General features: G+C 39.7%; 2 protein-coding genes across 6 annotated transcripts; one reads left to right on the top strand and one right to left on the bottom strand.

Moving 5' to 3' along the window:
* The first annotated feature begins 42437 nt into the window (after positions 1 to 42437).
* On the top strand, positions 42438 to 235586 carry CDC42BPA (CDC42 binding protein kinase alpha). 5 transcript variants are annotated; one of them, XM_075706895.1, is made up of 40 exons: positions 42635 to 42830; positions 106096 to 106187; positions 112526 to 112609; positions 117178 to 117273; positions 122089 to 122237; positions 153959 to 154052; positions 154827 to 155027; positions 155620 to 155868; positions 159474 to 159553; positions 160623 to 160789; positions 161247 to 161369; positions 166419 to 166552; positions 168201 to 168443; positions 168705 to 168815; positions 175086 to 175333; positions 180232 to 180337; positions 182066 to 182190; positions 189398 to 189503; positions 190103 to 190251; positions 191454 to 191545; positions 194253 to 194329; positions 195509 to 195556; positions 203695 to 203814; positions 204368 to 204448; positions 206587 to 206692; positions 207456 to 207592; positions 208228 to 208367; positions 209244 to 209325; positions 210510 to 210726; positions 211475 to 211537; positions 212473 to 213066; positions 215011 to 215108; positions 216757 to 216841; positions 219439 to 219562; positions 220863 to 220980; positions 227596 to 227664; positions 227803 to 227988; positions 232974 to 233091; positions 234089 to 234246; positions 235455 to 235586. In XM_075706895.1, exons 1-40 carry the CDS (start codon positions 42635 to 42637, stop codon positions 235584 to 235586), a joined length of 5598 nt encoding a protein of 1865 aa, XP_075563010.1. The 5 variants fall into 5 exon arrangements, with proteins under 5 accessions (XP_075563014.1, XP_075563010.1, XP_075563012.1 ...); XM_075706897.1 differs by lacking the exons at positions 227596 to 227664; positions 227803 to 227988 and adding an exon at positions 200507 to 200545; XM_075706896.1 differs by lacking the exons at positions 195509 to 195556; positions 227596 to 227664 and adding an exon at positions 200507 to 200545 and having other exon boundaries at positions 42653 to 42830.
* An 8822-nt stretch (positions 235587 to 244408) lies between these two features.
* Positions 244409 to 278607, bottom strand: COQ8A (coenzyme Q8A). Its single transcript, XM_009485432.2, has 14 exons — positions 278431 to 278607; positions 275635 to 276045; positions 274330 to 274396; positions 264962 to 265036; positions 257665 to 257787; positions 253507 to 253592; positions 252241 to 252381; positions 251445 to 251526; positions 249940 to 250033; positions 248921 to 249062; positions 246904 to 247011; positions 246065 to 246130; positions 245197 to 245283; positions 244409 to 244702 (listed from the first exon to the last, which is right to left on the bottom strand). Exons 1-14 carry the CDS (start codon positions 278605 to 278607, stop codon positions 244409 to 244411), a joined length of 1953 nt encoding a protein of 650 aa, XP_009483707.1.
* Between the last annotated feature and the right edge of the window lie 9751 nt (positions 278608 to 288358).

A 288358-nucleotide genomic window follows, 5' to 3' on the forward strand; every position in this document is an offset into this window, starting at 1 on the left:
GGCCCCAGAGCTGGACACAGTACTCCAGGTGGGGTCTCACAAGAGCAGAGTAGAGGTGCAGAATCACCCCCCTTGACCTGCTGGCCATGCTTCTTTTGATGCAGCCCAGTATCTGGTTGGCTTTCTGGGCTGCAAGCATGCACTGCCGGGTCATGTTGAGCTTATCAACCAACACTCCCAAGTCCTTCTCAGGGCTGCTCTCAACCCATTCTCCACCCAGCCTGTATTTGTGCTTGGGATTGCACCAACCCAGGTGTGGAACCTTACACTTGGCCTTGTTGAACTTTGTGAGGTTCGCAGGGGTCCACCTCTCAAGACTGTCAAGGTCCCTCTAGATGGCATCCCTTCCCTCCAGAGTGCTGATCGCACCACACAGCTTGGTGTCACTGGCAAACTTGCTGAGGGTGCACTCAATCCCACTGTCCATGTCACCAACAAAGATGTTAAACAGCACCAGTCCCAACACTGACCCCTGAGGAACACCACTCCTCACTGGTCTCCGCTTGGAAATCGAGCCGTTGACCGCAACTCTTGAGTGCAACCAACCAGCCAATTCCTTATCCACCAAGTGGTCCATCCATCAACTCCATGTCTCTCCAATTCAGAGACAAAGATGTCATGCAGGACAATGTCAAATGCTTTGCACAAGTCCAGGTAGATGACATCAGTTGCTCTTTCCTTATCCACAAATGCTATAACCCCATCGTAGACAGCCACCAAGTTTGTCAGGCACTATTTGCCCTTAGTGAAGCCATGTTGGCTGTCACCAATCACCTCCTTCCTGAAGGCAGCATCTGTCATAGTGTAGAAGTTGTGGGAAGCAGTATACATGAGCATTCACCCTGGCTGAACACTGCATGAAATAACTCTTGCACCATTTAGGCTCCTGTCTCCAAAGGCAATCATACTACCTTTCAAAAGCTATTTATACAATTTTTTGTTCTACTCTTTGCTGCTTCTTTTATTATTTTTGCAACATCGAAACACATGCAAGCATATCTTCATCACTGCCACATTACACATTTTCTTCTCTAAGGCATCTAGACCCTGCAGACTTCCCAGCCATAGCACATCCGCAAAGTACTTCCCTGCAGTCTGTCACCCATCCATGTTGATTATATAGGTTGTGCTCTCTGCAAGGACAACTACTTCCAATACCCTGCCAATTCCCTTCCAAACCCAAGTCCTCCTGAATTCCAAGTTACTTTTCCCATGAACTAAGCATTCAGCTAAGCTCAAGGCAAGGACATATCTCTGATGTTTATCTATGCAATGCAGTGAACTTCCCTGGCCTGTATCCACTGCAGTGGCAATGCTAATGCTTTTTAGCCAGTGGAAATTAGCAGATCACATCCACAAAAGACTTTTCTGACAAAAACTGCTGTGTGCAGCTGACACAGGAGTCCTGATTTCTACCCCATGTGTTGCTGCATCAGCATAGCCAAGGGAGAGGGAGCTAGCATGCCCTGTTTCAGACTATATCACAAAAACAAAATCATACCTTGGATTTACACTACACTGGTCACACCTCTTTCAGGTACTCTTACTAGCTGTCCCAAAGAATGTATCTGTAGAGTGTACAGACTGCACTCTCCACTTGCCCTAAAAAGTTACCCTTTCAACTTGTTAAGGTAGTACTTTTGCCCCATAAATCTAAGATCAAAGATCATAGGAATGTCCTGAAGTTCCAGGATACTCTGCTGTCACAGACACCTCTTCCCCCTTCAGTTAAACTCGGGCAAATCAGACAACAGAATTGCTAACCATGTTGTGGGCTTGCTGCTTTTAAGTAAGCCAGTCAAGAAAGATTGTTCTTCTTATCTCCCAACATTAGTTCAGCCCACTCACTACTTCTCCAGGCAGGTAAGTCCAGCTGAATCTAACAGTGAAATCTGTTCAGGTGATGTGTAAAAAATATCTGCAGTGAAGGTATAAACCATTCGTTCACGCACATGCAGCTCTTCAGACATACCAGCATTTTTAGAAGAAACTTAGTAGCAATTGTAGCTGGATTCTTTGACCTAGAAGCATATAGAAAAATAATTAAACTGAGCAGATTGTCAGAAGACCTGCTAATTAACTTCCTCCAGGACCAGTCTATCAGTAGAATGTAGTTTGAAGCAATTAGGCATAGGAGTTTTTTCTAACTTCACTGTTTCATTTTCTAACCACTTTGCTCTACCTGCACTCATATTGAACCTTGGGGATCTGTTTGCACTGTGTTACTCACACCAGCCTATCATAAAGGCATACTTATAATTGCATTTCTATAGGCAGCTGGAGTATGACATTAATATTAAAGTCACTAGCTCAGATTTTAATGAGCAACACTGAGCTTTGCAGAGTATCCACAGAAGTTATGCCTGTACAATATATCAGCCAGGTTTCCCCCAACCCAGGCTGAACTTAGCAAGCAAAGGTTAAAAAAGTTTTTCATCTAGCATTACAAGGAAGCATAGCTATCAGGGGTCCTTTTTACTCACAGAGCAATCTGCTTCTTTACAATACTGCTAATCCCACCAGACACTCTTCTATTCCCACAGAAATCAAGAAAAACTTCACTAGTAATCTTTATAGGTTGCACACTGGGCTTTTTATCTGTCATGGAAACTTTGTGATCCAGAAAATACAACTACAGTTGTTCCCTTTTTCAAAGGGAAACTAATAGCCTGTTTTACTCTCAGCTCCTAAAGAAGGCACCTACCTTCCAACTGTCCTTTGATAGCACTGAAAGACGTATGCTGAATAAGAGAGGAAAAGTTACATTGCAGGCAGATTCATTCAATGAAATCAGAAGCACCTTTTGCAGACAGCAAAAATCAACTTGCATTAGCAAGTCTGTCCTGATATGCTAGCCTAGGTCAGTATCTTTGTGGTCCAGCACGCTTGTTCTTTCAAACTTCCTGCACTCACCTGCAGTTGCCACCGAGCTGCTTGCCCACCAGGCAGGAGGGGGCCTGCAGTCTTGACCAAAGCCAGGGTTGTCAAATTTCTGACAGCACTATGGCACATACTCTGGGCATCCAGAACAGAGCATGACCAGCTGCAGAGGAAAAGGCTTTTCTCCTGCTTACAGGGGGCTCAAGCCACAGGTACAGGAGCCCAGGCCTGCTTGCTGAGGGACAGCAGGGCACCCGCCAGCCCTGGAGTTACAGAACACATCCATCTCCCTTCACCTGTCTCAGACCCCTTTGTGTAGACTCAAGCACATGAACCTGAACTCCACTTACGGCCAGGTCACACCAAGCAGGCTGCCAGCAGGACAGAAAGCCCCCAGGACCTGCACCCCAAGTACGGGGAGGGCACATCCCACCTCACACTGCTCTGCCCCACGCCTCAAAGGCTGGGACATGAGACACACAGGGGGCTGCTCCGTGCAGGGGGAGCACGCAGACCTCACTGACAGGGCCAGCCCCTAATCACTAGCAGGAGCCCAGGCTAGAAGGATTCCCAAGGAGGAGCCCATGGACACATCTCATCCCAGCAGCGGGGAGGTGGCTCACACTGGGAAAATGCTGGTAGGAACCAGTGGACTGGCTCCTCTGGAGCCATGCTCACAGGCAGCTCCAGAGGGCTGCAGAGCTCCGGGTGACGCACACCTTAACTGCAGGGCTGTCACCCTCATAGCCCTGTCACCAGCACAGACAGCCACAGACTCCAGCCCTGCTTGGGGGCAGAGCATGGAACGCGTTGCCTAAAGTACTACTGAGTGGCCTACCTCTACCCTAAAACTCAGGGGGCCAAGCCCAAGGCAGGAGTCAGCACTGATCTACTGGTGCACCATACCCAAAATATTCTGCAGCATTTTGGCTTTAAATGAGAAAGGACAAGTACATTCACACTTGCGCACAGACACATCACACATCAAAAGCCTCCCCAGAGTAGGAGCAGCCATTTTGCTTACCCACCAGCAGTAGGAGACCATCAGGCGCACCCCCAGGACATATGGTGGACCACAGCACTCAACGAGCCCAGGAGCTTCAGAGGCTGCCAGAAGGCAAAAGCCAGAGCACAGCCTGAGCACAAGGCTGTCGGGCTGCCCAGACCACCAGGAGCCATGGCAGCTGAGGTAACTTATGGTTCCCCCCAGCACCGCCACCCTCAGAGGGGCCACAGCTCTTCCCACCAAAACACTGAGGTACCAGAGGAGCCATCACAGCAGCACCCAACCCCCAGCCAGCCCTCTTCCTCCCTTTCCTCTGCATTTATTAACTATATACAGGTGTACTCAATTTGTTATTAGCATAGCCCACCTGCAGCAGGGCCCACGTGCTGCCACAGAGTACCACTGAAGATAAAAAGCCTTATCTAGCCTCCTCTTTCCCTGTCATTCTCTTCTATATTTTTTATTTTGAATATCAACATGAGTATTTTGCCTCAGCTGCGATTCTGGCAGTTTTTCAGTCAGACGTGCAATAACGTCCTTGCTTTGTTATGCTGTCCTCATCATTGCTCAGCAGCCCTGTGTCAAAGTGCCAGCAAAAAGATCACTGGTCCTTTCTTACCTTCTCCTTGGGTTGAAGGAAATAAACGTTTATGCTAAGACTTGTGAGGAGAGTCATTGTGCGTGCTGGATCGGGAGGCAGGGAAAGGGCAGACATTGAACCCCAAAAACTCCATAAGCCCCCAAGAGGCATTGAATTCTGATGGGAGTCGTAGCCAAAGAAAAAACTTCTGTGGCAGAAATTTATCAGTCCTCTATTTTCCCCTATGAATAACCGCATGGCTATGCCTTGCATTTAAACACACATGCTTCCAGTGAATTATTTACTCCTCTCCACCTCACAGCTCAGTTAATTTGGGAAGCACTCGTCTGACCCTACAAGCTTCTGGGTAGACACCGCACTCCTGTCATAAACTGGGTGAGCAGCTTTAGGCAAAGTACGGCAATTGAAAAGAGCCATCACTGCCACAGAAGTTATTAACCCTTCCCTGCAGAAAAAAGGGAACCTATGTAAACTGTCATTAGGACGGTGCATCATTGCAATGCATTAATCATATCATGGTGGCATCAATAAGTTCCAATAAAGTCATAAGCTCCTCCGTTCTGTAAGTACACAGACCCAGCCCCAAATGCCTGAAATTTAAGTAGGCAAGACAAAGAGTGTGGAAATGAGATATAAGAGATTAAATTATTTTCCCAAGAGGTCTGTGGCAAGCTGAGGAGCAAAACCTGAGCCTGCATCTAGTCATAAACCACAGAGGCCTCATTCCCTTGTCTCCCAGTCAGTACACCTGAAACACTTTTTGCCTCCTGCCTTCTTCCTCCTTAATGTTACTTCATTTCTGAGGTTTAGCTCCTGGCCCATGCCACATTTGGCAGACACTACCTACGTGTCACAGCCCTAGGAGCTGTATGTTATTATAGCTGTCCATTTTAATAATGGTGCGTGTCTCTGTCTTCCCTGTTTTGCCTTGTCACGTTCTCCACCTGGTGTTTCTGAATTGTTTTTACAGGTTGCAATCCCATTCAAAGCCAGGGCCTGATATACAGGTACTGGGAGTTGGATGAAGTAAGGACGATAGCGCTGCATCACAGATGTGCCCTCATCTGCCGCCACACAAAAAACCACTCCTTAAAAAGCCTGTGAAGTCCAGAACAAGTAATGTCAGAGTTTCCCAGACCTACTACTTTTGAAACTGTAAGTTTCTTCACTAGACTGTAATAGCAGAATGAGCTATAAAATGGGAAATGACTGTGTCCTGTCCAGCCTTGGGGTAACCTTTAAACACTCTTTATGAATCAGAGATACAGACGGTGACAGTTTTTATTAGTTGCTATCCTCCAGTGCTAAAATGCTACCAAGAAGTTAAGTACATGTTTGATTGCCAGATCCGGTTCAGATTTGATAGTGTCCAACAAAACATCTTTTACTTTCTTCAGTGTGGCTGCTACAAAGCTCATGCATCAGAAACATTCCTATTTACAAAATCATCGTCTCTATTTTTTTCGTAGTTATCAAACAGCATGACTGGATGGGCCCTTCTGTGTAAGAGGGCAGTTTCTACAAATCAAACTTGTGACACTTCCAGAGGAACGCTGGGATTCAGGGATTCTCTCTGATCCATGAGTGAGCTGAGGACACCAGCTCACAAGCCAGCCCACAGAGCCTCTTTGGGGACAGAAGGTGTTTGTTAACACTTAGGCCTCAGTATCCTAATTTATAGCTTCACCATACTCTAGGATAAGGAAATGTTTTGCCACTAGGCAGCCACCTCAAGATTCAACATTTTGGTTCAAAGCCTCTCCATCACTGAACTATGCATTTGTTATCAAATTGTCCACAAAACACCTATGTTACAGAGACGTAAGCGAAATTAAGTCATTAAGCTTATAACTGGTTCTTGCTCAAGACTTGCCACAAAGATAACTTACCTTTTAGCATCTATACTATAAAGATTCAATATTATCAACATACTCATAGGTCTTCATTATATTAGGCAAACATTTCAGGCTCAAATTTCCTGTGTTTATATTTCTGCAAAGCTACAACAGCTTAATAGGTCACATTGGCAGCTTCTCCTAAAAGAAGCAAAAAGATGAGCCACTGCTCACCATGAGGTAACAGGAAAGAGTTCTGCATATATCTAAGCCCATGGAATCCATTAATTATCTTGATCTGTTAAAATACCGTGTTGTTTTTTTTTCCTGGGATGTTTTTCAGGTTCTCAGCATAAAGCAAATTATTTGATAAAAGTCTTAATAGAATGCAGAGAATTCATGCAGCTTTGGGACTAGATTCCCTTTTACTTCAATTCTCTCCTATGCTGCATTCAGAGAGATCATAACTTTTAGGACTATTTTCAGTATTACTTTTGTCACCTAAGTCTCCCTCAGTATATATGCACCGAGGAGACGTAAGTCATTAGAATGACAGATGCTGCCAAACTGATTCTGGAGTATGTGTCTTGTGCTGTCCAAAGCTACAAAGTGATGCAATTGTCAGGCAATATGCAATGTAAGAGAAGTGAGGATTAAATTTACATCAGGCTCAGAGAAAGAAACTGCCTGTGCACTATCCAGCCTCATAACTATTTCTACTTGCTGTCAGCTTCCATGAGTGAAAACATGGCAACATATGCCACAAGTACCCGGTAGTGAGAGATACTCCAATAAGGGACAGACATCTTTGGCTACTGCAGGAGAGTGATGCTAGTTCCTCAGTGTATTTTCCCTAAACTTCTTAATTATATCACCACCTAATACAGACCACTTGTAAATAAGCCAATCTACAGGCAGGTCCTAATATTTGGCAATCCTGGGAAACAGGAAAAGATTTCATATAGGTTAGGTGAAAAGGAGTTACAGAGTTATTTCATCAAGGCAATGAATGTGTGCCCTGAGAGAGCTAGACATTTTTTTGAATAAGCAAGGTTAGTAGAACTCCTTGTTTTTAAACCTGCCTAGTGCTTCCCATTGCAGAGCACCTATTTCAGTTGCTTATGCATTTGTCAGCCAAACCTGCTGAGCTGCAATTTTCCATACTAAGTGAAAAACTATTAGCCTTAGTCCCCCATTATTTGGAAAATGTTCACTGAAAACTATCCATCCATTTCCAAGAACAAGGCCAAGGGTTGATTTTGATGTTAAAAAATGACAGTGTTGACAGTTGTTTTCTTGGTTTTTTTTTTTATTTTTACTAGACGAAAGCTAGAGAAGCATTTTCTATAAAGAAGAGAGTTTAAATTTGACCTGGACCCAGAATTCCATAGAAAATTAGCCCATGTTTGCACAAAATACAAAGCCTTTGAACAATGACAGTCTTATCTTCAGTAGAGTTGTTTAATAGCTTCACCTAATGGCTCGAATTTCATCCTCACTGAGCGTGCATTCACATAGCTCCTCCGGATGCCAAAGTTGTGCATGTGTCACTCCCCCAGAGCAACCGTTCGTGCCTAAATCTCATAGATCCTTTGTGTTACTGTACTGTATAAATATACAGTACAGTATATGCCATCCTCATAAAAACACAGCCCAGGCCTACATGTGGCAGAACTAACTTTTCTGTGTTTTCCATGTGCTAGCTACCTGTTTGCAGCTTCTCTGGGCCAGAGTGACACAAGGGCAAGGGAAAGCAAGGAGGCAGTTTGTCTGTCCCTCCTGCTGCCGCTCAGTCTGTATGGGGAAGGAATGTGTCTTATTCTATGGCAGGACCTAAACTGAGAACGTGGGAAATAAAGTCTGGGAGGTAAATTGGGAAAAAGTATCTGGGCAACATAGCCTGGGATGGAAGTGGTAAAGACTCTTCGAAGACTCTTTGAGGTCCTCCAATAAGGAGGAATTGGAGGCCAAGCAAAGGACTAAGGGTAGGGAGGAATGTAGGTTAAGGACACAGAGAGAGATAGAGAGAGAGAGGAGCTAACAGAGTGAGGATATTATGTCTGGGAACAACAGGGATGGAAGGTAACAGATGGAGGGATGAACGGATAAATCTGTGCCCACCAGAACATTCCCCTCCAAGGCCTGGAATAGCAGGCAAGACCTCATGGCTTCCCCACTGTTGGAGAGCACCAATGAAACCTGCTTGAAAAGAGTCCTGACCCCTGCTAGTACTGATCTGCTAAAGCCATGACAGCCTCTTCCTAGTGGAGACTGACCAGCATCCTCAGGAAATCTTTATTCAGCCTGACTGTGGTTTCAAACAGAGCAAATTTGAAAACAAGCTGAAAATCTAAAAGTGGAATTTTTCACATTGCAGAATCAATCACCCCAAAGTGATTCCAAAATCTGCAGAAGCAGCCCAAAGCAAACAAAGGCACACACTGATTTCAGCTGGCTTTACCTGGCGAGGCAAAAAAAAAAAGAAAAAAACCCACCAGCAGGCTGGCTGATGGTATGCATTAGTGTGAAAACAAACTTGTGACACTGAAGATATTGTTGCCTCTCACTTGGGAATCACACCAAGCCACAGCAACTTTTTTCAGTCTCCCACTTTTACAACATGAGAGCATTCACCTGGGTCAGCCACTGGTATTCAAACCTTGCCATGCTTTAACTATTGCACAACCAACCAGCTCTGTAGGGCAGTGTGGTTCAAGTACTGGCAGTCGCTCTTGCTTTATTTACACAGAGCAAATCTGTTGCTCATTGCAGTGGGAGGTTTTAAGAAAGGACAAACACGGGATTATCACTTAGAAATTATTGGCTTCTTTCTCTGTGCTCAGAGCCTTGTCCGAGGCCACCCACACAGCTGTAGCTGGGGTTAGCCGGGGTTAGCTGGGGTTGCACACATGAGTCCTTGGCTTCCAACCCCATGCTGAGTTACTTGACCTCTCTGGCAACTCTGCTGGATGTAGAGGTGATACTGTTGCAGATTTTCCTCAGCTGGCACCATTGGCATCCCCCAAGATAACCAACAGCAAGAGAAGCCCCCACATACCTTGATCCCTTCTTCTAATAATGACTAGATAACGAATCTATAATTGGCTAGCCTGGCCACAGGCATACTGGGAGATGTTTAGGGTAGTCCTATTACGGTCAGCAGGTTCCCCTCAAACTATTCTGGCAGAAGAGGGTGCACTGCTGTGCTCTGTGTCTCATTTGCGCACTAGCCAGTGGGGCCACAAGGAAAGCTTTGGTATCTCAGATATTAATAAGCAAAGTGATGTTCTCCTCAATCCCACAAGATGGCAGGAGATACTCAAAAGTTCACCCTTAGTCAGCTGGAAGGGCTTTGCAGGCATTTGTAGTTCTCCTTGACCAGCCCTTGCTCTGTGAGGAGTTAAATGAAACCATATTTTTTAATAAGACAGGAGAAGCCTGGCAAAGGCATATCAGCAAGTGTTCATGGATCACTTAGGAGTAGTGGGATGTTATGTCAGTGACTCGGCGGCACTGACAGACCCATGTGGGGGAGTGTTTCATGTGGGAACAATCTCCAGAATTTGTTTTCTTGTAAGGAGAGAAAAAAAGACAATGAGCAAACTAGAAGTAGAGAGAGGAAACTGCAACCGGCTTGTATAAAGTTTTTATTTTTAATATCAGAGCTTGCAGACACTCTGCCTGCAGCATTCCGTACATTACTCACAGCATGAAGACATGAGAAAGCCAGGAAAATTCAGACAGTTTGTCAGGAAAGGTCAATTTTTATTCCCTTTAGTTTACAGCTGACTTCTCCCCCTGTTAAGCACTTTTTTTTTTTTTTTTCCCAAGGACCTAATTAAAAGCAAGTTCCTGCACCAGATCATATTCCACTCTTAGGTTAATAATAACCCAAAATGATCCAAAGTGACTGAATTCTGTACTAATAGCCCTGTGAATGAGTCTGATACTTCATGAAACAAATGTAAAGAAAAGGTCATTGAAAATTGAATGAAGTATCTGTTAGGAATATTACTGATGCAGGAAGCACTGAAGATAGTCTTTGCGTGATCACCTTCAGAAGGAAGAGAGATGAAATACCCAAATGCGTTTAATCACCCTGAATTCAGCTACCTCAGTAAGCGAGTTTTCCTATGACTGCACCAAGTAACCATTCAGAAGTCAAAACAACCCAGTTTGACTGATGAAGGAGATTGAGCCCCATCCTGACATGACCACTTGTATTTCAGGCTGAATGAATCTCTACCTGCAGAGGTGCCAGCCAGGCACTGTGATGGGGATGTCGGTCCTGCGCTGCTGAGGGAGAGGCCCACCCTTTCTCATGATGCAGTGCTGCAAGCAAAGGTGCTACAGGATACGATGTTAAAAAGAAAATGTTTATGCTCAGAGGGTAGTACCTGACCTATTAAGTCTGCACAGACCTGAATCTATGAATATGAGACAAGAGACCCGAAAGCACATTATTTATCCCTGATCTATCAGGTCTTCCCTTTCATGCCTTCTCCTCCAATTATTTTTATGGGGCTAAAGTCCCTGGAAGGCACCTTATGCCACTTCATATGTCGCTTCAATCTCCTAATTTAAAATACATTTTTTAATTATACACTTAAACATTTATGGCATTTTTTCCTATGCTGCATCTGGAATATATATATATGTACTTTATTTCTTTGATCTCTGCTGTGCTACTTCAGCAGATGTATTTTTCTATCTGAGTTCTACCAACTAGGATATGTTTTTTTCGTAGACTTTCCAGAAATAGTTAATACTGTGGCACTGTCTTCAATGAACTTATTCCACCTAGGACATAGTGTCGTTTTATTTGATTGTTACTGTCTGTCACCTTGTGGCCAGAAACCAGACTGAACTTAGCCTACAGATTTAAACAGATCACTTGCCTTGAATAAGAAGGAACAGCTTATTTTGCTGAAGAAGGAAGCTCTTGCATAGCATACTAGTCCCTAGAAAGGGACTAGGACTTAGACTGAACTATTATGGCAGTAATTTTCATCTCCAAAATTCAGATTCCCTTTTTGAATATCCTGAAAACCGGTCACATTCACATCTGAACTCTGGGTTCTGCTATTATCCATTTGCAAGCAAAATCTGGATCCAGGCTTGAATTTCAAATAACTTTGGTGGTTGAATCACTACGAAGGCATAAGCAAATTCAGAAATAATGGTTCCGTTTCACAGATTCTCATTCACAGTGAAACACACACAAAGTCTGGGGCTACCTGTGTGCAAAGCTTTGCACAAATGATGGTAATTACCCTTTAGGTGGAGAACAGAAAATAACCTTAAATTCTGTCCCAAAGTCTTTAAGCCCCAAGCTGAAATGCCTATCAGTTTTGCTCAGACAAGTGCAGGTAAGTCTTTTCTTTAGGTAGTTAACACTGTAAATTCAATTAACTTTTTCTAATTTTAAGTTGAGCAGCAACTATAATGACAGATAACACTGAGCATGAAGGTTTGAGAAGAATGAGGCCTTCCTTAGCGAAGTGAGAAGCACAGAAGGATGCATAGGTGGGAGGCACTGTGGGCTGTAAAATGGTAGCTGTGGGAGAAGACTCATACCGCCCTAGCAGAAAAGGAAACTGCCCAGAGCTGAGGAGCCACCATCAAACGAGTTGCACAGTAGTGCAACAAGAACAGAAAAGAAGGGTCCTGGATGTAGGGTCCTGGATGTGAGACTATGGAGAGGGCATGGATTTGAGGAGCTTTGATTTATAGTCTGGGGTCACTTGGCAAACCTTCCTCTCTTCCTTTGTTTTACTCCTTCTGTGCTTTTAATTACCTCTGAGTAGAAAGACAGTTTTCAGAATCAAGTCCATCTCATGAGGTGGATGTACCATACGTACAGAGGCTTCCTTCCTCCTGATGCGTTTCCCGAAAGCTGCTCCTGGCAGTCCTGACACTAATCCGTTCCAGTGATAGGGTTTCATGAAGCACCAAGCATACTCTTGGCAGGCAAACTGTTTGTGCATCTGGATGTAATAAGGAGCTAGACTCTAGCTGATGTGGTGGCTCAGCACAGTGAGCCACCAGGCACAGGATGGTCAGTTTTTTCCTGCTGCCAGAGTTCAAATCACAGCAGCACATTGGAAGGTGGTTGTGGTGTGAGCCTCTCAGTAAAAACAGCCACGCCACAGAGAGGGAAGGGAAAGGAAGGTCACTGGGAGTCAACCGAACAGCTGGTTTCTGGCTAGAGGACTCTGAAGGGTGTGACAGTATCTCCCACCAGCGGGAATAGCCAAGGCTGCCCTCAACAAGAACAGAACAAGCCAGGAAGCATCCCAGTCCCAGAGGGTGAGGAAGGAGGAAGGAAGAAGGTGAGGAAGGAATCCCCCAGGGGTGGGGGAGAAGAGACATGGGCCCAGCTGGGCTTGCTAACAAAGAGAAGGTCATCGCAGAGTCCCGATGATGCTCCAGTGGAGCACTGTGCACCGCTACGCTTCCCTGGCCGCTTTTAGTTTAATCTTTATCACTGCAGGAGGAGCCCAACACTACACTAGCTGGGCTGCTGCCATTTCCCTTGCTGGAACTGTTAACACAAAGGTGGTACTGGTGTAATGAAAGCTCTCCCTACCAGCAGCATGGGATCAGAGGGACAGTCCTATGTGGTGTGTAGCTGGTCTCCAGCACCAGTGAGCAGCAGAAGATGGCAGGATTTTAGTAGGGAAGGAAGGACCCTTGGGACTACTCTGAAACCTACTGGTCCCAAACCAGCTGACACCCAGCCTCCAGGATCCCAGCTGCAACCTTTGCCCTTCTCTCCAGTCCTGCACAGATGCAAGGCATATCCTCCTGGCTCCACGTCTTCACTGCATACACACAGAGAAATAAAGGAGAGCAAAAATTATCTTGCAGTTAAAAGTCACACTGAAGAAGAGCAAGCTCCCTTTCCTACAGTCGAATTGGCTCTGCAGGGCTCACAGATGTTTTTTTCTTAAAAAAAAAAAAAAAAAAAAAATCACAGTAAAACCTTCATTTAAATGTTATTTAAGCAGATCTAACTCTTAAGATACATGCAAGAAACAGATGTGCAGAACAGAGAAGTGCCATTTTTATGGAGTGGTTCTTCAATGTTTGAACCACTCTAGATTACATTTGGAGTGTAAGCTCCTCAGCTACACCATGTAATATTTATAATGGTTTACAGCTATGGCCAGATCTTTCTGCCAGTAAAGCCATGTGCCTCTTTATCAACCTCAGCACAAGGTGGCAATATACCAAAATAAATGGGATATTAATACCTTGTTGCCCTACACTTTCCAGATATCCCACACTTCACCCTGCGTTAGATTTACTTCTCTCTCTCTGCTATTGCTCAAGCAAGGAGTTACTTCTCCCTTACTTTTAAGCCCTGGTATGCGAGTTCAGGGAGCGTAAGTCAGTGTAAGTTGTTTATCAGGCAGAAGCAGAGCCTGTATCTTTGTCAAGTCCCTGAATCCCTCATGTTAGTGTTTTTCTCTGACACTCTGTCCCATATTTGGGCTTTGGGTAAGCTGACAGGAATGTAATTTCTATTTAAAGATACACTGTCTGTTACTTTTATACTAAGTAATAAACGCGGGATTTGACGAACAAGCACCAGGAAAAAATGGTTGGATAATTTATACATTGAGTCACCTCTAATAAAACACCACTTTAAAAAAAAAAAAAGCTATTCTTATGTACTTCCTCATAATCTTCCCAAAAACTTCCCTTGGCCTGAAAGTTCCCATGTTTGGTCTCTGCCCAAATGTGAATATTTAGATTCCTGCCAATTGTTTTCAGTCAGTTTTCAATTACATGAGGATGAAAAATAGACATTCCTTCCTATTCCTAAGACCAGGGCTATATTTTCCCATAGCTATGCTGAAGCAATCTGAACACTGAAACCTAAGTTCAGTTGTAAAAAGCTATCAATAGGGTACAATGCCTTCTGTGAGTCTGGGGAATCCTTTTTAAGTTTTACAAATGCATTTTTGCTGAGGAAAAGACTGTTACACTTGTGCCTCCTTCCACATATGTGCTGCATGTGTATATTCAGTCATAGATAAATACTTATTGTTGAAAGCAAATGCATTCCTCCTTAGCCCCATTACCCTTCCTGAACATGTTCTTTGATAAAAGAGAAAACTGGATTCTGTTATCTCAATTTCTGCAGATGGTTTTCAAAAGTACTTAGGAGTAAGTAATCGTTTGACTCTCAGTGATTTTCAGCCATCACTCATGTATCTCTTTAATGTCCTCACCCGCATTCAAAATTCCCATTGAAGCTGATATGAATGTTGAGGAATAAGCCAGAAAGGATCCAGTAGGGCATTCAGGTTGCAGACAGTGCTAAGAATAGGCAGTAAACTTAGTGCAGCGGATATAATATAGAAAATGCCGCAACATCATGTTGGAAACCCAACATATCACTCTTGCAATTTCTTTGCAGAGACAAAACCCGCCTGCGGTTGAACCACCACTTGCCTGAATGAAGGCTAATGTTTACTCTCTTTAAGCCTTGATCTAAAACACTGACGGTGACCTCCCTTCATATTGACTAATACAATTACCTCTCCACTTCCCAGTTTCCCAGCCAGTGAAGCACAACGTTGCTCCTCAGAATTTATTAAATACTTAGTTCACTCAGTAGGAGTATTTGTGCACTCGAGTGCTACTCAGTGCGACTAAGCATGACAGATTCAGCATCCTGCCTGTAAACACGTTTTTCAAAATCTAAAGCCAAATGAAAGAAGATCAATCCAATGAAAAAATTTTGCTTATAGTTCATAAGCCTTTGCTCACTGTTTATAAGCCAGACACTATAGTTTTGGAAGATGACATGAAGCAGGTATCAATTATTGACAAATAAAACTGATTTGCCGCTTCTTGTCATTGCAAAAAGTAAATAAACCTAAGGGCAACCTTCAAAACTTTCAGGTCCTTAGTCACGGCTTAAGGTTATTACTTAGGAACTACTCCTGATACCCTCTCTCATCCTGAATAACACCTTTGTCTCCAATTAGTCCCACTAATTTCAGTAATACCACTCCTGCAGGAAAGGCCACAGTCAGTAAAAAATGCATTTCTTTTCAAATAGTTTTCTCCTAAGCATGTGCAGAGCATAAGGAAAGTAAAGGCATCAAGATCCAACCTCAGAAACAAGGAAAGTGAGTTCTAGCAAGAATAAACTCCCAGAGAGGAAAGAAAAATGAGAGCGCGCAAAAGGAATGAACAAAAGAGATAAAGGCAGGAGAGGAGAATTTATCTTACACAAACAGAATTTGTGTTGGCCCATCCGTCCATGACACAAGCACTAATGAGGCTGCCCATTCACGGAGGCCTCAGATAAACACACAGATGGCCATTTAAATCACCACAATGGAGTATGTGTATTACGTGAGCCAGTGTTTTCACTTGGAGAGGGTAGAGAGGAAAAGACACAGGGCTGGAGATGATGAAGATAACAGGCCAGGATTATTGGACTTTTCCTATGCCTCAGCCTTCATAAGTTCTTCTATGAAAATGCTCGTAAAGAGCTTGACTATAAAAATTCCAGACTTTACTGTTGGCATAATTGATCTCAGATATGTCACCACAGAAGGAGACAGAGGAGTATTCATGTAAGACATACAAATCTTGGAGAGGAACCAAGTGTAATATATAATCTTTCCTTCCCAGAAAACCATTCATGGTGGTTTTGGAATAGTTTTAGATTTTTAAAACCTGTTCTCTGACCTGCAGCACGTTTCAAACAAAAAGCTCTCAGGATCACAATAAAGAACACTTGAATTTGATAGTGTATTATTCATCTAGTTTTGAAATAATAATTCCTCCATGATACTTTCTTGTTTCACAGAAAAGGGACCGAGGAACTTCCTCTTTAGAAGACTCTTCAAAGGATCTGAAATTTTACAAAAACCAGAGACCAAAGTCACAGCTGGCACAAGTGGGCATGGCCCCATTTGAGTATGTGAGCTGGGCTTACAGAAACATTTTTGCTCTGGTCGGAGGTGTCTACCAACACTGTATAATTATTATAGTACTACTGCAAGAATTTTTAGAAGCCTGTTTTTTATTTAGGCACCATGCTTTATGCTTTTTTAGAAAATATGTTGTTGTTAGTTGTTGTTATTGTTACCGGCATTTTACCCCTGGGGGTGGCTTGGAAAACCTGGTTTCCATTTCTAACTCGTTTTTTCCTTTGCAGCTTCCTCACGTTCCTCTTCACTTGCCTTCACAAATGCTGATCTTTGGTCCTCCTGACCCTTCTTTTTCAACACTGTTGTCTCTCTTGTCTTTCTTCTCTAGGGAGTACAAGTTCTTACCTTCTCCCCTTCAAAGCTGTTGCCACGTCAGTAGTGACTACATGATACACCTAGAGGCCACACTGACATTAAAAATCATCATACAGCATTGGACACAGATAGTCAGTCCCCTTTTATGCCTCCTCTGCTATTGTTTTACACTGTCAGCACCTATCCTGTAAGCCATCAGGACATGTGGGCCAAACTGATTGCTAAGGGCTTGATCTGTGGTCTCTTGACTGAACATCAAAGAGATATTCACACTGGGTTCAGCAGGCTGCAAATCAGACCCTAAGACACCATCAGAAATATCCATCTGGGTGTTAGAAAACCAGCTGAAGGAAAGCCAAATAAATTTTTCTGTGGAAATTAAACCCTATGCCCAAGCTGCTTATAAAGTCAGTCTTAAGAGCATGCTGGGGGCGGGGGGAATTGCTTGTCTAAACTCTGTGTGTGTGTGTGAGTGAATGAGCAAGAGACATCCTGTGGGCCTTTTAGAGCTGGTTACATTTAGCTGCTTTGTGGCTGGTGCCAAATTTTTAGTAGCTGTGACTCATTGACCGACTAGCTGTCTTAATGTCTTGCTTCATTGTCCTTTTCTCTTTATAAAGGTTTCCCCTCACCCCCATCCAAGATGTCAAGAACAGTGATTCCAGATGTAAGCAAAAAGTTTTTCATCGCGGCACATTACAGGACATGCCTTGAATAAAGATTGCAAATGAAGTGGATGCCATTAGACTGCTGAACACCTCCAGAGCAATGCTGACAGATGGAGGTAAATGCTCAAGGCAGTCTGCCTTGTTATATGGCCTCCAGGTGAATGAAAGGTTAGTTGGTAAGATATTTTGAGATGTGCCTGTGCATAGTTCAGGAAGCAAATCTGAGTGCCTTGTGAAACAGGCAGAGGTGTGTGGGATTTTGGGGGTATTCGTGAATACAGAGGAAAAGGAAATGGGGATATTCTGAAGAAATTTTATCAAAACACACACCAGTCCCTGCCCCGTTTTAAAGGGACAAAATCCAGTAGCTATTGGAACTATCGTTATACATCGATGACTGCGTTCCTCAAAAGAGCTCAATAAGAGACAACAGCCGTCCTCCTCGTTTGAATCAGCACGTGCTAGCAGGGAAAGACACGATCATAGACGTCAGGACACATGACCTAAGGCTCCAGCTCTACAGTTCTTCCAAAGGGGTAACACTCTCATCCTGGTGAGGTGATGCTCCTCAGCTCTTGTGCAGAGATGTTCAATGCTTCGTGGCACGAAGTTCCCCATCTGAGGATATTAGGAGGCTGGCTAGAGAACCCGTCTCTAGAGATACTCGGTGCCAAAGAGGCGGTGACAAACAGACCCTAGGCTGGGATTAAACCAGCAGCATTTAGTGCTGTGGATATTTAAAGCTTTTGAGCTCATCCGTCTCCATTTGACTCTCCCTAGACAGGAAATTGCTAATTACCTTTCCATGGCAGGAGCAGTTCAGCTCCTCCAAGGCAGAGGAGTGAGAATTGGCCGTAATTACAGGAGGAGCGCACAGAACACTCTCTCCCTGGTAGTGGAGGGACTGAGCTGCAGCCAGCATTTAAAGGCTGATTAGCGTAACTGCTTGCAGTCAGTATTTACAGCCACTTCTCAATTGCCCTTACCCTGGGAAAAATGAGATGCTGTCAGCATAAAACTTAAAGAAAAGAACAATAGAATCAAATTATCTGTTTTCTTTTGATATTAAATCAATCATAATTTAAACAATTACATTAACAATAAGATTTTTTTTCGAGCTCTCCAGTGCTCCTTTTGAATTTTCCCCACAACCCATGGTTTGGAAAATTTGGTTTCAGAATGAATGAACTATACATGCATTCAATAACGGCTTAAATGGGGGTGAGGGGCATTGTTCCTAAAAAGAGCTGTGTGAATATTTAAAGTTATTGAGTAGGAGGGGTGGTAACAAGAACAATAGAGGAACTAAATTATTGTTATTTTGTCTCCTCTAGACCTCAATGCTGTCATACATTTGCCCTTTCCCCTGAAGTGGGGTTTGTCTCCCTGATGGGCTCTTCTGGAGAGCTGTCTGAGCTAACGCAATTATTGTGTCAAACTCTTATCTCAGGGACAGAATAATGGAACCAGGCTTTGACTGACTGTCTCCTCTGATTGTTAATGAACTGTTTATTGCAATTAGTACCCATGTTCTTTTAGCTAGGTTTGGTGGAGGAGTGTGTTTAGAAAGCTCTCGGAGGGCAGAAGAGACGGGTAAGAAGCAGATGGATAAAAAAAGAAAATAAACTGTAAACAAAGAATATAAGGGGGGGTGGGAAAAGAGAGAGAGAAGGAATGTTGGAAGGGAAAAAATTCAAGGAATAGAATCTGCAAGAACGTTTCCATGGTGTACTATTTATGCAGACCTGAAAAGATTGATAAAAATACAGGAAAAACGTGGACCCTTTCCTCTGGCTACGATTTAGCTCGAGGTGGTCACAAACCCGGTTGCACGGTTGGTCCTGCAGTCTTTGCTTAGAAGCAGCTCATCCCGGTCGAGAGTGAACAGGAGAGGGCAGCATCGCTTTAAACTTACGGTAGCAGCTGCTACTGAAGCGTTTGGGAAACTGCACATGGACAGATCACTGTGGGTCACCAGGCAACAGATGGATGAAGGGCAAGAGCTTGATGAAGGGCGTTTGCCGGCAGGTACCTCACTGGAAGAAATGTCTGCGTGGGAAGAGGATGGAAGGAAAAGGAGGTTTTTTTAAGTGCAGAGTAGAAAGCAATGTGAATGTGGTACTCCAGCAGTGCTTTTGGCTTGGCTCCGTTCAAATGCTGAGTAAAGAATCCAAAGCTCCGTGCTAGGCAGCATATACCTAATGACAGAGACTTCTAGCAGTTCATTTAGTTACATGGTTTCTCATCCAAAGACCACTATACTCTTACAAGACAAGAAAACTTATTTCAAAGATGCACAAACGATACACAAAGGGTGGTTAAGTACCCTGCCCAGTGTGCCACGTGGCATCAGGACAGCACCTGGACAGCCACGCGCCCCTGCTAACCATTGAACCACATCAAGTGTGTCCACTGCACGAGTGCAGGGCACTATTTTAATGACACGATGGATTTCTGAGGTGCAATCAGCGGACCGGAATTGCTGATTCAGCTTCAGCTGAAGGATCAATGCTCTGCTCTAGTGTGTTGTTTCAAATCAGTTTATTTGGTTATATAAATATATGGGAACATCTTAAACCCTGGCAAAGATACAGTAGCCTTGGTTACATCAGTGGAAACTCCAATGTAGTGACTTTTAACAGAGGACAAAATTTGGTCCGTTAACTTCTGGTTTTCTTCTCTTGCAGCAGTTACTAGAGGCAGTAGTGGATTAATGAACTGCTCTGGGCAGGGGTTCTCTCTGACATATGACTTTTTAAAGTTATGCAGTGTGCAAAATCACATGGCAGAGAAATTCCAACACACATAAAAAATAGCCATACCTATCAGTTGCAATCTTGGCTCTGCTTCCTTTCTGTCACTATGTTATGCCTACTTCAGTGAAGAGAGAGTAATTCTCTTTACAATTGATGGTTCTGCTAGCACATTACTAAATCTGCAGAGCCATACAGGATTTGCTGCACTGCACCCTTTTCAAATCAGGCTCACAATGCAGAGAGGAAGACAAGTGTCGTTTCAAGAAAGGGTAATGGTACATTGGTTCCAAGGGAGTTATTTTCTTCAATCATTTTGCAATATAGGTGAATCACAGAAATCTTTTTCATTTCATAGACAATGTTTTAATATCTCTGTTCTATTCTCAAGGTATAGAATGAGAAAACTGGGTTTTCATTTACTGAAGTTTGATGGTTAGTATTTCACCATCCATGATTGTTTGACCTCTCTGTGGAAATTATCAATAAAATACCGATACTGAAAGAAGTAATCTTGGAGATGACTGTGCGGGAAGTCTGCAAATGAGAACACCAAATATGCATAAACCACTGAACATCTGTTTTGACATGGGCAGAATTCTAGAAATACAGAGATAAATGACTGCCTGACCTTTTTATTGAAGCAGACATTTCAAGTAGCATTTCCTAATTGTAAAATTAATTTTGATCCACTGTTTTGTTACATGTGAAGTTGTATTGATTACATTTACGATTTTCAGGGAAATGTTGAAATGGAAGTGTTTTTGTTTTGGCATTTTTTAGAATTTGATCTTAAAAATAACTTTTTTTCTTTCCATTATTTAATTTCAATAGCTGTGCTAGAGTAAAAGAACCATTATTACTGGCACGTTACCATATAACTGAAGGATTGCATATGATTGAGGATAACTGAAATACGCTATTTTAACACATTTTCAAAATAATACTGCCAGATGCTCGTTAGTACTGAATGAAACATCTTATCTTTTCTAGCCCAGTATGTAGGAGTGGCGTTTGATGATTTAAAAGCAAGTTTCTATCAGTAGTCTCATCATGTAATGAAAACTAAAAATAGTGTGAAAGAAACACTAAGCCTTGAAATTTTCAAACAAAAAGGGGTCTGAAACAATGCTATCTTGGATTTTCTGCTTTATGGTAATATTTTTATTTTAACTATCCCGAATCAGAATGAAAAGTAATATTTCAGTGTCAAATTTCCCAGAAAACAGAAATTCCATGCCTTGACCAACTGTAATTACCAAATGAATGAGTAATCCGTTTTCTCCCAGGCCCTCAGTTTTGTCAGCACTAAATTTACACACAATCATTTTTAAGGAGATATGGGAGGAAATGCATAAATGCCAAGAATGTTTGTTCAGGGAAATGACACACCATCCTTTTCCCAACATCTGGTTATTCATGAAGGGCTGACAAATTTTCTTGTAGACTTATTAAGCGTGAAGTTATCTATTCTGAGGGGATCTGTCATAAAAGCAATTTTTTTCACTGTAGGGAAGTTTGAGCTGAAGCCTAGTCCAGGCAGAGAAAAGAGACTGGAAGAAGGAGAGCTGCTTTTGTTGGTTTGTGGCTAAGGAGCATTAGCCGTCTTCCTCTCCAGATCTCTATTTTTAGATGACCTCCAGTGCATTAGATCAAATGTATAAATTGGATGAGGTCAAACTGTCTCCCTTTGTCTGTGAATATGCAGCTCCCAGAGGTGTGGCGATGTCTGTGGAATTCAGCTAGCCAGTGTTAACCTGAACCTTGTCAAAATCAGACTACGTCGTCAGTCTTTCTATTAAACATGGGACTAATAACCTTTTGACAATTTGAAGTTTAATTCTCATTTAATTTATGCTGATGTGGGTGTAGAGATGTCAGCAGATTTTTTTTTTCGCTTTTACATCATCTTCCTTACTGTATTAGCAGCTCACTGCCATCATAAAAAGGCCTTTGCAGGAAAAAGATTATCATCCCTGAAAACAGTAGAAACCCCATGATTTCTACTTTTGTAGCAGTTCGATTTTATTCTAACCGGTGTCATCAGAGCAGATTTTATATAATGGAGCACACTTCTGCAGGTATAGGTGTGTGCTTTTAAACATAAATACAATTGATAGTACAACACTTATTAATTCATTTTCCAGGCAACAGAATAAGTAAGTACACTTCAGCAGATCACAGAAACCACCCACAGTAAGTTCCCTTTTGCAAAGCATGAGCCCTCTTTGCTTTGCAGAGCTCTGAGTGACTTGAACATCGCGTGTCATTTGTTTAGTCCTTGTACTGAGAAGGGAATTTCACCTCGAAACTGTGCAGCATGAACTGGCAGCCCCGAGCTCTGCAAGATTTATGTGAGGCTGCTGGTGGTGTTGTGTCACTTGGTAATGTAGGACTGTATCTGTGGAGGGAATACCATGCAGTGTGGAGGCAAGCTAAGGAATTAAATGGGATGGGATTTGCATTAGAGCTTCACCAGTTAATCAGCTTTGTCCCTGAAATCTGGCTGCAACTTGCTATATGGCTTCCTGCTCTGGTCAACAGAAACTCTAAGACTATGACATATAAAAATGCCTTGAAGAAATACAAGAGGAAAGGAAGCAATTATTCCCGTTCAGCTAGATAAGTGCCTAAGGGACAACTCCCTGTCTAAAGTGTATTGGTATTCTCAGCCTCATGACATGGATTCTGCAGTGAAGAAAACCCACATATAGAATGAGGTCAAAAAGTTAGCTGCGAGTGTATTGTCTGGGCTTTAAATTTAACCTTGCCTTATATCTAAACCCAGATGACTGAAGCATTCTGCTAAGTCTTTGTTGCTTGCGATTACATATATTTTAAAATATGTGGAAAGCTCTGTGGCTCCTTCTCTTCCAATGGAACTGGGGATTCAGCTCAGCAAGTATACGGGCTGATGGAGACAAAGGTCAGCAGTAACTTCTTGTGGCGAATTAGTTTTACTGAGTATACCTCATTATTTATCCTGTATGCATCAAAAAGAACACCCAGCTTAGACTGAAATGTGTCTGGATTCACATTCATAGAGAGATGAGAATTGCCAGACTGGACTAGCCCAGTGTCAGTCCACATAGTCCAGCAATCTGTCTTTGATAATAACTAGCACCATATATCGTAAAGGAAAAAAAGCCTCTACTGAGCAATAACCCCAGTCATTAAAGTGTTTTACCCCAATCAGAGAGAAGTCGGTGCCCAAAGCATGAGGTCTTTTCCAAACATTTGCTAATCTGGCTGGAACATTATCAATGTAAATGTCTGATTCTTTCCAGATCTTGCTCGCCTCTTCAGAGAAACCGTGTGGAATAAAAGGGCAGTTAGATGAAGGAGAAGAAAGAAATTTCCAAAATGTGGGATATAAACAAAGAAGGTTTGGGGCAGAATGAAAAATAAACAGAGAGAGTGTCTGGAGGCGAGGAGGGAATGAAAGAAAAATTCTGTCCTTTAAAAATAACACAGGCTTCCTTTATAGCTCGCAAACCAGTGAGGCTTACCTTACAGGGAATAGTTTATGACTCATACCCTGTTTTGGAAGTCCAGCAGAGATCAGCAAGATGTCAAACCAAAATTGAGCTATCTCTGCAAATGTGCTGATCAAAGTTCTGCCCAAGACAGAGCAGCAGACACTGTGGATTATGTTGACTCAGTGAAGTCAGAGGTGACCATGGAGGATCTGCAAGCCTAGATCCTCTGCCCCTAGTCCTGCAGAATATGACAGTACAAGGGCTTGACGTAGAAAAGGACTCGGATTTTATCTGCTGTGTAGTTCAAGAGGGTGGAAGGAAAATCTCACTTCACTGATAGCACTAGGGTTGAAAGCTACAGTTGCACCAATGATAATAAGAATTCAAGACTAGCAAGATTTGTGCTTTCAAAGGACTAACACAGAAAAATGTCTCAACCTCTTGCCCACAAAAAGCTGATAGATAAAGCATTAGGATAATATGCTCTAAATATGGTTTCCAAATCAGTCCAATATGAACGTCCTGCTTTGGGAGACATGAGTAATGACTTGCTCAGGGATGCAGGGCACAAGGCAAGATGGAAAGTGACATGTAAAAATCAAAAGGGTTTGCAGAATAAGGGAAGTTTGAGAGCCATAACCTCAAACACAACAGAGAAACTCCATTTCTAGGGTTGTAATATTGTGAGATCTTCTCACAAAACGTGGACTGCACACGTGATAAAGAAACCTGCTTCCAGATCTCCTGAAAAAGTTTAAGGACATAGCTAATGACATTTTTAAAGACGATTTCTGTCTGATAGATGGTAGCACTGACATTTTGCATTTATTATTTAAGATTGTTTTGCACTTGTAGAAACAGTGAGTGCATTTTGAAAATCTGATGGTAATTTGACATTCACAAATTTCTTGTCACCTGGCAAAGTCTGTTAAAATGTTACAAGCAATTATTTTAATCTTGTTGAAGATTAATCATCCTTTAAAACATCGGTTCTGGAAATAAATTCTAAATGTTAATACTGATAAATTACTGTTGCAAATGGATCATTATGTAGAGGAAACATTTCGTTTAATTGGAGTTGTTCCTGAGACACTCTACATACATTATAGGCTGCAAGAAGCTGAAAGCAAGTTCTGTCCTTTTGAAGAAAAAACTACAGCCCCATCCTGGTTTTAGCCTCTTGTAGAGGGAGTAAGGGAAATCAGATCAGTCTAGGTGTCTTGCTTGGATGTCAGTTTTTAATCCAGCAGACAATTCCAACCAAACTGGACAGAGCGTTCACAGAGATTAAGTTTTGGCAAAGCCAGCCAAAATGAAGACTTTACTAGGGCTGTCCCATCATGAAAAGAGACACTTCACGGGATACCTCAGAATCTGCAAGAGACTGAGATTCGGTCTGTAAGGCACAAGGCCTCTTCGTGCAGCAGGCGGGACATTCAGGAACATCTTTATACAGCTGCTTCCTTGAAAGAGAAGCACATCATCCAAAAATGCACCTGTTGAGTCACCTTAACCTTTCCTTCCCTTGCACTGCCTTGGTTCTGGCTCTATCCAGAGATAAAGTAGCCACAAATGGGGCAAAAATGCTGGTATGCACTCTTTCTCCAACAAAACTCTTTGGAGAAGTCCTGTGTTATGTTGGCAAAGAAGGTGGATATGAAAAAGAAAAGCTGTGTAAAGCTGACACATAACTGGAACATCCTTAGACCAGGAAGACTATTATTGACAGACAGTTCTTGCTGGAATCACAGTGTAAAGTGAACCTAACACTCTGAAAGCCAAGCCTGAGACCTGTTTCACATTGGTTTGGTGAGACCTGTTTTTGTGAGACCTTGAGCATCCTCAGCACTGGTGGTGTTTGGACTGGAGGGCTCCCAGACTGCTTTGATGAGCCCAAAGCACCGTGCAGAATTGGGCTTGCCTCTCTGCCCTGCCCTGTGACTCCTCTGTGCCTAGGCACATGCCTGAATCTCTACGTTTCTGCAGGAGTTCCCAGCAAGCCAGATGCAAAGACACACTAGAGAATCCTTGTCCAATGGGTACATTACTGCTGCACAGCATGCATTAGCCATATACGAAGACAGCAGCCTATCGGGTAACAACTAACACAGTCTCCGAAAGCCAGCTTCTTTAGAGAAGACAAGGGTCTTAAAAAAATTCCTCCTGTATCTTCCACAGAAAAAGCACCAAGGGAGCTAGCTTTCAAATGCCAGGATCTCCTGGAAATGCTGTTCATTTCTACAACTAACTCCAGGTGCGCTGCTATGCTCCCATGTGTTGCACACAGCATAGCTCTTGTGCCTCTAGAAGACAGAACTGTCTCCTTACAGTCCACCAACTCCTCACCATTCCCTGCCACCAGGATGGCCAACATGATGCGGCAGCGCTACTTGACCTGACTGTTTCTTTGCTGGGAAAGCTTTTCTGCTAGAAAGCTGGCTAACAGCACGGACTATTTCTACCCAGGCAACCACATTGCCCCAACCTTAAGAACAGAGCTGGATTATGTTCAAGGCCATGCATGGAGCCCAGGGTTCTGTGTCCCATACCTGATGAAATGGACTAAGAACTTGAACTATTTCAGGCTACCACATAACTCTGACATGTTAACAACTTGGGCTGTTACTGAGCTGGGTTATATTCAAATCCATGGACGGAGGTAAAAGGTTTTGTGTTCCATTACTGGCGCCAAACATTCTGTTTTCTTACTTGGCTCCTTTCATTACCATGTTTTTCAAAGCTGTTAGAGAGCACCCGTTAGCCCTTCATTCTGTATAACTAATCTAATAAAAGGACAAGTGAAGTGGGAGGAGGGAGAAGGTGGGCAGGAATGATTATCCAAATTAGGTGTTAAGCTTTGGCTTCTGCCCCCACCTTGGGTGAGTGTTACAAGGATTAGAGTGGAGAGAGGGAAAGGAACTTCTGTTTCTAGAGCATGACTATGAAAATAGACACACTGGTAACTATGCACAAAATGGAAAAAGTAAATACAGTCCATGAAGTAACACCATCGGGAAAACAAATGTTCTCAAAGAAAAATTTCAGAAACTGCATAATTCGCTGCAGCATGAAGCACTGAGAGCCAAGGTCTGGTTTTTTGGAAAAGTTCCTTTGCATCTGGATCCCCATCAGACTTGGAAGAAGGAGAAGTCTAGGAGGGCTGTGGTTTGGAGTGTGCCAGCGCTCTCATTGCATATTGTTCCATTCTCTTTGTAATAATAGCAGAAGTTGCATGTCTGACATAGCGAGTCTCCCCTCCTCTGTCTCACCTGAGATGTTTGTTGCCACAGTCCAGACACTGAGGAACGGTAACAAAGCAAAAGCAGAAACTAGATATTGATCCCAACGTGAGACTCAAATCACATGCAGCACACATACTACTTTTGAAGATTTGCTGTAGTGTCAGGCGTTGCTTGCCTCAAGCCCTGCTTTTGCCCTTCATGTGTGAAAAAGAGCTCGACACAGATAGCAGCAGAAACTGAAAAACCAGATCAGTATATATTAGCTCAATTCAACCCCTGAGCAGAAAATATTGTGGTGTATTGTGATGACTTCATGTTCCAAACGCTGACACAACAGCTGTAAGTTATGTCAGACCATTGCACCGTGTAGCATCCACCTAAGAATGGCAAAGCCAGTGTGGTGTATTAATGTATAAAACATTAAATAGAGTGTCCCCTTTTACGATCCATCTTAACCCGGGTGTCTGTAACGCTGTCTTACTGCTTGGAACATCTGCAGATTTCTGTAGTTAAAAAGTCATTGACAAACTGCATCTATCTTAGGGGAATAAAGAATTTAAGTAAGTTTCTCTTGTCGCTTTTCCTCCTCTTCTGAGGAGGAGTTTGCACGAACTGAAGTCATGAGGCCTTTCTTGACACTGTCGGGAATAATCCCTGAATACAGTGGAAGGGTATTACAAAACAGAACGAAGGATATTTCAGTTAGAAATTCCTGAGAACACCGTCGCCAACAGACTGCAGAACGATTTTTGGGTTTAGGGAGTGATACGTAATTTAAAAGTCATGCTCTTTTGGATTACAGGGGAAAAAATCTGCAGGCTTTATTGCCTTCCAGATTCTTAATTTTTTTCAGTTTGGTGGTATCATTTAAATGCATTTGTTGACATGTCCAGTGCATTTGGCAACACGCGAAATCCTTCCTATTTGGGTCAGACAAGTGTCCTCAAAAAAAAGGCAACCCAGCAGACCTTCCAAGCTGGGCTGTGCCGGACTCTGTTTGCTCTGGTTCAGTGGAATTGGCTGTTAAAGACAATCTACAGCAAGACCTGCTCTGCACCGGGGCTGTGGCCTCTGCAGGGAGCTGGGTTGCCTGGCTCAGCCTCCTCATCCTCTTCCTGACTGCTCAAGGTCAGACCCAGGAATCCGCTTGCCTCCACATGGGGCATGCCGAGAGGCAGCAATCTTCACCAGCTCCCTATCGCTGCCTATTGGCCTCGTCCCCAGAACTGGCTGATACTCATTTGGCAATACACCCTGATTTCACGCCTCCCTGCTAGAAGTCACGGTAGAGAGACAGAAAAACAAATGGGCCATAAGAGCAAAACCTCTCTTCCCAAAATGTAAGTCTGTGCATAAGAAGAGCCTCTGGTGCACTTGTATGAGCTTACCGCATGAAGCATTTACTGCACACAAGAGCATCTCCTCCTCTCCCCTCCAGGTACAGATTATCATGAGCAGAAAGCAGGATTTAGACCCTTGGTCCCCTCCCGCCAAGCCCTACCCTCCTTCCCTGCTTCAGTCTCCCTAGTTGCTTCTTTGTGTCACTGGTAGCCTGAAATTAGAAGCTGGTGTCTCATTTGGCTGGTAATTGTACCTCCTTTAAAGAGGAATCTCGTTTTACAACAGTTCAAGAACTGAAGAAAAGTTTATCCTGGTTAGCAAGTTTCTTATCTTCAATGCTCAGACTCAAGGCAGTTGAAAATGAATATGGCACATATATATATGATGGCAACTCTCATATATATGATGGAAACTCTCCGTAGGCTTGAGAGAGGCTTGAAAGCTGTATTTACAAAGCATATCCTAGGCATGACGTGAATACACCCTTTCTTTAAAATATAGTGGGTGGGATGCAAAGAGCAGATACCTGTACAGATACAAAACCAGAAGATGGTAACTTTTGTGAAGACCTCAGATGTGGAGATATAATACTCACAAACTGGTGTTTGAATCAATTGTTTTGTCTCTCCAACATAACCTTATGTTGCACATTGTCTCCACTCATTTGGGTAAAAGCATTTCTCTGAGTGACAAACCTGTAAATCTGCTTAATAGCCATGAGACCCGTATTGCCTTGCCTTTTCTTTGCTTTATCACATATGTCACTATACCAGCCCACTTGGACGAGCAACTGGCTCATTTTAGGTGTGTACATTGTAAGACCCTAAGTGTACTTTTGAAACTGTACTTAAGCAACAGTGCACTAATGAGAGATGAGGTGCAACCTGGGGAACAGCAGCTGTCAAAAACGTCAAAACCAAACAAGCTCAGCCCATTTTTCTTGGTGACAAAGACATAGATGTTGAAATACATTCATATTTACATCAAATATTTATCACATACTAGAATGCCTCAGTTTGCAGAACACATAAGCAGCATTCAGCACACATGATTTCTCTCACTACCACTTTCGTACTGGCAGCCAGGCAAACCCCAACGTACAAACACTGTTTCTTTTCCTCTCCAGCACTCCGCAGCTCCTGCATTTATGCAATTTGCTATATGGTATTTCTCATCCCCATGGAAAGCGCCTCTGATCTCTCTCTCCAGAGGCAAGGCACAGCCGTAAGACCCCACAGATGTGCGCACTACGGAGGAACCAAAGGAGTTTGGGAATCAGCAGGTGAGGATGGTGGGAGACCAGGAGCGTGAAGCACCCTTACCATTCTGCCCGCTACAACACCTGGAGCGCTCCCACCAAGCCCAGGTCGGGCCGCCCCGCGCAGCCCACCGAGCACAGGGAGAGACATGGTTCTGTGCTGCAGTGCAAGCGTGGGCAACATGCCCAAGAGGAAGCACTGTGGGATGGGCTGATCAGTCCCTGCTGTATTCCTGAAAGGAACGCACTGAATCTAAAGAAGCGGATGGGGTGAAATCTTGTCCTAATTATGTTAATAGGAGTATTGTCATTGTCTTCAGTGGAGCTAGGCTTTCTCTGCAGGGAACCTGCCAGAAAATCCCAATACCCATTGGTATTTTCCTATTTCAGGATGAAAATTAGGTACAGCACGTATTTCACCCACTGGTGTATGGCTGTCACCGTGGAAACCCTGTTCAATAGAGGGTGAAAACTTTTACAGTATTGGCTGGGTTCATAGAGTGTTGAGCACCATTTTTTCCCCATTAACTTTATTACGGGTACTATCATTCCAAAATTAGGCTACCCATGTGTGTACAAAAAGCTGTAATTATACACATAGCTGCTACATATGTCTTCGAAACAAATCCTGTACTGTATTTCTCAATTAAATTCCACTCTTCAAACATACCATGACGATATAAAAAGAATTTCTATATTTTTCCAAGCATATACTAATTATGTTTTCCATTGCAACATCCTATGAGTAGATACTGCCCCATTTTGCAAATGGGGAAAGCAGGGTACACAGGAGTCATAGACCTTGTCAAAACCATGCAGCCAAGTCCTGGCAGATTCGGGAATGGAATCCATGAATCCTGACTCTTTAGTTCCCCTGCTCTGATCACTGGACAACACTCCCTTCCTCTGAAATAGGCTATTTTGATTGAAAACAGATGGTGTACATTTTTGGCACAGTGTTTTAGCTATATTAAAATGCTCTGAATGAATATCTGCTTATATCATACCTATATATGTATACATGTATATACATGCATACTACATCTATGCATACAGAAATAGGTATGAGTTAAGGACATATTCATTTACATATATCGTATGCAAATGTAATGGATATGCTGAAAGATACTTAAGTGCAGCTGGACAGCTGACATACCTAAACACATAAGCTGTATTCTTTGGTGGTATTGTAATTACACACTATGTATTCTCTCTCTCTAAGCAACAGACTTTACATTGTTGATGGGATTACACTTTGATGTAATGCACGTATTAATGGTCTTTATCATTTCATGAGAAATTTTAGTGTAGTTTCAGTAAGGGATGAATCACATCCTTTTTCATTAGTTCCAGACCCAATCTCCATCCTAGCTGAACAATGCACTTAGTGGACACCACGTGCATTTGTAGCGGTTTTTTCTGCAACTGAATTGTTATGTCTTAAATATCATGCTTATCTTTTGAATTTGCTCTTTCTGACATAAGATTTGCTGCTGCATTAAGTCTTCTCTAAACAGTTTGTTTCCAGTTAAGGACTGGCAAATCCTGTCTTGGACTCGCTGCCTGTCAGGATTAAGATCTTCCCACACATCATACCCTGGAGGAGATGACAAGGGCCAGTTTTTAATTACCCAGTTTTTTGCCTGCTCGCCTGCAGCCTTGGGTCAGGTAAAGATGGTCTATCATATCACCTGGCAAACAGCTCAGGAGATCTTACCCATGGTTGGAAATCACCAGAATGGGCTTGTATCGCTTGCTGTCTCCTCTGCACCCCTGGCAAAGATGGGAGGGTGGGCCTTGGAAGCTACTCACATGGGATACAGCCTAGTTACAGCCCCCTTTCCACAAACCCCGTTTCCACAACCCCTTCCCATTGACTCTATTTCCATTTCTTTTATTGGTCAACTGGATTTTCCCCTTCACTTACCACAAAAGAGGTAAGGAAATAAGCCTTCAAATCCACAGTTATGCAGGGGGAGCTGAAAACAGCTCATTCCCCACCGGTGCTAATCCTTTGTCTGCATGTTGGCCCCAGCTACCTCACGCCTTATATGCACAGAGAGTGAGCCAGAATTGGGGCTGAGATTAGAATTTGGGAATTCTATCCTTGCAGAAAGGGAGCCTGAGCAAAAATAGTCATTTCGGTCTCTGCTAATTCCTGCTGGGCTGACCCGTGAATGCGCAATAGAAAAAATATTGCTGATACTCACTGCTCTTCAGTCTTTTTTGGTTCTAAATCTGCAGAACTCAGGAATCAGGAAATGCCTGCAGAAAGGTTTTGAGGAGGTCACAGAAACAGAAGTATGCTACAGTGCTGCTTTATCTATGGGTAAACAAAATATGGACACTTATTAGAAAGAAAAAAGTTTATTCGCTTTCAGAACTGTAGCTCAAAATCCACAAAAACTAACATTGGCATTTTCTGTTTTCACAAACAATGCTGTAATGTAATACTAAAAGATCTCCACCATTGTGCTTACAACATCAGCTAGCAGCTGTTGATCAGGAGAGTACCTTACCTCAGCTCTTACCTTGCATAGGATGGACTAGCATGTTTATATTTTCCTGTCTGTTTGTTATGCTACAAAACTAATATTCTGGCACAATCTATTCTTAGTAAAGATTTTTTATGCAAATTTCCTCTCTATCAAAAGATACAGTAAACATAGGTACTCAGGATAGCTCTCTTGCAATTCAATACACTAAGCTAGTTTGGTCTAACTCTGAAAAATGTAATATAAATTTCCAAGTAGAAAAAGTGTTAAAAGAAAAGGCTGTTCTTGCAAACTATTACGTGGTAACCAGGCCTCTCTCATATCAATAAAATGGTCTCCACAGTGACACTCTTGCCCTTTCTCTAGCCACTTTCTGCCAGGTAGGAGTCAGAGAAATGCAAAACAGCCTTAAAAGCTCCATATCTGATTAGAGGAAATTCTCCCAGCGCAGGCTAGGCAGAGACTGCCAAAGGCTTTGTTCCAGTTCCCTTTTAATAAGCCATTGCAAAGGGGTCTGAGTTAATTTTTCAGGCTGCTGTATGGCATGAAGGCAACAGCCTGGACAAGATCTGCTGGATTCACCTCCTACAGCAGGCCAGTGCTGGGAGGATGATGAGGCTGCTTGAAGGAAACACAGCCTGAGCCATTCGGGGCTGCTGGTTACCTGCAGTGCTGGATCCTCTTCCATTGATTTCTGTGGGATTCAGACTGCATTCTTGCCATTTAAAGTGCAAGTGGTCTCTCTGCTAATAAGCTACCTGACGTTTTCAGGAATACTGAATAGAGTCCAGAGACTAAAGAAAAACCATAAGGAGAACGTAACATGCAATATATACCCGATGCAGAAGCCTGTTTTCTTTACATCCCTTCCGTGATGTTCTGAAGAGTTTTTTCATGTCCCCTCATTATCTCCCTATCTTTACCAGTCAGAATAGATACCCTATGATAAACATGTGCAGGAAACTAAGCCCCAGAACAACTCCATGATTAGCCTGAGACTACTTGGTGAACTGGCTGGAGATGGGAAGACTGCCCAGCTCTCTCAGTAATCCACCCTTGGCCCCAATTCAACAGAGCACTTAGGTACTTGTTTAACTTAAACAAGATACAGTGCTTTACTGTGAATCACAGACCTTTTTATTATCATCACTTTTACTGCAGGGCAAGGGAATTAAGTCTTAGGAAGGGCCTTGAAGCAAACAGGAGCAATAAATTCAAAATCCTGAGGCTCTGCGCCCTGGGTCTGTCAGAGTCCCTGACCAGAGGGAGGACGAGGTTCAGAGACCATGGCCCAGCTCATTTCCTCCTCCTGTAGGAGACAGCAGTGAGATTAGTGATTGCAGGATTGCTGCCGTGTAGAGCTGTGCTAGTCATAGCTGGAAGCTAATTATACATCCACTAGCCACTTGCCTCGTTACTTGGTCAGGTACGAAAATCTTCACTTTGTTGGAAAAGCCAAAAGAACAGCTAATAACTGCTGATGTCTTTTTTGAGAACGCACAACTATGGCTATTGCTCTTCATTGTAAAAATACAAATCTTTTCTTTATAGCATCTTCAAAAAAATCTTTTTTCATTACCTGCACGGAAACCCAATTTTCACAGCCTCTGAAATGAAACCCTCCTCTTCAGGAGAGAGCCAAGAAATCGATTGCAGCAAATGCTGGACTCCAGGTGATGAATGTAGCTGGACCTTGCTTCTTCCTGATGCACCACACATAGAACTTGTCAGTCTTCTGGGCAAACTGTGCTGGTGTCCATGCTGGGGGAAGAAAAGGTTTGAGATATAGCTGTCTTACGGTTCATATTTCTATGACAGATAACTACATTGCTTGACTAAAGTTTTACAAACATTCCATTTAATGGGATGATTTTAATTCACTTACTGTGTGCTTTGGCATAGCTTGGGGATGTTAAGGGGAGGCAGCAACACCTCTGTGGTTAAGGCTGAAGCTAGCTTCCGTTACAGCACCCTATTTCCATCCCTTCGTCATAACTTTGGCTTGGAAAGCTGCTTGAGTCTGAAGCTTGCCAGGTGTATTTTAGTCACTTTTGCAAAAACTGATGAAAATCAGCCAAATGACTTCCAAGTTACGGGTTGTTAAAACTTACTCTGATTGAAAATATTTACTTTTAATTAGTACTTTCAGTCCTTGTCTTCAGTTTGATTGATTGAGTTGAATTAATGCAGTCCATAGCAACACTCCTGCCTTAAGAAAATTTCACTGTAACTCTGTAATTGTCCCCAGCTGAATGACTGTGACTGTAGAGCAACAGCCTCTTCCTGACCCATGCGTGCCCCATTAGGAGAGGTTATTGTCCCCGACCCCATCTCTGATGCTTGTCTTTGTCCATCTGCTGGAGACTGTCCCTCCTTTCAATGTCTTGGGAGGACTAAGTCAGCCCCAACTTATTTCAGCCAAGGTGAACTGGGTTACTTTAAACAACTCCATGGTGATTCATCGCTAACCTCACTCTCTTGCACTGATGCAGGTAGGGAGCATGCATTCTAGCAGATCTGCTCTCACTTCTAATAGAAAGGTTACCTTCACCAAGGGAGCACTATTAACAAAATTAAGCTGTACCACTGGCCAGCAGCTCCTTCCACAACTACAATTATTTCCAGTGCACAGGCCTTGCTATCCACACACGAGGATCCAAGCCACTGTTATATTCACACTTTTGATTAAACTAGTACAAATATTTGTCTTTCTCTACCTCAAAAAATACTTGGAATCATACTTCTAACCTTTCGATATAATTAAAACCTCTTAATTTGTGCACTGACAGTTTACAAAGAAAAATGGTTGACAATGTGCAAAGATATAAACCACTCTCATTATTCATAAATCTGAGGCCAAACAGTTTTGTTTGTTTCAGAAGGAATTACGAGTTCACTTATGTTCTTGCTGAGATCAAGGAGGCTTTTTTGGCATTAGCTTGAGTGGGATCATGACTGAACACTACATAACATTTTGAAATTGTCTTCTATTGCCCATTTCTCTTCAAGATTTTCTTCTCTTTGGGAGGTGACCTAAAGTTACCTGCTGAGTGGCAAGAGGTCTTTATTTACAACAAATGCTTTCCACGAGTCTCGCAAGTTTTATAGAGCATTTTTCTATTAGTTTTCACCGCAGAAGGAATCAATCCACAAAATGTAGTACTGACAAATAATAAAGGTGCTGGTTTCTAGTCATTGTTAGCTGCACCATTGCCATCACCTGCTTAAAATGCAATGACCGATTGCAAATTTAATCCATGAAGAGAGAGGTGGGGCTTGCTGCCTGCCCATCTAAATAAAATTTAGCAAAGAAACTAAAAATGCCAACTGTTGATAAGCCACAGTATTGTGATTTCAATCTGCTGACCATGATGGAGGTGTCTCTTTACATTAAGTGTCCTATCTCCGATTAAAACACTGACTTCTGCCTGAATTGCAACTGTCATCATTGTCTGTATCTATTTTCCCAATGAAATACATATTTTAGAGCCTTGTTGCTGTTTTGCAGTTTTTAAGTTAAAAATAAATAACACATAAAATAGAGGCACTGCTGTTTTCAATATATCAATGTTCTTTCAATTAAAATGCAAATAAACCAAAATACTAATTTAAAACAAAAACTGAATTGGTCAGATTTCTAATCTGAAAACTCCACAACCTTGGGGAAATTGAGATCAATGTGTGATCTCTCGCATTCCCTTTTGTAATGAGCTGGGCACTCTGAGCCCTTCTCTGATGTAAAGCTAATCCTGCTCAATCCACCCTGGGCTCACATTCCAAATTATGCTTCTTGCTGGGTTTGTTTTCATCTAATTGCAGAATTTGCTGGTTTTTACAAATAAGGGTGTGTGTCCCCCCGTCGTCCCCCCCGCTTCACAAGCTTCCCTCCCACTCTCTTGCTGAACTCCCTGCCTTTGGCTTCCCCTTTCTAAATCACTCTTCCTTCCCATATGAACTCCAAATTAATCATCACTCTCCCACCCTCTCTCCACTCTATCCCATTTTTCCTCACTTCATCCTGTTTCCTTCCCCTGTCAAAGATCTCTTAGTCACAAGTTTCCTCATTCCTTGTCCCTTCCGTCATTGTTACTTACATGACAGTAGCAGCTTACTGCACTTTTAAAAATCACTTTCACAGTTAAGTCCTTATTGCATTCATCTCTAAGTATACTGTTTTGAAAAAAAAAAAAAATCCATAATACAGTACTGAGTGTTCACCAGCAGAAGAGGTACTAGTTTTAGAGGAACAGATATCAAAAGCTTTGATTATGATCAGTAGAAACTATGAAACATTCCAAAGAGAGTAGGTTTAGAAGCAGCTCTCACACTGAGTTATTGCAATTGTAAGATGAGCAACACTAGTTTTGTACAGGCGTCAGCCAAATAATGTAAATGTATCCAATTCTCTTTTGAATGAATGGATTTTCTTGCTGTGCCTTGTGTGGCTGTGGCAGAAATTTGCATCCATCCAGTTTCACAAATAAATACGTGGTCTTCCTGAGAACTCTTCAGTTTGAAAAGCCACTTGACCTGAGGAAGAGTTCTACCTCATTAAATAGCTTCATTTAAGGGACTGAAGTATCTTGAGGATACTTTTGGAGGTGGCATAACACGGGTAACAGATTCAGGAGACAGTGGAAGAAAACTTTAAGCGTAGATAGAGGAATCCATGGGAGAGAATTGGACTACAGAGAGACTAAAGGCTTGAAAAGTTGCAGACATTATGGACTACAAGAAAATAAAAGAACAGTCATAGATTTATGTTACTGAAGAAAGGGAAGTAAAAACAATCTCAGATTGCTACACAGATGCTAATTAAGCTTTACAGCATCCCTAGGAGCTTTGGCAGACTTGGTCCCACTTTTACAGTATAAAATGACATATCGAGAGATGAAACAGCATTGTCAGAGTGCAAAAAGGGTCCTGTTTGGAGGCCAGCATGAGATGTGATTTTGGTCAATTCCTTGTTTGCATCATAAAAGCAGGATTCAAAATAATAGCAATTTCACGCAGTTAAAAATGTAATTTCATTCCTTCCTCTCCTCTTCCTTAAACAGAAAGGCTGTCTTGTTTCTATTCAGAGCACAGCACCCCTGGACACTTCAGCAGGGCCAAAAGCACTTCATGTCTTCATGGAAAACTGTATCCTGGTGGTGGCCACGTTCTCATTAGTTGTAAATGAAGACTAAAACCAAGGGAGTGAGGCTGCTACAGAACCAGTGAAGTGAGATCAGTATGATGCAATTTGTCTCTGAGGTAAAATTAGTCAGTTCAGCCATTCACAGAAAATCATTAAGACTATAAATAAGACTCCAAAGACCAATAAAAGAAGCACGAGGGAAGAGGCAGATAATTCCATATCTACAATATCTATACATGCATATACATTTATGGTCATTGTTTTGGGATTAGGTAAATAATAAGCATCAATTTTGCCAGGTACCATTTAGTGCTTGTACTTGGACTTGTCTGTAGACCTCACAGGAGAAATAGGACTTGGCAAGACAGAGAGGAAAAGAATAATAGGTTTACAAATCTTTAAAAACATTAAAGCATGTCACTAAAAGCATTATTATGGGTACCGAGACTAATTTAGTTCTGTCATAGTCCTTAGTTTAAGTGAAGAGACCTCTCTGTCTGCTGGGATTAAGTTTGGCCCAGTAGTAAGATTTATGTGAACCTACAATGCTACAGGTACCAGAACAAGTTTTGCTCACTTCACACATGCAAGTCTTCAGTGTCATCCTAGAGCGCAACCAATGTGTGCTCTGTCTGTAGTTACCTGCAATCTCTTATAATAACCTAAGTTACTGCTATAGTTCAGACGACAGCTGTAGGACCCCTTTCCGAATGGTACCATCACGTGTCTAAACACATGTTCTCTAAATTGGGTGCTGGTACTATTTTTGCATAGAGTACTGCCCAAATTTTCCTCAGGAGGTGAACTGCTATGTCAGTAAAAACAACATATATCTACAAAGTGAAATTTTGGAGAACAGAAAAGCCTGGATGCAAAATTTTGTCAACATATAAAGGCCACTCTTGAGTGCTTGTCCCTAAGCATGTAACAGATCTACCAGTTGTAAGCATTTATTCATCTGTAGAGGAAGTGTACGGGATCCCCCTTGACTTGGGTGTCAGTCTCTTTTCCCAAGTAACAAGCAATAGGACAAGAGGAAATAGCCTCAAGTTGTGCCAGGGGAGGTTTAGATTGGATATTAGGAAAAATTTCTTCATGGAAAGGGTTGTCAAGCACTGGAACAGGCTGCCCAGGCAAGTGGTTGAGTCACCATCCCTGGAGGTATTTAAAAGACATGTAGATGTGGTGCTTAGGGGCACGGTTTAGTGGTGGCCTAGGTGCTAGTGGTGCTAGGTTAACAGTTGGACTCGATGATCTTAAGGGTCTTTTTCAACCTATATGGTTCTATGATTCTATGACTTTAGAAATGGTTTGCATGCCAAAAGCAGGTGTCTGCAGTATTTCACCCAAAACAACAAATCTCATGTCCCTGGAGAGAAAAGGCTGTTTACTCTATTATACTAACATGAAGTATTGCAACACTCAACATACACATTGTTAATACATAAACTACATTATTTCAACTGTATTCTCCTCATTCCCCACTATTCTAGCTGTGCTACTATCAGCTTGCTTAATTTATTGTACGATAGAAATTCCTTATTATCATTAGTTACTTTTTAAGTACCGTAAACATTTGTAAAGCTAAGCAATAAGAAGTGAGTATTATTGTGAGATTATTAAAATAAGAATGGGGGAAACAAACACATGATAATTATGAAAGATACTGAGGTATGTTTGCACAACTTGGGTGTATTTTTAGGACACGGTCTGTCTTAGTGACAGAACATACAAGAGGGAAGGAATTTTTGAGTGTTACACTAAGTTCTTTTGTTGGTTTTCTAAATATTCTGGACTAAAGTCTCTCTTGCAGTCTTTCTTATAAAACAGAGAAAATATTTTTCCATCCCATGGGGGTATTATGAGAATTACTCATATGGTACATAGATAATTCCCAGCAAATAAAAATGCCGCTAGTCATTGTTGGTATTACCTGTTCCTCACAGCTTCTGTGACAGGACAGCTGCCTAGAGCTCAGTGGGTGCATCACCAGTTGTCATGGGGACCGCCTATATATTTTTGGACAGGCTATCAAATGAGTGAAGAACAAATAATTCCTGTTTTTTGTGTTCAACCGCAGCTTACATAGCACGGTTTTAATAGAAAAATGTGTCGTGTGCCTCTCGTAGCCTCACGTGAGCTGAAAGCGTGCTGCAAAGAACTGGCTTGATGTGCAACTTCTGTCAAGTGGTGCTGACAGAAACAAGGGTTCGGCTTTAAAACCAGAAATATAGGGAAAGTGAGTGCCTTTGCTAGGTATCCTTCCTTGTTTGCAAACACTTGGTCTGCAATTAAAACAAGGAAAGACTTTATTATTGGCTGAGGAAAACACAGTAACATAAGTAAATAAGTGAAATATCCACACCCATCATATCTCTGGCAGTGGTTCTTTAGTTCACTTCCCTACCAAATGGTGCCAAAGTCCAAGGAGCTAACATCCCTTTAACTCTTTGCCTTCTCCCTTTTCCCTCTGCAATGCTATTAATGGTTAATGTATGTTCAGGATGAACTTGGCTGACGTGTCTCCAACCCCTATAGGAAGTGCTATCTGATCTGGTCCACCTACCCCGGCAATAGCAATTTATTTTTATTGCCGTCATCAGGCGTCCCCCACCCCCAGCTTCAATCCCTATTTCCACAAGTTCAGCAGAGAGCCAGCAGGAAATACCTTACTCTCGCTGTAAAACCGCCTGTGTGCCACAGCTTTGGAGCGGGCTCCTACCATGGAGGCACTGCAGTGACTTGTTCAATGAAACGTAGGCAAGGACCAGCAGCACCCCAGATCCTTGCACAGGGCTCTTGTCATACCAAGGGTGTACCCCAGCATGGGAAGGGAACCCTTTCCCTGTCCCCATCTTCTCAGTTTAATCCTATCTGCTACCCATCACAAGCTCACTTAAGACTTTTAGCAGTTCCTAACAATATTTCTTGGGGGGTTTCCGCATAGAAAGCTTTTAGAATTAAATTCTCTGCACATTTTTTCATTCGCCAAGAGTCAGCAGGAGAGTTTCTTCCTTTGAAAGGCCGTTGCCCGAGCTGGGTATCCCCTTCCCAGGCTCACAGACAGAAAGCAGACTCTTCCCAACCCCACAGTCCGTCTTGCTCTGCCTTTTCACTCGCCCGGGGTGGGAGTCACTGTCCTCTCTAGCTTTGCACCAGTGAGTTTATATATAGTTGAACGACTCTGAGCAAACACATGGGACTTTTGTTTAATCATCTTGTGTATTTCATCTTCATGGGTATATATAAGACTGCTGATGTTTTATATCAGCTGGTAAGAAGGCCAGTTTAAAAAAAAAATATATATATATAGATGCTTGTTATGGCAAAACCCAGCTGAGGGTCTTCTGTTGGTTATTGAACTGAGGAAGTAGATGTCTGAGCTGCTTCCCTCCCTGGAACTCCAGCAGACGCAGGGCTTGGTGGGCTTTTGGAGAACGCGGAACTTCTACGGCCGGTGATCCTCCAGAGCCGCGCTGCCTTCCCGTCCTTTCACCTGACTTCTGAGGAAGGATGAACCCAAGTGACGGGTTGACTTACAGATGACATTTAATCCCCCACAGTAGCCTGAGCACAACACCCTTTACACCTTCCGAGAGGAGGATGGCCACCATGTGCTGCCGGGCGGCTGCCATTTTCCGCCACGGAGGTGGCCGCGTTTCGGTACCGAGCAAGCTTGTTCCACCCGCGGTGGCACAGCGGGCTCCTCGGGGAGGGAAGGCACTTCACAAGCGGGGATGTGAGCGCCATGAGCCCCCCTACTTTCTGTCGCATTTTGAGTCGTCGAAGCGTGAGGCAGACGGGGTCTGCGTTCGCACCTGGAGCTCGGTGCTAAAAGGCGCGGCAGAGACAACCGTGGAAATGAGACACCAGGCGGGGTACTGCTCCCCCTGCCTTTCGGCCCGCCGGCCTTAATGAGGCTGGTTTTTAATGAAAGGCGTAATTGCCGGGGAGACGAGCCGGCAGGGCGGAGGGGGCGGCTGAGGGGAACCGGGCCGGGGGCGGCCCGCGGCGGGGGATCGGCGGCTGCCGCCCTCGGCGAGGGCGGGGGCAAGGCCCCGGAGGGACCCCGGGCCTGGCGGGCGGGTGGGTCGGGGCAGGGCAGCCCAGCCCAGCCCGCCGCCGGCCGCAGCCCGCGGGGCGTTGCGCGGCGGCCTCCCCTCCCCTCCCTCCGGTCCGCCCGTATCCCTGCATTCCCTGCTGCAGCACCCCCCTCCTCCCCTCAATCCCATCAGTAGCGGCGGCCCCGGGCTCGGCTCCCCGCGCTGCGGCGGCGCTCGGCGGCGGCTCCCCCCCGCCGCGGCCGCCATGTTGGGCTGCTGCGAGCTCGGCAGCAGCGGCGGCGGCTGCTGCTGCGTGTGACCGCGGGAGGGAGGGAGGGAGGGAGGGAAGGAGGGCGCGGCGGGGGAGAGGAGGGCGCGGAAGCGGAGGGAAGGAGGGAGGGCGCCGCCGTTACCCCTCCCCGCCGCCCCGCGCACGCAGGCACACGCAGCCCGCACACAGGCGCCGCGGGAGGATGTCCTTTGCCCGGGGGGGCGACGCCGGGAGAGCATCTCGCCGCCGGGAGTGAAGGCGCCGCCGCCGCCGCCGGAGCCTCCCGGCCCGCAGCGTGCGGCCGGAGCGGGGAGGCCGGCGCTTTCCCTCCGCCCCAGGACGCGCAGCCGGCGGCGGAGGAGGAGGAGGGCGCCGCCGCCGCAGCCATGGGCAGGATTTGACAGGGCTCGGAGAGCTTCCCAGCCGCCCCGCGGCCGTGCCGGTGTGTAGGGGCGCGCGTCCCGCCCGCCGCCCCTTGGCGCAGCGGAGGAGAAGGGGGCGACGATGAAGACTTTAGTTTTTTTGAATCACTGAAAAGCCTTAAAAGGAGACTCGGTAAGGAGGAGGAGGAAGGGAAAGGCTGCCCGGGGCAGGACGTGGCTGCGCCCTGAGGAGGGGCGGCCGGGGGGACCTGCGCCCAACCCCCACGGCGGGCGCGGTGGCCGCGGAGGCGCTGCCCGCCGGGGCCGGGGGGGGCGGCGGGGCTGCGCGGCCCCCTCCCTCCCTCCCCCCCCGCCGCTGCGCGCCCTGTTTTCGTCTTCCTTTCTTGTATATAAATGCATAGATTCTCCCCTTCCCATCCGTTCTGGGAAGTGAAAGGCTGGTGCGAGCCGGAGGGGGCTGTTGCACTTTAATGATGCGGTGGGGCTCCTCTCAGGAGCGTGTTGCATGATCTGCATTTTGAATGAAGGAGAAGACCTTTTTAAATATATAAGTGCGTATGCCTGTGCACGCACGGTGAAATCGGTGTCAGTCAGTCTCGGTTGAATTTGAGTGCGCTTATTAAAGCATCAGGAGTGGCCATAGATAGATATTTTTTTCCCCCTCCTTATTAGGCATATTAAAAGATTTTTTTTTTTTTTTTTAGGATAACTGTTTTCTTCTCTTAAAAATTATGTATGCACAGATATACATACTATACGTCTGTGTCTGACACTCGCGAGGGTTTAGTTTCAGGCTGGGAACACCGAGGTGGGCTGGATATTAAGCACCGCCACAGTTTGACACTTGTTAAAAATACTGTTGACTTCTTTTCAAACAACAAAACCCTCAAAAGGTGTTTTTTTTTGTTTTATTTTTTGTTGTTTTTTTTGGCAAAGTAATAATAATCATTAAAAAAGAAACCCCAATGCAAACTGAAACAACCATGTCTGGAGAAGTGCGTTTGAAGCAGTTGGAGCAGTTTATTTTGGATGGGCCAACTCAGACTAATGGGCAATGCTTCAGTGTGGAAACCTTGCTGGATATACTCATCTGCCTTTATGATGAATGTAATAATTCCCCTCTGAGAAGAGAGAAGAACATCCTTGAGTATCTAGAGTGGGGTAAGTTTGAATGTGTTTATTTTGTGTACATCCGTCCATGTTCCTGTCTGCTTTGTATATGTCTCTGTTATTTACGTGTAAGAGGGGATTGTTGATAACTCAGTGTTTTACTGGGAAGTATTATCAGTTTTACTGTATTTAAACATGGTGGTGGTGCTAGAAGGAAATCCATATTGGTTATTTGTCTTTGAGGTATGCATGTTAAACACACGTTATTCTTTCTCTTTTTTGACATGGATCAGACTCTGGTACATGAGGCATTATTTGTTTGCCTTCAGGCCCAGCTGTTGAGTTTGTATCTTAAAGTTGCTGGGAATATGGAAGGGTGAGGGATAGACTCTCTGATACTTGGAAAAAAGATCAGTACCCAATCCTTTGATTTGCATCTGCAGTCAAATCTATACTGCTTTAAAATAAAAAGTGTTGATCAACAAGAAAATCCTCCAGCTCTTTTAGATGCTGTAGGTTTGAAATGTCCATGAAAATGGAGAAAATGACAGTGTCTTAACATAAAATCGTTGCTGACTTAGAGTGATTTTCCTGATGAAGGAAGGAGTTGAAAAGCAGAATTAAATTGTGTGTCCCCCCAGCACCCTTTCCCTTTTCTTTATTTGTTTTGGGGAGATAGGGTATTTGCAGATGTTTAAATGAAAACAGGTGAACGATAGTGTTCCAGTTTTTATTAAGTTGTCACAGAACTGGTAGTGTCTATGTTTTGCTTCTTAATTCGTTTTCTTCCTCTTCCTAAACATAGACCGCATCCTCAGTTTTGCATCTGACATAAGAACCTTGATGAGAACGGTTACTGTATCTGACCTTCAAACTTCAAAGTCATGCTGCACTTCTGCATTTACATGCAGAACCATTTACCACATTAGCTTTGTAATAAATACATCGGCAGGCCTCCTTTATTTAAAAAAAAAAAAAAAAAAAAAAGGGACATTTTCAAAATGCGTAGCAGGCGTTTGATTAATTAGCTGGTTGAGCTCTTCATAATGAAGTCACCGAGGAAAGGCATTGTTTTGATAACTGATCTAACAACTTGAGGCTGATATGTGTGTGTTTTATTTTCCTGCTCCTCTCCGTGGTCATACTGACATCTAAAGGACATCTGACTCAGTAATTAAGTTTCTTGTACTGTTCGTATTGCACCGGTCTTTGTTTTCTTATTATCTGGAGGAACAGGCTATAATTAATGTGTTCTAGCTAAGGAGGAAATAGTAATTAAAAGTACTTCTGAAGCATGTTCCCTCTACAACTGTCACTGTGGCATACAGAAGCTGTGAAAGACTGGGAAAATATGGTGGCTCCAGTGGTATTTTGTATGTGAGAACTTAGCGTAGCCTGCAGCAGATCTAGCCAGCTGATATCCTGTAAATAATAATAATTTAAAAAGTTAACCATATCGTTATGATCAGAGTAATGGTGTGTTCAGGACCCATCGTATTGGGTGCTGGTGCATTCAGTGGTAGTTGTTTGATGGATAAATGCATCATTCCAAGGGTCTGACAGTACCCAAAGATTTCTATAATAAATTTTACAGGCTGCTAATGGAAATAATACACTGTTTTGGAAAGGCTGGAACAAGGTTTCTTGCTGGCCTGTTTTTCCTGCTACTTTTCCACTCTCATTCTCCAGCTGTGCCTTAGCAAGACTCTTGAGCTTCAGATGAGACCAGTTCCTCCCATTTTCAAGGCTGAGTTGCGAGAGTCCTCTGCTCCCAGCTCCGCTATCCGGACTTCTACCCTGAGAGTTTTTTCAAGAGGGTTTGTGAGGTGAAATGCAAGAGCAACGGTTTCCAGTACCTGCCGTTGGAAGTGTCTGTGTGAATGATGTCTTTATCCTGCAAACACTCATACGAGCTGTGTCTTCCGAAAGCCAGCCCTCCTAGTGAAACCAGCGGTCTCCAGCATTTCTGTTGAGATCAGCGGGTTGGCAAAATCAGGTTCTTAGAGAGGTGGCATACCCTCCAGCGCTTGGGTGCAGTGAGGTTACTAAGGGTACCCTGTTCTTTGGTATAATCGTGACCTCGCCTATCTGTCTTCCCAAAAGGGGAAACAATGCAAGTGGTTGATTAGAAAGAGGTTATATGTGGTTTTTAAAGTCGGAGGCATGCCGAGTAGCGGCAGAAGCGGAAGGCTGGCAGCCAGAAATCATAGGCTCTGCCCCTGCCTCTGTCAGTGACTCAATGTTGAAGTACACTCAGCTCAGGTTTTTTTCAGCTTCCTTATTTGAACAGTAGGGGAAATACCACCAATTTTACATCAGGGAGTTCTGAAAGCTGCTGTATGTGAAGCACTCTTAGTTTTGAATGTACTATATAAAATAGTGTGTCTTAATTTATTTTTCCCATCAGGGAAATAAAACGTGGTGCATGGTGTATCTGCTGGTGGATGTCAGTGGGTTGCTGTCTTGGAAGGACGTTTTGTTGGGTTTACACCAAGCATCCACAAATTTGCTTTATTATTATGAGGCCTGCAATCTGAAATTATTGGAACTGGTCTTGGAATGGTATGAACTGGTATGTTTGTGCATTTACAAATTGCAAAGTACAAATTTACTCCTGAGAACTGTTCATCATCTTAAGGTTAAACTGCTTTTTAAAATTATTCTTTCTAGAAGTAAGTAAGATTTACTTGTATAGTTAGTTATTTTTAAGAAAAGGCTTTAAGAAAAGATTTGGTGATCATAGACTGCTGTTGAACACAATTTTTTTCTTGCTCTTCAGTGGTGCAATTTTGAGGTGCTACTGTTTGGTTTTGTGGGGGTGTTGGGGTGGGTTTTTTTTGTGGGGGCTGTATGTGGATGTGTATTTTTAAGCTGTTCTAGGCCTGCTATGTTAACATGCCATATTTCACGTAAGACCGAGTATTTATAGCACAATCTAAACTTTTTGGGGAACAGGGTTAGGAGGTATTCTAGCATAGAAAAGCTAATGCGGTCTTAGGGATAGCCATGTGACTGCTGCTATATTTAGAGGAACTAAGAAGCTTCATGTTCTAGTCCTTGAATCTTTTAGTACTATTTTATGAACTTTTTACCTAGTTCTGTAATTTATTAAAAAATTAAGCAGGGTAAAACAGATGAGGGTCTGAGCTGGTTGTTCATCTTCTGTTTTGGATTGACGTTACAAGTTTAAGTCAGCAAATGGAGAAAATAAGATCTCTGCAATGTGCAGTTGCCTGAAGTTTGTAGGTTTTCATTCTTTTTGAGGTGCTGGAAATGATGTTACACTGGTTTGAAGGGTCAAGTTAATTGCTTTGTGATTTAGAATATGCATTACTTCTAAAATTTTTTTTTTTTTTGGCTGAAAGTGAAAACGTAATTACTTTGCCTATTTTTGTACATTATTAATTTTATGACGTGAATAAGATGATTTGATTTTGTTGTTTTATTTTATATAGGCATTTAATATGCAAAGACAACCATGGAAACAACCGGTGTATTTGAGTTCTGAGGGTTAAATCAGGGCATGTTTTGAGATGACAGGAAGGAAAGGAAACATTTGGATTTGGCTTGTTCTATGTATTTGATGCTAGTTTTCATTTTTATCGCTATTGATAGTTGTATTTGTGATTAGAAAAGGGATTGTCTAATTGTAGCAACTGGAGTTTACCAGAGAAAGCTATTCAGAATTCCAAGCATTTTGTGTTGTTTTTTTTTTTTTTTTTTCTACATGTGTATGAGTTGCCACAGTGACTCAAGACTGTGAGGGAGATAATGAAGGCTGATAAGCTGAACTTGAAAGAAAAATATAGTGATAGAAAGAAGCTTTTAGAGATGTTTTTGTTCTGGGAGAACTTCCTTTACAATGGCACCGATTTGAATTGGTTTTAAAAAGAAACTAGAATGATGTTATTTAGGATGCATTGAAAGAAAACTAGAATACACTTCAAAATGTGTGGAGATACAAGGAGGGGAAGATGGAGGGCACTACCAATAGCATGATGAGGTCAGTGACTTGGTTGAATCTGTCCTCTTGCAGGAAAAATGTAAACTGTCCTTGAGTGGCTTTTATGTTGTTTTGGTGGTTTGTTTTTTTTTTTTCCCTACCAAAGTAGGCTTGGAAGATGGATTAAATTGTTCTCATTTCATCTCTAGTAGAACTGAAATGTTGTGGTGTTTATGCAGTGCTGATATTGTCATAGAATAGTCTGTCATCATTGGCCTCATACTTCTGTTGTTTGGATGTGCAGCATCTCTTCTGGCCATTTAAAATGGTTCTATCATCATAAAACCATTTTTTCAAGAGAGAGTTGTGGAGAGGCTGTCCGTATTTTCTTTCTGGCAGTCTCTCTCTCTCATGTTTTTTTTCTTAAGAAAAAATTGTATGCCCATTTTCGAGCTAGTTTGTTTTTAAATATTAGTAACAAAAGAAGTCTTGCCTCTAGATGACTGCACCTCTTATGTTGTTCATCTGTTTGTAGGTCATGAAAGAAATCACAGGAATTTCCAGCTATGAGTTGCTTGTATTTTGTTTCTAACACAGACTGTTAAAAAAATCCTTCATTTAGGTCCTATTCTTAGCAGAGACAGCAGCAAAAGTCTTAGCTCGCAACTTCTTTAAGTGTTCCTTGTTGTTTTTTGAAAGTAGACTTTGGTGCTTAGTACTGTCTAACCCATTAGAAATAATTAAAAAAAAATACATTTTAGGAATTACAATTGGTGTTTTCTTCTTATAGTCATACCTCTTGGTCTGATTGACATAAGCAAACCCAGTTATTAAATTCTTTTTGGGAAAGAATGAGCATCCTGCTTGACAAGGCTGCTTAATGTGCTTAAGCATATATATCTAATTTTAAATGTGAGTTGTTTCATTGCCTGCAGCTGATGTATGTGGAGGTATGGGGATCTATCTGTGTTGAAGTCATTGTGGCATTCTTGCATAAACTTCTGTCTTTTGTTTTATGATAACACTTTACTGCACATTTACGTAAACTGTTGTTTCTGTTACCTAGTTGCAGCTAACAATTAAATGCTTTTTATTGATTCGGGTAAGAGAAGGAGGTTCTTCAATGCTGGCAAATAGAAATGACCTTCAAATCTCCATGTTTCAGAATACTGTGTAAACAGCTTTTACAGAGATGCAGTTTTATACCAAATTACTTGAAAAGAAAAAGAAATTGCAGGAAAGAAGGTAGAATGGTTGCCTGTGTAGACCTTGCTGTTGGGTAGCTTTGTGTTTAACCCCTGTACCTTTTGAATTGTGACCTCTCCCACATTTATTTCAATTTTGATTTTTGTCTTGAACAGAGGAAATGAATTACTGTAAGTTAATCAACAGTTCTGATGTGACCAAATGAGCTGTGAGACCATCCAGTTAATTCTACTTGTTTTGCCTTAGGGTTAAAGCCAGTTTCCAGTGGAGTGAGGCATTAACCCATTGTAACACGTTTGTTTCTTAACACATTTATAGTATACCAAGTTTTTTTAAACTTATTTTTACTTAAAGTTAAGTTTTGTAAGGATGTTCCTTTTGGTTGGTTTTGTTCTTTTGGGCTGGGGAGATTTGGAGGTATTCGGAGGCTGCCTGACAGGCTTTGGGGCTTGTGTATTTAGGTTGACTAACTTCTGCAGTGATGTCCTTTTTATTGCAAAGGAGTACTGCTTGCTTAGATAGAAAACTAACTAATACTTCATTTTCAGGAATTTTAGGAATGCCTTTATTCTGTACAGAAATTCCTAGCATGCTTTGGTCTAATGGGGACAAATGGAGAAATACAATTATATGAGTTAGTCTGCTCAGTGGGCATTGTAAACCTCATGACAACACAATAAATTCCCTGTTACTAAGATATTTCATGTTAAAGGGTTAATCCAATAGTTTATTTGTGGGACTATCATAACCGTAAAATGTACTGCTGAAGGTGTGTTTGAATTCTTAACCTCTGTGTAGCGTGTGACGCTCTGCACATGTGTACGTGATTGAACTCCTTCCTTGTCTTTTGGCCCTTCTCTCCTGAACTTCACTGATGTAGTCTTTTAAAACCTGTAGCATATTATTAGTTCACAGTTGACTGAAAGAACGATATTGTGCTATAAGGACAATGAGCTTACTTGGCCCGATATGGTTTAATACTTTGTGTTATATATATTTTTTTTTCTCTAAACAAAGATTGAGAGAAACTACCTTTCTTTTTGAAGTGCTATCTTACACCCATAGAGCAGTGCTTGAATTCTGAATAGCAGCAGCAAATAAAAGTAATTTCAATTCTGAGTCATACCTGTGGCTGGATAGTCAAGTGCCAGTGTTGTTTTGAAATTTTATTGCGAATACAGAATTTCCAGATACAAAGTGGATGCAGGCTACTATACTGGACGTTATTTTTCCCATATTATTTTCTGAAAGTGGACACTGTAAATTATCCTGGATGTGTCTTTGCAAAACATTAACCCATTTATAGGATCCCTAATTACTTTTATACTGTAAAATATTTACCATCTCCATTTGCACAGAGAACTTCCAAGAAGCAATTAGATCTTAGCTGCCAAGCTATAAAACCTGACTAAAAAAAAGTACAGTGGATAGCTGAGACAGAATTAAAAGAAAAGGCCAACTCCCAGACTCTTTAAGTTTTCTCTTTTGGCAAAGCAGGCATTCCTTCCGTAAGCATTTGTACTTGTTTAATTTTGTTTTCTTCTTCTGGCTGAAAAACTAGAATATTTTGTTCTACTCTGGTCTAACTTGCCTCAACATACTGTTTTTCTAAAATCCTCATTAAGCTTGGGAATGCCACTAATGTGGACTAAAATCTGTAAAAAATGCAAGTGATTTAGGTCAATCATGTGCAGTCTTTTGTTAACTACAAGGTTTTTATTTCAAATAGTTTAAACATGACATTAGGCTTAATAATAACTGCAAAAATCTTCTATTCAGAGGGGTCAGTTTGCTTTATTTCTAGTAATACAGCCTAATTAGGTTTACTAGCGGTCACCATGGATAAAATCCACATGAGGTATATCCAGACTCCTAAGACTTTGTGTTTCATAATTCTTCCTTATCCATATCCAGACTTCCAGTTTGATTTAAATTAGTTTTGTTACACCATATTGTAGGTTTCTTCTATTCTTAGGGATCAGCTTCTTAGTGCACCTTCCCTCTGCACCTTTTTGAAAAGCTTTTGATCTGGAGCTTATAGATGTTATGAACTGCAGTATTTTGTAGGCCATTTTGAGGAAAAAAACCCCAACCTTTTAAATATATTTTGTTCAGCAATTTAGTAGAAATGTGTGGTAATTCTTTTTGTAGAAAGACTAGGTGAGTTTAGAATGGGATTCTAAAGGGGAGGGGAAAAAAGCATTTGTAGATGTTAATAATGGTAATTGCATTTCCTTCAAACGTTGTGGGATTAGGCCAGCAACACTTCGTTGCTCTTTTGTTCGGTTTCTTTTCAGTCTCAGAAGTCTGGGCTTGGAGGAAGACTTTGTTGTCTTAGCTCAGGAGCATGGAAATACTTTGTTCTCAGAGTGGAGGGTACATGAGCGGTTTTTCTGTGTAAAGTGATTTTCCTTTTATTTTATTTTTTTTTTAAGTGTTCCCTCTCACTGTTGCCCTTCTTTCATCCTTTTAACCTTAAAATCCTGCCTTATTTTAGGCTTGTGTGACTGTCCTGCTTGTGAGGTGCCTTCACCTGTGGTAAAGGGCCCGCAGGTCTCTATTTCTGCGTTCTTCCTCCTTTCCTTTCTGTGTGCTTTTCATGGGTAATGTTATTTCAAAGCAAAGCTTTAACACACTTACCTTCTCTTAAGCTGAGGCCGCCTCCTTTTCTTGCCCACTTCCATTCTGTTGCTTTTCATCTGAGCAAGAACTCAGTTTGTCTTTCTAATACGATGTGGATATCCATGTGTCAGTCTGGTCTTCCCATGGCCAAAATCTTGGTTTCTGGATTTGGATTGTTTTGTTTCTTTGTTTCTCCCCAGTCACCCCCAAGCTTTCATGATTTTGCTCGTCAGGTTCATAATATAGAGATTGTGTGTGGAGAGTGGTAACAAGAAGTCGTCACCTGTGTGAGAAAGACAGGCAGGCTTTGCCTACAGGTGCATCCACACAGCATTTTCTGTAAAGACCCTGTATATTTCTTGTTAGACCCAGTATGTATCAATTGATTTACTAACATGAATCATTTCTACTTGTGAGCCCTTGTAGAGCTGGGGCCTTGGGCTGTTTGTTCTGGCTGTGAGTAAGAAGTTGTGATCTGTTTTACTCTGTAGCCTAAATACAAAGAGACTTAAGTGAGAGTATAGCTTTATCATTTTAATACCTAAAACTAAAATAAAGAAGTGATAGGAAGGGTGGCAACGGCTTCTGTTAGATGACTGCAAAGTGGTTTAAGAAAATGTCATTTTTCCCAAGGTATTTCCTGCTCTTGCTCATTGAAGCTCTTTCACCCTTACCACACTGCCTTTCGTAAATAAAGCACTGTGGTGTTTGAGGTGTTTTGCAGTATACATAGTAACAAGGGGAGGAGGAAATAGAAGTTGGTATTTTAATTGTAACTCGCTGGTTTTATCTCGGGTGGGAACTGACTGGATGGTGTCTTAACGCTGGCTAAATCCACTGATCTCTGTTTTGCTGGTGCTTACATGGGCAGAGGGACATAATCCAGTTGGAAACTAACCCTGAAAAAACGTGTTGAAATCTGTTGATCAGGTTGTGTGAAGAGATTGTACTGGTGTTTGTACAGAAGGAGGGGGCTAGGTAGGACGTACTGGTGTTTGTACAAAAGGGAGCTAGGACTGTTACAGTCCGGACCTCAGTGGCTTCACCTACTGTAGCTCCTGTGCTCCAAGTTTAGAGGCTGCCTCTCGGATTCCCTCTAACGTACAAGGAAGCTACAATTTTGACGCAAATTTTGACGTTACCAGCTTTTACTGATAGCTATTTGGTGTAGAAATTCAGTGAGCCTTTTTGTTTCCGTAACAGTTACTGAAACATTTCTTCTTGCAATGAGAAAATTTCTAATCATGAATAGGGGTTTTCAAAATAGCTGTCTGATTTTGATGATGGCAAATCCTTGGAAGAAGAAAAGTGTTGGTGTATTTGTCTTTTTTGTGGTATTTGGCGTAGTTTCACTCAATGTCTTTAAACAGCTTTCCTTGTACTCAGTTTTGTAACCGAGAGACAAGGATTCTTATATGAACACACTTGGAATAGTTTTGTTCTATTTCCCCAAACTTTTAGAAAACACTTGACGTCGTTCTATTTTGTGATAATTTTAAAAGGATCCTTTTATAATTTTGGTAGGGACTGACATAAAAGAGACTTGTTTTGCCTGTGATCTGATACGTTAGAGGGAAATGATAGAAGCCGCTTCCTACGCAAATAGAAATTTGCAGAGAAAATCATTATCGTTTAGCTGTGCTCTTTCTGTCCTAAGATGCTCTATTTTGTTGTCTCGCTCCACCATAATATTGACTATTTTTACCTCCATAGCTAGCAACCACTTTTGGCTAACGACAGCTGTATTTCTGAACTTCGGTATCTTTGCAAAAGTCGTAATTTAACTCCTGAAATAAATTTAGGCAAATTGATTTTTCTGGATCTAAGTATTTGGTAGGCTGGCTTTTTTGTTTTCTTCATACTCTTGTGTGTTACCTATTTTTCTGAAAGTAAGGAATGACTTAATGTCTCCACTGGTGATAATCCAGAGTCTCAAAAAGCAAACTGAATAGAGTTAAGGTTACTAAGAGGAAATGGTGTATGATGCGTATTACCACAGATGCTGTGTATTATTTCGTTAACTTGATATTTCTTGGTTAATTTGATCCTTGAGTAACACTTTTGACTTGAGAGAAGATGATCTGGGAACCAGTTGCTTCTAGTGACATAGTTTCTTAGCTACTTCAGTGAATAACTGTACAAATACGCTGTTGAGTATATGCTGCCTAAGCTCATGTTAACACCTGAAAAGTCTCTTCCTGGGTGATTTGGCAGAGGTGTCATCTGATGCCTAGTGCTTTAACTCTGGGGGGGAAAAGAAAGGTGCAGTGGTGGCAAGGAGTTGCTGATTTCCTGTCTAGCTATGCTCTTCTTGAATTTTTACATTCCTTTTCTCCAAAACTAAGAGTACTTAATGGAATTAGTCAGTATTATTTACTGACAATATTACATTCACCTTGTGATCCTTGGCACTACCAATAGAAGAGAATCTCTTCCAAGACATTCTTCACATCAGTACTTAAAAATTTGCTTTAACTTCACCATTAAGTTTTCTTCATAAGGGAACAAGCCAGTCTCAAGGTTTTTTGCTTTATCTTGGTCATGTAGTTTGTGTTGTCAGTGACTGTATTTAACCATGTATATGATCATAGTAATAATTACAAAAGCTTCTTAAACACCCCAAGATCTACATGGTATGTTGCTGTGCATTGTCTGTTTCTAAAGCCTCAATACATTCAGTTCTAAAACATGCTGAATTTGTAGCACTAAACTTCTAGTGACATCAAACTGTCATGTCCCATGAAACATTCAAAACTTGTCTACCTTTGTTCCACGTGATCTTGTGATTTTTGGTTTTTTCCCTAACCCACCTTAATTAAGAAGTAGAATGTGAATTGACAATGCTTAGTGATGACTGCTCGTGTTCAGCAAAATTAAATTGTACATTTTAAAACCTAGGAGTTAAGTGAATGTTATTCTGTCTCTAAAAGAACCACAGTTTCTTGCCTTGTGTCTGTCATTTCAGAGAGGGGTTCCAGCTTTTGGGGGTTTCCTTTTATTTTTTGTTTCCTTTTTCTTTTCTTCTTTTCCAGTTTAAGGAAACCATTTTCTCTAATAAGTCACTGTCAGATCTGGTTAGATCAAATTAATTCATTTGTTTGGGGCAAGTATTTTCTTTAGTAAAATAAAGTAGTTTTGATGTTATCCCACTGATCCTAAAGCAAAAAAGAAAACTTTGTGACTGATAGATTTTCATGGCACTTTTGCTAATGTTAGGGTACCATTTGGTTTTGCTTTTACTTTAGATTTTCATTTCTCTCAGGCACACCTTCTCCAGTTGTTTTTGTACCCCTTCACCCTGTGAAATCATACACTCTTACAGTGACAGGGTGTGAAGGTCATTCTTAGCACTGTTCCAGCGTCAAAGGGTACAAAACCATTTCCTATGGGAAGCGGCAGAGGAAACTTGCAGGAGATGGAAGATGGTAAATGAAGTAATTTTGGCAAAGCTACAAGGATTTCTTCTTGGTATGCTGATCGTTGTTTTCGATAACACCTTCACCACCATCCCTCTAAAAGCTTGTGGCAGAATTTTCATTAGCTTCAAGAGAAGCCAGGTCAAGCATGTCAAACTGCACGTTTGAGTTAAGCATAAACACCTATCACAGGGGTTTGGGTCCTTTGTGTGTGTGTTTATAAAAGCAATGTAGCTCTTTTGCATTGTGTCATACCTGCTGTCCTTTCTCACTTAGAGTATTCAAGAAAGACAGAAATATTTGAATTCTTTAAGTGTGCTATTTACAGACATTTTGAGCCTCACAATTTCAACCTAGGACTCTGAATAAACCCAGATTCTCCTCTTTATCTCTGCGTCAGTATGTGTCTCATATCATACTCTTCTATGTCTGGAACTTGAGGACTTCGGTCCTATTTTTCCCGGCTGCTTTTTTCTCTTTCAGAGAAAAACAGGCTCTCCAGTGAAAGGCACGTTTCCCAGCCATAGGTGGTGTGTCAGGATTTCAGAAAATCAAGATGTCTCAACGGGGGAGGATTCACTAGTGGATATTTAGGAAGGAGGGCTGTCTATCAAGATGAATATGTGTACAATTACTAAATATAAATTCAGATGATGTATTTAGAAGACTGTTTGTATATGTAGGTATAAATTGTATGTGTAGGAAAACACTTTTTTTACAATAAACTTATATAGACTTTAAGTGGTAGGTGTTGACTTAGAGCCATGAGCCAAAACTGTGATGTCTGTCTGGTACGAAGAAGCATTTATAAGCCAAATTCTGCTCTCATTTAATGGAGATAAACATGAAGTTAATTCACTGATTCATGTGCTATGTTAAAGCAATTCATGCTTGCTGCTGAGATTTTAAAGAAAGCCAAGCCACTTGAGGACATTAACTGGTTAAGTATTTAAAACTAGAGTTCAAGTACTGTAGCTTTTTCTAGATGTCCAGAGAGAATATTTCCTTTATTTCACTTTAATTTTTAAAATATACTTTAAAAATGTATTTCTCTTTCCAAGTTGGGAGGGTTCTAAATGTTCTTTTTTTGCTTTCAATAGTATGATTCCTGGCAAGAAGACTATTTACAATGATACTGGGCACTTGCGTATATTGCCTTGAAAATCTGCTTGAGAAAAGAGGGTGGTTATTAGCAACTTAAATATCTCTGCAAAGAAGTGGAGCTGTGATTTGTTGAAGGCCATTCAAAAATTCAGTGGAAAAGCAGTTTCTAGGATACAGGTTTATGTGTATGTTTCTTCCAATTTTTTTTTTCCAAAGTTTTTGAAACGTTTTCTGTGGAAATTCCTGAAGGTGTGGGTGGTTTGTAACTTCTGAATGTTTAAGTGCTTTATCTATTTGCTTAAATTTTCAGCGTACTGTTTGGGTATGTTTTTTCTTGGTGTCATTACTCAAGAAAGCTTGGAATGTTATTTCTGTGATCTTGTTGCTCTACTGTCCTCTTCCTTCCCTCTCCTGTAACTTTAGCATTGTACAATTCAGAGCAGTGGCAATTGTTTTATTTCTCATAAGGGAAATGCTCTTTTCTGCAGTGGTCAGGTGGCTGCTTGCCAGAATTGTGTTTTGAGCAACTGTTTATGTATGTTGAACTTGGACCTCCATAAAAATTAAACTACTTCTAACTCATACAGCAGTTTGTACCTCACCTTTTCAAAATCTCTCCTGCAGCTCCACAAAGTACATGCATGCCACTGGTATTTCAGGAAAGTTTTCCCAGAGCATCTAAATATCTCATATAAAGTGTAATGTGTACATTTAAGTCTCATCTTGTAGTATTTAGGAGATAAGTCTGCACTGACTCCTACCATCTGTAGGGCTTGCTTAGTTTGGTGCACTTTGGGGAAGACTGTTGGTGGTGTTGGAGCAAGTAACTGTTAGGCTGCAAAATTCGGTTCAGAGAGGAGAAAGGGAATGTGTATATAATATTACTACACTAGAAACTTTTCCCATAAAACTTTGTATGCTTTCAGGAAGTCAAATATGATGACAAGGGAGATAACCAGAAACTCTTGATTATAATCTCGGCTAACACTGGAAATTGTCTCCTGGAAAGCTGCATGTGCATAGGTATTGCTCAAAAAAGTTTTAACTGAGGGCTGAGGCAAGTCCTCTTACAACCTTGTATTTAGTCACCAGTTGAGGTAAAAAAGACAGTATAGGTAGGCAATTTCACAGTACGGTTACTTCTACAGATCAGGAAATTCCCCCCTCCACCCCTCCTTTTTTTTCTGCCTGGTCCTCCAGAGTTTCTGCTTCCTGCCTGTTCCCACTGCACTCTGAACCACCCTGCAAGGAATTAATTTTAAAGCAACTGTGCTCAGTAAAACTCAGCTTTCCATTAAGAATGGGTGCTCTACATTTTTAGTTAATTTTGTTTCAGTGTTTTGTGCTTAAGGACTTTTGACCACATTCTGTGGGGTGCCCCAAGGTTGGTTGGTCAAGTCGGTCAGTCGGTCAGTCTGTTTTTATAGCAACTTAGTCATGACATGCCAGAAGAGAAATACTGAATTCTTTTTTTTTTAAATAGTACTGCCAAAGAAAAATTCAGGAACTATTTATGAGAGATTACTTCGCAGATAGCAGCTATCTCCCAGGTGCAGCGTAATTTATGTAATACATGATGATTTGCATTGGAAGTTATCAGAATTTATTTATGGGGGAGTTTTTTTAGTAAGTATATTTCTGAGTGATTTCATTGTCTCATTATAATTTGCATTTACTTTTGTCTTTTGTTTGTGCAGTAACATTTTGTACAAATTGCTGTCATTTGTCTTTTTGCTCTGCCAGATTCAAATGACAAAAGTTCTTGAAGTGTCTCAAGGTACTTATTTTGTGATACACCTGGAATAGAGGAATTGGAGAGTGGACATTGAGTTTCTCCGAGTTCTTCAGTGAAAGTATGGCAAGGCTTGGAATTTGCCTTCCATGGCCTACTGCCATAGCCAGCCCTTGTGCATACTTTTTGGATATGGGGAAGGAATAGCTGTTGCTCTGTTGTTGCACTTTTAGTATTTATAAAATGACAGTGATTTAGGGTTCTCATTCTTGATTCCATACAGTAGGACTTTAGAAACTTTCCTGCTATTCTTTCTTTTGCAATCACATGTGGAAGGTCAAGAAATAATCTACGCTCTGAGGTGATGCACTTTACTAATATGAATTTGTTTTCTTGTTAGTCTGTGGAGAGTGGAATTTGGGGTTTTAGTCTGGTCTTGGCTTCGTTAGCAGATGGATAGAGAACAGAGTAACTTTAAACAATCAAAACATTCCTTAAAAGTGATCTTTCTTGGGGGGGAAAAAGAAAGTATTAACAGCCTGACCACATGACATCTGAAGTAATGGATAGTCATTCACACCTGTGTAAAATCAAAGGCAGTCAGAACAGTAGTGGGTTTTACAAATTTTTTTTGGTATGGAACAGTAACATCTGAATGAAGTGCAAGCTGGTGCAAAACCAGATCCTACATCAGTATTTGTTTTGGAGAGCTTCAGTAGCTCATTTGTGGTTTTCCTGATTGTAAATAATGCAGTTATCCCATCTCCTGCTGAATGTTTTTATTCTTTGTATTTTCTGCTGATGAATGTATCTGTGTCTCTGAGCTATATTAAGGATAGGTATAGAGCCAGTTACTCGCTGATTTCTTGAGCTAAATCCCAACTTGCACAAAAGAACTTAACGTTCTCCTGGAGGTTCTTGGGTCCTTTACCCCTTCTCAATCCCATGTAACAGAGGAAGCTTTCTTGTATATAATACTAACATAGTAAGTCCCTTCCGTTTTGTGAGCTCAGTACTGTAGTATGTGAGCTGTGGTTTAAATGGAGAGTAATTCCTTTACTCATCCCTCTGAATGCTTTTTCCTTCTTGCTTCTTGTGCCTTTAACTGGTAGCTGAGACTGTATTGCTGTGCTCAAGAATCTCCTAGGCTTTGTTAGCAGTCAAAATAATCTGTGGTTTTAATGTACTTTTCTGCACCAAGCTTGAGAATACCTTTCCTGTGGGTTGATTTAATTCCTCAGAAATGTTACTGCAGATAGTTGCACTAGAAAAGAAAAGGCATGTTTCTCTCATGTGATTTCATTAACTGCATACTGTGCATCATTTGGGGGCTCATTAGCTGAGGAGAGTAGTTAGGATTCAAAACTTAAATACTTGAAGTAATCTATTCATATTTTTCTTTTTGATCTTCACAGTGTTAAGAGAAAGACAAACACCAGAAGTCAATGTGATAATTTTTCTTTCCTTTTTCATTCAAGCCTGATAGCTCAGGAAGGAAACCTTGCCATGAAAAGAGAGTTTGATCCATCACCATTTTGGTGGTATTGCAGAGCACTGGCCTCCTGGTTGTGTTCAGGGCACTGCCCTCTGCTTAGCTTCTGCACAAGTGCAGAACACATAGGTGGTGGTTTAGAACCATCTTTCCATGTTTGCTAAGAGTTATGAGAGCTATGAGTCAATCTTAAACCTTAGCATTGTGATGTGACCTAAATGTGCCTCTCTTCCCCCAGTATAAGTACCTAGCTTTTGAACAGTTTCAAATCAATGACAGGACATGTAGGACCAAGACTTGCTTACCTAATTCTCAGAATTATTCCAAGTGTGGGAATAAAGTGTTTCATGTATTGAGTATGACTTGGAACGGTATACAAGGATTGATTGTCCTTGAGCTGTTTGGCCTGGGATGCTGTTTCTCCTGAACTTGAGGATTTTGTATTATATGTGAAAGTGTGCCTACTGCCTGGCAAATGTCTTCATCTCAAGCAGTCTCTAATAAGACCAGGAGCCAGTCCCACCTGTCATTTGGAAATGCAAGGCCTAATTAATGAATGTGTTACTGCTTTTTTGCGTTACATCAACTGGTATTTTGAAAGCACTTGTGGAAGTCGAATCCTTTCACACTGGATGTTGAGCATTTTTGCCCAGCCTCTTGGTTGCTGTTTCAGTGAAAAAGATCTACAGCTCAGCTCCACAGTTTGACATCCGCACACCTGAGGGTAGGGAACTGATTGTAGGGTGAAATGCATCTGTGATAGCAGCAAGCCTAGCTTAAGAGGTTGAAGATGATGTATTGTGTAACTGTACCTTGTTGAACGGTCAGGAGATTTTTATTGATTTCTTTCCCAGAAATCAGCAGATCCTAATGGTGTAAGAACGGAGTAAGGAATGGTAACGTTGGTGTTATGAAGGAATTTACATGGTGTTCTTTGTGCATCTATCAAGTAATTTGGCTGTATAAAAGCTTGAGCTAATTCTGGCTTTGCGTTAAAGGTCGGGGAATTCCTTCTAGTCTGAAAGAAAGGAAATGTGAGTATCATTTATAGCTTTAGCCAAAATAGTCCGTGTTGAACTTTATTCTCAGATGGGAAGGTAAGATGCATTCCAAACTGCAATGGGGAGTCTTTCTGGGAACTGCTTTGCAGGTCAATGATATTCCGTTCTATACTTTTCTCTGTTTGAGGGCACTCGAGTGTAGAATGTGAAGCATCAGAAGCCAGGAAGGAGCTGCGGGCAGCCAGCCTCTGCAGAGGCCCTGGACCCACGTTGTTTTAAGCGTGCTGCAGAGAAGAGTGGGAGGGGTGTTCGACGTACCTTCCAGGGGCTCTGCCATGTGTCAGGCCTGGGAGTGTCCGCTTCAGAGGACCGGTAGAAACTGGGTTTAGGAGCAACTTGGAAGTGATTTTTGTGTAGCTGTATCCTGAGTGTCGCGCAAAATCTACTTACGTAAAAGCTTTGACATTATTTAAGTGATTATTGAATGACTTAAGAATACAGTAAAAATATCTGAAAATTTGTTTTGTTGCTAGTAGGTATCTGTGACAAATACTGAAAGAAATAATTAAAATTGTGTAAATGCAAACTGACAGAATTAACAATCTGTGTGCATTCTATCTTAGTCTGTAGCTGTATGATTGTGGTGTTTTCCCTGCCCCCGCCAGCACCTCTTTTGCATATCCCATAGGGCAGCAAGGCTCTGGAAATTAATTCAGATTTTGTTGGGGAGTAGACAGTCAAGGCTAGCAGTTATGTAGTGAATGAAGTTGTGGCTTGCAGAAAAGGAAAATGTTTTTTATGGGGGAATTGAATGATGTGATGGAGAATTTGATTCTCTTGCTGACTGCTACAGAGTTTTGTTGTTTTTTGTTTTTTGTTTTTTTTTCCCTATGTCATGCTGAATATTAACCACATATTTTCTATGGGCCACTAATTGTGCATTCATCACCATATGGATCAGTTAGTTGACTTCCTGTGGTTTGGTAAGAAGAGATACTGAGAACTTTCAGCTGTCACTGAAATCAGTTGGAGCTCTGCTTTAAACTGTAAAGCTTTATAGAATGATACATGCTCTAAAAAGTTCGTATATGGAATTCCAAAATCATTGGTTAATATTGGATGACTGCTTTTTCCGTTAATTTAGTATGTCCTGATTCCTTTTGTCATAAAGGTGATAATATCACTGGCTCTTGGAAGGGTATTTTGAAAGGTAATGTATTTAGGATCCTGCCATAAAGAATACATTTAAAAAATTTTGTGAGAATTAACAAATCTCGCTGCAGAATAAATAAGATGTACTGTTTTCAGGAGCCACATGAATATATCTTACCTGAGCACTGAAAAGGTTGTAGACTGTCATCATTCTTATGTCCATGCCCTCTAGTTTGTCACCATCCCAAACTTTAATCTTCTTCAGCATTGATGTCTTAGCCCATTCTTGTTTTCTTTTTTCTGACCTGTCTTTGTCCAGTCACAATTTTATTCCAATGAATTGTCTTTTGTGTTTTTTTTTTTTTAACAGAGTATTCACTTTATAAATTGCACATTATAAGGCATGCATGGAAATCATAATATATTTATTCTACCTGCTTTATTGTTGCAGCTGTTGTTGATCAGAACAGCCAGTTTCTCTGAACATAGCTCATAATTTTTGAAAACAACTTCTATTTTGGAAGAGATGAGTAGGATTTTTCTGAATTAAAATGAGGTGTGATGGAGCTACTGATAGATGAGGAAAGGGAAGAATCTATGTAAAAGAGGTGGTGACAAGTTACGTTTGCCTTAGTTTCAATGTCACTATGTTTTGTAGATAGCTATGGAGAGGGTGTATTGTGCCTAAAATAAGATAGTCTGTGTGTTAGAGAGGTAAGCGCGTTTTAGAGCACATGTTTAAAATTCCTGTAGATTCAGTGAGGGTATGTAACTGTATTTAAAGGCTTCCAGAGAGGGATCCTGTCTGCCTCCAGAGAGGCTTTCTGTCATGTACTTCCCTCAACCTTTAGGAGAGCATAGTTCAGCTTTTGCATCGTGCACCTGTCAGTTTGCCTTATCAACACTTTGCAGCTGATGCTGTTGTATCTTTGAACACCCAAAGGTAACTCTAAAGCCAAAGTCCAAAATACCTTTTTTTTTCTTGTTCATGTGAGGGAGGGGTGATTCTAGGGAAGATACAGCTGCAAAATGTTTTGCTGCTTGAAGTAATGTGCCTCAGCCAGTAGGGAGGGAAGCCAATGTTTCAATTCCGGCTCCAGTCACTTTGTGGCTAGAAGACAGCACCCAGGCCCAAAGATAAAGGACACTGTATCTCTTCTGCTTCACCATTTTTGGGAAAAGAGCACTATGTTTTCCTTCTCTAGTGGTAGGCTTTGTAGTAGGAACATACTTTTCCAAACCTTAAATTAAGAAGCGTAACACCGATTGTCTTTCCAAAATTCAAAGTATTCCTTTTTGTACTTTCCTCTCTTAAAATCTCACTGCTGCAGAACAAAAACAAAGCAAGCTGCTTCTCAGTTAATCGCAAGAATGTTTAAAGCTGCACTGCTGCCACTGTGCTGCGTATCTGGTGCAGGAAAAGCCTTCCTTCTGAATGGAGATGTGGGCATCTTGAGCTCCTCTGCCTTGGTAGGTACGCTTCTAGCCCTGGTACTCTTGCTCAGATTCATAGATTGCAGAACAGAGGAAGAAAGCCTTCAACAGAGGCAGCAGAGAGAAAACCTTCAATAATGGCCAAATCCTTAATCCTTACATCCATACAGCTACTGCCATGCTGTTTGGAGAAAGGAAATGAACAGTATACAGGTTAAGCTTCAAAGTGCTTCCCTGTTACTATTTCATCAGCAACCTGTCTTATTTAAAGTTTTCCTTGCCCCTGGCAATTCATTACTGTCATCTTTTTCAGACCCTAAGCTTGGAAGCTTGCACACCATCTACTTTGCACTAGACTTGAGATCTCTTTGGGTAAAATCTTTCTTTTAGGCATACTTAAAAAGATAATGCATTAATACCAGTATTGGATACTCGATCCATAGAGTTCCTGGCAGGCTGTCTGTATTCAGTGTAGGAGAGGTAGTGCTATACCTGGAGAGATACAGGTGGTAATGGTGCAATTATATAGGAGGCAAAAATGTTGCTGAACCTTGCTAACTTGTGCAGAATGATGCAAATTGCTTAGCAAATCTAGCTAGGGAAATTCAAGACAGATTTTATTGGTGAATTAGTATGACTTTTCTGATTGTATTTTCTGACTACTTCCATAGAAGTAGTATTGTTCTTCCAGGTTCTGGACTTCTGTTCAGTCTGACAGTAGATTTGCAGGGTATGTGGAAATGGTCTACAGGACCTTCTTAATGGTCTCCTTTGAAAGACTGAATTTTCATGGTGTAGGCTTACTGTATCAAGCTTACCTAAAAGAGAAAAGAATAGGCGTAGCCTTCTATTTTATTTTCTGTAGTGTTTTACAGCAGTATCAGTCCTTATATTTGATTCTAATCAAATTCCTGATACTTGCTTTCTCTATTCTTTAGTTGCAAAATATGGGCAACAGTTGATGTGTGCTTCTCGGGAATCTTGAGACTTCCTTAGCTGTACTATGTCATGTACTTTGGAAAATTGTGAAACATAATGTTTAGTATTGAAAGCCTAATAAACTAATAATTTAATCTGGATCTCTGTCATACCCTTCTCTGTTGATAGTCTCAGGGGAACAAAGGGTCATTAGAACTAATCCAGTGGGTGATGCTCAGAGAGAACACTGGGAGAGGCCAGGTCATGGTCTGCATACCCTGTATTCATGGGAGAACTAAACTCTATGCATATGGAAGGGCTAAATTACACTTCAGAGCTGACCGGAGCAGTTTCATTTATTTTTAGCTGCACAATACTTGCCTTTTAGTCAGAGGTTTAGATGAAGTGTTGTGCAGTGTTGCTGCTTGTTAGTTCTGTGAGAAGGATCTAATCTGCAAATACACCCAGTCTTACCACCTCAGGTGAAGGTATTTAAACTGTCTGTATTTTGGTTGTGGGTTTCGGGGTTTTTTTTCTGGCTACAAGCCCATTTCAGGTGAAAATGTGAGAAGTGGCACAGTTACAGAGAATCCAAAAGAAACCTGAAATGGTTCAAATGTCTTGGCGTTTCTTTTAGAAGACGGTCTTTTATCATCTGTTGACGTATTCAGATCTACTCAATCTTCTCCCAAGTAGTTAGCGATAGGACAAGAGGAAATGGACTCAAGCTGCACCAGGGGAGGTTTAGGTTGGATATTAGGAAAAATTTCTTTACGGAAAGGGTAGTCAAGCATTGGAACAGGCTGCCCAGAGAGGTGGTGGAGTCCCCATCCCTGGAAGTGTTCAGAAAGCGGGTGGATGTGGCACTTGGGAACATGGTTTAGTCTAGTCTACCCTTGACTGGTTTAGTGTGGACTTGGTAGTGTAGGTTAATGGTTGGACTGGATGATCTTAAAGGTCTTTTCCAACCTAAACGATTCTATGATTCAATGTTTTTACCTATTGTCAACTTCTTAACTGATTTTTGTTTGTGGGGAAACAGTAAAGCTTGTACTGAAAGTAGTCCTTTAAGTTGAACATTTCTATTCTTAAGAAGAAAAGCAAAATCCTCGTGATTGTGTTTTGCTGTTACCAAAGAGCTACCTGAGGTATTCATCCACATTTTGACTGCTCCTGAAGTAAGCACAAAAGAAGAAACGCTGCAGCTTGTCGTATCTTCACTGTTGATCTCATGTAATTCTAACAAAGTGACGTAGTAATCATGTTGGTATTGATATTTTATAAGCAAAATGTTGTTTTAAGGAGCACCTATGAAATTTGATTATTTCAAACTCTAAAGAAATTAATTTTTTGTAAAATAATGGAAACATGTCAATTGGCATGTGATACAGAAGAGAAGGTGTGTGGGTTTTTTATGCAATTTATTCCCGCTCCCATGTCTACATGCAAAAGACAGTTACTTTAATAGACTTGTACAAAACTTCTGAGTTTAGACAAACACTGTGTCATTACCTGATTCATAATATTTACAAAAAGTTACTCTGTGTGCTCAGATAGGACTGCGGTATCATGCAAAGCTTGTTAATGAAATAATGTTTTAAAATTTTTAAGGTAAATTTCTGTTTTCTAGCTGCTCTAACAAAGAACAAGTGCCTTTTCTGTTCTTTGTAGACAGTTTCTAATGAAACGGTTGTACATACTGATTTTCTAATACTTTTTATTTAGAAATCTTTTGGGCATTTACAGATAAATAGATAGTTGTGTGAGAACAAAGCACAGTCTAATATAAAAATAAGTGTTAAAAGGTGAAAAATAAGTGTGAGTTTCTTTAATAACTGCTGCTGATCTGCTGTCCAGGTAAAATAGGAGTTACCGACTTTTAAAATATATATATATTTAAAAAAAAAACCGAAATAAACCAAAATATCTATCTTTATACACAGAAAGTCTGCAATATCTTAAGATAATTAGAACTATGTGAATGTCGAGGTATTTTGGTGTGGTTTTTTTCAAGACAGACTGTCAGCTGAGTTTTCTTGTGTGTTTTCTTGTTTTAGTGTTTCTGAAGGCTTAAAATTTTTGTGAATTAAAATCTGGATCATTTATGGATGTATTTTAGTTTTGGAAATGAAATTGTGGGTAAAAGCTGAAGGAGGATGTTGCAAAGATTAAAAACACATATATTATTTTTAATTCAGAAAAGCCATTCTGTAGTGGTGAAATGTTAACTCCAAATGCTCCACGTTTCTCTGAGCAGTTTCCTTTTCAGGAAGGCATGACCACGCTTAATTTTGTTTCTGAAGTTATTCTTGCATTGTGAGTGGGATGCTAGGCGCATATAGCTTTCCATAAATGGTTTGCAGCTAAGTGGAATTTGATTGTGGGGGTCCAGATGGGAAGTAATGAAATGTTTGAGGTTTGGTTTACTTGGGTTCATTTTAAGTACCTTAATGGATGTCTTTGGTTTTGGAAGCCTGGCCCACAGCATCGATGGATAATACCGAATGAATGACTGTTACCAAAGAGTGAAAACAGTGTTTTGGTGTTATTGTTATATTTGAACAGCCTAATGTAAAGGAAACTGAAGTGCTTTCCCACTGACCTTATTTGCCAATAAAGTCGTCAGATGACCAGGCTTTCTTTCAGACTTAAGAGTGTTTGCGTATTGCGAGAGATGCATATTTTACGTCGCAGTGTGGGGAAGACATTTTAACAGCTTTCTTACATTTACTGTATGTATTAGAAAGGGTCCACCATGGTCTCCTCTCTGGGGGCTGCAGGGCAATCCCTGTTCCCATGCCTGCAGCACCTCCTCCCCTCCTCCTTCTCCCAGCTTGGTGCTCGTTTCTCTCACTTTTTTTCCTCACTCCTCTTCGTGGCATTTCGCCCTTCCGTAGCCACGTGTCCCCCAGGTGCCACCACCGTGGCTGGGGGGCTGGGCTGGGCCCTGCGGCGGGACGGGCCCGAACCGGCCCTGACCGGTGCGGGGCAGCCTCGGCCTCTCCTCGCAGAGACCGCCCCAGCGCCTCCCCGCCGGCACCCAGCGCGCCTTAGCAGGTGAAAACGGTAAGGAGTAGCCGAGAATCGGGGCTAAAATTGGGTTTGCTACATTGGATTAATGATCCCTTCATAAATTTGTAATTAGGCAAGTACAAGAGTATTGGTCAAGACGACTAGCACTGAGACGAGATGATGTTAAATTATCCACATTGCTGCACAGCTGTCTTTTCCGTCCCACAGTGCAACAAAACTGTGGAGTTGTAATTAGATGCAGAATTTAACAAAAATTTACCTTATTAATTCAAACAAATTAAAGATTTTTTTTCCCTTTTTTTTCCCCTTATGATGCTTTCCAGTTCTAGTTGAAAATTACTTGCCTATAGTGGCATCAACTTCAAACCTTCAGGTTTTAGGTCATTATATATTAAGATTTAAGTTTATCAGTGTTGCTTTCAACCTTGAGAAGCTAGAGAAGTTTGAAAGTGAACTTTTAGGACTACGAAGGGGCTTTGCCTACCCACGCTGAACTGAAACCTGTATGGTACAAAGTTTTTATGTTGGGTCCGGGCCACTGCGCTTCTGTCCGTTCTACCGTCTTTTCTCAGAGGAGGTAAGCAGCCATTCTTCGTGTGCAATTTAACCAGCGGTGGTAATCACCAAACGCTGTCCATCGTCCACTTAGGTGCTCAAACACAGAGCAGTTGGGAGCTGCCGCCACTGCCGTCTCCATTTCTGCACAGAGCAGCCCCAGGAATGAGGCTTCCCCAGCTCCTGATGCTTGAATTGGCTTGTTATATCCAGTTACACGCTCAAATGCGCCTAATTCCTGCTGATGGTGGAGTCGGTGTTTGTGGGGCTACTTTGCTATGCATTGATTATAAGTCAAGCAATATAACTGGGAGTCCTGAGAGACTGTCTTTTGTCTAGCCCAAGCAGCACCTGATTATTGTGAATCTGAGCAGTCATTAAATACAGAGCCATTTGCATTCTCTGGTGTGTCCCTTTTGCGTTACGTGATATCCTGCTGGGAAACAGCAATATCTGATGAAATGTAAAGCAACTATACTAATTTTAATTGTCAGATTTTTTTCCTGACTCTGTTACTAGGTAAGAAAAACTATTTACATCTGGGTATTAATAGTACAGAAGTAACTTCTAAAAGTTAGCACTGTATGTGTGGATTTTTCATTAGCTTTCCATTTTTCAGACCTATCGGGGAGCTTTTCATTTGACCAGTTTGAGACCGCAGAATATCTCTGATAGGTGTAAAGTAACTACTAGGCCATTTCCTGTCTTTCTGTGAAGTGCGTGTGTTGTGTTTAAATCCCTTTAGGAACAATTTTTGTAATGTGAACTCTGTTACTGGTTTGCCCACAAATTAGACAAAATTAGCTCACAGTGACTGTGGTAGAAGTCAGTATTTCTTGATTGGGAGCAAAGTACATAGACTATAAAACAACAACAACCACAAAACCCTCTTTCTGCTCAGTAATTGACTTTTAAAATTTATCTATTTTAAATGAGGAAATGCTGAAAATAGATGTGAAAAGCTTGTAATCTTGTACACTAGTTAGTGATCAATCTTCACTTTGCCATGGATGTGAAATTAATATGCTCAGAAAGTTGGCATTACCTTTCTACCATTGGTCTTAGTAGATAAATAAGTATTCTGAAACTGTGAATTATAAAAAAGAATTTGCTGTATTTACTGGAATCATTGTTTTGAAATACAAATTAGCACTTGCTCTGACAACTACTGTGTTCATGAAAACCCTGCTGAGGAATAGCCTGCAGAACAGTTTCTTCTAGTACAGTTGTTTTTAAGTAATCCCTGTCAACACTAGGCATTGAAAATGTGCTAGCTATGCCATGGTCTGAAACAGCTGTCAAATGTAGTTTCTGGCACAAAGCCATCTTTAGATACTGTTGTGTCTTGTTAATATAGAAAATGAAGAGATCATTTTCTTCCGGATTGGTTAGATTTGTGGTCAGTGAGAAGAGGAAGAAAAGGTCATGAGTTATAAATGAAATTTGTTCAAGAAAGGTGTAAATGATCCTTAATCAGTGGCTGCCTTTTTTCACATCGTGAAGTGCTTTCCGGAGTGTAAGGATGTACTTAACCACGTGCTTACCGGAATCTGGGTCAAAGCTCATACTGCTATTTGACTTTGGGCTAAGATAAGCTGTGCAATTGTAGTTAAAACGAAGTTATTAGATATTATCCAGAAAGAATATTAAAAATAAGTAATTTCCAGATGCTTTCTCTTTTTGATGATCCAAAAAGACAATGCCAACAAAAATAAATTGGAGGGTTGAGATAAATAGGAAAACAACTACAGCAGAGAATTCAGGAAGAAGGGGGACAGAAAGGGAGGTCATTCCAAGGTACTGGCATGTCTTTCTCTACATACAGATTTCACTTTGGATAGGACTGTATGTATTCCAGTTGGCAAAATTCAATTTACAAACCTAATTTTTCATGGTAGCTAGATGACATCCCACCAAATCCTGAGTTGATAAGAGAACTTAATAGTTTGGATAAGTATTTGAGTTCCTCCTGGGGACTTGAGTTTGGCAGGGTACTTTAAAATACATTCCAGTAGAGGACACAAGTCTTGCATGCATTCTTTACTTAAACTATATAAAAGAATCTTTACCAGTAGGTAGTTTATGTTTAATTCTTGCTTACTCTTGGCCACTGTGGTGATTTTGCTCATCCCTGACAAAGCCTTTTAATTTTCCTTGACTTGTAGAAATTAGAAATGGCAAAACCTTATCAGGATTAGGTCATCCAGCACATTCCCTTGTCAATGAGGGATTTTCAGTAGTTTCTTTCTGCCTTTTGTTCTGTGAAGTTCCTTATTGTATCCATCAAGGTTTTACTAAAGGAAAACTGGATAAGGGCTTCTTTTGGAGCCTGCTAAAGAATCAGTGGATCAGAGCAGTGTAACATCATACCGGATCAATGTCACCTAGTCTTGGTTTAGACAAAATATCTTGCGTTGGAAGTTTCATGTTCTTTCAAAAGAATGATTGTTAAGGATGATGCTACAGGTTATGTTTAAGTATTGTCATTACATAATTAATGTAAATAAACCCCTGTCCAGAAATCATGGTTACATGTTATCTTCACTTAGCCGTTTTTCTGTACTTGGTACATGTCATTTGAAAACCACATGTATGTGTACTAGTAGGTTTTCTCTGTGATAACTAATACAGCAAAAAGTAAATGAATCTAAAGATAGTCTCCATACTAAGGAAGAAAGACAATGCATAGACACCACATATGTCCTGTTGAAATTGAGCGGGGATTTTTAAATACAGTTTGAAGTGTTGTCTTGTACAAAATCCATCTGGTACAGGTTTTAACTGTCTATTCCAGGTAATGAGCTGTGAAATTGAATGGAACTGTGTAGGCTGTTTATACTCTGCCCTTAGCAGATGCATAACTCTTTTTTTTAACTCTTCATTTACTGTATGCAAAATAGCTTGACATCTGTATGGCTTGTTTGCTGTTTATTTCAAGGTACTTGTCTCTGAAAGACATGAAGTACTGTGTGTCCAATAGTAGGAATATTGTCGTGCTGATGTTTATTTGGGTGACTAGTAGTGTGTGTTTTATGGAGAATGAGGAAGGAGGCAATGCAAGGACATTTCTCCTAGATGCTTGTTTATTGATTTATTTTGTTAAAATCAGGTTTAAGTAATGCAACAGTTGTTGTACCTCTGTGTAAATGCCACTTCTGTGCCATGTTTAAGATATTTGTAGCTACCTGTGGTGTCTTCAACTTTTGGTCTTTTCAGATACGTATTTGCAGTCCTATGCAGGTTGTATACTAATATACGTGCTTACTGGAAAGTATTTCCATACCCTTTGTTTCCTCCTCTTCTCCCTCCTACCTCATGTATGTGCATTATACCTTATGTAGTAATTGAGAACAAGGCAAAGATACCTGCAATGTACCTGTCTTGATTTTTCTTTAGTTTGAAATCTTGGATTTCATGATTATTCAGTGAACCGACAAAGTGCATAATTTTATGGCTAATATATGCTTGCTGCTAATTTGATACTAGCTAGTATTATTCTACTATTTGTATTGATCAAATCAGATCTTCAGGTTACAAGCGTACAGATTATGTAATTTCTGTTTATTGTAAGTATATTCGTCAAATCACCTAAACTGAAAGATGCCTGATGTTACACCTCATGGCTCGCAAAAGTTACTTTTGGTAGAAATAAATCACAACTGCTGTGTTAATGCATAGTCAGTGCTCATCTGTAATTGTTCTTCTAATCTCTTCAGTTTTCTGCTTTCACTAAATCTAAGCATTCTTGGTAGAAACTCGTAGATTAATTGTGGTCTATGATATCACTGAGACTTGCTGTACCTTTTTGATGTGATACTGGTTGACAGATGAGTAAGTTCCTCTTGGTTTCCTCCCCCTTTGTCATAGGAAGTCACATTTAATTCATTATGTGACTGAAGAGTAGTGATACAACCACAGGATTTCCTGTGGTTGAAACCAGTTTTGTTGTCTGCTTACTTTTGGTAATGATTTTGTATTTGTAGAATGCTATCTTTGATTTAGGACTGCATTGTACTTTGACTTTAAAAAGGTGGTGCGTTTTGCAATGTACACACAGAATGGGTAACAGTTTTTGAGACAAATTTTTTACAAAATATCTAAAAGTAAATAGAAGTATTGCTGATGAGAATTTGTGGATGAAAACTTGGCAATGTGGGTCACTTCAAACAAAATGAAAGCAAATAGTGTTAACTGCAAACTCACCAAAGAAAAATAAGAAATGTAGTGTGCCCATACTACATTTGGAGGTTTTGAAAGGTAAGAGGTGCATGGAGGTGTGTAGGACTTCTTGCTCATTGTTCCTTGAGCCAGAGCAGCGAGCCAATTCAGCTACACAAGCCCTAGTGCTTGTAGGAGGCCATCCTTTCTGAGAACACAGCATATTTAAATTGCTTTAAACAAGTCTGCACCCTCATTCTTGGTCAAGAACAGTTTATATCTTGTCTTGAAGCCCTTACTTTCAGGATCTAGCAGTATGCAAGTTTCTAATTATTTTAATTTTTGGCTGGGACCTGTTCTTCTGTGACTTTTGAGGCACAGTAGTAGTGTTGTTGGGTGTCAGTCTCTTTATAAAAATTTTCTGAAGGAGTGGGAAGAAGAGCGTTTAGATACAGCTGCAGATTTTTCTTGCCTTTCCATTTTGAAGTAATTTAAAGGAATTTATTATCATGCTAAGTAATATGGAAAAACACAATCCATCAGAATGCATTTGCGTTCTTCCTTGCTTATGCTGTTACCATTAGGCCTTTTCTTCATTTATAAATTTGGGAAATAAATGTATGCAGATGTAGCAGATGATGATGATGAAAGGGCAAAGGAAGGATAAAATGTTTTAAGAACGTATCTCCTGGCCTTGTAGAGAGTGTGTGTCGTGTTGCCCTGACTTGACAGCTTTTATGGAAGGGGATTACTGTGGTAACCAGAATGCTAAAGAAGGCAAGCTGGTAGTGTTTCCAAACTGAGGCATGCCTTGCTGACCAGAAGGGAAGTTGGTTTGAAAACCAACCAGGGTGGGGAAGAAGGGGCAGGAAATGCTGAGATGCACGCTCCCAAAGTACTGATGTCCTTGAAGTGTGTAGTCCTTAACTCCTGCACTCTGGGCAGCAACCATCTGATACTGCTTGTGGCCATGTACTCACTGGATGGTACAGCCTTGGAGCTGTATGGCCCTAGGATTGCTGAACCTGGCCAGGAACCCATGCTTCTGTGTCGCTGTCATATGTCATGAACTAGTGCAGGAGTAGGTATTGATCCCTAGCTGTTGAGCAAGATGTGTATAGCAGTAGCAGTGTTCCTCCGTTTGGGTTGTTGGAATATACTTCTGAAGCGCCCTAAGGATATGGGCCCTCAGGGAAGTTATGTGGAGACTTGAAAAAAGAGGGGAAGGAGGCAGTAATGGTAGAGACAAATTGGGGTAGCAATACTGAACACAGCAGTTTGGGGAATGTTGATTTAATAGGAATTTCAGTTTCTTTTTATTTAAATTCTGTTCCTGTAATTCTTGCTCTCTCTATTAGTGACTAGTACAGAGTGTGTTCAGCAGATCCAACAGAAATATTATCAGTAGAACTGTTGACCTCAAACTTGGGTGGTGGAAGTGCTGTACCAGCACAAATGACAAATTATCTGTTTATTCAAACTGATACTAACAATATTAGTGTGCGCTTCCTCTGTTGAGCTAAGCATATGTATCTTAAATACATTTCTCTTTGGGTCTTCAAATGAAACTTAAAGCTCAGAAATAATGGAAATTAACTAAAGAGATTGATAATATCTGAAGATTGTCTGGAAAGTGGTCTTTTGGAATGAGTAGCAGTAGGATTTAAAGTAGGTGAAAGATAGATTGAATATGACTCTGCAGAATCTGGACTGAATTCAGTTCATTTCTTTCCCTGCTTGAAGCATCAAGAACACTTGGTGATGTAATTTTTTTTTTTTTGTCATCAGTAATAAATTTGGGGAAGAAACATGCTGTTTACGAATGAATTTATAATGGCTGATTATCTGGTTTAGAAGTCTGGGTCAGAGGTGGGAATGTGGGTGGCTCTGCTAGCCTTCTTGGGTCACCAGAGAGTGCCCATGAAATTTGTTTAGAAGAGTAGTCTAGATTTGGTGTTTGGGAAAATGTCATCTTTGAATTTGCTTCACAGGGAAGAGTAGGGATGTTTTCATAACATCTCACTTGAACTATGTTTTTATGCTATTGTCTGTGCAAACTCTAAAGACTGGGAGGGGAAGTGCAGAAATTGATGTTTGATTACATGCAGTTCGAAGTGACAAAACAGCTAAATGAATTCCTGTTATCCAGCATAGCTTAATGCTTTGCAGAGTTAGCTCCTCTTTGTGTAAGTACTTCACAGAAGTTTTAAGACTATCCTAATTTAATCACAAAATATACTGTGTGGCCATATGAGGACTTAAACATAGCCCAGCAAAAAATCCCCACCTTGACCGTAGTGACCTTTAAAGGAGATCGCTGAGCATGAGCTGTGTGAGACTTGGAAATGGATGAAACCTAGCTGGTTTATGTCAGCTAGAGATCTGGCCCAGTATTTAAGCTGAAGCAATTTCTTGTTTAATTTTGTTTTTTTTCCTCTAAGGAGTTATTAGTGCACAATACATAAACATAGAAGCAATAATACTATACAAGTATTGAGGGGGGGAATACCCAAACTCAAGAGTTTAGGGTGGTGAAGCACTGGAACGGGTTGCCCGGAGAGGTGGTAGAGGCCCCATCCCTGGAAACATTCAAGGTCGGGTTGGACGGGGCTCTGAGCAACCTGATCTGGTTAAAGCTGTCCCTGCTCACTGCGGGGGGGTTGGGCTAGATGATCTCTAAAGGTCCCTTCCAACCCAAAGCATTCTATGATTCTATGAAGAACAGTACCCCTCTCTCCTCCCAACCTCTTCCTTTCCCATCTCCTTCAAGGTTATTTAAATAGTTAGTAGTTAGTGAGGAAAAAGTTATATAACTTTTACATATTTTTTTATATATATAAAAAACTCTGTATATAATAAATATTAAGAAGTTACATATTTTTTCATTAAAAAATAATCCAGCCACCAAGCCAGGAAACATGCAATTATTACTCTACCCTTAATTGGTTTAGTGGTGGACTTGGTAATGTTAGGTTAATGGTTGGACTGGATGATCTTAAAGGTCTTTTCCAACGTAAATGATTCTATGATTCTATAACAACACTTCCTTCCAATCCATACCATCCTTTTGAAATGGCCTCTTTGGGCAGCTAGAATTGTTATCTGCACTGCATTTCCCATGCCTTTTAATTGCTGTGACCCACCCCAAAATTTTACAGCTTTAAAAATCGATACCAGGATGAGAAAATGTGAAGTTTTGCACTTCTTTTCCTCACATTTATATCAGAAATAAAGATATAACTAAAACTGGATTATGGCAAAACACTTAATGTGAAGTCAAAGAGGAAACCTTTTTCCTCATAGCAATTGGAGGTTGAGTGCAACTGGATGAAAGGAGTAAACGTGATGAAAACTCTGGCGGAGGGAAATCATTCCTTGGAAAGACAGAGTGACTATCTTGTAGCAATGTTGCAGAAGATGTTCATAAACCATAGATGTGGGCATGCAGAGAAGGCAGAGCAAAGAGCAAAGAGTTCTTGACTATACATGGGATGAGACTTGTGATAAATTCCTGAAACAGATACACTACTCTGTTCCAATATACTGAGTGAGTGTTTTGAAGATTACATCCAAACAATCTGAAAATAAATGTTTATTCCCATCTATACTCAAGTTACAGTTGAGTTGAGAGGAAGAAAGCATAAACAGGAGATATCTAAAATAAAGAGAAACTTTATGCAGTACTTTTTAGGATAAAATGTTTTGAGATTATTTAGTATAGCAAAATATTTTGGATCAAGAGACTGAGGGCATGTTGACTTCATATGTTAATAAACTGTTAAATGCACCTTTGTATTTTCACTTCATAGGGTGATCTTCATACTGCCTTAAGTGGGCTGAAGACCTACATAGCTACAATAGCTCTCTAGCTTTAGAGAAGCATTTTGTCTTTGTTCTTAAGCTAAATTTTATCCTAAATTCAAATGAAGTGAGTGTTGCATTTGTGCAGTAGTGAAAGATGAAAGAAAATTTCTTTTTCAAACAAGGTTGGAGAAATTGCCTTTGACTTTTGATTATTCATGTGTGCATTATAGAACCTTAACTCTCCTGATCAAGTTAAAGCAGTACAAGCACCTCAGTGTGAAAGTAATGCTAATTTAAAAGTACCTCTTACGTTGCGTACCCATGGAAAATGTGAAACTATAGCAGTGTGTGCAGTTTTCCTCACAACGTTTGCAGAGTAGCAATTTATAAAAGTGTAAGATTTTTCAATCAAAGTTAATTCCTAGCTGCTGTAAATACTATGTGTAGCCTAACATTCTGTTCAAAGAAGCTTCTTTTTTTTTGTTGTGGTTAGCTTAAAGTAGGTGACTAAATACGTTAAGTAATTTTTTTTGGAGATAGTTTGCTTTAAAGCATTCAACATGAGTAAGTGTTTTTGAAGAAAGCAGGTCATTTTCATTCCAGGTTTAGCATTGAGGATAAGCCTGTTGGAGGTGTAGAATGCAGTGGCACAAGTAATTAGTAAATCACTACTATATAGTATACACAGTACTAACTATATACAGTTAGTAAGGAAATTAGTGTATTTCTACATGTTAATGAGAAAGTCACTTGCTTTCTTCAGGTAAATGGATTCAATATTCTGCTGAAAGTATAGCTTCAGCTGGTTTACCAGCATAAACTAAGGCTTCAGGTTCTTAATTTCCAGAAGGAAATACTTTCTACTTGTATTATGTTAAGGAGTAGACTATGTGAGATTACTTTGAATCAAACATGTTCCCAATATTAGACACTATTTAGTGGTGGTAATGTTTTAATAGATTTCTCTCTGCCCCCACCTTCCCACTGCCCCCCCCCCAAGTGCCTGGGAAACTAAATACTAAAAATCAGATTCACCAATTAAGTGAAGGACATGTTCATATTGCAAACGTTCTTTGCAATATGTGCAAACACAAGTGCCCGAACTTGTGCAGTAAAGTTGTATCTAATTATGCAACACAGCTCTTAATGAAATCATATGACTAAGGACCTGCAGTATCTGTAGGTTGTATTTAATTTTAATCAATTTTATTCAATTATTCATATAATTCTATGTAAATATAGGTATACTATGTTCATACATATATGTATGTGTGTATATAGACACAAACGTACACACAGATACATATATATATATTTGTATGTTAAAAAAAGCCATCTGCATGCTTTGGTACTTGGTTAGAATTTTAAGGCACAGTTCCATAAATCTCTGACACCCTCCAGAAATGCTTTAAACTCTTAGATCCCAGCAATAATTAAGATTGTTCTCTGCTCAGTATGTGGAAGAATCAAATAATTATCTTTGTGATTTAATACTGGATTAGCTGTTGAGTATGTTGTGCATGTTACTTTTTTAATTTTTTTTTTTTTATGTCTGATGTAAAGACCACTGGAAAATGTGGAAAGACTGACTTCAGAAAGTTTTCAAAATCAGGCTGTTACTAAGCTCAGAGTAATATTTTACAGAAAAAAATGACATTATCAGATCAAGCTCTGATGTTCCAGGTGCTTAGGGTTTTTTTGTCTTCTACTTTTCTGCACATGTATACAAATAGTAGATCAAACATTTTGACTGTGAAGTCAATTTGGTTTTGGTACACATCATTGATATTGTAATACGTACATGTTTTAATGCCTGAATTCTGAAAATGAGTAAATAAATTTGCCATAGTACTTAGTAGAAAAACAAGTATTAAAGAAGCTCTTACACAGATGCACATGCTTGACAAATTATATCTAATTATTTCTACGGTTCTGTGATTTTAATACCAGTATAAAATGGAACTTGTATTTTAATGGTCCAGACTGTGCACACCAAGTAAGATGAAAAAGCTATCAGAGGGAAGGGGGCACATTAGAGGGGAAACATACATGTAATGTACACATATTTTTTTGTTACTGAGAAGTACTGAGAAATTTTTCATTCTAAGAAAGTGTCACTGCCTGAAATAAAATATGAATATACATATCTGTACCATTCAGAATATATTATAATCTGTTATTTTAGAATATTCTTAACTGAATTTTTGACCATTTAAAAAATTTTAAGATACAGGGTTTTATATGGCAATTTTCTCTACTAAGTTATAATAGATATTAACTACTTTGAAGGTTAGAAGAGTGGTATTTGTGAACTGTTGACAAATCTCTATAAAGTTATCTTGGGTTTCGTATTTAAGTCTGTTTGAGATAACAGTATTTGAAGGCTTTGCAACTGTTACATACATTTGAACATTTTTCTTAATATAAAAATAATTCAATTCCAAGTCCTTGTGTAGGGAGATACTCGGGAAGTTTTCCTTTTTGCTCTTCCCTTCTTTGAAACAATTCCATTTCCCCTCCACTAGCTCTTTGTTGGTAATGAGACCTCTTTCCTCTAGGAATAGCCTTTTATTTGGTTTTGCTTGCTTGTATCAGTCTAGTCTGCAAATAAATGTGTTATCACACAGACTTTATATTTTATTTTACTCTAACAAAACTCGTCAGCTCTTGTTACAAATGTTCCAGTCACAGCTGAGTGGGGAAGGAAGGATTGTCTTTCATTTGTTTGTAGTCATCAGTTGAATCAGAGTTTAAAATACAATTTGAAGGTGGTTGGAAGTTGTGCAGTTTTTTGTCTCCTAGAAGAAGCTCTAAGCTGTTGCACTGGACAGTAATGTGATGGTTACCCAGAACTACTGAAAATGTAATGTTGTGCTCTTTCAGTCCTTGATTCCGCCAGTCAATGATCTTTATATGTGGGTTCCTGTTGAAGTACTATGAGAGCTACAAAAAAGGCAAAGGTAGTATGAGCCATGCTGCTGGCTCTTGTGGGAGGTAGTTTTTCCCATTGGTATGAATTTTGGAGGTCAGGAGAACAGCCTTAGGAAGAGTGGCAAGGGACAGGCAAAAGACCATCTTCTGGTTGTTCTTTCATAGCACTGTTGCTCGGGCACTAGTGAGCCAGGGAATGGTTCCTTTGTGTTTAATAGCGTTGTGCCATGTTTTATTAGTTTTTTGTCTTGTTTCTCTGCTTTGTGGGAAGGATGCTGCATTTTTGGAAGGAAACGAGTTAAACTGCTAACTCGTCATTCTTTCGACTTGGCCCTTTATTTGACATTAAAACTGTTTTGTCCTGTGCTGTATTAGTGTTAGTTAGTTTGTGCTTGTTCTAACTTATGAGAAATTCAGCTGTCTCCAGATAGTGGGGATATTTAGTTACATAAAACATAGTAATTGCAAGAGAGCAGACCTTTTGGTAAAAACATGACTTTCTGGGGCTATCCCAAATCTTATTTAAAGTTGTGAGGGTTTTCCTTATATGTGACTATAAACTTAAAAGATTTTTGAACAAGTGAAATCTCAAGATTTCTGCTGTAGCTATAAAATCTTGAGGGCCAAGCTCAACATGAACTGGTGTAGCCAGTGATAACTGGATTTCATGATCAGATACATGGTTGGAACATGGATACGTACTATTGTCTGACAATAATCGATGCAGTGATCATAGAGTGTGATCTAGTTGCTCAACTTCATCCCTTTCTTATCTAGAATACACAGTACTGATGTTAGTTGCATTTCTAATGCAAACAGTTTCATGAGCTGTTGGAGTCCTTGACGAAGAACTGAGGATCCATTTGTGGGCATGTTCAATATATTAACATAAAAGAAACTGTAGTACGTGGACTACAGATTAAGGTCCTCATTGACATCGGAAGAAAGTCATGCCATTCACAAAAATATTTGTTAAAAGCTTGTTAAAACATTTTAAAGATATAACAACATGGTTGGAGGAATTTAACACCTTTTACAGGAAATTAAATTGTTAGATATATAACCGGGCAGTAACACTTCTCCAGTTGTAGTAAACAAGTTGTCGTCATGACCCTTTTTTAACTTTATAGATAAAAATGAAAGCTGGGAGATGGTTAAAAAGAGCTGTTCAACAGTAAACGAGAGGAATTTACAGGAGCTGCCACAGAAATGAAAGCTGCTTTGCTTTCTGAAACCTATTTCAATGTTGATCAAATGGCTCATGTTTGGAGCCTTTGAAGAGTAATGCCCATTATGGTCTGCAGGAGCAGCATTTGTCTCTAATTTTAACACCAGCTGACCGTTTCTTAAAAGACTGCAGCTGTTATTTACTCAGAGCAGTGTAACTAATTTGATTTTTTTTTGTCTGCTGCAGAGCTAATGAATAATTTTTGCTTGTTACTGGGTGCTATACATACATAAATTACTATTTCAAATGTTACATTATTCTGAGGCCTTTTAAAGTGGTATGTTGTTCAGGTACTAAGTGTAATGAAAATGAGGTACCAAATGTAATGTGCTGAGTCAATTCTGATTTCCTTTATTAATAATCATATTTTTCTCAGTTTATTAAAAATCATATTTGTAGAGCAAGCAAATAATGTGGCAACTGTGCACAACTCCTATCCCTTGAAGCTCACTTAGACATCATACCAGGAACCTTGGAGAGTTGTACTACAGAACAGATTGCAGTAGGAGAGGTTTCAGCATGGGAATCGTTGCAAATCGTGAGTTACGGGATTCTGTATTGGTGATCTTCCAAGAAAGCATAGAGCAACTCTTTGGTAAAGGTAACTACTCTTTACTGGTTCTGGCAAAGTAATACTCGCAGATCAATGCAAAGCTGAATCTTCTGAGCTTGATTCCCTGTGTTGTGCAGCTTTTATTTGTTCACATATCTTCATTAGCATAAAAGCTAACGAAGCTAATCAGTATTCAAAGAGGATAGTATAAAGGAAAATGGATACTTCATACAAAGAAAGCATGGAACGTTGTGGTTAATACAGATGATGTTTTAAAGTATAATTGAGCTATAATGTCAGTGAGCATGTGGAATGGACATATTTCTGAACATACTTATTTAAAATGTTCTTGGTTTGTTTTAATTTTTAGGACAAAATTTTGTATGTAGTGGTGTGTTACAGCATAATTATAGGATTTGTTTGGTATCAATTATTATGAATAGGCTGTAGACAGTTTAAACAAAATTGTGGATGGAGGCTTTTTACTGCTATCATCATTTGGATTTCCTGACCTGTTTTGGGGGGTTTTGTTTTGTTATGATTCTGAGCACTTCAGAAAGATAGTTGGTGTTACGAACTTCCATAGGAGAATCACTTTTGACCCCTGAAGACTTTCTACTAAATATTTACTATGCTGTTCTCAGAAGTGGCATTGTTTTTGTGCTGTGCTACAATTGTTATCAATATGCATTAGCAAAGCAGTATGATGTTGAAGTACTAAATTGACTGCGGGAGAAAGCTGTAGGATTTTGCAAAGCCATGTCTTTTAACGGGGGCTTTAACAACATAAATATTTAAGTAATGACAGTAAATTGAATGTCTGATTAAGGTTTTTGAAAAAGTTTCAATTATAGGGGTAATATAAACAGTATTTGGAATCCCCTTAACACTAGCTTTCTACCTTTTTGATTTAAAAAAAAAAACAAAACACCACTGGAAATCTGGGCTTCTGTACAGAACTTTTAAGTTTGTGATATCACTGTGTTTCTTTCAGTTACTCATGAACTTTTGCAGGCCACAAAGTGCTCAAAATCCAGAGGTCAGAGACTAGTGAGTTAGAGTCGTGTGACCTGCTGATGGAAGGAAGAGAGGGAAAAGAAATTGTGTATCTGTCTGTTCTCTCCTTCAGGAATTTTTGTTCATGACTAAATAAAACTAAATTGAAGAAATAACCTCCAACTGTTTCCGAGTACTCGGAGTAGTCTATAGATAGGAGTAAAGTGGTAAGGACTGAATTTTCCCCCTTCGTTTTGACTCAAATAACTGGAGTTATTCTGTAGTTGGAAATATTCTTTTCAAATATTGCTATTGCTTAGCTTGTGGTTTTGGATAATATTCTCTTGTATGTTCACAGACAAACAGATGACATTCTGACAACTTTACTCTGGAGCATGTGTGGCTCTGGACCATTGTAGATATTTTTAAATCCTGTGACGAAAGGCTAGCAAACATAAAAGTGGCAACGTTTTTGAAGTTCAAAGAAATATTTCCCACTGAAATCCCCAAACTTAACATAACTGCTTTGCGTGTGTATGTTCTCTAATAGCTGTTCATCTTGTGCATGCAATCACAAGCTTAGCATAGTCAAGTGGAATATGATGATATGATATATGAATATTGATGACTGAAGGCTTGCCAATGTGACGCCCACCTACAAGAAGGGCCGGAAGGAGGACCTGGGGAACTACAGGCCTGTCAGCGTGACCTCGGTGCTGGGAAAGATTATGGAGAGGTTCATCTTGAGTGAACTCAACAGGCAAGTGCAGGTCAACCAGGGGATCAGGCCCAGCCAGCATGGGTTCATGAAAGGCAGGTCCTGCTTGACCAACCTGATCTCCTTCTATGACCTGGTGATCCACCTGGTAGAGGATGGAAAGGCTGTGGATGTCATTTACCTGGACTTCAGCAAAGCTTTTGACACAGTCTCCCATAATATTCTCCTTGGGAAGCTGGCAGCTCAGGGCTTGGACGGGCGTAGTCTTTGCTGGGTAAAAAACTGGTTGGGTGGCTGAGCCTAGAGAGTTGTGGTAAATGGAGTTAAGTCCAGTTGGCAGCTGGTCACGAGCTGTGTTCCCCAGGGCTCTGTATTGGGGCCAGCCTTGTTTAATATCTTTATCGATGATCTGGGTGAGGGGATTGAGTGCACTCTCAGTAAGTTTGCAGATGACACCAAGCTGGGTGGGAGTGTCGATCTGCTCGAGGGTAGGATGGCCCTGCAGAGGGACCTGGATAGGCTGGACCAATGGGCCGAGGCCAACTGTATGAGGTTCAACAAGGCCAAGTGCTGGGTCCTGCACTTCAGTCACAACAAGCCCATGCAACGCTACAGGCTTGGGGAAGAGTGGCTGGAAAGCTGCCTGGCCAAAAAGGATCTGGGGGTGTTGGTAGACAGCCGGCTGAACAGCAGTGTGGCCAACAGCATCCTGGCTTGTATCAGGAATAGTGTGGCCAGCAGGAGCAGGGAGGTGATTGTTCCCCTGTACTTGGCGCTGGTGAGGCTGCACCTGGAATACGGTGTCCAGTTTTGGGCCCCTCAATACAGGAAAGACATTGAGTTGCTGGAGCGTGTCCAAAGAAGGGCAACGAAGCTGGTGAAGGGTCTGGAGCACAGGTCTTCTGAGGAGCGGCTGAGGGAACTGGGGTTGTTTAGTCTGGAGGAGGCTAAGGGGAGACCTTATCGCTCTCTACAACTACCTGAAAGGAGGTTGTAGTGAGGTGGGTGTTGGTCTCTTCTCCCATGTAGTTAGCGATAGGATGAGAGGAAATGGGCTCAAGCTGTGCCAGGGGAGGTTTAGGTTGGATATTAGGAAAAATTTCTTTACGGAAAGGGTGGTCAAGCATTGTAACAGGCTGCCCAGAGAAGTGGTGGAGTCCCCATCCCTGGAAGTGTTCAGAAAGCGGGTAGATGTGGCACTTTGGGACATGGTTTAGTCTAGTCTACCCTTGATTGGTTTAGTGTGGACTTGGTAATGTTAGGTTAATGGTTGGACTGGATGATCTTAAAGGTCTTTTCCAACCTAAACGATTCTATGATTCTATCTATAACTGATATCTTGATTATAGAATCTGATGTGCAGGCCTTTGAGTGGCAGAAAGATCCTCTCATCCTGATTGGTGGTCAGGACAATGACGTCTTTATGATTTCTTTACTGTTAAGGTTTTTTATGTTAATCCATTTGCTAGTGCTTAATTAAACCTGTAACTGCTTAAGCACTTTCTTCAGAGTGTAGGAAGTATACTTAACAAGCCTAATACTTTGCAGTGGCTGAATGTACCTGATCAGTCTGTATGTTTTCTTCACATGAGTAAGCATCCCAGAGGAAAGTTTTGCCAGGAAATATTCCTCCTTCCAGCTGTAGTTGAATGGGCTTGAACAACAAGCTGAGACAGCTGGGTCCTGTTTTGGTCTTGATTTGTAGGGACCCAAGGGATTGGGAGAGTGGGAAAGGGATCCTGTGCCAGTTGAGTGAGTTCAAATGAGGAAAAGAGCGCTTTGCTCTGTCCGCTGCTCTGCATTTCAACTATTAATACAGCAATAAAGCCTATTCAAAGAGTTCTGTGTTCTTTGTGGTTTTTTTGAAAGAAGGCTTGTGTGCTTAGCTATTGTGTCTTTTTTTGAAATTTAATGTCTTATCACATGAGGCAGAATTTTCCAGGTCAACCACCCAACTTTAATCATGAGATCTTGTAGAGTGCAGGAAGGAAGCTGAGAAGTCCTCACAAAAACCAAGGAATAACATCTTATTGGAAGTGTTCTTTCATGGGGTCATTCACATTATAATTAAGAAACCCCAAGAAACAAGTAGTTAAAGTATTTGGACTTCAATCTTGAGCAACTTTATGAGTAGTTTAAGTCCTTGATGTATCTGTATTTAAAATGAGTTTTCTGTGGTGTTGAGGTATAACAGGAGCTTTTCCCCCGTGCTTTTAAATGTTGCTCTGTTCAGAATATATACTTCAGATCACTGTAGGAAGGTCAAATTGCTGCTTTCAGAGGGAACCCTAAATTGAATTTTTGCAGGTTACATTGCAAACATTAACTGGTTAAAATTTGTATTTGCCTCAGGCTGACCTGTTGTTGACAAAAGTAAATAGCTATTTCTCCTAACTGATCAGGATGTTTTAACAAATGAGTGTTTAAATTCTCTTGTCCAAATCCAGCTAATATGATTGCCAAATGAAAATAATATGAGGGTAGAAGCAGGGCAAAATGAAGCTATGTTTGCACAGTGATCAGTCTTTTATATTAAGTAAGAGTGAGAAGTATGCAGAGTTTTGTAGAGGAACTGCCTAGTTTTAAAAACCAGGGAAAAAAGCTACAAAGACAGAAGAGATCATGTCAGAAGAAAATAGCGCATCTATGCTACAATATAAAATGGAGGATCCTGGGCTACCAGAATCATCCTAGCACTACATCCTTAGTAAAGTTAGCGGGGGGAACAGCTCTGTGCTGCGGTGGCTAGGTCACTTCTGGTACTCTGTTTTCTTTGGGTATTACTACATCATTGCCTACAGTGTAGACAGAATTAGTTTAGACACAGGTACAGAAAGCTAAATTCTCTTTTATTTATGTGCTGACTTTGGAATACCTGGTGTATACAGAGAGCTGCATGTAGACCATCAAGTTGAATTTCTAGCAGCTCCTGGGTTTTCTTGCATCATAGCATACCTCCATAGCTAGGGTTTGTCTGATGCTGTAGTGCAGTGGTGGGAAATCTAAATCTAGAGGGCTCTAGTTTGTACACTGCTATAGTGATTTTGTGGCAGATATCCTCTAATTTTACACGGGGCAGAAGTATGTGTATGCATTTGTTCTGGTTCATCAGTATAACACAGTCTAATAGCCAGCTGAACATGATGGTTTTTATTAAATAGTTAGTAATTTTGCTCATTTACCAAACCTAATGGTGTCTCCATGTGTATCAGTGATTTGGTGCTCCTTTGGTTGTTTGGATATGTAGAATTCTGAAAAACTTTCCCATAAGTAGTTGTGTTCTTTCAGGTATGAGTTGTAAGCTAGCTTAGAGTGATAAGAACTTCTTGGCTAAAGAGTGTTTTTTAATTTTTGTCTTGTGTTATATTTAATGTGTTCACAAATGATTATTTTGCATGAGTATTGCAACTGTTATGAAGTCTGGGTTCATTGTCATCAATCCTTTAGGGCAAAAAAGGTTATTCTAGAGAACTGGACAGTATGCAACACTTCTTATAAATAAAATCTCACTTGATAACAACTAATTTTGTAAAAGGAAGTTAAAAAGGTGTGGCACGAGCTTCTTCTGAAGCTGTATGGAGGTTCTGCCATCTTTAGTTAAGAGTGACACTGGGCAGAAAAGCCTATTGTCTTTTTGCTGCCTCTAGATCAAGGAAAATATTTTATTTGTGTTATCATAGAATCGTTTAGGTTGGAAAAGACCTTTAAGATCATCAAGTCCAATATATTTACATTTGTCCCTAGGACAGAAGAGCAGAATTTAAATAGACCAGACAAAGCCATTTTCCACGGTTTTTCACATTCTCATGGAAGAATAGTTAACTTCTTAGTGGAGACTTTTTCTTTCTTTCTTCTGGTCACAAGGTACTCCACAGCGTTGCTTACAAGTAGGACTGGGAAAAACTGGTTTCGTTATGTCTGAGTGTACTTTTAGGGGCAATCTCTCTGTCAAGGTTGGTTTGAAAATTTGAGAGAGAAAGGGAAAAAAATGTTTGTAGAGCTAGCACTGTGAAGGCTATTTTTTGCAAAATATTTTACGTTGGAGGTGACACTTGCTTTATTTCAACCATGTAGCACAGGGGCTTCTTAGTGTCAAGGTCATAGCCAGGGAGAGCGTTCTGGGAGAATTTTTTTGCTGAGGTGAAAGTTCTGTAGTGTATGAGTTTGGGTATTTTAGGTGTAATTTTCTTTGCGATGAGAGGAGATAAACTATTCTTTTTTAAAAAAAAAAAGTAATTGAAAACACAATGTTTCATCTTCACCTTTTTGTAACTTTTGTTTACAGCCTTACATACTAAAAGCATTTATATGTTCCTCTAGGGTACTAGCAGGACTGCTAGTGCTTTATATTTGTACATAACTTCGCAGATTATATCTCTTAGAGTGAGAACATATAATAAAAATAAATGGATATATAACTCGCTTTTATATTTTTAAAGGTTAAATTGATACTTGATTATTTCTCTGAAGTTTATCTTGTGTGATCCCTGCAATGAGTTATAGATTAAAATATCATACCAAAAAAAAAAAAAAAGACTTAAATAAATAAAATCTTAATTGATGGATTGTCTCTCCTGAATGTTTGGTAATATGCTTAAAGAGCCACTAGAAATAAGTCATATATGTTTCATTTGAGACTGATTTTTAGACTAGTGTTCATTTAAATGCATGTCGTGAGAACAAATGTTGATGTGACAAGTAGCAGTTGCATTTGTTAATTATTATTATTTGTATTAGAAGAACATACCGCTATTTAAGAAGTTGAGCTAGAAGGAAGGAAAGTGGCTATCACCTTTTACATAGCAAAATGTGGAAGCTGTGTTTACCCTCCGTGTGTGCACGCAATCATATAAATAGCAACAGCAGTCCTGTGCAGGACAGGAGGGCAGGAGAAGAGTGTGGTCACAAGATGTTGCCACCTTCGTTGCTATCTAGCCTAGTTGAGTTTTCTGTCAGGTACTTTTTCACTTTTAAATGGGAAAAAAAGGTGACTTTGAAAAGGAGAGAGTAGCAGAAGCCACTGACTAGAAGGAAAGAAGAAGGTTTTTTACATAATCTACTTAACAGGACCTCATGCTTCTTGTGAGAAGCAGCTCATTTTTTGCAATGGGAAAAAGGTTTTTCTTCCCATTTATTGTATCTTTGTATTTTATCTTGTGATTTTGTTCTAACAAACAATTCAGTTGGGTGACGATACTTTTTATTTCAGGAAAATAATATGAATTTACATTGTTACTCAACTGTATATGTATATTTTAAAATCTCTACCCCAAACAAGGCAGTAATAGGTAAGATTTCTCTTGTAACATAGGTTTGCTGTTTGGTGTGGTGAACTCTTTTTAAATTGCAAAACATCAATTTTTTTTCTGTTAAAATTGCTGTTATCTATTTGCTTAAATGTTTTCATCCATTTATGTATTCCAGTATGTGATTTTCATAGGTCAAAATGTGGTCTCAAAATGACAGTTTAAAATTGGTGTGCGGGCTGCCCTGAACTACGTGCATGGGGTTCTGTTGAGAATATCAGGGTGAAAACTGAATGTTGGCTGCCGCCTTGCTCTCTGCTTTTAAAAACTTCAGGCCTGTAATCTTGACAACAAATTTGTGTGTATGTACACACATGTATATGGCATTTGACGTATTTCCCAAATAAGACTGGTCAGGAAATAATTATTTTCCCCATGTGCAAAATGATAAAGGGTTATTTGCTGTTTTGAATAAATACAAAATGTTTGTTTCTTGGATCAGTCAGAGAAATTACTACTCACAGGGCAAAAATTTCTTTACTCTGTCACGTGTACTTCAGGGTTTACGGGATGGGGAACAAAGCAAGATTTCCTTTTCCTGGAGGCACAGAAGCAGGATACAGAGTAGATTTGTATCTATATTTGATAAGGAAAGAATTGGTGAAAGGGCTAAACAAATCACACTATAAACCTGCATAACCCCAGTAAGTCATGGTAATTTTTCCTCCTCTCTACCTGACTTTAGGCAGTGTGAGAAATGGCGGATCATGCAGATTATATGCTGTAATGCTCTGAGATGCATCCTGGTGACATCAGTCATGAATGCTTCCTTAAATCTCTTTCACGCTTTATGAAAGCTCCAAACCACCATAGTATTATAGAGTTTAGTTCTTTTTTAAAAAAACAAACAAACAACAAAAAACCCAAACCAAAACAAACCCCAAAACCCTTTTATGGTCTCTGAGAAGATACTGTTCATAAGATTATTTTCATGGTGTTCCTTCCATGGCTTACTTTTTCTTTGAGTTCAGATAGTGAGTAGAGCATATGAGACTTCATGCCTGAAGAAGGTGTTCCTTCTTCCTTTAATGGCTTTATGCACACAGCTTCATAGATTCTAGCCATCGCATAGAGGAATATGATTTTCCGTTTGTAAGTGAGTTGGTTTACGTTACTTTACTAGTTAGGATTCTCTAATTTACTGGTCAGTTTTTGGAAAGAATTAAAACTTACTGCTAGTAATTAGGAAATAATTGTATATGATGTCTGGGCAATTATATTGACATTTTTTGAAATCTGTGCAGTCTGTGGTATTTAAATCAATCATATTTTCAAAAATAGTTCAGAATCTTTTGAGAAAATAGCTGACTTACAGACTCATTTTAAATCTGGAAAAGATGGTAAAAGTAGATACTAAAAGTATCTCTTTCAGATACAGTAAGTTTGTTTGCAGTTGTACAGTCATTCAAACTTGGGAATGTCTGTTGTTCTTTTACAGCCAAAAAGATGAAGTCTGAGTTATTTATCTATTTTCTTCTAAAGGTTGGATGTCACCACCCCCCCCCGCCCCCACCGTGAACATGGTATACTTCTAATATATTGTAGTTTTGTTTGACTCCCTTAAGCATAATGGCATTATAGTACTCCTTTGTGTCCACTTTCACCATGTCTTCCAAGGTTCTCCACTGATACTGTATTTCCTGACCACCATGTGCCCTTGCAAGCATTTCAGGTGTACTAGGTCCTCTAATAACAGATGTAGGTTGTTAGTGTTGACGTTGAAATGTACTTGTGGTGTCCAGAAAAAAAATGCGGCATATTTAATTAACAAGAAAAGATGCTTCGTTGAACCTCTGTGTGCTGCTTCCTTCAGAATTAAGTTGAGAACTTGGGAGCTCACTTGCAAGCTTGTGATCCTATTTGTTAATATTGTTACCTTTTGCTTACTATTTCAAACTTGCACTTTAAACCTAGATTTAAAAAAAAAAAAATTCTGAGATTTTAATTTCAGTTTATATCTCCTGTAGCTCTGCAGCAGGTGAGGCACACTTCCCATCTTGTGTGGAAACACAGTGATGTCATCTGCTGAAGAGGACAAACAGTTGTAACACTGCGCACAAAAGGATTTTTTGCTTGTTTTAGCAGTACATCAGGGCTGCTGTTATCTGCTGAGTTTGGGGCCAGAAGGTGTTGAAGTATGTGTGTTTGGTGGTGTTTTGGTTTGATTTCTTCTGATGGTGCTGTCTGTTATATCTACACAGGGCTTGGGCCACAACAGTTCGGATGCGTCTGGGATAAACTTTACACTTCCTACACTCCCCAGACCGTGGTACAGGGTGAGAGGGAGATGGCTGTGTAGAGTGCTTCAAAATTGCCTCCACTGTGCTTGGGTTCAAAAAACAGCTGGGGCCTTAAAAAGCAGAGCACCTCCTTGAAGGTTGCCCTCATCCTTAGGTGTGCTTAGACAGCTGGTGTTTTGTTGTGGAGGGATTTTTTTATTATTTACTTTTCTCTCAGAGGATTCTGTAACTTATGTATAAATATCTTCATCTGGCTATGTAATTCTATTAAGATACATAGGAATCTAGGTACTTCTGTGAGAGGAAGGAACATATTAGAAGAAGATTTTGGGTTTTTTCTTATTTTAAAAAAAAAAAAAAAGTATTGTTTAAAGGGGATGTTTGGCCACCAAACATAAATAGCAAGTCTAATTACTAATACTTACAATTTGCTTTCGTTATCTGTGGTGCTGGTTTGATATAAAATTTGGCTTGCTTTGTTGCCTGCATGGGCTCAGTATAGCAAATTCCACTTATACACTAGAGAATCTAGCTCTTAAGTTGACACAGAAGTTGTGTCATTGTTGGAGGATTGAAGCTCTCTTTCAGGAGTGTATGTCACTTGGCCCCTAAATTTTGCAAATTCAGCCCCTTTTTTGGAAGATTGTTTAAATGACACTCTTATGCATTATTTTCAACCTATTCTCTCCATCTTCCATATAAAACAGATAGTGCTGCTCAAAAAGAAGCCTAATTTTGAGAAGACTTTTTTTCCCCCCGTCCCTTTGTGGTCCTTTTGAGTGAGATTTGTTTGGAGGTAATAAGTTGGTCTAAGAAACTTGACATTACCTACAGGCATGCCCTCCTGTGGAAGTTTTCATTTAGTGGAATATACATATGTGTGTGTATATGTACATGTATGTGTGGGTACACACACATATATATATAATATATAAAAAAAGAAAAAATTTTGATAGCTCAGTTAACACAGACTGTTCCCTATTATCTCTTGACAGTCATGGAAAAATGATAGATGAGGCTTGGTTGTTGTAACTCCTTCACTGATCTATATAATGATTTCATTATCACTGTTGGTTCCTTTTGAGTGCAGCAGCCTTTTTGCTTACTGCTTTACTAACTATAAGCGAAGTTCAGCCCACCCACTATTCTTTACAGTACATGATTGGAAATTAATAGATTGAACTTCAGCTGGAGAGCGTGTGTGTATATATATATTTTTTTTAAGTCCCCTAGTGATTCAGATTGATAATTTCAGTAACTTGTTGATCTCCTGTGGTGGCACTCATATGTCAAACTCAAATTCTGCTATTGTGCTTTCAGGTTGCAGGACAGATTTTTTTCAGGAGGTAGATGTGGATGTGGAATTTAGATTTTACAAAAATGAAAATTCCTTTTTTTGCCCCTCTTAGACCTTCTGGAGCGGTGTTCATTCTCTGTGTGTTCTTGAATAGAATCTCTAATGAGTCGGAAATTACTTTGCCTAGTTCCTTAAGCCCTTGGGAGTAAATTTCATTAGGCCTTGCTGATTGAAGTGTATCTAATGCATTTTCTTGTTTATTTAATCTTTGTATTAGTATCAGCAGAGATATTTGTGACTTGATTGAGCCAAAAAAAGTTTAAATGCTTTTATCTGTAGAAAAGTTGCTCAGATAAGGCACGTTGGTCATTACATTGTGGGGAAACCTGCCCTGCCCTTCTTTCAGAAAGCTAGTACTCGTCAGTCCAGTAACTTTCACAAATACTAAATTCACATTTGTTCTAGAATGTACTAAAATAAGTGTAAATGGGGAAAATATTACAGCGTGAGTGGTTCTTAGCTTAACAGATGGAGCCTAGGCAGGCTATACTGCCAACTCGTAACAGTGAGAAAAAGCTTAAAGCAAGTGTTGTCTATTTTGATGACTAGCAACCCAAGTTACTGACAGTCACTGTTTCTTGAGTTCAAGTTGAATTCTTCTTGAGATTCAGAAGGATTTTAAGATGAAGGCATCCATTTGTCCTGGGGTTTGTGAAGAGGTACTTTAATACAATATGGGTGAAAAATTTGTCTGTGCAGCTTGTATACTTCACTGTAATTAATATTGATGCTACCATCTTTGAGCATGAATTAAATTAAATCAAGTACTAATGTTGGGTTAAAACAAATGCACTTCCCATTCTTTCTCACACCCAGGAGCAGTCGATTTAAATTAACGGTTGTGTTGAGCTAGAGATTCTGTTGACAGTTGGAATAGTACTGAGTGGTTCATTATTTGAAATTTAAAAAGGAGCAAGCATTAAGATTTATCTGTGCTGTGGATATTGGTCCTTTGTGGGTTGGTACATAGAGGGGAGGCAGTGCACCGTGGCTTGTGCAGAAAACACAAGGGGGGGGGGGGGGGGGGGGGGGGAATTCCCAACTAGGGAAAATTCATAACGATTGGAGAACATGCAGTAACTGACTCCAGTAGAAAGAACCTTTTGCAAGGGTTGTGTAAGTCATCTGAGAAAGTTTGATATTGGACAAATTTTGATATTCAAGATCCCAACAACTTTATTGTAAGTTAGGTGGGTAAGTTCATGTCTGATGAAAAAATTATGAGATTTACTTGGAAATACTCTGTAGACACTGTAGGAAAGTAACACGATTTTAAACTCCCTTCAGAGGAACTTTATAGAAGCAAGATATGAAGAAGTAGTAATTGTTAACATACACCACTAAACTCACTCTCTCTCTCAAATGTATGATCTACTTTATTTACAAAGTTAAAATTACATTATCACTGGAAGGCGAGCCTGTTGTAGTTAAATGTATATAAATATTTTTTATATAATAAAATTTTATATAATTTTATATAATAAAAATTATTAAATCAGGCAACAATCACAATGAAAAGCAAGAATAAGTGTTTTGAGCATTTCTGATGGTAAGTCATATCAAGGTGCTCACTATTGTTGAAGTTTTGTTTCGCCCTCTGTGTAAATAAGTAAAAATTGCAATGAAATACAAACAAAATTAGGGGTGAGGAAGTTGAGGGTGTTGTGTATATTCATTACTCCCTTTTTATGGACGTGGACATCTTCCTAATACATGAGTGAATACTTAATTCTCATTCTCTGAAGTGTCCTTTCTTTTCCTTTCTTTTGTAATGAACTCTTGTGTATGCAAATAAATTTCACAACTCTAATTCTGTTTTGTCTGAAGTTGGCTGTTTGCATCAGGGTTGACGGAGTTATGTAGTCACAGGTGTCCTGTTGATTTCAATAGAAGTTAAATGTTTGCATTCCTCTGAGGATTTGGGCCCAAGACGTCTTGAAAACCCATTGCAGTCATTTCCCAAATTAATGTGTGTTAAATTATTTTCCTAGGAGAAATATTCTGTGGATGTCAGGTTTCTAGAGAAAGGTTTCTCAGCTTCATAAAGTGAGATCTCACTTTCCTGTTAATCATCTTTTCCGTATTTGTGTGTCAAAAGAATTACTAAATCAGACAAGTTGTTACCCTTGGACTTGCCCAAACTTTATGCAAAATATTTGTCTATTTTTTTCTTTTTTCTTTTTTCTTTTTTTTTTTTTTTTAAATATTTGCTGAAAGAGCTGGAGGGAGTAATCAGTTCTCAAGCAGTTGTATCTGCTGGTTATGCTAGGAGTCTGGACACAGACTTGATTTTAAGAAAAAAAAAAAATAGAAAACAGAAAAACAACAAACTCCCAGAAGTAATTTTGTGAGCAGAAATGACTAATAAAGCTTGGTTTCCTGTTAATGGTGCCTTGTGTTTGATTGGAGTCCCTGAGTTAAAGGTTTTGTCACAATTACAGCACCTGTACGGGAAGATGTCTGCTCCCACCCCTCTGTCTGGTTCCCAGGGTGTTTCCCTGGGATGAAGAAGCAACGGGATGCTGTTGTAGGCTGCATAGGTTTAGCAGTTAGTCCTGCTACCCACTTGTGCAGAGCATGCAAAAAGTCAATTGTCTTTGAAACATCTTCTGCTTAGTCATATCTGGTTCAAGTCAGGTGATAGGTAGAAGTTATGAGGAGACCTGGATTCAGACATGTGCTGTGACAGTGGGAGTGTTGCTTCTTTCATCTCTGTGTCACTCTCCTGACAGTAATTCAAGTATATTTAAGTGTAAAAGGTTCTGTTGGTGGTGATGATGCTTAGTTAAAATTATTAATTTAAAAATAAATCCAGGTCTGTCTGAGAGCAATTGTACATCTAGAGGATGAAACCCAAATGTTTCTGAATACCACCTCTGTTACAATTCTTTCTAAAGGCTATATTCTGCCCTTCTGGTTTGTTTGCTTTTTGTGGACTAGCTGTAAAAAAAAAATGTACACAATGGCTATTGTAAATACCAGTCTTCTGTTTGCTACTGTATGTAACATTTTTAATTTATGTGCCATCATTATTTGAAAAAATAACAAGAAAATAATCCCAAAATACCTCATTGTATGAGAGAGTCCTTTCCATTTAGGCAGTTAGATAAGCAGCCCATTTCCTCTGAATGAATATTGCTAAAGCTGCTTACAGTAGTTACTATATCTGGACCTAATTCAGGTTTTCCAGGTGTGTGTTTCTTATTGTACAGATATTTTTTGAATGCACTTTGAGATAAACTGAGACTATTTAAACAATCTGTTGAATATTGTATTTTTATGATAGAGAGAAAGGTGAGTGGAAAGACATATCAATATAGAGTAGAAAGTTGGCAAGGTATAGATAGGTATGAAAATGTAGGAATAGTGGATGAGTTGAATGCGAGTTGTTGGGGGGACATGCATTTTGAATTCTTGCATATTGTGCATGTGAATGCTAAATTTTCCCATATGTTTGACATAATATAGGCTTAAGAATATTACATTTAGTTTCAGTAATCAGTTTTATTTGCGAAGATATAACTAGAGAATTAGAAAAGAGCAACAAATTAAGGTGTGGTGGGTTTTTTTCTTTTTTTTCTTTCTTTTTTTTTTAATTATTTTACGAGCACTGCTGTGAAGCCAAGCTAGAACTTGTAGGAAAGTTTTGTTGTAAGTTTTGTGTAAATACAGAGTAACAATCTAAAAATAGGTGTTAATAAGAGCAGGAGTTGCCACAGTTTCCTAAGGAATTGAGACCAGAAAAAAAACAATGTTCAGAGTGCGGGAGGGGAGAAGTTACAGTTCTCGTGTTTTTTCATAATAGTTAGGGAGTGCAGTGTGTTATTATGGAAATAATCTAGGTTTAACCTAGGACTTGACCAATTTGTTAAGAATGGTTTAAAAATAACAAACTGTTGGGCAATTATATGCATGGGTACACTCATGACCCATACCTTCAAATATAACTGATTCCAAATACATACTTGATGCTTCATTATGATTAATCTTCATTTTTAGTAACAGTGTTTTGGTACTGTTTTCATGTGGATAAGTGTTAAGATTTTGTAGGATTTGGGTTTCAGAAAGTTTTGACCATCTTTCACGTTGTTAAGCTTGCACTTATTTATTGTGTTTCTCAAGAGCATGGACTAAAGTCTGGAAGAAGAAGAGGTGTCATGATCAGGTGTTTGAACTGGGGACTCTTGCTGAACAGGGAAAGATGATGAAATAATTAGCAAAATGGGTTTAGTTGGATAATGTGGAACACAGTTATCCATACTAAAAAGAAATGTTTATGTTTGCTTGCATTTTACTGTGAACTAGTTAACTTGTGACCTGTGGAACAAGGTGACATTTGGAAAAGTGAGCTATGAATTCACCTCCCTACAAGTACTTTTTTCATAGAACAAACCTTCTGTAAACTAATTCCAGAGTGAAAAGTCATGAATTCCTAGCATCTGTTTTGCTTATGACTTAATTACGACTTGTATTTTCAAAATGTTTTACTACCTGTAACTGGAATCCATTTTTATTAGAGTACAGTTTCTGTTTAAATACTTATATGAAGTAGCTAGATTGATAATATTTAAAAATTGTAAGTACTAACTAAAATTTGTGTATGTTACCTACTTTTGAAGTGTGGTTGCTTTATTGAGGTAACTAAATGAGTACTTTCTCCTGAAACTGCTGCGTTTGTATATAAAGTAATGAATTTGTGTTCTGTGCTCTTCTGAAAATGTGTCCAACTTCCTTATTATCCCATTACTTATCTCAAACTTGTTTGTGTGTGCTATGTCTTGCCATGTCTTTTCCTTTCAAGCTTCTAGTAAACAAAACTTTTGAGATAAAACTTGGGTAAAAGCATTCAAAGAATTTTCAGAGCTCAGTGAATATTTTATGTATTTAGTGTCACAACTTGCAAAACGTTTCTTCTCCAGTGCATCAGATGTGTACAAGACCACCTCTTCTGGCCACATTTAGGAAAAAAAGCATACAAAGTTTTGTAAAAATGTCTAGAATTTGAATATGAAGAACAGTTTGTGTTGATGCTAATTCTTCTCCTTGATTAGTTTATAGTTTGGAACTGAAACAATCCTTGGTTTACAGGAAGAATGTTAGTTTCATTTGCTGCCTCCTCATTTTATCTTACGCTGATAAATAAAACCAAATAATCGTATCTTGTTATAAAATTACTGTATTGTCATAGAAAAATTGTTTTTAATCAATGTAGTAATAAACAAATGCTTTGATTGATGTAGCCTATCATAACAGTCATACAGCAACACAACTCTGTGTTACTATAAGGAGTAAGATTCAAAAGACTCTTAATTTAGGCTCAGCCCAGCAAATACATGTATGCAAGAGTTCATGGTTTTGAGGTCTCTTGTTATTTCTGACTTGACATTGATGGGAATACTGAAATAGGTGATGTGCTCCGTAGCACAAAAGTCAGTTCAGATGTACCGCTTAGCGAATCCCTTCACTTGATTCATTAGGAACTCTGAAGGCTTAATTTGAAAACCTTTTTATGTCTAGGTGGTAATAAGCATAAGGGGGCCTAAAAACTGAACAGAGAAACTGAATAAAAAATAATTTAAAGTGTCTCTTTGGTTTCATAAAGAATTTGATGCATCAGTGATCTGGGTTGCAGAATTACTCTTTGCTACATCATTGGTGATACAAAGGTGGTGTGGATCAAAGCAAAAAGGCCTGCGGTGCAAGAATCTCTTACGCACGTGCACACACGCGCACAGATGTATGTGGTTCATGTAGGAACTTACTATTTACAGACAATGCATGCTGTAGGGTAGTTACAGGTGTTGGGAAATATATTTGTCGTATTCAAAGTCAAGATTCTGTTGAAAGCTTTATTTATATTCATGTGAATCGTTGATCTTTTTTGAACTAGTAGTAGATTTTAGTGATTCAACTGCAAAGGAGATTGAATGATTAAAATTGCCATGAGGTGAAATGCGGTTAAAATAAAAATATCTTAATCAGCATTATTTTACAGTGATCACTTAATCAGGAAGAAAGTGAAGATGATTGTAGTTGAGAAATAGAGTGCCGGATCTGGTGCATGGTTAGGTACTTAAGCATTATGATATGGTCTTTATCCTCAAGTGGGCCAAATCAAGTTTATTATAGGCAATTTACATTCTAATGGCACTGAACTTTGAAATGATTAATTATTTTTAAATTTTAATTATGTTTTAAGGTAACTCTGAAAGAGTGCTGAAGTTCTAAGATCTTTGAAGATCTTTTTAAGGAGTGCTGTTAGTTTAATAAAGGAATATTGTTATAATTTCCTAAAATGTAGAGAAACTGGGAAGAGTTCTTGAAATGTGACTTAACATCACATTTTTTAGAATTACTGTCTTTTTATCATTTTGTCAGTGAAAAAAAAAAAAAACCCAGACAATAAAGAATATGTTCAATTGCATTGCCCAGCATGAATAAAAGGAGCAAGCAAATGAGTAGTTTGCAGTTCTTACAGCAGAAATAATACAGGGTGGTGGCATTAAAATGGTGTGAGATGTGTGTGGAGTGGAAGCTTAAGCTGCGGAGGTAGAAAAATTTCTCTGGCCATGGGAAGGGTATTTTGTTTTCTCCTTTTGTGACTGGGAACTTCAAATTTGAGTAAAAAGCAGTCCTAGGGACTGCAGTAGTGTATCTCTGTTTTTCGTTGCACTTATAGTGGCTTAACAGTCAGAAGCAGCATTTTACTGTGATGTATTAATGAAGTGCAATACGATGTATTTTCTTACTTTTACTAATTTCAGAGTAACACATAGGATATATCAGACGGTGTAAAACTAATGCAGGCAGTGTTCAAAAGTAACTTTTTCTTTATTTGGATCACAAATGCTAATTTAAAAATGTATCTAATGACAATGGTTACTTCTAAAGAAAATTTTTAAAAATATGACTGGAAAATGTGTGTTATTTTAACGTAGGCAAAATTCTTCCCACATAGTAAGTTCTTACTCACTATAGTTTTTAATATTTCCATTTGACTTACATTATATCAAAGTAATTCTTGCTTTTATGAATTTTGAACTTCATTTTAATGTTTGAACTTCAATTTAATGTTGGGTATAGGTCATGAATGCAGGACTTCATATAACATCTTTCATTTCAAATGTGTTGTCCATAAAGGCAGAATTAGGAGTGTAATTGTGTGTATTCGTATGATACTCGCTACCCAGAGTTCTCTAGTCCTGACTGGGACTTTTGAGATCTGTTGCAATGCAAATACAAACAGTAGTGTCATAGAATCATTTCGGTTGGAAAAGACCTTCAAGATCATAGAGTCCGACCGTAAACGTAACACTGCCAAGTCCACCATTAAACCATGTCCACTTCAGAGGAGACGTGAGAGAAATTGTCTTTATTTCCTCTTTTATTTGTCTCCTGTGGATACACAGATTTTAATCTGGACTGCAAACTGGTGGCTTTCACTAGTATTTTGTTGACATTGTTGAATTTTTCTTAGGAATTAAAAGATCAGACTTGTTTGTAAGGAAATCTTAAATTGGTGAAGAATTTTGAGAGAAGGAATAATGCTAATGGACATAGGCGGAATAATGTGAAATGGTTCTTCAAAAAATAGTAAAATAAAAACTTGTGAAGAAAATACTCAGGGTAGCTGATGTTTTCTATCCCCCAAAATCACTTGGGCAGGAGTCTGAATAGCTCTCTCTTAGTGATGCTATCAGCAAAACCTGCTGTATATGACGTGCTTATGAGCAGTTTTATGCCATTTAAAGAGGAAACAAAGTATATTGTTGCATGATATGTCAGTTCATATGGTGGGTGCTTGCCTGCGACATCCTGCGGAAGAATTTGCCTGCTGTTAGAGCTCGGCTACATTACTAGCCTTCTGCTCTAAGGCCCTTGCGTCTTGCTGGGAAGTGTCTGCAATGATTTGCAGTGAATTTGGGGGTAAAAGCACCATGATGGAGGAGTGAGAGACAGGACTCAAATGATTCATGTGCTGTGTGAGACTTGACAGGTGTGCATTTTGACAAGTTCTGAGCGTGAGTATATGCTACAAATACATGGCTACACAAACAAGAGTCATTTTAGAGGAGGACAGTTTGTGGAGGGTCTGCTCACGTCCCTTCTCACAAAGCTTAGAGCATATCCTTTAACTAATTAAAAGAGATTAAAAGTGCTTTCAGTTTTACAGAGCTCTTACAGTTCTTCTTTCCTCAAAAATGAAAATGAATAATGTTAGTTGCTCAAGTAAGGCATAGTGAAACTCGCAGTATCAGCAAAAAATCAGATGTCTGACCTCAGTATATTTGCTTTATATAGATGACTGTAAAAACAGTTTTTTCCTTTTAATTAAAATTTTAAAGTAAAAGGAAGGCAGGCTGATGTTGTGTAGCTCAAGTCCTTGTTTGTTAGGCGCAATTTAATGAAAAGTAAAGGTACTAAAGACTAGTGGTGGTAAAAGGAGAAAGGAAATGCATTAGGGAATTTGAGAAAGTATGGTGGCAGGGCATCATCACCAAAACTGGGACTTTGGAAGAGACACTCCAGCTGGGTAGACCAGATTTTAAAGAAAAAGTCAGAAATCTGAGAAGTAGCAGAAATTTGTCTGAGATGGTGGCTTCTGTCACCAGCAGAGCTACGGGATGGTGGCCTGGAGGTAAAAAGAGATAGACGTGAACAGACAGATATAAGAAGTAGGCGAGGTACGGATGTGGAGAAAACTGAGGATGCTGTGGGCAGAAACCATCAGGTGTGGTGGCAAAGCTGTGTGGGGACAGGGCAGAGTGATACTGGATGACGAGTCTTGTGGGAGGGCTCAGGACCAAATAGTTGAGAAGGAAAACATTGGGATGAGGAGTCACAGCAAGGAAGAGGCAAAACTGGATCTTGTATTTGGGAGAGGCAAGAGAAGGGAGTGTAAGGCAGGCTGCAGTAGTAGACAGATGTTTTGAGTATCCCTTAAAATCCTTCTTTCTCCAGCTTCAGAAATGGAACAGGAGATTCCTAAAGTGGTGTGAAATACCTGGGAAACTGAGCATAGGGCTTCATTGGTGCTGGTCCATGCAAAAAGCAACAACCTGCAGCACTGGTCCTTTAGTCATGGAGGATCATGTACTAGATGCCTGTGTTCTGTGGACCGAAGTTGCTAGCTTTCTTCTGGTAAAACACTTCTGTGTTATTACAGTATGTAGCAGAATTTCTAGAGAGGATTAATTTTTGTTTTTTAAATGAGAGGATTGTTTGAATTATATATATTAAACAATTCTTTAATTAAGGATGTAAACCCATAAATGCGGAACAAAGGAAATGACAGAATTCATGATGCCTCCACAACTACCTTGGGAGAGTACATATTACAGGCTTCCGTTGTGGTCACAAAATACCTGTTCTTTAGAGTGGAGAGCTGTTACTTGACAGGCACTCATTCTTCCCCCCTGAAGTTTGCTGTGTGGTTGCACACGCTTTGTTTATTGCATAACACTCAATTTTTTTTCTCTGATATTCATCAACACATAATCTTTCACAAACAGTAAAATAGGATTTTTGAAGAGCCTAGTCAGATTACATGGTGATATCTCTATTTTGCATAATAAAAAGTAATGCATAACGCATTGAGGGACTAATACTTTTACTTAAAGTATTCATTTTTGATGCCTGGTTTATTTTGATTTTTTCAGAACATACAGTAATTCTAAACACTGGTCTGATTTATTTTATTTACAGCTTAAATGTTCAGCATTTTTTGGCAGTCAAAGACCAGAATATTGAGTTGCATGTCAGATACTGGGGAATGCGAAGTTTAAGCTTGACTGTCTGAAGTGTGTTTTTAATTGACTTGTCTCCAGCTCTGTGACAGCATGAGGGATGGAGTCTAAGCAGTGTTCCACTTTATAAGTGTAAGACCACCTTTCTCCTCCTCTTTTGTTAGCCTTTCAGGTTTTTTAAATATCACAAAACTTTTTTTCTGTCTGCTCTTGATTTGCTCCCACAGCATTTCCACCCTCTTTACTAGGTGGAACAGGAGTCCTATAGTAAAGATTTTACTGACAGTGCTACAAGAATTGCATCAGAATTCCAACGCACAGCAGGATGAATTAAAGTTCAATATTTCACTTTGCTGCTAGTATAATAATATTTAAACATAGGGTGGTTTACTGAAATTCTTGTGACGAGAAAGAATGGTAATATAAAAAAATAATGGCCATATCTTGATGTGGTATGGAAGTGTTGCCCAGATTTGCAGTGGGTGTTTCATGAATGCAGGGATTATTTTTGATCTGAGTCTGGGGAGGGGAAGAAACAGAACTACTCTTGTATGTTTGGGAAAGATACTTTATTTCTCTCATTTTAAAGCTCCTGTTGAAGAATCTTTTGTGGTAGCTGTAGCCAAAGATGGCTGGATGATCTCCACTTGACCTAGATGAGAACAGATTACTTCCCCCCCCTCCAAGATGAATAGGATCCAGAATATTGTGTCTGTCTCTACCATAGTGCAGGAATTTGTGGACATGCTTCTCATTCTTGGAAAATGCCAGATTCTTAGCTTGTAGTTACAGATGTTGGCACTTAACTGTTCATCAGGAAAAACATGTTAAAAATGTTCTGAGGGAGTGAAAACTGAATCTTAACTGTTAAAAGTGAGAAGGGTATTTGTGCCTTATTTTTTACGTTGCCTTAACTAATGGTCTGTGGTTCAGCTGCTATCGCTGTCAACTACAGTGTTTTGCCCCTGGTTTCCTCCAGAGAGTTGGCAGCAACTGCAACAAAGCTTTCTTGTGGTGCTTTGCCAGTCTTAGGTGGGTGGAGAGGAGAGATTTCTTTTCCGTCTCCTCTCAATTAAATTAGGCTTTAAGCAACTCTGTCTTGCTGATTGTCAATTATTTCTCCTTTGTTTTGAGAAATACTGTTTATTTTGGGAGGAGTATTCTCTCACACCTCCTTTCTGGAGTTTTTTGAAACCTCCAGTTATGGTCTGTCTTAACTCAGAAATGCTATTTACACATTTCATAATCACAGCTGATAGAAGCCAGTGGAAAATAAATACTTTGGGTTTGGACTGAGCCTCTAAAATAAAAACACTTGTTAAATTCCTTCCAGGAATTTAGCAGAAATTTCAAAACTGCAGAATGCTTTTAAAAACAAAGCTATTGATGTATTATTCTGCTTTGTTCTTTGTTTTTTAAATTTTTTATTTTTTCAAGGACAGCGTTAGGAACAATTGGAGATCCTTCTGGTATTCAGTGAAGCGACAATCTCTTAGGTTATGTAGTTTTCATCGTGTGCATGGGAAAGCTCTGTATGAATTTTTATAATTAACTAGTGAAGGAAAGGAAAGGAAAAAAAAACTTGTCTTGAAGTGGCAAGCAGCTAGTTTCCCATGGCATTGTTTTCTTTTCCAATCTATTTCCTTCATACTTAACTTTCACCATTGCTGTTGACAATTCTGGTGGATACAGCTTTTAATTTCTATATCTTTGGCATGACACGGTATTTTACACTGGACAATGCAGCGGGCAGAAGGCTGGGTTTGCTATGTGATAACCTGAATCACTAAGGAAGCACATTTTGTAATTCCTTTGGGAAGTAAGAAGTGGATATCTTACTGAGACCTGCCAGTTGAGGATACAGTCTTCCATTTGAGGAGAGTTAGCCACCCTGTTTATCCAAAAAGCAACTATGGCATCAGTGAGATACCAAGAGGTGTCTGAATTTCAGGGCTAGCCCTCCCAAAGCTCTGCAGAGAGAACCTGGGAGCTGGAGGGAGAGTGAGCAAGGCAGGAGCATGAGACTAACTTTGCAAATAAAGCATCCAGTACTGCTGGTTTATTATTTTGACGTTGTTTGGTATCACATGTGTAGTCACAGTACTACACTGTATTGGGCTATCAACATGTCGGTGTCCTCCCTGTGTCAGCTCTTCAGGAGATGGACTTTTGTCTCCAAGAGTTTAACAAGTAAACCCCTTGGTATTAAACGTGTTGTAAGTAATGCTAGTAACTGCTTCCACCGCATAAACATGATCAACAGACTGTTGAAGCTCAATGTCACTAGTGCAGAACCCATTGTTTTGCCTCTCTTCTGCTGGACAGTTGTTGTAATAAAATCCTCCATTTTCAGGGCCATGGCATAGAACGTATGCTCTTCTGTATGCCTGGCTTGGCAGCTGGAGTCCTGCTGACTGTTTTTCTATGTGCTTAACATGTTACTTCAGGTGGAGTTCTAGTCAAATTTCAACTGGAAAAAATCTAAATTTCAAACACTTGTAGAATTCTCCTTTTACTGATTTTTATCGTTTGAGTGCATTATAAGCATAAATGGAATGAATGGCTAGAACATAAAATGTGGGGAAAGACCCACAGAGACTTAAATAACTTGAAGGAATAGTCATGACAGGTTCACCCTGTTTGAAAAAAACAGCTTGGCTTACTACTTCAGTACATTGGTTACCCCTGAGGGTGAATTGGGAGATTGTTTTTTTTTCTTGCCATGTGTAACTGATCAAATTATGTGCAAGAAATCTTGCCAAGAGGGTGATGGTGCAGTTTTCCCAGGCAGGGTAAGATCAGAAATATTGGCCAGGTGGGGTGGTTAATGTTTTTGTAGAACAGTTTTTATAGGTAAAGTCTTATCTATCCATCACCTCCATGGTGATTGATAGCAACATAGAATATTTTTCAGAGTAATCTCATCCACAGACTCTATGTATGACTTGTCAGTTTGTGGCCTTAGAGAACATACTGGCAAATTTGAAAGTTTTATATAATGAACTTTGGTTCCTGCTGAGTTGAAAATCCAGGAGGAGCCAGGGGACATGCTGCCCACACTTACCCTCTGGTTTGGAGGAGGAGGAATTCGATTTGGCAAGCTGCTGGTCCTTAATCTGTATTGCACATGGCTAGCAACCTTGAAAAGGGATGTCTGTGTGGAGAAATGGGCTATCCCTCTATGTATTTCTTCTGTAGGTTAAATGAAGTACCAAAGGTAATACCCATACTGCCTTTTGCTCTCAAAAAGATGCAAAGGCAGTGTGTCACTCTGGTATCAAGGAAACTGCAGCCCCTTCTGAAAAAGGGGGTGGTGTTTTCTGTCAACTTCACGGTGATTCTGTTTAGGGGGATGGGATGTAAGCAGGGGAGGGCTGTGTACCTGTATGTTTTAACAGAGCCGCACTGCAGGGACCCCTTTGAGCACATTGCATTTTGAAAACCGTTCCCTGACCTTACAGTTTGCTTGCTGTCTTTGTAACGGCTCGTATAACGTTGCCAAACTAGTTGCAGAAAGTCTGCCTGTTAACCTCATAGTCTGGAAAGCTGGATGTATGAAGCGGCTGTCTGAAGATATGCCTTCCAAGACCCTTGGACGCCAGGCCAAGTTTTCTGTACTTGAGATTGCTGTTGCCACAAGAACAGCAGATGTTTGCACAGCAGACAAACAATGTTGATGATAAAGCAAATTGACCTTTTTTGGAACAAGCTATTTGGAGCACATTCCTAGGGCAAATTTTTTTTTTTTTTTTTTATATTCCCCCCACCTCCTTTCCTTTCTTTTCTTGGACTGTGTCTTTCTTCATAAAACTGCTTGGCTATATGTTGACATGTCGTTGCTAGAGGCGATAAAAAAAAAATAAAGAGAAAGGTTTACCAAATTTTCCACTAACGCCGATACTACAGATAATTAAAACTAATCCAAACCTATTTTTGTCGGCTGTATTTTACTGAAGTAGTTACAATGATGTTTATTTTTCCAGTGTCCCTATGGGAACCCTGGAAGATTCCAAAATGTAATAATTAAAGAATGACAGCCCTTTCCTTACAATGTAAAGTGAGGAAGAGTTTTGTGGTTTAAACAGCTATGCTGTTGCTTGTTAACAAGATATTTTGCCTTGTACTCTAGCCAGGTCTATAATGGTCAGAAAATGTTGCAGTCGAGAACTACACGTTTGTTTTCAATCAGATGTTTTTCAAGTTAAAAGGCTTTAATGGCTTGTTTTAATTTGTTCAGTAGTATTCGTCAGTAGTATTAGTATTTGTATTAAATCACTTGGTACAGTACAGCTGAGGCTTTCCCAGTAAGGCAGTACATTTTGTTGTCACTTACTTTTTCTATTGCCAGACGTTTCTTTTAAGGTGTAAAAGATTAACTGAAAATTTGGGAATCTCTGTGAACTCGAGTAATATACTTCTGTTCAAATTACATTTTAAAAGTATTTTAAATGTAATATTAAGCCTGTATTTTAATTGTACAATTAAATATTTTAAATAAAACTATTTAAATTTATAAGTGAAAATATCAGTAAAGTGAAAATCTCAAGTGTCGTATGGCTACATCTTTACTATTTGGAACTAACCCCTAGATTTTTTTTAATTATAAGCTGATGCTTCTGTAGTTAAAACAAATTTTTAAAAAATTCACTAAGTTCAGACTTTGGAACCTCTGAGATTTTTAAAGGATTTAATCCATTGCACCACTAACATTAGTGGAGGTGTGCTGAATTGCTTAACTGGAGAAACATAAGATCCTGCACTTTTGCATTGTTGTTTTTCAGATGTGATTTACAATGCTAATTTAAGGACTAGGATAGGGGCGTTTTGTGGGGTTTTTTAGGTATTAAAAATACAGGTAGCTTGTGTCTTGACTCAATTTATAAAATTGCTTTGCTGAATAGTAGGCAGTAGTAGGCTTTTGGACAAGGATTTTGTAGTGCCTTGAAGGGGTGCGTGTTAATATCAAAATTCTAAGTTGAATGGTGGGTTATCTGTATCAGTATTAGGGTTTGGGTTTTTTTAGCAGGATTAGTTCATAACATTAGAAAGACAAAATACTGAATTCTAGGAGAACCCAAACTGGGTTTCTTACACGTGTCTAGATAAAATTTGGTGGTTATGTAGGGTCATTTGCTTTTGGAGCTTTTGAAAACTAATTCCCATTTCTGTTTAGCAACATTATTCTGAACAAATTGTTCTGCAGTGTGGTACCTGTTACAACTCTTCACTGCAAAAAAAGCTGTACTAATTCTGTCAGCCTCTGTATAGGTAGAAGTGGGCATAGATAGGTCCCTGTACCACGAAAGCGTAAGCTAAAAAGGGGTTTCTGGGCCATGTAAACTGGCTACCTTACAATGCACTTTTTTGTTTCTTTCTTGATCCAAGTATGTGATGGTCAGTGCCTTGTCTGTTACAAAAATACTGTCCCTGTTTTATAAATGTGAAACTGGGGGTGAAGTATCTAAAGTTGCTTGTTTAGGATCATTGAGAAAGACTGCCTTTGAGCAAGAAGTTGAACTTAACGTTTTCTGAGACCCATTCTAGTCGTGCATACGCTGGGTTATACAACCTTCTTTTATGGGCAATTTTTATGAAGCGTATTTACTGAAGCTTCTGTTTTAGTAATAGATCTCATTTGTGTAAAGTATGAAACATGATTTTAAAACAATTATTTTTCAAAGAACTACTTTTCCTGCATAATTATTTAAAGTTTTGGTGTGGATTTTTTTTTTTTCTTTTTTACCAAACATTGAGTTATGTGGGTTTTGAGGTAGAGTTGTCAGTAACTTGAATGTTTTGCATGCAGAGAGCAAGTATTAATGAACTGGGACTGGTTAGTTGTAGTGCTAAATGGGGCTGAAAGAGGGGAGCAGCTCTCCTGATACTGTTTCATTGCAAAGAACACTGGGGTTACCTGGCTGGAGTATTTTGCTCCAGCAAATACCAATTTGCTTATTTTGCTTACTGCTTTAAAAGATATTATAAAAATGAGGGGGAAAAGAAGAGGGAAATGAAGCTTCAACTTTATATATGTGGGGCTTTTCCATTGAATGTGTTAATAATGCCTTAAGTACAACTGTTCTCGCTTCCAGAAGCCAAGAATTGACTATTAAGTGTCCCCTATTTTGAAGAAGTGGTCTCCAAAAACATTGCATGATATATCGTCTAGGCCAATGTTGCCCTTCCAGCTATCATTCATCAGCATTTTAATTTTTCATTGAATGCAATATTGTTTTGCTTTCTGGCAGAGAAATTAATATTGTCCAATGTGAACTCCTCATTGTATTACACTTTGCTTTTGCAACCACAGTTAACAACATCTAGCACAGATGCAGTGGATGTCTATGAACGCAAAAGACTGTAGAAAAGTATAGTCAGCTTGACTCTTTTTTTTTTTTTTTTTTTCCCTCTTTAAACTAAAAAAAAAAAGCAAAAGCAAGCTTACTTAAACTTCTCACAGCAGTTTTGGCTTAGTTCTTACTGGTCATTATTTCTAGTTTTAAACTTCATTATATTACATTAGGGAGTACAGGTATATAAGCAAAACGGTCTGTTGTTTTCAGGGCTCTAATTACATCTATTTTTATCTTGCTGTTTGGATTTTTGGTTTTGGTGTGGGTTGGTTGGTTTGTTTGGTTTTTTTAAATGATTGATATTTTCCTTTGTTTCAGCCAAACCTTTTACGTCTAAGGTGAAACAGATGCGACTACATAAAGAAGATTTTGAAATCCTGAAGGTGATTGGTCGAGGAGCCTTTGGGGAGGTATGTATGTGAAGGAGGTGGAAGGGAGGGTTTGAATAATGCTCTTGCAAATCTGCAGCACTGTGGACAGACAGTTAATAGTAATATACTGATGTGCGGATTTTTACATTATTTAGGCATAATAGGTATTGTAGGCCCACCTAATGTTTATTGCAGGTACATTTTGATTTATACATTCTTTGACAGCTCTTTTAAAATCTTTTCAATTTTGAGAAAAAGCAAGTTCATATGGATTAACAGACCATGTTTCAACTGTCTGATGATAAATCATTTGCTTGACTAATGCTTCCCAATCAGCAGGTGGAGGCCAGTGAGTTACTGATGGTATAAAGATCTAGTAATTTCTAATCATCCTAATAACTGAATAGTCTGAAAGTAGTTTTCAGCAACTTAAATAGCCAAATATTGATATTGACATTCTAAGAACACAGAGAAATCTCTCTATTCCTGTCACTTCATTTCCTATTTTTAATGAATGTTTGAATATTTTTCCTGTATATCTTTTAAAGAGTTTAGCAAATGTTAGTTTCTTTTTCAGTTGTCACCTACTGCTATCAAACTATACAACTTTCTGCTGATTCTGATTAAACCGTCTCTTATTTGAAGTAGTCAAGAAAAGTTCACTAAGTTTTACATTAGGCATGTCAGATTATATAGGTTGAGGAAACCTGAATAAATAAATGCTAGCTTTCTGCCCCTTCTTAATTGTATTAGGTGCATGTGCTTTGTTCTTCATGCAGGACACTATGTATGTAGAAAGAGCAACCTAACGTATAACAGTGCCTTGAATTTTTGGTAGCCGAGTATACTACAGATAGGGATAGTACGTAAAGCTTCTGCAGAAGGTACTCCATACTACCTGAAAATACATGTGAACTGAAACCCAAAGTATAAGAAAAAGATTTTCTGAGCAATTGCTCAGAAGCATTGCTTTTGAAACTTGAAATGGTTTGGGGTTTTTTTTTGGGGGGGGTGAGGGGGAGTCAGTTCTCTTTGGTGTGAGAGGATCTCTGGAGGCTCTATGGCACATGACAGAGAAGAGTTGGTTTCAGGTTCACTTACATGTTTGCATCATGTGTGAAAATTAGCCTTTACTAGTCTGTGGTTATGGAAGAATAGATTCTATAGGTAGTATGTAAGGAACAAGAAATTTTAGTGTATGTCACTACATACTCTGATGATGCCTATGTGCAAATGTCATCATTGGGCAGCTGTAAAAATAACAATAAAAGAGTGGTATTTATTTAGCTACTTTATCACTTTTTTGCTGATTTTCCTCCATCTGGAGTAATGCTTCTTTATAAAGGAGACTGAAGGGCGAAGTTACTCATGGATAATATATCTTTAGTCTGAACCTCTGCCACAAGGAGAATGTTGCATTCTCCATTTTGATGTAAACGCTTCTGCTTAAAACATTGGCTTTTCTCAGTGCTGTCACAGTAGTTGCAGCTGAGTTTATGTACAGATTGTGTAAGATGTTAGAAAAATCACTGATGTGGGTACTTTCTTGTCAGAAGAATCATATGTGAAACTTGCCTTATGTTGTGTTTTTAAGAGAAGTCATTTTTGTCTGCTAAATCGGCATCAAATTCTGCAGCAGCTAAACCACAAAAAAACTGTAGTTCTTTCTCGGGAAGCTTCTTTGTGGTGAATCATCCCATGAATAGTGAGAGCGTAACTTTCCCCATGCTCTTCTGGGGACAGTCTGTGTAATTGGCTAGTTCTCCTCTTTTAGGAACAGTGTTTCTTTCCAATTCCTTATCTGAGAAAGATAGCATGACTCTATTGTCAAAATCTTCAGTAAGGGGAAAGCTGAAGTTCTCTCAGTGAAGATGCTTGGTTTTGTATGTTCTTAAAGTAGGACTTACTAAATACTTGCAAGGATATATGTTAAATTTTCTTACTAGCTTAAAGACAAGTTTCAAGTCCTACACAGACATTTGTCTAAGAAAACAAGTTCTGTATGCAATTACTAATTTTCCTTGAAAATAACTAGTAAATATCCAAGCAAGGTTAAAAAAGGACCACCAAATTTTAGTGCTACTTAAGCCACCAAAAACTATATTAATATTAAATTGCAAAGTACTTGTATGATGCAGTAGAGTACAGTAGTTTACTGAGGCAGATTAAGAAATCTGGAAGAATGTATTTTCTTTCCAGCAGACTATAAATGAGACCAAGGTTGCTGTAGGTTACTGGGAGGAGTAATTTTTGTCTCCTGAATCAACATAATTCTGAAATTCTGTAGACTACAAACTTAGTGCAAGTTTTCTTTGGCACAGTCTCAGACTTGTTCTTATTTTGATTTTACGCTACTCAATTTCTTCAATTTGCATAGTCAAGAAATATTTCCCTTTTTATTTTTATAAGTTTGATGTAGACAAAAAGTAGTTTAAACTAGTTATGGCTTATAACTGTAGGAGTTCATTGTTCCTAGTTTTCTTTTTCCCCTTAACCTGCTTGCTGCCAGTCTGAGAATGCTTTCTTTTTGTCAAATTAATGACATGCCCCTTCCCTCTGCATGCATACATTTACTTATTTAAAATTTTATGTAAGAGTGCTGTCTTTAGAAAACACAGATGTCTTGCTTGGAGGAGGAGGATTATCCTGGTAAAATTAATAATGTAGGCATCAAGTGTTTCATTGTGCTGGCTTTGGGCAGCATAGTTTTAAAAACTTAACGAACAACTCTAAGTAAGAGGACTTTAAACTTGGGAGTTGAAAAATGCTGCTAGGAAAGGTGAAGCAACGGGGCAGTGCTCTTAGTGGTGTGTCTCAGCAGGATAAAAGTATGGCTTATTGAAGGTTCTAGCTAATACCGAAATTTTTGGTTGATTCTATTGTTGCTTAAAAAACTAAAAAGTTTGGTGCTGGCTTATGCAAGCAGATATTATGTCGTTGATATTTTGAAGATGATGAATTTTGTAGCTCTGAGAACTAGTTAGTTACTCCTAAATTTTGGCATCCAGTTATGAATGGTAACATTCCCTCTTTCTGTTTCTGGAGGGCTGCCTGCTGTTGATGAACAAGAAAACCAATGCTGAGTGCTGAGTCTTTTTTTTTTATTATTATTATTTTTATTTTTCTTCCTTTTTTCTTCTTTTTTTTTTTTTTAATTTTAATAGCTTCTGTTTTAGCTTTTTTCTGTATAAGGCTGTTGCTTTTTAAACAAAAAAAAATGTTCAGACATGTACCATAGAGACAAGTAGCCAAGTTTGGGGCAGAAGGTGTCTGACGGCATGCCAGACTGTACTGCTGTTTGTGGGAAATACGGAAAATTGTTGGAAGAATGGGGAAAAAAACCCTATCTGACTAAAGCAAGATGTTTACATCAGCACATACCAATCATTTTTTGTTGGGCTGCTCACAGGAAAATATAAATTTAAAAAACCTCCAACCTTTTTTTTTTAAGAATTTTAAGAAATTCCAGTAGCCAGACACTTCAGGATAACTAGACAGGAACGATTACCCTTTCTTCTGTCTTGATGCCTTCATTGGGGGAGGGAGAAGATCAAAACAGCACTCTGTGTGTATTTGGGCCTTTGTAAACATAGTATATACCTCTGTGTGTGTGTGTAAACACTGCCTGGGTTTGTAATCATGTTTCAGAATTTTTTGTTACAATTAGAAACTGCATCAGTCTGCTCATTGCTGAAGTATCAGGTTTTTCTTTCATAGTCCCAAAAATAAGCATTTTAGAAATTCCTTTCATACAGCACTCACCCCCCAAAGGATGCTGTGATTGCAGAAAAATGATGATGTGTTTGATCTTTTTTTGCGTGCATGTGGTGGTTATTGATATGGAATAACATTAATGGCTTTCACAGACCAAAAGGCTGCTTCTGACTGATTGTAAACACAGCTGGTAAACATGAGTCTATTTTTGTTCTTTAGTCACACTTCAATACTATTACACATTCATGGAAGGTACCAAGCCCTCAATCTTGTCATTGAAGCCCTGCGCTCTAGCTGTTAACCAAAGGCAGTGCTGTAGCTCTTTTGGTTATGTCCAAGTGAATGCTGTATAGGAGACTACAGATTTAGGCAGCTGTGCAATTAGTGTATGTCTTTCAATAACCAAGTCTTTTGCAGAATAACGCAGCCTTTCACTGAGCATGCTACAGGCAAGAAATGAGATCCTGAAGTTGGACTTGAAGTACATGTATTATCTTATGCCTCTGGCTGCCTATACTACAATGGTTAATGGTGGGGAAAAACTTACTTTTCATGCTGGGCAGCAGCAGCAATCTAATCAGCTGTAGGACCAACCTTTTAATTTTTCCCTACAACAGTCGCAAAACCCTTAAAGGTCTTTAGGGCAGAATCACATTGTAGCTTCATACCACAGATTGCATCATGCAGAGGGGTCCCTGTCATCCAAGATATGATACCGTTTGAATGCTGACTAGTTTCAATGTTAAGGCTTTCTCCTCCTGCCATTTCTCATTAGAAATCGAAACAGATATGGCTTATCAGAGTTTCAAGCTAATTTTAGCTAGTAAAGTAAAAGGAGACAAGATTCATATCCACATTGTGTGTTATGTATCACTGCAGAGGATTCATCTTTCTCTCCTAAGCAAATCTGTGATGCTCGGTCTTGGGGTACCACGCATAGAAGAGCAGACATTCTCTATGAATTAAAATTAGATTATAGTCTAAAGTAACAATCTCTTTGTGTTTCAAATCTGAAAGTACCTTGAGGGATCCCAAGTCTGGACTTGAACCTCAATTTTTATGCATGAAGTAACCTTTAAAAATTTCAGTTCATAAACTAGTTTAAACAAGTAGATGTAATACCTTTCTGTCTTCTCTCCCTTTTTTTTATCTCCCCCTGGACTCCAACCCCCCCCCCCCCCCCCCGCAACCCCAGAAGGCAGCAGTGTCAAGAGCAGGGACGATAATGCATTGCTGCACATATGGGAAGTGGTAGCTGCTTTGTCTGTGAATCTATAGCTAAGCAAGAGGTACACTTTTAGGTACACTTTAGTTGAGACATCTGATTATTGCAGTCCTTCAGCCTGCACTTTTTTTATGTTCATGAAGCTGCTGCAGCTAGTGACACATTGGTTGGATGGTTGGAAGAGGTTTGCATGCCACTTTCTTCAAACTGTCTGATCCTGTATTTTCTTTTCTCTTATCACTGTCTTCACGCATAGCTTGTTTACTGATTATGAAAGATGTGAAAGGAATGTAGGATTCAACCTTCCTATTTTTTTGTCACTGGCCTGCAGGATGAAGATGATGGTAATCTGTGTGACAGCGTGTTGGTTTGTTACCACATGCACACAGAAATAAACTTTTATCTCCTTAAGCCTTAAGATTTATTTGAAAGGGAAGAGGCAGAATGGGATAGTTGGAGAATGGTTGTTAAAGTGTAGTGATTGCTGAACTTTTCTGTAATTGGGGTGGTAATGTAGTGGTCTGGTCTAGTTCCAATCAGCAGCTCTGAGTCTGTGGCAGGTTCATGGCCATTTTGGGTAAGACACTTAGCTTTCCATACCCAGGGAAGCCTGAACTGTGAAAACATGTTTGTGTAAACTTCTTCCCTCCCTCCTTCCTAAAAATATTCTGTTAGCTTTTATTACAGCTAAACAAAACTATAATATTCTTAGAAAAGGCCTGTGTCGGTTGGCTTTGTTAATATATTATTACATAGGCCTATGGTATCTAATGTTTCAGAAGCAATAAGAGGGAGGGCAGCTTATGTTTCCTAAGTTTTAATTCTCTAGAAAATGTGGATTTCACTGTTTCCCTGCCACTGACAGTAGACATGATAAAGAGCTCATTGAACTTCAGGTGGAAAAACGTCAAGTGATACTTTACTATATCTTTGAAGAAATCTAGTACATTATTTGAAATCAGAGTGGAATTTGTTTTATGGCAAACCTACAGTCTAATTTGTGTCTAAAACCTAAAAGATATTGTTTATTTTGTTTTAGAAACTATTACGTTGTTGTCTTTTCTTGGCAGTTCCGTAATTTAACTTACTGTATAGGACTGAAGTCCAAGAACATAAAGCGTACAGCCAATGATAGCTTCATGATAGTATGATAGAACAAGAAGCGTGATGGTGAGAAATACCATTGTTCATCTACAGTCACCTAGGTGATATACATAATGAAAGCTTAAAATAAGCTTGGAACTTTCGCAGAATAAATATCCTCTACTGTTGTGATGTTACACTTTCTGGATGGCGATGGTATGGTATTGTGTGGAGAGTAAAGCTAAGTGTCCAGAACACTGAAGAAAAAACCTCCAAAACTGCAAGGTTTCATAAAAATGAAAACAACGTGCATTTTCATGTTTTAACTTATTTATCTTTCATTTATCTTTTCCAGGTTGCAGTAGTAAAACTGAAGAATGCAGATAAGGTTTTTGCCATGAAGATACTTAATAAGTGGGAGATGCTGAAGAGAGCAGAAGTAAGATTACAGTAATGTTTTCTATAATTGTGCACCCTCTTACTCTGCTGAACTGTTACTTCTCTTTCCACAAGACTGTGCATAGTGGGATTGAGGAGGTGCTTCACTACTTACTGACGATATAAAGATTAATATTAAAATAAGCTTAAAGCAGTTTGTCAGAAGGGTTAAAATGGCATGGAATCTTGACTTAGGTGGGGCTGGATGTTTTAGACATTATACCTTTTCTGTAATTGCCCAAGAATTACCGACTATACAAGCAATCTTTTAATGCATTTATTCCAGTTAGGAATGTAGTCTTCAGCAAGTATTTTCCATGGTGAAAGGTAATTACTGAGCTATAACTCACCAAGCCTATTAGTTTATCAGTAGTTAGAACTTAGTCAAGGTCCAATTTGTAGATTGAAAAATCAGAAAGATAAAAGTTTCAAGTTAATTTGAGTACATGTTTCATAAAAATGTCCATCTGCAAAAATTTGTGATGGAAAGTTTCTCGTTAAAGCTTGAGTCCATTCTGTGTTCTGAAAAAGGTGGAACAGCTCTTTCACCAGTCCTGCTTTGCCTTGGGTTCCTGCTTTCATTATACAACTCCACTCTTCTTAGAATCCTCAAGACATTTCCCTGGATTCCTTTGGAAAGAAAGTTACAAAATGCAGTCTACAGCTGAAGATTTGTGTATTAATTTTAAACAGAACATGTATCGAACTCTTTGAATTGCTTTGAAATTCTTCATCTATGCAAACTAAAAATAAACTGCCTAAAAAATAGACTCATAAAAATATAACTCAGTGTCTTACACATGCAAAGTTGCTTTGGCCGTTGCGTTTTCTTTAGTTTGGACAGTGCAAGCACTGTCTTGGTGTCTGTTCCAACTTGTCCGATCGAATTATGTCTAATCTCAGTTTTTATTTGAGACTTCTACTTTGCTACTCTCAGACTGCCTTTGCTGTTCAGTTGCTTCCAAGTTTATTCTGATTTCTGCGTTTATGTTTTAATTATGTCGTTAGGAAATGAGATCAATGGAAAACCATCATACTTTTAAAAAAAAAAAAAAAAATCCAGGCAAATTAAAGCCAATTTCTGATGTGTGCACATCCTGTCTCTTTTAATGAAAATGTTATCGCATTAAGAAGTATAAATGGCATGCAGATTGTGGTTAGCCATACACAATGTGTTTCCTCTTAATCCAGAAATTATTCAGATACTGAGCAATCTGGTGTTAGTCTCGATACAAAGAGGTACTTCTCTCCAAGACAGATGTCATTACTGTAAGTTTTATTATTTCAGTGAAAAAGAAAAGACTAGAAATAAAGTTCCACTCTATTTTTAAATGTACCCTTTTAAAGTCAGTTTAAAAGATATTTCTTTCCATTAAAATGCAGTTATAAATAGGTTTGAAAGATTTTTCTCTATGCAAGGTATTAAAAATACTCTTCCCATGGGTCCAGCTGAATTTCTGAGTCTGAACCACTAGCCTAAAAAGAATTACAGCTATGTTTTTCCATGTATTTGTAACCCATGGGTATACAGTGGAAAGAGAACCATCTGGAGTGAAAATGCATTGCAAAGCATGACCTTCAACAACTGTAACCTGTCATTTTTAAACATTGATGAACACATCTCACTTGCTACTACTACTAGGGAAAATGACCCATTTTGGCTCCGTTAGCAACATGCTGCACTAACACCAAAATACACAGGAAAATCATATAGTCCAAAAATGCAAGACAAGCATATCAATAGGTGTATACGTAAATGGCAGAAATAAGTTGTTCATATATCCCTGTATCAATTCTGTGGGAAATGGGAGTCATTTGTAAAAGCAGAAAGGGAGTATGTACTTAGAGAGGCTTGTGAATGCCAGATTAAGGTTGATGACTGCAAGCTCCGAGAGTAATTGTGTGCAAAAACTTTGTTACAATGAACTTATACAGGTTGCGAAGTCAGTGTTCTCTTTTGAATCATAAAGAGCATAAGTTTTCCGAATACTTGGCACTGTTGAAAACTCAGATGTGATGTAGAACTGGAGACATTACTGATAGAAGGAGTACCTCAAAGTGCGCGGCAGCTTGCTGTTACACTCCCAGACCTGTCACCCTGAGTGTTGACAATCACTTACAGTTACATGTGTGCCACGGTGGTGCCAGATGAGGCTCAGGAGAGACCAGGACAAGTATTATGCAGTATGGAAGCAGTCAGCACTCCTCAAAGGTGCTAACTCTGAGCTGTAAGGACATGAGCACCAAATACCTGAGCAGCCCGAATTCTTTGCTTATTGAAGGCCAAAATAAAAGTATAGATGTAACCAAAGCACTAAGTTGGCTTTGCTGTGACAGAGAGTTGGATTAGATGACCTCTGGAGGTCTCTGCCAACGATTCAAGGAGGCTGTGCTTAGGGAAGATGAAGTGTAATGCAGAAATAATGAAAGGCACAAAGAAAGGCTTAATTTAAAAAAAAAAACTTAATTGAGCTATGTTACAGTAATTACAACCACTACTGGAACCACTGCTACCATCTTTTTTTTTTTTTTTTTTTTTTTTTTTCTCATGAATTAATGTAAAGCACATGAACCACTTGGACTCTTTGGCTGTTACTGTCTCAGCTGTGATCTGCTGTGGTAATAGCTGTAACTGTCAGGTCTAGGCATACTGCCCGGAGGTGGGTGTCTGGAATGCTCAAGGAATTCATGGTCTTTTGTTAAATCACGGCAAAAACAAGTGGAATTATATAAACTCTCTGTAGTAACTAATCCTGTGAATTGTGTCATAACAAGTAGAGAAACTACATGTCATTTATCCTTGTGAAAACAGGAGTTCATAGTATCTCTCTCTGAAATATGTCAAGAGTTTACAAACAGGGAAGGAAAAAAAATCAAGCTGAAGCATAGAACAGCTTTTCTTCGCTCTGAAGATCATCCTTGCTCCTTCTCCCACCCGAAGTCCATTTTTCATTTAAGAACGTTTGAGAGTATTTGTTGAAAGTATGTTTTATTATTTTCTCAAATTTCACTGACTGATCTCATGCATTGTGCTATGATTAAAGTATACCATCTTTCTTTTTCTTGGTCTACATTATTCTTACTCACTGCATTCACCAAAACAAGACTTGGTATGATTTATTTGCTTGCAGGAGGGAGTTATTTTCTGCTTTGTTTTTACTGCATGTATTCTTGTGCATAGCTCGATCTAAAATGATATTTCGTTTTTCATTCTTCACGCTCCAAATCTCACAGCCAACAGTAACCATGTCAGAGTTCTGGTATTTGCCTATTGTTTTTGGAAATGAAATTGGAAAAGTAAAAAGAAAAGGCTTGATTTTCTTCTAAATTTGTCTCCTAAGATGGAAGAGACAGAGCATGGTTCAAATCGATGAAACATCTTTGTGAAGTAGCAGAGTGTGCTGGAAGAGATTATGGTCTGTGTTTTTCTCTAACTCTCCATCTGCATTCTAAATAGAGCCCGTACAATTATCCTTTCTTTTACGCTCTCTTTTACACATTTTTCTGAACAAAATTGTATGTCGGCTTTGCTATTTGGTACCTTTTGTGTTCTTGTGATACTCACTTCAGAACTCAGTCCCTTCAAAATGTTTATCATATTTCTTTGCTGTAGTTTCTTTTTGGCTTCTCATCTGTTTGGTCATTTTCCTCCGTCATTCTGCAAAGCTGCTTTTGCTGAGGTTTTCTATTCACTTCTTGGGGCAGGTTGCAAGACCTCCATTGAAGTAACTGCCTTTCTGCTTTCCAGTTGGTTATTTTCTTCACACTTTATCTTCTGTTGTTTCATATGAACCTGTGTTCTCATTCTTCTCTTAGGTATTCCTTAGCATTTCTTGGCAGTTCTTGTTCCTCCTCTGTTCCACTTGCTATGAAGGCACCTTTTGCCTCCTGTGTTTCTTTCCAGTATATTGAGGGGAGGTCCTCCTGGGTGTCTTATCAATAGCCTATATCTGGCAACAACAATATTCAATTCTGTCCTACTTTTCCTGAGCAAAAAGTGTGGAGAAAACACCAACTGGTTAATGATTATCAAATTATGGCTACATGGAAGTTATTGGCAGCAACTTTCAAATGAAAAGAACCACCTTGCTTATGTGAAAATTCAAGTGTAAAACTATGCTAACAGTATGATGAGATAAAACAATGACACAAGACTTCGGATTCTAGTTCTTTAACTCCTATAGTAGTTATAACTATATAGTGCCATTGTTTTCTTCAATCTTATATTGCTATTCTGTAATTATTGATACTTGATTTCAATATCTATATGTACAAAAAAGATAAGGTTTTGACTTGGGGTTTTTAGACAATGGGAAGCAGCAGCTTATTTCTCCCTTTGCATCACTTAACAGTGTAGAGAAGTACAACTGTTTAAAGAAGGTGGACTTTTCTGATACCTAGTTTTTCATAGATTTTGGCATGTTTGGAGAGTGTAGTAAATGACTTTTTAACTGAGAGGCAGTTTTGAATTTTTTCACCCAAAATATAATGTTAAAACATAGTCAACTTGCAAAATGTGTTTCTTTATATATATTTCTCAAAGCCTGTAATTATTTTTCTCCCCTTCAGACAGCCTGTTTTCGAGAAGAGAGAGATGTGTTAGTGAATGGAGATAACCAGTGGATCACAACATTACATTATGCATTCCAGGATGAAAACTATTTAGTGAGTGTTGCTTTTATGTATATATGGATGGAAATGCAGATTCTTCATTGTGCTTTGAGACAAATACAGTTTGTTTATTTGTTAATTTTGTGTTCTGGACCATGCAGACAATGTGAGGATATGTGATTTTGTGCATAAGATTCTGAAGGGTGGAGAGTGGTCAGAAACTTTAAAGTTTTGCTATAAGTATCTCAGGAATGCTATAAATATCTCAGGGCTCTGCATTTGTGAATCTAACTGTTGGCTTAAATAACTCCGGCCAGCTTCATGCTTTGTTAATGTGGACAGTAAAAACAATGTCATGTTTTATGTGTTCTGATCTTACTATTAGCAGTATTTCAAAGAAAATATATATATTCCGCAACAGCCTGCTAGAATTCATTTTAATGTTGCCAGTTTCCTTATTTTCACTAAGCATAGAGTAGCTTCTGTTCTTTATCTTTGGTAGTGTGCTAACAGAAGCTAGTTTTGCAGCCTGCTGGGGAAAATATCAGTAATACTGTGTTTCATCATTTTGGTGGGAATGTATCACTAGTTCTCTGTGTGCTTTTTATTAAAATAAAATAGGACAGAAGTGGCCTTTAAAAAAAAAAAAAAATCTGTGTAGGTTGAGCAGTAGATGTGGTTGAGCAGAGAGTGTTGTTTACTTTGATGTTAGTAATGCCTTTGACACTGCCTGCCATAAGATCATCACAGACAAGCTGACAAAGTATGCATTAGATAAGCAACAGTGAGGTGGATTGAAAAGTGGCTGAACTACTGGGCCCAGGGGGTTGTGATCAGTGACACAAAGGCCAGCTGGAGGCCAGTCAATGGTGGTGTACCCAAGGGCTCAATACTTGGGCCAACATCTTCATTAATGACCTGGACAATGGGATGGAGTGCACCCTTGGCAAGTTCACAGGTGATAAAAAACAGGGAGAAGTGGCTGATATGCCAGATGGCTGTGCCATCATTCAGACAGACCTTGACAGGCTGGAGAACTGGGCAGAGAGAAATCTCATGAAGTTCAACAAAGGGAAATGCAATGTCCTGCATCTGGGGTGGAATAAAATAAACCCAGTACATGCTGGGGGGCAACTGGCTGGAGAGCAGCTTTGCTTGAGATCCTGGTGGATAACAAGCTGACCATAGGCCAGCAATGCACCCTTGCAGCAAAAAAGGCCAAGAGTATTCTGGGCTGCAAGGAAAAGTGTTGCCAGGGGGTCAGTGGAGGTCCTTCCTCTCTGCTCAGCCCTGGTGCAGGTGCAGCTGCATCTGAAGTATTGTGTCCAGTTCTGGGCTCCCCAGTGCAAAAGAGAGATGGAGCTACTGGAGCAAGTTCAGTGCAACACTAGAAAGATGATTAAGGTACTGGAGCATCTTTAATGTAAGGAGAGGCTGAGAGAGCTGGGATTCTTCAGCCCAGATAAGTGAAGGGTTGGGAGGGTTATCATCAATGTGCATAAATACCTGATGGGAGGGAATGAAGACAAGGGAGCCAGATCCCTCTAAGTAGTGCCTGGTGATGGGACAGGGGACAATGGACACAAACTGAAACACATGGAATTTCGACTGAACACACAAAAACACTTCGTGTTTTTACTGTGAGGGTTGTCAAATACTGGAACATGTTACTTGGAGGAGTTGTGGAGTCTCCATCCTTAGAGTTACTCAAAACCCAACTAGACACAGTCATAGAATAGAATCATAGAATTGTTTAGGTTGGAAAAGACCTTTAAGATCATCCAGTCCAACCATTAACCTAACGCTACCAAGTCCACCATTAAACCAGTTAAGGGTAGAGTAATAATTAATTTCATGTTTCCTGGCTTGGTGGCAGGATTATTTTTTAATGAAAGTAAAACTAGGAATCATTAAGGTTGGACCTCATCAGGCTGCTCTAGCTGACCCTACTTGAGCAGATGAGGTTGGAGTAGATGATCTCAAGAGGTCTCATCCAACCTAAACAAGCCTGTGATTTAGGATTAAATGCCCATGTTAAACATCCACTAGCTACTAGAATTTAATGTCCTTAAATCTGTGCTTTTTCTTCCTCTTGTAAGGATGGTGCTGTTGTACAGTAGTATCTTGAGAAGTAGTTGAGACTTGAATAGATCTGGATGATTGTGTGCATTTAGATAGTATTTTTAAAGCTTTTTTTTAAAAAAAAGTACATGGATCTTCGACATTGAATGGGATGCTATGCATTGACTGAATTGTTTATTAAAAAATTAGTTGTTAAACTTAGCTTTGATTCCTATGCATGTGTTTAACTTCAAGTGCACGACTTAATACTGTGAATTACAGCTTAAATGTTGGCATATTTGAGGAGTTGTTGAGGGTTTCCTTGTGATTAGGCTACTGTGTTGCTCTTGCAGAATGGGAGGTGCAGAGTCCTGTGTTGTAAGAGCCAAAATTCCTTTATTTTGGTATATCCAGTTACTGAGTTTTACTGCTTTTAAAAATGCTGAAGAGTGAGTGCAGAGATCCCATATCAGTTATGAGAATCTTAAGAGGTTTTTTCAATATACTTTTGAAGCAATAAGTTAAGCTCTTGCAGGTCTCACTATATGGTGTATCAGTTAACAATAATTATATTAAGTTCCAAAGGCTTTATGTGTTTTCTAAAACTGTAAAACATGAGAAGCTAATACTGTAGATCTTATTTTGGAGGGAGCATGGGAGCACCACTGAATAGAAGATATTTATCTTGTGTAAGGCTTGTGAGCATAGTTTAAGAAGTTTACTATTCATGTCACAAAGCAACAGATGAAATTTTGATTGTCAGCACATTTAGAATTTTGTGAAAATGCATTCTGTACTTTTTTCATGCACTTGGAATCAATGAGGATGCCAGGTTATTCTGTATCAAATTGCTAAAATCTTCCTTCATCATCTTTATTGTTATGGAAAGTATGAGGGAAAAGAAACGGGCATAAGGTTCCTGCCTGCCACACATCTTCCTTTATAGCTGGTATAATTTTGCAGATTTTTTTCCACATATTTTAATTTCTTTTTCTGAAGGTGGGAAAGACTTGAGCAAATGAGTTCAACTAATTATAAAAGTCCCTTCAAGTTGCTTTACCAAAATTTTAAAGAATCAAATTGTGATATATATTACTGCATCTTGAATATTTGTTATTATTTGTGATTGATTATACACTATTTTTACAAGTCACTGTTTCAAATGTGGATATATGCTGCCTTCCTCAAAGCAGAGGTTGGAACTCTAGGCAAAAGCTTTCGGATACTATATACTTTAATGGGAAACTATTCTAACTAGTCTGTCCACAATGATGTTTGAAAGTAATGTCATAGTGGTGGGTGTTAAATTAGATTGCTTATAATTAGTTTGTTAGTTATAATTAGTTTGATTTTTTTTTTTCTTTTTCCCATTTGCCCTTCCAGTTGCTGTTCCACAATTAAACTAAACTAAGATAAAAAGATATTAATAGTTGTCCTGGTTTCAGCTGGGATAGAGTTAATTTTCTTCCTAGTAGCAGGCATAGTGCTGTGGTTTGGATTTAGTAGGAGAAGAATGTTGATAACACACTGATGTTTTAGTTGTTGCTAAGTACTGCTTATGCTAGTCAAGGATTTTAGCTTCCCATGCTCTGCCAGGCGCACAAGAAGCTGGGAGGGGGCACAGCCAGAATAGTTGATGCAAACTGACCAAAGGGCTATTCCATACCATATGATGTCATGCTCAGTATAGAAACTGGGGGGGGTTGGCCGGGGGCAGCGATTGCTGCTCGGGAACTGGCTGGGTATTGGTCAGTGGTTGGTATACTTGTTTTGTATATTCTTCTATCATTATTATTATTACTTTCTCTTCCTCTGCTGTCCTGTTAAACTGCCTTTATCTCAACCCCTGGGTTTTACTTTTTTTTTTTTTTTTCTTCCCTGATTCTCTTCCCCCATCCCACTGTGGGGGAGGGTGAGCCAGCAGCTGTGTGGTGCTTAGTTGCTGACTGGGGTTAAACCATGACAATCGTGAATTTCCACTTCTCTTAAGTTTACTCTGTCCAGTTATTTTGACCATGTCTCTAAAGGAAGTGGCATTTTGTTCTGTCATTATATAATAAAATTGAGAAAGTTTCTCATCTCCTTAAAATCTTTGCACATGATTCAATGGCAAGCAGGTTTTGTGTTTCATTAATAAATCAGAAATCAAGTGTATTTTTCCCTATCAGTTCAATCAGAGAAGGTGACATCTTCCACTCTATGTTGGCAGATCCTGTATTGTGCGCAATGCCAACAATATCTGGAATTGTACTGTGAGCCACTGGAAGTCTCTTAATCTTTGCCTTAATCTAAGTAGTCTAAAAACTTTAGTCTCCAAAATAATTTCTTTAATGGGAAAAGAAGATGGTAGGAAAAAAGGGAAGGGGAAGCCTGGGAAATTAGGGCCCTTAAATGAGATCCCAAGTTAACACAGTTGGTTTCGTTTTTATAGGTCTACGCTTTAATCCTTTACTCCTTTTACATTCTATCAAAGGGTATTGTTTTTGTAAGGGAATACAGAGTATCTAAATATTTTATGTTTAGTGATGGGACAGTGGATGAAGCTGGTAACTATTTTGTCATGAGGCTTACTGTATTTGGAGAGGTATAAATATGAAATATAATCAAGTAGGTTAAATATTAAAATGAGGCTGAACCAGCTACTTGTTTTCAAAACATCTAAGCATCTTGGTTAGCTTTTTTTAATGCCCATAATAATTTTTGCAATAAATTAATTTTTATGCTTAAATTAGTTTTTAGTCTCTGATTCACTCAATAAATTGTTTTTTTTTTTCCCCTCGGTGTTTTCTTATCATTCCCACTCCATAGTACCTGGTTATGGATTACTATGTTGGAGGAGACCTGCTTACATTGCTCAGCAAGTTTGAGGACAGACTACCTGAAGATATGGCTCGTTTTTATTTGGCTGAAATGGTGATAGCTATTGATTCCGTTCATCAGTTGCATTATGTTCACAGGTAAGTAATTTGAGCTCCAAATTCCTGTTGGAGTTATGGGGAGTTACCTGATGGAGTGAAAATAATTCCTGTTAAAGAGTTTACTAGTAACAAGTATTTTCTATAATAGTAAGCAGGATAGAACTGACTTGCCTATATCTTGTGGTTATTGAGAACTGTTGCTAACCTTGTACCATATGGTTGGAGACATGAATGAGTATCTGAAGGCATGTGATGAATCTTGCACACTGGCATGTTTCAAAGTTAATGATCAGTAATTTATAAAAGCAAAACTGGAAACCTGTTTGTGAAATATGATCAACTTTGAACAGGTTTATTGAAGGGTCAGATTCTGTTTCTTAAATAATTTGTTCAATCTATAAGGATGTTCAAAATACACCATTGTGTGGCCTGCTTTGGATTTTTTTTCACCATTTTCTTTTGGACTTAAATTATCTTTAAAATGAAGTGAGGGCATTTTGCTAAATAAGTGAAAGAATGTAAATGGTGGTGCTTATCTTTACCTTGGTATATTAAAAAAAAAAATATTCTATTCCAAGGAAGATATTAAGTCATTTATGTCTAGCTTTTTTGGAGGCCATAATTGATTTTTCGAAAAAACTAGCGTCATCTTTTCTTTAATGTATCATTCTCTACTGAATTCTATGGTAGTTCTTGTATGCAGAGCAAAAGATTACCTTACAAGAGGCAGAATTTTCAGATGCCCTCTATAGATGTACTTTGCTCTGACAGAAATCAGAAGGAAAACTCCCAACAGTTTAAGCCGAATCATAAAGCTGGCAGAATTAGCTTCTTTGATACGTCCATCCCTCGCCATTAATCAGCATCTATACTGGCCACTCCTTCATTTACTGTTCCCACTTGGCTGCTTCACTCCAGAACATGTAGGGGGTGGGGGGTTTTTTTTGCTTTTTTTTTTTTTTTTTTTTGTCCAAAAGGTGTATTGCAGTTGGTTTTGGTTTGTTACTGTTTGTGTTTTGTCTCCTTTGAGATCGTGGCTCTTCATGAAAGAGCTGTAGTTAGGAGTGATTTAAGGTGGGGTGGTGCTAAGCTGCGAATTGCTCTTCTGGAATATTTTCAAGTTTGCTAGTTTTGTTGAAGAACTGTATCTACCGGCTAAATAGAGCTCTTTGTGATAACACTGTGGAAAAAACCCAAGCAGAGTATTTTCCTCAAGCAGTTTTCTTTGAATTTTGAAGATCTCAACTGTATTATTTCTGAGAAACTGTTGACTTAGGACCTGATTTGAAAGGGTTTTGTATTCAGTTTAATTTTGATCTAACTTTAAAAATGTGTTTGTGGGTGAACTGTTGAGATGCTATCTCCTGTTACCAGGTGGAGAGTACTTCATGTACTACCTAAACTGCTGTGTTTTACCCAGTAAGTCTGCATATGTGGTACTAACTCTTCCCAGAAGAAGATGCCCACCATCTCTACCTTTTCCTCCAAGCAGATCAAAACCTTTGTAATTCAGTGCTGTCAGTATGTAATATGCAGCAGATGTGATGTTTCCATCCTCAAATAGTTAGTGTCCCCAAGATGAAATAGATGTTGATGTAAAATTTTGGTAGAAAATTCAATACCATTACAGTTCAAAACAACATGCTAATTATTATGCTTGCATATTTATTACTATGGCTGTTTAACAAAAAAACCCCCACAACCCTCTTCCATTCCCAGTCCTTTGTTGTTTGATTTGTGGCTTTGCCGGTGAAGTTCCTATGTTTATAAAGTTCTAAATGCCGCTTTGGCATTTTATCATTAATAGTGCTGTAATACAATGTCTATTTATAAGGGAAGTTTTGCAAAGATTAAAAATGTAAAGAACACTTGAGTGTATGTTAAATGATCAGCCTTTGAAATGAGACCCATTCCACTGTTAGTTTTATTAGGATGTTTGCAACTGGTAAAGCAAAAGAAAGGAAAAGAAAACACATTGTCTAAATGCCACTAATGCTCTTTTTCTGAAAGTTTAACTCTGGTTGCTACATCCTTTTTGGGAGTTTGTTGGACACAGGAGAAGAAGGTGGAAAATACTACTAAAAGATGGATAGTGTAACAGCTGTAGTATTGGTATCTCAGACGAATAGCTAATATGCATCAGGATTTGATCTGAGTTGTAGCTAGTGAACTAGAAATCATGCTTTAGGCATGTTTCATTCCAGGTTGTGTTTTTTTTTTTTTTCCCCAAACAATGAGATAGCAGATTATTTTGGTTTGTTTCCTTTTAGTGCCCCAGTTCTTTCAGGATAGATTTTCATGTTAACCATACATAATGTTGTACTCCGATAATTTTCTTTTTCTCTGAATGTTTTTGTACCTTTTAAAAATTGTATTTCTGTTTTTATTCTCAGTGTGCCACTCCTCTTGCTCTTCTCTATTGTTAATCGCTTTTCTGTTGTCAGTTTTGTTTGGGAGTGATACTGATTGCAGTGGTAGTTGGCACGCAGACCACTCCAAGTCAAATGCAAGTCACTTTTCTTTCCTAAAGTACATTGACCAAGGTTCTCAAACAGCAAATACAAGCAACCTCAGCATTACTTAAATGAACTTGCTGCAACTGTATTTCAGGTTTTGGAGTTCCAAATTTGAGTGCCCTTTCTGCATTAGCATTGTGGGATTACAGGATGAATTTATAGTGGGAAGGAAATAAAAATCTAGGTATTAGTAGAATTGTGCAGAGAAATTGCATGATGTTTTTGAAGCTGTCTACTGATACCTATTGAATTGAAGAACGGGAAAAGTTGCTAGCTGAAAATAACATCAGTACTACTGGTTTTAGGATATTCCTAATTTTTTTTCTATTTTTATCCACTTTTTAGTTTAAATAAATATGTGATAGAATGTTTTTGAGAGAACATCAATCAGAACATAAAACCTTGATAATTTTTCATTTCTGATCAGTTAATTTCTGTGAACAAATCATGTGGTATTTCACCTGACAGTTAAATGATGGCTCAGAATGTTAATAAAACAGCCTTTTCTTTAATGTGTATGTTAACTTTTGCTATTGTTATACATGCACCAGCGCTGGCATGACCAAATGATATTAACAGCTCCAAGACTAACTTTAGAAAGAAGACTTCATCTAAGTTAAGTATATGTGCAGGTGTTCACAGTGAGGAAGAAAGTACATATGTATATCTCTCACAAATCCACTACTTCCTTGGGAGTTTGTGTAAAGCTTATACCTACCCCTGATACCTTAAATTACTAATTTGTACTAATGAAGTGATGCTTGCTTGTAGGCCAAGGTTAAGTAATAGTCTTGTGCCAGTTTTCTGCAAACTGTAATATCATACAGGGCAAGATTTTATGTTCATTAGGAATCAACATCAATTTGTGGTTTATAGATTTGTAGCAGCTTTTTTTGGTTTTTGGCTGAAAAAAGCCTTTATGTGCGTTAATATTAATTTCAGTTTCAAGGTTGTGTTGTTACTTAATTCCTCATATACCATGTTAAAAGCTTGTATTTGCATGCATTATCAAATATCCAGGTGTGGGCTGGAGTAAAAGTCTTTATCGGCTTAAGCTGGGTAGCTACACTTTATTTATGCATGTTGCGTTACCTCAAACATGTGAAATTTGTTTTTCCTACAACTGAGACTTTAACTCCTTAATTACTTTATTGGCGAGCAAGGTTTTCTCTCCATTTTATGTAAGGTGGAAATTGAGGTTTAAAATGCTTGGTTTTGTCCAAAATAAGTAGAAAAGGCTTCAGAAGGCCTGGTTGCCACTGGAGGAAATTTCCCCTGAACATCGCAGAAGATACTTCTGAGACACATACTAGTGTCCTAGGCACAGTGAGTGTGCCACTGGTGGCTTTGCATGCCCCTTCAGTGTGTCTGTGCTGCTGCCTTTTGTGCTGTCTTCTGAGACAGCCTTTTCTTTAGTAAGGGTGCATCTAAGTCTGTCTGTGTCCTAAATTTCATTGGGGACATTCCAGCTTCTTGAATTATAAGCGTTAATGTGCTTGAGTAATTTTCATCTTGACTTTCTTTCCTCCATCTATTTGTTCTGTGCAGAGTTGCACAGTGATTCAGCGCCGAGCAAATTTGCAGCTAGGGAGTGTTCAACATTTAGGCTCATGATCCTCCAGACCACTGCAAAAATATTCATTTAAAATAGTTTTCATTTATTGGCACATACCCACATTAAACAGCCTTGTTTTTCTATTGAATGGTAAAACAATCCTTGCTTACCTTCTTACTGAGAAAGTATTTTGGAAGGATTATGAAACACCTATGCTAATTATTATTTTTGTTGGTTAAGTTTATGGGAGGATAGTTAAGACTACAGGGCAAGCTCTCAAGTTACATACATTTCAGATGTCATCTTTTGCATGTGAAAAGATAGGCATGCAAAGTATAAACATGCCTACTTCCATAAGGTGTGTGAGATTACAGTTAGCTTGATCAGTGTGTTTCTGGATTTGCTGCTGTCTTTTAGTCTGAAGGATTTTAGCATTCTAAACCACCAGATGCAAATTTTTTTTTTCTTCTCTTTCCATTTTCTTTATCAACTTCTGAAATTTAAGTTGGGCTTCAGTGGAACATTTGTGTTCTGAAAATGTAGAGCAGCAGAATTCTCTATGGAAGTGACATCCTTTCTGAGAAATATTGAACATAAGGGAATAAATACGTTAGAGGGATAAAAGAACTGTCTATTCCCTATCAAGCCAGCCTCTGCGTTGCTTTTAAGAAGACGGTACTATTTGTTCTCAGTAAAAATCATCTTAGGGACATCCCTGAAATATTTACTGTAGTTAGCAGGCAGCCGAAATCTGGGATTCTTTGTAGGATGCATTTCACTTTCAACTATAAGTTTCAGTGCCAGCATATCCATTTTTGACTTGCTGAATAAGTGGTTTTCTGTCTTCTGGGTGTATCCCATCTTTCCTGATCATTAATTTGCTTAAGTGGAAAATTTGGGGGTGGAAGGCACATCCTAGGGAGTTAGCTGCATTGCGCGGTATGTCTGAGTTGAGTTGGCACAAGGATGAGCCAAGTGCTCTGGCCTTTCGGTAAAGTGAACTGTAATTGTGGGTTTGAATGAAAGCAACACATATTTTAAGTGTTTACCAAACTCTGCAACAGACATAATGTCAAACACACACATGAAGATGTCCTTACAAAGTGCTGAGAGTGAAGGAAACAGGGCTAGAAAAATAAGGAAAAAATAACATAAGATTATTTTGATAGTCTGCTGAAAATGTATTGCTTTGAAATGTTGCATGGTTTAGTTTTACATGGAAAACTGCAGGACAGAAAGTTATTTTAGTGAGTGTTTGGTAAGGTAGTGCTTCCTTACAAGGTATTCCTTTACAGAGGTAGGAGAGCTCCATAAGTCTAGGCTCTGTGTTTCCTCTCCATTTTTCCACTGAGGAAGGGCTGGAAACAGAGGTCGTCTTTTCAGTTCCTTTTGCCCTGTGACCCTATATGCTATAAATGCTGGCAGCTGCTCCCATAGTAGCCCCTCAGGGTGGCATTTGATTTGCAGTGAGGACTCTATGAGGTTAATGCTATTTGACTAGTTGTTGGTAGGATTTCTGAAGGACCCTGTGATGAACTAGAAGTATTTTGAAATAAAAGACCCATATAGGCTTGGAGTGCCAAGAGCTAGCGGATCAGACTGGCTGTGCTATTATGTAGAAGACAAATGGTTTTTTAAGGTATTGTGTCTAGTGGGAGTGTTAATTTAAGTGAAAGCTGTGTAATGGGTGCCTGAGCTAGCATAGACCTATGTTTTGTGTTATTCAAGCAGAAGGAATTTAGAAACCATGACTCCAGTGCCTTAAGCGATACTAGCCTTGAGTAGTCCTTTCAGCAGAGGTGCTTTTACAGATGTTTCCTTGGGCCTTTTTTCTCCCATTGTTCCTCTCTCCCCAAGACCCAAGCTCCAAACATCCCTACTATTCTGCTGAAACAAAGGTTTGTGGGGCTGTGCAGTGAACTGAATGAGGACACCAGTACAAGTTAGAGGTAACTTTACACTTTAACTAACCTGGGTCAATTCTCCAATCTGTTTGATGAAGAAGGAGAATAGGAGGAAATAGCTTTAAGCTGGTCTTTCCGATAAAATCTGTGTTCATCACATTGTGCCCGTTTTTCCCCTACATCTGCTGAGTGGTACTTGAGATACCTGGCTATTTATTCAACTCTATGATTTTAAAGAAAAAGGGACACAAGAAGCTGTTGGAGCTGGAGTATCTTAAAGGTAGTTAGCCATAAACCCCTCAGAAAGAAACCCTTCACCTTTCATGTCTGATACCGACCTCCTAAGGAAGGCAATTCTTGATTATTGAGCTGAGGAAGGCCAGCAAGACAGGGAGTGCAGCTCTCCATTCTTTCTGGTGAGTCCCCACCAGTCCTTTAGCTAGACAATTACACCTTTATTAGAAAGAAGACTCATAGGAAAAGGAGGAACGTGTAGATGAAGATTTTTTTCTTTTTTATGTAGATTGGTATATCTTCTGGGTGCAGTTCCTTGAAAGGCAGATGGATGTGAGCACTCTGTCAGATGGTATGTTATCCTTTTTAGGTAGGAACTGGATGTGGTTGTCACAAAACAGAAGTATGTAAACCCTCCTAAAACTGAAAATGAGAAACAGACAAGAAATAAAGTTTGACTAAAAAGGATCCTTTTTAACCTTGTACCTTAATGGGAAAATTCTTAATGCTAATAGTCTTACATAAAAATCCCCTGTTCTTGCCTTCCAAGTAATAATATTTATAGCAAGGCTCAGTAGATGCTAAATGTGATGGAACTTTCTAGCAGATACTGATACCTCTAGCATTTCACTTCTGTGGTGTTTGCAGAAAAGAAAGTCCACGTTAGAACTGTCATAGCTCTGATATGAGATCTGTTTCAGTGTCTTATGAAGTTGGAGGTGTTATCAAAATTTCCTAACTTCTTTTGAAGACAAAACATTCCCATTTGTAAGCTGTTCTTATGTGAGTTAAGCTATAATTTTACACTCATTCTTTTCTGATTATTTCAGACCTGGAAATACTTTCTTCTATTACTTTCTTTGATATCCAAAATCAACAGCAGGAAAGTAGGACAAAAACATTTTCCTTATTTCTGAATTTTTAGTCCTAGTGATTGTGGTTCTGAGTGTGTAATTAGCTCATTGTTTGGTGGCTGAAGATAGAGTTGGTAATTAACACTTTCCGTGATTTCATTCTTGTATATAAAGCTCAGAACGATGCAGGCAGAAATGCGGATGGCAGTTGCGTGATGGGAGCCTTCTTTATTCTCAAGTTTTTTGTTATATTAGAAGGAGACTAACTGCCTCATGTTTTGTCTTCAACAGACTTTCTATTTCATTATTGCTTTTTGTGAACACAGTATTTATTTCATAACTACCTCCTTTCATAGTGTCTCAAATTTTCATTTACTAATTCCCTATGTGCTCCTCAAGTTCCTCCTTAGAATGCCTTTATTTTATTTACGATTATGGGCCCTCTGCTTCTTTTTTTTTATTTGAAATACAATTGGTTTTATGTTAGATTATATTAGATCAGATTAGAAGCTGCACAGGACAAATTCATTATCATCTTCTGAATTTGAATGTCATGTAGATTTGTCATTGCATAAATACACAATAATAACTTGGCTTTATTGTTTGATATTCCTGCAGTGTTAGTATAAAACTGTAACACTGAGATGCTTGAATACCTTATAAGAAGTGTTTTAAACCGTTGTCTTTTACCTAGTTTCTTGCTAGAGCATTCTCCCCAGTGAGTATTTCTTGGATTTGGGGTGAGAATGTCTTCACTATCTAAACTGCCAGATCTGACTAGTAGAAACTTGGGGTTTGAATTTCTGAATTAAATTGTTGTTGCCCCAGCCACTAAATGTAATACTTCCTTTTCTTCATAGTAAATTAAGATATCCTTGCAAGATATCTTAATTATAATAAGATACCAGTGCAGGATCTGATTCCTGAAAGGGCAGTTAAGAAATTACCAGTCCAAATAACCTTGTCTGCATTGAAGTTGTTCTACATAAAGTATTTCCTTGTTACCCTGTTACATTTCCAGAAGAGCTGTTGTATTGTTACAAGAGCCTACCCCGTGTTCCTTTTTAATAACAGCAAAATATTACTAGATTTTAAGTTCTTACATGAGAAGAAATAGGTCACTTAACATCCTGCAAATTAGAATACTGCTTACAAAGCAGATGCTTGCGTAAGGTCATGCTTGGTTCAGTTACGGAAAGCTTCGTGGTTGGGGTCAGGGAAGCAAGACCTTGTGGAGCTCTATCTGAAAAGTTGTATTAAAATCTTTATTGACTCAGGTGCGGTGATGTTTATGCTGTTCAGTTTTTCTTTATTAGCTATTGGGGGGCAGCCTTTAGCATTTCCTCCTGCAAGAGGAAGCAGTGATATTACTGCCATTGTAACTCAGTAATTTTTAATCAGACACAGTGTGTAAAATCCAGGAAAAGGACATTAGAGAGGTACGAAAGAGAAAACACTGGCTAGAAGAGAAGGAAGAAAAAGGGGCAGGGGGACTAAAATCTGACCTGGTGTAATGGTAGCAAAGCTGTGTCTTCCTTATATAGGAAATTGAACTTTTAGCACAGAAAGGAATTTACTTTTACACAGGTACAGGTCTTTTAGGATTCTGCTTAAGTTTAAGGGCTGAAAATACAGGCCTTAAGTTCCTATCTGAGATATTGAAAAAAATATATTAATTTGTTTTATTTTTAAGCAAACATTGTGCCTTATGCTTTATGTGAAAAGGAAAAAGTGTACTACATATGCAACTCAAATACAAAGACTTTTTCAGTAACACTCTCCTTTATTCTTACTAAGTGTAACTTTAGTGTCTTTGAGCGAACAGTGCACTTTTCTTTTTTTTTTTTTTTTGTATTATTTTTAAAGGTCTGACGTGTTTTCCTGCCAAGCTGCTGCAGGTACTGGAGATACTGGGATGCATTTAGATCAAATGCATTTCTTCCTTTGTAGCCTCTGGCTACAGTTCCTTCTTCAGTCTGTTGCTGTCAAGAGTTTTAGGCAGATGTTACAGTGTTTATTATATCTGGATCATGCTTGTCAATATGTTTTGTTTGTTTTCTAACAACAAAAGCAAAAAACATATCAAACGATTTATGTCTTGTGTCTTTATGTGTTATGACAAAGTGTAGACATACGCTTCAAACTTGGTCTAGCTTATTCCTGCATGTTTCCTTGGCTTTTGGTTGGAATAAAGATTGTCTTACAAGTTGAACCTACCTGAACACATTCTGAATGGTTTATGGGATGAGAGTCTTTACAATATATTTTTATTCTTTTCCTTCATTTCTGTTTTGTAAGAACAATGAATGTATTGTTTTCATATCCTTTCCATCAAATTATTATCTTTTTCCTGTGATTCAAACATGATAGAGGCCTATCTATTAAATAGAGCTATTGCTTTTTCTGAAGAGTTGCTTTAAAAAACTATAAAATATTCCTGTACGAAAGTGCAGTTTTGATCTGTAGTACAGTGATCTTCTAGAAAAAGCATATTCTTACAATCCTCCTCAGATGCCAGAGGTATCATAACTAATGCTAATTTTACATATAAATACATTGGTATGTTATGTTCATGCTTACTTGTGTATATGCTGCAGTATTTTTGCTTAGCAAAAGATAAATTGTTACCAGAACTACTTCCATGCTGACTAATCTGCTACACCAAAGTCTTTCTGCAGTCTACAGCTGCATGCTAAGCATGTAAAGGGCTATCTTAGTGACTGAAAAGAGGTAACTTTATAGAGTGCCGCGTGGACGACACAATGATAAGCAGAAGCTTTGCAAAAACCAAAGAAGCAAGAACTTGAAATTATCTAAGAATAATTCTTGACAATTAAGTGCTGAATAGAGTCAAACTGCCATCAGATGGCATCCCACTGAGGTCTGTGTTTGACATGCTTTATCTGGGAATATGAAGCAAACTAATCATATCCTCATTTAATATATGAAGAAAGTGGAGTACAGGTGTAGTGAAAAATAAACACGGAGCGTAATTTCATATGATGGACGTATTTGCTTTTTTATAGCAGAGCACTAGAGCTACAGTGTTTCAGTCCAGGTTAATTTTATCGCTGACTGGGTAGATGTAACAGCAGCCAAGCTACAGCCGAGAGTAAGCGGAACATTTAGATTATGAATACTTCCAAAAAGGTTTTGGGACTGCAATAAATAAAGCAAGATGAGAAATCCACATGTGCTCTATTTCAAAGACTGGTTTTGATCATGGGAAAGTGTTGCAAAATAGAAGAATTGGAAAAGATAAAGTTTCTTCATTTAAATGTGGGTCTAACTCTAAAGAGTTTAATAGTGATGAAGAACAACTAAATTTCTGTCCCTCAGTGACTGCTTCATTTGGGTCTGTTTCATGCTGTTGGAGCTACAGTTAGGTTTTGTCACATGTTTGGCAGCCTGATTGATGTTTCTTGTGTGTAAGTTAAAATTTTAGGGATTTCTTTTACAGATCACAATTTTTGAAGTAGTGTTTCATGCCAGTTTTCAGTATGGTCATTCTTAAAGTTGTCATTTGCTCTTAGAGTTGTCAGCTTTCAACTTTCTGAAACTTTAATGACAAGGATTGTAAATAATATTCCGGATGACTTTTTAGAAAGAACTTGTGTTCTAGCTTCAGTATTTTTCTCTCTCTGCTAGGATATTTCTCCCAGTGAAACCAAGAGCCGTGGTTCCATCACTTGGAAAGGGTACAGGTATAATACGATTATTTGGTGTACCCATTCCTTCTCCTCTGTCATTTACAGTTGATAAGGTCTTAGGGTAGAGGTGAAGTTTCTGCTGTTACTTCAGTAGGCAGGTATTTACATTTTACACTGTCAAATTTAATCTGATTTCTGTTATTATAGTCTTCAGTTTAGCCATTTCTGTATGTCTGATATTCCATTCTTCCCTGCTGTTACTGCCACTTTCCAGCTTTGTGACATCTACAGATATTATTAGCATGCATTTATTTTTGTGCCAAGGTTATTAACTAAAATGTTAAATCAGTTTCAAAACTGACCCTGGAGGATTACCCATTGTCGTCCCTCTCTTAGCCAGTTCCTTACTAGTACTGTTACTAGTCCTGGCATTTGTTCTTTCAGTGGCAGTATTACTCATGGCGGGGGGTGGGGGGTGGGGTGGAATCTATTAAAACGCTTTCATACGTGATTCTGTGTCAGTTCATAATAGTGTGACAAAAATTACCTGATCCTGGTGACTTAGCGTGCAAAGGAATGCAGATTTTGCTCCCAGGGTTTGCATGGTCTAACATGGTATCCATCATAATCACTCTAAATATTATGCGTTATGTTTGAGGAAGTGAAAGTTGTATAATGTTAAAATAGCCTACATGCTTTCTGCCCAATTAATTGCAATAGCTCCAAATAACATTCTCTTGCTATTCAGTTCCATCTCAAAGCTGTTCTTCCTTTTTAAGAACATAAAATAAACATAAAACCCCAAAAGGTGTAGGAAATCAAATAACAAAAGCATGATTTACAGTGATGACTTTTGTCCCATGTAGCCAAAAAAAAGAAATTATTGTCAAGTTGCAGCTCCTTGCATAAACATTCATTCAGTCTTTGCTTACCTTGTTGCTTTAAACCATAGTTCCTAGACAAATATTTGTCTGAGATTTGTATTGCTTTTGACAGTCAGATGCTTAGGAGAATTGTGAACACTGAAGTGTAAAACATCGTGATTCCCATTTGAATATCATAACTGGGATTAACTTGTCTCTTATGAAAACATCAGAAGGGTTCTGAGGATATCATGGCAAGAAATGCAGCATTTGTGTATTGTAGTATCTGACTTCAAACTAGACCTGCTCACAGATTTAGTTCCAGTTAAGGAAAACTGATGATGTCTGCCATTAACATGCCTAAGATAAATGTTAAAAAAAGAAAAAAAGTAGGTGTCATCAACAATTATGCCAGCTCCATTAGAAACATGAACAAACATAGAAGCTGCTCAGTGCAGTTTCCCTGGGGAGATAAGAGTTCTGTTAACCCGTTTTGCTTGTTCTGTCGTTTTCCTGTTTTTTCTACATATATACCAACACCCAAAATTTCTGTTCCATAATTTTTAAATGAGTTAGTAACTTCTGTACTATGCTATTATCTACGTGAATGCAAAACAGCTTGCTGATTTCCCTACTTACCTTTTAAATGTGTTGCCATAATCTTTCTGTGTTGCTGCCTGCCAAAACTGTGCCTGTCTCAATGTATGTGTCTTTCTTCCTCAGAGTTTACACTAACTGAATGTGCGTATCTTACAGTGTCTTGATGAAAACTAACATGAAACCTCTAACACACTCAGACATTTTGGAGAATATCATGTAAAAAAACCTAGATTTTCACTCTGAGTGTGTGTCTTGCTGTTAAGGTACTGGTTTCTGTGGGTTAGTAAGCATTGTATAATGTTCTTGCTGTGCTTGTGTGATTCAGATCAATAAGCATTTCACAGATGTGTTTTGGCTCTATTATTACTTTCCAATTCCCTATTATCAGATTGATGCAATTTAATATGTGTGTATAATATTATTAGCAGCACCAAAAATCTACTAATCCCTCTGTTCTAGAGAGAGTGATGAAATAATAGAGTTGTTCTGAAAAATCGGAAAATTCCTGTTGCCACATGAAAACAGAGAATATCTTGAACTGGGATGAAGATGTTTCTGGTATCCTGTTAGAAATTTTGACACAATCCTGATTTAGTTCTTGGGTTCTGTTATGATTGAAATTCTCTTAACTGGTCTGCTTGAACACAGTGCAGCAGTTACCGAAGACCAAATGTACATTTAAGGTAAAAATGCAGCTGTGTGTGAAATAGTTGAGATATGCCTGCTTGTGTGGGATTCACACTGCAGGCTCCGACTTCTTCATTTGTATTTTATGGTAATGAGAATTCTTGGTTGAAAGTGTCTGATGGTGTGATACTAGTTTGTACAACATTCAAATAGCATCAGTAATAATCTTATTGAGATTTGTAATTACATTTGCATAATATATTAAGCAGAAGAACTCTGAACACCTTATCTGCTGTGTGCTACTTCACAGGAGGTCAGAGCTGGTCCCTTCAATAGGCTTTATTAGGGAGCTTGAAAGCTGACTGTAGACAGATAACAGGAAACTGGAAAATTGGGTCTAGCTAAGAGGAAGAACATGATCTGCTCAAACAGAATGCAACTGGTAAATCCTTATTGTTCCTAAATAACTGATCTTCTCTCAGTATTGCACACTTTATAAAAGTGTCCATAATTGATGGCTGTCTTTTATCATAATTTTTTAGGGTCTTGCAACAAAGTCTTTAAAATACTAAAACAACTGAAAAGTAGGGAAAAAAAAAGGCACAAAATTCTCAGAATTTATCTAGCAAGATGCATGTGACTTATTTTATAAAAATATTTATAGAAATATCTCGAAGCAGACAGCTGAGTTACTTGCCTAGTCCGGTCTTGCAGGCCAGCTAATTCACCTGGTGCCAGAGTGGAGGGATTTCATGTCAATACAATATTTGAGTTGAATTTAACCTCAGTAGATGCAATTTTCAGGAGAGTGGCAGAGGCTTTTTTTTGTAAACTTCTAGTCTTATTGATCCTTTTGAACCATGACTTTGTATCAATGAGTATGTGTTTATGATATTCAAATCTCAGTGCTGGGTTTTTGTAAACAATTTGTTATATTAAAGTAAGTCGGGTAGTACTTGCCCAATATTACATAGTTTGTATATTCCTCAGCTCCAGATCCATAAGAAGAAAGAAGGTAATTTACATAGACATTTTAAGGAATGTTTTTATTTATTGAAGGAACCAAGCATTGAGTTGCCTATCCATTTGTAACAGGTTGTCTCAAGTTGAGTACTAAAAATTCAGTATTTAAACACCATCCATTGCTTTCCGATGTTTCAAAACAGAATAGGCATTTTTCTTTTAATCTGTGGGAAAAAAAAAATGGTGTTAGGCATGTAGGTAACTCTGCTTGTTTACAAAGCATTGTTTTCTCAGAATACTTTGGTAATGGTGTTGATAATGTCAAGAACTGTGGAAAAACTTTTCCGTTTTTTTAAAATAAACACCCTGCTGGAAGCCATTTGGCTGGTGGTAGGTTCAGAAAAGTCTCTCCTGGCTGGAGCTGAGGCACAGGCACCAATTAGGAATGATCTTTGACTCTACACTTTTGAAAATGAGGACAGTCTTACAGGATGTTTAATTTCACATGAGTAAAATTTTTACTTTGTTTTTTGCTCAGACTTTTCCTGAAGCAGATCAGATATAACACGTGTCTGAGGAAAGTTTTTGATTAACTCTGCTAATGTATCAGGTTAATAAATCATTTTTAGGTGTAACTGGTCTATTTGCTAATTTAGGTTCTGAACCGCTGTTTTCTGCTCCAAAGAATTTGCTTTTCAATTTGGTTTCCAGAGAGAGGAAAGCAATGCTTGAGTCTCAACCAGGCAATAATGATTAATACAGACATTAATCAAGTCACATAAGTTCAAATATCAATCAACTCTATAAAAACAAGCATCCAAACTAGCTAAAACTGCTCATTATGTGAGTTCTGAAATGCACCTTCTGTAACATTACATATAGGCAAGGAGTTACTGTCAGTCTCCTTGTTAGCCGTTAGATGCACAGTAGACAACTAATTCTACTTAAACAGGCAAGCAACAATGAGATTAATTGTAGGTTAAGTGACTGAAAATAGCAACTTTGATCCTCCAAGTGACCAGCTATTTAAATGGAGGAAGATACTAGGTGGAAAACAAGCATGGGAACAAGGGAAACAAGAAGGGGAGGAATACATGAGTGACTTCTGAAGGCGGCAGCGGGGATTTTTTTGTACTTTTGAATATTTCTAAATAACTGGTTGTTTGAAGATAGTATTTTCTGACTTTCCTTTAAAAATGTAGTTCCACCCCAGCTTTCCCACACTAGTTGCAGTTCTTTATTTGAATCTGTCTTTAATACAACACTTGTAATTTAGACATACCAAATGAATCATGTCTTAATCTCTAATAAAAAAAAAAACTTAGCAGTGCTATGAAGTGCATAGTTTCCTACAATAAGTTTTCTCATTTTAACTTCTCAATATGAATTCTGTTGTATTCTGTCATAGGATCTAAAAATCACAAAGCTTGAATCGCATTCCATAGTTTTCACAAGATGCAGGCTTCTGGTTCACCTGGCTGCTTCAGCAAACTTGATACAACCTGACTCATGACCTTCCCCTTCAGCTGTCTGCACAGGGCACTGCTTTTCAGCATTTTAGACTCAAAAATTCTGTCTCTGACAAACTCCTTCATGACTTTTGTATGAACATTGAATGTGATAAAGCACACTAGAAAAAAATACTAATAAAATTGACTGTTACTGAAATAATCAACCATCAGGCTAGGAATTTGAAGCATATCCTTACATGGTTACACATCTTCCTGTTCACTGTTTTCTGCCCTTTCCATTCTGCTTCCATGTATCTTTGTGCTGTACAGCAAAGAAGGGTCAAGGAGCTGGTCTTTTCTGAGGAGAAAAAAAAAAAACCCAGACTGTATCCCATCTTGCTTCATATCCCATCTTGTTTCATATCCCATGGTCAGATGAAGGATCATAGCCTCAGTCTCTTACAAAAGTCTCACCCAAATCCTCTGCAGCCTGAAAAGTAGACAGGGTAGAAGGACCTCTGAGTGTAAGGTGTTAAAATGAAAATCCAGAACCTCATTATATAGGCCAGAAATCTGTTACATTGAATGTAATTTTACTATCAAAAAGGAAAGCACCCTACTGTCTCAAAATAGCAAAATATGAGGAAAAAAAAATCTTTCAAGAAGTAGTAAAACTATTTTTCAGGTGGGCACAGGAGACTTCTAGGGAGTCTTCTGTTCCTACCTTGCAATCCCCCTGGACATAATCAGAAAAAAACCTGTACATTTTTCACATTGAATTAGCTTAGCATGCCTGAGAAGCTAATGCCAAATCGTAATGTAAAATGTATCTTGTTTTGCTTATCACGGTAAGACTTCTGACTCAAAAGATTCATTACCAGCTTCTCTTGTGTTCAGGTTTGGGGAAGGCCGGTCATGCGGGTGAGAGTCATGCCAAGTGTGGCTGCTGCAGTGCGGTGAATTGGGTGTTTCAGCAGGCAAGCTCTATCTTCCCAGTCAGGACTCTGAAGCTAAGCAACTAGGCATGATGTTGCTTTTCACCCTTCAAAAATTATTTTGGAGTCCTGAGTGATACAGTAAAGAAAAAGAATTACATCATGACAGAGGTGGGAGGATTTGTATGTTTCTTCATTTGTGTTTTCCTCATGGATTTAGCGCCATTTATGTCCCTCTTCAGCTCCTTCCACTGGTGGGTTCTTCCACCCTGTGTGCTGTTCTCCCTGTGGAGGGCTTGGTTGAGAATTTCTTGGGAGGGTTGTGATATGATTCTTCATCTGGCTATGGAATAGCACAGAGGAAACAATACAATCCTCTGCTGCTCCTTTCTTTTCAGTATAAAGCCTTGCAAGTGTACACTCCTGTAAGGCACTAATTCTTTTTCTTGCTGCCTCCAGCAAGGCTTTGATTCAATCTGTATCAACATTGGTCAGATTGAGCTAGCAGCTATTCATGTGGTTGACATGGAATGAATAATAACATGAAATAGTCTAAATTTCCAGTAAAATACAGATTTTCTTCCTTCCCTTGCGTACATATATAGATGTGCTTTCACATGTGCTCTTACTCTCTTTTTCTCTGTACCTAAAAATCAGTTACTTTGCGTTTCTTGTATTTAATGGCGTATCTTCTGCTGTATTTTAACAGCTTGTGAATAGAATTCCTTCAACGCAGTTATTTGTTAGTGCATTTTTTTTTTTGCAAATAATCAAAAGGTGATAAATACAATGCCATATTTGCAATGTAGTAAAGAACATGATCAAGCTGACGGGATGCAAGAGAGATTATGCTAAATTTAGTTTATTATTTCAGGAGTAGTAGGTTCTTTGCTCTCTGCTGTTCTACTTTTTACTTACTTAGTGGGAAGGAATCTTCTTTCCTATTAGCATTTAACCTATATACTGTTAATTTAGGGCACAGTTAAGTAGAAGACATATTTGAAAAAGCCATGCTTTTGTCTGTTGTTCTTCAGTAGCCTGCCCCCTCCCCCCCCCTTTTTTTTTTTGAGTGGGATAGATATTCTTAACACCACTGACTTCCATTAAAAAAAGAGGAATAGCAAGTATCTGTGTAACTGAGTAAACCTTTACTGGGTGAAGGGAGAAGAAAGCAAAGGATCTGTGCAGCACATTAAAATGGCTGTATAGTAGTGTTGTTTTCTGAAACATTCTTCTTCCTGCTGGGCAGGCAGGTCTTTCAAAAAATATGTGAAATCTAAAGCCATACTAGCCTGGGGGAAGAACAGGAAAATATATAGGATGTAACAGTGCTTCTTCGCATGCTTGCAACAACTATGGCAAGTATTTGATGTATACATTTGTTCTCTTGGGATGGCATTGGTTTTCTTCTCATTGTAAACCATTTTTTTTTTTTAGCCTCCAGGGTTTACTTTGCAGCCTTTGCATCTTATCTTTGTTCTGTTTCCCACATAACTCAGACACAAGAAACAATTTATTTAAATTTTTGTAATGTGCTCTCCATTACTTTATGTTTTACGTGTCTTTAAAGCATGTTCTGCATTCTTCTGTGTGGTTTTCCCCCTGCCTTAATATATTTTTATAGTTTCGTGGTGATTTTTATTGCTGATCGAGTACATGGATGGGAGAGGGATAACATCAACCTGATATTAAGACTGTATATCCTTCCTTTGGCAAAATGAAAAGCATCTAGTGATCTCAGAACTCATTTCTGTGCAGACCTCCCTTTCCCTCATCTCCCATAATTTTTCGTGTATTTATATCTGTGTATTTATTCCCAGAAGAAGATAGAAAAGGACTAGGGAAGAGTTGCTGTGGGCCAGCAGGTTAGTTTGTTTCATCAGTCCCAGAAATTTTCTAGTGATTTGCAACTAACAGCTTGCTTAAGCTCAGGGCACTTACAAATATCCCTGATAATTAAAAAACATATATGCGTGTCATATACAGATACACATACAAACGCAGATATAAGAATATATATTAATATTTGTTAAATAATCCAGACAGCTTCTGAGTGAATATTCTTCTGTGAATTGCTTCCTTAGTATCATCAGTGCATTAAAAAAATTGCATATGAAAAATGTTTTTTTGACTGTCGTCATCAAAACCAGTCAAGTCCTCGGTTTATGTTGCCTGCTCTCAGAATTATTCAATGGAATCAGTGGTTTCAGAGACTATGTATGGCTGTACTGAAATGCAGAGAGCAGAGATTGCATGTCTAAAATGAGAATCAAAAGGAAAGAAAGCGTTTATCTGCCTAGAAATATGTGTTAAAGTTTTCTAGCAAAGGTAGTAATTTACAGTACAGCAGCTGGGCATATTCTGGATTCCTCTTTAGCCTATTTTTTCAGGATTTCTTTGACAGATGGCACTCACAGATGGACATAACATTCTTAAGGAGCTTACTCTTTCTACTACTTTACCCGCCAGTAACTCATGATACTATTAGAAATCTAAAAGCTTTGACATGAATTAGCCTTACTTAGCAGAGTTTAATTTTTTAATCTTTGGAATATGCTGCAGGGTGGTGGTTGTGGAGTTCTTAATCTGTTTACTTAAGTTCTTAGAAGCCAAAATGGAATTCCAATCAAGTTGACATGGCAAATATACAGTCTTTTTTTCCTTCTTTTGTCTTTTGGTCATCATGATAATATTTTTATTCCTATCTTTTGGAGGAAAAGTGTAGAATGATACAAAAGAGTACAGTTCAGCAACCCAGAAATAGCTCTGTCAAGTGAACTTCACAGAGTTCAAACAGGATGCTTGATGTTTCGTTGCAATTACATTGAAATCTTAAGTGAATAAACCTAGTATTTAAAGTTGGGTGGTCAATGGAACTTGTTTCTACCACCATCAGCTTATATTAGTTTGTTTTTTAGTAAGTATTTTAAAGTATCATCTAATAGACTGCCACAAAAAGAGCAAACTGTGTCCAAGATATTTGAATATACTTCTATGACAGTTAAATTTGTCTGCCACATACTTAGTGTTGTTTCTCAACATGCATGCAACTTCGGACTTGGAACTTGAAGGCCATTATTCTCTCAAGTGTTGACTCAAATGGCCATTTTCTCTGATGAATGTTGTTGGTGTGGAGTTTCTGTTGAGGAATGTGAAACTATAAGCAGAATGGTCAGATCCAAAAAAAGCATTGTGACAGCTGGACAGGTTAGAGAGGCAAAAATAGTGAGTGCTTTCAGCCAGGTCCTCCACTGCATGTATTTGTAGCTTATTAGAAAACTAGAACACCACCAGATGGAGGTAGAGAAATGAAATCAGTTTTTTTTGTTTTGTTTTCTAAATAGTGTGTAAATTAAAGGTTCCCAACTCTTCCTTCACAAATAGTACACAGCCCACCATGGCAAAACTTCTGGTTCACAGCCCATTTTCAACTGTTTTTTCTTCAGGGCCCCTCTGGTGTAGGCTGCTTGCTAGGTGAGCAGTGTGCTCCATGCCATCACTTTTTTTCCCCAGAGATTCCTTCATTTCAAGTTATTGTTGTATTTTCAGTGTAGGCACAGTTAATTAGTCACATAAAGGTATAATTTAAACACCTGTTTTGAACTCTCCTGCCTGCAAGTAGTTGGGTTCTGAAGAACCATCAACAAGCAAACTGTCCTGACTTAAATCCTTTTCTTTTGGATATATTTATGTACTCTATTGTTGTGCCTGTGTATTTCTGAGAATATTCTTTTGTAATAATAAAGAAGCATGCATATAGTTACTGCAAATTTACAAACAATTTAGCTAAGGAATACATAGTGAGAAAAGAAATCCATGCACTGGAATATGAAGTTCAGATAGATAGTCCAGGCCAGAATAGTGCATAGTTTGCATCTTCAGCAAATTCCATATATATTTTATCACCTAAATGTCTTACTATAAAGCTGGCTTTGCTACTGTTGGTTTAAAGAAAAAAAATAAATAAAAAATTCTTGTCTGTCTTTGTTAAGTTCAGAATTATTGTACAGTGAGTTTTAATATGATTAACTAGGGAGTCAGGATGAGGATAGAGTCCTCAGTTAAGAAAAGCAAGAGGTATCAGGGCAAGCTGTGGCTGTAGCTGGGGCTCCTGATGTGAGAGGCAAACCATATGATGAAGTTATATTTCAATAGAATAAACCAGCTAGCTGATCCTTTAACGTTATCTGGCAGTAAGTGGAAACTCTTCTTGAAATTGCTATGTGAAAGACAGACACTGCTTTGGGGCAACAGAGCTATGGTGGTTACCATACACAGAGACACAAGGAGGAGACTTGTATGCTGTGCCCTGCCGTAGCCGCAGACTCGTGTGCTGAAGCTGTTCTTATGAGGAGATGAGTCTCCTCTGATAGCCACGACTTCTTACGCAGAGAAAACCTGTGCGAAGGAGCAGTGGTGTGGATGGCTACTCATGTAGTGCTATCTAGTGGCTTGAGGCCAATCTTGTCAGCGTTTATTATCCTAACAGTGTCAGCAATGTCAGACTAACCTTGATTGCCAAGCATTTTGGGATAAATAGGGCTTTCTGTTTGTCAGACTTCAGAGCAGTAAAAGGAAGTTTTTCATTTTAGCAAATTTTGTAAGCCTGACTACTGCTAAATGTCAAGAAATGATCATGGCAATTTTGTGGTTTTACCTGTCATGTCCTTGTAGAGTTGAGAGAGAGAGCCTTTGCCACTTCTTGTTTTATGACCTACAATTTCCAGTGCAAAAAGAGGCACATTCTTAATACTAAGGCTAAAGACGCATTCTGTCTTGAACCACAAGAACTCAGAAGTATAGATGCTGCTACAACTGAATATATAATATCTTGGTGTTACTGCATTTCAGATTTAGATTTGGGGAGTTTTGATACAATATAACCAGAATGTTGTTACTGAAAGAAAATTGAAATGGCAGCTTTAATCATAATTTCAGAATCACAGGATGGTTGAGGTTGGAAGGCACCTCTTGAGACCAGCTAGTCCAACCCTCCTGCTTGGAGCAGGGTCAATGAGAGCAGATTGCCAATCACCATGCCCAGTTGGATTTTGACTAGTCCTTTCAAATGAACCATAATCCTGGATTGACTTTGATCAATGAATGGCATAGTACCTCCAGAGCTTTAAAGTATTGCTCTGTAGTTATGTTACAACTTATCTTGTTTCATGTAAGAATACTTACCACCTGAGCATTCTCTCCTTCTTGAGTTTTACAAATTGCATTCAGTTAGTAGCAAGTTTTACTAATTTCCTATGCTGATGTTTGGACTTCTCACCCCAAATGCTTGTTTTTCAAATTGGCTTTTGTTTGTATATCTTTCAAAACTTCTATGCTTGTGCCTCACACATTTTGCATCCTGAGACCACCATAAATAGCTATTGGAAATTGTTAAAATTACCTGAAAAGAAATACAGTACAAGGCTCTTGTGTTTTTATGGATGTATTTTTACTCAACAATACTATTCTGTTCAAGATAATGCATTATTAAACATTCAAATGTTCAACTCAAATTTTATATTTGAGTGCCTACAAGTTTTTTGGTCTAATATGAATAACTGAGATAGAGACAACCCTGAGGAAAGTTACTAGCTTCTATGTTCTTGCTCTGCTGTAAAAGGCCAGTTCATTTCTGGGGTTTTTCATTTGTTTTTTGACAGTTCTGATGTTTGGAAGTCAGACTATGTCAATGAACTTCCTCCTTTTTTTTTTTTTTTTTTCTTTTTTTCTTTTCTTTTTCAACTTTTACCAGTTTCAGGATGCCTTGGATATCAGACTTTCCATTATGTCCATGATCGTTCCCCATAAGGAATTGTCCTTCTGATAATGTCTACAACTTTTTTATTTTTATTTCATAGGTGTTTAAAATGACATCTGTAGATCAGCATTGTAAGATACTAAATTTAAAATGGTTATGAAATGACACAGTTTGTTCCTTGTTTTAGTCTGTAAAACTTGCAAAACAATAGAAATAATCCTTAGACATCACAAGTGACTTTGCCCCAGCATCCTTCAAAATATGCTTGAGGGGCCTGGCCTGGATGTGAGGGTTTTCTCCATAGATACCTGGTTCTGTCAGTTGATTAGCTTTTTAGATGAAAGACAGTAGCTACAGGGAGGATGTAGCTGCCAAGCACTTATCAAAAAGAATTTTTCAAATCACTCCTTACACTTATTTTCTTAAAAGAAGGGGAAAAAAATGGATATAAGCAGCTTTTAAAAAATAATTATCCTTGGTTTAGAACTGTTATCATATTTGAGGGATCCATTATCTGAAAGCAAATACACATGCACAAAGGCCACAGGGAGACATTTTTCTAAGGTAAATTAACTCTAGGACATTATAATATGATGTGGTGGAGCATATACTTATAAGCCAGTAACTGCACTCAGTTCCAGTGTTCAGGAATGAGTATCAGTGCCTGAACAAACTCAAGATGTATATGTGTTGGCTGATGTACTCATTCCTTGTTGTTTGTTATTATTTCCTTTTATTAGCATTTGAAATTCATAAAGGACATTGGATACCATAAGGTAAATACTGTATTGTGTCCAGAATACTTGTCTGAGTGGCAGAAATTAAAGAGCACTGTGGAACTGTAGAGAAAAGGATTGGGAGAGGACTTGAAGAGGTCAGCTAATACTTTTTTTCTGCTGCAAGGCAAGATCAAGCTATAGCTAAACCACTCTTGACAGATGTTTGTCTAACCAGTTCTTAAAAAAAAATACAGTGATGGAGATGGTGAAATTTCCCTAAGCAATTTGTTCCTGTGTCCTACTGTTGTTATTATGAAAGTGTTTTCTAATGTCTCATCTAAGTATCTTTCGTTGGGATTTAAATTCATTACTGCTTGTGTTGCCCACACTCAATGTGGATAACAATTCCCCTTAGTCTTTTTTGCATTGTATACTTCAAGTCTGTGGTGCAAGTTCTTTGTAGTAAAAGAGGAATGTAATTACCTTATTTTTAGTGGACACAGAAGTTATTTCTCTCAATCTGGATTAGGGGTTTAAAAAGTACACTTTGGCAGAATGTATAGTCTGAAACTAAGTAAGTACCTTTGGATTCAATACCTGATTCTGTATGTGATGTAGCACATGTACTGCATCTAGTACATGAAACCTTGATTTCTGTATTGTCTGTCACTTAGTTTTGTAATATTGCTAAGAATAAAACTTGGTTAGGAAGTATAACAGTATAAATATAAAATTGCACATATAGTCATTATTTATTGATCAGTATCACAGATCTAGACCCTTTATTGTCTTGGTTTGGTTGATGTTTCCTGGTAATTGATGGGAGTCTGTCCACTGACTTTAATGAGATTTAGATGAATCTCCTGCTGCTGAGAGTAGCGAGATTCTTTTAGTATAGGTGAATTACTGGCTGTTCCTGGAACAACACATACATAATGATTTATTACGAAGAGTTAATGAGAAAACAAGGGAGTCTTAATACTGTTTTTAAAAAAAAAAAAAAAAGTTGAACCTCCTCACTGTAATTTTAAAATAAGATTGTTTATAGCATTTATTTTTCCCATGTAGTTGCCTTGCTTATTAAGGCTTAAATCCTAAAGTGTTTAGTCTTTGACTGTTCCTATTGACTTCAAGGCTATATGCAAGGCAACTATGTCTTTTTCAGTTGCAAGCTTTAGGTCATCAGCTTTATATGGAGCAGGTTTTGTTTAATATATAAACATGATGCAACTGTGTTTGGGTGCTATTTAAATAATAAGGTTGTGATCAAAGTTATTTAAATTATTTTGAATTCAATTGAAATACACACTTTCTGGATTCCACCCAAAAGTGGAGGAGTGTCTGTTTAGGAGAAGGCACCGCAGAGTCTTGATAAGAGGCACAGTTAATGAGGTACAACATATTCCAGTTTTCTCATGCTGCTATCTTGTGCAGCCTATCTTATTGGGATTACTAAAGAATAACTGCCGACTGTCCAAATCTAATTTGGCTCATTGCACATCAGTCTTTCTGCCAGATGGAGCCTATTTCTAGATTTTCTCACTAGAATTCAGATAAACTTTAGTTGGCAGAATATGGCAACTTTGATATAACCCAGTACAGTGTAATGGAAAATAGAAATAAGCTCCTGGACATCAATGTCCATAGGTTTGACTGTGAAAAAAATGCATCAATTGACTAGCATTCTTGATGGAAGTTTCACAATACAGAAAAGGCTGTTTCACTCTGCATATCTTAAGCAGGCTGTCAGTATGGCATCGCTGAATACCTTAATAAAAACTTCACAGGCACCAAATTTTCTCCTTTCATTGGAATGCTGCCAAAACCAAATGTCTTCATTTTTTTTTTAATCATGGATGTAGCATTTCTGTGTGAGGAGGAGTGTGGAACAACAGAAGGGAGTGAAATAAACAGTTTGCCAAAATTCTGTCCTGACTAAGGATAATCCCGTGTTCTGAAGGAATTAAGCATAAAAAGTCCAGGCATTCTGGCAGTAAGATCTTGGTTAGGTTTTTTTAGAGTAGGTAACTTGGTGAAGGGTAACATCTCTTGTTGTAAGAGTGGATAATTACAACCATTGATGTCTGCTTTTAACCTTTTGATTTATACTTTTGGGGAATGCTCTTGCATGTATAATGAGAAAATAATGTGATGCGAAATCCTCAATTAGTAACAAGCTTTCTGGATCTGTTTCTCTGTGCCAGCAGTTACACCTGAAACAAATTTATTTTTCTCTGCTGCTGGTGTTTTAATTTGCATTGGTAGCATTAAAAAATACCATTGATGTGAAGATTTCACGGAAAAATAATTTAATGTAAGCTATTCACTTTGTTCTTTACTATTCAAGGGCAGCATGTCTTGGGGTGTGTGACCTGTTTAGGAAAATTAATTAATTTCCATGCTTTTCTAATGTTGACATTAGAAATAAAAGTTTTTTCTCCAAATGATCCCTTTCTTATCCAATGGGCTAAAATAAAATGGTAGCTGAGCTATCAAATTGCTCCTTGGATTTCAGACGGGTCCCTTTCTTTCTTCAGGCTCAGCTCACATCGCAGTTGTTGAATTTAGAACCACGTAAGTCCCTTTATTGTCATTTCAGTTCTGCTGCTTTTTTAAGAGCTCAGCTGTGTACGTGAGGACAGTCCATTAGCATCTGAAATGTTTGTTCCAATGAGGACATATTGGACATATTGAGAGGTGTCCCCTTTCACCATCTGGCCACCTTTTGTTGATATTAGTTACAGAGAGGGACTTACCTTTTCCTCCATTTCTGCTTGATCATTTTTGTTTTGAAAAAAAGAATAAATACATTCCAAATGAATAACCAAAGCAAGCATATTCTGTGTCGTAACTGTCCAGTTACCAAGAAGAGGGATCCCTACTGGTCACACACTCTTTAATGCCAGAAGGGTTTTTATTGCGTAAATGTAAATATGTGGCCTGTGAATTGGTCCATTGACATAATCTTTGGTAGTGTCTGACACGACTGCTGCTTAGTCATTGTGTTAGAGTTATTGCATTAAATGTCACTCTATTTTTGATGTATCTTCCTTTCTGTTTGTCTGCTCCCCTGCCTCCATGAGGCTGCCCATGAAACAAAATTAACTTAAGATTCTTCTGGAATCTGATGCTTCCTGAGAGGTAGACCTGAGGAACTTTGTGTGGTCTTGCAAATAACTGAATAACATTCATTCAATGATTCCAAGAATGACATAGATGAACCTCAGGAACAGGTATACTTTGAAACAGATAATTCAAGTTGGAAGGAACTTAAGGTGGTTGTCTAGTCCAGGAATTGTCAGGTCTTGCATATTGAAGTTTGAAGTTTCATTTAGTATCAGAAATGAATCCAGGAAAAAAAAATACATTCACACATACTAAAAAGTCTTTTTAGTTTATTTGGCAGCTGGAATGTGCTATGGATTTAGCACGTCTCAGAGGGAGTACTTTTTCTTGAGTCTTACTGAAGAAATGAAATTCTACTCTGGCTCATTAACAGAGAAATCAAAATGAATGGCAATAATCCAGATGTCTGCTGTAGTCCCGTTTCAGAATGTTGTTTATATTAATACAGTTAGTATGTAAAATGTTTGGGTTTTAATTATGGCTTAAGAAAGTAAACTCTTTTAAAGAGAGCTGAGTGAAGTCATCCAGGTAAACATGCCAATCTGAAGAACAGCTTCTTAAATTAAACCAAGAAGCATTGTGAAAAACGATTGCTTAAAGATTTTTTAAGAAATTCTTTTCATAAGCCTCCACATTCATTTTCTGTGCAAGTGAAGTTGCTGGTATCACACAGACTGTTTATTCCTATGGCATTCTCCAGATGAACAGAAGCAAATAATGAAAGTCTGCAAAACAAATACAAAGCACATCACTTCATCCAAGCTGTTGTGCAGTGCTGATTTTCTCCTACAGTCAAGGCCAGTGCAGCTCAGAAAAATACAAGGCACTCCTGTACTCTGTGTTGGAGTCATGGTTTAAATGGACATAGTGGTTAATGGCTCAATGTCCAAATGGAGACGGGTGACAAGTGGTGTCCCTGAGGGGTCCGTACTGGGACCAGTGCTGTTTAATATCTTCATCAATGACATAGACAGTGGGATCGAGTGCACCCTCAGCAAGTTTGCAGATGACACCAAGCTGCGTGGTGCGGTTGACACGCCAGAAGGACGAGATGTCATCCAAAGGGACCTGGACAAGCTGGAGAGGTGGGCCTGTGTGAACCTCATGAGGTTCAGCAAGGCCAAGTGCAAGGTCCTGCACCTGGGACAGGGCAATGCCCCGATATCAATACAGGCTGGGGGACGAAGGGATTGAGAGCAGCCCTGCAGAGAAGGACTTGGGGGTACTGGTGGATGAAAAGCTGGACATCAGCCAACAATGTGCGCTTGCAGCCCAGAAAGCCAACCGAATCCTGGGCTGCATCAAAAGCAGCGTGGCCGGCAGGTCGAGGGAGGTGATTCTGCCCCTCTGCTCTGCTCTGGGGAGACCTCACCTGGAGCACTGCGTCCAGCTCTGGAGCCCTCAGCACAAGGACATGGACCCATTGGAGCGAGTCCAGAGGAGGGCCACAAAAATGATCCAAGGGCTGGAGCACCTCTCCTACGAGGCCAGGCTGAGAGAGTTGGGGTTGTTCAGCCTGGAGAAGAGAAGTCTGCGAGGAGACCTTATTGTGGCCTTTCAGTACTTACTTTCAGTACTTTCCTATAGGAAAGATGGGGACAATCTTTTTAGCAAGGCCTGTTGTGACAGGACAAGGAGTAATGATTTTAAACTAAAGGAGGATAGATTCAGACTGGATATAAGGAAGAAATTTTTTTACAATGAGGGTGGTGAAGCACTGGAACAGGTTGCCCAGAGAGGTAGTGGAGGCCCCGTCTGTGGAAACATTGAAGGTCAGGCTGGATGGGGCTCTGAGCAACCTGATGTAGTTAAAGCTGTCCCTGCTCACTGCAGGGGGGTTGGGCTGGATGACCTCTAAAGGTCCCGTCCAACCCAAAGCATTCTGTGATTCTGTCCTGGTTTAGCCCCAGCCAGCAACTAAGCACCACGCAGCCGCTCGCTCACTCCCCCTACCCCGATGGGATGGGGGAGAGAATCGGAGGAATAAGAGTGAGAAACACTCCTGGGTTGAGATAAGAACAGTTTAATAATTGAAATAAAGTAAAACAGTAATGATAATAATAACAATATCATAATGATAATAACAATAATAATATACAAAGCAAGTGATGCACAATGCAATTGCTCACCACCCACCGACCGATACCCAGCCAGTTCCCAAGCAGCGATCGCTGCTCCCTGGCCAACCCCCCCCAGTTTCTATACTGAGCATGACATCATATGGTATGGAATAGCCCTTTGGTCAGTTTGCATCAACTATTCTGGCTGTGCCCCCTCCCGGTTTCTTGTGCACCTGGCAGAGCATGGGAAGCTGAAAAGTCCTTGACTAGCATAAGCAGTACTTAGCAACAACTAAAAACATCAGTGTGTTATCAACATTCTTCTCCTACTAAATCCAAAACACAGCACTATGCCTGCTACTAGGAAGAAGATTAACTCTATCCCAGCCAAAACCAGGACAGATTCTAAGTTTATTTGGTTCAGACTTTTAGCTCCTTCGTTGCTGGTATATCACTCATTCGGAAAAAAAGCAGAACAGCATCTTTGCTCAGTTCACATCCTCAGGTGGCAATGCTACAAAAAAGTTAAGGAAGGTTTGTATTTCTTTGGGTATGCTGGGTACCCAGATCCCCTTAATTCACTGTGGAGTACATTTGAAGAACTTGTACTAGCTGGATTTCTACCAGCTCTAACACTGGCAACCTCTACCCATTGCACATTGGACTTCCCACAGAAGCTGCTCTCAAGAGTAGGGCTGAACTGTCTGGGACTTGGTAGAACTCAGGACACAGTGGTGTCAGAAGCAATTCCCCCAGTTCAATACTTGTTCCCACTATAAATCTGGTTTGTAAAATGGCTTCCAAATGCTTCTTGAAATGGAATTATTATTTCATATTTTAAGTGAGCAGACCTTTTTCTTTTATTATAGTGAACTAGTTACAGGGTTATGTGAGTATTAGTGCTCCATAGCCTTCTAACCAGATGGTATTAGTTGCTTGACTGAGCACCAGTGTTATTGCTGAGTGATGTTGAAGTGGTTTGCCCACAATCACCCAGTAACTCTATGAAGATTCAGCCCAGTGGTCTATGCACTAAACCATATAACTTTTCATTATTTGCTCAATACTTTTGCCAGATTTTAGCTACTTGGTCTAGAATTTTCCTTCCTTAGTATCTGCCTGAAGAGGTAAGTGTCATCTTTTTCCAGGAACAAGATCAAGAAACATGCATTGCTTTTCCTATATAGATTTTAAATGAATAAAATAATTCTTACAAGCCTTGTGAGAAATTCTTCTGCTCTGGGATATGGAGGCATTGTTGAAATTCAGGAGAGGATCTTCCTTGAGTCATGGACATATTTTATTCTTCTGCCCCCCACCTAGATATTGTAATATGCCAGTTGTTACAAGTTTCAAACAACCATATGCGAAGTTTGGTTGCTAAATGATTTTCACTTTTCTTCTGCTGTAGGTTTGCAGTTTCAGAGTTGTAAGAATGAGGGCACTTGCCCTGCAATTTTGGGAGATGTTGGTAAATAGACACTAGGGAGAGTGTGGAGGCTCTTTGTTGTTAACTGTGCTCTTCCTTTTGGTGCCAAAGACGATTCCTGTGCAACAGAACAAAAATTTGACACAAGGAAACAGGATAGAAAGGATTAGAGGAATAGGAAGCCAGTGGGAATGGGAAGGGAATCTGGGAAGTGACTATGGGGAAATACTGACTGCTGAGAACTGAGAAGGGAGGAAAAAACATTAGTTAAATGGGAGACTAGGACTTAGGAGTGAAGAAGCTGAGAGTGAAAGAAAGAAATAAAAGGAGAAGAGATTTGGGTTTGACAGGCCATGGAGGATTGGACATCTCAACTTCTGAGGTGAGTCTAGGAGGCAGGGGATGATAGGCATAAAACTGCAGCTGAGGTGTAAGCGTGGGAAGAGGGAACAAGTTTGTACAGCGAAGAAACTGGGATAAGCCAGGGAATGTGGAGTGGGTGTGAAGAGGGAAGACCGTGCTCTGTTTAGAACAGGAGAAGAATCAGTTCTGATCACTAAAGGAGAGTCACCAAATGTCATTCAAAACAAAAACCTGGAATAAAAGCTCCATAATCACCACCTTCAAACTCTTCAGCTACACTGGCAATAATTAGTCCTCTTCCTTGTTCCCCTCTGGGGCTCATAATTTTCTTAACTTTCCCTTTGCTTATAGCCTGCTCTGCAGGTGCCAGCAATTCCTGTCTTTCAAAGTGTCTTTCATTAACGTAGTTCAGTTGAATTCAGAACAGTTGTTCATAACCCATACCTTCTGGTACAAGAGCTGAAAAGAATTTGTATGCGTTCAGTTGGTCTCTTTCTTTCCTGAAGTATAAAAATTGTTCTTATGAAGTTATTACCGAGCCTTAGAAACTTCGCTTTGCAAGAAATACTTGTTCCTCTGAGTGCTTTCAATGTTGTTTGCTGGTTTGTTTTTGCACAGGGTTGACAACAGAGTGGGATTTTTCATGTTTTCTGCTGTTTTGTGAGATTGAATGGGGGAGGTTGGTAGGATGGTTATGATGATTATTATTTTTTCTCTTGGGAATATATTAAAAGATAGAACATGGATAAATGGAGCCTCAAGGGTGACTCATGTTTTTGTTTAGCTTGAACTAGGTCCAGCTTCTAAGAGGAACTTGATTTTTAGGTACATGTTTTTGCAAAGTGTTTTAAACTGAAGTTATAATTCCAGAGGTCTCAATAGCATGTGTTTGTTTTTATTTAGGAACATGTGTAAGGAATGTTTTTGGTGGATGAATGTAAAATAAATAGAACTATCTCAATCTGGAGGTTGCAATTCTTTGGCATATTCAACGTCAGCAAAAATCAAGTGGAAGAATGTTATTTAGAGAATGGACTCGGTTAATTTTTATGATTTACTTTGTAATTTACTTTGTAATTCTGCTTGTTTGGAAGGTGGCTAAAATTTGTTTTCAACATGAGCCACTGCCTGCTTGTCTTTGGGTAACACAAATTCAGAAAGTACTTTTCATCAAAACAGCATACTGTTACCATATGAATTGTCACTGAGTGTATAACTGTGACACCTTCATGCCATTGCTTCTATAATGTTGTTCAAAGTGTGGTTCTAATTTTTTTGCACTATAAATTCTTAGTAAAAATCACTTGTAACTCAGTTTTTATTAAAAAAAAAAGAACAAAGCCAACAAACCAAAAAAACCAAAAAAACCTTGCTCTCATATGCAATGTGAATATCTTAGCTTGTGAATACTTTTACATTTGTCTGCAAAGCAATTGATGACATTCATTTATAAGTTGTTAGCGGAATGAACAAAGTCAGGGCTTCACTTGGTTTTTTTGTTTGTTTTAGGGGATTTGATCTTATGTTTTATAAATGCCTGTTCACTGAGAAAGTATTTGTAGTGCTTTATTCATACGGTTGTAATTTACCTTTTGAATATAATAGATAAGGTTAGAGTAAGTGTAATAATGTAATATATTTTAAAAATGTAGCTTAATGGATATTTCAATAACTGTACTGTAATGAAAAGGAATTTCAACATTTGAACCTAGTTTGTAAATTAAACTATAAATGCCCCTCTGGTAACTTAGAGAGCGTAGGTGCTTTTGTCCTAGTCAGCTGCATACTAGGGGCATACACGTTATCTGTATTTCAGTATACTTAGGTATCTGTAGAACACAACACAAAAAAAAAAAAAAGAGTAAAATTTGCAGAATAAGGAATATTTATTATGCTGCCTGCATCTACCTGTGAGAGATGAGAGGAATTTGACCACACAATTCTCACTAGAATTAATAGGCATTATATGATTTGATCCACAGCCCCTGTCATGAAATGTCCCTGGTGCAAATTTCATCATATGATGAGTGATTGTGTTCTGTCTACTGATTTGTTGCTGGTTTTGAATGATAAGGGTGTTGCAGAGTTAATGTTTGGACTGTATGTTCTGCAATACATTTTTGTACTAATTCTGAAATGTGGTTTTTTTGCAGGGATATTAAACCAGACAACATTTTGATGGATATGAACGGACATATTCGATTAGCAGATTTTGGTTCTTGTCTGAAACTGATGGAAGATGGAACGGTAAATTAGAAAGAATGATATATTTCTAAACACCTTTTCTTCAGTCCTTTGCTAGCTGCTAAAATGCGTGCTAATAAAAAGAAAAGGTGCCTTATGTCAAATAAAATGGAATTGTAATGGTATTGGTATGTAACTAACCTCGGTTCAAAATAGACTCTGCTTTGCTTGGATTTACAGTATAAAAAGCTTTTTATATGCATATAGTCAACTCATGAATAAAGAGAAGCTGCACTATCGGTAACTTAGTAGGTATTTGTTGGTTGAACTATGAATCTCTTCAGTTTTGAGCTCTGAGCTCTAATCTTGATTGAAAATGTCAGCTTTAGTATAAGCAGGATGAGATACAATTAGCATATAATCATATTTTAGTAGTATATTTAAACATGCACAGCATATAGTAGGTGTGACTAGAATGCAATTCCAGTGTGTTAGTCATGTCCCAGAGTGTTACAAAGTATTTGAGTTAATATGTGTGATTACCTAATCTATAATTACTTAACAACTCTGAGCCTAAGAATTGACAGTTTTGTTCTTTCTCTGTTATTAAATATTTCTAAGAGTTGAGCAAACATATGTTATTGGGATGCCTATTAATGTAGTACCTTGGATGCTTACACATTTCTTTATGAATTTAGAAGCCTTTTAATTGTGCTAAGTTGTTACTGTTATAACCAGAACACTGGGCTAAATTTATATATACATGCACAGTGCCGCAAACAGCAGTGTCTGTAACGATGGAAGTTGATTTTAGTCCTGGAAATGTAACTTCTACAGGTCCAATCTTCAGTGGCAGTTGGAACACCAGACTACATCTCTCCAGAAATCTTGCAGGCCATGGAAGATGGAAAAGGGAAGTATGGGCCCGAGTGTGACTGGTGGTCCCTAGGCGTTTGCATGTATGAAATGCTTTATGGAGAAACACCCTTTTATGCTGAGTCCTTGGTGGAGACCTATGGGAAAATAATGAACCACAAAGTTAGTGCACTTTCTCTTTCTGTCTCTCTCTAAGCTAATTTTTAATAAGCAATAGGGTAACTTGGAGGCTTATTTAAAAATGAGGTTTTGTGTACTAATCATGTTAATGTTCATAAACGTAGAACAAAAAATATGTTTCCATATAGTGAGTTTACGGTTATGTATTGCAGATGGCTTTGCTTTAGGATAAAGCAGTGCAAAACTAAAAATCTGGATTTAGAAGCATGGCTATTAGGTCACTCTATGGAGTAAATCTTGGCTGCGTTACATCACTCCTTTTGTGTTACTTTCTTCTGGCGGGATCCATTGGTTGGCTTATGCAGAAGATTCTTAAATGTTCTTCCACATGGAGGTAGCTGTAGAATTCAACAGTGTAGGAGAAATTTAAATAAAGAAGAAAAACTAGGAGACAAAAAAATTTTGATAGTTTCTATCCTTTGGGGAAGTCTTTTTCCTAGAAACCTTATTGCATATATTTAAGAACCAGAGTGTTTGCACACTTCTTTTTCTGCTTAATAGTTTTCACTAAGAGGCTTGATTTTTCCACCTTTTTCTTGGTAATAAACTATTTTCTCTTATTTTAATCTTTAAGGAGAGGTTTCAGTTTCCTGCTCAAGTGACAGATGTCTCTGAAAGTGCAAAGGACCTCATCCGAAGGCTCATTTGTAGCAGAGAGCATCGACTTGGACAAAATGGGATAGAAGACTTTAAGAACCATCCATTTTTTGCTGGGATTGACTGGGACAACATTAGAAACTGTGAGGCACCTTACATCCCAGAAGTCAGCAGCCCCACTGATACATCAAACTTCGATGTGGATGATGACTGCTTAAAAAATTCTGTAAGTATAGTATTAACATTTTGACAAATCTGCTTTTGTAGTATACTTTACAACAAAACATATGTAAATGGCAGTTTATTTCAGTGTGTTCACTGTGTTCTGCATAAAAACCAAAGTGCTGCTGTGAAGAACTGTGGGGGAAATACATGCATAGTTCAGAGGCTGTTCCTCCAAACGTATACGTGTAAGGATAACTTCAGTTCAGTTTTGTAAATTCATTGTAACTTTACATGTGTTTAACTAACACATACATCTGTTATTTGCAGTAACAAGTTCTTAGTGTCCAAGCCTTGTAAAGAATAATATATTTACACATAGATAGTCTGCAAGACACAGTATTTGTAGCAGAGCATTGTTAAGATGTATGAAGTTTGCATAATGCATTTTATTGTAGTGCTCTAATCTAATTGCTTATATCTCTGTCAGATTCCATTCAGTTCATGCCCACTAAAATTTGTCCAGCTTGTTTTCTGACTTGAGTTGAGTTTTGGGAAATTTAGGGGAAATGTTACAGCCGTTTCTTCAGCAACAGTCTTAGTGAGAAAGAAATTATTTTGCCTTTGCTTAAACAGCTTTGCATATAACTGTTGATTTTTAACAACCTTAGTGTTTCTGTGCTTTTTGAACAGGAGCTTTCATGGGTATTAGAGGTCATAGCATCAGAGGAATGCCTTGTGTTGTCTCCTTGGAAATACTTTTTTTTTTTTTTCGTGTTTTTTGAAAGATGCAGGAACACGCTGTTTACATGTGAGGGTGAAGCATTTTCACCATTTTTGCTTTTGTTTTCTGAACTGCCTGTGCATCTCAGTTCTGCTGAACTTCCTGGACCTGCAGATAAGCTATAGGCAACATGAATTGATAGAGGCGAGATGATCGTTATTTGCATTCCCTTTCCTCCAACTGCACAGTAAAACACGGAAAACACTTTGACTAGATGAAATCCAGTGATAGACATATGTGGTGTGGAGCGTGGGGTCTCAGAGTCCTTTCATATAGGCAAATTAACCAAATCAGTCTAGCTGCATAAGACAACTCGCGTTTTTTCATCTCTTCCTCAGTTTTTCCTCACTTGCATCTGGTATTGCACATTTCCCTTCACAACTAAAGTATTTCAATCTTAAAACTTTTCTATACAGTCCTGAGATACCTGATTGCACATTATTTTGTCCAGGAACAGCTGTCGGGGTTGGGTGGCAGGAATGGATGCTGTGTGTAGCAACTTTTTGTGAAGCTATCTTTGTGAAGCTGAAATACCTTTTGGAGGTTATGCACACATTCTAATGTTGGCCAGTCCAGGAGTCTTCCTTTTTAGAGCCTAATCTCCCAACCGAGGCACTCAAAAGGTGCCTGTGCAGTGTGAATGTTTTCCAATTGTAAAGAAGCAGGGAACTGCAGGTGAAGAAACAGTGCTCCTGTGATGAGTTATTGGACTCAGACATGAAAACAGAGTCCAATTCTTAATTTGCTTTAGACTTTTGAGGGTGAAAAGTAATGCCATTGAACTGTTTGAGATGAACACTAGTTTCTGGAGCTTCATTTTCGGGTTCCTCATTTGAAACACGTGAAGGTAGTTTTTTTGTTTTGTTTCATATAAGGTTATATTTTTACCATTTCTTTTTGCACCTAGCATCTCTGAAAAAAAAACTAGCCTGTGGTGTTGCATGACTGAGAGTATTTTACACTTTTGCTTCAACTAGTGGACATTGTATTTAATATTGCTTCCCCTCCAATTCTTAAATGTAATTTAGAGGTGTTTTCCCTGCCATCTTTCATACACATCTTGTGAAGAAAGTTCACATACTTGCATTACGATTACAGAAGTTAGCAACACAGATAAGCCCATGAGACTTTTTTTTTTTCTTTTAAATTCTTTGCAAGGTTTGAATGGCATACAGCAAATGAGGAATGCCCAGTGCTGAAGATAAAGGCAACGTTGAAGTCATGATTGTTATTGTTCTGCCTGAACAGTTTTGTTCTGCCTGAATGAGACTGTGGTCCCATGGAAAGATTATATATGTAATAATGAAATTCAAACAGTATGTTAAAAGTACATGTAAACACAAGGGCAAAACAGTGTTCTTAGGCAGCCTAAGTTCTGCAGGTTTTTAGCTTTTAACTGTTTGGTTTAGTAGCCTTACTGATAGGCATGATAGGCGTAGATTCAGTTACAATTTTTTCGATGTGATAATACAGTTGAATTCACACAAGCAGCAGGAAATAAGTATTTTGATCTCTGCCAAAGAATCAGCAACAAAACAAATTCTTTTACAAAATCTTATATTGTTATCAATAGATATGATATTTTAGAACAAACATTGTTACCTGTGTGGTAACTGAAAACTGTTATATAGGCTGCTAAAAATCACACAATTATGCATTTGGTCTTTTTAAAAGTTATTCATAAAGATGGTTTTGAAACCTGAATCTATGAAATATGAAAATAAAATATAAAGGAGAAGTAAAGAATTTCACTTTTCCTAACCATAGTGTTTAATAATTGATACTTTTATTATCAGTTAGTAGAAAGTTAAAGCTTTGTAATTCAGTCTTGTCCTTAGTTTCCAAAAAGCCCAACAATGTAGACTTGATGTACTTACACAGTCTAGCCATGTCATTGGTGTTGCTTTTTATTCTGGGAGCTCTCTTTTGATGTGAAGATTTCAGTCTGCTAAAAGGTCAAGGTTGTGATGTAATATAGCTGATGCCACCACTGAAAAGGTAATTTTGGATTTCTTTTGAATACAGGCTTGTTCTCTCCTGCTGCAGTTTACATGTAAAAATGTACAACTGGTTCCTTTTTTTGTTTGTTTGAAAAAAATCATTAAATTTTCTTAAAATTTAGAACCTTTTAGCACTTTCGGTGTGATAATCATCATCTTAGGGACTTTCTTTTGATGACCATTAAGGCCATCTCTAGTATAGCAACATAAACCTTGCATCTTGGGGTTAAACAGGAAACTTTTAACAGGATATTTAGGAATATTAGAACTTATAATGATTTGAATAATATAGCAACAGGGTTATTTTAGCCTGAGGAGAAGCTCAAAGATTTGTCTTGGTTTGTAGTTTTTTGTCTGGCAGGAAAAAGGAGCAATGAAGGAAGAAATGGTCAAAGCACTAACGGGACTAGAAGACCCTGTTGTAGCACTTATTTCTAGTAAATGTCTGACTATTGTTCTCTCCAAATAGAGATAGCCCGGTCAGAAGTGGGGTTGGTAAATCTACAAGCAGGAAGCCCTGCTGACTAAATAGCAGAGAGGAATATAGGAGGGAATAAAAGGTGATACTTTTTGTGCTAAGAGCTTCTTGGGAAAAAGAAGGAATAAATTGACTTTTAATAAGTGTAATATTCTGCTTTCCTCCAACAATCGCCTATTTAATTACAAAAGCACTTTTATGCCAGCATGCTGTATTTTTGTATATTGCATGCCATTATAAATAGATGTAGGTGATGCCATTTCATATTTGTGTTGTAGATAAGGATGACTGTGAATATAGTTAATGTGATATTATCACTAACACTTCACATATGGTTAAACTTGAAAATCATTTTCTTTTAAGTCCAGTCGGATATTACTTACTCAACTGTCCTATTATTTTTCTAGGAAACGATGCCTCCACCATCACACACTGCATTTTCTGGCCATCATTTGCCATTTGTGGGTTTCACATATACAAGTAGCTGGTAAGTTAAGAGTTCCAAAATTGTCTGTAGGATAGTTACACGATTGCTTAAGTTTCTGTCTCTGAAACCAACTGCAAGCAGATACCAAAGAATGTGGTTTATTGAGGAAATTACTACACCATAATCTAAAACACTGCCTGTCCAAAAGAATGAGCTCTCTGCAGGTAAAATTTACATTAATTTAAAGGTCAGCACGTGTTCATACATTGTCAGGAAATCACCTTTCTCATGAAAACTCCTCTGAAGTTAACTGCATATGACAAAGTTAAGACCAGATGTATGGACCCAGAGAGAGCTTAGCTTATTGGACTTTATAAACTGTTTTATTTCCAGTCCTTTGACACTCTTGTAAGTCTGAATGGAAATTTTTAAAAATTGCCTTTATTGATATTTGGTATTAATGTGGTATTTAGCAGTAGAGATGAACATGACAAATTAAACAGTAACAAGGAGGTCCATGTATGCTCCCTGACCATTTATGAAAATAAATAAATAAAGAATGTGTACAACCATTGAAAAACCAGGCCTCTTTCTGCAAACACATGTGCTTAATGCTGGTATATGACATGTCCTGTAGACTTCAAAAGGATTGCTTGCATAAGTGGTAGTATGTGTACATAAGTATCGACAGAATCAGGGCCACAACATTTCTGATATGTACGTGCCCTAGTTGTCATGTGATAACTTCACGCTGTTTATTGTGATTCTTGTTTCTAAAGTATTTGGGAAACTTGATTAATTATTTTAAAATAAACTGTTACTATAATCTTACCATCTAGATTGTTGCTTTTTGCTATCTGGATAGAGTAGACTGTCCATAATGATAATTTTTAATGAGGAGTTCATTCACTTTTATGTAACAAAAAATGCATTGAGGAAATCAGTCATGCTAGATAAAAATTAATTCAAATTTTAATGGGCACATACTAACAATGTATTATTTGACTGTATAATAAATTATAGTAATTAACAATTTAAACAACTATTTGTTGGTCGATATAATTTTTTTAACATTATTTTAAACACAGCCTGTTGCCAAATCCAATACTGTTTAATTTTTTTCCCCCAGTGTGCTTTCAGACCGTAGCTGTCTAAGACTGACAGCTGGACCACCCTCCATGGATCTTGATGCCAGCATTCAAAGAACTTTGGAGGATAGTTTAGCAACAGAAGCTTATGAGAGGAGAATAAGACGTCTAGAACAGGAAAAGCTTGAACTTAGTAGAAAACTGCAAGGTATAGTCGTTAAAAAATACCATTCAATCACTTTTTTGACTTAGATTAGCTTTCAGCTTTGTAAGGCATGGTTTATACTGTGGAAAAAAAAATATACCTTCTGGAATGCTTTCTAGCAGAAAAGAATTCTCTTCATTATTTCCGTTGACAAATTAAACTTCTGTTACTCTTTATGCCTGAAATATCCCACGTATGCAACTTCTTATAACATGCTAACTTTGTTCACACCATGCCTTGGTTACTATGGCATAAAGATTTCATTCTTAAAACTTCTAAGAACTTAGTTTGTCTAGCTGAGAATTACTGAAAAATTGTCACTTAGTAGTTGGAAAATTTAAAATTATAGAATCCTCAGTGGAGGGGCTTTTTGGTATGTCTTAATTTATCAGTGATATCTTTTTGACCTCCTCAGATGTCAGGCATGTAATTTGTCCCTCTCGTTTCCATCTTCTTCTAGAGTCCACCCAGACAGTCCAGGCTCTGCAGTATTCAACAGTGGATGGCCCAATAACAGCAAGCAAAGATTTAGAAATTAAAAGCTTGAAAGAAGAAATTGAAAAGTTGAAGAAACAGGTAACAGGTATGTTATAAATATTAATGTAAAAACTGTAACGGGAAACAATATTTTGACAAGAGTTTTTTCTTGTAATGTTAGTTTTACTTTGCTTTCTAAAAGAGTCTTCCGGTCTATTTTTACTTCTCATTTTGCCCTTCACTGGTACCTCAACATTTTCTACAAATTCAACTTAATATTCAGTACTTCAGTAATTCCAGTTGCAAGGGAGAAGGAAGATTTCAATGACTTCTGCTATTATTATTAGTGTTAAAAGTTTCACTAGTTCTAAATTGCGTTGTTGCTAATTTGCATGGATGCAAATCAGGCTCTACCTGAGAATCTGTGAAACCATGACCAATTTTTCCAGATGCAGCGCCTGTTTGGTTATTTTTGGCAGTACCAAAAGTCACTGCAGTTCCTTCAGAAGTTGTAGTCACTGTAGCATACCTTAGTATTCCTTGCTTTGTACCTCTCTGCACTCTGGTATCCAGGTACATAGGTAGTAAACTGGAAGGAAGGAAAGTGTTTCTTGTTTACGTGAGTAAACATGAGAGGGGAAGACTTTAGTCTAGCAGTTTTAATAGTCTCAAAAATATTTGATGCAAGGGTGATTTGTTATGATTTAAGCATCAATTGATATTCTTCATTGTCTCATTTTCTGTTGAATTTTCCTTGGAAGGGCCAAATTTGTGAGATGTGATCACAGTTTTGATTATATTTTCTTTGAAACCACAGGGATTTATAGTGAGCTGTTGCTTAATGCATTATGACTGGATGTGGAATAAAAGCTAGCTCAAACTGGAGATGCGGTTTTCTGAGTATTTTCTCAGAACAGTACTCAGAAAAGTGTTGGGTTATTTGGGAGGTGGGCTGTGTGCATGAAACTACAGTGATATTGAATTTTCCAAGTGGCAGGGAGTAGTGAAGGGTGTTTTCTGTGAGAGAGCACACTATGGGCTATAAGGCTGCAGTTCTATGAGCAGCAGAACTGACCGAACAAAACTCTGCCATCAAAATGGGTCCTGCTCACAGCTGTGCGGCCCCTCCTCTTTCTGTGCATGCCCCGGACTCTCTCCTGAGTTTAATTCACTCAATTAAACAAGGAAAGAACTATCTAGACATAGAGAATTTAATCAACTCATGATCTGATGAATCAGCACAAGCTGGGCAATAGGAGCATATGCGGAAAGGGAGATGAGAGGGGGAAGAACCACCTGTCAGCTCTGTCAATGGGCTATCATTTCATACAAAACTGGACATTTATTTCCTTTCCATTTAATTCCTTTGCTTCCGAGAGTTCATGAAGATTTTATGATAACTAAAAATTTGGCTATCAAGTATCTCAGTACTTTAAGTTTGAAAAGTGTGTTTGAAATCTGTGCAGATAAAGAGCTGAATTTCTTTAATTAATGTCATGCTGCCTTTCTTTAGAACTCTCAAACTAGTCAAAAAGCAAAGATCTACTTAGCCCAGTATCCTGTGTCTTTACAGAGGCTACTGGAGACTTTTAGGGAAAGATTCAAAGAAATTTGATATATCCAAATCCATCTTTTTCCATCCTTACTCTCGCAGATTCTGGCAACTCATGTTTTAAGAACCTCCAGAGGGAGAGCTTCTATTGCACCACCATGTTGAATATAGCTGTTAGTGAACCAATTTGCTGTCTGTTTAGCTAGTATCTTTTTAGCCTACTTTAATGTCTAGCTACTATTACTAATATTCACTATTTTTTATTTGATGCTCTGAATTAAGTTAAAGGGAAATTTCTGTCATAGTGATTCATAGTATAGGACTTCTGCTATCCTGCTCCATAATGTTTTTTTAAAAATAGGATCTTGAGAGCGGAGGCATCTTCAAAGAAAAAGAAAGGAAGTACAGCAAGAAGTTTTTTATTTAGGGAAATTAACTAGATTGATAGAGACTGTTAGGTATGAGGACTAGAACCATAGAAACAGGGAGGACAAATCTGATTCCTCTTGTCAATCCAGATAGGAAAATGTCTGCATTTTATGTGAAAGAAAAATCAGACACAAGTAGCAGTAGATGGGTCTCTATTATATGTCCTTATCTTACCTGTGGCAAGGGAAAAAACCCAGCAAGAAAGGTTGGAGGAAACTACAAAAAAGATTTGTTCTGGTTTGTATTTGTGAAAAGACTTCATTCAGTGCCTGAGAGTGTCAGGAATGCCAGCAGCGACACCCACAGAAAGAATAACTTGAACTTAACTTCCAGACATTTTAGGTGGTGTGTTTAGACTCTGCTGCCATGTTATGGGGCAGAAGCATGCTATGTATGAACTGCAGACTGCAGCATATAGATTATATGCTGCTAAAATTGTGTAGTCTGAAAAAAGTCTGTTGTACAGTTGGACGGCTGCTCTGGTATGATGCAGAGGTTTTGTGTTGTACCATAAGCATTATTTTTGGATGTGAACATAGCTTAAGTAGCTCAGGGAGGGTGGCTCTGGTTTGAGTGATGCCATGATGGCGCTGTGTCAGAACAAAGGTCTATGTGAAGTTTCTCTCCATCCAAATGTCCTTCCACTTGATGCTGTAATGAGGAAAAAGACAACATGATCAGAAATCTCTGTTCTGCAGCAATCATCAGCTCTGGTTTTGGTTCTTTGGGACCACTGAAAAGCAACATCTATAAGCACAGCTTTTGAATAGGACCAGCACTTCATAGAAAAGCATCAGGATCGGCTTTAAATTTTATTTTATTCTTGACTATTGAGCTGCAGCTTAGATTTTATTTGATTGCTGAAGGTATTACTCTCTTCCTTTGGTAATGGGAGAAAAAAAAAAAAAAAAAGGGTGTGGGAATGTTCCGTGACACAACGGATACCCCTTTTCACATTTAAAAGAAATTGGTTAATATTGAGAAGGTTTTCCCTTAAGTATCCATTAAGAATTTTCTGATTCTCGCCACATATGTGTCTGTATATTTATTCCTAGATACAATATGTGCTTTTGTTTTTTGGGTTGGAAGTGAATAACGTGATCAAATGAGGAAGATGTAGAGTTGTCTAATCCATCCCCAGTCACCCCATAACTTTCCCAGTATATACTTGAATGCCTTGTCTGGTCCAGTTAATACAACCATTAGTTAGAAGGCAGTCATTTGTGCCTTGAGTTGTAACTAATACAAGCTGTTTTGATAAAACTGGGAAAAGAGAATGTTGTATTTTGCTTGATTTTATGGGGGTTTTTTGTGAGATAGATTTTAGAACTAAGTTAATGACAGAATACAGGCACAAACCAAATGGTGGTCATGTCTGAATGCTTCCAAATTTAGGGGAGCTAGTTCCAAGTTTTCTGGGTGGCCTTTAAAATATCTAAATTTCCAAATCTAGATCTGATAAACTTTAAAGAAGGTTCAGTTCAGGTGCAGAGCTGAACTTTATGTTTAGGGCTCATCTCTTGGGCAATTAAATGTAATAACATCCTACAGTGAGTGCATATATTAGCCAAAATGTTAGCAACAACTAGGGTGATTAGATGGAAAATCACCGTTGACTACACATATGTCACAACTAGCTTTTGGTTATATTCTTTAACCTGTTTTACTGCCTCTTCTGGAGCTGTAAGAGTAAACACCTGCTTAAAAAGGTAATAAAAAATGAACACGAAATTGTGTCAAATTCAGGAGTGTCACCAGGGGGACCTTAGAAAAATACATTTTTCTTGTCTGTCTAGTTTTCCAGGAAATGACAAGCTAGCATATGCTTTCAATTTTTGAGGTCAAAGTTATAATTTTTGTTCGCTAAGTTACATAGGAGAAGACTTTGAGGAATCTTTCATATTGCCAAATATGTATAGGGCAGCGATGGAAGAAGAAAACAGAGCTGTGGAACAAAGTAGTTCATGCACGGAAGAGAGATTTATCTTGGCTCAGCAGAGCCATATATAAACTTTCTTTTTGCTGGTGACTTCAGAGCAGACTACATAAGAGAGGCAGTTAATAATTTCTGGCTTTGAGCTACATCTCTTATATAAATGCATTCTTTTAAATTTTTAAACAAGAGTCAATGAATTAAAACAATAGTGAATATTTGTCTGGGTATAAGCTAACGGTATTCATTTGCTTGTAAAATTCTTTCATTTCAGAAATTACAGCTCTTAGAACTGTATGTGTTTTTATGTTTGATTTCTCCAAGAGTCAGTCTCTTAGGGTTGCATTTATGAAAATGTATTAAAAGGCTCTTACTAAGAATGTAGATGGGTTTCTGTTCTGTGGGTAAATACATATGGTCTGAAGACCTGCCACAACTGAAATCAAAGGCAAAATGTCTAGTGATTTCATAGAACTTGGAATTAACCTACCTTCATATATATCTTGCTTTAAATTTGTGTTTTTAAGTGAAGGAGGGGGAAAAAACCCACCCACTAACTATAGAAATTTTCAGTTGTCATATTTTATGGATTTCAACTTTTCATGTTGTAGCACTTGAGTGTATTGATATGACATTATTTAGCTGTGGCTTAGAAATGTACTTTCGTTGTGTAACTGACAGTTGGTAAGAAACTGGCTGTAATAGTTTTCCTGTATTTATAGTAGTAATAAAGCAGATCACATAAACACAAGTGTTTTTCACACTAGAAATAAGTAAAATCATCTGAAGTTAATTTTAAGTGTATCAACAGGAGAATGCTTGCCAGCTCGAGTGACCCCTTACTTTTACTGTTTCTTTCTGGGGGACTTTGCAGGGAGGAGGGAGACTGTTTATAATTATGGTGTAATAAAAGATGCATTATGTATTACATCACAGTGCATAAAAGTCAAATGTATAGGTCATGTTAAAGCATACATTACAGAACTATGTATAGGCATGATTATTATAATGTGAAAAGGCAAGTTGTTATCATTTTCTATACTGCAAGCTGTTGTGTTAAAAGCAGATAACGGCAGTTCAAACAACCTACTCCCTATTCTAAACCAGATAAGAATTGGTTTATTTTGTGATTAAATGGAAACCAGAACAAATACTGAAGGGGCTTCAAGCAACTAGGATATGCTATTCTAGAATAATATTTTTTTTCCTTAACATATTTAGAAGTCTGCTGCTTTTTCTAGATTCTGGTCAGCTAGAACAGCAACTTGAGGAGGCCAGCACTGCAAGGCGGGAGTTGGATGATGCTTCTAGACAAATAAAGGCTTTTGAGAAACAGGTCAGAACGCTGAAGCAAGAGAGGGAAGATCTTAATAAGGTAAAAGCATTTTGTCAGCAACTCTTCTAAACCCTAAAGACTATTTTATTTTTGTTTATTTTGCTTGAAATAACTTTCAAGTGTAAAATTAATGAGCAGACAACAAATGTGTAGCATGACCTACTTTGCTTTCTACCTTTTTTGAAGACAAGGACATTATTTAACATGTTGTATGTATGACTGCTGGGTGGTCCTAGGTAACTGCTTCCAAATAATGAACAACTTTATGATCCAAATTGCATGGTAGCTGCAAAGAAGGTTTTATAGCTTCAGATTGAGGTGGTAGTGATAGTGGTTAGAAGACTGAGTAGAGAAGAACTATTCCAGACAACTAATTTAATCTGAAGTATGGGTGAGACTGTAGCAGGGAAAAAATGTTAAGAATATGGTATTAAGGCTGTGTCACAGGAGTGTTTCCAAAAGAGAGATGTGAAAAATTGCCCAAATATGAAAACTGAAAAGTAATTTGAAATAACTACATTAAAGAATACTGGGGTTTATTTCTTCTTCTCTGCCTCCCCGATTCCTTGTTTTCTTATTTATAACATACTGTCTTTCATGGCTCTTTTTTCTATTCATGGTTAAATCAACTTGAAAATGTAATCAGGTGTGAAATATATTAGCCTGTCATCATAATTATATGGGCCCAGTATTTTAGAGTCCACACTGAATGATGATGTGCCAGCTGTATTTAACATTCCTTTAACCCTTAAGGCTCTTAAAACCTTGAGAGCTGCCAGTTTGTCCGAGAAGGACCATCTCTCTTCTAAAACAACTTGTAGTGATTAGGAGCTCTTTTTAACAAACTTAGAAGATGCTTTTGAATTTGTGTAGATGTCAACAGCGCCAAGCATTAACTCTTCCTGCTGCTCTTCTTTTCATCCTCAGACTTGCTTTTCCTTGCTTCTTTGTTCTGCTCCAGTTTAGCTGAACATCATTAAACCCTTTAAACTGTTGTGGTCCCTCATTTGTAGCGTAGTAGCGCAGATCTAGGACACTGCAAGCTTTGTGAAGGTATTGTGCTGTAGAGTTACCACAGCACTAGCAGTGTTATTTCACATGGGTTCTTTTAAAAGAATAATTATCATATATTGCTGTTAATCACTACAGTGTTTTGTTGCCTGAAACTTTCTGTAATATTTGATATTACGGTACAATGTGTGGAAATCATACTCGCCATTGCAGGTCATTGCTTCTGAAAAGAAGCTTCTGAAGTACAAATTTTCATAGAGCAGAGTTTTCCATTCAGTTAATGCAAAAACTTCTTTTAATCATTTAGCAGTTGAGATTAGTACTATTTTTTTATTTATTTAAGTAGTTCTTGAAAAACTATGCTAATGACATTTTTGATTAAGAAAGCAAGGTGGTTTTATATTTTAATGCAAGTGCTTGAAAACCTTTGTGTTGAACCTATAATAATGGAGTAAATTCCAACTTGGTTTACATTTATGCAGTTTTACTGACTTTAGTAGTGTAAAACCTGGCCTCTTTATTTATAGAGGCAAACCTGTATTGTAGATGCATTCATGAAAAGAAATGAATATGTAGTTTCTATTCACTCTGGAGAAAGTGTTAGATGCACATCCAAAGACAGAATTGGCCTTGCAGCTTTCTAGGTTTATTACTTAATTCTTTTTTTAAACTGTAGGAACTGGCAGAGTCTAGTGACAGATTAAAATCCCAAGCCAAAGAGCTGAAAGATGCACACAGCCAGCGGAAATTGGCAATGCAGGAGTTCTCAGAGATGAACGAGCGGCTGACAGACTTGCACTCTCAAAAACAAAAGCTTGCCCGCCAGCTCCGAGATAAGGAGGAAGAAATGGAAGTGGTGATGCAAAAAGTAGAAAGTTTAAGGCAAGAGTTACGCAGAACAGAGAGACTTAAAAAAGAAGTAAGTGGTGAGAAGACTGTTTAGAATCTATGAAATAGTAGTTATATGTAAGGTTTTCTGACAAAGTAATTTTTTTTGTTGTCTGTAAATCTTTAAGTCTTTGATTGTTGTTTCAAACAATACCAATTTTGTTTTCTAAGAATTTGAAGTGTCCAGTTTAGTGTTGAAGATTTATCTCTTATTTTGAAAACCGTTGATACATTTTGGGGAAAAAAAAAAAAAAAAGAATCCTACCTATTAAAAATGTATGTACTTTTGTAGCTGGAAATCCAAGCTGAAGCTGCAGCTGCTGAGGCATCCAAAGACAGGAAATTGCGAGAGAGGAGTGAGCAGTACTCTAAACAGTTGGAAAGCGAAGTAGAAGGGCTAAAGGTTAGTCTGTTTTGATATTAACACCTGCAAACTTACTAGTCAACTAGGACTTGGATCTGTTTGATTGCTTTCAGATGTAGGACAAAAGGGTATTGTCAGTTTGTCACTTCAGTTGATGCTGAATATTAATGCAAGCATGCATCGCATTATTGTCCGGAAAAATGAACATTTGCCTAATATGCTTTTCAGGCCAGTGTGTTCACTGCTCACTGATGAATTTTTTAATACTCGATGATTTCTTACCAAATTGCTTCCATTATTACATTGTTTAACTTTGTCTGTTAAAAGCGGTTTGGTTTTTTTTTTTAGTGTAGGGTGGTTGAGTATTTGAAGATAAACCTGCAGCCTATGCAGGTTTCTGTATAGGTGTTTTGTGTACCATGTTGTTCCTCAGCATGTAAGTCAAAAGAAGGATGGTTTCCTCCACAGTAGATGTCAACTGATATAACTGTAAAGGAAAAGATTTAGTGTATTCTGCCTCTCAGTGAGAAGCTGAGACATTTTTGCACAAGAGTAGCATTGAGCATGAAGAGTTTTGTTTATATTGATGAGATAGCTCACACATGTATGTAGTTTTAGGAGCAGAAATTTAAGTAAGCCAAGAATGTTAACTGTTATTTCATCATATGATTTAGCATCTTACACAGCGCTCTGAAGAAATCAGACTTTCTCAAAAATGGAATAAGAAAGTTTTTTCACTTCCGCATGAGGATTGCTGTTCATTTACAGCAAAAATCCTGTTCCCAGTGTTTCATCCAGTAGGATAATTCTAAACTTGTTGTGCAAAATGTCAGATTTAGCCCTATTCTGGTCTTAATTTGCATGAATAACGGGGGGTAGATATTAGAATTCTGTGGGACATTTGTCACCATTAAGTCACTGCACAGAAAATTTGGAGTTTTTTTGCAAACGTTCTTCTATTTTGCCTTCCTTTGTTAAATGAAAACAAGGAAGTCCATTCAATATGAAATTTGGATTTATAAAGCTTCTGCTGCTGTGAATTCAGATTGTTATCTGAAAATCAAGATGTGTTTCTTCTGCTTTCATGAATCTTCACCATCAGCAAAGAGTTTGTATGACAGTTTAAGAGGCGAGAGGAATTCATTAGCGATCTATTGAGAATAAATGATGTGTTGATTTATAACAACAGGGCAAGTTTATCAGAAGAGGAAAGGGGACTTGTAGCTTTCTTCGTAATACTTCACAGTACAGTAAGCACACTGGATCATGTGCGGTTGTGATACTGCATTATCCATTCAATAAAAGCTCTGCATGGCTTCTTAGTTAAGTTCAGGAGGCTATTACAGAGAAAAGGTCAATATTTGAAGAAAAAAGGAAAGTTTCTCCAAATGAGGAGAACAGAAAAGCCCATAAATGATGGCAGGTTAAGTATGAACAGGATGTTGAGGGCTAAATAAAGAAGAGTTTAGAGAGCGCTTTGCAAAGGATGCTCAGAGTTATTGTGGGAAGTTCTTTAAATCAAAAGCAGAAGGCCACCTTAGGAAACGTATGGGGCTGTTTGTTGGCTGGGATGAAAAAGGTAATCTCTGAGTTGATAGGGCTGTGACAGAAATGCTCAATGAGTTTTTGGTGTGTCAGAACTTACTGCTGAAGCAGGGGAGATTGCCACACAGAGTGCATTCTTTGCAGCAGGTTGGTCAGATGAGCTGGATCATTCTGAGGGTGATGTGCAGGAAGTGTTAGAGCTGGCAGGTGAGTCAGATGTGAGGTCACCTGGAGCAGTGGTCTCTCTGAGGAGGCTCTGAAAGAACTCAGGTGAGAAGTAAGAGAACTGCTGGCCAAGAAGTGCACCCTCTTACTACAGATGGCCCACTGTGCCACTGTAACTCTCACCCAGATCATCTTGGGAACTGCAGAGGAGTGGGTGTGACTTCGTTAGGAAAGGGGTAGAGGCTGTAGTAATGAATAAGGTCAGTGAGCTCATGGATGAAGCAGAGCCTATTGGAAAGGAGGCAGTGTGCCTTCTGTCCAGCCAAGTCCTGCAGCACTCACCTGCTGGCGTTCTGTGAAATTGTCAGTAAGTGTGTGGAGAAACGAGATCCAGTGGATGTCATGTATTTGGATTTTCAAAACAAGCAGGCTCAATATGAGTCAGGAGTGTGCCCTGGCAGCTGAGAGGGCAAACCGCATCCTGGGGTGCATTGAACAGCATCTAACTGTGTGCCAGGAGATGCATTATGTCTCATGTATGAAAACATCTATTTGGATGTCACTCTTAACTTCCCCTCAGCTTCTTCCTGCCCAGATTTATGTTTAAGGTTTACAAAATCACAAAGGGAGTGGATAAGGTGAATGGAAATGGCTGTTTACCAAACCCTACAATACTACAACTGAGGGGCAGTGATGAAGCAAACAGGAGGTACATGTAATACAGTACCTTCACAGAATGGGGAGTGAACTGGAACTTGTTGCCACAGGAGCTTGTGGTTGTGACAGTACTGGCAGGTTCATGAAGGGATTAGACAAATTGATGAACACCAGGTCCCCCAGCTATGCAGAGGGGTACCCTCTAATACCGTTAGTCCAACAGTGGTTGTGTTCCAAAAGGAATGGACTTCATAAAAAAGGCAGGCCTGGGTGCTGTCCCCCAATAGCCACTGCTTTAGGGAAGATACTGGTCTGACCCAGTAAGGCATCTCTCAACCTTGTTCTTCATAGTGAAGCTGAATGCAGTACTGGGATGGTAAGAGTAGTGAAAGCATGCTGTACGAGTAGGTGAAGAAGTTAGACTTGGACCACATGTTGGAGGAAGGTACCAAAAGTAAACCAGTTACCATTTGCAGTAAATTTCTGATTCTAATCAAGCTTCCATTAAAGTCTGTCATGGTTTAGCCCCAGCCAGCAACTAAGCACCACGCAGCCGCTCGCTCACTCCCCCTACCCCGATGGGATGGGGGAGAGAATCGGAGGAGTAAGAGTGAGAAACACTCCTGGGTTGAGATAAGAACAGTTTAATAATTGAAATAAAGTAAAATAGTAATGATAATAATAACAATATTATAATAATAATAATAATAATATGCAAAACAAGTGATGCACAATGCAATTGCTCACCACCCACCGACCGATACCCAGACAGCTCCCGAGCAGCGATCGCTGCTCCCCGGCCAACCCCCCCCAGTTTCTATACTGAGCATGACATCATATGGTATGGAATAGCCCTTTGGTCAGTTTGGATCAACTATTCTGGCTGTGCCCCCTCCCAGTTTCTTGTGTACCTGGCAGAGCATGGGAAGCTGAAAAGTCCTTGACTAGCATAAGCAGTACTTAGCAACAACTAAAACATGAGTGTGTTATCAACATTCTTCTCCTACCAAATCCAAACCACAGCACTATGCCTGCTACTAGGAAGAAAATTAACTCTATCCCAGCCGAAACCAGGACAACGTCGAAAAATAGAGCTATATTTAACAATGGAAGAGGATGGCTTTCATTTTCATCAGATCAACATTATAATACCTGCAAATCTCTTTCTGTTCTTCAGCAGTAGACAGATGTGTTTATTGTTAGTTTTTCGGGTATTTCATAGGTGTGCTAGAAGGTCTTACACTTGCCGTTTACTTCAGTAAACTTAGTTATAAAGCCTTAGGTGCGTAGTCAGACAGCCAAAACTCTGTTTCTGAATTGAATTACACATGTAGAAAAGGTGTGTTGGGAGAGCCTGTTTTGGGCCAATTAGGCAATTTTTCGTGCTAATTTGTATGGCTGATTTTTGTTGTTGTTGTTTATTCTTTTGTAAGTTCATTTCAAGCAAATTTAGACTAAATTCTGCATGTTAAATATTTAGGTAGCATATTGAAAATTAAATTCTCAACTCCTTCCTACCTAAGCAACAGCGAATTATTAAATTGAGAGGAATAATATAGTAATCCAAATAAGTGATAATTAATAGGATTGTAATACGGAAGATTGTCAAATGCAACATATTAAGAAAGATGCAAATATTTATACCATAAAACTTGGGGCTATTAGTGTCACAATCCTAAGTAAGATTCTTCATATTCTTAACCAAGGTAAATTTTTATTGCCATCTGCAAAGTACAAGATACAAGTCTTGAAGCAATACAAAATAGCACTTGTAACAAAAGGCTAATCTCACTAAAGACAAGCCAGAAGTCTTCCAAGACTTTTAGTGGTACATTCATTTAGGATTACGTTACTTAGAGTAAGTTTTCCCATGCCACCTGCTCTATCATTGCAGTATTTAATGGTTATTCTCCTTTATTCTTCAAGTGCAAAACTTTATGTCTTTTAATGTTGCAATTATGGTAACCACAGTATGTAATATACATATCAATACATACAGTAGTATTTACAACACTGCTGTCAGTTTGGGCTATGCAGCTTCGTAACTGCCTAATGAAAGAGCTGCTGCATGAAGGGTTTTTTTGTTTGGGTTTTTGTGTGTGTGTCTGTGTGTGCATGAGAGGGAGGGAAGACTTCCAGCGCAGAGTTATGGCATCTAACTACTATGTGCCAGGAGGTGCATTATGTCTCAGATGCACCATTTATCCACTTGAAACAGGCATGTATGAAAACATCTATTTGGAATTTGTGCTTACATCAATTGAGAATATATTCTCTGTTTACTATATTACTCTAGTTCTATAAGCCACTGTACAATGCCATCCAGGTCTCTCTTTTAATGCACCATCTGTCTTCTGGTCTTAATAGCATCTTTTAATTGTGGAAAAAATACAGAATACCATTTAAAACATTTTACATACCTGATAGATGATGTCGCAAAGCCTAAACTTTTTATGTGCTCCATTGCCATATATGTGTAGGCAATTCAGCATGTTGGGCAATTACAAACAAGTTCAGTAGTTAGCTGCCTGTGCATGAAAGAAAATTCCTATACTTCCTTTCTTTTTTTTTCTTTTTTAATCTTTCTTTCTCCAAACCATCTCTTGTTAGGATGGCATCTTCTTTCTCCAATTTACCATTCTGCATCCTAAGGGCAGGGTTTTACTGTTAGATCAAACCAGATGGTCGTTTTGATGAGTGAGAGAAAACAATGCGGTAGCAGCACATATCTGGCTCATGCATTTAGGGGGTTTTGCAGTGTTCTGCTGACACTAACAGGAAGGCCCAGCTTTCTCATAAAATTCGTCGTGGTAGAAATTCGGCTCATCTGAATGTTCTACAATGACATTTAGCTCTTAAAGTCTATTCATACATCAGCAAAAGAAAATTACCCAAAGCCATGTTTAATTAAGGGTAACTGAGAGGATTTTAATATCTCATGGTAAGAAAGGAGGTATAATTAACAAAACATCTTCGATCCTCCTGAAGGTACAAGACGGTCACCATAAGGAAGTAGGTTTTCCAGTTACCTTCACTTTCTCAAAACACAGTGGTTTTAAGTAATTTCCTTTCCTTAGACTACCTTTAATTACATATTTTAAAAAATAGAAAAAATTCCAAACCAAGTTATAAATGTGTTTACATTAAAAAGTATTTCCATACTTGGATTTCAGTGCATGTCATCTCACTATCTCATTTTGAACCTGATCTTGCTCCTCCTCTACGTTATGGCAGGACATTGAGTTTAGTGAGTGCAGCATATGGTGCAAATGTGTATGTATCCTGAAGCAATGTGTAAACACTACTGAAATGCCAGAAGAGCTCACTAAGAGAGCTATGCAGCTGTGAAAAGTGAAGTAATTACTCTTATTGTTTAAAGCTTATTTTTCCTATTAATCCACTATGATGTAAATGGTCAGTTTGAGTAAAATAGGTCAGGTTTCCCTCCCAGTTGATGCAATTCAAATAGTGTTTCTGTAGCTAGATTTTAGTGGTCAGTTAAGCCTCTGCTTGTCTTAGGATAGCTTTTCCACAAATTATTTGTGCTTTAAAATATATTGACTGTATATCATAGTCCTATTCCCCATTCCTGAAAGTCACTTGAACTTGTTGCTGTCAGCCATGTGAGTGGAGCATAAAAATCTTCTAATTCTGTGGTCACTTCCTCACTGCATATAAGGGGAGTTAGAATGTGGCCAGAGATATTTAAAGTGATGATCAAATTTTCAATGGCTTGAAAACTATTACTGCATTTAAATCACAAAATGATAAAGACTGTAGTACAGATTTATGCTCTAACAAATTTTCAAAAAAGTTGAGATAGATATGTTTAATTTAAGTCTGTAATGGGATATTTTCTAAACACAGACTTATGAATACTGCATTGTTATTAAGCATAATTTTCAGCATTCTTGAGTGCTAACTTGGGGCTGTTTATTTTAGCAAAAACAGGTTGGTCGCTCACCTGGGGTAAGCAGTATAGAACACCAGCAAGAGATCACTAAACTAAAGGCAGACCTGGAAAAGAAAAGTGTTTTCTATGAAGAGGAACTATCTAAACGTGAAATAATGCATGCTAACGAAATAAAAAGCCTGAAGAAAGAACTACGGGATGCAGAGAGCCAGCAGCTTGCCCTCAAGAAGGAGATCATGATTTTGAAAGACAAGTTAGAGAAAACCAGGAGAGAAAAGTGAGTATTGTATGGAATTTACCTTTAAGCTCAAAATATCTTTTGAAGTCTCCTAGTATGTTTCCAAATGCATACCACTTCCTTAACTGTAGTGCAGACAGGTGCATTTTGGCTAAGCTAATGCCAGGATTGAAAATAGTCACCTTTAAAAATACAACAGAACAAAAAAGTCCACAACCCTGTACTGACACAGTTAATTTTGCACCAGAATTCTTGCACTGGCTGACCATTCCAAGGTATGTAACTTGAGTTGCAGACTTGCTGTTCAGGGTAAGTCAACCCCTGAAGCTTACGTTGCAGTTCAAAATAGTTTTTTGACATTTTTTTTCTGTTTAGTATTTTCATCTTTTGATGCAAAATAAATGTGTTAGAGATCAACTATTGTTTACATTTCTGCCAGCACAGGAACAGTCACTTAATGCGGACTAAGGCTAATCCATGCTGGGTTCCATCCAGTGTTAACATCAGTCATCAGACTACTGTAAGCATAAGCTTCTTTATCTCTTCTGACATGGTAATTTGTCAGAGACCTGCTTTTTTCTCTCCAATGTGGTGGAGCTTATAACTGGCCTTGAGAGTGTTCCTTGAGGCATTCATCAAAAAATCCAAGTTTTTCTGTGGCATAGTGTAGTAATGGAAATAGTCATAAATTGAATGTGTTAATTTTCATTCATAAAAAATTCAGAATGCTTTATAGACACTAACGTAGATGCTTTTTTTGCTGCTGTAGTAAGATGGCATATTAAAAAAACGGAGAAGTTCCTGCTGAAAGCTTAGCCAAACTGTAGTGAGACCTTAAATACAAGTAGTAAATAAAATAAAGAATTTTTCAAAAAAGCTTATGCAAATAGAGGTAGAAACACTGCTTCTCTGGTAAATCGTTTCCAGCAGGGGAAGTAGATCATACAGCCTAGAATGCAGTGGATGAACTGTTTCTTCCTAGAATGTAGCTATTCATAAGCTAGCACAGTGATTTGCTGCTTTGTTCTAGGTTGAGAGGTAACATGTTTTCTTTGTACCACAACTTCATGGTCTTGCTGACCTATGAGTTACAAATGCATAAAAGACTATGTTCTCTTATAATATATAAAGGTGTTAGTATGATACTCCTTTAATGCCATGTCACTCCAGTAGTGTCTCAGAAGGAGGAATATTGAATAAATAATCATTAATACCTCTTTCTGCAGGCTAAACTGTTGCTAAAGATCGTGCCTCCAAACACTGACCAGACAAAAACTCCTTGGAGTTTTATCAGAACCATTCTAATGTTGTACAGCTGCAAAAGTTCTAACTAAATGTCCATCTAGTGAAATAAGAAATGGCCTAACAATGCTGATCTGCTTCATGCTAGCTACTTCATAAACCTTCTTTCAATCTAGTTTCTCTCTACAAATAAAAAAAGAACTGGATGCAAATCTAAAATGAGCGCTGATATAACCATGTATTTCTGTATGTATTTCAAGTGTTGGTGTAAGAAAACACTTTAAAGCATGAACAGAAGTGTGTCACATAATCAGAATCAAACATTTGTCTCTTAATGGGAAGGGCTTCAGCCTCATATGAAGTCAGGTGTCCAAGCACATGATGAGTGATTAATGAAGACCTGATCCTAACTGAGTTTTGTTAAACAGATCTGCAGAATCTCATGCAAGTATTAGGACTCCACAGAAATGCAGAAGTCCACTGTTCAAGGTGTGCTACAGATTGATTTCTGTAAGGGGGATTTAGAAGGGAAGCTTAAATGTTAGGGATGGAAGAATTGCTGTTGCTGCTCGATTCTCAGTATTTGGTAGTTTTTCATAAGAAAACATGGATGTTTTTTGTTTCTGCTTACACATGTTGTTTTTAGCTTTTGTAATCAAGCATGCAAAGCTTTTTGTGAGTCTGCCAGTACAGAGGTGTTCAAAGTAGGTGTTGAAAAGGAAGCACCTGGAGGGTTTATGCTGAAATAGTGGAATTATTTCAACAATAGGCTTAGGGTGGGCATGGGGTTGAAGTGTGCATATGCAGTTTGGGAAAAAAATTTTAGTAGTCTAAAAATCTTTAGTACATATTAAAAAAAAAAAAGTCTTTGGTAAGAGGATGTGGTTGCATTACTTCATAAGGGCTATAGTATAGAGTGAATAAGAGCTTGGTCAAAATCTGTGTGTATCCTTTTATGTAACTTAGATGCTGGTGGTTTCTGTTTCATTTTTTAAAATAGGTATTTTTTCTTTGTTTCCTTCAAATTTAAGCTTTCTTACTTTTGCTATTTCAACAGCATAAGACTTGAAGGGAGAGAAACTACCTTTCTGTACAAAACGATTGCCCTTTGCTAAAGTCTGATAAACTGCATGCTATTAAAATTGGGAATGTAGGAACACAGCATCAGACCAGTGATCTGTGTAGCACGATATTCCATTTCTTAGAATTGTCACTGTGAAATATTTCAGAAGAAGGTGCAAGAAACTTTGTAAAATAAATCATGTTTGTAGAAGTTTCTTTTAAGCCTGTCATTTAATGATAGATTTATAAAGCAAAGAGCTTTATAAAACAGCATTTGCTGTTTTTAAATTGTGTGATATAAAGAAGCCTGGGGGCTGGTGTTTGTTTCAGGTCTATTCTTGATTTCAAAGTAGTAAGATAAAATATTTCTCCAGTTTGTACAGCTGCAATAAAGAGCTGGAGTGACAAAGTGATACCATAAAGCTGTATTTCACATTGCTTGCATGTGGTTTGCTACAGTTATTTTGCTGATAAAAAGAAAGCTGGATCATGTATGATTTCTTAAACTTGAAAAGCGGATACGTAGCTAAATTTTAGATGAGAGAAAAAGCTTGATGCGAGAGGAGCATGCCAGGCTTCAAAGTGAATGTGTTATTTTGATCTTCCTGGCTGTCCAAGGTACACCTATGGAGTCTGTCACAGTTTTGTGGTTTGAGTTGATATTTGGGTATGATAGATTATACCCATACTCTCCTCTGTTTAAAATTTATCATCTTTCTTTCTGTATTATACTATAGCAATCTGACTTACTGGGTTAGTGACAATCACCAGCTGAATTAAGAACGTAAAATACAGAAAACCACAAATATGTTGGGCTCTTTTACCAATACAAAGCTTCCTTAATCCACCACCATTTATTGCTACTTTGAGCCTTAAAGCCTTAAAAGAACAGATTTTAGACAGGCGCAGAGTAAAAATGCCTAAACAAAACCATAAAAGCTAAATAAAAGAAATAAATGAATTAAAAATTAGTTCAATCTACTGTCTGAGAAATTAGCTTTGAATCTATGCCTTGCAAACAGAAGCAGGACCTGTTATTAATTCTGCTGACAGCCAATGCTTTAATCTCTTCCTGGCTTTTCCCTAGGCTGCTCATCATATGCATGGAATCTGTTGATATAGAAAAGGAGTGGTGGTAAATTTCAAACTTGGCGTTTAAACAGTAAGGATAGTATGTTACTTTGCTAGGATATAGTATTATGTTTCAAAGGATGCCTAGCAACATAGAATTCCACCATGAGTCTGACATGCTGTACTAGATTTCAAAGAGTGGTTGAAGCACTAAATGAATTTCAAACTAGGAATAGGAAATTCAAACCAGCATTATTCTTAACTTGGTTCACTGTAACCAGTGACACTTCTCATCTTTTAAGGGTGTTCTTTCAGTCTGGCGTAGTTACAGTAGTTCTGCATCTCAGAAAAAGAGGCGAGCATGTAATTTCTGTTGCACAATGTAAAATTCTGATTGATATCCAGAAAAAAAATTACAATGCTCAAGACAAGGTTTCCCCTGGATTTTATTTTTACAGAGTCAGCCTTTTATACTGGGCACTTTTTCAAACCTTTTAAGGCTGGACAGTGGTATTTGCTGAATGGATATTTACTATTTCTGTGGCATTTATAGTACAGTTCCATCAACCTACTGGTGAACTTTGTGTCAGTTACCTGAATAACTGGTGAAATGGTGAATACAAGATGCAGATGTAGTGAGTCTCAAAAGAGTGGATGTGAGATGGGAGTTACACATGTAAAACATTGCCATATACCACTTTAAGGAAGTTACAATGTTTTCTGGCAAACAGAGGACCTGCAGCTTCACTTGTTTTCAGGTTCTCATAGTCATTGTGCAAGATCAAAATTGATGTTAAGCAGAATCAACCAGGGATTCTCCTCTGCTGAATGACATCCACAGGAGAAGGGAGGGGTTGAGGGGAACAGCTACTTTGAAACTCCTTCTCAGAAAGAACTGTCTAAACCCGCTGTAGAATCTGGTGATATTAGGAGTGTATAGGTTATCCATGCACTTTTTGCTGATAGTAAGTATACAGTGCCCGAATTAACAGTTCGCACGTGTCCTCTGGCTGTACTAAATTGTTCGAAGACTAGCCCGTATAAGCTTTCCTCATCAGAGACCCAGCCCCAAGTGCTCTAATTTAGCTTTGGTATGTTCTGGTTTCATATGTGGTCATTTTTGCCTGTCGTTCTGTGTGAAACTGGAATTACAGAAATATCTAAGTTAAAATAATGTTTCTGAGAGCTGAGAATTTACCCTAAGTGTCTTAGAATATTGACAAACACTTCAGTCTGCAGAATTACGGCTGCTCAATGTTTGAAGGATTCATCTAAAGAATAAAATATGTATAAGTGGATTGATAAATGTTAGCTCAGTGGAGCTCTATTAATTCCATACTGAAGAAAAGATCATTATCTAATGATAAAGTTCAACAGACTGTCTTATAGTCCTCAGATGGTAGTATAATACATTACTTGCTTAGTTTTAATAGGCTGCGGTATTACTGATGTCGTACTTTCCTTTCAGGTAATGTTTGCATTGATCTTTACGTATTTAAGTGAATGGTGTGATCAGTTTTGGAATAGGAAACTTTCTAATTCTACTTCATTTTATTTCTTAGCCAAAGTGAAAGAGAGGAATTTGAAACAGAGTTCAAACAGAAGTATGAACGAGAGAAGATTCTGCTAACAGAGGAAAACAAAAAACTTTCAAATGAACTTGATAAGGTAAGTGCTGATTAGTTGAGTCCTGAGTTTACAACTACTATATGGTATGTACAGATTGGACAATATAGAGCTGTATTCGTTATTATTAACTCTTAATTGAGATCAGAAATTAATATTACACAAAAAGTGGTGATTAATATTTGATTTGAATAGAGAGTATCTACATGGATATGAACTTGAGAATGTATGCACGTATATGCATGTATGTGTATTTATGTGTAGGAATTGAGTTAGATGGTTTCACAGTTTGGTAAGACTAATTTTAGACAATATCTTAAACAAAAAGATTATTTCATTGTTTGACCCAAATATAAAAATACATAGTTAGTGATGTGATTATTTAGAGTATATTTGCATGTCAATCACTGTGAAATAGCAGGGCCCCTCCCAACCATTGACATTAAGTGTTACTTTGAGATATTAAAAAAAATGCAAATGATAAGACATATTAACTGAAGTGCATTGAGAAAGGAGTAATTATGTTTCATGCATTTAGATTATCTCTTTATTGTTCATTGACAGGTTATTCAAGTTCATTGTGGATTAGCCAAGTCTTGCTAAACTTGTCTATTCTTTTTGTAATGCATTAAATTTTCTAAAAATATGATGAAAGTACAGTGTTCTTCAAAGTGAGCATGTTTGCATCTCAGTGTTCAAATTAAAGTATATTTTCATAGCAGTATAAGACACGTACTATATATGCCCATATGTAGGTTTAGTCCAAGACAGTAAGAGACTACTCACTTTGATAGTTTTTCTGCTCAGTCTCTTTTTTTTTTTTTTTTTTTAATTTGGTTAGCTTTGTACTTTTCTTGTCAAATGGCATTTAATAAATAGTCATATTTAAATCATAAGCCTATTTAAATGATAAATATGGAGTGGAGTACTCCTATTAGGAGTGAAAAGCAGAATAGATATTTTTTTCATCATTTTGATTAGTTAATATATTTCAGTACTAAAAGAACTATTTCACATGAGATTCATTCTCCTAAGCAGGCCTTCCTATAAAGTCTATCTGATCTCTGATTCCACTTTGGCTTTCTGAATAGTTATTTAACATAATGAAGCTTTAGCTCCCAGTACCAACTCAGGTTAGCTGCGGCTTTTGTCTTGCAGAATGTGCATGTCTGAATGACAGCTATGTGAATGCGAGTGAGGTTAACTGCTAGGTATAACATATTGTACTTACAGATGTGCATTTAATTTCAATTTCCCTGTCTGCAAGTAAGTAAGAAGAAAAATAGGGGAATGTGAGACACCTGGAAAATCTCAGGACTGATTCACACCTGTATCTGTTAAGCCTGTCATTCTCCATGGTTACTAAACAAGGGAGAGGTTGGGCAGTTTTATCTGAGTTAGAACAATTTTTGTGCCCTTGCTTTCCTCTTCTAATGTATTTTTTTTCTGTGTAGAACATTCCACACATATATGGTGCAAAGCAGAAACCTAAGAGTTGTAGAGGTATTTGGAGACTAATTCTCAGAAAACAAATTAATTTGTTAGAGTAAAAATGTAGTTCTAGTCCTTAAAAATGGTCTTCAGTACAGCTAAGGTCATACATGAGGAGATCCTGGCTTTCATTGTTACATGGTGTTTATTGTGATGGGTAGTACCGATTTTTAAAGCAGGTACGTGATGCGGGAGAGGGCAACACGTGGCTTTGAGTCTGCACAGAGATGGAGTCACAGCAGCTTATACCTTTAACAAGTTGTTTAAATTCTCATTCAGCTCACCACCATGTTTGAGAGGCTGAGTATGAATAACCGGCAGCTGGAAGAAGAGATGAGAGACCTGGCTGATAAGAAGGAGTCTGTGGCCCACTGGGAGGCCCAAATTACTGAGATCATCCAATGGTGAATACTGTGCTCTAATGTCATTGTAGAATCCCCTCAGTATGTGGTAGCAGTTACTGAGTTTTTGCCTTTGCACATTGCACTTGCAAGTGCTTAGGTGAAATCTCACACCATCTGGGATTCTACTATGGTTTTACTTGAGATTTTAGTAATATCCAAATCCAGAAAATTGTGTTCCTCCTTAAGAGCAAAAGTGTCTTACCAAATACAACTTTTTTAAGTGCAGAAGAATCATGACCATTGGGTGTGGCTTGTGGCTTTGGAAGAATGCTGGAAGGAGTCATATGCTGAGCTCACGCCTCTGAGGGGGAACAAGCCTGGGAAAAGCAGTGGCTGAGAGTATTTGAGTCTCGGCATTAATTTCCTTCATCTGCTTGGCATGTGGCAGAATGAAACAAATACAGTGCAACTTTTATGTGATTTGGGGCGGGGGGTGGGGGTGGGTTTGGGGTTTTTTTTTTGGTTTTTTTTTGTTTTTGTTTTTGGTTTTGTTTTTTTTTTACAAGGAGGGTATTTGAGACTACCACAAAGCCAGTCAAGTGATGTTTCTAATAATACTTTTGCTAAATAATGACGTTATGTTTCTAAAGTCTTCCGCCCGGTTCTAATAAATTAAGGGGGGGGGGGGGGGGGGGAAGTTAAAACTATTAAGAGAAAAAGATTGTTTTATCTAGATGGCCTCTATTTTTCCTCTCCATGCCTGCTTCTCTCCCCTCCCCTTTTATGGTCCATTGCATTGTTTAGCATCTACAAAAAATAGTTTGCATCCAGACATTTTTTTACAGATCATCCACTTCCGGGAAGATTTCATCATCATATACTAATCTTATTTTGGTTTACTACTTGATTATTCCCTGCCCCCCCACCCCCCCTATTTTTCATATCTCATGTTAGTGAAAAAATCTAATTTGTTGTGTCAAAGCAAAAATGGGAAACATTTGTTTTAATGTAACCTAGTTTGGTATTGTTGTAATGTCAGTATAATTTTGTTGTCCAAATACAGAGAAGTTTGGCTTTTGAATATAGCTGTATGAATACAAAACAAGAAAGAAGGGCTGTCCTCTGGGTTTCCGGATATGTTTTAAACAGTATATATTACATAAAATTATGTAATGCCAATCTGTCTTATGAAGTCCATAGTGTCTCAAGGCATTGTATTCATAGCAGAGGTTAAAAAATTTAAAGGGTCCACTTTGTGCATGTTCCTTTTAAATCTTGCCTTTCATAACTGTGAGTGTAGTAGACGGCCTGTGTCACAGAAATTTAAAAAAAAAAATACATAAAATTTGTTTAAATGAACAGTTAATTCCTAGCCAATCAGAAATGTTTATTCAGAAAAAAATCAAGGTGACAAGAGAGACAAGTCTATTATTTCGCATTCCATATTGTTTTAAGGTAATGCTTATCTGTCTTAATGCACCAAGGTAACTAAACCCCAGTTTTCAGATTTACATGTGAAAGCACTCATAAAATTTGGCAGTTCTGGTAAAAGACAAGTCACAATTAGTTGTGGATTGTTTTACTTAACACTATGTAAAAATGTACCAATAGCCATTAAGAATGTCTCTCCCAAGTTTATGAGAGTGTTTAATATTTTAAGATGTACTACTGATATGGTTCAGGTATATGATAAAGCATCTTGTACTTACTAGAGATGTCACTGGGGGATAAAAGAGGTTTGGGATTGAGTTTTTTGTCATCTCTAAAGATACTTAATGAAAAAAGATCAAGAACTAACTTTCTGAATGAAAGATACCATTTTGCTGATCCCTTATGATAATACAGTGTCTTTTAAAAAGTATGGAACTAAAAAGTAAAGAATTATGTGAAAAGAAAAAAGAAAAATCCAGAAGTACTGTGGGCAAACATTAAGGAGATTAAAAAAATCTGGCTTGATTCCAGTTTTTAATCACTGTACACATCTCAGTTTTCCCTTCATACTTGTCTCTGCTTATGTTAGATTTTTATTTCAGCTATGTGAGGCTATATCTTAGCTCACATTTTTTCTTGTGTTTAGATTTTCCATGTGTTACCCAGATAATCTGGTCATGTACATCTGCTGTCCTTAAAGTTCAGCACTGCATACTGACGCTAGGCCCTTCTCTGGGGATTTTTTGCTGTGGAACATGGGGTGCTATATGAAGTATTTAAACATCTATAATAATGATAAACATTTTAAAAAGAAAAAAAACCCTAATTTTGAAGAAAACTAATCTTATTTAATCAATCGCAAGCTTATGTTTTCCTCAGAAGAACATGCAACAACAGACAACAGAATGCCTTGGAGCTAACAAAGTAGAGTAGAGCTTGTAGGCTCCCTCTTCAAAACTAACAGTTTTTTCCCCTAATATTACTTTAAAATATGTGTTTTGGGTGCATGCTTTACATTTCTTAAAAATGGGGTTTGCCTACCATCTTCTTTTTATACCATGATTCATATGAAGGATAGGAGGCAGTAGATGGAATTAATTACTGGTTTTGTAAACAGTCTGCTCAGCTGCCTGTGGTAGTTCAAGGGATTTGTTCTAGCCGTGTTCTAAGTAACACAAGCCCAAGGAGTCCCTTACTTCCTTCGAGTGCTTTGACAGCTAATAGAGATATCTCAGGAAATCTGCCCTACTATTCAAGTCCACGTTTTGGGTGGTTAAGATAGTCACTTTCTTTATGATTCCTTGGACCCTTCTAAATTACTATTTCTTTCAGATTTTGTAACTTGTGAGTAATTTTAGTGGCCTATCATGTTCCCTTTAGCCTTTCCCTTCTTTCTGACTGTGCTCTCTTGCATCTTGTTTAGAGCAGATGTACAAAAGCCTTTTTACTCTTGCTGTTGCTATCCCAAGATGCCATAAATATAGCCAAAATCTTAATATAAACACTTGACTCAAACTTCCATTGCAAATTCTAATGTGGTAGCAATAGACCCTCACAGATCATTCAGCCTTAAAGGAGCTATTATATTGACAAGTTTATATTTGCCAAATCACTTATCATTCCTTGACAAGAGTAAGAAATACTGAGGCTTTTATAGTCAGCTGGGAGATGGGAAAGAGATTCATTGCATAGGAGGTTAATACAGTCACTTTAAAATGGAATCTTTTAAATAGCCATGGTACAGTATTTCCGTCCCATTGCAGAAAGGAGGTCGATGGAAATCTTGATAGTGATTCCCAGAGTACTTGGCAAGTATCTTAACTTATTAGTCTCTCTGGGAGGGATTCACATAACCTAGTTTTAGAAGTCCTAAGGTAGATAACGAAAATAAATCCCATGACTACTACTGTAGAGGTCTCTCTTTCTCCCCACTGATTGAAAAGGAAGTGTAGACAACTAGTTCAAATGAAGAATTCTGTATTGTTGAGTATGTTTATATGGATGAGCTAAATCCTACCTGATTTACCTAGAGAGTGGATATTAGGCTTAGATTCAGCTGGCCAGAAACTGTGGCTGTTGTTTACCAGAAGATTCAGTTAATATTCTTCTTATTGACTAGATATCTTTTCAATCAACTGTACTATGGTTGATTTTATCTTAATTATTGATTTCAATAGAAAAAACAGACAAAAACCTAAAAAACCTAACCCCCAAACACTTCTGCCTTAAATCAAACATAACAAAGCCCCAAAGTTGGGTGGGTGTTTTTTTGGATTTGGTTTGGTTGGGGTTTTTTTTGTTTGGGGGGTGGGGGGTGTGTGTGTGTGTGTTTGTTTTTTTTTTTTTTTTAAATCTGGTTGCTCTCAGAAGAAAGCACACACAAATTGTGGAAAAGGTGTAGCAAAAATTCTGGGCAAATTCAGCTGTAAGAAACTCAAAACATGAAAAATTCTGAAATGCATTGTTTGAGGTAAGAATAATCAGAGGTTAATTATCTATAAAATAGACATTCTGGAGGGCAGGGGGAAATTTCAGGGTTTGGCAGCAGAGTGAAATGAAAATTTTTAGAGAAGTAGTTTTTAAAAAAACAAGTTTTGTTCAAGAGGGCAGGGGAGGAAAAGAAAATAATTAATTTGGAGGCTTTGAGCATAGTGAGATGACGATAGAAATTTAAAAGCATTGAGAAACTACAGGAGAAGTGGGAGTCATGGCCCACAGACTTCCTTGGGGTTTTTAAATCGTGTAAGATGCAGCTTAGCATAAGGTCCCAGGGCTTCAAGACCACTCGTGTTCAGCAAGAAAATCTCCAGTCCTCTGGGCCCATTTTGTATTGTAAAGTATCCTGGATAGAGAGACGCAGAGAGTCTGAGGTTCCTAGCAGCCTGACAAATTAACATAGTAGATATTGGTCAATGGTTATTTGAAGGTTGTCATGATGTTGGCTCCAACTAAAAAGTAAAATTAAATTTTAGAGGAATTTGTAATATATTGCTGTCCTAGGATCTTCATAGTTAACAAACTAAGCTTGCAAGGGCACTTATGTTTTATATGAAAATAGAACAGTTCATTTAATCTAAATTTTCAGTAAAGAAAGAAGTTACTCTGGGTGGAACCTAAAGAACTTTTCTTCCTTAGGTCATCTGCTGTGCTTGTTAGGGCTCTCGGTAAGAAGCAGAGGCAAGAAGAAAAACATTATTAAGATTAACTTTACCATTCTTGCTTTATCTTCGGGGAAAAAAAAAGCCAACCAATCAAAAAAAACCCAGCAAAACAGTAACAAATAAAAAAACTGCAAGAACTCTTGGGTTCACGTCTAATCAATGTATCTCATTATCGAGAGAATGTTGCCATCTAGTGGACAACAAAACTGTATCTCAGCTCTAAATTGCACTGCTTGTATTTACTGTCTTAGTATAGATTTTTGCAAAAATTGACTTTATATGTATATTTTCATGTTCTAGATTTCTGCATGCTCTGTGGAACATTTCTCTAGGTTATTGTGTGTGCAGCTTTTCAGAATTTAGAGCCTGAAGGTTCTGTGCATCATAAACCAAGTAACTGAAGTATTTTCTCACCTTCCATGAGGAAGGATCTATATGGCATGATAAATATTGACAAAGAATTTCGACATTTGAAGTTTTTCATCTTTAATTGGAAAAGTTAAAAAGCAAGGCACCAATTCAATTTTATTTTTAATCTGACAGGTCCCTTTTTTTCTGCAAAGATTTTACGTGTCATTAAAAATAGAGAAAATGAAACACTGATTTCTGAACTTCTTTTCCTTTCTTCTACATCAGGAAAACTTACTTTCTCACCTTGAGAACCTCACACTCTTTGTATTCCTACTTACAGTCTTTACTTTTTACTATGCATTTAATTATGCACGATCCCCCTCCCTCCCAAAAAAAAAATCTTATGCTTTACATCTTTTGCCCATTCTTCTACCCTAAGCAGTTTGTATAGGCCAAGATTATCTGTATCTGGTCGTCAAAATGTGTTTCATCCAGACTGATATGGGAAACAAAAAAGTTGGCATGCTGCTTCCATTGAGTTCTGGTATACCTTGGGAAAAACACTGACTCATTAATATCAAAACTGTCACTGACTTTTAGAAGAGTCAGGACATGTGTTTTGTTTTGTTTTTTCCCTCTAGGCTCTTCCCCTCCTCTTGAACTAAATTGTAGGCAGGAGACAAAGAAGATAAAGCCCAAAGCGTGAATAAGTGCTTACTTGTTCATGCTGGGTAGGAATTTTGTGGCAAACGGTCACTATTTTTGCATTAGCTTCCTCTGTATTAAAACAGTCTTCTTTAGATAAATCTTAAACTGCATGCCTAGAAGTCACTGCAACCTCCAGATGTTTAGCCCATAGCTTCTGCATTGTGATCTTGCCATAAGGTCGCTATGGGAAAGCTCTTCTGTTCCTCCATTGCCCGTGGCGGTTCAGAGTATGTGCTCTCTGTCTTCCTTGCCTCCTGGTGACTATAAATCTTTGTTGAAACATTATATTATTTTTATTCATTAATGGTAAGCTTGCAAGTAGCGCCTTTTCTGTATTCACTGTGTATATGAACCCCATAGTATCAGCCAGAGAAACTTACTGCTTTGTAGGCACAGAGGGGGAATACCTTTCTGCGGAGAGGTCTCTAAGAGACAAATTCAACCATCTGGAGAACTCTCATCTCCAGTCCACCATACTCAGGATTACAGTTACTAAGGAACGATTGGGATAAGTTAATTTCCATGAAGTAGAAAAAATATTTTCCTTCTTTCCTAAAAGTTATTCAAAACTATTTGAGGTTCATTACTTAGAGAACATCCTAAACATTTCTGTGGTTAGTGTTGATAGATCAAACTGTGATCAAGCTGTGATATTGGACTGCTGGTCTCTGAGACTGGCTCAGAAACTTGGGTATGCCCTGGTGTTGCAGAACTGGGTTTGTTCTTCTGTGGGCAAGATGAGTATGTTCAGAGCCAGGCATGTAAGATGAAAGGAAATGTTTTGGGTTTGGGGTTTTTTTCCCTTTTTTTTTTTTTTCCTGTTTGTTTGTTTTAGGTGTTTCATAAGCTACTTAGTTTCAGTGAGGTAATTTTTTAGCACCTTTCTTTTCTATGTTAATACCTGAGGCAAAGTGAAGAAAGAACCTTCTGCTGTGATTAATCACAGAAAGTTTATTTTTTCCCCTCTGTGACTGATGATCAAAGAATCTGAAAAACAGGCATGTCTCCTCCTTGACGTGTTTACACCCAGGAAAACATGCCTTGATAGAAAGGAAGCTCGGGGAATGAGAGCGCCTCTTCTGGCTTATGCTGTTTAATAACATTATAATTAGACTCTCCCTATTTAATTAGCATTTATTGAAATAACATCACTGTTTGATTCTAACTACTAGTTCTCATAGTTAATTGATAGTGTAAGGTCAACCACTAGTTCCAATGTTATGTGGATGGTTCAATTGTTAATTATTGGTTATAAATTTTGTCTTAATTTACTCCCTAAAAATAGGTTGAATCCTGAAAGGTTTCTTTTCCACAGTCTCAATTTCAGGTAGCTAACATTTATACTGAGACATATATTAGTTAAATATGTAGTTCTTCAATCTTTATTCCTTGTCTTAGTGATGCATATTGTTTAATGGAACTGTGCAAAGCAGCAAAGGCTTAGTTCTGTGTGGTTTTCTGTATCTTTTTTGTTTGTTTGTTTCCCTAGGTTTTATGGGGTTTGGTTTGTATTCTGCTTTTTTCTGTTTCTGGCTGCTATTTTGTTGAAGGGACTTCTGTTTTTTTCTTTAGACTCTTTTGTTAAAACGCCTTTTTCTTCTAATGTAATTGTTTAGGGTAAGTGATGAAAAAGATGCTCGAGGTTATCTTCAAGCCTTGGCCTCTAAAATGACAGAAGAACTAGAGGCCCTGAGGAACTCCAGTTTGGGTGCAAGAGCTACAGTAAGACTCTACTGCCATATGTCAGATTTTTTCGTTGTTGTTTGAAAAAACATTAATTTGATAGTTTCAGCTGCAGTAATAACCTGTCTGTAGAGCCTGTGTTAATCAAAAGTTAAACTTTCCTAGAGCTTTCCTTCTGAATAACTGAATAGCAAATTTATTGTTTATCAATGAATTAAACACCAATATCTGTGTAATGTGATTTTTATCTATAATATTGTTCAAGTAGCTACTTTATAATCATACGTTAATTTGTTGAAGGAAATCTATACTTTGGGTCATGAAAGCCTTAAAATCTTTTACTTTTGAAATGTGAATGTCCTTCATAGCTGTCATTTGAATGGAGGCACATCAAAACTAGAATTCACAAAATTTCTTTGCTTTTGAGATCATGACAGCATAAAACATTCATCTTGCCTATTTAGTACTTGAGTTTAAAAATAACAATACTCTTCTAATTTTGTAATTTTAGATTACTTTGGAATTAATGAACTCTTATGTTAAGAACATAATAGACGGGGAAATGTAATTTTTGAAGTTAGTTACATTCCGCATTATGTGCCTTTTTTCCCCTTCTCCCTTTTTTTATTCCTCACTAGGACATGCCCTGGAAGATGCGCCGCTTTGCAAAACTGGATATGTCTGCAAGGTTGGAGCTACAGTCTGCTCTTGATGCTGAAATCCGAGCCAAACAGGCTATTCAAGATGAGTTGAATAAAGTCAAAGCTTCCTGTATCTCTACAGAATGGTAAGACTGACTTGTTCTGATGGAAATTTACTTTGATACCTTCCAGGGAGTGTCATCAAATCATGATTTTAACTATCTTGTCTGTCTGACATTTGACAATGAATGATATGCCAGTTTCTTATATCCAAATGTGAAAAAAAGACCATATCTCTCTTCATTGTGTAAGCAGCTGAACACTTACTGGGAAAATTTGAAATCTTGAAGACTTTCAGAGGGCACACTTTAATAATATAATATCTCCTAGTTGTGATAACAAGTTCAAATGCAAGCAGAGTTTGGGTTTGTATCTTAGAACATACTCTCTTCCGTTCTATTCATAGCTGCATTGGGTTAGCTGAGGAAAATCAGTTATTGCATACTCATTTGCACAGTAATAAGATGTGCTTATGGAAGATTATGAATTCTTTTATTCCTTCCTCAGACCTCTCTCCCTTCCCCCTCACCCCCAAATTACAAAATTTATTCTGAGTTGGGTGAATGCCTGAAGCGGGAGATCAGTAGGAAGACGTTCCATTTCTAGGTCTCCAGCTTCAATCTAGCTCAGAGCACTGACTTGTTTTGCAGCTTTAGGAAAGCAGTTGGACAGAGCTGAGATTCAAGTATGTTATCTGTAAAGTGGGAATACCTTGTCCACCTGACATGGGTGTTTTTCAGGCCAGGTGACATGATGATAGGCAGCACTGTAGATCCTCTAAGAACAGGAGAACCAGTGTTTGCTTTGATAGGCAAGGATAAGAAGTGTGGTAGAAATGCGTAGTAGTGTTACCTATCTGCTGTGACTCAGAAAGCACTGAAACAACTAACTGTAAAGTGACTGAGAAGAAAAATAGTTCAATGTAATCTATTAGTATTACAGGCACTGCGAACTAAGAAATTAAAAAAAACCCGATTTTGAAGCATAAAAATACATGTGGTCTTTTTTTCCCATTCACAGGATACAAGGTCACACAAGTACTCATAAATTAGAAACATGAGCCTGTTTAATGGGTAAACGGGGGCAATTAATTGCTTATCCTGGGTTTTTTTAAGATACCATAGTAAACAGATCCCATTAGATTTATGAATTCATTCTGGCGTTTGATGACATCATGAACCTTGCTGGGCATTAATTTTTAAATAGCATGCGAAGATGGACAAAAAAAGTGACGTGTATCATGGGTTCTCAGTATTTATATAGGTTTTTTGTTTGTATTCTTTTGAAGTAAACTGCAAGAATCTGAGAAGAAGAACATGGAACTGTTGACAGATATTGAAAGGCTGAAAAAGGAGACAGAAGAGCTTAGATCAGAAAAGGGTATGGCAACTGATATCCAAGTAAATAACATGTTTCACCTTGGTGGGTACATCTTATCAATTAAATGTCACCTTGCAACTGAAATACGATGCCAACAGACTTTGACATACAAAATGTGAGCACAATTGCATGTTAAGATGTACCCACAGCAGTTGCATTTGCACTTCTAATACGTACTTGTAATACGCTTCAGTTTTGTTGATATACTTGAACCAGTAAGGCATTATTTGAGTTAGAAATGCATTATTTTTATTTGGCATGTGTATGGTGACTTACTGCCAGAAAACAGTTACAAGTATAGATATATTTATAGTTTTTTTCCCCTTTATGGTGGGTGAAGGTATTTAGACTTCAATACTGATCATAATATTCTTCATCTATGAATGTTTTGGCCTTGTCTACACAGAGAGTAAACAACTGCAGAGGCGTTCATAGCATTCATTTGTTTCTGGGATGACTTCGTTGATTGGCTTTGTAACCACGTAGTGAGCAGTGTGGTCATGTTTGCTTTGCTGTGGTATTAAGAGCATGTTCTGGGATTTCTAATGCATCTGTCTAACAGTATTTTGCATTGTTGCTGGGAGAAGAGACTTTCTGGTAATTCTGAAATGAAAAAAATTTTCATTGAGAGGTGATTAATGATTTGGCTGATTCTTTGCAGTTCCCGTAGTAGCGCTAATATTTGTATCTTATGAGTCACATGGGAAGAAGTGATTTTTTCAGACCAAATGGAATTACCTAATTTTCTGTAGGGAACTGTTTGAACTCCAGAGTTTCAAAACCCTGGCAACAATTGCTGCATAGGGATGTCAAATATTGTTCAACCTTTGCAACCTAATGGCATGTCAATCAATAATTTATTGTAGTTAACATTCAGCTCCTATATATAGGCCTCCAAGTGCTGGTTGACTGGTAAATATAATACAAACCTATGCAGAACAATAAAAAATTACTGGTGCTGATTAGGAAATAAGACTTAAGGAATTGATACTTGTTCATCTTGATGCTTAGCACTGATACCAGGATTATGCTTCTTCCAAGTGCTTGGAGAGGAACTCTTGATAATGTCTCCCCGGAGACAATAATGCTTTGTCATGTTTAGCTTTCATTTATAGATTCTTGAACTGTCTTAAATATTATGCATGGTTATTTGGCTTCTGAAATCTTCCTCTGCATAAACAATGTTAAGAATTTATAATTAATATTTTACCCTGTATTTTTTCAAGTGTTGAAAACCTCACTGTTTTTGTGAAAAGAGATAAACATTTACTCTTTTCTTTAAAAAAAAAAAAAAAAAAAAAGAAAATGTACTGTTCAAGGAAAACTTAGTTGTTATGCTTTTTGCCAGAAGTAGATTAATAGGATTCTACTGCAACTATTCAAATATTTTGATAGAAATATACCTTAATCCAAAATCCTTACTATCTTTGGACTTAGGTTTCTCTTATAAGAAGAAATATATTGATGTTTGAATCATGAACTGTATAGAGGATTCAAATGTAGTCAATGTACAGTGGTAGAGTAACTTCCTGTGTGTGGAAATTGATTTCTAGGAAGGGATTACTTAGATTAGCACTTGAATCCTTTGTTCTTTTTAAATGTGTTCCAGAAACTGAGGAGGGTGGGGAAAAAGAGTGCTAATAATTATTCTGTAAAGTAGCAGGTAATTTGAGAATTGTTTTTAGTCTTTTACTGGGGTTTCAGCATATTTATGTTTTGAAGAGGAAAGGGTTCTTTGTAACTTCTTTATTCACTGTGGGTTATAGTTAGAGCAAACAGGGTGATATGGCCAGTTAGAGCAAGATGCTGACATTTTTTAAAAGAAATAAGTGACCTTTGATAGCATCACTCCTTTGGGATGCACGCAGACCTGCAGGCTCTGCCCATAATAAGTGTGTATATATATAATGTATTTATAGTGTTCAGGAAGGTAGAGTTTGTACACATCTGTGATTTATAAACACCCACACAGCAACTTGAATTATTCCCCAAAGAAAAGAAGAAAAAAAATGTATTAGTTGAAGCAAGTTAAAATAACAGTCAAGATGTGCCAGCCTCTGCAGCTCCAGAGGATGCAGCGTTCCTGCTCTGCTTACTGGCTGAAAACCGTGTAAATGGTGTAGCGTGACAGAGACATTTGAAGCTTCACCCAGGATTCTGTTACTCCTGGACATTCAAAAGTGAGAGGTGGCAGAGAGGCATAGAGCATGGTTTAAGGAACTCGTATTATTTGGAAACGCAGTGTGTTCCTCAGACAGCCTGTTCTGTACGTTTTTGTGGAACCTCACTGTTTGCTAAAGCTGCCTTGTCATGGTAGGCTATCCAGCGAGTGACTAGAGTGGGGATGACACCTGCTGTGTTAGTGCGTATGCCTGTATGTCGTGCAGCACATGTTGCAAATGGACATAAGCACGTTAGAAACCTGTGCCTTCTGCATAACAGACACGTACATACAGTATGTTTTCATGTTGAAATTACACCACACACATCCTAGCTTGGAAAAGGTTAATTAAACATATGCTGCTTGCTTAGTGGGTATGTGCCTGTTAAAAAAATCTTTTACTCTGGAAAACAGACCGAATGTGGCAACTCATTTCAAAAAACATAGGTGGTTCAGGTGGATACTCAAACCCTGATTCAGCAAGGCAAAGGTCCTCCATGAAAAGGTCATTTTTCTGTAGCTTAAAAACCTGCTGCTGTTTTCTAGGTGTAAAGCACCAAGACTCACAGAATTCTTTCTTGGCATTTTTGAATGCGCCTACCTCTGCTCTGGATCAATTTGAAGTAAGTGTACAGCTATTCTAACTCTCTGTTAGCCAGTGGAACTACTGCTGTTACGCGCAGGTTATATGCATATTTGCTGAGAGTTTGCTACTGTATTTTAAACATATTGCCGCATTTATATTTGTGTATAATAATATGTGAGAATTGTTTGTCATTTGCAATGCTGGCTGTCTTCTCTTGAACACTAGTAGTCATAATGAATTCTCTCTGAAACCTTGAATGCAGAAATTTTTCTGATTTTTGTAGTGAACATGAAAAGCGTAGTTGTTCAAATCTCCTTTCTTTGTATTCAGAAAAACGCTAAATAATGCGGATACTGGTTTGGTAAAAATGAGAGAAAATACGTAAATAATCCTTGAATGTATTCCATGAAGTCATTGGTACCGTATATTTATTAAGTTGTTTTCATCTTCTGTTCCTTTTATACAGATCCGTAAAATCCAGATAATTACTATTCATCTCCTCTCCCCAGATCCTATATGCTTAAAAAATAAATCTGTTTAATTCCTTTGTCACTTTTAGACAAAAGACCAGTTTAGGTAGAAAACCTGGAAGAAAAAAATTGAAATGATGCTATACATTTCATACCTTCAGTAATCAGTACTTTTAATCAACAGTAAGCAATGCATCATTTTTCTTTTAGAAGAACAGCTGGGGTGAAATATTGGTCAAACTGAATTCAGAGGGGACAAGGCACCATCTTTACAGTTATACATGGGTCTAAAATTTGCCCCTGTGTTTTTTCCTGATGGGTGTACAGGATCATCACATTTAGCTATGAAAGAGCGTAATCCCTGATGTTACTGATGTTCCAAAATTTACTTTCTTTTCATTGTGTAGTTGTTAATTCATTGTTCTCTCTTGAAGTCTTCACAATTAATACCATTTTTAAATTTGCTTTTTAATTATTGATCTTATAAGTTACTTTCAATATAAAAATCCTGTTGGAGTGTAGGAATATTTATTTTATTGAGGGAATGCTGGAAAAACATTGGGTTTTATACAGGTAGTTTATTGGTTAATTGTCTATGAAAGGCAATTAATGAAAACTTGCTGAGGTAACTGTTACTGGCATTTGTTATTTACAGTTCTTTATTTTTGCACTTTTATTTATACTGAACAGTTCTCTTCATCCATCTCTTTCTCTCTTTTTTTTTACTGCTGTTTTCATTAAAATAGGATTCCTTTTCCTCCTCTTCATCCTCATTGATTGATTTTATGGATGACGTAAGTCTTTGACTTTCAAACCAGTAAATCCCTCAATAACAGAGATTAGTTGATTCATTTGAAATATTCAAACATTAATGCAGTCAACTTAAAAAATCTACAAGTGCAGTGGAGAACAGAATATTTCTATAATAGCATACTTACACCTATTTATATAGATAGATGTTCAGTTTTAAAGTAAATGTTTTTCTTTAGGTGCAGGTGAAGAATTCTTAATTACAAACAGTTTTTCTAATGGGGAGAAGCTGCTTTTGGGCCTTATCTACTGATATGGCCCATGGAAAATTGTTCCAAAATCACTGGCACATTTATTTCATTTAGTTCTATTGCTTCATATTATTACTTTGTCCTTAGTTGTTTCCAAAAGTTTTCTGATCACTTTGCAAATGTTTTCCTTGCATACAGTTAATTTCTGTTTGCTCAAATAAAAGTTTGTCTGCTTTTTAGCCTATACTGTACGAAGTAATTTTCGTTACAGCTGAAGTGAACTTACTACTTTTTATTGCCATTTGATCTGCTAGTTTTCTGTCAGGGCAGTGTTTAAATATTTACCCTAGTTAATTGCATAATAAGGGAATTGAGTTAAAAGCTGAAAAATGACTGTATTATATTTCTTCCAGACTGAAGTAGTAGGCACCTAAAAGTAAACAATAATAAGCTTTTTAAAATCAAAGTATATACTATGCATCCATGATAGAGAACCATTCGTTACAACTCTGTAGATATGTATGTACATCAGTGTGTACTTGTATATATGTGTATACACGTGCACACATATTTATACGTACATATTTAAAACAGTATAATCCTATTTGCATTAAACTGTGATATAATTAATCTTAGTCTAGAAATGTCTGCTGTGAAGGGTGTAATAAAGAGGGTATAGTATATGGGCCTATTCTACTGATTGCATTTCCTTTCACAAACTGAAAGAATGCTTTTCTTCTAGATGCTTTTCTTCTAGATGCTTTTTTTCTAGATGCTTTTCTTCTAGATGCTTTTCTTCTAGATGCTTTTCTTCTAGATGCTTTTCTTCTAGATGCTTTTCTTCTAGATGCTTTTCTTCTAGATGCTTTTCTTCTAGATGCTTTTCTTCTAGATGCTTTTCTTCTGTAAATCAGGTATATACCATAGACAAAATGAGAAGGTACATCTGTGGTACCATAGTAGAAGGTATTGGCCTGCATTTTTGTATAGCATATAGAAAACTGTTGTGCTGATACTGTTGGAATTTTCTTACATGAAAAAAATGAGAGTACAGTTTCCTGTCATGTTAAATCTACAATAAATAAATAATATTTATATCCTTTATCTGGATTAAGGAAGTGTTCTCTATGTTGCCTGAGTATTAGGAACACTTAGTTTGTATCAGCAGGTTTTTTCATAGAAAGCTACCTTGAAAAAAATCTAATACTCTTGTCCTAAAATCTATTAAAAGAGAAATAAAGTACGTATGTGGCAGAGTAGCTGATAGTGTTCTATTTTGCAAGGGGAAACTTTGTACAAGAAAATTTTACTGGTTGCTATCTAGTTAGTTTTGAAGGACATCAGTACTTTATTTTGTATTTGTTGTTGGTTCTTTTTTTTTTTTTTTTTAAAGAAGGCAACATATCTTTTTCACAGGCATTTTGATAAAATCACTTTTTTTTAATCTATGCGAGTGAATAATTTTTCAACTGTTGGAGTACATCCTTTAAGACATTCTTCTTGATTGGTCCACCCAGATCAAATCTTTTCAGATACCTACCTTTTAGTCTTGGGTAAAACTACAGGCATTAATGTGTGTATTGTTGCAGGTAGATGACTTACTACATGCAGAATCAAACTTCCCCTGTTCTCAGTTGCATTGAGCAAGAGTACATTTCTGGACTGGACTGGCCAGGGGCTAACGTCTCTTAACACTGGGGCAGAATTCTTTCTCATCTGGCAAAACTGCAGAAGACGACAGTTGACTTGTGCTTAAAGTCAGTTCTGCATCTTTCATTTATTGGACAATTACTTAGAATCATAGAATCGTTTAAGTTGGAAAAGACCTTTAAGATCATCAAGTCCAACCATTAACCTAACACTGCCAAGTTCATGACTAAACCAATTAAGGGTAGAGTAATAATTAATTTCATGTTTTCTGGCTTGGTGGCTGGATTATTTTTTAATGAAAGTAAAACTAGAATAGAATCATTAAGGTTGGAAAGGATCTCTAAGATCATCAGTCCAACTGTCAACCCAACCACCACCATGCCTACTAAACCATGTCCCAAAGTGTCACGTCTGCACGTTTTTTGAACACCTCCAGGGATGGTGACTCCACCACCTCTCTGGGCAGCCTGTTACAATGCTTGACCACTCTTTCAGTAAAGAAGTTTCTCCTAATATCCAATCTAAACCTCCTCTGATGCAGCTTGAGGCCATTTCCTCTCATCCTATCGCTAACTACTGGGGAGAAGAGACCAACACCCACCTCACTACAACCTCCTTTCAGGTAGCTGTGGAGAGTGATAAAGCCTCCCCTCAGCCTCCTCTTCTCAGGTTAAACAACCCCAGTTCCCTCAGCCGCACCTCATAAGGCCTGTGCTCCAGACCCTTCACCAGCTTTGTTGCCCTTCTCTGAACACGCTCCAGCACCTCAATGTCTTTCTTGTATTGAGGGGCCCAAAACTGGACACAGTATTCCAGGTGCGGCGTCACCAGTGCTGAGTACAGGGGGACAATCACCTCCCTGCTCCTGCTGGCCACACCATTCCTGATACAAGCCAGGATGCTGTTGGCCTTCTTGGCCACCTGGGCACACTGCTGGCTCATGTTCAGCCAGCTGTCAACCAGCACCCCCAGGTCCTTTTCAGCCAGGCAGCTTTCCAGCCACTCTTCCCCAAGCCTGTAGCGTTGCACAGGGTTGTTGTGACCCAAGTGCAGGAACCAGCACTTGGCCTTGTTGAACCTCATACAGTTGGCCTCAGCCCATTGGTCCAGCCTGTCCAGGTCCCTCTGCAGGGCCATCCTACCCTCGAGCAGATCGACACTCCCACCCAGTTTGGTGTCATCTGCAAACTTACTGAGGGTGCACTCAATCCCCTCATCCAGATCATTGGTAAAGATATTAAGCAAGACTGGCCCCAACTTCATTCATTCATGGAGAGGTTCATAATATATAGTCTCTGAATTACCAAAATGAATGGTTATTTATGTTTTAGCTCATTGAGGTGGTCCACTATCAATCTATTAGGCAGACTTAAATGAAAATAAGGGTATTAAAAATCCCCTCCCACTGGATGTGACCTCCATTCCCTTTCCAATGTCTCTTTTTGACAGTAGTTGCCTTGAAGGGCAGTGTTTCTTGCAGCATCTCAAGAAGAATTAATCTGTGTTCAGTCAAACCTGAGAAGTGTGGAGATTCTTTATGTTAAGTCCAAGGAAGAATTAGAAGTCCTCAGGTCAGATTCATGCAATATTTCATGGGTTTCAGGAAAGCCTCTCCTGTAATCAAGAACCCAGAGTAAATAGAACTAATGGCACGTATTGTTTCTTCAACCTTTGTGCCTCGTTAAGAAATGACAGAGAGAGCATAAAATAATATGCAGTTGCAGTTCCATAGCACTCTCTGCAAGATCTCTGAAGTCTATTTAAAACAGAGATGTGTAAGCAGCACTGAGTTTGGCCCACTGATTACATTTGGAGTTTACTAGGGTAGGTATGTCTTGTGTGTCTGCCATCCAAATGACATAATTGTTTATAGCACTCTGTGAATGACTGGAGTTAATTCTGATTTTTTCAATGACAAAAACAGTAGTTTTGCAATTTCTACTGGAGAGAAGTAAAAATAGATGTCCTGCTGCCTCTGTAGCCTGCAGGTGCTGAGCAAGGAAAGTGGGAGCTCACTCTTCAGATGAGTAGCAGTCACTGTTGGTACCAGCTGTCCCTGCTTGAAAAGATACTTGGTCAGGTTGGCAGAACTGGTGCCTAAATCCTCATAGCTGCGAAAGCCCATGCATTCAGAAACAATCCTTGTATCTCCTGTGCACACAGGAAGGTGCAAAGGGGGGGAGGAATGGATTTTGCTGTCCCTGGAAGTCACCCCCCACGACTCTAATACACTAATTTCAAATTCTTTGCTGCTGTTTCTCCTGTGTGTTGCAGGCTGTCTCTCAGTAATGTCGTCTAGGTGTTAAGTCTCGTGTGTTCACTAGAAGTGTCTGGTAATGGAAGAGTTGGGTTTTGGTTTTTTGCCAGGTGGATCTTTGTGTATCTCACTAGCTACTAGAAGCAATCAACTTGTTTTATTTAAAGATGAATTTGTGATTATTTAATATCAATAAAATGGAATCCCATTTTCCCTTGATAAAATTATTTTCCCCACTTGCTAGAAAATATTATTTTTCCCCTGTTATCAACACATTACAAATTAAAAATAGATTTCTTAAATTCTCCTGCAATCTGTCATCGCATGCAGTCCCTGTGGGCTTTGGTTAAACTAAACAAATGTGAACTTTGTAAATAACCACAGAATAAATCATGTTCTGAATTCTCATTATTAAATAGAATAAGCCATAGTAGTGTGTGGTGAGAGCCCTGACTGTACCTGCACATTCATAATTAAGTTTAGAATAATTCTGGTTCTTAATGATACTTTAAATTGAACATATTGCGCCTCCAAGAGATTGCTTTATTCATCTTATTTAAAGTACAGAGATGCTAACTGCAAGTTATTAGTGTAATGTAGTCTGCAGTTTCACTGCTATTGCCCAGTGTAAAACTGCAGACTTTAAAATAACTGCTCTTTTTTTTTGATGTTTCTTCCCTCTTATTGCCCCAGAATATCTTGCTTTCAAAATACTTCTAAAAATGAACATGTTTGTGTGTGTCTAAACACTACCTCTGGAGGTACAGAGCAACGAATTCTGATGTGTGTGTCACTGTTTGGTTTTGTAACATATTCTCCTCCTTTCTTTGTTAAAGCGCTCTCCTTCCTGTATTCCAGCTAACAAAGGCAGACGTGTAAGAGGCTGTCTTACTCTATGTGGCCCTTTATTTTTTGCCTGTTGTGTACATGCCTTTGTTTAATGTATGGATCGTGTATTTACCTCACTGCATGTCTTGTGCTGCTGCTACTGTTCGCTGCTGCTGCTGCTGTGCTTTTTGTTGTTTTACAGCTGTGGGCTAAAAGCTTTTGGAGTATTTCATCTGGTAATTCTATGAGCAGAATATCACAGTAACTGAGGAAGATGCTTTGGGTACTTTCTCATTTCAATATTCAAGTTCTTTGTGAAAGCTGATCAGGTAGATGCAGGTTGGGAAGATGAATAAATACTAAATGAGAGCCTGTTTGTTTCCTTGCCCTTAGCAGAGGACATGTGTTGAGTTATGGGAATTGCCTATAGAAGGTAGAAGTTTGGCATTTGGGAGGCATGCCATAGCAAATGATAGAAAATACCAAAGTACAGAGATAAATAAACTGGGAGTGGGGAATTGAGTAAATTGGAGCATCAGAGAGGGCAGGAAAAATTCATACAAGGAAAAGGGAGTTGGATGTGTTGTAGTTTGTTAAGCTGGAAAGCTCTATGATATAGTTTCAAAAATCAAGGTAGGTTTTTAAACATGGTGTTATCAAAGCTTTGTCAGACTGAATTCATACCAGGTACGCTACATCCATTTTAAACTCATAATGCCACTTTTGTTTCTTTTATACACATATGATAATAGGAATAGGAAAGCATACAAAGCATTTATATTGAATATTCAATAAATAAGCAATAATGCCCAACAGGTCTAATAATGACCTTACCTATGCACACTGCTCACTGTCTTAGGCAAGCTTACAGTAACTGCTTGTTTTTGTCGGCTGTGGCTCCAATTCAGAAGTTTATCTCTCTTCAAGATGTATTTATACACTGGCCAGCTTTCGCTCAGACCTACACAGGTGACACCGTGTAGACAACTAAGCACAGTCCTGTGGAAGATGACAAGGCTATTAAAATTTTGTAGGAAATACTGAAATATGCTTTTGATAATCCAGGGGATTAGTTTAAAGCTAAAACTAATTTTACTGGTGTTAATACAGTCCACATAAGCTTTTGGCCATAGTTGAGTCAGGTTGCTTTTGTTCTTAATTCTTCTCACTGAAGCAAGGAATGTGGAGACTACTGCAGCAATACAGCTTAAAGCCCTGTTTCTGCAGTAAAGGTAGTGGTTAAATTCCCTTCAAATTCTGTAATGGTAGATCAGATTCTGTGTGTTTTGTGGGCTTTTTATGTTCATAAGTAAAGTAAAAATACATTTGTTACTGGTTCAGCAGTTGTCTTCAACCACAAAGGCTTTGTAGCACATTCCAGAAAAGTTCCATCATTCATATCATGCTTGTACTAAATTTTTTAAGAGACACCATGAAAATTCTCTGGTATGCAGATGCTACTTTGAAAGGGAAAGCCTTTGGAGTATCTGGAAACATTTATGAAATGATAGATTATATCTCTGAGTTTAACTTGCAGAAGAAAAGGAATGTCTGTTTCTTGCTGTGAAAAATTTGCCTGTAGTTATTCATTGGGCTTATTTTTTAATAACACTTCTAAGAATTGTTCAAGGTTAAATAGTCTTTGAGTGGACTCCAAGTTATCACATGTTTAGACTTGATAAAAAAAAAAAGTTTAAAATAATTGAAAGTGTGTTCTGTGTCTGGGGATTTGCTACTTAAAGGCATCAATGTTTCTAATACTGGATAAAGCTTCCAATTATTACTTGCTTCTGATAAATCTGAGCACAAAATGTTTGCTTTACTGCTAATTTTTGCCTCAATGCTTGAAACATGATCTATGTGTAGAAAACAGCTGTATCCCAGTGTGAGAGTTTCCTGTTTTCAATACAGAAATACTTGCAGGCATCTTAATATGCCTAAGTTAATTAAGCTGATGAGCATTTTCCACTACATAATTTTTTTGAAGGCTGTGATAAAACTAGAAGCCATCAAATTTAACTTACTACTATTTAAATTTAAAACAAAAAAGGGGGAGGAAAAAAAAAACCCAAACCAGCAACTGCACCTGTTCACTACCATAACTGAGTTTCTGGGGAACAGGACCGTATATGCATGTATTAAGATTGGCTTGGCAATGTATTTTATTCCCAAAAAGCAGTAAAATTTGTGGAACTCTTAGTATGATGTCAATGGCAGATGAGATAAAAAACACTGGAATGTTCAAATGCTTTCTGTAAATGTCGCTGCATATTTTAGTTTGTGTGCAAGCTAGCCAAATCCTTAGCAATGGGGAACTAATGATAGTATTGCTCCAGAAAAGCCAGGCATGCAATGGAGCCTTCTGTAGGCCTCCAGCTTTTAGTTTTATTATTAGTGGAGAAAAGCATCCTCATCTCGCTGTAATTTAAAAAAAAAAAAAAAAAAAAATATAAATTTACATAGCAACTTTGATGAGGAGATGTCTTGTTTTCAAGGAAAAATCCTGCATTCTCTGATTTTCCAGTTGCACTGACAAAAGATGACTTGTTATCCAAGATACCTTGTTGTACCTATATGCCTTGCCGTTCAGTGTAGTTCTGTGTTGGGCTTAGTTTCATTGTATTACAAGGACTAGGAAAATATTCCCCTGAAGAAACTGTATTCCTGGTAAGGATGTTTTTGTAGTTCAAATGGCATACAAAAAAACCCCTCAGTTCTCTGTGAATATAATTAACGCTGACCTCAGGAAATATGTTATTTGCTCTGCCTTTTCTCCTTATTTTCTCCTAAAATTGTTTGCAGTGATTTACATGGGCTATATGGGAATTCACTTCTAACAAATCTCTGCTACCAGTGGATGAAACCCAGTAGTGTTTAGAAAATATTCACCCTTTAAAAATGCTGAATTACAAGTCTCTTCAAGTGTTCATCAGGTCCCTGAACTAGCAGCTCTTATGCATGTGCTTACCTCTAAGCAGATGCCTTGGCGTGTTCATATTCAATAATTTTCATTGCATTTTGTACTTTAATTAGGAAGTTGCTTAGAACTGAACTTTTATCCTGTCAGTTCTCTCAGGAATTCCACTGCTCCGATATCTTATTTTGGTAAGGACTGAGAATTCTTTTTTAATGAAGTCTTTGATTTATTTTTTCGTTTTTTTGTTTTTGTTTTTTTTCTCTTGAATTGTTCTCCTAGATTGATTCAGTTGAGAATTTTACATTGTCTAATACTCCATCACGGGATGAAGATAGCAAATCTCACCTCCATTCAAGATCAAGGTCTCCTTCTACAGCTAGCGAGATTGAACCAATCGAGGTACTTCAGTGTTGACAAATTTTTGTCTTTTTTTTTTTTTTTAGGAGTAACATTTCACTCATAAAATTGCTATTGCAAATCCTTTTGTTTAGAATGAAGCTCACTCCTCTGCAGCGAGATTATTGAGGACCTTATAATCGCCTTCTGCGCTAGTGGTGAACTGTATTCTGGGGAATGTTGCATTTCCTTCACATACAGTTAATTGATTAGGGATAGGAACTGTGTTGAATCAATTATTAGATACAGTCTCTCTTCATAACATATCATCAGTCATGAATATTTAAGAAATGTTGGCACAAAGTTGATGTTATACTGTAGTTTGTAAGAGCTCACTTCGGAGTCCTGCTGAAAGTCTTGTCCATACGAAATATTAGCCAGGCTCTGCAACTGTATCCCCTTTCGCTGTTAAAAAATTTAACTCTCTGATTATTTTACATTAGAAAAGATTCAGTCAGATGTTTAAGACGGGACGTTGTAGTCTTTTTACTTTATTCAAGTTATGTTTGATAGTGTGTATTTGATGTCTTATTGATCCTTTGGGGACTATGTTCAGGTTACAGATCATCCTCCCCGTTCAATTCACACACCAACCATGAGGACAGCATATATTGGATCGGGACTCTCTGCACCAAAGGTATTCAGTCAAGCGTTCACACTTTTTATGTAGGAAGGGGGAAAATACCACTTCTGGGCAACAGCTTCAGGAGGACTGTTTATCACAGTAATATTACCAGAACTGCCTAGAAGGGTTGTTTATATGCAAGCTGATTGCTTTCTAAAATTTAAAACTCCTCATTCTTACATTATGTGGTGTGACAAGTTGTACTAGGCTTTCCACTGTAGCAGCACACAGGCATTTGATTGTAGGAAAAACAGTAGTTTGGACACTAGAGATAAATGAATCAGAATGTGAAGAAAGGAAAAGAGGCTTCCTAGAAAGAGAGTGTTTTCCAGCCCTTGTCTGACTAACATGCCTCTATCCTCTGCGTAGAACAAAACTGATGTCACTGGGGGCCAGTCTCAGATTAGCACATCTGTGTGCTAATTAGATGCTTATTTTTGAGAAAAGGCAAAGAGTAAGCCTAAAATTAAACTGTAGATTTGCATTTTTTTTGTAAGCAATGTAGAGTGAGCACTACAGCTAGCACTGCAGCACTGGGCTGGGAGAAGGAATTCCAGTTTTTCTGTCTTCTGGCTTTTCACTTGCATAAGTACTGATTTTACATCAGTTGTTGAAATCATTCTGCTTTTGGCCAAATAAGCCAGTCAGTGTATGCTAATTCACAGTGGATTGTGTGTATTCAAGCAAATGAGGAATAAGATACAAGCTATTAAAGGAAATAATTTCTCATAAAACTTTCAGAAGTGCCTTGATGGCTTAGGAATCTTCTGTATATTTTTAAAAAAATGACAGTTTTTCTGCAACTAATCAATGAAGTAGAGTCTTTCTAATAGATCTGTTTCTCTGCTTTGATAAATTGCAAAATAGCGAAAGACTTCATTGTATAAAGGAAAGCTCAAAAGTTTGAGCAGACAGTGTTCTGTTGGCAACATCTTAGTAGATCAATTAAAAAAATACCCTAAGTACACTTGGAATCATGTGAAACAGATTTTACTATGCACATCGTTTCATTTTTGCAAATATTTTGCTCGGTAAGTAATGATTGGCTTTCTAATTTATTGAGTTCCCTAAAAACCTTTGTACTTTATGATTGCATCAGTTTTTAAAGCGAAGTATTGTTTTCCTGCAAGTTTCAAAACAAGACATCTATCTGTAGACAGAAAGCTTCCATTGTAACAGTAAAACTGTCATTAAATATGGATGAAGTTTGAGCCCTTAGCTGCGGTATCTTATGCTGTGAAAAACAGGAAAGTGAATAAAATTTTAATATACCTACTCATTAAAGCAGTCTGCAAAATTGTCTTATTTCAGATCACGTACATTATCCAGGCTTTTTGGACTGCCTTTGTGTTCACCCTATGCTGTATCCTTTCTCCACCTACCCGTTGTTACTTAGCTGGGACTTTTTTTAGAAAAGCAAAGCAGCTTCCTGGATTTTGTATAAGGCCTTTTATGAATCATACTACCACATTACGTAGTCATTTAGCCTTGATATCATAGCATCAGCGCTGCCTTCCTTGAGAGGAGAGAATTAGAACACTTAATTCGTGTAGTCTGTGTTCCCAAGAACTAACAAGAAAAGAAGCCCTTTCAAAATCAACTTCATCTGTACTCTTGCTTTTAAATTGGATGTTCTGAAATTGGCTGTGCCTGACGCCATAAAACTGAACTCTGTCGTGCTTTCTGGTATAAAAATTAGAATTTTGAAAAAGTCTGATATTTTTATTTGAACTAAGGCAGCACTCCTTACAGAGGAGCACTGAATTTGCAGCTTAGAAAATACTGCAGTGGGTTGATCTTGGCTGGCCGCTAGGTGCCCACCAAGCATATACACACACACATGTTCAACTTCTAGAGTGTAATGGAATAATTTTGGCAACTTTCCTATCTGCAATGGAAGCAAACTCATGTTCTGAGATAAGGTCCAGTTTCCAGGGTTCCATTTACAGAGGATGGTTTAAATTATCAGTAATGAGTACTGATAAGGAATTTTTTTTCAGCCCATGTGTTAGGAGCTCAGATCTCATTTCAGCAAACACAAATAAGCTACCTTTTTAAATGCACCTATGCACTCTTACGTCTGTGAAAAAAAAATAACTTCTCTTCAGAATTGTTACAGGTGTTAACATCCTTGTATGCTTGTTTCGCAGCCTAAAGCCCACCAGTTTGTAGTGAAATCATTTAATACACCAACAAAATGCAATCAGTGCACATCTCTGATGGTCGGTTTAATACGACAGGGCTGTACTTGTGAAGGTAAGTGCTTCTGAAAGCAGGAAATGTGAACTGAAGTTCTTATAGGTGCAAATTGCACAGTAAATGCTGTGGTATAATAGTGCAGGAGCCTTCTGTTTGTGTTTTGAATAGCAGAATATATTCTTATGCTTCAGTCTTTTAACAGTAGAAGCCAAACACTTTGAACATCTTACGTAACAGATTATCTAGTTGTCTGGGGACATACTTATTCGAGTTGGTGGTAGAAGAGCTTAGTTGAGTTGACTTAAAATGGCAATAAGGGGCCACAGTCAGTGGTGAAGTATGCCGACAGCAGCTTTGCTTTCTGACTGAGGGCAAAATGTAAGCCAGCTTTGCCATTCAGTACCAGTTTTGCTTCTTTCCAGGACTAATTTAGTCTAGGTTTGTATGTACACAGAATGACACTCATTATTTCGAGGAGTATCCAGCTATTTGTTTACTAGTAGAGTTGGACCTAGAGGAAATCATAGACATTATCTCAGTATGAGCTTCTGATTAGGCTTTTTCTTACCTGGATGAAACCAGACTGTGTATCCATACATCTCTGAAAATGAGAAAATCAGAATTTAGAGCAGATAAAATCATGAACTGCTGCTGTGCACACTTACATTTCTGTTGCAGTGTAGCAAAGTTCAGTGAAACTACTCAGTTGTTGGTCAAAAAAAGAGAGGATTCCTTTATAAATGTCATCATCATTATCATAGCTTTTGCCTTGCACAAAAAATGACCATCAAATCTTTTTGTTTCTTCTCCTTCTCACAAGTATGTGCATTCTCTTGCCACGTGACCTGTGCAGACAAGGCTCCTGCAGTATGTCCGATCCCTCCCGAACAGACTAAGGGACCTTTGGGAATAGATCCACAGAAAGGCATAGGAACAGCTTACGAAGGACATGTCCGAGTAAGTATCAAGTAGCTGCGTTTGGGGCACTTAGATTAAATTTGTTGTTTTCTGGAGCTGGTGTTAAACTCTGACTGGGGTGTGGTGGGGGATGGATTCAATTAAGGTAACAGTTTGGAAACTTAGACCTAAATTTTCACAAAGCAACTCTTAGCATTTTCAACAGTAATTCTCTCTCCCATCTCTGTCAGCCATTGTGCTCTGAGTTGGTCTCAAACAGTCCATCTCTAGAGATCAGCTAATCTTCCAGGGCCTGTGAGTTTTTTAGTCTTTCTGTTGATGCTAGTACTGTCTAGGGTCATTGATGTGGATACTTGTACATAAATACTAAAAAAATTACTCAACATAGTTTTGGCCATAGTTGACCAACTAGAGATGGGTTTCTTTCTCTATATTAGTTAATGTAGGTTTGAATGAGTTTGGGAAATAAGAAGAAAAAATCTGTGGTGCTATGAATTTTTTAAATAATATGTTGTGGTGTCTGTGTGGCTGTGTTTGATGCTCTTACTTGCTTAACATTATCACTGAATAAAAGCTTGTCAGCCTAGATGAGAGAATTGATTTTTATACTGTCTGTCTGATTTTTGATTGCATGCAAACTTACAGAGAGTTGATCAGAATTTATTTTGCTAAAGGTACCAAAACCGGCTGGAGTAAAGAAAGGTTGGCAGAGAGCACTGGCAGTGATCTGTGATTTTAAACTCTTCCTATATGATGTAGCAGAAGGAAAAGCATCCCAGCCCAGCGTGATAGTGAGTCAGGTCATAGACATGAGGTAAGCTGTTTGGTGCTGAGTTGGAGCTTTTCAGAGGCACTGGGAGGTTTTTTTTCTGCTTTTTCTTTTTGTGAAATCAGTAAGCAAGCTCCAGAACTTCTATGAAACATTGTAATCCATGTTGAGAGCCCCTAATTTTCCAGAAAAAAGTAGTGTTTGCAGTTAGCCTGAACTACACTTCTGTGTTCATATGTGGCAATTTAAACTTCCATTACTACATCATGTGCCAAAATGCATCTGTTCAGATGTGTAGAAGATCTGGAATGAATAAAGAAGAAAAATACATTCTTTTGGAGTTGAGTTTTGAAAGACAGATAAAACTTTGTTATGGGATAGAAGTAATACAATTTTTGATTCAGAAGGGCTAAATAGTTTGTTCCCACTGTCTTCAGTATTACTGAAATATGCCAATTTCATTAAAGGTTAAGAACATTTAACATACCAACTAAGTAAAGCTCATCTCTGAACTAGGTTAGTTTATCCAGGAAGTCTTAAACAGCTTTAGCTTGTAGCTTATAGTGAGTTTGGATTTTTATGAAAGAGTTGGAGAGGTGTTCTTGGTCCAGGCTTATTTTTTAAGTTTGATTATTTTTATTTTTTTAAAAAAAGGTTTTAATTTAAACAGACAAAAGAACAGATACTCCGAATAGATTTATCTCCATCAGCATTTACCAGGAATTAATTATGCAACATCGCATTTGTGCGTTTCATCTGCAGATAAAGAGGAAAGGATTATTTTAAAAATTAGATCTCAGTACTGTCTTCTTGTGTCCTTCACAAAACAAGGCTATTGGTACTATAGAAATATAAGTAAAAACCAAACATACAGATTTTACTCTTTAACTCTTTTCCAATTATGTTTGTGGTTTACATAAGGGATGAAGAATTCTCAGTGAGTTCTGTCTTGGCCTCAGATGTCATCCATGCAAATCGAAAAGATATCCCCTGTATCTTTAGGGTAAGTATTACGTCTTGAACCGAGTAACCTAGAAGTACAGGGTTTCACAGTGTGATGTACAGTGTGCATTCACTGACAGCTTGCTAGTATTTTATTTCCCTTGCAAGTTCTGGCCGTGTGGTATCCATGGCAGCAGCAGCAATGCATAAGGATCTGTATATATATCATTTTTGTGGTAAAAATAGCACTGGTACATTTAGACAAGCTCTTATCTCCCCTTTACGTGGGTTTTATTTTTTTAACCTTCACAATAAGATGTACTTTTCTCAACCTCCTGTTAGTCATTTGGAATTCTTCTACTCTGCATGACCTTCTACACTTTCATTTCCTAAAGTTGCCTTCTGCTTCTCAATTTAATTTGTGGTGTTATTCCTGAAGCCTTTATTTTATGTACTTTCTTTGTATATATGCATTGGATCTCTAAAAAATCCCATTCATCAGGTAGTCAGTATAGAAATCTAGTGTAAAATGCTCATCAAAATTTGTGTCTATTATCTGGTATCAGGATTTTGCCATCATTGACCTTTTCTAATATTCTTCTTATTTTTGCTAGATATTCTGTTGAAGCTTTGACCTCAATGAAATATCTTTGGTGTCTTATTAATTCCCATATCATTTCTTTACTATACCATTGTATTTCACTCTTTTGTTTTCCAGCTTGCAGACTTGTTCATCACTGCATGCTGAGTGGAGATAAACCTACAAAAGGGGCTTTCATTTTTATCTATAGTATCTGTACCAAATACATGAAAAGGATCACAGATTGTTCTTCCATAAAGACCATTCTTATTGCATTAAATTATTAATGAAAACTATTGGTCTTAAAAAAAAAAATACAGAATACTTTGTAAGAAATGCTTTTCATTATAAAATTGCTGTGAGAAACAATTGACTATCTTATTTAGGACAGACATTTCCAAATTATAGAATAAATACAGATGCATTTAGAATAAAGCCAAAGTTTTCTCTATTCTTTGCTGAGTTTTTTACATCTACAGGTTTTTCTCCTGTGGGTTCTTGATTGAGATAGAGCATTTTCTATTAACTAAGGCTAAACTTTTGCATTCTTAGTTCAGACAGCTAATGAAAAGGGCACTTATAGCCATCTGATACCCTTGTAAAAATGATCATGATGAAATTTTTTATCACTTATGACTTAAAATATATATTTTAAAATTTTCCAGGTTACAGCTTCCCAGCTCTCTGCATCCAGTAATAAGTGTTCAATCCTGATTCTAGCAGACGGTGAGAATGAAAAAAGCAAGTGGGTAGGAGTGCTGAATGAATTGCATAGGATATTGAAGAAGAACAAACTCAAAGACCGCTCAGTCTATGTTCCCAAAGAAGCTTATGACAGCACCTTACCCCTCATCAAAACAACACAGTCAGCAGCAATCATAGGTATGAAACGAATAAGAAGAAAGCTCTAAGAACAATGGGTATGCTAAAAGCATGCTTTTTTTTTTTTTTTTGAAAAAAATGTGTTGAATGGTGTTATCTACTGAATAGAGAGTAATATGTAGTGTTTTTATCCTATATGGAAATGTGTATGGGTTTGAGAGAGAAGTGCAATTCACTACCCAGTACTTTTGTCTGATCTTTAAGAATATTCCCCCTGTTCACACACACTCATAATTATGAATAATTTTGACTGAGATTTGGACATTACTGTTTTGTTATTCTGTAAACATAATTCCTTAACTGGGCAAAATTAGCACTACAGAATAGACGTAAATCACTGACTTTACAAAATCTGCTTGTGGGACCAGAGAGAAAACATAAAAGCAGAGAATTAATTTAGTCTTTTAAATGCTACTGCATAAAATATTTTAAATATTTAAGTATGGTATTGTAGTTATTTCAAAGTCGGTAGTACACTTAGGTGCTCTAAATGGTTTGTGAAAAATATTTCCTGCTGTTACTTGTACTAACAGGAGAAATGGGAAAAGACTTATTTTTTCAGAAATTTGAAAGATTGGGAGGATAACAGTGTTTTTTTGTTATGTGAATGTGTTGGGTTTGGCTTTATATTTGTTTATTTCAAGTTATTAAAAAACTGTCTGTGTTAACCAGAATTATCACTATTGCTGAAGAAGTAGTTCCAAAGAAAAATATCCTTTTTTTGTTGTTTTTTTTCTTAATATCATAGACCATGAACGAATAGCTCTGGGGAATGAAGAAGGGTTATTTGTTGTGCATGTCACCAAAGACGGTAAGAGATGAGTAACTGGTAATAATTTCCCTAATATTAAATAATCAGAAAGTGACTTTGTAACCTTTTTTCTCTTTCAATATCCTCTGGTTTAATTTTTCTTGATTTACTACATTATCAGCTGGACAGCCCCATGTGAGAGCTGATAATCAAGAAGGTGTTCTGTGTGCTTTCTGGTTTGGGTATCCTTTCCAGTAACAAAGATCCAGCATCTGGGATGCAGTTGAAGATTTTCTTCCTTTGTTTGAAGCAGGCTGAATACTGAATTCAGACGAGGTTGCCTAGGACTTTGTCCAGTCAGGTCTTGAAAATCCCCAAGGACGGAGGTTCCACAATCTCTCTGGGCTGCCTGTTGCAAATTATTCTCACAATGAAACATTTTTTTTGTATATCCAGTAGGAACCTCCCTCATTTCAATTTGTGACTATTGTCTCCTCTCCTACTGCACCCCAGTAAGGAGCCTGGCTTGATCCTTTCTGTAATGTCCTCCTTGGTATTGGTAATGAAAACTTATGTTCAGTATTGTAAAAAGCTGTAATGACGGACGCCCAAGCTAATTCCAGAAGCAACATGTTTAATTGTATGTTTCAGTTCTTTGAGGGTTTTCCTTTATTCACTAGTTTTGTGGCTATGAACTGTTTTTGAAATGAATACTGAAATAATACAGTGGTTGTTATTACATTGGATCTGCTCCTCCCTTTTTCTGATGAGGAAAAACCAAAGGTCTGTCCAGCATTGCCACATCTGGTATTATTAAAATACAAGTTTTGATTCTGTACTTTTTAATATTGCAGGGAAGCAACAAAGGGGAATTCTTGGGTTTCCTTCATAGTCTATCTTTGCAAATACATATGTTATAATCAATTCACACTTCAACATTATTTACTTGGATTTGGGTTTTTTTGTTTTTGTTTGGTTTTTTTTTTTTTTTTTAGAGATTATCCGTGTTGGTGACAATAAGAAGGTTCATCAGATTGAGCTTATCCCAAACGAACAGCTCATTGCAGTAATCTCAGGACGAAACCGTCATGTGCGGCTTTTCCCTATGGCTGCCCTGGATGGAAGGGAGACTGAGTTTTATAAGCTGGCAGAGACAAAAGGCTGTCAGTCAATAGTTTCTGGACATGTGCGCCACGGAGCTCTTACATGCCTGTGTGTAGCTATGAAAAGGCAGGTCCTCTGTTATGAACTAAATCAGAGCAAGACACGTCACAAAAAGATCAAGGAGATCCAAGTCCAGGGGAATGTCCAGTGGATGTCAGTCTTCAGTGACCGTCTTTGTGTGGGCTACCAGTCAGGTTTCTTAAAATATCCCCTTCATGGAGAAGGCAGCCCATACAGTCTGCTCCATCCAGATGACCACACGCTATCATTTATCTCACAGCAGCCAACTGATGCCATCTGTGCAGTCGAAATCTCAAATAAAGAACACCTGCTGTGTTTTAGCAGCGTAGGGGTTTACGTTGACTGCCAGGGCCGAAGATCTAGACAACAAGAATTGATGTGGCCCGCAACTCCATCTTCTTGCTGTAAGTTGCCATGTGCATCAGTGTACTTGCTATTATACATTGAAGTGATCACTGCTTGTATTAATATCTACAGGAAGGGAAGTTCAAGGGTAATTACCTGACAGGTAAATGAACGCTCTCAGCTTCTGTCAGCATTTTTAATCTAGTCAGAGGATTTAATCCTGATCTCATTTATGCTAGTTGTGACAACTCTGTCACTGACCTATACTGCTGTAGCACAAAGAGGAATCAAGGGTCAGGATTTCTAACTCTGATGTCCAATTTCTGAACACATGGCCTGATCTCTAAAACAGCTGAAAGCCTCAGGTCCTACAGAGGCTAATGGGATCTTTATGCATTTGCTACTACTGATACTGGACTGTTGTTACTTAAAGTCTTAAAATTTGATTGTACTTCGGCTCAGCATTGTGATTCAAGCTTTCTTGATGTTCAAAGTCATAAGGATCTGGTAGTTTGACTTGGTTTTCTCTAATGGTGTTTATTCCTACTTAATGGGCTTTTTTCTTTCCTTACTCCTTCATTCTCTCTTCTTCAGCAGTTTTTGTTGACATTCATTCATGTCCTCTCTTTGCTTTTTTAAAAAGTCAGTTTTTAAGTTTCCCCCCCGCCCCCATCTCCCTCTTCCCCTCCAAAATACAATGTATGGCAGGCAGTGTAGGAAATATATTTCATGACCTTAAGGGAAAAATACTGTAATTTTTCAAGACTTCATTTTCCAGCAAGAACTATGTTAAACATTTATTGCATGTTTTTTCAAAGCTGGGGCTTTATCTTTGTGACAGTTGGAAGGAAAAAAAAACCAACCCTGCAATGCCAGTCATCTTCTTTTTAATGTCTTTCTGAATGCAGCGAAAGATTAGCCAAATTTGTCCTCACAGTATCTGTGAATGAGCCCAGTCTTACGTTGATTTTTTTAAAATAGTCTGCCACCTTACTTCACTATGACAGCAGTACAGTCACACTGCAGAGGAGAGGAATGTTTCACCTTGTTTCAGTGAAGCCCCTTCTAAATGTGGAAGGAGCAACTTTTACAGGCTGTATGTCACTTCTGGTTTTCGAGCAAGTGTGTGATTATTACAGTGGACTCAGAGAACGAATGAATCAAAAGATTTTGTGATAGATTGAAGTACAGCTATTTTCACATGCAGTTCATCTATACTGCATGTGATACTTGTGAAAGTTTTTTGATTGCCTTAAATGAAGTGACTTGATGCTGTTCCAATTCAGAATGGAGGCATATTTTATGGCAAAAACTGTTAGATTTAAACACAAATAGGTGCTCTTGTTAGTCTTGGCAGACCATGGCGGTCTTGTTGCCGACATGGAAATACCGAATTCTCCTTTAGAAGTGGTCCCAGTGGAACAAATTTCATCCTGGGGAAATGTGCCAGATGGGTAGCACAAGAATTCTCTACAATCCTGAAAATGAGAAAAGAGAATTAAAGCTAGAAGGAAACATGAAGATTTTTATGACTGTTTCATGGTGCTTAGTTCCAACTGATGTTCATTTAGTACATAGTCCGAAGACTAAGAGCTCAGGTCATTCAAATGACAGTTATTAAATAACAACAGTATATTTTCCTACCACATCATTTGTAAAATACGAGCTCTTAAAAATAGGGCTTTTAGAAGAAAAAAACTTTGAACCACATCAGTGTTTGGCAGAGTAAACTGTAATCCCTTGTAGTTAAAAAAGTAGTTTGGTTCTGCAAAGTTAAAAGTAGTCATGGAGGTTTTAGGGTTTTTTGGTGGTGGTTTGCCTTCAGAACTCAAAAATGACCAAGAAATTTATTAAAACACATTTTGCAAAGATTGCTGGATTGTGGGGTGGGGTTTTTGTAATAAATATGGTTAAACCGTAAGAAATTGTGTATTTTGAGCCCTGTCTATGACATGATGTGTCATAGCCCTGACATGACACTATACCTAATCCTTACCTCTCAGGTTACAACGCACCATACCTCTCTGTGTACAGTGAAAATGCAATTGATATTTTTGACGTGAACTCCATGGAGTGGATTCAGACTATTCCTCTCAAAAAGGTAACTTGCTGTTTCTATATCAGTGAAAGAATATGTCTAGACTCAGTATTACTTTGATACAGTCATACCGTGTTTTTAAAGCACATTAGAAGCCTTCATGAAACTGCTTCTTTAAAAATGAACTAAAAGAAGAGCTACTGCAAAGAAACAAGTGCTTTTTGTTTGAAGTATACGATATGAAATGTGTTTTGCATGTGGTTTCAGTGTTTTAGATGCGTGTTCAGTGTGGAGCATATGAGTATGTTAGACTTACGGATATTACTGTAGAGAGCAGTTTCTTGGTATTAATTGCATATGGCTTCACTGGGACTGATTTTATCTGTGTTATTGCCAGAAGATGGTGGATGTTAAACAGGTGGATAATTAAACAGACCTTCAAAAAATCTGTCCTCTGCTGCTTGAGAACAGTGTAGACAGACAGGGTTAGAACATTTTGGTTCAACCAGTACAAATGTTAAAACACCAGGATGATGTCAGGTTTGGATCACTTATCAAAAGGAAGAAGTTTTCAAAAACTGACGCTTCTTTGGTCTTTGAGGTGTTTGCTCAGCTGTATTTGGAAAGAAAAAAGAACAGTGAGGTTTTCCCATAGTTTAGACTGACTTCAACTTTGTATTCATGTCAACATAATTTCTTTAACTGGCATTCCAATGACACAGAACTACAAGAAATTGTCCTTGTGGTCTTGTGTTAGTCATTCAGTATCTCTGCAGACCAGTTTCCCACGTCAGATGCATACCAGGATATTATGGCAATGCTGTAAGGATAAAAAAAAGCAAAGATCAAGGTGCTCAGCTATTAACCATCTTAGAGAAGAAGAATCTGGCTTTTCAGGGGAGATTTCCCCTACTCTTTCTGATGTCCACACTTCAAGTTATTAAGCAGTTGGAGCATTTTTTTCCTACACAGCAGAATGTGATTTAGCACTTTGATTAAATTTGGCTCAAGACTGCCCATTTAATGAACGAAGCTACTTTCAACAAACAAGAATTGCTGCATCTAGGAGACTCAAAAATGGCAATTTGTTATGAAGAGTTTATTTCTAACACAATTTGCAGACCTGGAGAGTGGAATGCTTCTTTCCTTTTGAAGGTGGAAATCACAAATACCAGCAGGTTTTAGCAATCTGTATATACTTTTACCAAGTTGCAAAGCATAATTGTGACATGATACTAGCATAAAATAAAAACACAGTTTATTGCTTTGTGCATCTAATAGAGAAAATGGAATTGTTATACGAAGTAGACTTCTAACAGAACTATTTATTTAAATGCTGTGAGGAATGGTGTTAAGCCTGTGTCTTTAAGTGGAATTTTAGGCAAGTCACTTTGTACTTGTTCTCCAAACAGAAGTTTAAAATCTGAAACTGTTTTTTAACTCTGCTTTGTGGCTTTAATGACTCACAATTGTCATTCTTTAGAGCAGACGTGTGTTACTGGAGATAGGAGACATTGCTCCCTCCAGCCTGCAGTTCTTCTGTGGAGCAGGGTTTGCTGTGGCCAATTACTGGAGCAGTTCTGCTCCCTGGTTGGCTTTATAAGAGTGGTCTTTTTACAGAGTTTATAATGCACCTTGGAGCTTTCAGAATAAGATGCACTATATAAATGTGAGTTATTACTATTACAAGGACTGGTTTTCCTTGTTTCAGGTACGACCCTTGAATACAGAAGGATCACTAAACCTTTTAGGCCTGGAAACAGTTAGATTAATATATTTCAAAAACAAAATGGCAGGTAAGTAAAGAGAAGCCAGTTTTCATCATGCAAATTTTTTGTTCAGAAAGAGCATTTTTCTTTGGCCTGGACCTGTGCATTGTAGAAAGTGACCTCGCGAACGTATGTGTGCTTATTAATTTGGGAAAAAGCCAAAGCCTATAGATTCCACAGTGATTGCAATTATGTCTGCTAGGCAGCTACTCTGAACGGTTTTTTTTTCCCCTTTTGAATATTCAGTGAAGACTTGAATGAAGACTGGAAATCGAAAATAGAATGAGTAGACACTCCCTCCAAATCTGGGATCACCTGCCAGAACGCTGTCTAAAAATGCCTCCACAATTAAAGCTTTAATAGTGATCTTGGCAGTACTAGATTAAAATTAATATTATACCTAACCTAAACAAACCTTTCCCAAGGATCAGAAAGTAATATAATATTATAGAATCATAGAATCATAGAATCGTTTAGGTTGGAAAAGACCTTTAAGATCATCCAGTCCAACCATTAACCTACACTACCAAGTCCACACTAAACCAATCAAGGGTAGACTAGACTAAACCATGTCCCAAAGTGCCACATCTACCCGTTTTTTGAACACTTCCAGGGATGGGGACTCCACCACTTCTCTGGGCAGCCTGTTACAATGCTTGACCATCCTTTCCGTAAAGAAATTTTTCCTAATTTCCAACCTAAACCTCCCCTGGCGCAGCTTGAGCCCATTTCCTCTCGTCCTATCGCTAACTACATGGGAGAAGAGCCCAACACCCACCTCACTACAACCTCCTTTCAGGGAGTTGTAGAGAGCGATAAGGTCTCCCCTCAGCCTCCTCTTCTCCAGGCTAAACAACCCCAGTTCCCTCAGCCGCACCTCATAAGGCCTGTGCTCCAGACCCTTCACCAGCTTTGTTGCCCTTCTCTGAACACGCTCCAGCACCTCAATGTCTTTCTTGTATTGAGGGGCCCAAAACTGGACACAGTATTCCAGGTGCGGCGTCACCAGTGCTGAGTACAGGGGGACAATCACCTCCCTGCTCCTGCTGGCCACACCATTCCTGATACAAGCCAGGATGCTGTTGGCCTTCTTGGCCACCTGGGCACACTGCTGGCTCATGTTCAGCCAGCTGTCAACCAGCACCCCCAGGTCCTTTTCAGCCAGGCAGCTTTCCAGCCACTCTTCCCCAAGCCTGTAGTGTTGCATGGGGTTGTTGTGCCCGAAGTGCAGGACCCGGCACTTGGCCTGGTTAAACCTCATACAGTTGGCCTTGGCCCATCGGTCCAGCCTGTCCAGGTCCCAGGTCCCTGTTATGTATTCATAACTTGTTATTAGGGCTACATATGATTGTGTGCCAAAGTTTTAGCTTCAGAATTCTGTTTTTGTTATGTGTCTTTTTGACCTTTTTTTTCTTTTTAGAGCCCATTTCGTAAGCATGCTGCTGAGTAATTTCCTTAACCTTTTTTTAACCTCTTAGGTGAAGAGGGGATGTGCTTTGTTTTAACAATCAAAAGCTTCTTTTTTTTTTTAACACCTATTCTGAAAATAGTGGAAATAAACACTGTAGAAACATACACTGCCGTTGGTAGTGTTTCAGTGTTTATTTAAATTGCTATCAAATTAGTACAAAAGGAATGACAGTGGTGGAGGGGAGCAATATGGTGGAAGTATGTATAAAGAATTTTCAAGTCTAATAAAGATTGAACATTAGAAGTAGAGTAGAAGAGAAAAAAAAATGGGAGAGCATAGGATCAGGAGTGAGTAAGGCTGATGCTTTGCTCCTGTACACTTCTCAGTCTTTCAGAAAAGGTTGCCAAACAGTAAAGTATCCTCCAGGTGTCTCTCCTTAAAAGTATGCAAGTTTTTTTCCTGAAGCTACTTGCCTAGTAGATCCCATGCTTCGTGAAATCTTCAGTTGATCTTAAGGAAAGAAGAGATTTCAGTTCCATACAAAAACTGTTTTGGCAGTGAGCAGTAGGTGTTGGGTATGTTCAAATTTATTAAGTGTAACTTTAGTCTCCATGTATATAAAACAAGACAGAGCAGTTGCAGCGTTCATTTGAAGTAACACTCCTATTGTATGATTATCACTGCTGTACATTTCATGTCTTTTTTAAAGATGCCTTGGCCAGACCTACACACGTGGAAAAAAACTTCCCTTTTCCCATAGTTGCACCAAAATGCATCAGTGTTCAAACATTTCAAAAGGAGTAGTTTTTTGGAGCAGGGAATGAATGAAAAAGAATCTTGCATTGAGTTTCCAGATGACTGGCAGAACAAGACTGTTCTACTGGTTTTCAGTGAGAACTACCAAAGTTTGAGGTAGAGGACCAATATCCTTTCCTGCCCACCTGAACATTTTGTTTCAAAGAATTAATTTGTGGTATCTTGAGAACACAGTTGTGGCAGCTTGTGTGTGAAGAAGGGGTAAGTCAGTTGCTGTATAACGGAGTAGATAGTGACCAAGAAAACCCATAGATCAAGGAGCATTTGTTCAGGTTTGATGGGAAATGGGTGGTGTCCAACACTAGCAAGAGCAGAGGGACAAAATGTCTTTGAATTCAAATTCCATGAATACATAATGAATTGTCCCATTGGATCATCATATTTATATTGATTTTAGAGGGTGATGAACTGGTAGTTCCTGAGACATCAGATAACAGCCGGAAGCAAATGGTTCGAAACATCAACAACAAGCGCCGCTATTCATTCAGAGTACCAGAGGAGGAGAGGATGCAGCAGAGGAGGTCGGTATTCAACATGTACTTGTCTTCTGTACATGCCTGTAGGCCCTGAAGGACAGTGACTGATGCCAATGTAGTACTTCATTTGTTGCTTTCTGGAGTGCCCATTCAGATGTTTCTGTCTCTTCACTACCGCGTTAATCCTCAATGTTTAATTTGTGTAAATACCAATTTGGATATGGATATGCACTGGATACACAAGTATTGATTAGTTCAAATTAATTATGTGAAACAGCTGTAATTTGGAATGCATGTCTCCACATACTGTATATATAGGTACATAGGTGTGCACATATACTGTATATATAAAGATCTGTAATAAACACTTTGCATAAGGAGATTGCATTGCTAACTATGCATATGGATTAATTACTTTCAGACTCTGGTTCTGCTTTTCTTTCTGAAGGCAATTCTACTCTCAGCAGTGTTCCAAGGCATCTGCTTTTTTGATTTATAGATTTAACTACGTAAACATTCTATAAATCTCAGAAAACTCACCTCTTCAGAGGACATAGGACTTCAGGATGTGTTTCTAATAGAAGTCTTTAACAGGTCACAAATACTTTCCTAAATGGCAATAAAAATAGGTCTGCAGTACTCACAGTGCTCACAGAGGATGTTACTGACCATTTACTATCACTCACTAAAGATGACCTGCTACTGTGCTAAGCTACACTCCAAGAACTGAGTATTTCAGTTTTCTAACTTCCAACGTCTTCCACCGATGGTTGGCTCCCAGCTTTCCTTTCTCTTTGGCTCTAAGAAAAGTAACAGCTGTGTACAGTGGAGATAAAATTCCAGTTGCCTTTTCTGAGCTGATCGTGGTTTGGTCTTTTAAAATTTTATTTATTCTGAGTTCTGAAATGCATCCTTGACATTTTGAAGAGCTTTTAATTCTGACCACAGACTGAGAAAGGTACTGCAGTATTATTTTAATTCTATTTTCATATTTTGTACTTCATTTTCATCTCCACTTCGTAATACATCACAAATGAGTTCTGCTTTTACTCATCTTACAGAGCTTTTTACTGGCTCATAGTGGTTGTATAGTCTTTGAATGTTAGTAGCTACTGGGCGTGGGCTGTTAGCCTGCAAACAGCATTGTTTTCTTCTGGCCCCTTGCCCTCTCTTCAAGCTGGAAGCTTGTCCATGCCAGTGCTGATAGCAAGGGTTTATCACTGTTAATGTGTTAAAAATAGTTAATTTCCATTTAAAAGTAGCTGATAATCAAAGCTGTACACGTTTTATAAATGTCCATCCTCACCTCGAACGAAATATCTAAACAAAGTATTTTCTCTTCCAGGGAGATGCTACGCGATCCGGAAATGAGAAATAAATTAATTTCTAACCCAACTAATTTTAACCACATAGCACATATGGGTCCAGGAGATGGTATACAGATTCTCAAAGACCTTCCAATGGTAAGTACAGAAGTACATGTAAGAGTGACTGACTGCAACAGAGGATGCAAATAAGTGAAAGACAAGTATAATTTTAAATGTATATTCAGAATGTTGATGTATTTCATATCAGGAGCAGTGTAACTAGGGAAACAGAGCTGAACATGCTCTGCTGTATGTGATAAAATTTAAACAAAGAGGATGACACTTACACACCGAGGGGAGGAGGGGGAGTGGCTAATGCCTCCTTTTTTTAGGAGGTTTTAGGAGGTTTTAAGGCAGGTTGGCCTCTCAAGTGTTGATAATTTTTATGACTCATATGAAAGGACAAAATTAAGAGGATTTGGGCCTGTGTTCTTTGTGGGAATGGAAAGAGAAATTCCTTTCTCCGTGAACTGTAGTTCAGTTCCTCTCTTCTCTTCCCATCTTCAGCTCCAACTTGGCCAATCTCTTTATAGCCAGTTTTCCTTAGACGGTGGAACTGTAGCAGTTTACAGTGTGTAGTGCCCAAATTTCTTTCCATGCCAAAGATGCTATTTTTCATTTTCTCTCCAAATTAACTAGTCTCAATGAAACAGAATTTCTTGCATAAAAGCTAACCTTTTAAGTTGAAAGATGGAAAAAGAAAACATGTAATAGCAAACACATGTGTTCGTTTCTGCAAAATGTTATGTAGGAAATACCTGGAAGTTACTGAAATTTTTGATGAGCTAAAGACCAATTAATATTTTGTTCATAGAAGAACTATCATACTGATTGCTTCAGGCTACGTTGAGCATCTTGTTTGTGTGTTCTGTATTGTTTTCTAAACTCATCCATGATGACACAAATGGGATTCAGAAGATGCTAACTGGCACTGTAAGAAAGATCAGATATTATGGTATCAAACAGATGACATGAGTACTGTCATAAGACATAGGCATTAGTATAGAAGTGCTCTTTAAAATGATCATCATTATTACTTGGATTTTGTGCAGAAAGCAGGAAGTAGATGCTGAAATTGGGATTTTCAGATGCTGAAAAGCCCGAAGGAAGCAACAATAAGACTGGAAAATAAAGTGTGCCATGCGGTTGCACTAGTTTTAGGAGCTTAGGAGCAAAACCTCTGGTCTCCGGATACTCATTTTACCTCACTTTTGCAGCAAATGGTACTTTTATGTTACACTTTACATTGTACATGAGCCCTTCTGGCACTGTGTTTTCCTGAGATGCAAATATGCAAGGAAAGGAAAGGAAGTACTTTACATCTCGTACTAGAGACAGTCTGAGAAACCTCTCAATAACAAATGCATTCAGTGCAATTGAGCAAAAAACAATTGTCGTGGTTTAGCCAGCCAGCAACTAAGCACCACGCAGCTGCTCGCTCACTCCCCCTACCCCGATGGGATGGGGGAGAGAATCGGAGGAGTAAGAGTGAGAAACACTCCTGGGTTGAGATAAGAACAGTTTAATAATTGAAATAAAGTAAAATAGTAATGATAATAATAACAATATCATAATGATAATAACAATAATAATATACAAAGCAAGTGATGCACAATGCAATTGCTTACCACCCGCCGACCGATACCCAGACAGCTCCCTGGCAGCGATCGCTGCTCCCCGGCCAACCCCCCCCCAGTTTCTATACTGAGCATGACATCATATGGTATGGAATAGCCCTTTGGTCAGTTTGGATCAACTATTCTGGCTGTGCCCCCTCCCAGTTTCTTGTGTACCTGGCAGAGCATGGGAAGCTGAAAAGTCCTTGACTAGCATAAGCAGTACTTAGCAACAACTAAAAACATCAGTGTGTTACCAACATTCTTCTCCTACTAAATCCAAAACACAGCACTATGCCTGCTACTAGGAAGAAAATTAACTCTATCCCCGCCGAAACCAGGACAACAATATTGTGTGTGTGTGTGTGTTTATAAATAAATAATGAAGGAGCTGCTTCTAGAAAACACATGACAAATCCAAGGGAACTTATCTTACCTGGATGTGAGTATACATATGTCTAATGTTAAACAAAGAATCATAATTTGCTTCAGGGCAGGATGTAGATCAGAACCTTTTTTCACTTTTCCATTTCTGGTGGGTTCTTTAAAATATTTCTGGCTCTTCTCAAGCAGAGAAAATAATATGCTAGTGCTAAAGGTAGGGCAAAGGACATCCTCTTTCACACCATCAGTAGTTGCAAGTTCATGGGAATCAAAAGCTGCAAGGACTCTTAATCAAGCTCCAGATCTGGCAAGTGTAAAATGAGGAATGATTTTATCTATAGAAGGGAATTTTCTAGACTTACGTGGATTAGTATTTCTTCAGCTATGTCATCTCTAAATCGCTTTTAGCTTTGAGTTCATTCTAATTACACAAGCCTTGTATTAGCTCAAAGGTCATATTTGAAGTTAGGACTGGTACTTTGCTTCTTACCAATCAATATGATGTTTTGAAAGAAATTCATGAGTCACTTTCCACACTTAAAAGTGATGAGAAGACATTAGAAAATGTGTACAATATAGAATCGATTTCTGCACTTGTTCCACTGCTGCAGCTTCTTTTTGAAGTTACTATTAAAAACTCCTTTTTGCAAAAAGGTATCATTCTTAATGCTGGGAGATATCACTGCAGATAAAGCAAATTTGATGTGTATTTTTCCAGCACCTCCTTGCAATATCACGTTGTATTTGTATTCCTAACTTAACAGGTACAGAATTGTTTCAATGACGGGACTTGAAAGTGTGAGAATTTGAAAGTGTAACCTGAGATTAGGAAATAAATGTTCTGTCAAGAGCTACTTTGGTTCAGGCAGCTTTTTCTTTTCCAGCAGCTTCCTGGTGTTTGGCTGGACTAAGTTTTCATATAGTCTGTTCCAAATTACCTACTTTGTTTCTCAGGCACAAAAATAGAGTTGTGTGCGCATATGATGTTATGTATTGAGTCTAATGTTTTATTTGAAAGATAAATTTAGAATTAAAAGAAAGGATGGAAATAGAGGATGTCTCCTGGAGAATCAGTACACAAGGTAAAGAATACTCATCCAACCCTGTGTACAGTTCATCTGTATGGCAGTTTCTTTACAAGGACATAGAATTATTTCACTAGATTTGTACCTTGTTCCAAAAAGATGAATAGCTATATTTTTTTGTGCTTCTTGACATGTGTGATGATTTTGCAGCTGGAACATCTTTGTATTTTTAAATAGATTAATATGTTTCAGAAGAAAAAGTACTTACTTTTAAAGAACTATGGGGAAGATTGCAGCATTTTACTTTGTGAATGCCTGTTTCTGTTTATGAAAGCGGATGATAAAATACATTTTTGCCTTTAAAGAGGGCTACCACTAGGGGGAACAAGTAGTGCAAGTCTAATAGTTTTCTCAAATTCCCTTCATCCAACTGTTTTAGGTTAGATAGCTTCTTTTTTTATGAGATACTGGAATGCTGAAAGTGTATGAAAGAATGGAGTGGACCTTTTTATTTGCAGTTTCTTCCAACTTATTTGAGCAATTTCAAATTTGGCTGGATCTACTGATACAAATCTGTTCATCCAGCATGAGGTTTCACTGAAGTCAGTATAGTGCTATGTAGGCAGAAGGATCCTTAGTAATAAATAGGTTTTACTAGAGAATAGATATTTTAATCTCTGTGTTTGGTGAGATTGTCACAAACTAAATAGCTAGCTCAGCCTAGCTTTTATTTAGCATCCATGGATGAACTTATAAAGCAAATGACAATTTATATATATGTATGTATTTATTTATGAGCATGTACATACTCACTTTCTATATGCAATGTGGATCCAATCAAAACTTACCTCTGCAGTCCCACTAACCTACCTCTGCTGCCTTTTTCAGGGGAAATGCCAAAAATTGAACAAAGCACAGAATTAGAACTGGTAGCGATGGCTCTTGCGTGGCTGGGCTGCAGTATGTCAGTGGGCAGGAGGGAGCATACACTTGTGCTTGCTTTAACCTGTGGCATAACTGCTTGGTGGATGCAGAGCCAACAGGAGCTTGCTTGCTCTCTGCCCACTACTGTTCTTAATGATGCCTTTTAAAAGACCAACTTTAGAGAGTTTAATTTGCATTGTAAATGTACAAAATGGAAATTGGATAAATGGAATGTTTTAAATGCTCTCGGGCCATTTGGTATGTTTTATCAGATGCCTGCATATGTGCAACATAGCTGTCTGCATGTGATTGTCCTTGCCGATGCAGCCACACAAGGGGGAAAGATGCTTTCTCTGTGCGTTGTTTCCAAGGTCTTGGTGTGCAACAGGCACATGACATGAACAGTGAGATATGTTTATGGCAAATTGCAGTCTATTTGCCTAGTCCCATGTTATTCTCTCCATGAACGGACACCCTTGACTTCAGTATAGCCCTGTGTTTGGGCAGAAACGAACATGCCTAAGGCTCAGAGTGAGATCAGATTTAAGCAAGAAGATATTAGAGGTTATCAGGCAATTGTAAATTTGCATCCTTCTTTTCTTCATGGTGAGCAGTTACTCAGGGATCTGGCTTTGACAATCAAGTTTGTGGGCTACAACACAACAGAAACCAGAAGTTCTTGGTTGCTATTAACAGAGCCGTAATCAGTACATATTTGTATTTTATTGATGTGGATACTAGATCTGGGTCATTGTCTTGTTTTGTACAATTTAGAATCGTTCCTGTTAGTGTATCCCCAAACTTATTTATTTACATGTTTTTCTTCCCTAGCAGCCTGTCACCAATTAACTGGCCGTACAGTCTGGCCTCCCTTCTGCCCTCTTGTCCCTTGAAGCCACTTTATCGTGGATGCTCCTTTGTAGTGAAGATCTGAAATCTGGAACTGCACTTACTGCAGCACAGACCACCTCTCTGTGTACATCAGATGTACAGGATTGATTTTGCTTTCCTATTCTGCATGCCTAAGTATTTTACATTCAAAAGCTAGTCTTGACTGCCATTATATTTGAACATTATGCTTCAGTTTGACCTCATTATACATGACCCATTATATTTCCATTCTAGATGATGTGTGAAGCTTTGCTTGTTTCAAATGAGAAACTTTTAGAGTAAATGAATACTTATGCATATTTGGTATTCTTTAAAGAAAGTGGGAACCCCATGCATGCATCTAATGGTGGAGTCCATGGAGAAAGTTCCATGGAGGATCATTTTAAAAACGTTGCCATATCGTGGCTTTCTCACGTTCATGAATGCTGGCTAAATATTTCCGTGGTCTGCAGCTGGCCTACCCTCTGCTTTTTAGCTTGTGATTTTAGACACTCCCTTTTCTCCCTTATTGGCTTTTAGGAATGTAGCTGGCTTTGCTGCCAGTTCTCTGTCATGAGCAGGTAACTCAGCAAAGTCTGCTTTCCTGGACCATTCTTGGAATGGTGGCTTCTTGTACTGATATTTAGATGCTGCTAAACTTAACGAATAACAATTTAATGTATATTATGTCTTATGTGCCATAATGTGGTAATTGATGTTTTGGTTAACACGCAAAGCCTCATAATAATTGTGTGTTTAAAAAAAAAAAAAAAGTTGGATTTTACCAGCTGAAATGAACAGAACAGTAACAATAATGTTTGATAATATGTATTGGGATGTGACTTAATGTTCTTCCAGACTTTAATACGTTCCACAAACAAAAAGTAGTGCCTTAGGTTTAGCGGAGGGGTAAGCTGTATTTTTACCATATTTTATTTTTTCTAGTCCTAACATTTCTAATGTTACTCAGATCTGTTTGTTTTAAGGTGATTAAATGAGTTGGACAAGGGGAAGAGAAAATTAGAAGTTAGAAATTAGAAGAGGCTTTCTGATTTGCTGGTGGCCATTGGGCAAACCATCCCCTTGCAGGCTGACCTGCTGAACATGTACAGATGGCACAGAGAGGGAGACCGAGCCTTGAAACGCTCTTCCATTAAATCTGGATTTAGATGAGTTTAAATTACAAGAGCACTTGTGTCAGCACATTCTGTAGAGATGAATTAGAAATTGTTTCTGTTTAATTTGCAGTATTATTTCTCCCCTCTCTTTCTTTACGTCACACTTTGGGAGCACATTGCTCAGTTGACCTACTAAAGGCATTTGAATTTCCCAATACTTTTGCACCTTATCTACTAAGGGCCTAGTCTTCTGCAGTGTAGAGACAGCAGTGCAAAGCCTTTTCATCACTAAAGCACTGTGGGGATTAAGTGAGTGTGCAGAAGGACATAGGCCTTGTCGTCTGTTTACAGCAGAGTAAATTGTCCCAGTTGTCTGACACTAACCAGTTCACCTTCCCACTGGACCTGTGTCCCTATCCTGTCAAAACACTGTTCCCTCCCATTAGAAATACTCTGTGTTTGTTGTACGGGTGATACTTAATTTTAATGGAATCACTAAAATGCATGAATAACAGAAGGAAATCTCTTACAGTCTTTAACTGTTGTGTATTCTCATCTTTTCTTCTCCCCACACCATCTCACCTGTGTTCACCTTCCTTTGTTTGTGTTATGTCTATTTTAGATTGTAAGCTCCTCAAGGCAGGGAACTGATGCTTCTCAACTGTCTGTAAAGCACCTTTTACAACTGTGGTGCTCTTTGAAATATCAAACAATAATAAATATTAGAATCTATTCCCAATGAGTTAAAAGTTTTATTTGTTTTTAATGTTTTAGCAACAGCAAGGGCATCAGGCCCGTATGATACCATGTAAGGAAGGTGCTCAGAGGACTGGGGGTGAAAATGTAAGAATCAGTGTGTTGACAGGCAAGCAGCGTTGCTGTCTGTCTGTCCTTCAGTGTTTGACTGCTCTTGCGGACTGCTGTTGCCAATGTAACCTGTACAACCATCCTTCATTGCTTTCTCTCTGTTGTCTTTGATAGCAGCGTTCCCCTTATCAATTCCCTCATCATCACTCCCGTCTGATCTCCTCTCCGAGCAACTTTGAGCACATCTACCACATGACTGTTAATTCAGCTGAAAAATTCCTCTCTTACGATTCCATAAACCCTGCATTTTCCCCGCCTCCACGCTCTGTCCTCGGTACTCCAGACTTTATGACTTGGAGGGTATGAACGGCTGAGTCAGGTGTTCACTCTACTAACACTGTGTGGTTTTCCTTTTGCCTGGCTATTAACATGGGAGAAAAACCCTTGTAAGCGGTTTCCTTCACCCCTTAACTTTCTTCTGTCCCAGCTGATTTATTTTCTGCTATCAGCTGTGGTCTTTCCACAGCTCTGATGTGCCAAGAAACAGATAACTTCATGGTTTTTTTTTTAAAAAAAAAAAGTGTGTAACAACTGGGCTGAATGTTTCGCTGTGAGAATAGCATTTTTAATCACCAGGAAGGATGTGGGCATTTTGAATGATAAGTTCTCTGTTCCACAGTGTTCATCCTCCAGCAGTCAGTGGCAGGATGCTGTGTATCAGGTTGCATTAGGAAAAGGTTCTGGATCTGTCTGTGTTGGACCAAACTTTCAAACTGTTTATGATGAAATTATGTGGAGTGCAAGAATTTTTACACAGTACTGTACATACTTTGAGACAGATGCAGGTTGTGCCTCAGACAGTTTCTAGGTTAAAGTAAAGAAGTTAGAACATGTACAAGCAAGATAAAAAATTAAAGATAATGGCAATTTGCTTATGTTGACCCTCTTAATCCTGGTAGTGTTAAGCAGAGGCTGAGGGTAAGGTACTATTCTGTAGATATTCTTCTCGTTGGAGTGTCAATTGTTGGGGTGGAAGTGGTCTTTTTTTTTTTTTTTTTTTTCTTGTATTGTGCATCCTGGTCTGACTACGTGGGGGTTGCTAGGTCCTATAGAAATACAAGCCATACTAAACCAGGCACACAAGTACATGCTGCGCATTGTAATTGTGTACCATGCTGTGGCTTGCAGTTCTGCTTGGGACAGATTCACAGATAAATAGGGAATAATCTGTGAGGCAGATGTATGTGACAGTTGTTGGTTGCTCCAGATTTGTATGGGCCTGAGCCATGCCCATTGCTGTAATGGAAACACTGCTGTTGGTTTCTGTGGCCTTTGGACACCCTTCAGACATGCATGGCAAACCTTCACCGCCAGACTACTTTGAGTGCCTTTTGGTTGCTGTTCCAGATCCCTATCATCGGGATGGTTTTTGGATACATACCTGCATACAACCCTAGAGAGAATTTAAAAATGTAGGAGAAAAATCTCTTCCATATAGCTCCAAAACAAATTTGCACAGCTAAGCTTTGACTGGTCACGTGCATAGTCATGTGTCACTGTTGTGAAGTCCCAATTGTCACAACCATTAATATTCAAAAATGAAGTTGCAGCATTTTGGAAAACGTGCCCTGTGATCATAGGTCTGCATCCGTCCTGGCTTTTCTGGTAGGAGGAGAGATGCAACTACACAAGAGGAATGCTCTATTGAAATGCCAAAGACAAATATTGTTAAGCCAAATTGAAAGTTGTTTCTCTCTTAGAGGGTCTTTATAGGGTTGCTGAAGCTGTATTTCAGTTCTAGTTTTAACAGATTTTTTTAATCCAACTGTATCATAAAATTTTCTGTGTTTAATATGCAGTGATTTATCACTAGACTGTGACCCACCCTCTACCTTCCCTTTCTCATGTGAGTAGTTTCCCTGGGATCAGTAAGGAATGACCCCTGGTGTTTTAGACAACAACTCTTAATTTTTGCTTAGGAGCATCCTTCATCCTAACGTTGTAGCCTACTAGCATAAATTGGAGAAAAAAAGTGAAGTGGGCAACCTGGAGTGTCAAGATCCTGTACCTGTTAGCTTCTTAGAGCACTAGAGGTTTAGTCTTGTATGAAGAAAAGCATTTGTCTCCTTTGTGGCTTGAGCGTAGAGATGGTGTAAGCTGTATGGAAGGCAAGGCTGTGAGTTTTGGTTTCATGTCTATCCATCCCCACTTTGTGTTTGAAGATTTTAGTCACTCCCCCTGAGGGGACCATGGTCGTAGGTACAGACATGATATTGGAACCAAACCAGCATGGAATCCATAGAGGAGTTGAAAAATGACCCGTTAAAGTAGGCTTTTAGATTCTGTCATATTATTTCATGGAAGAATTAAAAGCTCAGGTTTATAATGTAATGAACAGAACACTACTTAAAAACAAAAAAAAACAAAACAACAAGAAGCAGCATGATGGACAGAGAAACATAGGCAAGCAATTTCCTATGGGTGTTGTAACTGTTTAGTTAGACCTTTTATGTATGTTCTCGCACCTCTGCCTGAGAAGGCAGCGTGGGAGCAGTCAGTGTGGGTGTGAGAGCTGAGGTTTGGTAACACCGCAGAGCTGCGAGCATAGCAGTGATTGCACGTACATAACCCACAGCTCCACAGCAGCTCCATTCTCTGGCTGGGAATGGGATGTGCTGAACTAATTGGGGTCTTTCACCCTATTTCACAGTGATTAACTTTGCTCAGCAAGCAGCTTCTCTGCTGCTGATTTTTTTTTTTTCCCCTCTTCTCTCACCTTTCTCCATTTGGTTCAGCAGTGGGAATGAATTTTCCTGCTAGGATTTTAATTGTTACTCTAAATGAGGGGTTTTTGTCTCTAAGTAAAGCAAGCTCAGGTTTGGGTTTTTTTTCCTTTGTTTTTAACTTGCTGCATTTTGCTGCTTTATAACTACCGCTAATAACTGCTGTTTATTTTTCTTTGAATCCCCTTTCTGCACCATGTACATATCGCTTCCAGGGGTTTTGGTCCAAAATGCCAGGGTCTCTGGCATGTGCTTATTTTATTTTTAGAACAAAGAACAGTGAAAGATTTGCTTTGTGGAGAAACTTTCTACAAGGAATTACATGGACTTTGCAAACTGAGGTCATGAAAAAAAATCATTATTAGAATACACTATTAAAATAAATGAGTCTTTTTCATGCACCCACCCATTCCCTCCTTCCCCTGATGCCTGTATGTTGTCTGCTTTATCACTGTTAAGCAGGTTAGTCACCTTATCATTAAACATAATTGTTCTCTTTGCAAAATGAACCATTGTAGGCTTACACAAGTACAAAAGACCTTCCTTGCAACTCCAGTGTACTAACCTCAGTGCACACATTTGCATGGTGCTGCACTTGGCTGTCCTTTGTTTCTCAAAACACAGCAGTAACTTATTCCTTAGCCCATTAATTCCTTTGCATATTGTCAGGGGAGCCTCCATTGTTCATCTACAGCCAGGATGCTCATACTCTTATCTGTAACTCAGATTGTTTATTGCCTGGTGAAGGACACAGAATAAGAAATTGAGTATTTTGTACTACAAAGTAGGTTGGTTGTTCACATTTTAAAAAAAAGAGGGGGGGGGGGGAGGTAAGCAAGAGACAGCAGTATGATCCCACAAATGATTTAAGAGACTTTTTTTAAGCCTTCAGGTATAAATCCTCATTGAGAATAGTGCAGCAATGGATGACAGGAGAATTAAACAGGGCTTTTTCATTTGTAAGGTCTCTGATTCTCTTTTGTTGGTGTTTGAGAGAGATCTGGGAACAAGAGGAGAGATTTTAGTTCTTTCTGGTTTGTTGCATGTTGAAAATCAGCCATTTCTAGCCCACTGGGAGAATGAGAAGCAAAGGGTTGACTGTAAGAGCAAAGGGATCTGTTACAGCAGTGACTCTAAGGATCACTGTAAGACTGGATTGACAGCATGTTAGTAAGAGTTACCTGATAAAGTCTGAATGGTATAAAATCTGTTCATTACAAAGCCTCTATTTAATTATCCATTTTAAAATACAGATAGAGAAATGGGTAGTATCTGAGGGTCTCTGAGAATACCCTTGTGGGGCATGGAATCTTTGTTCTGGTCTGAAATTCCCATAACATCCTAGCTTAAAAAGGTGTTGCAGTTGCAGCTGTTGTTTTATGTGTGGCTACTTTGTCTCAGAGTGAGGATGGGGAAATAATTAAATATAAATAGGAAGAAATTAATAGTTATTGCACAGGGTGTTTTGTAAAGTGGAATAAAGTAATGCTCAGAGCTACCTGCAGTTCTTTGCACATTCTGCATCTGTAAAGGTTCCCTAAACCTAATTCTAGTTAATGCTAATGACTTAATAGTGCAAATCATGTTAGGAACAGGCTGAAGTCTCATATTTAGCCAGACGTGAAAAGATATGCATGGGCATTAGAAAGTCCCCTCTGGGCTAAGAAGCCAGCTTGCATCCAGAGAGATGGACTAAATAAGCCGAGAACCCTTTTCGCCTAACGTCAGCTGCAAGTTAACAGAAGCAGAAATAAAATCTCCCAGAACTCACTTCAAAGTACTCTTTTCCTTCTTTTAAAGACAACTTGTGTTTAAGGAACTACCATATCCAAGTAGAGAAACTGTTTTATCTCTTTCCTCAGTAAAGGACCACTTCAGTCCAGTGACTTACCAATTTAGAAAAATCACGCTGGAACTCTCAGGATGCAAAACAGGAGCAATAATCAAAATACGCAGAAAAACAGTGGCATGTGCTCTGGTCATCCTCTTTGAGCAGGCTGCAAACAGCAGGCTGATTCTCACTTTGGCTCAACTGGTGTATGTCTGGAGTAATGCTGTTAATACGTTTGGAATTACATAAGTAATTGAAATATAGATTGAGCCATTATGTGTTCATAACTCTGCAGGCATTAGGGATTAACATGGTTATTGTATAAAGTTACACATGCATGGCACAAATGATGGCATCAAAGAGAGAAATTTTAATAGTATCCTTGGAATCTTGTGTTCAGAAAGAATGCATTATGTGATATAGCTTGAATATATCTATAGCAGCTTGATTAGGCTTGCAAACCATCCTTTCAAGGAAATTCTTGAATTATTAGACATACTCTTTCAGTTGTCTGCATATGTCCATGTAATTCAGCACTTCACTATCACGTTGCGTGTGCTTCCAGTCTCTGCACTAAACTGCAGAATATTATTTTGCAAATTTTGCTGACCAGATAATTCAGCTCTGGTAAGGTTGGGGTTTTAATGTATTTTGGGGCCTTGCTTCATAACATCCAAGGTTGAGCCAGCAGTCAATAAGTAAACATGTCATTGTGTGTGTCTGCATTGCAGAATCTTCGGCCTCAGGAAAGTCGGACTGTATTCAGTGGCTCTGTCAGTATCCCATCGATCACGAAATCCCGCACAGAACCAGGACGATCGATGAGCGCAAGCAGCGGGTTAGCAGCACGTAAGCAAACAGAACTGTGTTGCTTTGCAGTCTGTGCACAAGTGTTTTAGGGAAACGGCTACCTGCACTTGCTTCTATCCATACTGCCACTAGATAGGATTTTCAGAAGCGATGGCTGACTGTATTCCCATTGAGGGCTAGCACAGTATTTTAATCTTGCTTTCAAAGGAGCACATGAATAACCAGCTAGCGCTTTTGAGAGTCCCACATTTGTAGTTTGTCAAATTTTTTAAACCGACATTAGAATTCAAATTACATTCTTGCCCTTGGGACTACTTTGCTGCTCCTTAAGTGTTTTAAATCGGTGGCAAGTTGTTCACAATCTCCATGGTTATTAACTTTGTTGCTGAACTGTGTAGAGCTCTTGATGCCTCTCTTACTGCTAGCGTAAAGACAAAGCAGAAGACAACTGGCCACTGGTATGGTAGAGCCACACTGCACTGGAAACGCGTCTGCTAGTGCTGCCATGCTGCCTTTGTGTGCCGGAGTCAGCACAGCGACCTGTGCTGAGACCAGGCCAGTGACTAAATGGACCATGTGAAAATAGAGGCAAGACTGGCGTCCCAACTTTTCTAGGTTTTTTCCTTTCCTCTGGCAAATGCTGCGTTTGTTGCACATTGCCAACAGCTTGCGTGTGTGTCCATGGTAGTCTGTACCTGCTGGTACAACCCACCTGCTCCCTGGGAAAGAGGCCACTGGAACTAGGCTGCCACCACAGCAGTTTCTACAACTGCTGTCTTTGTCGGGAACATAGTGACTGTGTCTGTACTGGGTAAAGTGTGCTAATGCTGACATGCCAAGGGAGGGACCAGAGAATCCCTAGGAAGAACTGCAGCTAGCAGCAGACAAGATAAAAGCCCACACAGCCTGCAAGCCATGAGCTGAGCATCTTGGGACATGCTGGAGGAAAGCAGAACTAACCAGAGAAACAGCTAACAGATTTCTAGTACCTTGAGTGGGCGTCTGTAACACAGTTTAATTCCTCTGCCCATTTTAGGATCGTCTGCACAAAATGGCAGTGCTTTGCGGAGGGAATTCTCAGGAGGTAGCTACGGAGCAAAGCGTCAGCCCATGGCATCACCCTCAGATGGTTCCTTATCCTCTGGTGGCCTGGACCAAGGCAGCGATGCACCAACAAGGGACTATGAGCGAGAGGTGAGTGACAGGAGGAAGAGGAGAAAATCTAAGTGTGTTGATAAAGTTGAGGAAGTTCGATTCTGTCATGGGTTTGGCTACAAGTTTGGGAGTTGTTGACAATGAAGACTTGGATTTCCTGTATTTCAAGCTATCCTGACAAAAGAATTTGGTCAAACTGTGCCAACTCTAGTCCTGGTATTTAACATGCAAAAAATGCTCTCTGTGCTCCTTAGCTGGAGTTACGTGGGTAGTGAGGCTCCCAGAAGTACTGGCCGAGTAACAACTTGACAGTGACCTATCACAGTTTGAAGTGTTGATATTCTTTCTGCCCTTTATTTGCAAAGACTCTCAAGCTATCTTAGCAACCATTTCACAGGAGACATTTTGCACTCAGAGTGCCTGAAGCTAACAAGGTAATTTAAGAATTATCATGTAATAATTTCATTTAGAGCAGGAACTGGATTTAATAATTTATATTCTGTGCAGAAAAAGACTATGATAGGACTGCAGTGTCCTGCCCAGTGCTAAACTCAGTCCCTCCAACCAAGTATGTTTTAGATGGGAGGGTTCAATCTGAAGTTGGCCAGCAAAACTTGCCCACCCCATTTTCTTACCAAGGAGTGAGGAAATTAGAGATCACACAGGCTTTTCATGGTACTGAATATATCCTTCCAGTTGAAACTGGAAGGCAACTGTCAACCCAAACTCAAGCTCAGATATAGTTGCGTTCTACTGTACTCTGGAAGATTCAACTGGAGTAACTTGATAGGATGCTTTGAGTTAATATCCTGGGAGCGACATAGAGGTAGCTGTGATGAAGCCCGTACCACAGAGATTTCTCAGTTTAGTGCAAGAGCATCTCAGATCATAATCTGTGAAAAGGCAGGAGCTGTTGTAGCTTCCCAAGCAACCTGGAGTTGCACACCCTGCTAACCAGGAGGCCCTCAGCAACATGCAGACTGCAAGAATCCCACAGGTGCTGTGTCCCTATGTCAGTGTCAGTTATGCCTGCTGAAAGCAGAGTGATCTGACCACTTACTCTTAAGTCTGCCTGGACCAGGAAATTCTGAGGGGGGAAAAAAAAAAAAATCCCTCAGTATTTTTGGACACAAGCAAAATACATGGAGGCCTTTGAATCTAGTCACCTGTTGCTCAGACACCCTCAGTCACTCTCAAACTTGCTATCCTCTTACTTACTCGTGGTGTTCTGTGTCTTTGGGCTGCAGGACTCTGACTCTCCGAGACACTCTACTGCATCGAACAGCTCCAACCTCAGCAGCCCTCCCAGCCCGGTTTCTCCTCACAAGACCAAGAGCCTCTCCCTGGAGAGCTCTGACCACGTGAGTTGGGACTCATGAACTGCTTCAGCATTCAGATTTGACATCACAGCAGCTTGCTGTCCCCTTCACTTGTTCCAGTTCTCACCTTCATCATCCTAACCCTCCACGTTCCCTGTCTGAAAGCGATCTGGGAGTGGGGTACAGAGGAAGGTAAAAGCTGGTCATCTTCAGCCACCGTTCAGCACTGCCTCACCCTCCCTTCCCCAGATTTGACAGCAGCAAATGAGCAAAGCTAGGGTGTTGGTAAATATCAGATGCTGTAGATTTGTATTAGTATTGGTTTCATTTTTGTGGTTACAGCTGCTTCATTTTTAAAGGCATATTTATCCCACCCCCCTTCCACTAAGTAGACCAGACCAGTGTCAACAAGAGAAAATTCAGAGGGATTTTGTTTTCATACAATAGCTCATTGTACTGTACAAAAGTAGCACAGACCCCTTCCCCTGCATGGGGAATGATCAGTATGTCAGAGGCACATAAAAGCTTTCAGCCACCACGTTTGAATGTCAATCTGATTGTCGCCAGCAAATCCTTATTGATTAAAATGATGCATATTTTACTACAGTACAGAGTTTAAATAAATACGCAGATGTTAGAGTAAAATACGTATGTATATATTCAAAGAAAAAAAGCGTTGTGTATGCAGCAGAAGATGGATGCTTATTTAAGAGAGCCTTTAATTTAAGATTTGTGTTGTCCCTGTTTTCATGCTCGGTAATATACAGACTTGGAGGCCTGGCCTAAAACCTTTCGCAGGACAGATATTCCTTTTACGTAGCACTCGCTGCACTGGCGGGAGAGGTCCCTGCAGTGCTTTCACAACATTTCTTTACTTCTGGCGGTAGCGTAACTGAAGCTATAATTCCTACTTTCACATTAATCCCCATCCTTTGCAGAAGTGACAACGATTGGAAAGCAACCCCCTGCCCCGACAACCAAGGGCAGCAGTCAGGCAGGTGGCTGCCTGGTTTCTTGTGTGCTAGCTGTGCAGCTGAGGAACCTTACAGCATGCTACAGCAGAGGTCCCGAAGGCAGCAAGGGAGTTCAATGCAGCAGGACTCAGCAGGAAAACTGTTTCCCTGGGTCAGCCTTTGAGCAGGTTTAACTCTGAAGGGAGCAGGCTTCCACATCTCCCTGACCATCCCTAACCAGAAAACTGTTACTGTTGTTACCAAATACTAGTTGCTAATACACATCAGCCAAATGAGTGCCCTTAGCCCGAAGCTAGCTGTGGCTGGCTATGCTGTCACTGTAGCAACGAAGAACCTTGAAGACTGACCTCACACTGTTCACACTGTGGTAGTCGAAGATGCCTAGTCACCTACAACTGCCATGCCGGCAAGGTTGGTTTTTTCTCTCCCTCCCCACCCGTGCTGTGGGTTTGTGCAATTTGCAGTTGTTTCTATGTGCTTACCTGCTCTTTGGTTCCAACAGCAGGTCAGGTTGGAGGGCAGAAAGTATTGCGGTGGAAGACAGAGCCCACTGAAGTTGCAAAAATAAATAAAAAGCTGAAGCTGGTCATGCAGTCAACAGAATAAAGTGAGAGACTGACGTACAAATGGATGGTAAGAGGAAGATGTCTCTTCTCTTTAGTTAGTAAGGCAGATGTGTTTTTCATTTGGGAGTGTGTTCAAATGAGCCTCTCTTCTCAGTAGTATTGTTGCTGGCTTTATACTATGACCATACTCCAACACGTAAGGGCTTTTTGTATTTAGAATACTGGGTTTTGTGGGTTTCGGAAACTTGTTATGGCTTTTATTAAACCATTCCATATTCCTGCAGTCAGCAGTATATAGTGTTTAACCCACACAGAGGTGTTTGGAGTTTTCCAGTTTCTGTCTTCCCTAATAGAAGTTATAGGTAAGTTCAAACCATCTACAGTAACTTCCAGGTATGATCCAAATGTGAAATAGGGAATAAGACACAGATCATTCAAACCATTTAATCACGCTGGGTCTCCTAGGTAAGATTTCTCTCTCACTCTGAATCAAGAGGCTTGTCCGAGTTTAAGCTCATTCAATGTTATTTTGGGACAGGAATTCAAGAATTTGTTTGGAAACCATCATATCAAAAGCCTGTCTCTCTCCTGTTTGGGTTTTTCAGAGTAGCAAGCTGGTTGTGGTGTTTGTTTTCACTTCAAAGCTACTACTTTTGCAAGCCTGGCATTTAATATTAAAAGCGTTAGCAAACAGCTAAGCACTTGAAATTAATTCCTCCCAGAATAGTTTTCAGTCTTTCTGAGGGACAGATAGGCAGGGCGTTATTGGCATTATTAAAATTCCACATCAGCTTCTTTTTAAAGGCTGCATATTGCTTCAAGTATAGCCACTGCTTTTTCCCCACAATTCCCTCCTTTTGGTGAAGCATGTCCACACACTTTTCAAAGCCTTTGCAGACTAGTTTTGTATTTACTGTATGTTGTATTTAAACATTAATCTTACTTTGATGTTGAGAGAAGGCATTTAAACAGCAGTCATTTAAGATAGAGCAGCCTGCGTGACAGTCCCCCGCGAGAGGGTCACAGGATCTTTTTTTGTGGATTTTTTTTTTTGCAGTTGAGCTAATGCTCTATCTGAAAATGGAACCAAAAGAGCCACAACACAGCAAACAATTAAATCGAGTAAACCCCTGTGTTTACTCCGTTATGGTGCCTGCAATCTATTGACATCAAAAACTGACATTTTCAGGCAGAGCGCAGGTCAACTGTGTTACAAAACTAAGGTCTAGAGGATGGGAGCTCCACGGGCCTACACTGTTTGTACACCACAATTTCTAAGCCTTGGCAGTCTCCTTTAGGATTACTGTATTTAATCATAAGTTTGGTACTGTGCATTTTTATACGCATCTGTTCAAAAGAGAAGCCGCAACTGTTCTCTCAGTTGAAAAGCAAATGACCACATCACTTATTCGAAAAGAGAAAAATTGTCCTAGGACTTGAATAGTTTTATATATTTGGGGACCATTTGATTATACACTCAATTTTAAACCACACTCATCTTTCTTTGTTGGTATGAACACTGAAAACATATGCATACTGTAGCTGAGCTTTTTAAATACTCATTGGGCTAGGAAAAGTAACTTGGTCATTTGAACTGTAAGACTCTTGACTGGTATCTCAAAGACAGTTGTATCTTAAGGTTTGATGTTTGCTACTTTGCACTGTAGCATTGCTTCAACTTCACAGTTAGAGGGTTGCATTTTGTTCCGGGAGCTTAAAATCTCCCATTGAATCTTTGACTGTAGCATATGTTCTCTGTACACAGTATGTATCTAGGAGATTTTTTCCTTTTGGCTGAGACTGAAGGTGTTTGCATTTTTGACACTGCTTAAACGTAGGGGTTGTTGGGGTTTGCATATTTCCCCCCCCCCCCCCCCCCCTCTTTTGATGGCAACAAAGGATCTGAACAGATTCAGGCAGCTACTAAGGATTCCAGGTTATAGAATGAAAAAGGTTTGGTAAATAGCTTTCCCCCACACATGTGTGCACACAGGTATGTGGCTTCCTTCCACATTTCATAAACCCAGAAGTAGGGTTATAGTGCTCTCTTCTCTGTTGCCTTTGACCTGTAGAAGACAGCTGGTGGTTTCAAAAAAAACATTCCTGAGGCTGTGGTGAAGTAGTTGCTTCTTTTCCTCTCAGTTGCTGTGGCTTGTTACGAATGTGCATTTTGCTCATTTTAACAAGTTTCAAAACTGAGTCAGGAATGTTACCTCTTTGATTTGATTCTGATAAAATTACAAGCCAGGTCTGTTATTCTCAGGTATATGGCAGAGGGAAGTTAAGGGTCTTGTCATACCAAAAAAGTCCAAAAAGCATAGTGTATTTATAGAAATGTAGTTTAACCACACCTAACTGATTCACAGAGTGCGTCAGCCTTTCAAAACAAACCAGTTGGAGTATTAACACAGAAACAGATTCTGGCACCATATTGTCTTGCATGGCCAGACCCTGAATGACAGGACAAACATGCTGTTGGGTGGAAGAAGGGTTTGGTGTTTTGGGTTTGGGTTTTTTTCCATTTTATGCACGCTGTTTAATTTTAAATGAATACATTAAGGGTAAAATTTATTGCAGTGCAAGTACCCACACCACCTGAGCCTTAGTCTGAGAAACAAAGTGGCACACAGTAGCTTCTGCCGTGATTTTTTTGTTATTAAGAGTCAGTTCCGTGAAGGAAATGCGACAACTTTCTGCACTAACACAAACTGCACCCTTCTGTGTGCTTTGTGTTCACACTGTATTTGATAAATTGTTCTGCTGCAGGCTTTCCCGTCTAAATTCCAACTCTGTCTTTCATTCCAGCCGCAGCTCAGTGCAACCTATTTTCATTCTGCATTTAAGAAAGTCTCACCCACAGGGAAGAAATCCACAAACAAACCAGTGTTGGTATTTCAGAGCAATTATACCTGCCTTTTTATGTATGACAGTTTCATATCATTTATTTTTAAAATGTTTTTTAGGTTTTTTTCATTGTAATATTATTGTACAGTTTTGCATGGCATAGATGTAATCACTTTTTTGTTTTAGAGTATAAAAGCTGACAAGTGTGCGTGTGGGGGAAAGATTCTGCTTTTTGCCTCTTCTCACTATTTTGTTTAATGCCCTCAATGTTGTAGGGGACATTGTAAGAGATTCTCTGCTACAGAACAATGATGTAGATTCTTTTGCACAGAAATATTTAAGGTGGAAAAGTCAACAATGTAAAAATGACTTACCACCAATATTTTATGTTGGTAACACACTTAATATTAACCTACTTTGATGTACTGCAATAAAACAGGGAACTGTTAGAAATGGAGATGGTTTGTCTTTTTTTTCCTACCTCCCCACATTAAGCTTTGAGGAGGAAATGGAAAGGGGAATAATGGTGTTCTTGAAGCTAAAGCCAGCATGTCATAACACATCTGCACAAGTACACAGTGGGAAGGAACATGTGAGAAGATCGATTTAGCTCTAACAGCTTTCAGAAAGAATTATCAGAACCTTTTTGAAAATTCAAAGTCAAGCCACCTTAGACTTTGGTATCTTGAACTTCATCAGCTGCAGTTTTTCTGACCTTTTTCTTAGGTCATCTGTTCTGTGTCAGTATTTGTAGTCATTGTTTCTGATGTTCCTCCTTTGTTTAGTTACACATCAAATGTTTCAGCTGCCCTACTGTTAGAGGCTGGAGTCTTACTTATTTTTGAGCTACCGCCATCAAATTTACTTTCATGCATCTTTTAAGTGCATCTCAAACTACCTGTGAAGGTTTGCATGTGCCTTGACCCTTTCACATCATCCACCAGTTCCTCACACATCAGCCTGAGATTTTCTCCATACCAGAGACTGTCTGTTGGTACATCTTCCTCTTCATTCATTACCCTGTTGGCAAAAGTCCTAGCTTTGCTTACATGTTTCAGTCACACCCCCCCACTGCCTGCAGCAGGACTACAGGGCTCTGCTGTTACTGATCGTGTGTTGCCAGCAGGCGCCAGCCTGGGCATTTTCCCATTACCAAAGACAGCCAGCAATCCCCTCCAGGAACAGCCAGCAAGCTTCCCACTTCTTATGTGGCCATGTGCTCCCTTACTATGCAGAAACTTCTGCTCCTGTCCCTGTCCTTCAGTCAAAATTATTACTTTCTCAGGCCCCCCCCGCCCCAGCTTATGTAGATTTAAGCCTCATCTCATTTAGGCCACTGCAGGTCTCTCCTAGCTGCTGGACCTCTGTGAAATACCATCTGTTTCCTGTGCTCTGACTTTCAATCAGTGCTATATTTCTGATTTCCCAGGGTTCCAGTTGCACCATCATCACAGCTGTGAAGGTCTTAGGAAATGGTCCTTCTATTGTCGAGGGATTTGGACATTAGAAAAGCAGAAAGTGAACTGCATGTTAGGGTTCCTGTTAGCTCCTCAGCATTCATTTTCTGGTTTTATGCAGCAGCCAGGTTGACTAAAGAAAGACAGTAGGAAAATCACTGCTACCACATGTAGCCTGAATCTTGATTCTTTAGAATGGAAAATCCCAGTCTTTAAAGCAGCAGATTTTAACCTCCTGCTTGCCCTGTGGAACAAAAAGAACTCTCTTCTGCAAGAGGATTCTTCTAGAACATAGGAGCTTGCTGCAGCAGAGAAATGTTCCTAGCCTCAACCATGGGCGTAGTTCAAGCAAATGCACTAGCTGATACAGAGCAAGCAGCAGTGATCAAGTGTTCTTGCTCACTGTAAAATGTCATGACTTTGTTGACTTGAAGCCAGCGTAGAGTGTTTCTGGCTCACCTTTTTTTTCCACAGCTGTTACACAGACATGCAACTCCTCAGGTCACAAATCTCCCTGGACAAAAACTATAGGAATTATTAACACTTTTAGAACATACACAAAAGGCCAGGAGAATTAGGAACCGAGAGCTCTAATTAGCTCTCCTAATAAAGAAACATCTTGCCTTCTGGTAGCTGCTACCCTTTAAGCAAGCGCAAAACAGCTCCACTGTTCAACTTTTGATGTTATTCTTAAACACACTGTCATCTAGGGAAGGGTAGTGTTTGCAGAGAGTTAAACACTCATGCCCCAGCATGGTATACAGGAGATCTGCAGTCACATGAACAAGTGCATACCAGTCTCGCTTAGTTGGCGCTTACTGGAAAAGTCAACTGTAATGCTCTTTGAGTTGTTTTGCCTTCTGTGCAAGTTCTCTGAACATGCTGGCTCTGAATCTTCAAGTTCCAGAAATTTTGGTCTGAGGCTCACCTAATCCAATTCCCTTGTCAGTTTTTTATACCTTGCTTTTTAACCTTTAACATAAGCATTTAACATCTCAGACAATTCTACTGTTTTTACAGCTGCAAGGTCTGGATCCAAAGGAGAAAAACAAAACAATGGCTATCAGAACCCAAAACAAGGAAAGTTACTCTGTCAGTGTACAAAGTTAAACAGCTTAATGCAAAACTATTACTTCACTGAACAGCAGAGTTCACTCTTCTCAAAGAGTTAGGAATAACCTGATGAGTACTTTTAGTTGAATTAAACAGGACTGGATCTTTCTCTTCTCAATCAAGTCTTAAATGAAACAGTTTATATGTTTATGATCTGGGAATAAAGGTAATACAATAACCTGGTTTCCTATTTCTCAAAAGGTCCCTCCTGAGAGAGACTATTTATTCACTCACTTGTTCTTTACCTCTGGAAGTGTCAGCAGTCAGGATTTCTTATGTACTGAAGGCTAAGATCACACAACCTCTGCATCCCTGGGCTGTGTTAACCAAGTAGGACTAGCTGAGCCTGCTGCTAACTATGTGGCACTTGCCAGATAAGGACATCTGCCTTACTAGCACCAGGTAAGCATCAACTCCAACAGCCACTCTTTCTTCACAAGTGGAGGAAAGGCAAAAAGACCTGTGTCCAGGAGGCTGGGAACAGAGTGATTAAAACAAAGGAAAACAAGAAAACAAGTCAATTACCAAGGATTTTCATGGCCAGGCAGATGTTCAGGCTGATGTCCCTCTGGCTCCTGGTAAACTTGTCACCATCACCATTAGCACTAGTGACACAGCTGCAGTGGAAAGATGAAGGAATAAACAGGCCATAGATAGATGGCTTTACAAGGATAGTAGCAGTTCTTTTGAGCAAACAACTGCAACAAGAGGAGACTTGGAAGTTTCTCCTTCTGCTCAACTCCTGTTTATCCCACAGAACAGGACATGGTTCACTTGGCTCTTCATTACCACACCAGAAGATGAAAAAACTGCAGGCAGAAGGCCCACCGCACAAGCACTTTTTTATTGAAATCAGGAAGTCGTACAGGTACAGGCTTTGTACAAAAATCTAAGAAAGTAAGTTTCCTAGCTTGACTCCAATAGTTTAAAACTGTGCGTCTGGTTTTATATGTGTGACATTTCAGCAAAAGCTTGAAATGCTCATGAGAGACATTATGTGTTTGTCTGCCTTGCCATAAATTCTGCATTACAGGAAAACAGGGAGACAGACAGACTAGGTTCTTGGTTAGGAGTCCAGCAAGCAATTGGTGTCAGAGTTGTAGCTTATCTAACTCACCCTCAGGAAAGTTGATACCTACCAGACAGTGAAGAATCCCACTATTTGTGCTCAGATGCAGCTCTGTTGATTACATATTTGACTCCCAGGACTGAGATGTGAGTGTATGTGTGTGTTTAAGAGATTGGCACGCAACTCAGATTTTTAAAAGATTTCCTATGTTTAGCTTGCAAGCCATAAAGAGGCAGAAAGCATAAAACTTCATCCTATGTACACACACACACACCCCTTGCATTAAATCAGTGTCAGTAAAATCCAGGAGGGTTCTTAGACTGCCACCACTTGACTTACAAAAATGGGGGGGAGGTGCTGAATGTGTCTGTGGTAGGGTACACCTTGGTATTTCATTCTATAATTCACAGTACGACAACTACTTGAATTCCACCTTAGCATGAAAGAGGGAAAGTTTTTAAAAAACAATTTTTGGAGAATTTTGTAATTTGGTTTGCAATATTAAATTCTGCTCTTGTCCTCCTTCCCCTACTCGTTATAAAACCCAATCAGTATGCAGCCACCATCACAACGTTAAAAATGCATTCAAGGTAGTCGGCTGGTGCCTTGAAACAATACAGAAGTGCTCAAGAAGATAAGTTTCCTGCAAGCTGCAGATTGTACTGGCAGTCAGCATAGGACAGACGCAGCACGAAAGAACAGCTTTGTCCTTGTGAAACGCACACTTGGCTTCCAGGGCACAGGCTGCTGCATCTCAAGAGGATGGAGAGCTGGGGTGCAACGCATGTGAGGCTAGAACGCTCTCTGCAAGGCTCAGATGAACTGTGCCCTCAGAACAAGGCATCTTAGTTCGTTCTTACTACTCCTCTGGCTTTTTGCCCCTACTGCTCCAATATTTGCTATACGCCTCTTGGAACATGTTTTTGCAGGGAATTTTGGCCTTCAGTTTGGTGCAGATAAGGAAAGAACCCCCCATCTTCCGATGAAGAGAGTAGGTCTCCTCTGGCGGAGGGACAAGACGATGCTTCAGCATGACTGGGATTAAAGTATGGATCTTTTCAGTGGTGCTTTGGTTGCCAAAATCGAAAGGCTCCTCAGATGCAAAAGCCTCTCCCAGGATGAGGACAGCATTTAAGTGGGCATCTTCCATTTCCTGCCCAAAAGGAAAGAGGCATAAATAACATTGCTAGCCATTTCAACCACCAGGGAGGAAAAGGAGAAATGCTAGCGCGAACAGCAGCAGCTCAGGAGAAATACCTAGCTATACCCGCAACAAAGGTAACCTCCAGCCCCCAGCAAGACTGATGAACATTTGGTTAATACAGTTTCAAGCAACTAAACCTTCCAGAAGACCATTTGCCCAGTCGTGAAATTTCAGCAGTCATCACCACCTGCAGGGTCTTGCTGGGGGAGAGAAGAAAGGACAGGGGTTTTGGGGCTAGCTGTATCATCAGTACCGCTCCCGCTCCCAAAAGGAAGTGAGAGAACAAAAGCCAAAACCTTTTTTGCCCACCTCCCTCATCCTTATCAACAGGGCTTTCAGACTGACATTGGCTTGTACCACATCAAAAAATCTGGGGAAGTCCACAGACACACAAACTTATCACTAGCCACCACTAAAAGCAGACCCTTCTTTCTGCTCCATACCTTGACTTCGTAGCCAGTGAGGAATTTCATTTCAATGGACTTCTTCAGTACTCTCTCTCTGTCCATGTCAGCAGCTGCCTTGATTACCTGAATGGGAGGAACACTTTCAGGAGAGCTAGGCGATGACTGAAAAATGTTTTGAGCACAGGACTACTGCGTAGGCTACAGGGACACATGCTGCCCACTCGCTCCCTTGCTTCTGCCCTCATTCATCTTCAGGGGTCTGCATGTTGGCCGGTTTTAGGAGCTACTGGCAAAAAGGTACAGCTGCTGGCTCTCCAAAGCTCTTCCTGGCAGGGCTACGCACAGCCCAGAGAATGTAAAAAAAGCTTCACAAATCAATCAGCCCCTCCCCCAACAAAACAGTAAAGCCAACTGTGAGAAGCTTTAGGTGACATCTGCTGGTTCCTGCAGCTCAATTTATCAAATGCAGAACATGGTGATCACCAAGGAGGCACATGTGACTTCACATAAATTTATAAGTCTGTAAGCAAGCTAGAAATTACAGGAAGAGACAGTGACCAGGACAAGCAATTCCTGCATACCCTCATATAAAAGTCATTGAATTCCAAGTGCTCTGATATCCTTTGTTGCCCGAGTCTCCCAGTAAGCAACACTACAGTTCTCCACCTTTGTCATGCAACTTAAACATCCAAACTCAGATAGCCAAAGGCTTGCAGCAGACACGCAGAAGGCTATGGTAAGGGATGAAACAGGAACAGATATCTCTCTCCTGCCGCCAGCCCTGCTTCCCTCCACACCCAGAGTGGATTCAAGTACAAAGTGGTACAGCTAATAGATAAGCAGAATTTTGCAAATACTCCAAGACCCCCAGTGCAGCACTCTAGGACACAGTGCAAGTCCTCACCTCTATGTAGACATCTGTGAACTTCTCATCAAACCCTCGTGTTGCTCCAAAGTCCAGCAGGGCCACCTGGAAATGGACAAACTCATCTGTATTACAGTGTCAACCACTCAAGTACAGCCAGACCTTAAGAAGACTCCTGATGGCTTCAGGAAGCTCAGCTGGCTGGAGAGCCTTTCCACTGCAGCTCAGCTTCCCCCTAACTCCTTTATTTCCCGACCGCAGCACAAACATTTGCACCAGTACATGGCAGAGGAGGTATGGCCTATGCTCACACTCTCACACCTGCTCAGCTGTTAACACCACTTAGCCTTTCTGCATGGGGACAGAGCAGCACAGAGCCTTTTCCCAGCACTTTCCAACATGGACCTCAGGGATGAACAAGCAATTCCATCTGACCTCCAGGGCACAATCAAGCAGCCAAACCAACAAGCAGGACATCTGCAATTGCTTCCCCAGGCACCCTTATATTCAGCACAGCACAAGCCAAGAGCGTTCAACTAAAGAGTCCTTGGCTCAGGAGTGCCCTGGTACAGCACTGCCAGCTGCAACTTCCCCCTGCCCAGCTTCAAAACAGACCCTGAGGCTAAGGAAGTAGCTGTGACTGGATCTAAGGCCAAAGACAGGCAGCCAGCCACGGTTACAGGAGCCCTGCTCTCCCACCCAGACCAAGTGAGGACAAGTGGCAAGGGACAGGTTTCAGCTGTCCTACCTGCCCAGGGCTCAAGGACAGGAATTGGAGAATGCGAGTAAGGGCTCGCTAAATTCTGGGAGTGGGGAAGGATCAAAAGCTGGTAAAACCCAGCTCTTGTACAGGCAGAACAGCAGCTGCTTGGGCTTACCTTGTGCAACTGTGGGTCATAGAAGAAGTTTGACCAGTTTGGGTCAGTCTGCATGTACCTGAACTCAAATAGCTCCCGCAGACACAGAACCAGGATGTTGTGACAGATCTTGAAAAGCAAGGAGAGAAAGCAGCAAATCAGGAGGGCAGCAAGCCCTACGTACGCATGTAATTTACAGCAGGCATCAGCAAACAGGGAACACATCACCACACTGGCAGGAACTATCTGCTCCATACTGTAAAACCCCTGAAGAGGTGAGAGAGAGCCTCTCAGCAACTCCCAGCCCACACCTGCCATGGGACATCCTCAGCAGATAGCACAGATGCCATGCAAGTTTTACATCAGCCTGAGCTGCAGTTGATATCAGCCCCTGGATGTGCCTCCAGAGAGGCTGCTACCCTCTGTCTGGCAGCAGAGAACAGCAGGCTCCAGGAGTCGTCCAACTGCACGTGTTAACTCGTGTCCTGGTCCTGCCTTTTACCTTCCCAGCTTTGACTACGCACTTGGTTGTTGCTTTGAGAGCAAAGGAAGATCTTCACAGTGCGAAGAGGGATCTGGAAGCAGAGGTGGGGGAGGCCAGTAAGGCATTACAGCCTAACCTGGTGGAAAGTCCTGTGGGACCCCGTCCAACACAAAGCCAATGCAGCTCAGGGGAAACGAGATGCGGTTCCAGGGCATTTTAAGTTAAAGACCCAAAGAAGCTAAAAAGGAGAGAGTCTCTTCCTGCAAAGCTGCTGAACAACACACAGAGCTAGGTCCCAACCATTACTGAAAGGGGTCTTCACTAGATACACCCACCATGTACTCCTCAACCAAGTCTTCTGCTGGGCTCAGCACTGACCCACCTTGAGGGAAGAGCAGCAGACCCACACTTGGGACTGACAGGCATGGCGGGAAGCAAGAGTAGCAGTCCCTGAAGAGCCCATTGCTAAATTACGTACTACAGCAGAGCTCTTCTGTGAGGATATTTAAGCTGGAGCTTGTTCAGCAGAAGAACTGCCAGCCCCATTCTGCTCCTCTTCAGCTTCTGCAAAGCTGAGTGAAACGTCATATCCAAGCGGGAGGGAGGAGAACATCAAATGTGAGCCAGACCCTGCTACGGGACACTGCCATTTGGGTCACAAGGCTGTGGGTCAGCCAGGCCAGTCGCTTATAGGAAAGAAGAGCTGCTCCTGCAGCAACACCCCACCTCACAGCCATTTAAAAGCAGCCCTGATGATACAGCAGCCCATCAGAGGGGACAAGCCCTAAGAACAGACAGCTCAGGGGTCACAGGCAGCCAGCTCTGGCATAGCTTCAAGTCCAGTATGGTGCTGAGATCTGTTTATCTAGAGGAACATACTCTGCCCTCTTCCCCAGTGACCTGCTAACAGCTGACAGCTCACACCAATAAAAAAAAAAATCCAAATACCAGGACAGTTATTTCTGCTTCTAGAGCAGCTGCTTGTCCCACCACAGCACTCCAATCCCTTGCTATATTCAGCACCACCGCCTACCCATCCCCACATCCCCCCTCCTGTTTACCGAGAGGTACTTTTCCAGCAGCCCTGTGCAGCACAGGTCAGTTCCACAGGAGGAGATGACACCCAAACACTTGCACAAGGGCAGGAGATGGTTCTGCACTCCTGCCCAAAAGAGCAGCTGCAAAACAAGATCCCTCTCCCCTAACTGACAATCCCTCCCAATCTTAAGGTCATCTGAGAGAGAAGCAGGGCACCTAGGAGTTACCCAGCTAGGCTACCTCCCCTTCAGCCACCCTTGCCATTCACCCCTCCAACCCCTCCCTGCTGAATGCTGGCACCTGCAAGGCCTAGACCAGCCTGAGGAGACTCCAACATCACTGCCAAATTCCCTACACAGAAATCTTCTGAGAGGCTCCAGACAGTCCCCAACTCCAGCCCTGCTTTGCACTGCTCAGCGCTTGCCCTTCCACAAAGCATCCCCTGGTCTACCAGGCACCAGGCAGGCCGAGCACGGTGCTCTGAGCGAGGGGAGAAGGAACACCACCCCACAGTACCTCATTTCGAATCTCCTGGCTGAGCCCTACAGCTTGATCCAAGGGGAAGCCAGACACCAGCTCTGTGGTCAGAACATGCTTGCTGCACAGCTCATCCACTACTCTTGGGACATAAAAGAAGGGGTGGTCTTTCAGCAGCTCCCTAGGGGTTAGAGAAAGGAGAGGAAAAGGTTAGGAGCCCTGAGAGCAGCCGGGCCGCTCCGCAACTCCTCGCGCAGCGCACAGTCCCTTCACACAGCCTCTCCCCACACCCTGGCTGAGGCTGCCAGGAGACGTTTTCCTCAGCAGCTACAGTAGGGATCAAGTCACCAGAAACCACACCAGTGACTTACAGCTGCTGCCAGCTCCTGAGGTCACATCTCCTGCCAGAGCAGTGATATTAGGAGGGCTCCAGGCTGGTACCTCAAGGGGCACTGGGCTCTTCTGCTCACCCCACTTCGCTTCAGGGCCAGACTATACATGTGGAAGGAACAGGCCTTTTCCAAGGGGAACAATGCCACAGGGGGAGTTCTGCAGAGGGACAGGAGGAGCATCCAACCTCTGGCAGCTCCCCCTCATCCAGCCTTCATGTAAAAACAATCTGGACCCCACTGCTCCAGCAAGCCAAGGGAGCCAGCAGTGCTGGTGGTGTTAATTGCTGTAAGAGAGCTGAACTGAAAAACCTCCTGGACTAAAGGATGGGAGATGCTTACAATAGGCTAACAGAAGAGTACACAGAACAGCACTGCAGCCTGGCCTCAAGAGTTACTGCAGTACCTTCACATATGGTAAAACAGACAGGCTCACGCTGAAGGAGAGAGGATATGCTATCACATTTCAGCTGACTGAAAATACTCCTGGCTGAGTCAAGGGGGTAATTCTAGGGGACAGCTCAGGCCACAAACACACACCCTTCCCCTGTGCTACATCCCACGACACAGCATTCATCTCCCCACTGCCCCTGACGTCAAGCAACCTCTCCTGCATTTCACACACACATACAGAGACAGGAGGGGTTGAAGGCAATGGTGTGAACATACTGGAACTTCCTTGCGCAGGCAGCTTCTCTCTGGTAGTCACACTCCAGGGCCAGCTCTCTGCTCAGTACTTCAATCAAATGCTCAGGGAACAAACCTGAAAGTCAAACAGCAGAGAAGAGAGCAGGCTTAGAAAAAAGGAGCCCCTCAGGCTAAGCTTTCCAGAGCTGCAGCTGAGGAGCAACCTGCTATCCAGCCAGGATATCTGAGCTGAAGAGTACAAGAGGGCCCAGAAAGCCAAAGCATATTTCCAACTATATACAGGATCTGCAGGTAATCCCAGGCCAAGGCTACTCAGCTGCTCCTAAGGCAAGGTACATCCACACCGTTCTTGTACGGCAGGGCTCCATCCTCCCCCAGCTCCCATCCCACAGCCCAAGCTGTCTGTTCCTAGCATTGGCACAGCTGTACAGAGACACACACCAAGGAGTAGAAGCACCCAAACACTAGCCTGGGCAAAACCAAAAAGGCTCCAAACCATACCTGCCTACAGCTGGGAGCAGGCACTGCTAGGCAGAAACAGTCAGCATGACTAAGAGTGAACTGCAGCAGCACATAGCCAGGGCCTGAGTTGCCAAGTTCTCCAGTCTTGGAGCTGGAAAACCGATCTACTTCCTGAGCCAGATGCAGCTGGGACTGCCACAGCCTCTGTGGGGACCTGCCCAGCCACCACAGAGAACAGTCCCAGGTTTTCTCAGCACCCAACCTGATTTTAAAGCAGTATTTGTACAGTCCCACTAAAATTTACAGCTGCTGGAGGCAGGTATTTGGAAAAAAAGAGTAGCAAGTCCTGCATTCCCTGTGGGAAAAGGGAGTTCTCCATGTGCTGGGACACTGAGCGAGCTCCAAGTCTGACAGTTCTCCACCTCTCCACAACTCTGACTGGGAAGAACAGAGAACAACTGGGAAGAACAGAGAATGGCAGGGATGGAGAGCTACAGAAAACATGGAGAAGAATGTGTTCTGCCAAATGTACCAGAAAATAATAGGGACAGAGCAAGACTACCTAACCTGAACACTGCCCACACTTCATGAAAGCCATCGAAAGTGAGTATACCCAGACACTTGATACTTTGCTGAGAGTTCCTATAGGTCCTTCACCATAAAGAGTACCCAGAGACAAGTACGCATTACTCTGGCAGGTGCGTGCACATGCATGGCCAGGAAAAAACAACACAGGCGCACTTCCCACCCCACTGAGTAGACACTGGAGCAGGCACGTGCCCAGCAAAGGCAGTGGCAGCTCTGTAGCGGGGGAGCGAAGCAGAGCATGGCTCCCCAGGTTGGCCCTGCACCCACTGCCCTTATTCACTACCCCTCCTGCTTTCTGCAGATCTGCTCCCAGGCAGACTTATCAATTCTTAAGTCCTTTTCACTGTTTCCTTGAGGATGTTTTGTCCCTCCAGTCTGTGGAGAGAAGTATGCAATATGCTTCTTGAAAGTGGTTGGCAGAACTCAACATGCGCCAGCAGGAACACAGGACCTGCCAAGGGTCTCTGGCTTTTTACCTTCAGGGAGAATATTGCTCATGCTCAGGACAGTCATCAGGTTGTTAACATCACTGTTGATGCTCTGGGCGACGCCGGGGTACTGCAGGACAGAATGGGAGAGGGCAGTGTTGAGACTAGATGACCCAGTTGCAGAGAGTAAGATCAAAACGCCTTCCAGCTCAACATCTGCTGACCCCCACAACACAGCCACCTACAGTCTGGCAATGAACCAGGGCATACTTTGCCTTGGACCCTTCTCAGTCAGCAAGGGATCTCACTCCTTTGGATTATAAACTGTGTTGTGCAAGGTGTTTCAGCTCCAGAATTCAATTTTGTTACAAATACCTGCTTGAAGTTGCCACCAGCTTTAGTGTGAGTGGGTGAACACCCTCCTGCATCATCAGACTGTCACTGCTCAACAGTCAGTGCCTGCTTGTCGCTTAAAACTCCTTTAACCTTTGGGCTGTGGCCAGAAAGCATCATGTGGCACATGCACATCCCAGAGGGGACTGACCTATGGAGCAGGCAGGACCTGCACACACAGCCCTAAAAGTACAAGCGGTCCCTCACCACCATTATCTCCACACTGCAGCGGTATGAGACGTCTCCCGCTCATCTGGAGTCAGAGACTGGCTCAAGCTGCAGAACCTTTTCTGTCCCTTCCTTCTGCTTGCACTAGGTAAGACATTGCTGGACCCAAATTTTAACTTGTATTAAAATGTTTCTTATTTGTCTAGCAGTAAACACACTTACGCAGTTCCCCTGCCCTTCTAGAGGGCACAGACAAGAGACAAGGTTGGTCTGTAAAGCCCACCTGGATTTTCATGGCAACTTCTTTCCCATTTTTCAAGCGTGCCAGGTGAACCTGACCAATTGAAGCAGCAGCAAAGGGGCGTTCTTCAAAGGACTCCAGTTTATCCCTCCAGCTGGGGCCAAGGTCATTGTTCAGAGTTTTCTACAAATAAAAAGAAAACATCAGGCTGTGGGAAGCAAAGATTTAAGATTTTCACTGCTGGAAATCATGTTTCTCTACGGTGACTCACACAGCCTACAGTAGTTCTGAGTACCTATACCCTGCTTTCTAGATTGTCCTCCCTTCCTCCTCATCGCACACCATTGCGAGGAGCGCTCCATCCAGCAGCGCTCCCCCAGCACTGAACAGATGCTGATCAGATCTGTGTGAGGCTCTGGACTAAAGGACAAAGATCTCAAGCACAACCACCACTGCCTTAGCAATACGAAAGTCCCCTCTTCCAGAAAATGAGCAAGGAGTTAGATATTTCTCCTCTTTCATCATGCTGCCAAGCTGAACAGAAGCAATCCAGGCGTGCAAGAGTGACTCTCTTTAAGGCAATACTGATAATTAAACATCACAGCCTGCTTTAACAGCTTTTTTGCTACATTGCCAGACTGCCATATTTAAGTTCTGGCTCTGCTCAGTGTCTTTCAGAAGATAAGTAGTGCTGGCAATTCCTTTTGCATCATCCTTCACATCTTAATTTACAGAGGGAAGTAGAAACAAAGAGAGAACACGTGCACAGGAGAAAGCAAACTTAGTTTGCTTCTTTCTGGCTCTTCTTGATGGTGGGTTAGATTTAACGAAAAAAATTAAGGACAAATTTGCTGTTAACTTTCTATCAGACTAAGGCTTGTAAGTCTGTTTCTAAAACAGAATATAGACACTTCTAGACACTGGCTTAACATCCATGAGACAGACAAGAAAGAGGAAACAGAAGAAGAGGCTACCTTCAACAAGACCCTATAATCATATTTGTATGCAACATCCTGTTCCATCAGCATAGTCTTGGGATATAAAAACAACCCACATTTTTCCCTCTGTTTAGAGCTGAGCTTCAATGTTTTGGAGAGAAAAGGCAGCATATAATTGAGATAAGGAATCAGATGTTACCCATGATTGAAAGTTGAAAAAATGTCAATTGAAATTGAAAAAAGCAACACGTATTGAAAGAATACTCTCACAAATCCCCATCCACCTCCCCTACTGGGGTATGTCACAGGTGAGATTTATTCTGTTACCGTCCCTCCTCCCCTGATAATCAGAGGAAAGAATATTTCTCACCATCATTTGCTTTATTGGCATGAAGTCAGCACTCTGGCGTACACGCTCAAAAATCCGCTGGAGATGAGGGTTGATGAAGGCATCATCTGCCAAGAGAAAAGCACACGGCAGTCAGTGCAGGCACTGCATTCTCCAGGTGTTCTTCAGCACACAAAGAAACATGCACCTGCTTTCAGACAAGCCAGGTTATCCTGCCCCCAAGCACACCCCAGTGAAGGTTTTGGAAATAATTCTAGTTCAGAAACTCTCCATACCCAGAAGTGGCACCTGAGGCATCACATCTTTAGAAATGAGCCAAACAGAAGTCCTGTGCACAAGTAGCAAAATAAAGAAAAAAAGCTACTCCTTCCTTTTCAGTTTTGCAAAAAAGCTGCATGTTACCCAAACATCTCTTAAGCTACCCTGTACTGGAGCAGGAAGAAGTTTCTGTGCACCCCCTCCCAATTACCAAGGGAAAGATAAAGTATGAATATGCTAGAAAGCACGCTGAGAAACTTTTTATACTTTGGAATTAAGCATCAGTTGTTATAGTGCTCCCTGGCTTTGTCCAGCAGCACTGCCAAGAGCAGCGGGCAGCGCCGCCCAGCACAGAGGCTTTTGGTGTGATGGCAGGCTGCACAAACCTAAGAGCAGAGTGCTCTGCACAAGCCTCTGTCATCTGCCAGCGCGTCTTCTTGCTGAGAGCAGTACAGCATTCAGGTCTAGAAGAGGCCACTGTGTCATGGGAACAGAGGTCACAGAAGGAACCCTCTAGAGAGTCATCCCAGCACTCACAGGTTCATAGCATGGTTCAATCCAGTCTAAGGGGCAGCAGCTTCTCTAGAAAGCTGTGCAATGGTAAAACACCACTTACGCAAGTACTGAACTCAGAGGAATCAAGATTCAGCATCTGCTACTGTAAACAACTACTCAGATGCAAAGCAACTACAAGTGGGCAGAAGAAAACACAGCTGAGCCATAAGTAAGTTATTTTACAAGTCAGAAGGATTTAGCAAGCAAATATTTACGCTCATAAAAAAGAGGAGGGGTAGAGACATCTTAAAAGATTAGTTCTCTCCTTTGAGCAAAGGCTTCTATAACAACCCAGAGAAAAACCACCAGTTCTGGCAAACTTTTCATTTCATAAAGGTTTATGGAGGAATTAGATTTATCTGCTGCTCTCCCAACACTGGAAAAAAGTCCAAGCTACCAGCCTTAACCTTGAGAACTCACCCTGCACATGTGACATCCAAATAAAAATCTATCATTCCTCTGCATTTACAAATGCATGTACAACCGTAAGTCTATCCCAGGAAACAAGAAACAAACAGCTACCTTAAGAGCACTGTCCTGGGAAGAAGGGTGGAAAGGAATGGCAAGAAAAATTCAGAGACATGACATTAACACTCAGTGTTGTTTAGAGATTCCCACCGAAGCCATAAGCAGCATTTAAAAGTACTAACAAAACCCCACTGTGGAATCAACAGGAGTTTTTAAGAGGAGCTCCCATTCTGTCGCTGCAAGTCAGATTAACAGGCTTTGCAGGAACAGTGAGTAAAAACTCGTGTTGTGACATTATAACCCTGCAAGAAGGCTAGACATTGCATTTTCATGCACATTCCAAACACTGAAAGAAAATTCTGCTCTATCAACAATGGTGTATCACTGCCAAGCCTCTGAACATTATAAAAACTATTCTCAGGGATATGTGAAAGTATTACCCATCATGCTGTAACATGATAACCTGCACCACCTCCTAGGACGACTGTGCAGAAAGAGAACAGACCTCACCAAAAGTGACTCCTGCTCCTAGAAGCTGCTTGTGTCAACGTATCAGGGTCTGCCACAGGCATTTAGGATCAACTTCTGTTATTTTGCTTATTGCTGACATCCAAAAAACTCACAAGGTATTTCAGCCTTTAGTCTGAGAGGGCATTCTTAACTGGGGCTGCTTGACCACCGCTCCTTTGTTCATTAGCACAATGCCAAATAGCCAAGAAACCTGCAAGTCCAGACTGACTGTACAGAAACTCAGCAGCAACGTTAAAAATCAGTCATGCTGCAGAGGCAACAAAACGAGGCTTACAACATGCTGATGAACAAGGTTTTACGTCTTTGTGGTGAACTGATGAGGCCTTAGCAGAACGAAACACGAAGCAGAAGTCAAGGCAGGGCACTCTCAACTGGCAAACGCAGCTGCCTTGCCAACATCTTCCAGAGCACACGCACCACAACGTGGGATGGGCCCTTGGCATCCTTTTTGCGCATGACCTGCAGGGATGTGGGTCCCTAGCAAATCTGACTCCCAGCAGCAGACATCAGGGTTTTTAAGGACACTGCTTTGTAGTTTCTGGGTGGTTTAGCTCACAGGTGCTCGGCTGCACCTGGACAACATAGAGCCCCTGTGCTCCATTAGCACATGCCCCTGTTAATAGAAGAAGCCAATTCAAACTCGCCAGACCACAGAGAAGCCCATGAAGTGGCAGGAACCATGTGAAGCCCTCCTGTCCAACAGCCAGCCCAAGAACCAGATACTCCACACTGTTGGAAGTGTCTAACCTATTTCACCACAGCTGTCCCTCAGCAAGGTTACCTATGTTCTCGCCAGGCACTGCGGCATTCCACCCTCTCATCACAAGAGTCAAATGAGGGCTGGGCATCTCCACTGAGGTTGTTAAAGGTATGTATGTTCCTGACACCCAAATGAAGTCAATTGGCAAGTGTTTGACACTCCTGCCAGAGCTCAGTAACATTAGGAGACGGCACACAAGTGACAAAAATCCAGAGCACTTCTGCTCCTCAGAGCTGGCCTTTCACAGCTATTGCGTCTTCACTCACATCCAAGCATTGGGCAGCTGTGACCAGGCTCTGGACATGCGTCAGGTCCAACTCAGTGGTGTCTTAAGAATTTTAAATTAATCCCAACCTACAATAGACAAGTTCACTTCAGAGCTGATTTCCAGACATGGATCACTCGCCCCACATACCAGAGGCACTGGCCACAGAAAGCCAGGAGCACAAGAGTTCCTTCTGGACCTGCACTGTGAACCACCAGTCAGTGGCACCTGGCAGTTTCTACAGGGTGAGAAAACAGCATGTGGTGGCAGGCCATGACATAGCAGCTGCTGCCTCCCACCTAGCTTTGTTAATGTTGCCATCGGCCTGGCACGCACCTAAAACAAGCAATTAGCAAATGAAGAACAATGAAGTACCACAATCAGGACTCTGTGGAACAGGGAGCTGGTCTTGCTTTATCGACTAGCCCAAATTATTTAATACAATACTAGATCCAGCCTCATCAGTCAACACCTACAAAAATTCAAGTAGAAGCACCAGCCAAGCAAGCCAAGTACTTCAAACACTCAGACACTGACTCTGTTTCAGTGACATCTTGAAAGCTATTTCCAGACAAGCGTAACAGCTATTTTTGGCTGGTTCTTTCCTTCCCTATCAAGTTGGGCAGGAAGGCAAAGTGGACAAGTCCAGATAAGGTTTGAATTCAGCACACCTGCTATCTTCCAGGAGTAACCTAACAGTTGAGTGCAGACACTGATGTCACTCATGCCTTCATCTGTGATCACCGACTTCAGAGCCCAATGGAGTAAGTACCAGTTTGAAGTCTCCTCAAGATGAAAACAAGTGTTTTATACCTGATAATCTTATCAGCTGTACTGGCCTTTCCAGCAAAGCTTCAATGCCAACAAGGCATATAAACCATAAATATGCTGTAAGGGGAGAGGGCTGTGGATATAACCTTGACCACTTTTGGTGAACAAAGAACAGGATCACATTCTTGTTATCGTCCTCCTCCTTTCTAGCAGGACACTTGTGTACAGAACATGATATAGCTCTGCTTCTCAACAATTGCTTTTAACATAGGCATTAAAATTCAGAGAGAGCATCACCTTATTTTCAACCAATTTCACTTGTGTCCCTGACAGCAGGGGCATTGGGAAAGTGATGGTATATAGTGCACACACAGTTATTTCATACTGGATTAGACCAAACTGAATCAAATGTATCTCCATCACTGCTCTCACATGAGAAAGCCACTTGTCCAGTTTCTCCACATTCACTTGACACTGATTCCAGACAGCTGACCATGTATCACAAGAAATCAACTGCCCCACCTGGCAGCACTGCTAAGGAGGATAGCTGAGGACTTATGCTACCACTTACCCTGAATGCTTAACATCTGCCCCAGCTTCAGTGCCGCTCCTCGGACCTTGCACAAGGTTCTCACAATTCTTTCTGCATTGGCCTCTGACAGGAACGGGCTGGAATCCATCACCGCTTTCTTTCCTGAGGAGAGAAAGTGTAGGGATTGAAGAGCACCCTTACCTCAGTGAGCTCAATCCATTGTGTTAGTCCACATTCAACAAATTTGCCCTTCCCCAGAGAAATCAAACTAGGACTAGACTCTCTGCCTTCACTGCAACCCAGGGGCACGGACTGCACTTGGACAGACATGTCTTGTGCCGACTTTGACATTGCTGGCTTGAGGGCCAACAGCAGCAAGTCACAGCAGCACAGCCATCCATGGAGGCTATGCAAGCTGTCCAGGACCCTGGGCAGATGTTGGTGCTTGAACTCACTGTGCCAGCTAGCTCAGCCTAAAACACCACATAAAGGTCTCCGAAGTCCCACACCATAGGCTGCAGCATTGCCATAGCCTCAGAAGAGCAGCAGGGGTGAACCACAGGAAGGAAGAATTGTCAAAAGCTCTGACAGCACACTGGGATAGACTGAGAACGCGCTGGCACTTCTTAAGGTGGGAGCAGAGATTCACACCAGCACTACACCTCCTTTCTCATGCCCAATAATTCTTGCCCAAAACATACATAAACACATATTGCTGTACAATTGCACATCCACAGTGTGCACTAGGCATCTGTAGACAGCAGACAACTTTCACATCTCCAAGTCCCCAATAACATTCTTTTCTAATCAAACTGAAACTTACTGGCTCCTGATGCACAGGCAAAACAAACTCTCCCAACACTGTAACCCCAAAACACCATGGCTGCATGTAGCATGTTGAAAAAGCAGCAGATTGTAAATCTATGATGAGGTTAATCAAGGTAGTCAAATCCAGGGAGGCTGGAGACAGTCCTCACAGAGGAAGCCCAGCAGGAGCTCTCATCTGTGATACCGTGCTCTTCTTGGAGAATTGTGCTGGAAGGGAAATTAATTCCCATTGTCAAGATTGCCATTTTTTTCCCTTTTACATTCTCACACGTACATGGCGTTCCTCACCACGTTCTTATGGGCAGCTTGCTACTGAGAAAGATGCTGCCTTTAAGATGGAAGAACATCTCAATGGAGTTAGTCACTTGTTCTGACTGCACATAGAGGCTGTGCAGGGAAGAGGCCAAACCCTTCTGTCCTTACTGCCATCAGCAGTCATGGAAGCATCAGCTTGCACAGAACAAGGCCCAAAATACACATACTCAAACACACACATTCCCATTCCCCAGAAAGGGTAAAGCTGTCTGACAGGCTCACTAAGTAATCATTGCAGCCATCTACACACCAGTGCCACTGCCCCACGTATGCAATGTGGTTTTTATGTGGCATAAGAAGCACCTCCCCCCCCCCCCCCCTTTTTTTTTAAAAAGGGAGAGGGAAGGACACCCTGACTCAATTTTGTGGTCCCTTTGGGAGAAGCAACCCAAAACTCCTTCTCCAGGCGATGCCCAGTAGAGCAGGGACAGAAGGGGCAGGCAGGCACCCGCCAACCACTTCTCTCGGGGCTGCAGCTCAGCTCCTGCTGATGGAGAGCCAAGCAGGAGGAAGGTTAGGTCTTACAGCCAGGCTGCAGGGCCCACAGCTGGTATGCTGATCTTGGAGCTACATTTTTTTTTTTCATCACTTCAGAGGAAAGGGTAACAAAGGACAGAGCCACAGAAGCCCACATATACAACAAGCAGGGCCCAAAAAGGCATGGCAGCTGCAGCAGCCCTGAAGATCTCACGCAGACGGAAATTACTGGTGTGTCATGTAGTGCCTACAGCAGCAAGAGATTCTCTCCATCTCCAGCTAGCTCTCAGGAAGAGGGAGCTCAAACTGGCCAGGGGACAGAAGAAAGAACCAAGAGTCAGACTGAAGTAGCTGCTGTCTAAACTTTGGCGGCTCGCACAACTTGGTACAACCTTCTTGAGGCACTAAGCAAGTTACTGATCTGACAGACACCCTTCAGCCCCAGCAAGTAGCTGCCTTGCTTACGTAGCTTTCCCTAGAGAAGTGATGCCACTGAACTCTCCACTGGCAGTGCACAGAGGATGCCAAGCACTGCCTTCCCCTGTCCTTCAGCCCCTCCTTTCCTCTGCCTGTTTTGTGGGAGAGCAGCAAGATAGCACTGCATGTGGGACTGCAGCGATGGCACTGCATCTGTCCAAATCCCTCTCCCAAGCAAAGAATATGCATGAAAAGGAGAGAAGAATAAAGACACCAGGAGAAAGTACACAGGACAACTATCCTGCTCTTGAGAGCAGGATGCAGAGAAGCAGGAGGGGCCCAGAAGTCACCATTTACATCACACAGAGCAATCCTCAGAGCAGGTTTTGCTCTGGATCCTGAACGTAATGAGTCTGAGAGGCTGAAAAGGTAGAGCTGCCTAGGGCAGAAGGATGTGGCTTTGCCCACTTGAAAAGCTGGCTCTGGCTTGGAGCCATCTAACAGAGCTCTGGCTCTCAACTGTCCCATCAGGAAAATTCTGTGTCCTTAGCAATGATGAGGCAGATGAACCCTTGTATGAGCTCTGACATACAGACACACAGAAGCTAGGGAAGCTACAGAGTCAAAGCCTTACCTTCCTTCACACACAAACATCCTCCTTTGAGTCTGCAGCAGGATAAAGGAGTTAGTTAATGATTAAAGTCACCTCCAAAAGCCAATGAACCCTGACAATTTTAGAAGAGTCTTATCAGAGAAAGAGCCAAACACAGGCACTCCCCATCCTCTTTTCCTGATGTGCTTCTCATTGAAGTCAAGTCCACAGGGGCACTACCTGATCACCAGGCAGCCCAACACCACGTGATCAGCTGTTGCTTGTTTATGTACTTTGGTAAAAAGTGGGCATGAACAAGAAGGTGACTTGAAAGCAAGAGTCAAAAGCAGGATTATGCAAATGGCAAGTGAAGAGGAAAAAACAGAGAGAAAACGGACATAGGCTTCCAAGGCTAGGTGGAAAGGAAGTGGGGATAAAACCCAGCACAAGTTCATGAAAAAGCATGCCAACTTGCAGTAAGTTAACATTTTTCTCAAAGACTGAAGGTCTTTCGATGCTACAAGCCATTTTCTCCCCATCTTAAGATTATAAACTTTTTTTTTTTACCTACTTCATCAGGGAAAGAAAAAAAGGCAAAGAGAAGTCACATCTAAGCAAGCTGTGGCAACAAGGAGACTTCAGAAATGAAGGCTCCTGCAGCCATGGTGCCTGGAGCCTATCAGCTCTTCTACAGCAGAGGCAGCAGACAGATGCTCTCAGGAGTGCTTGACCCATGTTCTCCTTTCCAAATCCAGAATCAGAGTGAACCCTCCCAAATGTGTGTGCATCTCACAGCTGTATCACTGATTTTTCCACTTCCTTTGCTACTGTCAAATGGAAAACTAGCCACTGGACTGTGTGTGTATTTGGTTTTAGGACCATCCAATGCACAAACTCTGGGGAAAGTGAAGAGTCAAGAACATCGCCTAAGCACTTAGGACTGAAAACTCACAGAGATTGCAATATTCCTTTACACAAGAAAACAACTCTACATTCAAACCTAGGCCAGCTGCCAGCCCTTTGGGACTCTGCCCAGTCTGGCATTTGCACAGCGCCTAGTAGAACGGCTGGTACAGGTCATTAATAAGTTACAAAGTTGACCTTGAACCCAGAGTGTCTTTACTAGTAATGGCAGCTATTTATCTGGCTACTCTTTTATTTTCTTCCTGGAAGTTTATTCTACCCTCCCATTCCCACCCCGTGTCAGCCTTGCACTTTAGATACACACTCTAAATACTGAGACTGCCATCAAGGTCACCAGTGACCAAGGAGGTTATTTTTAATTAGCTACATCAGCCTACCAAGAAAATTCCCACTGGAAGTCAAGTACATCCATCTTCTTTTTTAAAAAGTAAGATGAACCAAACCACTTAAAGAACTTAAAGAGGGCAGCATTAGGCCCTCAAGCCCTTAGAAAAAAAAAAAGAACCAAAAAACACCAAACAAAACCAAACTGTACCTACCCACAGGAATTTGGCAGTGGAAAGAATTTACGTCCAGGACATCAGGCTTGGATGGAGAAGGGAGAAATTCACAAACTCTTGCACCAGACATTTTTCTAGGATAAATCCCTTAAGTGAATTGTTTACGGAAAGAAAGATAATCCAGGACAGAGAGAGAAGAAGGGCCCTGTGGCTACTGAAGAAGGATGGGGAAATTGAGCAGGAAAGGACAGATCAGCATTAGCGCAATTGCTAGAGAACATTCAGGAGAGTAGGCATTTGTGGTTCCTCCATTTGATAACAGCAATGGAAAGAAAAGTACAAGCCCTGCTACTAGAGTCACCTGTAGCTCAGGAATTTCTGGTTTGCGGTTTTGTGACTGAAGGACCAGTGTCTCTAGATCCATTTTAAAGTTGTGAAGACACTTTCATTTGTACTGTCTGGTCAAGAGGAGGGTAACCAAGTGAAGGCTCTTTCCCGTCACTCCTAGATGCCAGTGAAGGCTCTTTCCCGTCACTCCTGGATGCCAGTGAGAGCATGAAATTCTTAGGCATGCCTTTGGGCATATACACATCCCACTTGTTTAAGTTTGAAGTGCCAAGAAGTTACTATTAACATTGCAGCAGTGGGGAGAGAAAAGACATCCTCTACCAGCTTCCAGAGAACAGGACAGTAAGTCATTCTCAGAGACAAGTCTTAAGCCGAGCTTATGGCACTGGCAGCCAGAAAACTTGGACACAAATACCTCGAGCTGAAATCATGAAAGGGGTGCAGAGGTATTTTTAAAGAAATGTAGAGGTACCTATGTCAAGAGATTTCCCCCAAGAACAGCCAAGGCTGGTACTGCCAGAACAACAAGAAAATGGGATCTTGGACTCAGAACTATGCACATATCCTCTGCCATGCATTTCTGCAGGAGCAGAGCCCATGGAAGGACTGCTCATCCATCAAGCCTTACCCACCACTGTAAAATCCTGTGGAAAACACATCCAAGGACACTAGCTAGAGGCTGTAGCTGAGTCACCTGGACACTTTCTGGGTCCTTGGCCTGAGAAGCTCCGAGAGAGTATGAAAGCTGAAATAGTCTTTTACATCTGCCTCACCTCAATACTGGCTGCTCTTTGCACATTCTCAGTCCCACTACCCTTCTCCTTTACAGCTCTTATCTAGGCAGACATGACAGCAAGAGGGGAAGCAAGAACAAAAGCAAGACAGCTAAAAATAAAAGCCAGGTCATTTTCTAACTCCCTTGCCTAGCATCAAAGTTGGCAGTTCTCATTGCCTTATTCTTTCATCAACGTTTGTTCAAGAAAATTACTCTTCCCAAAGCATGACTCAGACTGTAGAGTAGGCTTTTGGCACCAAGCTGTAGTTACAGGGGAAATAATAGTTTCCCTAGCAAGAAGAAAAAAGTCTAAAGGTGCAATCGCAAGGAAAAAGTGTGTGTTGCCCTCTAAAATAAATAATCCTTTCTCATGCTGTAAGGAAAGAAGCAAAGCTCATTTTATTCCCTCAAATTTCATAGCTCTGCAAGCTCATATTTTCACTTGGGGGTGTGCCCAAGTAGAAAATAATCTGGCAAGCAGAGAAATACCAACAGTTGTGCAATTCCTCCTCTGTTACAAGCAAAGCAAATCATCAGCTTCCAACAGGTATGAACAACCTGTCAAACATCACAAGCACTGAAAGTGAAAGCCTTCAAGGATTCTCTACAGGATGGGCCACGTTTGCCTGAATGCATGCTTTTAAATCAAAGCAAAGAAACCCACCCAGCCTCAAACACCTCAGGTCATGGAGAGAAACAACAACTCTTTGCCAAGGATCCTTTTTCTCTGCTGGGCTGCTCTGCATTGCCTAGCTGTACAGGGAATACAAAGATGGAAGCATTAACAAGTAGTGTCCTGGGTGGCACACAACCCCTGCCTGTCCCCCCACCACAGGAAGTGTGTTTCACCTTCTGGGGTGTTGTTTTTTCGGTTTGGGGTTTGTTTGTTTGGGTGGGTTTTTTCAGGGTTCTCCCCCCGCCAAATTTCTTCAACAGCTACTCCAGTACCTCCTGGAACAGAGGTTCACACTATCTCAGTCTCCATCTTTCCCCCACCCCAAAAGAAGACCGGGGGAAGACACAAACTGGCCTTGTAGTAGAGTACTACTGGCCACAGAGTAAAATTACAAGGAGTTGTCATTATCTCAGAACAATGCTTCTGAACCAGGAATGATCTGACTTCATTTTTACTTCTAGCTGCAAGTGCTTAACCCTTTTATCAGTTCCCTCCAGTCACTGGAAATAATCTAAACACAGAAACATGCTAGCCAAACCAGAGAGACCAGATGAAGACCAAATAGCCTGCAATAACTGTAACAAAGAGAACTTCATGTTTTGCAGTACCCCACCAAAGCTTTTCCTGGATAAGAAACAAGTGAATGGAGCCATAAGCTTTAGCATAATCTCATGTTTTCTAGGGAAGAACACCATGTGCTTTCTATGCCCTAAACCATTCACCCACACACAACCATTCGGTACCACCATATTTTACCCACACATAAGCTTAGAAGAAAGCCACCATGACATGGCCAGGTACAACTTAGGAACATTTTACCTACTTCAAACAAGCTGTGAAGAAAACAGGATCAGGTCGATTTGCACAGCACAGCCTTTTGACCCGTTATGAGAATCCTTTAGAAGAAGGCAAAATACAGATACCAGAAGTAGATAATTGCCATTTAACATGTACATAAAGTGTTTTGTCTCTCTTAAGAGAGCAGCCATCCTCCAGGTTCCGCCTAGGCAGAACGTCCTTAAACTTCAAACAGACTGCAACCACTAACAAAGTTTTCAGACATACAGGCTCATCTACAGTTTCTGTACTGATAGAATTACATGGTTTCACTGAACAGTTTAAAAAAAAATTGTTAGGCCAAGACAATTCAAGAATGAACACAGGGACAGTATTCAAACTCAGGGGTGGCTGTGGGAAAGCAAGCTGTACGAATTGTGCTGGCATAAACTCATTCTCTTGCATGTACCTCTGACCTCTGTCTACATAGTGAGGCTGTGATGTACTTAGATGGGAGAAGAGTCTGGATGTAGAGAAGGATTATGTTAAAAATAAGAACTACCCACATCCCCCTGTTATTCTGACTGCCCCACCATCCCAGCTTTCAAAAGAATAAAATCTTGCAAATGCAGATAAACTGTGTCTGGGGGAAAAAGGAGAGAAAAAAAAAAAAGAAAAAAAAGAATGAGGAGGTAGAAAGGGCTTACCATTGCGTTCGTCAGGTCTAAGACTCTTCTTTGCAACTTCTGCTAATGCCCCAATGCCAAGACCAACAGCTAGTCCTTTAAAATAAGAAGAAAAAGACCCAGGTCAGAATGAAAAAACCTTCTAAGCCGCATAGAGAGGCTTTTTTTGTAATTAACCTTAAGCCACATAGTCAAGTGTATAGCAGCAAAACAGCTCAATTAGAACATCCTGGCTTTTGCAATAGAGAAATGTTCAAGTTTGACACAGAACGGTTTTCTCCTGTACTTCTTCAGCCCAGCATGCCAGCCAGGTATCATAGGCTAGGCCAGTCTGAGATGTGCGGCTTTTATAAAGCATGTCAACAAGTGCTAGTCAGAGCTCTGTGCTCTGGCTGAGGTCCTGCTGTAGATTCAAATTGTGAAGTTTAGAAGAAGGGCAGAAAGAAAAAAAAAAAAAAAAAAAAAACAACCCCCAAAAACCTCACGAATATGGTTCTCCAAGTACAATTCTCAGGAAAGAACAGAATCTCCCTTACCCCCCACCATGCCACCGCAGTAGGGGGAAGCAAAACTGTATTTAGATGGAGCCACTGCCAGTACAGTTTAAGGCTCTGTGACCCTACTGTCTAAGCATTCAGGTTTATTTGTGCTCATTAGCTGTCTTTGACTGCCACATGCTCACTGACTGTGATGAACAGAAACATGTTTTTCCTGAGGCCCACCTTACGCAAGCAGTGTTTTAACCTGCAATTCCAAGGAGCTGTGCTGGGGAGTAACCCCGCACAGCAAGACCATAAGACCAAACACCAGCACTCCACGTGCACTATAACCCTTGCAAGCAGAGAATTCTAGGGCGTTGCCTCGCAGCCACGGATTAAGCTACGACTACAAAAGAAGCGTTATCTGCCTCCACTAACCTGCCCAAAGCCACTCAAGATTAAGTGAAACACAGATCTAATCATGCACTAATGCATACTACCAAAGGTCTCACTGCCTTCCCAATTACAAAATATTTATTTTTCTGGATAATAAATGGCATGGGCACAATGGAACAGCTACCACCCCTTCACATCTCCTCAGCAATGGTGCATCCAGCCATGCCTTACTCCGACACCACTAGCAGTACCGGGTGCGCATGTTTTCCAAGCACCACAAGCCCTCCTTGAGGCACTACCTGACAGCTTCCCAAATAAAACAACCACGGGACACCAAGTACAACGAAGGAAGCATAGCTGACCAGCACATGGCCTTTTGTGCACATGTGCAGGAAGAAATGCGCGCACACATTTTGTAGTCTCAAGTGAGGAAGCCCAGGCACAAACAATTTGAACCTCATCTTGCACAGTGAGTTTTTACTCCGTCCCATCAGGTAATTACAACCCCACATCTACCAATAAAATTTCAAGCTTGCACAATATGTCTGCTTCAGAAACAGCTCCATCTCGCAATCTTGCGGACTACACACACTGGGTCAAAGAGTCCGGTATACAGTGAAGCACGGGGCACAGGAGGCATCAGTGACATTACAAGGCCTTCATGAGGACTGCTTCCAGGGCCACTCCCATGGTCAGACAACCTTTCATTCTCCATTGCACACAAATGTTTAAGAGCATATGGCATAATACAGAAATCTACATTCAGAAGAAATGTAACTTTCACAGGATGCCATGATTTTAACATTATAATACTTAGATTAAAAAAAACCTGAAATAATTTTCGCAGGTTTTTTTTGTAAGTTTTCTGTGTTTTCTGCAAGTTTTCCTATACAGGTATGGCACTGAAATGCCAAATTTAAGCCTAAGGAAGTCTGCTGTTACTAGCTAACTTGTGCAGACCACGCATGACCACTGAGCAAGTCTTTTGCAGCAGAAATCCAGAGATTTTATTAGCTGAACAAAATCAGAAAAATATCCCTAGACTCCACAGGAAAGAAGCAAAGAGACTTTTCAAACAGAGCATAAACAATATCTATTAAAATGCTGATACACAGTCATCTCCAGATCCCACGGGTGAGACAGTAACTTGGAGCAGAAAGTACAGAGAGTCAGACAGGAAACCAATGAAGACAGGTATCTCATCAACAAAATGTGATTTTCTAGACTGAATACCACTCGCAGAGCACTTCTGTTGGCCTTGATCCTACTTTCACCACCTCCAAAGCAATGCTCCCCATCAGAAGTCAGCTTGGTCATTATCAGAGCTAGGCTGAACTGGGCTGCCAGCAATTGGTTCCAACTTAAAATATGCTGCATCTCCTTCTAAAGGCTCTATGTTCACTACTGAGACTTAATGCCTGTACCTAAAATAAAACATATCTAAAGTTTCTAAATGTCTCTTCTTCATTAAGACACAAACCACTTCAAGGGCAAATGAAAGACTAGGAACCAGATTCTACCCTGCCTTCCAGAATAAAGCTGGAGAAGTTCTAGCATGCTCCAAAGTGGCTTGTGTTTTACATCACTGTAGGCAAGATCAGACTCCAAACAAGTGTGTGTCACACCTCCCCTCTCATGGCCGTACACAGTTGAGCATCTGAACTAAACCATATTGTAGACTACTCCAGAAAAAGAGCTTCTGTTACAATAGCTCCTCTTAAAATTTGCTCACTGCTCCACTGTCCTATTTGCTAGAAAATGAACTCCAGTCACCAGTCAACACCAGTTTCAAATAAACTAAAGCCAGGCATAAACAAGTTCACTGTTAAACAGCTGCTGAGGTTTAAAGATCTGAAGTTTAAACAAAAGCTTCAAGCATCTTCACACTATAATCACAGTGCACAGCAGGATATTTAGCTCAGGGCATTACATCAAAATGCAATGCAGCATTCCCACTTCAAATGTTCAGTAGCTACCTGGAAACATCTCAGGGCATATGCAGCCTTGCTCTAAATGTCATAGCAGGAGGGTAGATAGTCCCAGTACTCTTGGGACTGCGCAGGATCATGCACATCCTGGGCTTCTGCTGCTTCTTAGCAACCAAGTCTGATCAATCAAAAACAAAGTGAGCTGTATATGTAACCTTCTATCACCAAGAAACAGGTGACAATTCAAAGTTTTATTTCTCATCAAAGCAATGTCAAAACTTGGCCCTTTCCCTGAATGTCCAGGGCTTAGAAAAAGCTGCCACTTTTCAGAAGTCTCAGTTGCTCACATTATTTCTTTATTCCTACCAAATTATTATCAGAAGAACTACGAAATTAGGGAATTAAATAATGGGCTGAATTCCTCATGGGTCTAACTCCATCCACTAACACCAGTGCTAGGGATCACTCCAACCCTGAACTTCAGGAACATATCACCTTCTCCTTTCCCAATTTGAATTTCATTCACTGTGGCATTTGGAGCAGACACAGCTCACACAACTAAAACCAGCGTGGAAAATTTCACTTTTCCTCATCTTATAAAAAAAGGCTAACACTCTATGGTTCAGGAAGCAAGTACTGACAGGAGGGTTTAGAGCCACACCACTCATTTCCTGAAACACCACTCAGATTTGTTTTCCAGACCTCTTCTGCACACCCACCCATCTGAGAGGCTGCGGTCCAGGCGTATGTTATTTGAACACAAATAATGCTGCGTACTGGGTGTGGCTGAAATAGTTATTTTTCTGCATAGCAGCCAGTATCATGCTGTGTGTTGGATTTGTGACTACAAGTGTTGATAACACACACCAGTGTTTTAGCTGTTGCTGGACAGTGTTTGCACAGCATCGAGGCTTTTTTTTTTTTTTTTTCCTCCCCACTCTGCCACCACAATGAGTAGGCTGGGGGTGGGGAAGAGGCTGGGAAGGGACACAGCCAGGACAGCTGATCCAAATCAAAGGGATATCCATACCATATAACATCATGCTCAGCAGTAAAAGCTTAGAGAAAGGAGGACTGGGGGCAGGGGATGTTTGGGGTTACGGTGTTTGCCTTCCCAAGTAACTGCTACAGATGCTGAGGCCCTGCTTCCCAGGAAGTGGCTGGACATCTGCCTGCCGATAGGGAGTAGTGAATGAATTCCTCTTGTGCTTTGCATGCACACGGAGCTTTGCTTCACCTATTAAACTCAACTCAACTATTATCTCAACTCCCAAGTTTTCTCACTTTTGCTCTTCCTATTCCACCCTTCCGTGGGAGGAAACGAGCAAGCGGCTGCTTAAGGCTTAGCTGCCAGCCAAGGTCAGCGCACCACAGGCTGCCCGCCGTTCACCTGCTACCGGGAACAAGTCATCCCTCCAGAGAACCTGCACGGCTGTAGACAAGCACTCTCCTCTTCTGGGCCACTAGCCTACTGACCTTGTACAAGGCACTTCTGATGCGTTCATTTTCCTTGTCTGCAGGATAAGTATTTCCTCCACAATTAATCATTTGGGGACAATTTTCAGCATCACTGAACAGCCACTGTTCAGCACCTTGGAAAGTAACATCCCCGAGCACCTCCAGAAAGTCTCACTCCTGCATTTTGCGCTTTATGCGGACGGGTTATTTCAGGCCTGGAAAATGCCACTTGGTTTTATACCAGCAGAGTGCCTCTTCAGACATTTTCCAGGCATCTCCAGCACCCATTACACTTCAAACCAAGCCCATCAAGAGCTGATCTGGAACCAGTTTTGTTCAGGAAGAATCCTCTCGCTCAGCAACTGACACAACAAAACAAAACGGGAGACTGAATGGGCTCTTATCACTCTGCTCAGCCTGCCAAGTGCAGGGGTGGGCAAGACTCTCCCCTGGACCAGCCTGTGCCCTGGTTTCAGTCACGTCAAACACCGCAAGCACCACGCAGAACACGTTGCAAGCTGCAGACAGTTATGCATCGATTTCCACTAGCCTTCTGAGCATTAAATGCTCAACAGAAGAAAGCCACACTCGTCACTCGCATGACAATCTAAATCCTGTAGTTGTCAGTCCTGTATGTAGCAATTTTGGGGGGAAGAAAAAAGGCCTATAATCACATTAGATCTAGACTTTACTGCAAGCTTCCTGAATTTTCTTTATTGCAAAAGGATCTCACTACATCGTTAAAATAATAAACTTACAAAACAGGAATATGATTTAGGGAGACAGAAACTGGTTAGAAAAATCAAATTATGCAAGGAAGGGAGAATGGAAATAAAGAAAAGATCAAGAACTGTGTGGGTGGAACTTATGACCCATCAGGCTACAAAACAAGCATGGAACAAAAACTGCAGAAAAATCTGTTTTACCAATTCCAGTCCTGGGAAGAAAAAAAATAAAATAAACAAATAAAAATCAAGGATGATATTTAGTACTACAAATACAGCTACCAGCAGTCACTCCAGCTGCTGCAAGAAGCATACAAAAATGCATATAACGGACAAAGAAGTTCAGTAGAGGATCTTGTGCTGATTACAGAGAAACATTAGCTTGGTATTACATGCAAGCATTGCAGAAAATTATCTTCAATCTTTCCAGCAAAATGTTCTTTGCTCCCAGAAGTGGTGAGAAACCAGCCAAATTCTGCAGTCCAAGTACTTCTGCCTCTTGTTACTAATTTGTCCATCACCCAGAGTGTCCTGACGCCACAGCTGAGAGATCAACATTCCCTATAACACCAGGGGGACAACAAAAAACATGCAAAGACAGGAGGCAGAATGATTCAAGTCTGAACAGGATCATGCCAGTAGAACAGGATTATGCCAACAGCATGGGAATTCTAAATTCCCAATAGCATGGGAATTCTAAATCTGAACCCCAGGAATAGTTACATGAACTCTGCTTTTGACCTACTCAACATCTTTCCATCTTCTCCAAGTCTAAAATGATGTTGTTCCAATATGGAAATAAAGAAAAAAAGTGGATTTTATCCCACCAAGAAAGTCAGAGCCAAATGCTAGTTTGACTGGTGTGGAGGTGGTAGGGGAAGAATCCACCTCAACCACTGTATTTCCCACAATGATTTCCTGGGGTCTTCATAGGAGGATGGCACCCCAAAGCACACAAGAAAAATCTTGCACAAAAAGCTTACTTGCTCTAAGCTACACTCCCTCATGGATATGGAGCATGTAATTATTAATTATAATTCATTATTTTCAAGGCAATCAAAGAAGCAGCTTGTAGAGCAAGAAATAATCACACACACACACCCCCAACCCTGCTATCCCCTATTTAATTCTGATCATTTGAATGTCCTAGGAAGCAAGGACAGAGCTGGGTCACTACTATTCCACAGGTTAACACTGACATTCCCTGCAAAAGGGCTTCTTCCAGCTGTTAACCGTCATCCATCAGCAGCAACAGATGCTGCCAAAAAACAGTAACGTAATTGGAGACTCTCAGTAAATTGTCCTACACCTTGTTTCTGACTTCCATTGAAAAGGCGAGACAACAGAAAATGCACGAGAGAGAACACGCACTGTGCAGGCACAGGGAACTTCCAACTCACCGACCATTGAGCTTTGAAACATTTAGTTTACATCAAACTTATCTTGCCTTCTCTAAAAAAAAAAAGAAAAAAGAAAAAAAGACAACATTAAGTTGGGTTGGATCTTAGGAAAGCAAAAATCAATTCTCATCTCAGTTGGAAACTGCCTCCTATACCCTTATGGGACTCCCTTAGTCAGCCTCACTCTTCAGCTTACAGGTATTTTTTAAAATTGTACATGTTACCTCTTGCGTCACTCCTGAAAATAATACCCAGAAAGGACTGACAGTGAGGACAGTAAGTAGCTAGGAGAGGCACACAAGTACTACCTTCCCCTGCTCACAATTTAAGAGGAAAGCAGTCAACCATAAGCCAAAGCTCACCAACAATTTCAAAGGAATCATAAACAGGTAAAAGCAAATGGTACACCACAGCTCTTGCCATCAGCTAATGTTTCCTGGTTTAAGCATTTAAAATGCTTCATAGAGATGCAATTTGAAAATAAATTTCTCATCAGATAAGAGCCAGTCAGGAAAAGCCACACTAGAATTAGCTGATGGGGTTTCACAATTGCACTAGCTCTCTCAAGGCCATGTGCAGGTCAGAAAAAACACTAAACTTGCAAATAGCAAGCAGGAGCTGCTCCTCACTATAAACGGAGTCCCTCTTTCCATGCAGTTCTAGAGGCTGTTTAAAAGCTTGTATCAGTCTGGATCAAGATCTGACCATTAGGAAGTGTTCCTTACAGGCAGTCCTTCCCACACTACTTCCGACTCACCACACCCTCAGAAACCTACCTATAAGCCACATCTGTTGTTTTAGCCAGGGTACTGACAGTACTACTTCTCCTTGCTGTTGCAAGGAAAAATTCAGAGGGAAAGATAAGCGATGAATGCTCACAAGAGATTACACAGACCAGAGAATCTGAGCACCATTTTTGCAACACTGTGTCCTCCCAAAAACCATCTGAAAGCAAGAGCTCTGTCTTGCCAGCAATTTCAATCATAGAAAACAGACAACTGGAGGAGAAGGGCAAGACCAAAAAACAGATGACACACAGAGATACGACTGGGGGTGCTGCTTATAAATAATCTCTCTCTTTCTTACTCTCCCTTTGTGGTTTTGGTTTGGTGTGGGTTTTATGTTTTGTTTTTTAACCTGAGGTTAGGAGAAGACAGGTAGGTAGTTGTATTTCCCCTTCAAGCATGAGTCAGCCTTTCCTCATGCAACAGCCTTGGGTGCCAAGAGCTGGAGCATACAGCAACAGCAACAGCACTGGAACTCAAAGTTCACAGAAAATTTGGTCATCTGCCACTTCACATCCACCGCCTGTCAGCAAGCAGCCACAGATAAATTCAGAAGATGACAGCTAAAAGTGCTGTGACACTTTCCATAAAAATCAGGGCTAGATTAGAATGGATACTTGTATGCTACTAGAGCTTAAAAACAAAGAAGTCAAGTGAGTTTTAAAGTGATGCCTTGTTACTCTAAAAAGGAGATCATGAATCTTGCTTCCCTTTAAGGAATACTAAGTGTGCTGAGAAGCCAGAGCACCTGCAATGAACTACAGGGTTAGAGAGATCTGACCAGCATTAAAACCTTATGTACTCACTTGCTGTTTATTCCTGCAATGCATAGAATCAGCCCCTGCCCCCAACTCCTCCTACTGTGCATGTTACTCTGACTGAGACACACACAGAGGAAGAATAATTGGTATTGTATATAATAGTTGACCTGAATTACATTTGACAGGCTATTTTTCTTTCCTCTGGGATCTGTAACACAAGGATGTCTACTTTGCACACGTGCTTTTCTATCAAATTTTGTGGAGGAGAACTGCAAGAGCCACTAGGGCCTTAACATGCTACTTGGGAGAGACTGTTCACAACCTAGATAGGCTACTATTATCTCAGAACACCAAGATAGACTACTCATGTAATGATTAGCTAAGTAAGACTAGCTGTGATCATCTTTTCCACCTGCAATGCCATGATAGTTCCCTTTTTCTCATTAACATGTTAAGTCCTTTGATGGCTTTGGATACAAGACATTAGATAAACACCATCTGTTAATATTACTGAAGATATTTAGCTGCTTTATTAACATAGTAAGTCCCATTCCACAAATGAAATTCACATAGGTTTCAGCTAGCTTGATCTTACAAGCTCAGACTTCACATCCTTCCTGGGAGAAAATGGTTTATAAGCAATGGTTAAGTAAATCAAACCTTGACTATTATCATCTCCCCTCCCTCAAAAAAATCAATACCAAAAGGACATGTTTTATATTTAACCACTGTTCAGAGAAGTAGCAAGGGTAAGTTCGGGAAAAATTTATTAAAAATAACAGCTGCTCCAGCTGTCTATGCTTGACAGTAACAGCATACTGTAAGGACTAGAAGGAGAGTTTCCTCCATAAAGTGAAATCACATATGCAGGACCAGGGTATTTGTACAGACTGGAGAAGAACCTGCATCTCACACTCTCCCTCTCATTAAAACAGCACAGCCCAGTATGTGTTACCATGAAGATGTGCAGTTCTACTATGCACTCCCAAATCATCTGCCCTACACTCTTAGGAGTGACTCCCCTCCCTCCCCATTTCAGAACAGGTATATGAAGCTCCAGGAATATATCAGCCTGCCGTCTTAAGACAAATGAAAACCCATGCCAACTCTGTAGTTCTTGTTACAGGTAGCTTGCTGAATGCATCTTAAAGGTCTGTTTAGGTGGGGAGCTTTTTTGCCATACTATCACAATAGCAGTTAGATATGATAAAAGAGTGACAGAAGACAGGATTCAAAGTATAACTTACTTCTGACTAAAGGCCAAGATCCTAATTGTAATGAAAAAGCCCAAATCAAGCTCTGAGCTAACCAGCTGTTTGTGGGAAAGCACTTCCCTATTAGCAAGCTTAACTAGAAAACAGAACCAACTAATGCTTCAGCAGGAGCACTGTCATAGCCAGCCATTGATCAGTACGTGCAAGCATAGTGACTTTGCAGATGTGGGTATGCAAACTGACCTCCAAAGTTGGCGAGCCGTCCAATCCTTGTGACAGGAACCTTCCTCTCCCGGGCCCGCTCACTGAGCTGTGACAGAAAGAGGGGGAAAGGAAAACAAACCAAAAAGAAATCCACAAATGAACTGGGCATATGGTCAGATACCTGCAAATTCAGAGTGCAACTTTGAACTCTGTCCTACAGAAAGCTTTTCTTGAACACCGAGCCGTATATATGTTGAGAGATTTTTCAAGTGAACACGCTGCAGAACAGACACACCATGAACTGAAACATACACTAAGCAGCGGAGTGGACAAGAGGGTGGGAAAGATAGAGCTGACAACCGTGTTTAAAAACCCCATTTTTACTTTCACCTCAGCAGCCTTTATATTTTGAACTTGGAGAAGCAGCGCAATGCCAACCCAAACTGCCTTCCATAAGTGGAATTAAAACTCATGGAAGGTTATCAGGTTCATAGTACTGTAGCTAATTCCCCCCCACACAGCAGCTGGAGCAGCAGAAGCATACGGTTTCATCAAAGCAATATCCTGAGTGAGTGAACCCACAGTAGCATCTGATACTGCGTTTAGGGAAGGAAGCAGAAGGTCAGAGCAGATGGCAAGTATCTCCACTGTGAATTCTGCTGTGGGGTTTCCGCACTGTCTCACACAGGGGCATGAAGCACTAAAGCAATAATGGTGAGCTATGCTACTTTCCAATCTACTAATGCTCAGGGCAACATTCCCTCCACCTCTAGAAGGACAGCAAGGCACAGTACAGGAAGCCACAGCCTTCACCAAGAGGAGCTTAGGTCCAATTCATTCTTCACAGCCATAGCAAAACAACTAGCTAAAGGGAACAGGGCCCTTCAAGGGGCAGACAGACTCTTTAGGTCAGTCTTCAAACCTTTGTAGCCTACAGCTGTCCCCACCTGCTCAACATTTCACCTCAAAAACTGGGATGAAATACAGACCCTTCATTACTGTAACATGCATCAATAAATACAGTGAGTCCTCACAGTTCAGTGAATGAAAGGAGAGCTCCTGTTAATATAGAACTGAAGTCTAACCCTATGTATGCTTTTTAAACATCTTCTCACATCATAATATCTGATATAGAGGGGGCAGGTGTAAAAGAAGAGCCTGAAAAGCTACTGACAGAATAAATATCAGAGATCAGAGTTAATCTGCCTCCACAAAAGGGAACAGCGGAAGAGGAAGAAATGAGAGAAACACAAGAGAAGGTGAGTAAGGTCAATCCAATACAGAAACCATAGTACTGACAATCCTTAATTTAAAAAAAAAAAAAAAAAAACCCCACACACATACCATCTGCTTGTAGGGTTTCTGCTCTGAACCTGTTTTGGCCTGTCTGGCTTTATCAATATCTTCAGCTGTTAATCCACTAACAGAGGAATGGTCTTGGTGAAAAGCCCTATTTTTTCCAAAGGCAGCAGCAAAAGGATTTCCAGGGTTCCTAAAGCCTCCAAATAACCTTGCATCCATTTTGGGAGGGAAAGGCTTCTGACCCATGCCGGAATCTCCAGTCTCACCAACACTTTTAAGAGGTCCATTCGTAGTGTAAGAGTAAGCGGGGCCTTCACTGCTGCGTTCATGAGGCTTGCTGGGGGCAGTGGAGAAGTCCATTGGAGGATCTGATGGCTCTCGGGCTGAGAAGTCATAGTCTTTCCCAAAATCCTCACTGAGATCAGTTAAGTTCTCCTGCTGTTTGCCTAGTTCCTGCAAACAATAATAGAAATACTTTAAGAAAAGAACTTAAAACCTGCTCGCTACCCATCCATGGTCCTCAGAGATGGGCATGCAGCTAGGCTGTCACATATCCACAACAAGTAATTTGTAGAGACTCTGGCACTGCAGACATTCACAGTAAGAGACAGGAAAAAGGAAGACACTGAGGACACCTGGGGTCACTGGCAATCTTTCAACCCCACTGACGGGACAAATTCATTAACAGCTTCTCAAATACCTGTAACTGGAGCTGCCTTGTTCTACATACGCTGCCAGGAAGGGTCACTAACTGAGGAGTTCACTAGAAGCAATACACTGCTCAGAAACAAAAGGTGATGGGAGCTGCAATATCACGTAAGATATACTTGGGAGCAGTAACAAAAAGCTAAGCGTCACAATGATCAGTTCTCACCCCTAGCATGCTCCCTCCTCCCATCCTGTCCTTAATCATGCAATATCAGCGCTCCCAAGCCCAAAGCTACCTGAAGCAATACCAGATACCTACTTACAGGCAAAGTAAGCTCAGCCTTCCACGGCCATGACGTTACCAACTGCAAAACACATTTCATTATTCAAGCACTAAACTATGGCAGGGTTTGTTGTCATCCAAAAATAAATAAAAATCTGTGCTTGAAGCAAGGATAGCAGCATCAGGCACAACAACACTCAAGGCAAGCTTCTCCTGACTGTCTTTTCCATTCTGTCCTGACCTGCAAGAGCTGCCCCACTAAGTCCAGATATTTCCCACCACTTTTCAATGTAGGGGGGAAAAAAAAAAAAAAAAAAAGTCAGCAGCAGAGCATTATCTCCTATCATTACTTGACATATTCTAGTTACCTATCTCAGCAGTGGCAATACCATGGAAGAACTGATGACTATTACAGCCAATCAACAGGATTTTAAATCCTGCTGTGGTCAGGCAAGCAGGCAGCATATTTTAGGCTCTTTCCTAAACACTAATTACATTTCCCTTCTTTACAGAAAAAAACAGAACATGGTCTTTCCTGTTATTCAGCAGGTCTCGTGCTATTCTGAACCTGAACATCACAGCAGAGGGAGAGAAGTCTGTTTACAGAAGGGGACTGTGGCCACAATACTGACTGATGATTTCAAGCAAGGAGGCCTCTTCTTCCATACTTAAGTTTTAAAAAGCATGTCAGACAGCCAAAACCCTGCCACAGATCAAGAGTAGTGAAATATAGTGGCTTAACATAAAAGCTTTCCTCTCTTCAAAACAGAAAATGTAGCTTCCAACTACAGATTTCTTACTGAGCCCTGCTTTGGCAGCAGCTTCTCATGCAACTCATTTACAGAACACAGGACAAGTGTTCTGCAGGTGTGTTTGCGGGGCCTCTCTTGTGCAGAGAAACATGTACAGAAACAGGAGAACATCATCCCCCTCTCTCTTCTTGGATGCAAAAAGAGGACAAAGGCAAGACAAAGCACTATCCCCATAAACAAACACACTCAGGGTATTTCTATTGCAAGCTTAAATAGAACCAAGGAAACACAGGCCCAGATTCTAGGACTGAAGCTATAGACTGCCATGACAGGCTAAGCTCATTGCATTAAAAAAAAAAACAACATCAAAACCTCACTCATTAGTTTCTGCTTCAAAAATTATGATCTGAGCTACACTGTCTTTCTAAAGGATGATAAAGGGTGATCATTTTTGATTGAGAAGTTCTTTTCCTCAGAGAAGCCCCATGTTTTCAAGAGATGGCAACACAGCAAACGTGAAGCTCTTATAAATCTATCCCCATGTCTGGTGACAGAAGCTGCTGCTTAAAAAAAAAAAAAAAGAAAGAAAAAGAAAAAGAGTCTAGCTTTCCTTATGTTCCTCATTTGAGCATCAGTTCTAAAAATCCAGTCTGGGCTCTAAGTGATGAACATGCAAACACCTGACCCTGAGCCATTCTGAAAAATATCATGTGCACCAATTCTGTCAAGAAAGGAAGCAGCACTGAGATAAATCCAATTCACTCTAAAAGAGCTCGTTCACTTAGTCAAAGAAGAAGTAATCAATGGGTGAAGTTTAAAGGACACCTGAAATAATAAAGCTGCTGCTGGCCAACCTTATCAAGAGCTCGACCTTTGACAAGATGAGGTGAACAGCATGTCTTAAGCACTCACTAATGGAAACAAACACTCTGCAGTAACATTCCCCTCCCATTCCTGTCCAAGCACCTACTACACACCACAGAAATCCTGGAGAATTCCCAGAGCATTGCAACATCTGTAGTATCGATCCAGCACTTCAGAGCTAGATTCTAGTTCACGATGCGAGTTCCTAGCCACTCTCACAACAAAACCAAAAAGGACCTGGAAGAAAATCAAAACAACAGACTAGACTGTGCACAAAAGAGCTTTGCTTACCTGCATTTTTCCCAAGGCAGAACTGAACTGTTCTTCAGCAGTGGCCTGGAGAGTCCTTGCAATGGTAACTGCATCACCCCCAAGGAGCACCTGCCGAAGCTGTCCTGCTTGGGTTTCTACGATTGCTTTACTAAGCTTTGTCAAGCCTCTCATGACCATGATGGCATCACCCGCCATGACTGATGTTTTTCCACGCTGAAAGGTGAGAAAGAAAGAACAGGGAAAGCAAGCAGTCAAGGAACAAGTTTGCAACCAGTTTCAGGTCACCTAAGAGCCAGTAGCACATCCCAATCTCTTTCCGCTTTGGCAACCAGCCACCATGGGAACTTGTTTGCAGCTCAGATAGCACACAGGCCAGCTTGAGTGACAGCTAGTTAGCTGACCTTACCAGGCAAAGCAAGAACTCCTCTTACGACTGGTCATAAGTTAGGGTAACATTCCAGGACTCCCCACAAATATTCAAGTTACCATTGACCAGGAGAAGCAAAGACAGGTAAATGTCAGTAACACTGCAAAGATACTCTTGATTCCTTCCAGATGTTTAAAAAGAATTAAAAGCATTAGCATTTGACCTTTAATTATTATCAGGCCCTGGAACATATTCTCAGTGCCTGATAGCACGGACGAAGTGCACTGATAACTGTCACATCCCATTCCTGCCCTGGAGCTATGCCTGCTCATTTTACATAGCCAAATTTCTTCACCCCCACACCAATGAGTAAGCTTCATCTGTCCTCCAGGAGTAGTCTGCTCAGTCTCCAGTGTGTAGCTCATTCTGCTACTTTTAGTTGGAAACTTAAGTACACTCAGAACTCCTACCTACCACAGCAGTTGCAAACTACTGCGCTACAGTGCTTATTTTTTGACTCAGTCCCCCTTGCTGTTCAAGAGGCACTCCATCTCAGATTCATAACAATCTGTGCAATTTCAGTGTCTTTGAATACAAACTGGGCACTGTAGGATGCAGGACAGAGTGTGTCTGAGAAGAACAAGTTCCACCGACTCCTTTGTCTCCACCTAGAACTGCTATAGCTAAATTTCTGGTAAGTACACAACTTTGCTGCAATCATACAGGAGACTCATGGATTACTACAGCTGAATTTCAGAAACACATTATTATGCAAATGCAGGGTAAACCCTGGTTACTGGAATATTTGTTCAACAACTGTTAATCAGCGATCAAAATCAGGAACAACCACTGTAGCCAGGAAGTGAGTATTAGACATTACATGTTTTGAGTATGGTTGTTAGAAGGACAGTCAAGTGTTTGCAACAAATCTGGGCTTAATGGGTTAGCTGTAAAAATAAAAATCAAATCTACCCAGGTCATTATTCTGTGGTTATCTTTACAAGACCTATCCATATGCTCCAGACCTGTAAGAAGTGTTACCCCTGAATCTCTCCAGTTTAATCACTAGGGTTGGTTTTAACATTGTATAATGCACTTTGAAACTTGAAAGCTGCCTGTCAGGTAAGGAAATGTACTCTGTCAACAGGAGGTGTTCCCCCCACCCCAGTCTTCACACTGGAAATTTCCACATGGATCTCACTCCAAGCATTTGCAGGCAGCCCCTGCAATTCAGAGCCAGGCAAAGAAACCAGCCAACACCACAGTACAGTGTCCTAGCTGAAATGAGACCGTTCAAAGGTTGCCACTACTAAGAAAGAAGTGCTTTTGTAGTCGCAAGTATTAGAAGCACAGGAAAGCTTGAATGCAAAAAGTTCATTCCCTCCCTCCCAAGAAGGGCAACAAAAGGTAACGCAATTTAGATCAGGGTACAGTCAGACAACACACACAAAAACATCCACTTCCAACATGGATTCTTTCTAACCAACAATACGAAAACCACAGCCTTTCCTTTCACCCAAAACCAGCTGAAGGACTTATCTTGAAGTGAGTTATGATACGCTAAATGTACATTTTAAAAAAAAAAACTTCCAACAAAATTTCAGGGAAGCTAACGCAACCACAAATGGAAGACACACATTGCACAATGCACACTCAACCCTCCATTGCTAAATACATCAACAAGAAAAGAGGACCAACTGCCTGTTACAGGTTTGGCTATAAAAGACAGTACTGGGCACATTGCTACCAATATCCTTCGGACTTCCGTGCTATCACCCCTGCTTTCCCCTGCACAGCAGTAATAACCACCTAGGTACCGTGCAAGTGGTTTGTTGGCTCAGAAGCATCAGCAACACGGTCCTGTGCAGCGCTGCCAAAGGACAGGCTATCATAAGAGGCCATTTGTCCTAGCACCTTGCGGAAACACAGGCCCCTGTGTAGGAAATACAAGCCTATATGCAACTGACTCTCTGTTTTCAACAATCTTTCAGATTCTCTGCAGGTAGCTCACAGACCCAAATGGAAACCACAGTACAAGCACAAAGGCAAGGCATGGCTCAATAAGGACTTCAGAGTTCAAACCCAAGGAGAGTCGCCAACAAATGAAGGCTGAGAAGGAGGAACATATTTTCAGAAGTGAGACCATACTCCTGGTTTTTAACAGAACTGTGTCTATAAGCTACCTCCTTCCAGTTCCTCATCTTTTGTACACCAAGTCCTCACCTTTAACAAAGCATAGTCAGGAAAAAGCAGAGGAAACAAAAATAACTATACTGCAATGATTAATCCTTTGGCAATAGGCATCAGGAGCAAGAAAACATTCAGGTAATGTCTGTACCCATCATCAAGCAAAATGTACCTGTTAACTCCCACCTTCAATGAGAACTGAACTGATACTGGAGACATTTTTCAAGTGGAAAAAATCTCAGGTTATCTAGTTTTGTAGACCCTACATTTAGCAGGACACATTGGTTAAATATCTGGGGAAGGACACAGAAAGCTGAGACTAATGAGGTTATCACAAAAAGGAAGGGAAAGCATGAAAGAAAATATGTGCTAGATAATCAAGAAGGGAAAAGACTACACACAAAAAATAACCAAGAATTAGGAAAACTACCTTTTTTCTTTGTCCTGGTTTCAGCTGGGATAGTTAATTTTCTTCCTAGTAGCAGGTATAGTGCTGTGTTTTGGATTTAGTAGGAGAAGAATGTTGATAACACACTCATGTTTTTGTTGCTACATGGTGCTTACACTAGTCAAGGACTTTTCAGCTTCCCATGCTCTGCCAGGTGGACAAGACACTGGGAGGGGGCACAGCCAGGACAGCTGACCCAAACTGGCTAAAGGGCTATTCCGTACCATATGACATCATGCTCAGTATATAAATTGGGGGGAACTGGCCGGGGGGCTGAGAACCAACTGCTTGGGGAACTGGCTGGGTATCAGTCAGCGGGTGGTGAGCAATTGTATTGTGCATTTTTTTTTATTATTATTATTATTATTTTCCCTTCCTCTTCTGTCCTGTTAAACTGTCTTTATCTCAACTCAGGAATTTTTACTTCCCCCCTCCGATTCTCTCTCCCATCCCACTGGGGAGGTGGGGAGTGAGTGAATGGCTCTGCAGTGTTTAGCTGCCTATCGGGTTAAACCACAACATTCTTCAATGAAAAAGCAATAAGCACAAGCAAGGACAAGAGACACGAAAACTGAAAGGCAGAGGAAGCATGCGCTTCCAAGAAGACTAGTATGTATCCCCAACAATACACTTGTTTTAATACCCAGTGCAGACAGCAGGCAAGGGATTTCCCCCCTGGCAAGTTCTATTCATACCACTACTAAATCAATAAACAAACAGTGTAAGCAAGCTCTATCAAAAACAGATTTAAGGAGTGGTTTCAAACAGAATTGGTCCAAGCGTACAAAGTCTAATCACACTTGACTTGTCTCCCAAGGACTCGTCATCTAGCGCTAGCAAAGTAGGGCGCTGCCAGCACGGAATACGGACAAGTCGTTCATGTCTAGACAAGCTGTCAGAGCGCCTGCTAATGTGGATTGAAGAGGGTTGACAAGGGTCAATCACAAGTTATTTTCCAAGAACGGGCAGGACCACAGTTTTTGGTTCATTAACATCTCACAGTTGAATGAACCTCTGGAAAACACCCACACCTTCTAGCATGAGGAGACTAGAGCCGAATCACCCTCAGACACCAGACAAGGTCCACACGGCAAGCAGAGGGGCTTGTATAGGTTAGATGCCACACCAGTAGGTAAGCCATTTCCTGACATTGCACCCAATTTTGAACCCTGTTGGAACGACAAAACTAAATCAATGCCTGGGATACTCCTACATGCAATGACCACCTGCCTCACAAGCCACGGTCCTCTAGTGACTAACTGCAGCGCACTTCCTCCCTTCTTCAACACAGCAGACTGCTGGACTGAAGGTTTAAGCAAGTACATTGAGACACTCAGCATATCAGAGGCCAATAACAGAAACACAACGCCTCACAACAGGCAACAGATAAATTCTTGTATTTGTACTGTTTTCAAAACACATCCCTCCACTTAACTGCCCTTCTTTCCCACATGCTAACATGTGCTCCTGCAGACACACAGACCAGCTTTGGACTCCATGTGCTTTTTTTCCAGATGCTTGTACAGTCAAAAACCTTACTCATATATACACATACGCACATATATATAGGGCAGACCAATTTTAAACACAAGGAGACTTCTAATCATACAGAAATATACCAGAAATATTTCTGAAAGTTTTCTGTACATGACAACACAGCCTCCTTCAATGTAAGGGGATTACTTCTATCATCAACAGTTTGCTATCCACCCAAGCAAGAAGCTTATCTACTGTTGAATAATTAAAAAAACCCACACCCTCAACAAAAAAAAAAAAAAAACAACAAAACAACCAAACAAACCACCAACCAGAAAAAACCAACCCCACCAAAACCCCAGCAGTTTTACAGTAGCCCATATTCCCCCTCTCAGGTCTGCAGAAGTTTTAGCTGCTTTCTTTATCTCCAACTTTTCTTTTAAATAGATGAGACAAAAATTAAAAATATTAGGCTGGACAGGTAGTAAGGCAGATAATTAAATATCACACTTCCAAAGGAAACAGTCTCTATGCCTTCCCCCCCCCCCCCCCTTATCCATTACCGCAATCACTGTTATCTTATTTGTATCTAAACAAGGACTATAACCCTGGAATCAGCGTTAGAGCCACCCACACCATCAGAGTGAATGTGGCAACAGTATGAAATAATAATAATAAACACCACAAACAAGATACAGATGACCAGGTACTCGGCATATTTGTTCTGTGGCCATAAACCAGCAGCAGACTTAACTTCAAAATAAGTATTATTTATTAAGCTGTCCTGTAACTGATCTTTTACAGATTTTTCCATTTCTTTTTACGTGTGTTGCCATACCAACCCTTTCATGTGATCCTTTCACTCATGACCTTTTCCAGTTCCATCACACACCTCCCCACCAGTTCCTTTGATAGAGATTTCCAGGCCCCTGCCTACACATATTTTCATTAGCTGGATTCCTTGGGTTGCAGCTGACCCAAATTTTAACAATGCAGGGCACAGAATAAACCGCATTTTAAAAGGAGAAAGTTGCCATCATCCTTTAAATCGAACTGAAGATCTACCTTGCTTATCCTTCATTCTTCCCCCTCCCCACATCTCCCACACACTGCAGCTCCAAAAGAAACGTCCTTAAAGACCTGACCTACAACAGAACTAAGGACTCCTATATTTGAGTCCTGCCCTGTGGCTTTGACTCAAGCCTCCTTAAACTGAATTCATCAAGTCTCTGAAAGCTGCTTTAGAACTACCCTTGCACAAAGCAGTTTGCCAATGCCATTTAAAACAAACACCTTTGAAGGGCAGGCGGAACTTGTTTACTCTCTAATCATTATAATAGCAGTACACGCAGTGATAAGAGCGGGCTGCTTGGCAGACAAATGCATCCTTCCACCAAAATTCAGAAGGTTTAGCAGTCATTTTTGGTGAATGACAGCTAGTTCAAAACCCAGTACGAACAATTTTCCCCATAAATGGCTTGACACACAACATAAGAGTGAAAAGAATGCTTGGACACTTTAAAAGTAAGCACGGTCTGCTTTATTTTAGGCAGATACATCAATGCAAAGTGAATGCTCTGGACTGATGACTCTATTTACTTCTTTCTGGACAATATCTGGGGACATGCAAAAGCATAGTCACTGCCCTCATGCCTGGAATTAACAGAGCCTCTTTCTACCCTGGCCACAGATCTAAAAATAATTCACTCACAATTAAGACTGGTGTGGGAGAGCGCATTTCCTCATTACAGGCAGCTTCCTCTGCTGATACGCCTTGACAGAATACACTAATAAATTCTGTCCCGGGCACACGTTGTTTCCCATTACGTTGAGGTAGATCCAACTCAATCGCCGTGATTTTAAGACTACCACTCACTTGTTTTTCTCCCCAAAAACGAATGCTGTGCCTTCTCCTGGGAAATAAGTATTTGCAGTCAGGGGACAAAACATGTTTCACTTACTTCATTTGCAAGCCTTTAAAATTTACTATTTGGGGCAACAAAGATTTGGGCCATTGGGCCAATCCAGGGTTGTATTTATACCTAACATCCTATCTTTGTATTATCTATATTACCAAGAAGAAAGGGAGGAAGAACAAAAGAGGACAAGGAAAACCCAAGAGTTTTCTTCTGTTTATGCATTGGGCAGTGCTTAGTACAAGCCATTGCACTGCATCCTCTATGTGGCTCAAAAGCCATGAATAACTCTGATAAATTCTGTGACTAAAGTTACTTCCCATACATGCGCATCTTTCAACCAGCAACAAGGAAAACAGACTATTAAAATCAAAATGGAGCACAACCACAAAACACACAGATTAATATGAGATTCAGGCAGATGCCATATTTGAAGCATATACTTAAGAAACAGAACTACAAGCTGAATTTACACCTTTATTTGGTTTTATGGCAAGCTTACACAAAAGCACAGTTCACTAGTTCCAAGTTGTCCCTCTGTCAGTGTTAGCATACAGCATCAATATAAAAGACAAATACCCCACATCCATATGGAACAACTCTAACGAGCTGTATTTATAAAAAGCTTACACCAAAGCTCTGCACTGATCAAATCCAAGCATTGCACTTCAAACAAAAACTAAACATTACAAACATCTCCCCCCAGGTTTGCAGAGCAGCTCTACATTCTTGCAGAGTCACTTCACCAGTTAGGGCAGAAGAGGCCACTAAAGCTCATGCACAGCTCCACAGTGTTAAGTTCTGCACAGGTAACCAACTGAGCTCCCCACAGGTCTCATGGTCTGAGCTAGAACACAAAAAGTATAAATGAGGGAGGTTATCAGTTTGCAGTTAATTTTTTTTTTTTTGGCATACACTGTTATGTTGTAGTTGTTTTTATTGGAAGTTTTAACTTTCTGAAAGCACACCGAGTCCAATTTAGGAATTGGAAACCGATAAAAAGCTATGCCTCACAAACAAGCGCAGATTCCTTTAGACTCAAATACACCATTACTTAAGACAAAATTCTGGAGAAAAATAGCAGCTCTTCCTCTTGCATTTAAACACACACTCTTCACTCATAGATCTCAAAAACCTAAAGAAAGGGGACTAATACCAAAGTTCTCTACTTTTGAGGGAAGAGAACAAGTAATCTACCCAAAGTTAGACTGCATGTCAGTGATGGGGTTGGGAACAGAATCACAGCTCTCTCCAGACTACACTGATCCTTACAGCACACAGCCTATACCTAAGTGTCCTTGAAATATCCACCCGTACAGAGCAAAAAGAAACAAGGATTTATAGCCAGTCTGCTGACCATCTTAACGGTATATTGTTAACAGTCATATCTAAATGATTAAATGCCACATCAGCAATGGTTCCTAGCGAGAACCTTTCTAATTATAAGCTTCTGGAAAACCAGATACACCCTGTAACTGTACATCTGTCTTCCTCAGGTGTAAGAAGATATTTTGCTTATTATCCCTTTTGTACACCAGGACAGAGCCATGCACACTGTGTCTTGAGTCACTACGTTACAAAATCAGTAAGAGGTACCCCATGCATATGTCTCTGCGTGGCATACACACATCCTCGGCTCACATGGTGAGCATAACCCTCCTGTTATCATCGTGAACAGCAGGTCAAACACCACAGCCTCCCACTATTGATCCTACAGGACATGGCTATATAGATGCCATGACTTTCAACCTTGCCCTGGAAGCTAGGGTTATGTTCAAATTTAGTAACTTACAACACATCCTAGTCTATTCATAGCCCCCTTACACACCAGCGTCCAAGCTACAGGAGCTTTCTTTTTTCTGGCTGTGCCAAAACCTCCCTGTAAGAAGAGGAAAAATAGGATGCAAGAAGAGGACCATAGGCAAAAAAAGACTACTTCAAGATGACATAAATTGACCTCTGCGCTGAAGGGGAGCACAGTCTATCAGAACTTAGAGCTCCTGCATTACAGCTCTGCCACAGTCCTCAGACAAGTTATTTGTGTCAGTTCCTACCCACCACACATAGGTATTTTTGACCCTAGGGTAAATAAGAGTAATGAACTCTATCGTTCTCATAACTTACTACTAGAGCTAACCTGCAAGCTCTCATACATGATACAGAATCTGTAATCTACAATTATTTATGCTCGCTCTATATAGATTCTATATTATATAGAATATGATTTCATAAAATAAACATATTGCTTTTCCAAACTAGAAAAGCCAAAGTTTTAAGCAGCTTATATAGGTGCCTTTGAAAAACCCCAACCTCCCAGAGCTACTTCTGAATGACCGTGCATCACAAAGCTTTGCTATGCAATATAAAGTTCTAGGCTCCCCGATTTTAGAAGACTAAAAGAAACAGTCAATCCACTTGCAGCTTACTGCCCAGTCATTCTCCCTTCCATCTCTTTCCTAGTCCTGATTATTCTCTTGATGAGCACTTTGACCGTATCAAACTAAGATGAGGATTTAATACTCCCAAATGGCACAATTAAGACAGCAGAAGAGCTGTAATATTTCAGAATACTACATCAAGCCCTTTTATAGTACATTCTTTCAGCACATCCAGAAAAACCAAGGTATGCAACTGGTTAAAAAGCAGACGTGAATAGCAATGAAAGGGGCTACATAAAGATCTAATCTACACAGAAAACCAGGAAAAACTGCAGAGGCAAAACAAACACAGTAAGAGAACATTGTAAGTGGAAGCTATTACCTACACAACACAAAACAGCTCTAGGACCACCTAGACCACAAGCAGATCATCTTTCGTGGTATCTCTACATACAGAATCTACATAGTCTTTAAGAATGAGACATATAGCCTTATGCAGTTTCCAGGAAAAACACACCTGTGTTTTAACTCTGTGTGCAGACTTGTTTAAGTGGGTGTATGAATTTGTTCTAGAAGCCAACTCCACAGATTGTCAGCTAAGTTTTTCAGAGCAATTGGTATTATTTCCTATGCTGTGAGGAGCACATAGGACACTTCAGATACTGAGTAACTGGGAATTTAGCATGGCTTATTTAGCTCTACACCTCTGACTGACAAAACACAAAAGCCATTAAAATAAAGTGCAGAAACATAACTGTGCAAAGAGCAAAACTTGTCTATCCTGTTATTTCTTGGTCTTTATCACCAGCTTAGATTGGTTTAATATTGCTGTCTACTGGGGGGGGGGTGGGCAGAGAAAGGGGGGTAACAAAACAAGTGGCATCTAAAAAATTGAGAGTATCTTTGAATCTAAAGATAGGCATATGTCAATAAAATGAGCTTTCACTGCTGGGTGGGAAAGCAGACACTGAACCCCCTCCCTCAAAGTACTGTGCTTTACTGTTAGCTTGCATTTTGGCTCCATATGCAAATAATTTATTTCCTTCTTCAGGTACTGAAGGAAAGCACGCACTCACAGAACAGGCAGCACCTCGAGCACTTTCATAAAACAAGTTGAGAGAGAAGCTACTCTTCTCCTAGAGATGCTCCATCCCAGAATACACAGCCTAATAAG

This window comes from Pelecanus crispus, chromosome 3, assembly GCF_030463565.1.
Source record: "Pelecanus crispus isolate bPelCri1 chromosome 3, bPelCri1.pri, whole genome shotgun sequence".
In the NCBI taxonomy this organism is placed as follows: Eukaryota; Metazoa; Chordata; class Aves; order Pelecaniformes; family Pelecanidae; genus Pelecanus; species Pelecanus crispus.

Coding starts and splice junctions, on each gene's coding strand:
- CDC42BPA (XM_075706895.1), top strand. CDS start 42,635: ATGCAAACTGAAACAACCATGTCTGGAGAAGTGCGTTTGAAGCAGTTG. Junction 208,368..209,243: donor AGTCAGGTCATAGACATGAG/GTAAGCTGTTTG, acceptor GGTTTACATAAG/GGATGAAGAATTCTCAGTGA. Junction 215,109..216,756: donor AGACTATTCCTCTCAAAAAG/GTAACTTGCTGT, acceptor TCCTTGTTTCAG/GTACGACCCTTGAATACAGA.
- COQ8A (XM_009485432.2), bottom strand. CDS start 278,607: ATGGCGGGTGATGCCATCATGGTCATGAGAGGCTTGACAAAGCTTAGT. Junction 249,063..249,939: donor GCCTGCGCAAGGAAGTTCCA/GTATGTTCACAC, acceptor TCTAACCCCTAG/GGAGCTGCTGAAAGACCACC. Junction 247,012..248,920: donor GCCAGGAGATTCGAAATGAG/GTACTGTGGGGT, acceptor TTGCTTTTCAAG/ATCTGTCACAACATCCTGGT.